Source organism: Abramis brama (genome assembly GCF_963993115.1).
Source record: "Abramis brama genome assembly, chromosome: 25".
NCBI lineage: Eukaryota > Metazoa > Chordata > Actinopteri > Cypriniformes > Leuciscidae > Abramis > Abramis brama.
In genome coordinates this window covers 14042676-14284565 of record NC_139987.1, presented here as the reverse complement: position 1 = coordinate 14284565, position 241890 = coordinate 14042676, and the positions used below count along the sequence as shown (strand labels likewise).

General features: G+C 37.2%; 17 protein-coding genes across 43 annotated transcripts; 3 read left to right on the top strand and 14 right to left on the bottom strand.

The window, feature by feature from the left end:
- Positions 1-2534: 2534 nt before the first annotated feature.
- On the bottom strand, positions 2535-4981 carry rab1bb (RAB1B, member RAS oncogene family b). Its single transcript, XM_084104655.1, has 6 exons — positions 4539-4981; positions 4143-4215; positions 3964-4059; positions 3783-3878; positions 3524-3655; positions 2535-3180 (listed from the first exon to the last, which is right to left on the bottom strand). Exons 1-6 carry the CDS (start codon positions 4550-4552, stop codon positions 2986-2988), a joined length of 606 nt encoding a protein of 201 aa, XP_083960781.1. The 5' UTR covers positions 4553-4981; the 3' UTR covers positions 2535-2985.
- A 287-nt stretch (positions 4982-5268) lies between these two features.
- On the bottom strand, positions 5269-33370 carry ehbp1l1b (EH domain binding protein 1-like 1b). Of its 10 annotated transcripts, none has more exons than XR_014604665.1 (30): positions 32859-33370; positions 28362-28419; positions 27794-27889; positions 27576-27629; positions 26088-26269; positions 25521-25660; positions 25046-25120; positions 23371-23637; positions 21992-22153; positions 21589-21744; positions 20128-20442; positions 19341-19400; positions 19029-19191; positions 17857-18579; positions 17088-17483; positions 16357-16770; positions 15629-16006; positions 14622-15320; positions 12369-13592; positions 11821-12061; positions 11544-11716; positions 10736-10784; positions 10079-10636; positions 9925-9994; positions 9773-9822; positions 8292-9062; positions 8097-8196; positions 7936-8009; positions 6867-6981; positions 5269-6411 (listed from the first exon to the last, which is right to left on the bottom strand). XR_014604665.1 is itself a non-coding variant. In XM_084104646.1 (30 exons), exons 1-30 carry the CDS (start codon positions 32960-32962, stop codon positions 6324-6326), a joined length of 7305 nt encoding a protein of 2434 aa, XP_083960772.1. In that variant the 5' UTR covers positions 32963-33370; the 3' UTR covers positions 5269-6323. The 10 variants fall into 10 exon arrangements, 9 of the variants coding, with proteins under 9 accessions (XP_083960772.1, XP_083960774.1, XP_083960775.1 ...); XM_084104646.1 differs by having other exon boundaries at positions 8292-8412; XM_084104648.1 differs by having other exon boundaries at positions 8292-8403.
- Positions 33371-38346: 4976 nt separating this feature from the next.
- On the bottom strand, positions 38347-41005 carry fam89b (family with sequence similarity 89 member B). Its single transcript, XM_084104077.1, has 2 exons — positions 40218-41005; positions 38347-39153 (listed from the first exon to the last, which is right to left on the bottom strand). The coding sequence occupies exons 1-2, from the start codon at positions 40470-40472 to the stop codon at positions 38884-38886; spliced, it is 525 nt and encodes a 174-aa protein (XP_083960203.1). The 5' UTR covers positions 40473-41005; the 3' UTR covers positions 38347-38883.
- Positions 41006-42378: 1373 nt separating this feature from the next.
- znrd2 (zinc ribbon domain containing 2) lies at positions 42379-47889 on the bottom strand. 2 transcript variants are annotated; one of them, XM_084104075.1, is made up of 4 exons: positions 47754-47889; positions 47193-47341; positions 43453-43537; positions 42379-43358 (listed from the first exon to the last, which is right to left on the bottom strand). In XM_084104075.1, exons 1-4 carry the CDS (start codon positions 47872-47874, stop codon positions 42910-42912), a joined length of 804 nt encoding a protein of 267 aa, XP_083960201.1. In that variant the 5' UTR covers positions 47875-47889; the 3' UTR covers positions 42379-42909. The 2 variants fall into 2 exon arrangements, with proteins under 2 accessions (XP_083960201.1, XP_083960200.1); XM_084104074.1 differs by having other exon boundaries at positions 47193-47374; positions 47754-47855.
- Positions 47890-47905: 16 nt separating this feature from the next.
- LOC311076147 (solute carrier family 35 member F4) lies at positions 47906-54684 on the bottom strand. Its single transcript, XM_084104076.1, has 7 exons — positions 54560-54684; positions 52921-53233; positions 51552-51768; positions 51304-51429; positions 49861-50053; positions 49459-49548; positions 47906-48976 (listed from the first exon to the last, which is right to left on the bottom strand). Exons 1-7 carry the CDS (start codon positions 54630-54632, stop codon positions 48717-48719), a joined length of 1272 nt encoding a protein of 423 aa, XP_083960202.1. The 5' UTR covers positions 54633-54684; the 3' UTR covers positions 47906-48716.
- A 973-nt stretch (positions 54685-55657) lies between these two features.
- arr3a (arrestin 3a, retinal (X-arrestin)) lies at positions 55658-69772 on the bottom strand. The gene is made up of 17 exons (XM_084104073.1): positions 68854-69772; positions 61238-61394; positions 60370-60395; positions 59241-59271; positions 59043-59103; positions 58911-58955; positions 58431-58624; positions 58185-58244; positions 58023-58099; positions 57805-57940; positions 57637-57721; positions 57199-57271; positions 56949-57086; positions 56671-56754; positions 56470-56493; positions 56335-56384; positions 55658-56218 (listed from the first exon to the last, which is right to left on the bottom strand). The coding sequence occupies exons 3-17, from the start codon at positions 60378-60380 to the stop codon at positions 56214-56216; spliced, it is 1074 nt and encodes a 357-aa protein (XP_083960199.1). The 5' UTR covers positions 60381-60395; positions 61238-61394; positions 68854-69772; the 3' UTR covers positions 55658-56213.
- mcf2b (MCF.2 cell line derived transforming sequence b) lies at positions 66721-86931 on the top strand. 2 transcript variants are annotated; one of them, XM_084104070.1, is made up of 26 exons: positions 66721-66925; positions 68800-68919; positions 69253-69369; positions 69649-69798; positions 70026-70150; positions 70446-70560; positions 72144-72263; positions 72502-72693; positions 72783-72974; positions 73114-73285; positions 73365-73453; positions 73556-73641; positions 73809-73875; positions 75269-75384; positions 75454-75523; positions 76652-76744; positions 76932-77024; positions 77112-77237; positions 79184-79405; positions 79797-79889; positions 80550-80628; positions 80730-80781; positions 81691-81893; positions 82131-82240; positions 82375-82487; positions 85470-86931. In XM_084104070.1, the coding sequence occupies exons 1-26, from the start codon at positions 66803-66805 to the stop codon at positions 85684-85686; spliced, it is 3255 nt and encodes a 1084-aa protein (XP_083960196.1). In that variant the 5' UTR covers positions 66721-66802; the 3' UTR covers positions 85687-86931. The 2 variants fall into 2 exon arrangements, with proteins under 2 accessions (XP_083960196.1, XP_083960197.1); XM_084104071.1 differs by lacking the exon at positions 66721-66925 and adding an exon at positions 67451-67863.
- Positions 86932-87676: 745 nt separating this feature from the next.
- f9b (coagulation factor IXb) lies at positions 87677-93974 on the bottom strand. The gene is made up of 8 exons (XM_084104072.1): positions 93600-93974; positions 93330-93499; positions 93217-93241; positions 92955-93068; positions 90856-90990; positions 90200-90507; positions 89915-90038; positions 87677-89529 (listed from the first exon to the last, which is right to left on the bottom strand). Exons 1-8 carry the CDS (start codon positions 93664-93666, stop codon positions 88967-88969), a joined length of 1506 nt encoding a protein of 501 aa, XP_083960198.1. The 5' UTR covers positions 93667-93974; the 3' UTR covers positions 87677-88966.
- Positions 93975-95356: 1382 nt separating this feature from the next.
- fgf13b (fibroblast growth factor 13b) lies at positions 95357-109946 on the top strand. Of its 2 annotated transcripts, XM_084103788.1 has the most exons (7): positions 95369-95615; positions 95843-95985; positions 98496-98663; positions 104278-104388; positions 104485-104588; positions 105775-105973; positions 108426-109946. In XM_084103788.1, exons 2-7 carry the CDS (start codon positions 95934-95936, stop codon positions 108560-108562), a joined length of 771 nt encoding a protein of 256 aa, XP_083959914.1. In that variant the 5' UTR covers positions 95369-95615; positions 95843-95933; the 3' UTR covers positions 108563-109946. The 2 variants fall into 2 exon arrangements, with proteins under 2 accessions (XP_083959915.1, XP_083959914.1); XM_084103789.1 differs by lacking the exon at positions 98496-98663 and having other exon boundaries at positions 95357-95615.
- On the bottom strand, positions 98754-128513 carry tmtops3b (teleost multiple tissue opsin 3b). Of its 3 annotated transcripts, none has more exons than XM_084103785.1 (5): positions 127930-128475; positions 125175-125503; positions 122429-122659; positions 122158-122347; positions 98754-99169 (listed from the first exon to the last, which is right to left on the bottom strand). In XM_084103785.1, the coding sequence occupies exons 1-5, from the start codon at positions 128282-128284 to the stop codon at positions 99003-99005; spliced, it is 1272 nt and encodes a 423-aa protein (XP_083959911.1). In that variant the 5' UTR covers positions 128285-128475; the 3' UTR covers positions 98754-99002. The 3 variants fall into 3 exon arrangements, with proteins under 3 accessions (XP_083959911.1, XP_083959913.1, XP_083959912.1); XM_084103787.1 differs by lacking the exon at positions 98754-99169 and adding an exon at positions 115910-116153 and having other exon boundaries at positions 127930-128477; XM_084103786.1 differs by lacking the exon at positions 98754-99169 and having other exon boundaries at positions 121987-122347; positions 127930-128513.
- A 1417-nt stretch (positions 128514-129930) lies between these two features.
- Positions 129931-134640, bottom strand: LOC311076423 (uncharacterized protein). Of its 2 annotated transcripts, XR_014604664.1 has the most exons (4): positions 133947-134249; positions 133468-133863; positions 131604-131913; positions 129931-131217 (listed from the first exon to the last, which is right to left on the bottom strand). XR_014604664.1 is itself a non-coding variant. In XM_084104645.1 (3 exons), the coding sequence occupies exons 1-3, from the start codon at positions 134128-134130 to the stop codon at positions 131870-131872; spliced, it is 624 nt and encodes a 207-aa protein (XP_083960771.1). In that variant the 5' UTR covers positions 134131-134640; the 3' UTR covers positions 131281-131869. The 2 variants fall into 2 exon arrangements, 1 of the variants encoding a protein (XP_083960771.1); XM_084104645.1 differs by lacking the exon at positions 129931-131217 and having other exon boundaries at positions 131281-131913; positions 133947-134640.
- A 392-nt stretch (positions 134641-135032) lies between these two features.
- On the bottom strand, positions 135033-142478 carry htatsf1 (HIV-1 Tat specific factor 1). Its single transcript, XM_084104644.1, has 10 exons — positions 142406-142478; positions 140630-140794; positions 140330-140513; positions 140053-140100; positions 139708-139862; positions 139138-139301; positions 138900-138996; positions 137434-137523; positions 137178-137315; positions 135033-136105 (listed from the first exon to the last, which is right to left on the bottom strand). The coding sequence occupies exons 2-10, from the start codon at positions 140792-140794 to the stop codon at positions 135839-135841; spliced, it is 1308 nt and encodes a 435-aa protein (XP_083960770.1). The 5' UTR covers positions 142406-142478; the 3' UTR covers positions 135033-135838.
- Positions 142479-142553: 75 nt separating this feature from the next.
- adgrg4b (adhesion G protein-coupled receptor G4b) lies at positions 142554-153132 on the bottom strand (the record flags this gene model as incomplete). The annotated part of the gene is made up of 22 exons (XM_084105394.1): positions 142554-142968; positions 143057-143221; positions 143297-143398; positions 143480-143760; positions 143869-143974; positions 144061-144329; positions 144524-144645; positions 144818-144921; positions 145030-145075; positions 145153-145278; positions 145366-145512; positions 145928-146096; positions 146630-146834; positions 147187-147296; positions 149552-149616; positions 149760-149793; positions 149892-149974; positions 150077-150150; positions 150246-150389; positions 150808-150956; positions 151590-151683; positions 152526-153132. The coding sequence occupies 22 exons, from the start codon at positions 153130-153132 to the stop codon at positions 142817-142819; spliced, it is 3354 nt and encodes a 1117-aa protein (XP_083961520.1). The 3' UTR covers positions 142554-142816.
- A 4431-nt stretch (positions 153133-157563) lies between these two features.
- On the bottom strand, positions 157564-166193 carry fhl1b (four and a half LIM domains 1b). Of its 2 annotated transcripts, XM_084104146.1 has the most exons (6): positions 166091-166193; positions 160323-160497; positions 159220-159394; positions 158788-158957; positions 158482-158668; positions 157564-158385 (listed from the first exon to the last, which is right to left on the bottom strand). In XM_084104146.1, exons 2-6 carry the CDS (start codon positions 160476-160478, stop codon positions 158231-158233), a joined length of 843 nt encoding a protein of 280 aa, XP_083960272.1. In that variant the 5' UTR covers positions 160479-160497; positions 166091-166193; the 3' UTR covers positions 157564-158230. The 2 variants fall into 2 exon arrangements, with proteins under 2 accessions (XP_083960272.1, XP_083960273.1); XM_084104147.1 differs by lacking the exon at positions 166091-166193 and having other exon boundaries at positions 160323-160903.
- Positions 166194-166824: 631 nt separating this feature from the next.
- slc9a6b (solute carrier family 9 member 6b) lies at positions 166825-175679 on the bottom strand. Its single transcript, XM_084104010.1, has 16 exons — positions 175328-175679; positions 173201-173400; positions 173027-173104; positions 172787-172863; positions 172332-172444; positions 172116-172221; positions 170972-171113; positions 170771-170876; positions 169931-170019; positions 169720-169833; positions 169514-169625; positions 169289-169442; positions 169183-169213; positions 168946-169031; positions 167610-167715; positions 166825-167480 (listed from the first exon to the last, which is right to left on the bottom strand). Exons 1-16 carry the CDS (start codon positions 175599-175601, stop codon positions 167187-167189), a joined length of 2082 nt encoding a protein of 693 aa, XP_083960136.1. The 5' UTR covers positions 175602-175679; the 3' UTR covers positions 166825-167186.
- A 740-nt stretch (positions 175680-176419) lies between these two features.
- synj1 (synaptojanin 1) lies at positions 176420-205240 on the bottom strand. 10 transcript variants are annotated; one of them, XM_084103781.1, is made up of 32 exons: positions 205126-205240; positions 204095-204242; positions 203779-203865; positions 203109-203376; positions 202710-202935; positions 202025-202108; positions 199821-199882; positions 197723-197819; positions 197401-197576; positions 196596-196677; positions 196353-196505; positions 194016-194181; positions 193247-193270; positions 192706-192897; positions 191958-192042; positions 191608-191748; positions 191332-191524; positions 189957-190115; positions 189693-189849; positions 189458-189575; positions 189000-189212; positions 188141-188219; positions 187850-188012; positions 187566-187751; positions 185038-185169; positions 184839-184874; positions 184092-184130; positions 183722-183768; positions 183450-183636; positions 182242-182522; positions 181748-181771; positions 176420-179941 (listed from the first exon to the last, which is right to left on the bottom strand). In XM_084103781.1, exons 2-31 carry the CDS (start codon positions 204216-204218, stop codon positions 181751-181753), a joined length of 3978 nt encoding a protein of 1325 aa, XP_083959907.1. In that variant the 5' UTR covers positions 204219-204242; positions 205126-205240; the 3' UTR covers positions 176420-179941; positions 181748-181750. The 10 variants fall into 10 exon arrangements, with proteins under 10 accessions (XP_083959907.1, XP_083959900.1, XP_083959908.1 ...); XM_084103774.1 differs by lacking the exon at positions 181748-181771; XM_084103782.1 differs by lacking the exon at positions 184839-184874.
- A 1908-nt stretch (positions 205241-207148) lies between these two features.
- Positions 207149-215011, top strand: LOC311076999 (lysosomal proton-coupled steroid conjugate and bile acid symporter SLC46A3). Of its 2 annotated transcripts, XM_084105557.1 has the most exons (6): positions 207149-207288; positions 207467-207672; positions 209758-210622; positions 211841-211924; positions 212196-212352; positions 213813-215011. In XM_084105557.1, the coding sequence occupies exons 2-6, from the start codon at positions 207484-207486 to the stop codon at positions 213907-213909; spliced, it is 1392 nt and encodes a 463-aa protein (XP_083961683.1). In that variant the 5' UTR covers positions 207149-207288; positions 207467-207483; the 3' UTR covers positions 213910-215011. The 2 variants fall into 2 exon arrangements, with proteins under 2 accessions (XP_083961683.1, XP_083961682.1); XM_084105556.1 differs by lacking the exon at positions 207149-207288 and having other exon boundaries at positions 207308-207672.
- The last annotated feature ends 26879 nt before the right edge of the window (positions 215012-241890 follow it).

Here is a 241890-nt window from a genome sequence, read left to right as displayed (position 1 = left end):
TAGGAGAACCTCATCTCCTCTCTAGGTTTTAATCATTTCTGTGCGGCGCCAAAGTGGTCCACGTGATTTCATCATTGACATGAGTTAGTGCCATCCGCTGCTGCTTTGAATTGCCTAAACTAGATAACAAATATATTTTTGAGGATAGTTTTAATAGCCACTGCATTAATTTTATATTCCATTCAATTGCGAATTAATTTTTGCTTTTGTACTGTGGTATTTTGGGCAAAGTAGGCTATACATTCATACGAATCTACTTTTTGTTGTTGTTATATATATATGTATGTAGGAATATTGTAATAAGGAGTGAATTCAGTCACTAATCTTGGACTGTGATCTGGGGCTTTATTACAGAAACTTCCTATATAAATTCTTGATTTAAGATGATGAAAAGTTCTATTTCCTAAATTAAATGACCACAGATTAAACGGATATGTATAGGATTATATTAAAGCATGCAGGATAGATGAAAAATGCGGGATAGATCACCCCCCCCAAAAAAAAAAAAAAAAAAATAGTGTGGGGAAAACAACATGAATATTATCACCCGGAAGAACAAATGAAATTTCAAAACATGAATAGATTAGTTAAAGTCAGTATTTTTTATTTAGGAGTGCAATACAATCCAATGCATAATTAATTAGCACTTAAAACTGGCACAAAAATCAACAACAAAAAAACATTCCTCTAGAAAATTATGGTGTTTCACGCCAATGTTTCAATGACCTTTGACCTCCCCAATTTACTTTATTGTCAAAAAATGACTCTCTGAAATGTCATTCTCTCTTTAAACCGGCATTTTGCATTATTGTTGCATAATTTTCTCACTGTGGCAACTTTGGGCAATGCTTTTTTATATGATTCAGTAGAGCACTTGACTGGCAGAAGGCCTTTTCACATGAAGGGCAGATGTATGGCTTCTCTCCTGTATGAATTCTCTCATGTTTTTTCATAGATCCTGACTGTGAGAAACTCTTTCCACAGTGTGAGCACTTGTGCGGTTTCTCTCCAGTGTGAATTTTTTGGTGGTCTTTCAAGTGACTGGCTAAATTAAAGGCACTCCCACATTCAAAGCACACATAAGCTCTCACATTGGCATGCAATTTCTGGTGCTCTTTAAAATGGTCCATGTGTGAATAACTCCGTCCACAAACGGAGCACAAGTAAGGCTTATCATTTGTATGGATTCTCATGTGTCTTTTCAAATGTGCTGCAAACATAAATGTTTTGCCGCACTGATCACATTCGAACGCTCTTACTCCAGAGTGGGAGAGCTGGTGATCTCTGAGATTCCTTGGATCTGAGAAACTCTTGCCACACAGATGACATTCGAAAGGCTTCTCTCCAGTGTGAATCCTCATGTGAATCTTAAGGTTTCCTTTTTGTGTGAAGCTCTTTCCACACAGAGGGCAGGGGATTTTTTGTTTGGATCCTGCTTTGTTTTCAGTCTGTGAGAAACTGGAATTTTTTTGTCCTGTTATCAAATTCTTCTTCTCCACTTTGCTCAGTTCTTCTTGGGTTTCAACCAGGTCTAAAACGAGCACATAATTTATCAATTGTCAAAAAAATGCATTAAAATGTGATATAAATGCTTTTATGAGATCTATGCCATTCTCATGTTAATAAATCAACGTACACTGTTTTAACCATTTAACTTTTTAGTGGATTTATTACACCACTCTGCTTATATTAAGATCTATGACCACCAGATCAGATGAACTGACCTTGATTGTCAAGAAAATCAAGAATACCAACCTTGTTCTTCTTCAGTATCTTTATTTTTCCCTTTGCGTGGTCCGGAATCACTCGTGCACACACTTTCCATTCTTGCACGTATACAGTTGCCTCTGCTGATTTGTTATGAGGTAGAATGGTGGCACTGATCAATATAGGCTATTTATTACTGAATTGTTGTGGGAGTGTCTTGAATCTCTGAATTGCGACCGCAAGGTGTGAATGGACGATGTTTGTGAGTTTTTGTGTAAATCGCTCTTTAGACCATTGTTACATTTCACAATCTATTCAACGCGACCATTTATGAGAGAACGGGTGTTTGCAGGGCAATAGGAATGATCCTGAATGTGTTTTGGGGCGGGGAGTATTTCGATTCAAAACAGCAGTTTCAGTTTACTTTTAAATGTAAAATGTCAATTAATTTTAAATGTTTAAAAAGTAGTTATTCCGAATACCGTTTTGACTAAATAATAATTACAAAAATTACAAGTTTAATTTACTCGCCCTCATTTTGTTCACAACCTGTATAACTTCTTCTGTAGAACACAAAACCTGATATTTAGATCCCCCCCCATACAATGAAACTCAATGAGTGTAGTTTTTGGGACTTGAGATGAAAACAGTTTTTATTATTATTATTGTTTTGTGTTCGATGAAAGAATGTCATATCCCACCAGTTTGGAGAGACATGAAAGTTACATCAATTATGACTTTCATTTTTAGGTAAGATCCCTTTATATAAGATTAAAATAGTCACAGGCGCACACATACACACACAAATAAAAGGAGAAACTAATTAATACACACAAAACAACATAGTTTAGTTTATTATCACAGAACCACAGTAAAACTCCACATGAGAATGCTAGAGAGTCACTGCTTTACCATGCTGATGTACAATGACCACTCAACCACTTGATCTTCTTCAAAGCATGAACAAGAAAAGGCACCACTTCAGAGTTGCGAATCCCAGTTCATAGGTTATGAATATTCACACTATTGGATCAATTAATTGGATCAACTATTAACACAGTGATCTGGACATTTTTCACCTTCATTTGAATCAGAGTGTGTCTGTGCTTTAATCTTATTTTCAAACACAACGAAAATGTGGGAAGAGCCATGAATGCTTCTTTGTTAAACAACAGTAATGATTTCTGACTTTATTGAGCACCATGTAGGAGAAAGTCTGTCATTAATATCCAAATTGGTGTCCAGTCATGCTCATCACTCTCCCTGAGAAAATATGCTTTAGCAGCATCCGCCGCCTGACTGTTTCACTGGGGTGCTTTCGATTTTAAGATCAGGTTTCTCTGAACCCCCTGAAGTCCCTGGTCTCATGCGCTTCTTTATTTCCTCTGCCATGGTCATGAAGGCCTGCTCCACGTTTGTGGCATTTTTGGCACTCGTCTCAAGGAAAGGGATGCCAAGAGAGTCAGCGAACTCCTGTGGAGAAAAAGTTTTTTCAGGAAAGCTAATATACAAAGGCCTGGTTCCACAGAATGGGCTTAGATTAAGCCAGGATTAGGCCTTAGTTCAATTAGAACATTTAAGTAACTTTTATTAATATGCATTAGAAAAAAAAACATTACTGGTATGCATCTTGAGACAAAACAACGGCACTGACATATTTTAAGTTTCAGTTGAAACAGCTCAAACATGCATTTTAGTCTGGGACTAGGCTTAAGCCTTTTCTGTGAAACCGGGGAATGTGATTGGCGTAGAGATGACACATTTCACGTTTAACAAGTCTAAAGAGAAAGTTCATTATACTGCCCTACCAACCAACCTTAGCTGTAGTGTAGTCGACAACTTTTTTTGTAGTGAGGTCACACTTATTTCCTACAAGTAGTTTGTTGACATTTTCACTCGCATAGCGATCGATTTCCTTCAGCCACTGTTTCACGTTGTTGTAGGATTCCTGAAAAGGCACCAGCATAAACTTTTTTTTAAAAAGTGTCATTTAGATTTCAGTTTAGCTCTAAATCTTTAAGCAAGCAATAAAAATGGGTCTCATTTTCTCATTTTTAGAAAGGGGTCTCACAAACCTGATCCGTAACATCATACACAACAATGATCCCGTGAGCTCCTCTGTAGTAGCTGGATGTAATCGTGCGGAATCTCTCCTGCCCAGCGGTGTCCCACTGTAAACATGGACGGGACTCAGTTTATCTGTGGTTTCACATTAAATGACACACTTAATTTTAATTTTAAAGTCTACAAACTCACTATCTGCAATTTAATAGTTTTTCCATCCAACTCAATAGTTCGGATCTTGAAATCCACTCCAATCGTGCTGATGAAACTCTCTGTGTAGGTGTCGTCCTGGAAGAGAATTGTCAAGAACACAAGATCAGATATCGTTCATATTCAAAAATATCCAAAAATGCTGTTAAGAAAACACTTACTGCAAAACGCAAGAGAATGCAGGATTTTCCAACTCCAGAATCTCCAATCAGAAGAAGCTTGAATAAGTAGTCACTGGAGAAATATGCAAAGATAAATACAGTTTCATTACAGTTTATATACATATGAGTATATATATATATATATATATATATATATACACACATATATATAGTCCTGTTTGATGAATACCTATCGCACTTTTATTTACAGAGCAACTATGTTGCAGTCTGACAATTGTTGTGTCACTCGTATCACAATTCATGCAATTTATTATTTAATTATTATAGAAATTGATCAACGATTGCAAAGAAAATTTGATTTACCCGTCAACGAAAGGTTTAAAATATTATTAGGTCATCATAAATGTTCATATATGATAGGGTAAGACGACTTACTATTCAGGGTTCATGATGTGACAGCAAAGGGATTGTTATTGTTTGTCCAGCTGGTAGAAGCGCTCTGGGTCGCTTACTGTTCACCGGCTGACCGCAGACTCTGAGCCAGTATTTAGCCTGGAATAGTAGCAACAAAATGATTATCTTTGAGTTTTGATAAGCCTTTGTGCGCCGTTTCCAGATTTCCTTGCCAAATTAACCCAGCCTGACTTTCCACCACCTCTCTTCTTTCAGGTTTTTCCAAGCCGCGCAGGTGCGGCAGTGACGGATGAGGATGCGCCGCTTTTCTTATCCGCTTTCGCCGCCTAGTGGTAGGATCTATTCATATGTTGTGTATATGTAGCCAGAATTCACATTACAGAAACGTAAAGTTTACTTGTTCTTGTGGTTATAAAATATGTTCACGCCGGATCAAACGTCTGTCTGCGTGTTGTTTTTGCCCCATACATCAAACCGCCACGATGCTTAGTTGTTGTAACTTAGGTGGTTTCCAAGGCGTTTCAATGCGGTTGCTTAGAGGTTTCTGTGTAACATTAGCTTTCTTTCACTTCAAGTCAAAAGATCTCCAGTCTCAGGATGATTTGTGATCCTGACTAAAGAGACTCAAGCTGCTAAGGTAAAACGTTTGAGTTTGTTTCATTTGTCTCAAATGGTATAGTTGTAAAAAAAAAACAAAAAAAAAACACTCCATGTTTTATCCAGAAAATAAATACTTCACTTTATACATCACTAATTCAAACAGCATCAAACTTTATTGAATAAAACACTAATAAATCTTAAAATAGGAATGAATAACACCTTTATCAAAAAGAGTACAGTCAGACAAAATACTTTTTGTATATCTATAAAACAATCCATAAATATTTTTTTTATTTTGTGTTATCTTTCAAGGTTTAAAACTGGAAAATACAGGCTTCGGTATATATAAAAAGCCCCTTTTCAAAAAGTATTAAATATCTAAAGGCACTGCAATGCATTAAAATTGTATGAATACATTCATTTGGAGACACATTGTCTGATAAATGATCAGAGAATACAATTTGCAGCTAATACAAGACAACACAGCCCAACAGAGACATTTTGGCATACCAGGAAACAACACGCTTAAATAAATAATGTAAAAACAGCAAACTTTGGCACAAGTCTCTTGCCTGTTCGATACATCTTAAAGACAAAGTCAAATCATCCTAATCATCTGGAGCAAAGTAAAAAAAAAAAAATTGACAAGAAACATTACATTTCCAATAAAACTTAAAGGAGAAAAAAAATCCTACTCACTGCTGTAGCTTGTAGCTTGAGCAATGTTTTGTTCGCTTCAGCAAAAATGTAAAAAATCCTGACGAAGGTCACATGACAAGTCTCAATAAATTATTTTTATTTTGCAATCTACAGCAGCATGAAGGATTTTTCTCTTTACTCCCTTTTATGTCTTGTGTTCAGTTCATTTGTCTGTAACCATTCAGGTATGAGAAGGGGGTTTGTTTATCGTCCAAGAAAACAATAAAGACCTTTTCAGATTTAAAGTAATATTGCTTATAATATCAAGCTCTTTACCAGTGCAACCTGGAAGAACCTTCAAATCATTGTGCAGACTTTCAGGGTATAACTAGTACATGCTATACATCCCACATATGTCACTGAAATCTTGAAGATGATGTGAGGAAGGGCTTAAAGTTGAAGCCAAATGTCTTTGAAAGTTAAAACAAGGCACACTAATGTCCTGGTGTAGTCAAAATCATCTAGATTGTCTCTTGTGCAGTGAGCCTCAGTTTTCATATGAAGTCTTTATTGAAGAATGCACTTTTCCTTGTTGCTGTATTTTCTACGTCTTGCCTCCAGACCTTTCTGCAGTCTTTCATCCTCCTCCAAAGCTCTGCACATACAAAATACACACAGTGCATGTTTATTTGAAAAATCACATAACCCATTTATAATTTTCAGTATGCCAGTGCACCAAAACAGTCGCTGCATCCGAAATTGAATACTTCCCTACTATACAGTATGCGAAAAACAGTTCGCCAGCAGAGTAGTATTCGAAAAACAGTACGCAAAAAGTCCCCGGATGACCTACTACTTCGGCGAGATTCTGAAGTGTGCATTCGATGGACACTTTACTATCCCATGAGGCCATGGGAGAGGATTTATAAATAGCAGTGAAGCGACGTAACTGACACTGAAGGTCACATGATAATGACAACATGGCGGATGTAGTACGTCCGGATTACATTCATAATACACAGTCATACTATATAGAACATACTTTTTTAACGGTCGCAAAGTAAGTTCAAATTCAAATGTAGTACCTACTCGATTTCAAACTTGACTCACCCTCTCTCTTTTGCATCCATGTCTCTGACCAGCTCATCCCGCTTGTTGACAAGCGACACCAGCTCCTGCAGCAGTAGCTGTTCCCTGTGCTGCTGGGCCTGAGTCTTCTGCCAGTCTGAGTGATGGAATATGAATGTGAGTGATGAAATACTGACTACTAAAGCTGCAGCCACATAGGAAATAGGTAAGTAAAGGTTTAACGTATGAATAGACCAATATATGGGCCAAGCAGGGGATTATTTGTGTTAACGGACACCCCGCTTTTTAAGCATAGACGTTAAAAATAAATGGTTGTAGTTCATGAATGCTTTGGAATACAGACCTAAAGTTGGTCTTTTTTAGGAAGACACTTAGCAGATTATTGCGAAAGTGAAAGCAAAAAAAGTTTACTGTATATACACACACATTTATTTATACACACATATATATATATATATATATATATATATATATATATATATATATATATATATATATATATATATATATATATATATATATATATATATATATATATGAAGAGTTCAGATGCAAAAGCCTCTAAGTGCCATCTGAAATTTTCTTCTAGAATGATCATTTTTATCAAGCCCGTATATTTAAGTTCAGTAATTTCACTTAAATGACAATTAATAGGTAATTTTCATTGCCATTTAAGTGAAATTACTGAATTTAAATATACGAGCTTGATAAAAATGATCATTCTAGAAGAAAATTTCAGATGGCACTTAGAGGCTTTTGCATCTGAACTCTTCATATATATATGTGTGTGTGTGTGTGTGTGTGTGTACATATACATATAAAAATTGAATAATACACATATATTATGTAAACACACTTTTATGTTAGATGTGATTAATCGATTTGGCAGCACAAATTTAAATGGACTGATTTCATTTTTGTAATGCCAGCCATTTATTGATTATCAGCCATAACTAATACATTATTATGGATTGTTATTATTAAATTAATCTTAAATATTAGATTTATCAACATCAGGCAAAATATTAATGTATTGTTAAGCTGTGACTGATCTATGAGTTAAATAACTCATATCAGTTACATGTCTTACCTTCAATAGCCATCATGGCTCTGAGCTCTCGGTTTAGCAGCTCAAACCTTCTTTCTAAATCCTGCTCTTCTTGCCTGCAAGGATAACATCATTAATGTTTATCGGTGTGGACTGTGTCTTATATATCACTTGTGAATGCGAGTAATATTATCAGGACATACAGCAGCTCCAGATGGTCTTGTCTCCTGATCAAAGCATTCTTCTTGTTGACCAGAGTGAACCACTCCTGAATCAGCTTCTCTTCTTCATCTTTATCACTTCCTGTTAAACAGATAATAATGAAGTATCATGCTGCATTTTAAGAGTTAACTTGAAATCAGCTTAACTCTTTCTTTCTATGTGAGTTTTTTTCTTACCCGTCTCCATGAGCTTTCTGAGCCTTTTCTCCACGACGTCAGCTCTTCTGTCTATGTGCTTCTGTTCGGTTTCCAGGGCCTGGAGTTCACTCAACACATACTGATTGGTGTCCTGCAGACACTGGCCAGGAAGTACCACAGGGAGACATACATAAAACCAGACAAGAGAGTATCGCAGACAGAGAGAGAAAAAGAAAGCGAAAATGGTTGGAAATGGGGAGGAAGAGAGATGATGCACAAAGATAATGGAGAGGAAAGGCTTGCTTTTCCTGGAAACAAGGAAATTAAAGGTGCAGTATGTAAGAACGACAACTAGTGGTCAAAATAGGTACTGCAGTCCAATTCAAAATATCGGAGATTGTCGTTTCTCCCGCCACCTGCTCCTCAGACTGGACTGCGCTCACACGGGTTGCCAGTTTGAGGACACGCAACAGGAACGAGCGCAATGGACAATGAAAATTGGCAAATTGTCACTGTGCAGTATCACAGACCAAAACAATAACAAACATTCCAGCCTGGAAACGCACATTTCAAAGTAAAATAACTGGCTGTAGAAGTGTTTTTCAGAGAAACGAGTATGTGAACTTAGCATGTTTCCTCAATATATGCAAATATATTATGGTATTTTTATGCTTTAGTAGAGTGAAAAAGTTACATACAGCACCTTTAAATATGGGATGGTAAAAGCTTGTGAATCAGGGGCCGGATTCACTAAAAGGAAATTTCTTCAGATACATTCTAACACTGTGTCTACACCAGACGCGAGTGGGTCTTAAGAAAAAAAAACAAAAAAAAAACAGAGCATTCCTAAAAAATCTTTTTGGGAATGCAAAATATTCTTACCTTTATTTTTAAGGTAGAAAATAAGAGGAAACCGCAATTAAGAGGACTTTTATTTTTAAGAATGTTTTGTGAATCCAGCCCCAGAATTTGACTTTTATGATGGTTATTGTAAATTTAGATAGTAGGGCTGCACAATATTGATGAAAAATGTGATATGCGATAACTTGTTAAACAATGCGATATGCTTTATGATAATCCTATATTTAAATATATATATATATATATATATATATATATATAACCAAAATACATGTTTCACGATTCTCTAAATCTTCTGCAGCAACTGCAGGTGACTCTTCTTAGTTTGCTATGAGATCATTGTTGACATGCGAGACGATCACGAGTAACATTCTATTCTCTGCCATCTGCATCAACCTAAAACTTTTACACTTTTTTGTAATTTTTTGAAGTAATAAAATCATTTAGTTATCTCAAGTCATTTGTACATTTGTAATATTTCATTCATTTAATTAATGTATTGTGCAGCCCTATTAAAAAAATACATTTTCTATGTATTTGACATGCAAATTGGCTAATTTTATATTTTAAAATCACAAGCTTTGAGGTTATCCAAGAATTTCACTTATTTTTTAAAGATGAAACACTGTAATTTTCTCAAAGACGGAGGGTATACTGACCATTGTCTCATTATCTGTTGATTTAACATCATGGTTTACTTTGTGAGGTTCTGCAAACACATATCAAATGGCGAAAAGAGGTAAATTAGAGTGTGTAATATCAAATCTTTCCAAATTCAATAATTTTTTAGGAAGATGTTTAGGTAGGTTACCTATTTCAGCACTTTTTCTTGCAGCTGTTGAGCCATTTGTTCCTTGAACTGTTGGTTCATGTTTATCTGACTGTCAGAGGTTAGTAGAAAAGATACTATTAGATTAAATATTGAAACATAAATGCGAGGAAAGGGAACATTTAATGCCCTTTACCTCCTTTGGTGTTTCCTTTGAATCAGGCTCATCCATGGATTCACTCTTCAGCCGTGACCGCTGTTTCTTCACCAGATCCGCATCTCGTATGTGCCCGAATCCTGATCTGGATGCAGCTGCGTTTAGTCGTGGCGGGGCCACAGGTGTCTGCGCACCTTCTTGTGTATCCTTACTGCCCTTCTCATCCACCTTTCCCGCACGTTTAGTCCGAGGTGGAGGAACAAGACCTCCGTTGGGCTTCGCCACAGAGTCACTTCCCTCCTCTCCCAGTGAGTCCTTGCTGTTATTGTCACCTGACACAGATCCAGCCTGGAGCCTCTCCGCACAGAATTTGGCAGCTGCTTGTACATCCGCCTGCTCGTTTGGCCCGGCTACTGCGTAGCTGGACTGACTGTTGTTCTGCTCAATCTGTAACACGCTCAACTCCTGCCCGGTGAAGTGAGCACGGATTTGGCACAAGTACGTCATGACGATCAAACGATCTGGCACAGAGAGAAGCACCATGTCTGAGGGCTCCAGCAGACGAGAGATTCCCTGTGATGCAAAACCATCAAAAGCCTGAAAAAGAAGAAAAATAGGTAGCAAGAATGATGAGGTTTGTTTTGTGTTTATAGTTAAAAATTGTCCATATGGAACATCTGCTTAAAACAAACTTACATTTTTGTTGTTTTGCTTTATGTTGTGAGGCTCTAATGCATCAAAGTCACTGGAAAACAACAACTAGGTCAGTACATAATAACAAATTCATTCAATCAGATATGTTTTACAGTATTTAATGAATGTTTTAATTGTAATCAGTTAAATGGCAACAAAGAATATATAAATTAAAATAAAGCCTTTGAAAGAATTTTTGAACCCTAGCAGTTAGTTTTGTTTTAACATCTGTATTTGGGAGATTCATTCAAGTAATTATTTCATATTATTATTTTATATTCTGTAATTGTTGTCGTATATAAACAATAAGCTATGAGTTTCCAATATTAATATTCTACATTACATTGTATAAATAAAATGTATTAAAATTAACAATAAAAAAATTATTTTAAATTCTGCGAGTTTTAAATTTTTAAAATTTAATTTTAAATTTTTAAATTTTAATTTTAAATTTTAAATTAATTTAGGCATGCACAATATAAACAATGGATATTCATTTTGAATTAGCCAAAAATTTAATTTTCCAGTGTTACTAAAATGTTGTAGTTTTTAAAGATTTCAAGTGAGTGTTATATGATGGCAAAGATAAATAAAAAATAGAGAAAATTAACATGCAGAATTAGGTATTAAATTTAAAGCTATCAACCGATATGCTACAAATACATAGTGCATCGCAATTTTTTTTGTACAAAATGGCTGTTAATTGAACCAAGTAATCTATAAAAGAGTTTTTTAGGCTGTTGAATAAATTGAATCATACTAAGAAAGAATAAGTTTGTTTTGAGCTGGGTATGAAAGACATGAAACTCACATTATCTCAGGGTGGAAGTGATGTAGGATGGCACAGAACGCCAAGCCATTACGCCAAGAGGTGCTGAAGTTTGTGATTTTTACTCCCTTATAGTTCTTAGTGATCTCTTGACACCACTTCAGCAAGGACTGACTGGAGGTCACCAGACCAGGACTGGGCAGTGGACTGGCAAACTGTATAGTGACAAATGGAAAGACAAAAAGAAAAAAGACCTGATTAGAAAAAACAAAAAACAGTCTACATTTAACATGCACTTTAAACAGCAAATGCCACTCACATCCCATGCAGGCACTGCTGAACCCTCTTTATTTGATTCATCTATTGTTTTTACTATTGTGAGGTCCATAGGTGGTGGAATGATTTTCTTTTTACTGCGTATTGGGGGCACAATCACATGACATGCGTCTACAGTGGTCTGGCCATTAACCTGCACACTGCCTGGGCTCCCAGATGGTGTCTCGTTCCCTTTAGCCTCTGGGGTTACATTAGAGGAATCCTTTTCTTGAGGATGACCAGACCTGTCAAAAGGACAGTAAATATGTAAGACATTCTGACGTGACTCCTTTGCCCCATGCTACAATAAATACACAATTCCTCATCATTGTTTTATCTTCACCTAGTTAAAGTAAAAATGAAATTGTTCTGCTATGCAAAATGGGTCTTCCTCTGCAATGTTTAGAACATTTTGGGTGTTGTTTTAAAGGTTGATGAAAAGACATGCAAATATTAATAAACACAGTGTTCAACAATATATTATGGTACTCAAACAACATAATATGGTAAAATAAGGCTGAATTTCAGTGTTTACACGCCACTCAAACTTACAATTCATTAGGCACTGATGGTGGTCTATCCTGCTCTATTTGAGCCTCTTCACTTCTATCAATACTTAAATCTGGTTGTTCCTTGTTCTTAGTTTCAGCTTCTGTTTCTGTGTTCTCTGTTTGGTTTGTGGGCTTAACAGCTGGCGTATCTTGGCACTCCCTTTCAGCTGCCATACATTCCAGCTGGACATTTTGTTCTTGCTTGTTTAACCGGACATTATCATCTAAAACAGCATTTCTAGCATTGGCTTCTCTATCATCTAACTTCAAATTCTCCAGTGGCACAGAGGAAGTCTGAGACTGACTGATGTCAATTTTCTCATTTATCTCATCTTGAGAAATAACTGATAGTTGAGGTCCAATAGTATTTGTGATCTCAGTCTGATCTAAATTTGTCTGTATCTCATCCATGGGCAGTTTCATGCTAGACCTGAGTTGCAGGGGAGGAGTTGGGGGAAGTTCGAAATCAGACTTGCAGGGGATCAAGCGTTTCTTAGTGCGTGGAGCAGGAGCTGGAGGCTGTGTCGTCTCCTCTTCTACCATTTGACAAATCTTTGCTAACAGAACATTCTCCTCTGAGAGGTCGTCATCCTTTAGACTGGAAATTTCTGTACCTTTTGTTGGCTCACTGTGTCTTTCAAGTTTAGGAGAGGGGAATGGCCACGGGACCACAGAGCTTCTCGGAGAAATGTCCTGCCCGGAAATAACATTCTCATCAACGTTTATATCTGTTGGCTTCACTGTGGCTGCTACAATAATGCTTTCTGATGCCTTAGTGATGACTGGGCTGCTCTCTTTTTCCATCTCAACTTTTGAAGTGTCGCCCTCTAGTGGTGATAAGTTATTCTCACTCATCTCTTTTGCAACATCATCGCATATCTCAGCAGTCTTTACAGTTGTTGCCTCTGTAGTTACATGTAAAGGAGTGGTTCCTTTTTCATCGTAATGTGGAACCACATGTTTGTTATCCGTTGCACCGCTACTGTTTTGATTGATGGCATCAGGGCCGACTTCCTGTAAAGGCACTGGGGGTGGTGACAGCATACACTCATCTTGACAAGGAGGGATAACTTTGTTAACAAGTTGGGAAATAGTTTCCGTTAGTGTAGTGTCTTTTAATATAGACACAGATTCTGATGGAAAGGCAGTCTGAGGTGCTTCTAGTGTTTGTATGGCTGTGAAATCTCTTGGTTGTGGTATTGGCTGTTTTGAGGATTCCTCTGGTCTGTGAGAAATGGGACACCAGAACAAAATATCAAAATGTTGCACCTTACCAATTTGGTTATTATAGCGTGCAAATGTTTTTCAGTAAAAATGCAATTAAGTGAAAATGGCACAATCAGTTCCAGCAAGGGGATACAAACAGCAGCGTTAGCCCACAGTCGCTGTGTAACGTTTTCTGCTAACAATTTTTTGCAAGCTTGCAGCAGCAGTTGCAAAATAGACAAACAAGCTGTGAAATTGCTGTTTATTCCTTTCTGATAAACCACAGAGAGCCCAAAATCAAAGCCTGCACTTTAAAAAAAAGGAACCAACACAATATGTTTCATGCTCATAATACACTACCACTCAAATGTTTGGTGTCGGTAAGATTTTTTTTAAAGAAACTTCTTATTCTCACCAAGGCTGCCTTTATTTGATCAAAAATACAGTAAAAAAAAAAAAAAAGTAATATTTTGAAATAGTATTACAGTTTAAAAACTGAATTTATTCCTGTGCTGGCAAAGCAGAATTTTCAGCAGTGATTTTACTCCAGTGACACATGGTCCTTCAGAAATCAATCTAATATGCAAATTTTGTGCTCAGGAAACATTTCTTATTATTATCAATGTTAAAAACAGTTGTGCTACTTAATATTTTTGTGAAAAATAGTGATAATTTTTTTTACAGGATTTTTCAGGATAAATAAAAAGTTCAAAAGAACAGCATTTATTTGAAACAGAAACATTTTGTAACTATAAATGTCTTTACTGTCACTTTTAATTGTGTCCTTGCTGAATAAAGTATTAATAAAAAAATCTTTGACCCAAAGTTTTTAATGGTAGTGCATCCCAACCCATCTCTTAGACATAAGATACATTAAATGCACTGCTTTATGTCACACACAGACACCACCAGCCCATGTCACAGACAAATACGAATAACGACTAGAACGCTTGACTCTCAGCCAGACGGAACATTGCCAAAATCGTGCCGATCATATAATGAGGGTCATAAAAATGAGAGGCAGTGCAGGCAGAGGTCATGCACTTACCCTCCATCCATATATAGCTCAGCAGACCACACTGTCCCTAAGTCTTCCTGACCCAGTTCAAATTCCAGCTCCTCCGCCATAGGCCTTAAATCTGCTGTCTTTATCTTTCCAGGAGTAATCTTGCCAAGCATAAGTTCTCCATGTCCATTTCTTTTTGGGCTTTCGTGTATTTTTATTTCCTTATAGCCTACCACCAGACTACCACCAGCACTGATGTTTTGCACCCCTTTCTTAGCAGGTATGTCTTCTTTTGTGGTTTCCAGAGGCAAGCATGTCTCTTCGTTTATCTTTTCATTTGATATCACACTCTCAGACTTTAATTCCATCTTCATGCTTTTGTCATTTCTTTTTGATGTACGTTGGGTTTTCTGTTTAGAAGGACTTCCTTCATCCTGGGCTTTGAAATTAATGGATCTGCTTTGAGTTTCTCTGGCAGCCAGTTTCAAGCACTCCACCAAACTCATGGCCACCGGCTCGGCAGTCTGAATATCTATCTGTAACTCGCTAGACGGTAACAAATCCTTTATTAGGTGTTCCTGGGGCTCATCATCAGTTGGATGCTCCATTTTGGTGTCACAGAAGGCCTCGGGAGGGAGAATTTCAACCACAGATCCATCCTGATTGTCCAAGATCGTGTCATCTTGAACATCGGTTTCTTCAGCACTTGGCTGCTGTAGTATAGATGTCATGGTCTCATAACTAAAGGACGAGGACATTTAAATGACACAATTACATTACACCATGACAAAACAAATGGTTTCCATTCACAAAAAGGCTGTTTTTGATTTAGCCGCGAAAATCACCAGCCAGTATTTAATCAATCAAACAAGCAAGCTATGCTTCTCATCACTACAGGACACCCTAACTGTGGATGCAAAAGCTTCCTTGCAAATGCACAATCACACCTAATAACAACCTTTCAGTGTTTCGGGGAAATGGAATTATAGCCATGCAGATGCTGAGGCCAAAGAAGCTCTGTGCAAGTCTCAGAATTGTCCCACACTTACCCTTTGTACAGAACACCGAAAATACCCCTTATGAAGCCTACAGATACCTCTTCCTGATCAGAGTCAAGTTCCTGTTTGCATGTGTCCATTGTCCTATCTGTTCCTACATCAATCTCACGGCCAAGTTCAGTCCCTGAACAGACACCTAAAGTCCTGAGATCTTCTTTAGGTCCAGCTTGAGTTGTCCAAATTCTCTCACTGCCAGTTTGCAGCAGCATCTTATCATCTGAATCTTCCACTTCAGGGGTCTTCTCTTTGTTTTTTTGTCTCTGGCTCTCTCTGATAGGATTTTTATTCAGATTGTGGTGGAAAGGGGACAAATCGAAGGAATCCTTTTGCTCCTCTGGCTTGGTTTCTGATGTTTCCTGTCCACGTTGGCTGCCATGGACCAAAAAGTGTAAGTGACAAGAATATTCTTTGAATTTTAATATTCTCTCGCTAACATCTCAACTCCCAGCAAGTAAAACTAATGTTTACTCTTTAAGAGATCCATTAGAAACACAGGCAGAATAAATAAATAAATTGTCAATGTTGTTAATATAATGTCAATATATTAACTGTCACTTTTGATTAATTTAATGCATCTTTGCAGAATAAAAGCATTAACTGTTTTAAAACAAAAAAATCTTACTGACTCCAAACTATAAGTATGGACAAATCTATGCAAGCCCAGTTTGCAGTCCACACAAAACTCCATGCAGTGAGGTTAACAAACCTCACGCACTTACCCCCTATCCAGGACCTCTTTTTCTGGTATCGACTTGGCCATGCTAACAACCTCATCACTTTTTTCTTTTGTTTTCTCCTCTACTGTGGCCCACAACACACTCTCTGTTTCAAACGTGACCTCTTTCTTTAAACCATTTTCGTCAGACTCGGTATCCAGAGACACGTTGGGCGTCAGAGGGCAAAGTTCCTCCAGATGCAGTGATGTCCTGGTTTCCTTTGCAGCAACAGCAGGGGAGATCACAGGAAGTGAAGGCTTCATACGGACCTGTATACTGACTTTGAAAGGTTCTTTACTCTTCTCCTTAATTGTCTCAGCTGGTTGTGGTTTTAGGACATTGGAGGGCTGCTGGGACACTGGTTCAGTTAAAACGAGATTCTCAGCACCCTCAATTTGGTTTACAGCTTTTTCTTCACTGTGAGGTAAGGAATAGGGTTTATGACACATTTTACTTACCTTGTTTCGATCAAACATGCATTAATGAAACTTTATCCACATTCATTTGCCTGCTATAACACTCAGTAGTATCAATATCAGCACATTTATATCCAATTCATCAAATATGGCTTGCCGAAACTCACTCTTAATGACGCATGAGAGTGCACAAAAGCCCCAAAATACCATTTTAACACACTTAATCGTATGAGACATGTGACAAAGCTCAAGCATGCAAGCACTCGGCCATGGCTGAACATTAGAGACCATGTTGAGCACTGTCAAAATGTCTCTTACCCTCCATCTAAAGATTTTTTTGAGGACACTTCAGCTTTATTTTCTTCTTTTGGCATCTTGTGAGGCGTTTTGTGCTTATTTATTTCCTCATCTCTTGTTTCCTCCTCCTGATCTTTTACATTCTCTTCCAGAGAACTCCAGATTGGCACTTCTGCTTGGGTGAACGGAAGTGAATGGACCTCTATGCTCTTCTGCGTTAACACTGTGCTGTCTGACTCCTTTACAATCGGCTCACTGACTGCTGGAGTTTCTTCTGAGATGCATTTAAGGACTTTGGGCTCCAGGGATTGGGGATGAATAGGAGGAAGCTCTTTGGGCAGAGCTGTTATCTGAGGGGCAGCTGCTTTGAGGCTAATGCTAGGCCTGTCATCTGGAGTGAAGGCCATTTCATTTTGACTGAGAGAATAACAGGGAACAGAAGAATGAGACAGGAAGAAAATAGTTACAGATAGAGAAAAATAAGAAAATTAGCATTTAGTAAAGAGTTTAGTAAGTTCAAATACAAATTTCTGGAGAATTGATGATGTAATTCTACAGAAGTGTCATTTTGTGGTTGGCGAAGAAGATATAACAAACCCATCTGTTCATACTGAGGTCAGTTAGTATATTTAAAATGTGTTATCTATAAAACAGAATTTTATTTGCCTAACTATTCAAATGAACGTCATTAAAGGACAGATAAGGGTTTATTGAAACAGGAAGTAGCACAAAAGAGGAAAGTTTGCAGCAGTTTGGGAGTGTAATAGTACCATGCGAGCAACACACTCACCTTTCCACAATAGTTAAAATCTTGTCCAGCTGATCCTTATGGGACTTTTGCTCTCTCAAACTACTGTCGACCTTAGATGCAAGGACTTCTTCCACCCACACTTGACTTTTTTCCCTGGGAAGATCCGTAGGTTCTTGCTGTGGAGGTGATGAGCTGGATAAAACTTTGTGGATATTTTGTTCTGTAGGGGTAACCACAGTTGAAGCAAATTTCTTGATTATCTTGTCCTCGTCTGACTTGTTGAGGTCGGCACAAAGCAGAGTGCCCTTCGCTTTCTGCTCATTCAGTTCCTCTTTTGGAGGAATTTCCCCTGCTGATTCAATTATTGTGTTTTCTGGTTGCTTTAGTAAGTCATCATCGGTTATTGAAAAGGTTTGAACCAGACTGGACTGCATTGGCTGTTCAGTGTCAATTTTGAGTGATTCTTTCTCAGGGCGACTGCTAATAGTAACATCTTTAATGGGTTGAGAGGTAATGATCACTTTATCAAAATCGGCCACTTTAAAATCAGGCTCTTCCTCAGCCAAAGGTGGTTTCTCTGCAATAAAAACTTGTTGATTTTTCTTTGTAAGAGTGGAAACCATTGATGAGTGAGGTATTGTTGCTGGAGCAGAGAATGGGTGTGGAGGAGGGACAGTCCCAATGTCCAATTGCTCAGATCTGGGAGCTTCCACAGGCGGTACTCCAGATGTGTCTAAAGATGACTTGCCAACAGGCCCAAGACTGGGGGACAAAGATACTTGGTGTCAAAGGTGTCAAATATGGGGTGAGAAGCCACAAAGCATGGCAGTGTTTGGTAAGATTAGATGCAGCTTTTCCTTAGACAGCACTTTGTGTGGCAGCAATGTTAGTGGCGAAAGAGAGATGCAGGATTGGAGTGGTGAGGGAAAGCAATGGAGAGTTCAAACATTTACACAGCTGGTGTAGGCAAATGTCATGGTCTGTTTATGATAGGCTCATCACAAGGTCATGCATTTCCCCTACTGGTATTAAGGAACAGCTTTTCTCATTTAAAGAGTTAAATGCATATTCATGCAGAAACGCTTTATAAACAGAGCAAAATACTAAATTCTGATTACACCTCTGCCAATCAGACTGTGTCTGCAAAGTTGATATTATGTTATTAGTGAATTATACTTGATGCCAGAACAATTTTTTTTTTAATTTCCCACCTTTTTACAGCTGTGGCAGGTCTGAGCTCTTTTCTTTCAGTGCTGCTGGTTTCAGGTTGATGGAGGGAGGAAGGAGATTGTTGATTCGCTATACTAATGCTGCAGACTGTCCGATGTTGCTCTTGTTTGGGCTCGGAGGTCTTCAGTTCTTCAGCGAGTAAATCTGTGGAACATAACAGCAAATTGAATCAGAATAATTATTAAAATAAATAAAAGCTAATCAATCTTAATCTATTTGGGTTTCAATCATTTTTAGGCCTTTTACATCATTAATGACAAGAGTCATTAATATATTAATGAATACTTATTCACCTTGTAAAAATGGATTTGTTTGATCCTCCTCTGTAAGTGTGTTGAGCTCCCTGGATATTTCTGGAAAACAATTGACATACAATAAAAAAAAAAGAATTTTATTGATGTATTATGCGGTTTATTAAGTTTTAATTTTTGAATTCATTTTCAAAGACAACTGCTGATTTGAGATGACGTGAGTGGAACCGTCATTGCAGAGTTTTATGCAAATAAGCAATCTCTAAAGTGGGATTTTGGTCCAATGAGAGTTCCCTGTGGGCGGGACTATCTAGCATGACATGGCAAACATAAATAATCTAGTCGTGTGTGGTGGTTGTAGCTAGTTACAACAAAAACCTTATATTAATGATAGATGTAATTTAGGGGGCGTTTACATGACACGACAACTAAAAACAAAACTTTTTATAAATTTTTGCCGTTCATTTACATGACAACAGCGTTTTGGGGGCCTGAAATGCAAACTTTTGAAAACTGGTTTCAAAGTGCAAGTTTTTGAAAATGATACTGTTATGGTCTCTGTGTAAACTACAAAGGCGCGAATTCGTGGAAACGGTGACGTCATGTGCATGCGCATTATGTGTTCAATTTAACAACACTGTGGTCTGTAAGCGAACTTTTCAAAAGCGCAAAGGAAAAACTTTTCCGTTTTTAGTTCATCATTGTTGTGTAAATGTACCCTTAAATCGCAAAATAAATCTTCTAGTACATTATAACCGTTAGACCTATCACCAGTCACACTAGTTCCTATTACGGTCTCTTTTAAAGCAAACGATAGGCAGTTTAGTACCTGACCGTGCAGAAGAAGATTGAGGTGAACAGCAGGGGGCATTTGTGAGAGCTTCACTGGTTGACAGGGCAAGAGCAGAGATAGAGGAGGAGACAGTTGCTGGGGTAAAAGAGACAGGTAGAGGTTTGCTAATGGGGTAAGAGAGGGAGACAGAGGGTGGAGGTGGCTTGGGGAGTTGACTAGAAGGGCAAGATGTTTCACAAAGAGCTTCAAGATCTGGTTTGCTCAGCAAAGGAACAGCAGGTTCATTTAGAGGGACACTGAAGAAAGGAGATGTAGAAACCGCCATCGTCCGCTCATTTAGCTCTGCAAAAGCTGTGAGAAAAAGATGGAAAATATATACAAAAAGAAGTAAAACAGGCGAAGGAAGTTTTTAGATAGATCAACCTAAATAACAGGCATTCCTTGATCAAGTGTTAGAGTTTGAATCAATATATATTTATCTGAAGCAAATATTGATCTAAACATCAGAGTAGGGGCTTTCAAACTTTTTAAGAGACAATCACATATGATGAAGATGGAACCTTTCCTAAAGTATAAAGGCAGCTATATATTTTTATGTATAAAAAAAGCATTTATACTGTTTAAGAAAAATAATATATGATACAGTGCGTGCTTAATTATTAAGTCGTTATTCTGATCATATTTTCACAACACTTCCGCTTGTGATTCTTATTAAGTCACGGTCATATTTTAGGATTGTTTACCTTAGCAATGTCTCTGAGAACCTGACACTTTACACTACTGGAGACTCCAAGTAGGTTCTGGAAAATGGTGGCACTGGAGACTAAAGGGTTCCTGATGGTTTCACACCTAATTCTTCACCTTAAGTCTTAAAGTATTTTGCAGTTAACCTGCTTTTTTGTGACCCTGCTGACCCAATGAGCATTTCACTGTCCAATGGTCATGACTTGCTTTTGCAATTTCTAGTATTGCATCCTTCTCTTGGGCATTTTATAATTTTGACACTTCAGTGTGAGTAAAATTTTTGGGCCATTTGAATATCCAGCGTTTTTCACTTCCAGCCCTTGTTAACAATATATCACTTATAGATTATATACTAAATTAATAGTAGTTACTAATATTGATGTGGTTTGGAATTGGTAAAATGTGCTTGGAAAAAATATGAACAGAATATCGACTTGCATAACAATTATGCACACAGTTTGAAGACAAACTTAAATGATTTTTAGTAAATTAAAATATCTTTAAAAATGTTTTTAGTTTTTTTTTTACAATAATAATAATAATAATTGCAATTTTTACAATTTCTGACCAGTCTTTAGAAAGCAGAATTAAATATATTCCTTGTAGTAACATTAAATTTAAAAGGAAATTTAAATGAAGTGATTGTGAACAAATGTTCAACATATTTAATTAATACCTTAAGTGCACTTGTTAACTGTACTTTAGTGTTGCTGCCTCTACTGTTTACATGCAGTCTGGAAGATTTCTCAATACCTGGCACACTGCCAGCAGATGGATGGTTAAGCGTTTCAGAAAGAGAGAGGGAAGAAGTTTTGGGCTCGAGGAGAGGGACAGGAGTGGGGGATACAGGGCGAGCACAAGGGACAATCTTGGGCTTAAAAACATTGGTGCGAGGTGCTCCAAAAGAATCTGAGATAGAAGTGCAATGACACAAAGAGAACGCAGACCACGTGAAATAAGAAAATTAGTCAGAGATGCAGAAAAAGTGAGAACAAGAGACAGTGGCTAAGAGGAAATGAATCTTACTTCTCCAAAAGCTAAAAACTTAAAGTTTCCTTTAGAGTCAGGCTAAGATTTACTATTCCTATTATAATTACAGTAAATGTACTCTGACTTGCATTTAGTCTGTGAATGTGTAGAATTCATGAGTCTTTACCTTTCGGGAGCACAGTGGGAAGATAGGGAGAGTGAGAAAGGAAGGGATCGGAAGGGGAAGAAAGAGAAGCCCGAGGGAGTTTGAGCAGAGGATAGTCAGAGGTCACCGGACCCTCCAGAGGGGCCTCGGAGCCTGACAGTCTTCTTGGAAAAGGCACAGGAGCTATAATTATAGAGGGAAAAATAGATAGATAAACAATATGTAGTCCAGGCTTTGTCGAGAAATACACAGATGCATAAGCGCTATTAGAATTGTTTCTCTGGGTGATGACTGTAAAAGAACATTTGCAACACATGAATGTGGATGTCAATGAATTCACGCATGCACACTGCAGCTAAATACGGCTCTCACTCTTCTTTTTTCTTTTTAATTGCGGTTGTCACTATTCAAAATTTGCAATGCGTATGTGGCCATAGTGAATTTCAGTTCTCAGTTCTGTGAAACAATTTCTTTTGCACCACATACCCACATTTCACAGCCCTACATAGGCTTCATAGTGATCAAAAAGATTTTCTAAAACTTTTGGCCAAATCCTCCATGTAAAGTCAAAGATGACAATGCAGAAGGGAATGAAATTATACCATATGACCCTGGTGTTTGTCAAAAACAGTACGCAAATCAGCCAGGAATTTTCTGACGAGTGGAAGAAAACCAAATAGCTCCAAAATGGAGAAAATGGAGATGGCAATAAAATGACCGACTACCAGTAAATGCTGAAATGACTTCACTTCCTCAAGTGAAACAATTACCATTTGTGCAGTGCTTTAGACACATTTTTATGAAGAAATATAAGACTAGCAACACGAAAAGGTCAATAAATATTCACTTCCGTTGAAAAGTTTGGGGTTGGTAAGATTTTTCTGTAAGAAGCATGTATTTAATCACAATACAGTAAAAACTGAAATATTGTTAAATATTATTACAATTAAAAATAACTGTTTTCCATTTTAATATATTTTAAAATGATTTTTTTTTTCCTGTAATGACAAAGCTGAACTTTCAGCATCATTACTCCAGTCTTCATTGTCACATGATCCTTCAGAAGTCATTCTAATATGCTGATTTGTTGCTTAAGAAACATTGCTTATAATTTTTTCTCAGGATTCTTTGACAAAAGAACAGCATTTGAAATAGACATTTTTGTCTTTGCTGTCACGTTTGAACAATTTAATGTATCTAATTTGGCATTGTACCTGAGATGGTGATTTTATCAGAAGAGAAGAACTTCAATTCCAATTGAAGTACACGTTGTTACCATAGAAGCCATATAACCATACATACAAATAACTGTAATCAAGTAGGAACGTCAACTAGCAACTAACAGTATAGCAGGCCACTTGCTGACCTCCAGTGGTTTAATTTAAGTCGAGCTATGGTACCTGAGCCAGGGGATGGCTGGAAGACTTTGGGCAATGCTGGGGGGAGCAAACCAGTAGTATTTTGCTCTGTGGGGGAGTCAGGCGGGGCCTGTAGCTGGGCAATGGGTGGTGGACGTGGTGGTCTGGAGCGGGCGGGTGAGGGCATGGTGCGAGGGGTTGGACTGGGTGGGGTGGGTAAAGGTGGACGTGCTGGCAGGTCAGGGTTACGGATAGTGCCAGACGCTGGGCGTGAGAGGACACCATCAGCAGGCCTCTCCTTACCACTGACTGAGGTTAGCATGAAAAATGGAGGGAGAAAGACAGCAATAGAGTGAAGGAGAAAGTAAAAGAGCAGTATTGAGGAAAAGCAACGAGGCAAAATAGAAATATAGAGGTGAGAAAGAGAGAAAGGTCATGAATGTATCATTAAGGATGGTGGTGCATCGTCATAAAAGACATTTAAAGGGTTAATTCACCCTAAAGATAATATTATTTTCTCACCCTCATGTTATTCCAAACTTGTACACTGTTATTTTTCTGTTATTTATTTTTATTTTAACACTAAAGGAGAATTTAATGCTATTTTCCAACAACAGTTCACAGAAGCCATGTCTGTCCCAAAAAAGTAATTTTGTAAAAAGTAAATTTCCAGGCCCTGCTTGATTTTAAGATGGTCATTATTTCCCATATATTACATATGACAGATTTCATTTATTTTTTAATTACTAGTTAAGTAAATTTTCCGTCACGTGATCTCAGGGCAAATCTATTTCATCGTCATACAAAAATAAATGTATACTACAGTTCAAACTTTGGGGTTGGTAAAAATTTGAAAGTTGAAGAAGTTGAAATATTATTACAATTTGTAATAAATATTTTCTATTCCAAAACATTTTAAAATGTAATTTATTCCTGTGATGGCAAAGCTGAATTTTCAGCAGCCATTACTCATCTTCAGTGTCACATTATCCTTCAGAAATCATTCTGATATGCTGATTCTTTTATCAACCTTGCTTAATAAAAGTATTGTTTTTTTTGTTTTTTTGTTTGGTAGTGTACATTAATTTCGTAGCCAAGATTTTGCTTTGAGACTGCCTGATGTATAATTTTTTCAGTATTTGACAAATGCAAGTTGTCTTTCCAGTTACATTTATGTCATTTGACATAATTAACATAATAAAAACATGTAAATAATTATGCACCATTCTAAAATAATCTAAACTAATCAAATCAAATTGGACACAATTTCAGATTTCATGCATCTCAATAATGACGTGAAGAATCATAAACTTTTGTTAAGAAAAAGAGTTGCATGAATATGTTTCAAAATTCCTTTTGTGTTCCAGGAAAAAGACATGAGGGTCCTGACAACAACAGGAGGATGAGTAAAAAAGGTAAAGTACACCCTTTAAATTAGATTTAATATTTTCATGAAATTCATGATGAAATGCATGTCAATGCAATGGAGGACAAAGAATGAATGTGATAATTATGCAACAAAACCACATCAGTGAAAAATCATATTCCTGAAACATTCTAGGAATATTTCAACTAATGGAAATAATTAATTGGATGTGGTTTTATATGAACTTAATTTTTATAAAAAAAAGAAAATGATATCAGTATGATCAGATATGTGATATGACTGAAAAGAGTGTATAGAGAGAATATGCAAAGAGCATGTAAATATTAGTACCTATTGCTGAAGGGCTCTTTATAGATGCAGGTCTCTTTTCTTGGGAGCGTGTTGGTCGAAGAGGAAGGTGGGGTGCTGACAGAGAGAGAAAGACAGAAGGAGAAGTTCTAGCATGTGAGGAAGTAAGGGTTACTATGGTAAGAGAAAATATACATGCATCAGTAGTGAGTCATGCAAGAGGGCAGATGAATAAGGATATAAGATAAAGAATACAAGACATGAGTATGCAAGTGTTTTATAAATACAGTGGGGTCCTAAAGTCTGAAACCACAAGTGAAAATGCATCTATTGTGTATTTGTAACTTAATGCTTTAACTTTTCATTACAAATCATATTATCAGCAAAACAATGTATATTTCTTCTGCATTTTACATCATAATGTTACCTTGTTTAAAATGTATTTTGAATCCCAGATTTTCAATGTGGTTTCAGACGTTTGGTCCCCATTGTATATGTTCATTGTTTTTTATAATACCTGGAGCTGCAGTACTGAGATTAAGCCCACTACTGGATCTCTTATCCTCCTCTTCATCACTCTCATTAAAGTCATCCAGGTTCCCAATGTCTGTTGGTTTTACACTCATCAGACTGGCGAGACTCTGCATGTCCTCGTCCCTACAGAAGAAACCCATAACTGGTCAAGAACTGTAAAGTTATTTGATCTAATGGATATTAGGCACGAAATTCTTTTGCAGCATCTAATGCAGCATCTCTACAAGGCTGTATTGTTTTGGAAATTCTGCTCTGCATGCTTCTTGACATGCACATGTCAGGAAAGAAACTAAAGCCAGTGTTCAACAGCAAACCATTTCTCTTGTTGGATTCAAACACACTCCAAATATTTTTAACCGAAATCAAGGAACGTGTTGCCTTTTGTTTTTGCAACAATTTTCATGCATTCGGTTTTGGTGCAATCACAAAAAAAGATTTGCTGTGGTCACATTCCCACATGATTGAATCTAAATAATTAAACACCATATGCAAGTGTTATAACTTCCTGAGCAAGAACTCCATGTGGATGAGGTCAACAGGGAGAACTCACGTAGCTTTCCCCTCCTTGAGGAACACACAGGATAAGGAGAGCTTCAGCGTGGCCTCCACCACCTTCACCGACAGAGGCTTCATTTTGAGCATCAGGTCCGTCTGTGAGTGTGTTGCACTGGCAAACTTCTTCATGTTCAAGTCCACAGAAGCCAGAACTTTCCGACTGCCCTTAGCTGTCTCCTGTAGAACATCAGAAATGGTAACTTTGAGAATAATTAAAGCAAATTTTTCACATTTTGTTCTTTTTGCATTTTGAATTACCTATATATATATAACATATGTTACCGGCAGAGTGTGAAATCCCGGTATTGTATAGAATGCCTAGGCAATGTATAGAATTCCTGATGTTTTTTGCAAAAAATACATTACCTAATTCTATACATTACCTAGGCATTCTATAGAATGCCGGATTACACACTTTGCCGGTAACATATACACTCACACACATTTACACATCACTGGCCACTTTATTAGGTACACCTGTTCAACTGCTCGTTAACGCAAATATCTAATCAGCCAGTTACATGGCAGCAACTCAATGCATTTAGGCATGTAGCCATGGTCAAAAAGAGCTTCAGAAACATGAAATTTAAAGAAATTAAATGTGATTTAAGTGATTTTGAATGTAGCATGGTTATTGGTGCCAGACGGGCTGGTCTGAGTATTTCAGAAAAAGCTGATCTACTAGGATACAACCATCTCTAGGGTTTACAGAGAATGGTTCGAAAAAGAGAAAATGCTTTGTTGATGCCAGAGGTCAGAGGAGAATGGCCACACTGCTTCGAGCTGACAGAAATATAACCGTAACTCAAATAACCACTGGTTTCAACCGAGGTCTGCAGAAAAGCATCTCTGAACACATAACATGTCAAACCTTGAAGCAGATGGGCTACCACAACAGCAGCAGAAGACCACCCTGGGGTGCCACTTCTGTCAGCTAAAAACAGGAAACTGAGGCTACAATATGCACAGGCTCACCAAATTTGGACAATAGAAGATTGGAAGATTTCTGTTGAGACATTCAGATGGTAGGGTCAGGATTTGTTGTAAACAACATGAAAGCACGGATCCATCCTGCCGTGTATCAATGGTTCAGGCTGGTGGTTGTTTATTGGTGTGAGGGATATTTTCTTGGCACATTTTGGGCCCCTTAGTACCAAGTGAGCATCGTTTAAATGCCAGAGTCTACCTGAGTATTGTTACTGACCATGTCCATCCCTTTATGACCACAGTGTACCCATCTTCTGATGGCTACTTCCAGCTGAATATTGTGCCATGTCACAAACCTCAAATCATCTCAAACTGGTTTCTTGAACATGACAATGAGTTCACTATACTCAAATAGCCTTCACAGTCACCAGATCTCAGTCCAATAGTGCACATTTGGTATGTAGTAGAATGGGGGATTCGTATCATGAATGTGCAGCCGACAAATCTGTGTGATGCTTTAATGTCAATAAGGACCAAAATCTCTTGAAAAACTCACATTCTCAATGAAAAATGTCCATTCTTTGTCTTCAAACTCATCTGCATGTGGGTCCTGTGAAACAAAAGCATATTCAAAAAGTAAATTTTTACTGACACAAATTATAGTATAGTTCAGCATTTGTCAGTATCTTTAACAAGTTGTGTATTGCATGAGTTCATACAATATATTTAGACATATATCATATAGCTAATAATAAGATGCGATGGGTGTCATACCCTGTAGAGTGTGACGGTAATATCCACATTCTCAGGTACGGGCCACACCACCATTCCCCTGTAGGGATTTTTGATGCCTGGCTGCCATGCATGAAGCTGATGAGAAAATAACAACACTGTCAGTCATAATAATCCACATTGTACAGCAGTTGTAATCATTGTAAGCACTCGTAAATCACTGTAAATAAAGCATTGTTAAACATAATAATTTAAGTGTCAGTGCACTGTTCTGACTGAAAGCTTGGGAAGAAAATCAACTTGAAATGGTGGATTCCTGGACATGCATAGTCATAAACTAAATTACCTTTGCTTTCATGAATAATTTTGTATCTAGAACAAGACTTATATTTTATAATATTTTGTATATTATTTAAAATGTGTGTCAATAAAAACATTGATTAATATTAAATAATATTACTTAAAATATCTTATTTATATTGGCAAGGCAAGTTTATTTATATAGCACATTTCATACACAATGGTTTTGGTGTGCTCCTGGAAGAAACGGAAGAAATCGAGAGTCAGGTTTGTGATTTTATAGACAATTAAAGATGGTTTATCTTTGTACCTTGGAGCAAATGCGTCTGTTCCTCCTTGTCCACACCACTCTCAGTTTGTCTGGTTGCCTATAAAACAAAAATAAAAGAGTGCTGAGTGGGAGTTTACAAGTTGAATAATGGGTCTTTTACTATTGATAAGGACTTCTACAATAAGACTATCACTTTTCAGTGCTTGCTTAAATTAGCAGGAAGTACATATAAAGGCTATACGAAATGATCTTGAGAAAGCCACAGTGGCATTGCTTGTTTGTGTATGTGTCTACAAAAAGCTACAGGCAGTGAAACAGATCTTGCGATCTGGTCTCTCAGTGTTACCCAGAGGCAGAAAGGAATCAATAAATGCTGCCAAATGTTGTTTCAAACCCAAAACAAAACAAGAGCACATGATGCAAGGCCTTGCATACAAGACGAATCCAAACTGGGTGAACCTTTTACTCACAAACAAGCACCAAGAACAAATAATTGAGTGAGGCTGATGCATGAAATGTTGTCTTACTAAATAACCAAATGTCAATTTGGTGTCATTTGGGACATGTGGTATCTATTACATTCACTCCCCTGCATTGCTACCAATACTGCCAGATGAAAATGTAAACAAGTTAAAGAAAAAAAGCTTTTAAAAAGTTCCTGTGCTGTTTAAGTCTGTTTATTGAGGTCACACAGCACCCTGTAGTCCCATATAAGCCTTATATCTGATATCCAGAACATTATGATGATATATTGCCAGAAAAAATGCAAATCAATAAGTATGGAGCTTTAAACACAAATTAATGGAAATCATATTTATCAAGTGTACAGTGTACATGTACACATCTGCTCTGGCACGTTTCCTAAATAAACTTGTAGTGAATTGTTCAGATGTGAGCCCATTGTACACCTCTGAGCTGTTCATTGCCATGCTCGCTGCATTAAGAATTGGAGGAAACTCGGCAAGGTCACATGACCGAGCTGACTTTGGCTCACAGCACAAGGGGTGTTGGTCTCTGATCTCACTGTGTGTTTACAAACAGCTGTTCGCATTTAATAATGACGACTTATATTTTGGGCTATAAGGGTTGTCATTAAGCATACTGAAGGGGAAAAAAAGATTTGTTGTATACGCCACTGTTCAAAAGTTTTAGATTTTTTTGTCTCTTGTGCTCACCATGGCTGCATTTATTTGATCAAAAATACAGCAAAAACAGTAATATTGTGAAATATTATTACAATTTAAAGCAACTTTTTTTCAATTTTCATATATTTTAAAATGCAAATCATTCTTGTGATGTCAAAGTGTCAGTGTCACATATAAATCATTCTAATATGCTGATTTGCTGCTTATACATTTTTTTCTTATTATTGTTAGTAATGCTGAAAATAGTTGTGCTGCTTAATATTTTTGTGGAAACAGCTTGTTAAAAAACAGCATTTATTTGAAATATATATTTTTTGTAACTTTATAAATGTCTTTACTGTCACTTTTGATCAATTTAATGCATCAATTGAAGAATAAACTACTATTGACCCCAAACTTTTGAACGGTATAGTATTTGCTCTCATGATGTTCCAACACAAAATGAGGCTTTGCCCTGTTCATCACAAAGCTATTACACAGCTTCAAAACATGTTTCCATCCAAAGCTGCAAATTTAACTTATGCACAAAATTGGAATATGGTTTTAACAGATTTGTGAATAAAGCAGCGTTTCCATCCCATGTGTTCAAGAGAACAAAATTGTCACTTCCTGGGAAAATGGCGCAAAATATATGTAATAAAAATGGAAGTTGCTGCATTACTTGACTTGCATAAATGACGAAACGCAATAAATGCTGTCATGTTATCTTGCATTTGGATGCCTGATGTAATGCAATCATGTGAGACAGTTCTGGGAAGTCATTATACAAAATCTTTTTTCAACTTTGGTTGAGGTATTTCAGAAAGATCAAACAGATGTTGTGCAATGAAATTGGTCCACTGGTTATTCCAGTTATCCAATCACATCCTCTGTTGAGGCAAAGTCATGTGAGTTTTTTGTTACATCGAGGGATTTATTCGGTAAATGTGTTTTAATCGCAGTTTATGTGCATGTCTTCTTATCGGATAATCTGACTCAATTGTGCGCATACGTTTTTTTATGCGCATTTTTTTAATTTCTGCACATATTGCCGTTTCCATACATTGTTTTTTTTTAATGCCATATTCCAAAATGCGCATAAAAATAAGTGGATGGAAACATAGCTATTGTAGCGTATGAGTCACATGGACCACTTTTAAGATATTTTTATGGTGCTTTAATGAAGTCCCTATTCATTCTATTTGCATGGAAAACCATGATCAGAATATGAATAGAAATTGCTACTTTTGCATTCCACAGAGGAAGGTCAAACAGGTTGGAAATGGCATGAGTTTTAACGAAGGGAAAATTGAACTAACCGAGAATATGATTCTTAATGAACGTGGTCCAGATGTAAATGTCACAGTACAGCTGGATCATCTATTGTTGTTCACATTGATGTTTGCAAAGGTAATGTGTGTCAGTAGCAGCACGAACCGCTACACAAAAAGAAGCGAGACCCAACTCTTACTCAGGTTACAGCTAGTAATAGCAACAGGGCAGAACGGTCTAAAAGGATAAATTAGGAGGAGAAGAGGGGGAACGTGGGTAGAGCGCGGATGAACGTAAAAATAGACTGCCAGCCTGGTTCGAAAAATTATTTCTCTTTCTGTCATTTTCTTCCTATAATTCAGTCCTTCTTTTTTCTTCACTTTGACATGTAAAGTAACTGTCAGATAAACACACACGTGCTCACATACACACACCCCGTTCAAGTTATATTACCCCAGAAGCAACCGCTGTGTCATTTTCAGCTGTCTGATATCTCCAGCTCACACCCTCCTCAGCTGTGGCGTAACATCAACAGACTTTGGCCCACTGGCAGTATATGAAAATCACCCACAAGATCAGACGTGCTTACAGAAATACACATTCTGTAGTTTCTTGTCACCTTTAGAAACACCACCTGCTCTACAAAAGAGATTTTAAGAAAGCTGTACTGCGATACACGTTTAGGTCAGCAAAAGAAAGCTCTGGAAAAGACATACAGGAATTTCTTTCCTTGGTGTTGCAAAAGGATCTAGGACATTGCACATCAGCTGTAAGCTCATAAGGTGATAACAACAATTACGACTGCTCAAGTTTACTATTGACCCAACCTATTTTTTCCAGTAACAAATTTGAAAGTTTGAACATGAGTCCATATTAAATAAGAAAGAGTAACTTATTTCTAGAATATAGAATTGGTGAAACTGAGATCATTTAGATCACCAATAAGATGATTCGGGCATGCTATGACTCAGATAGTGCTTAACTCTAAATTACAGAGTGATTCAGTTCTCCTAAAGGCAGATGACAAACCATTGAATAAAGGAGGGTTGCTTCATTTGCCAGGCCAAGACTTGTTCATAGAATATTGTCAATAGTTAATATCAGCAAAATGATTAAAACAAATTCTCCAGTCCAACAGAATCATCAAACAGCGTATTATGTGTATTGTGCATATAGTCTTGTATATTGTCTTATACTGTCATTATTACATGACTGCAATGTTGGTGAATGATGCACCCAATATTTCAACTCACTGTTGCACTTGTGTATGGTGTAGTGATGATAAAGTAATTTGATTTAAAGACACCTTTTTGTCTTTGCTATGTACTTGTGATTGAAAAACAGTATCTTTTTAAAATCCAATCAGCCTGAATTCTTCATGATATTGCTGTCTTTGATCATAGATAAGAACAGATACGCCATGTGAGGACCGAAACACTCCCTGTCTGTGTCGACAGCTGTCTCCTGATCAAGACACTTATGATAGACAGCAGAAATAGTAGAATTGTTTAATTCTCTCACCTCAACACTGTGTTTATATGAAAAACTTTTTTCAAGAAAGAAAAGAAAAGCCAAATATTGCACAAAACTTAATATTTGAGTTTTGTGTTGGAAAACAGCAATAAAGTAGTTCCCCGCCTATTTAAGGGTGAAGTCAAGAGGAATTCAATGCTCTTTTAAGCTCTCACAATATAATATATAACCGAAAAATGAAGAGGACAACACCTAAAAAGAAAGGAAAAGCAACACCACTCAATTTGAAACAATGAAACAATTATAACTCCCGCTTATGTGAGTGAGGTAAATTAAAATTAAAAGAAGCAGCAGCAGTTTATTCTGCTTAGATTATCATGATGGATGTTCATAATATGTTCAGTGTTGACAGCGCGAGTGATGGAGGCGGAAGTAGAGGTGTGTGTGGCTGTCAACGTTCTCCAATGCATTTCAAATACAGTCTTAATATCAAGAGCTGTATTAATTGTTCTATTCACAATCATTTAGATTAGCCTACTACCAACGCTAAATTAAAATAAGATACAGTGTGTGCGCATTGTACTGTTTCAGTCAGAAGAACCGCCCTTCAGCACTGCGTATTTAGGAAGCACACACGCGCTATAACGGAAAAGAAATCATAACTTACCATTTCTTTGTACATTCCAGAACAAGTTCTTGATACGAAGCCACGAACTGAAATTTAGTAGCCTTTTTGCCAACTCTTTGTAATCTTTTCCACACTGAAGTCATCCTTCTGTAGAAAATGCAGTGTCCGCGAATGAAGTCAGGAACATGGAAATTGTGTTTTTACCGTCCCGTCACTGAACAAAAAGTAAAGCCTGCTGAAATATACGGCTGTCAGATGGCTCGTAAAGTGAAATGTTCCTGCTGAGGAGCACGAGCTGCACCTCATGCGGCTCAGTACCACCGAACTGTCGCCATCGAGTAAAGACCATTTACGGAAACTACTGCATCACGTTACACACCAGAGCGAGAGATTGTCAGTGTATTGCAATTAGTTGCCTTGGAGCAAAAACATTTGTGCGTATAGAATCTTGAGGAACCTTATCGTTTTTGAGTCGTGGAAACTCACGCGTTACGAAATTATTCTAAAAAGCAGCTGTCTGACCATGAACTGATGAAAGTGGATGAAGAAGTGCAGGAGTTGGTGGGAAGGGTTATGCAAACACGCATATGATGCAGCTCTATGCAAAATCTCCCTCATTGTATGGAAAGGTACAGTAGGAAAGGTACTATAATGACAGGATTAGGGGTTACATCCAGTCAGCTAGGGGTCAGAAGAGGACGCACTATGAATAAGTTTGAATAATTATAATATCTTAGTTGCAAAATTACAGATAAAGTCCAAAGTGATGCTTTTATGAAAAGCAGTTAAAAAAAAAAAAAAAACTAATTGAATTATTTACAATATAGTTGCTAAAACTGTACCAACTGGAGTTTGCGAAAGGAATTTTTAAAAAAGAAAATAGAATTGTGGACTTGCAGTATGGCTAATAAAAATAAATAAAATTGGTCTGTGACTTTAGGGCAAAATAATTCAAAGGTAGACATAGGCTACATGCATATTTATGATTGTTCATTTATGTTGTCTCCAAACATTTTGGGTAGCTTTTACTACATTTTACCAAGTTATGTTGCAATTTGACAATACTTTACACAGATGGATGGATGGATGGATGGATGGATGGATGGATGGATTGATAGATAGATAGATAGATAGATAGATAGATAGATAGATAGATAGATAGATAGATAGATAGATAGATAGATAGATAGACTGGCTGACTGACTGACTGACTGACTGACATTCATTCATATGGGAGTATTTGGCAGCCCATAGAACCATTTGGTAAAATAGGTCTATGTTCATCGTTCATTGCATTGTCACTTAATTTGGGTCAAATCATCTTCACATCATATAAATGTACCATATGGGCTGCCATAGACTCCGCTACGGGCTGCTATAGACTCCGTGAGGCTGTCCAGTCCTTGATCACGATGGGTATTTTTAGTGGACATTGACAAGGGGATTTTTCAAGTTACACAGGATCTATTTTAGAAGCCTGGGAGCGAGGGATAAATGGACAGAAGCAGCTGGAGGGATGGAACGAGTGTGGTGCCGCTTGCGTGGGTTATGAGGGGGAGCACAAATGTTTGGCTCAGTTGATGACCCAGAATCCAAATCGGTGACCCCCTTAGTCATATTCCTGTGTGACACTAACCTCTTCCTGTCTGGTGTTTCCACTCACTGCTAACCTAATATAATCTTATATTTCTGTATTTAAAACAAAAATGAATTTGACATTACAATTTCAAAACACAAAACAAAACAAATTCAAAAACTCTTCAATGTTCAATATATACCTTATGCTACCTTAATTTATACTGTATAGTCCAGCTTATAAGGCTATGTGCATTTCAGTAAAGCTCATTAACAATAACTGATCAGCACAGGTGATTATTGAAGTGTGAAACTAACTACCAGTGGTTTGTTTTTGAGAGTTGTTGAATATAGTTTGCAGTCTAATTTCAGGAACGCAAATATGAGCCAGCTCATGTAAAACTTAGCAAACAGACTTAAGTCTACTGGGAAACAGTGATTTGTGGCCATGACTATGAATTTCCAAAATGGGCCCCTCCCTTCACTGGACATTACAAGCTGAGTTTGTATCTGGCTAAGACATGAGCTCACTCATAATACATGCTTACTCACTAGGTGGATCAAGAAATGCCTCATCCTTATAATGACGTGCCACACCACCTTATGGTATAAAAAAACAAGGGCCTCATTTATTTGCGAAGAACATGAAGATGACATACTGTTCTCCTTCAACCACATCACTTTTGAAAAGTTTGGGGTCAGTAAGATTTTTATTTTTTTTTAAAGAAAGAAAGAAATGATTACTTTAATTCAGCAAGGATGCATTAAATTGATCAAAAGTGACAGGAAAGACATTTATAATGTTAAGATTTCAATTTCAAATAAATGCTGTTTATATTTCAAATAAACTTTCTATTAATCAAAGAATCCTAAAGAAAATGTTTTACAGTTTCCACAAAAATATTAAGCAGCACAACTGTTTCTTGAGCATTAAATCAGCATATTAGAATGATTTCTAAAGGGTCGTATGACAATGAAGACTGTAAGTAATTAATACACATAATACACTAGTAATTATGCTGGAAATTCAGCTTTGCCATCACAAGAATAAATTACATTTTAAATTACATTAAAATAGAAAACAGTTATTTAAAATTTTAACAATATCTCACAATATTACTGTTTTTGCTAGTTTTGATTAAAAAGTAGCCTTGATGAGCATACAAAATGTCTTTCAAAAAAAACATTTAAAAAAATCTTACCAACCCCAAACTTTTGAATGGCAAAATGCAAATAAATTCACGTTAGAATGATGGGAATGGTTTTAAAAAATGCTTAAAAGTATGTAAAAAGTATGTGTAATCATTTCTGCCATAATATGTATGCCTTTAAGATTAATCAAAGGACAGAAAGTGCATATTTTTCATATTAATGTGATTGAAAAGATAGCAATGTGACCTTTGGTTTGAGCTACTTTTAACAGACATTCCTTGTTGAGATATTGTATCCAACAATATCTTACATCTGTATTTTATTTATAGAGCTTCCTAGAGAAATGCCACATCCTTCACCACTTAATCACTCCATCATGCCAAATATGGGGAGTTTGAGATTGTCTCCCTGAAGAAGTATGCAATGTGGAAACCACAGTGTGTTTCAGCAAGATGAGTGGGGCTTGTGGGACAATGACAAATTCTCAGTGCTGTAAGACTGCCCAGAGCTTTGTTCTTGTTGTCTACCTGCGAAGACTCAAACATACGACCACTTAGCCTGGAGCACCAGACGGAAACCTTTAATAACTGTTTGCTATTCTTTGGAGGACAGACTCTGACAGCAGCTGCAGTGAGCATGGAGAACCATGACCTCCCCGGATAGCAGAGTTTAGACACTGTGGTTCATCCACCTGCTCAACCCAAATAAATGTCAGAGATTAAACCAATAGCTATTTATAAAATTTAAAATTCTATAGACACATAGTTTGCAGTGTAATTTATGTAAATATCAGCTAGCATATGTAAAATTTGTGGTCAGGAGTCATGACTAAGTTTCCAAACATCCCCTCCATTTAAATTAATTTGAATAATAGAAAATGCTACAGTATATTGTTATATATTACATGAAACTTGCTATAGTATATTGCTATTTCTGTCATGACAACTTAGTGTTTGGCATGGTAATGAAAATGACAATGTTGATATGTTTGGTCTTGGCGGAATAGATCATACGCTGCTGCTGCTGCAGAGAAAGTACAGGACTTGCTACTGCCAATATAAGACATATACGACTTGCTGCTGCTGTACAATATAGCACATGAATTACCCGTAGCAGATCTATACAGGTGGAGCTGGGGAAGGTGGAGGGTTTATAAAAGCGCGCTGCAATTGCTACAGCAAATGCTGACCAAGTCTTTGAAAGTTGAGCAGCGAGCTCATTGCTATTGATACAGGAGGAACCAATCAACTGTCAACCCTATAGAGAATCATAGAAGATTGAGTATTTTGTATTTATTAAACTGCTATAGACTTACATATAGACTTGATAAAACCTAAAGCTTAAAGAACAAATCCAGTGAAAAATGAACCTAGGGGTAATTAACACATGGTTACCGAGTCGATCGTTCCCTGCGATGCGTTTTCATGAAAATCGAATGTATAGAGTTTTATCTTTAAAAAAAGATTAGCTCATAACAGTAGTATGTGGGGCACAGAGTTAGTAAAAGTAAATCGCTAGTTAATACCACTAACAAGGCTCAAAATAGCCTCACACTAACACGGTAGCATAATGAGGGTCCCTACATGCAAACCGAAGCATTGAGAACTTTGTAAGTGTACAGACAGTTTAATAAGAAGATACTTTATAAAGACAGTACATTACGCGTTTACAGACAGGATCCATCTTGGAAAACAGTCTCGACTAATCGAGCCACGAACGCTGTGCTAAGTGAGCTGGTCGATAGGAATTACGCATAGTGAAATCTAACGTAGCACGGCGTTCGTGACTCGATTAGTTGAGACTGTTTTCCAAGATGACGCCTGTCTGTAAACGCGTAATGTACTGTCTGTTAAGTATCTTCTTATTAAACTGTCTGTACACTTACAAAGTTCTCAATGCTTCGGTTTGCATGTAGGGACCCTCATTATGCTACCGTGTTAGTGTGAGGCTATTTTGAGCCTTGTTAGTGGTATTAACTAGCGATTTACTTTTACTTACTCTGTGCCCCATATACTAGTGTTATGAGCTAATCTGTTTTTAAAGATAAAACTCTATACATTCGATTTTCATGAAAACGCATCGCAGGGAACGATCGACTCGGTAACCATGTGTTAATTACCCCTAGGTTCATTTTTCACTGGATTTGTCCTTTAATTTTGATGGAAATTACAAGACAAGCCACTGTGTTACTGTAATAATATGAATAATAGTGATGGAACAGTTTTTTTTTTTGTTGTACTGCCTGGCCTGTGTCTGAACTTGTTCCTCCCTTCTCTCCCTAATGCATAAAAAGCTAGCAGGATTACCTAATAAGCACAAGGGTAGCTGGAACCATTTGTTTATACTTTCTGCGTAATGAGCGAGTGGTTCAGAAAGATCTGAACGAGTCTCAATCCAAACATTCAAATTTAGTATAATTGTTTTAATCGGATGGAATGTATCTGGTCTGACTCAAAGATAAAACATTACAGGAAAAGAATCTAGCAATCTTCTTTTGCGCTAAACGGTACCAAGGCAATGGAAAGGAGATGTTTCCCAAAAGAGTTATTTTGTTTTCTCTAATATTCTTTACATCATGACTCAAAACAACATCAATTTACAAACTTTAAGGAAGGAAATGAGTGCCACCTAATGGCTGATGTGTTCATATCTGCACTGGACAGCTGATTTGAACGTGTTGAGCATGTATTTTGAGACATTGGTGGATAAAGTATCAGACAACAAAAAATGTATAGCTAAACTATAAAGGAAACAAACCACTTTTACTGTAGTACATTCTTGAGACCATCAGCAAAAAGGAAAAGTTTGATATGTTTTATTACTTTTTCATTTAGTACAAAATGCAAGTTTAACTTACTAATGGAAAACAGAGGTGGCAAATAATATTGTATAATAAAATAAACAGTATCTCAAATGCTGGTAAGTAAGAAAATAGACAAGTGATAATACACATCTGACACATCTATATAATATAATGAAATTGTGACTTGATATATCAAAAGAGAGAATAGTAAGGCATGTCTTTAATTAAATTTTTTATGTATACTTCAACATTTTTGAAGTAGAAAAACATTCTAGACTACACTGTTTCTGGCCATAACATCCTCTTCCTGTCAGTCCACATCCGGTCTTTATGACTTCACAGGAAGTAAAAAGGCAGTTTTCCATGGTTCCCCTGAAACAAGCTTACAATCACCATTGTAACAGTATCCTACAAAAACAAAAGCCTTGATCATTTTGATGCCTATAGAATCCTTCGAACAATGGAGTCATGTTTGTCACGGTTTATATCGATGAGGGGAGATCAGATCTATAACTAAGAGAGCGCATGCTTCATTTAAATGGGGATGTGGAAAGAGTCTTTGATCCACTGGTCTCGGGAGTTCTGTGTGGGCTGAGGAAGGGATAACAGCGTCTCCCCACTCTCCCCTTCATTTTCATCTTCATCTTCCTCCTCTTCATCTTCAGAATAGCCATTTTCGGTGTTGAAGGAGCTCTCGCACAAAGAAGAGGAGATGTCCTGGAAAGCTCCTTTGTATTCCTGTATGGACTCATATAGAGACCACAACTGGCACAGCAAGGACATGTCTAACTGTCGAAGACCAACCTGCAAAAGACACAAGAACATATGAGCTATGCGGAATTACCATACATATTGTAATTACATATTTTATTTACCTCTAATGTACAATTTTGACATTAGAGTGGACACATATTTTACATTTTACATTACACATATTTTAATTACCTCTAATGTACAAACAATATATGTTCAAACAGCTGTTATGAGTTTGCATAGTAAAAATGTAACATTTTGTAAGGAGAAGACATGTTTTTACATTGCCGTAACTAATCAAAATAAGCTAAGCGATTTTCAACTTTTTTTTTTTAAGTATTCAAGATTCAACACATTTTTTAAGTCAGTTTAATGCAATATAAGTTGAAATGACTTAAATATCCAAGTTAGTTGTACTTAAAAATGTAAGGCAGCTAATTTTTACAGTGTAATGTTGCTTTCAATAAAACTGTCAATGAAATGTTAATGAAAATGTTAAACTTTTATTAAAATACATTTCAAACTAAAATGACTGTCATACAAAAATATTATTGAATGATTACCATGTTTTTAATTTCTGAATTAAAAGTTGTTTTGTTTTTTTTTAATTTTTTTTTTTTGTGGAGCTCAAGTCAAACATGTCTATAGGTAGGGTAACTGTCCAGAGATTGTAACAAATAATAAATAAATAAAAATTCTTGAAAAAAGCTGACAATCTTTTATTAGCCTATGATTATATATTACTTTCTAATTATGCATTTTTCTTTAGAAAAAATAAATTTCAAAAAGAAAAGAGGGGGGGGGGGGGGGGGGGGGGGGGTTCTTAAATATTCGGACGTTTTAATGAACAAAAAAAAAGTTGTATTCAGGTCAAAAGGAGTAAACCTAAAAAGTTTTACAAAAATGTATTAAACTACAATGAATAGGCTACGATTATAAATGTAGCCTACATTTCTTTTACATTTTCAAAAAACTTAGCACATGTTTTAAACGATACTTTTAAAAGATGTACTTTTAAAATAATCTCTGACATTTGTCTTTGACCCATAAATAGCTGCCAATTTAGCAGATATCCAGTGAAGGTGACACTGGCACATTCAGGCGTTGTCTCGTACCATCTCTTTGCGCAGCACGGCCAGCGCTGCGTCAAGGCTCGCTGGTTTACTGCGGCCAAGACAGTCGCTCACTCTGGACTTGCTGATATCCGCTTGGATGCGTGTCCTCTTGCTGTAGACCTTCTCAATGTCCCTCCACGATCCCCCGCTCGAGTTTAGGATGCCACTCAGTCCTTTGGGTAACGGAGGCAAACCTTCAATGGAACAGACGCTTCCAGCCGGACAATCCGCTGGACTGGACTGAAACCCGTTCATTTCCGATTTCACTGTATTTGCTTTTAAAATAAAATCCTGGTTTGAAACTTTTCTAGGCCTGGTGTTGTTATCTTCCTAATTTATTTTTTAACACCATTAAAAATATGCAATTGAGATTAGCCTAAATGTACAACCTTTCTATAAAAAGACAAGCTAAAGGTGAGCGCATGACCTTAACTGCAACCAACTGTCACGTCTAAAAACTAACTTCCGGAAAATATAAAGAAAAGTCATATGCGATATTCCTCATATGTAACCGCTGGTCTAAACTAAATTATAACTATATAACAGCTCGTTTACACCGTATCTCTTCAGGAGGCATTTGATTTTCCGCTCTTCCTTACTAGCATTTCGTCGTAAAGCAGCGCATTTATTCTACTGCTCGAGATGAAAACAAATCCCTACCCTTGGATATAAGCAAAACTGGTCAGGGAACCCTGTTCGGGAGATCAAGGAGCCCCGCTTTGTTTTCGTTTAACGTTTTCTTTTGTCTTGTGCAGCTAAACCTCGCCCACTGAATCTCTCCGCCCAGTGCGCCGTTTGGCCACAGTGAGGCGCTGTTTCTCAATTCCAGCAGTAATCTCAATAAAACCATGGCTACATCCGAAATCGCATCCTTCCCTATATAGTAAGCAAAAAACAGTTGGCTATCCGGAATACATTCATAAGCCACCTTTCCACTGCACATAGTATGACATTCCTTCACGACCGCTAAAAATGTATGTTCTGCATAGTATGAGTGTCACTGTATACATTTTAAAATAACACTCATACTATACAGAACATATTTTTTTTAGTGGTTATGGAGTAATTACTTGGGCTACTCAAAATAAGTACCTACTCAAGAGAGTATGCAATTTCGGACGCAATCTGATGTCAATCATGTAATTTCTATCCTGTATATTCTTGAGTCTCAATGAATTTTTAAAGACCCCTTTGGTGAAAATCAAGTTTTAAATGTTATATATTTATATGCCTATGTGGTGTTTTTAATATGCTTTAAGACAAACCATGTGCAAATTCTTAAGCCAACACCATTGCTGAGTATTTTCTCTTTAAAACTGCAGTGAACCAAAAAACGCGGTTTGAAATCGCTGTTGTTATCTACGTCACAAATATGTTGTGTAACCAATCACATCAATAATTTAATTTGCATATTCATGATTCCGCCTATACTAAATGAAGCAAGGGTGCAGTTACATTCAAGCTATTTTAAGGCATGGAAAAATGTATGTCATTTTGGTGATCAAAGATGACTTTTTTAGGGATACAATTATTGACAACAGGGGGACTTTAAAGGCTTCATCTGAGCCACAGGGAGGCGCTGTTTCTCAATTTCAGCAGTAATCGTAATTAAACCATTGTAGCATATCATGTTCTTTCTTTCCTTAAGTATTTTCTTGAATCTAAAATACTTTTTTTTAAAGGCTTCATCTGAGCTTTGTGTGGGAAAAATTAATATCTAACGGGCCATTCGAACAGACCGTGTTTTTTTGTTTAAAACGCAAAACAGAATAGAGGAATGGAAAAAAACGTCTGGAGATGTGAAAACTTGAGCACCACGTTTTTAGAGTATTGTGTCAGACACAAGATACATCAAAAACTGATGAAATAGTCGTGCAGTAGAATCAAAAAGGCAATGCCTAGAAACAGCCTTTTTTTTAAGTTGAACTTTATTAACGCTAGCACAATGGTCACTTCTGTCTATTGCTTTACAAAGAAAAATGATAGAAAAGCGCCGTAGTGGAAGGCAAAAACAGGTTTCCCCCATTCCATTGCCTGCATCTCACTTTTTACAAGGCAAAAACGTGTTTTATGTGACTGGCCCCTTAAGGACCTGTCACAGTTTTTTCTTTTGCGTTTGAAAACGGCAAACGCAGGGCAGCGAAAAAAAACAAAACACCTGTATAAGTCATTGAGGCTGCTTTATTTCAGTAAACTGATCACTACATTCCAAAGTCTTCAAGACATTACAATGTTTGCTTCACTGGGAATAACAGTCATTTTTATAATAGTTAATATTCTGAAATAAGACATCCTTAATGACTTGAGACGAAAGCGACCACCGGAGGACGCAGTCTTCGAAATAAGATACAGCTATTATCAAACTTAAGATGCTGCTATTCATTACGATGGCAAAGCTCATAGCACTAAAATGGTGCCACTGTAGTAACATTGTCACAACGGTCAATTCAGTGCTTTTCATAAAGAAATGGGGAAAAAAATCATGAAAAAGAAAAAACGCTTTTGCAGCTAAAGCAATGTATTTCAACACACAACAGTCACATGCTGCTTTGGAACAAACACAACTGAAACATTCCATTGAGTACGTTACTAATATATATATATATATATATATATATATATATATAAAAGTGCTGTTCATATTTCATATTATATGTGTGTGTGCTGTTACAGCCCTGATTGTAGTTCAGTCTTATGAGAGCTGGAGCTCTTTCAAGCTACGCAGGGATTCGGCACAGCCTCGGATGAGATTGCAGAGCTGGATACTGGCCTCCACTGACGCAGAGTGCTGGAGCTCCTGCGTGGCCCATCTGAGTTTGTGTAGCACTGCCTCCTCTGCGCTCGACAAGGCTGCGTGTTGGAGGGTGTTACCCAAGGACCCTGAAGGAGGTGTAGTCTGGACAGGAGGGTTGGCAGGTGGCAGGAAGTTTGCGCTGGCAGGGGGGACAGAAACAGGAGTGGACTGTGTGGTGGGAAGGGGACCTCTCAGTCCAGACGCGGCCCCCTCGCAGTGCTCCGGCCGGGGCTGGCCCGTGATGGAGAGAGGGGGTTCGCTGGAGGAGGCCCCGTTAGATTCAGGGAGAGACTGACTCGCAAGCTGACGCTCTCGTACCTGTGACAAGGCTGCCTGGGCATTCAAAGCTGAAAAGGAAAGTGAACAAGTTAACAGACTGAGATACACAAGAGTCAAGACTGTACATTCATAAACAATTCAAGAGGCTGCATTTAAACGTACCTGGGTTGTCCTTGTCAACATCGGAGTCCAGCTCTTGACAAGCAACACAGTAATATTTCTTCTGCTTATCTTGCAGCAGAATTGTCTGAAAATATATAGGACAATTCATTGCATTCCTTAATTCATACGTAATGTAATCAAAAATAAATAAATATTATTTATTATAATTTCAGTGGTCTAATCAACTTCACCTGAGAATGCTAGTACAATGCTTAGGTTTCACTCCCCCCCCCAAATAAAAATGACATTATCAGCATAATTTCAGTGAAAAGATGAACTGACTTTTAAAATAATTTCTTAAAAAAAAGAAAGAAAAAAAAAAGGTTTATTTCAAGGTTTAAATCAGATTTTTTTTTTTATTGGTATTGGCACATACTGGATATTTAATATTAGATTATCATAACATAACTACGGTGGCCGAGAGAGCTCAACGCGCTGCAACTGAAGAAAACACATGCAAATAGAAAAAACACCCGCAAATTAAGAAAACATCTTCATCAGTTTCACAACACACGTGTGCTCCAAATACTCACAACACAACCAAATACAGAAACGCGCTACAAAAGTTCACAACACAAACAAATACAGCAACGCACTGCAAATAGGACAGAACACAACGGAAATGTTTCCGGGGAACCCAATAAGTGACGGACGGACGGCTGGGACGTGCTTATTGCTTGTGAGCTTTACCTATGCCCTACTCTCTTAAAAGGGCAGACGGCAGAGCCCTTGAATTGGGCACTTTGGAGGGAGCGGGGCACTTGTGTTGATGAAGGGAGCAACGAAAGACAACGTAATTTCCTCATTATTTTCACCTGGGATGTTCCCATGACAACGCAGCGCGTGTCCATCAGCTGAATAGCTGTTCTTACCAGAAATATAGTATTATTGCTGTTAACATAACTGTTGCAAATAAATATACATTTTATACAACAAAGTTTTTAAAATATGCGTTATATCTGTGTGTGAGTGTCTCAACGTTAAAACTTGCCGTCTCATATTTGGACCCTAGCTGCATTCTAACATTTCTTATGAAACTTATTTTAACATAACATGACAAAATGTGTACAATGTAACTGATGTATAGATTAATGTCTTTCCCTCATGTTCTTTTTCTCTATCTTTATTTATTTATTTATTTTAGTCTTCAGCTCATTGTTCTTTTTAGTATTCTTATGACATTGAACATATTGTAAATACATTTTGTATATTGTATACAAAGTTGTATGTCATAAACGTGTCATCTCTGCATGTTTTGCAAAAAAATTAAATAATAATAAAAGTAGACAGCTGTAAGCACGTCCTAGCCGGGTCCGTCACTTATTGGGTTTTCCCCGGAAACATTTCCGTTGTGTTCTGTCCTATTTGCAGCGCGTTTCTGTATTTGTTTGTGTTGTGAACTTTTGCAGCGCGTTTCTGTATTTGGTTGTGTTGTGAGTATTTGGAGCACACGTGTTGTGAAACTGATGAAGATGTTTCCTTAATTTGCAGGTGTTTTTCTATTTGCATGTGTTTTCTTCAGTTGCAGCGCGTTGAGCTCTCTCGGCCACCGTACATAACAGTAATATTATTACAATTTAATGGTTTTCTAATTTAATGTTAAATCAATTGTAGAAAAATAGTGATGTCCATGGATAAATCTTTTATAAATACAGAATATTCCATAAAAAATAAGATTTCATATTGTCTTTAAAGCATCCTTGTTGAAGTATTAATTTCTTTACAATCATACTGTTTATATATGTATGTATATATATATATATATATATATATATATATATATATATATGAAGAGTTCAGATGCAAAAGGGTAGTTGACAAATGGCCAAGAAAAAGTACTTTTTTTGGAAAACATAACTTTTTAAGAAAAAATACATATATTTATGGAGTATGAAAACTGCAGTTTCAGAAAATAGTAGTGGTCACTCATTTTGTCAATGACTTCACATATTTTTTTTATGTTTTCACTCAACAGTACTGTAAATGTGTCCTATGGTGTGACATTTAAAAAGTACTAAGAAATTATATTAAATAACATAAAAAAATACTTGAGACAGAATTGTTCACATTAATAAAACATTATTTTCTTAAAGTGATATTTATTTTACATGAAAATACTAATTAGAATCATTTTCAACATGGATAGATGAACCTGATAAACTTTTCCCTACGAATGTCAATAAAACTTTTTCGCCAACCTTACAAAACTGTTTGAAATTGTACCTATTTAAGAGGAGATATTATTGTAACTCCCCTAATGCCAAACTTGACTCTTTTTTTAAAGATATTTTAAAATAAGTATATTTTTCTGTTGTTTTATGTTTGTCACACCATAGGACAAAACGTCACACTAAAGGACAAAGATAGTCATTGCATAAAAAGAGTCAGAATATATAGTGTTTATTGTAACAATAATAAAGGAGGACATTTGTTTTTTTGTTGAAACTTTATATTTTCGTTTTAAAAGCTTCTTAAGGAGGTCTTGTCCTATGGTGTGACATCTGTGTCCTATGGTGTGACAGGCCAAAGTGTCACACCAAAGGACATTTCCTGTGACATTTTCTGTCACACCAAAGGACATTTGAGCTTTTGTGGCAGTTAATAACCATGCTAATACTAGCTGAACAGTTATTAGCAATTGGCATGATACATTTGCATAATATTACATAGTCCTGCTGTTAAAAATACAAATTTTAATTAAAAAAATAAATTTAGGAGTGTCACACTAAAGGACAAAAAATCTTAACAATTTCAGTGGTCTGAAAACATAGTTAAATATTTGAACAATTCTGAGAGAAATACTTGCCATGTGCACTTCTCATGGGCTTCATAGGGGTCTTCAGTCACATGACCTTGAATGGGGTCTTTCAACTAAATTTAGTTGTCCATGATATTGCCCAACTTAATATCAGGTTATTGCATAACACCAAAGGACATTTTTTTCTGTGACAAACTTTATTAAATTCCTACACTTTTAGAAATGTATGTATAGGAAACGTGATGGCCACTTAGTGAAATAGACACTTGCACAATTATGCCAGGAGTGTTCATTAAGATGTTTAAACATTATTTTATTTATTTATAAAAGTTAATATTTATGAAATAATGTTGTCTACCGTCACACCATAGGACGATTTTGAGATTTGGCTCAAAGTTGTAAAAAAATAAAAATTAACTCAGGTATTTAAACAACAAATTCATGTAAAACAAGAAAATGTTTAACCATTTATAGTATTCTAAATGATGAAAATGTGAAATAAATTATTTTTTATCTTCTGTGACGGTGAAAAAGCCACGTCACGTCAACTACCCAAAAGCCTCTAAGTGCCATCTGAAATTTTCTTCTTGAATGATCATTTTTATAAAACTTATATATAAGTTGTATATTTAAGTTCAGTAATTTCACTTAAATGGCAATGAAAATTACCTATTAATTGTCATTTAAGTGAAATTTAGCTTTTGCATCTGAACTCTCATATATATATATATATATATATATATATATATATATATATATATATATATATATATACACACACACACACATATACATATATATATATGTATGTATGTATATGTGTTTGTGTGTATATATATATGTGTGTGTGTGTATATATATTATATATACATACACACACACACGTATATAGTGTTTATATATTATGATTATATATATTAACAATAATGACAATAATGTTATGAAGTCACTGATGAGTGAAGGAAAGGTGTTTTACTCTCACCCCACACAGCTCACAGCAATCCCCCAGCATCTTATATCCCTTCAGCAGATAGTCTCCCATCAGCTTGCTGATCTTGTCCTGCCGCTCCCGTCGAGCCTGAATCACCTTCATCTCCGCCTCGGAGGGAGGTTCCCATTCAAAGTCTTCATCTAGATTCATCAAAGCACATGGATTCCTCATGTCTGTACATGTGTGTGTGTGTCATTAATGTACAGATGACAAACAGCCTGTCAGCTAACATCCATATGTCTGGAGATTTCAGACAGTTACACGACTTTAGGTTCGGTTGTCCATAGACTGTATAAAATAAGGTTGTCACTAATAATCATTTATGATAAAGGCATTGTAAAGACCTAGATATTTCGAACAAATTAAAGCTACACACCCATACCGACAGACATTGAAGCGCTAACCTGCTAGCGTGAGATGTTATTTTAGCGCGGCTGCACGTGCACTACTTTAGCACGACGGAAGTAAGTAAAGTTACTGAAGATTATTGAGAGATATAAATAGGGAAGTCAACAACAGAATAAGCAAAATATGACTTTATTCACATTTTACCTGCGTTAAGGGCCATGCTTTCCTCATCAGCCGCCTCACAACACAGATAACGTTTCCTGCTGCTCGAAACATCAGCGGTGAAATGTGTGTGTAAAGTGATGAGAAAACGGACTGACGCCATCTAGCGAGCTGAATGTAGGTCCTGACTCATGCAGATTTGTTCTCACTTTTATTGAATATGATTCTTTTACTGTCTATGAATATGACCACATTGAAAATCTGACATTTTGTTTTCACTAAAACTGGAAATAAAGAAAGGTTTAGGATTTTGATAGCTTACATAGACACGCATTTTGACAACAGAGAAAAGTTATGATGGAAAGCAAAGAATGATTATCCAATTAAATATTCTGGCATTCATGTTCATTTTTAAACTTTAATATCATTTTTGAATTATTAGAGAATTTTTAAAAATGTAGCCTAATATATATATAAACCTATACACAATAAATAAATAAAATGTACAATTTGTATTGGCTTTCATTTTGTTGCTAACACTTTACAATAAGGTTCCATTTGTTAACATTATTAACAACATGAACAAAAAAAAGTACTTCTAAAGATTTAAGTTGTATCTGTTAATATTATTTCATGAACCTGAGCTGACACGAAATCACAATGAGCAGTTGTATTTTTTAAATGAATATTAACAAAGATTAATAAATACTGTAACAAATGTTACGTGCTCATTGTTACAATATCTATATAGAACATAAACATCATTTCACTTTTATTCTAAGAGTGTAATGTTAACTAATTGAACATTATTGTAAAGTTTAAACTTTTTTTATTATAATCTTTCTTATTATCTTACTATCATTATTGAATCTGGTGTGTCAGCAGCTAATAAAGACATTTTGAATTTCAAACAACATGAACACAGAATTACAATGTGAATAGTTGCATTTACACATCAGACACACAAAGCGTTTTATGATGTCATCAGACCAACACTCAACTGTTCTAATAATAGTCTCTCAGCTGAGTGCCACTGGCTGGTTTGGGTTTTGCTCGTGCAATCCCAGCAGGGTCCCCTACGGTCTCCTCTCCAAGGACACTGTCCTCTCGCCAGTTTCCACGCCACAGTGTGCTGAGCCAGCGCAAAGTGCTCTCATCCCAGTTTTCTGGAAGCTGCAGCATGAGATACCCTGCTGATATGATGCTGGCTGCTGCTGTTCGCACATGGCTAATGTGCAGAGTTACGGTCACAAATGTATCTACAGCTTGAGAAAGAGAGAGAGGGCAATAGACTTGACCATGGAAAAATATGCAAGATGCAAAAACAGAAATTAAATGCTTTACATGTCCGATCGTTTTTATACAACTAGGCCTCTAGAGTGCAGGAATGATGTATTTTTGTAGGCAAAAACCTGGACAAGAGTTAGGATTTTAGCACTTTCTGTCAAAAGTCAATGGGGTTTTTGAATGGGTTTTTGCTTAAATGCCTGAAATAAGGTCAAGATACTTTCGCATTTTATTCTACAACATAAAATATATCATGATGAACAAAACGTATGAGAATCATAAACCTTTGGTGGTCGCAGAGCTTATTTCTGCAATAATCCAGAAGCCAATGGAAAAATCCTATTGGGTCTTTAGTTGAGGGAACCAGGGTGATGCTAACTTCTACAAAAATCACTGCGACAACATGTCTGTGAGGCTTCAGAAGGTCTATTTTTATGTTTATGCATGTACAAATACATACCTGCACTCGCTGGGATGGTCAAGAGAATTCCCAGAGAAATTAAACAGGGGTACGTAAACATTCCTCCCAGATTTACCAGCACATTGAAAACTTAGGAGAAAACAGGACAAAAAATAGTTAAAAGTTATATGTCAAATACAAAATCTGACCTATTTTGTTTTGAATATTTAATAATATTATTAATAATATCAACAATAAATGATGAAATTATAACAGCTTTAATTATTAATAATTAATAATAACAATAATATCATTTAAAATATCATTAAATACAATCAAATGTAACACATAAGTCATTTTAATTGTCTAACTTCAGAATTTTCTAACTTCAGAATTTATAAACATTAAATGTGTGCAATCATTATTACATAATGGATAGTGGAAAATAAAAGCATAAGTTACCAAGCAGTAGAGAAGCCATGACACAGAGTTTATCCCAGGGGATGTGCTGAGAGGAAGGCCAGTATTCCACATGTGTAAAATAAAGCAATACACACACCCAGGAGTGGAGGACGAAACTACACAGACCCACGCAGGATAATAACACACTGGCAGGGCCTGGATGGATATTCCCTACACGCTTTCTGAAAAGCACCTGAGACATGAAGCCATCAGTTGTTAAAGTAAAACTGCAGAAAAAAAACAAACATTTAGGTTTAGATAAAAGGTTTAGATTTCTTAACCTCACACAGTCTTCTAGAGTTTTGTTGTGATTAGTAATTTTAAAGGAGTAGTTCACTTTCAGATACAATTTCCTGATAATTTACTCACCCCCATGTCATCCAAGATGTCCATGTCTTTCTTTCTTCAGTTGAAAAGAAATTAAGGTTTTTGAGGAAAACATTCCAGGATTTTTCTCCATATAATGGACTTCAATGGCAACCAACAGTTTGAAGGTCCAAATGTCAGTCTCAATGCAGCTTCAAAGGCTCGACACGATCCCAGCCGAGAAATAAGGGTCTTATCTAGCGAAACGATCTGTCATTTTCTAAAAATAAAATAAAAATTATATACTTTTTAACCACAAATGCCCATCTTGTACTACTTCTGAGATGCGCCACGCATTATGTCATCACGTTGGAAAGGTCATGCGTGACGTAGTCGGAAGTACCGACCAAGTGTTTGCAAGTTTGAAATAGTAGGACCGTTCATGTTGAATGACACATATTTTTATGTATTTGTGTCAGTTTATTGTTTAAAATAGTCCTTATGTGTGCATATCCTGGATGTTTAACAATGTCACGCATGACCTTTCCAACGTGATGACGTAATGCGTGGCGCATCTCAGAGATGGTACAAGACCGTTTATTTTTAGAAAATGGCCGATCGTTTCATTAGCCTTATTTCTCGGCTGGGATCGTGTCGAGCCTTTGAATCTGCATTGAGACTGACATTTGGACCTTCAAACCAGTGGTTGCCATTGAAGTCCATTATATGGAGAAAAATCCTGGAATGTTTTCCTCAAAAACCTTCATTTCTTTTCGACTGAAGAAAGAAAGACATGGACATCTTGGATGACATGGGGGTGAGTAAATTATCAGGAAATTTTTATTTGAAAGTGAACTAATTCTTTAAGAACGTATAATTGTTTCGGTTGTGAATGACTTGTTAACAAATGGGCTAAATAAATGATTCAATGACTCGTTCATAACACAAAATTTGTCGCCACCTACTGACACAACTGTATAGTAACAGTGAATAATGTCTGAATAACTGAATAATGTCACATGGTCAGTCACTGAACGAAAGTGAACGATTCTTAAAGAATCTTTCTGATGAACAAATCTTTTTCGGATTCAAAAGAGTCACATGGGATGAATTAAAATCCCCACCACTAGTGCTAACCTTGAATAAAGCAGAAGTTGAAGCTGAGCCAACTCCCAATGCCACTCCTGTGATTGAGTCGCTGTGAAAACCGTCCCCATAGACCAACATAACAATGCCAGTGATGGACAGGACGGCAGCTACTACCTAAATAGAAATTAAAATAAATAAATATTTGTGATTGCCTCAATGAATTGCCTTTCACACACACACACACACTCACACACACACACACACACACACACACGCTATCCTGTTTGATTGCTCACCCTGACACCCATGAAGCGGTCCTTGAGTCCGATCCATGAAAGGAGGAAAGTAAAAGCTTGGCTGCAGCAGAGAACGGCACTTACGTCCACTTTGGATATGCGGCAAAGCGCCAATAAGTACAAATAACCAGATAAACTCCATAGCACAGAGAATGGAGCTGCTCCTTTCAGAACAATCCTTACGGTCAGTTCTTCACCCAGGAACTGACTACATTTTCTGTATGTCAAAAGAGAATAGAAAGATAGGCCTATAAGGCTAGCAGCACGTCACATCAAAATGATCGCACAACAATCACTTATTCTTTCAGTAGTGAAATAGGGTAGACTGGGGCAAATAGTCACAAGAGCTTTATCTCAGTCATTAATCCAAAACTCCAATAATACAACAAAGCAATAAGCCCCAAGAAGCCGTGGTTTACAGTGAATTTAAAGGCCGTTGTTATAGGCACGACGTGGCTTCACGGGGCCTATTGCTTTTATAAAAAGGTTAATCCATAAAAATACTTATTTTAATATTTATTTTGGTGTATGTTTGTAGAGTAATTTACAACACAGCTCAACCAATCAGAATCAAGGACTGGAATTATCAGTTTTAAAAATAATGTGTTTTCTCTAGCAGAGGGTTTGTAAAACTTAATTCAAAAATTAGGGTTAGGGTTAGAAGTAAATGATCCAAAATGTAAACAATGTACAAAATGTATTACTTTAAATTTGCATGGGTCAAAACAATGTCTCATTATTGGGGCATGTTGTCATAAAAGGTCAGTAAGTCTGAAAAGAACTTTGAGAAATATTAATTGGAGTAAAATCTTGCCCCTGTCCCCCTGTCAATTAATTCACAGAATGATTTATTTGCATGTGAATTTTCTGCAACAAAAACCAATATCCACAATTTTTTCACTATTAAAGATGAATGTATGCAGTTTTATTAATAGAACGACCTAAGTGTAAAAATACAGCTTAGTCAGGACTCTGTGCATGCACAGTACAATTTATAATAAAGCTTTAACCTATCCCCAAATGATAACGCTGAAGGTTTTGCTGTTATACCAACAACTGCCAGCCAGTTTCAGTGATGACTTTGCACTCATTATGGGTTGTTGACCAGGCATAGATTCATTAATAAAGTGGCAATTTGTTTAGCTGTACTAGAAGCTGGGAGGATTAGGGACTGAAAGCAGCTTGCACTAAACAGCTTTCAAAACATTAAGTCAAAATAAGAATGATATACAGTACAATAATGTTTATTTTACTTGATTTAATTGCTTCAGCACTCTAGCAAATTAATACTGCCACACATCCTAACATGAGCAAGTCATGAAGATCATTTAAAACAATCCAGAGTTCATTTGAAATGTTTTCTTCTGACCTGAACTCTGTGGTTGGCAACTGCTTCTGTTTCTCCGTGAGAAGATGACACAGATAGTAGAAGGGAAAAAAGAGAATGTTCCAGATGCTACAGAACCAAATGATAAAGAAAGGGGTGGGATGTTTTATCAGAGTTTCTTTAGCACTGTGAGTACCCCAGGCCCAGGAAACAGCCACACAAGCCCCTAAAATGAGGCCACAGGTCACCCTCCGTACAGCTCGGAATGGCCATCGAGTGCAGCAACGTTTAGATGGTCTTTCTTCATCAGATTCATCCTCAACTAAGTTCTGTTCCTGGGGATCCTTCTCACTTGCTAAGAAAAACAAAGTCATTCAGAGAATTACAATTGTCACCTTTCCCTACTTCTACATTTGATAGATTTCCATACACACTTAAAAATATAGGTTCCAAAAAAGAGTGATGCCATAGAATTAATAACCATTCATTTGGAAATAAAAACAAAATGGAATTAACCATTTTTGGTTCCCCATAGAACCTTTCAGTGAACAGTTCTTAGTGTGAAAAACATTTCCTTGATATTAAAGGGATAGTTCGCCCAAAAATGATATTTAAGCCATGATTTACTCACCCTCAAGCCGTTCGAGATGCATATGTCAATCTTTTTTCAGACGAACACATTTTCAGTTATTTTAGAAAATGTCTTAGATCTTTCAGTGGTTATAATGTGAAGCATCCTTCACAAAAATAATCCATCCGGCTCCAGGGGGATAAACGAAGGCCTTCTGAGGGTAATCCGTGCAGTTTTGTCGTAAAAATATACATATTTAAAACTTTATAAACGAAAATAACTGGCTTCCGGTGGCGGTCGGCGCGCGTTCATGGAGATGAATGACGTCGTGACGTAGAGCGAACGTAGAGTTTTGTTTTGCTCTGCTCTCTGGCTGCGCTGTCACGCTCGTTCTACGTCACGACGCTTCCTGCGCTACGTCATACGTCATACGCCAGCATCCATCTCTGTGAACGCGCACCGACCGCCACCGGAAGCCAGTTATTTTCGTTTATAAAGTTTTAAATATGTATATTTTTACGACAAAACTGCACGGATTACCCTCAGAAGGCCTTCGTTTATCCCCCATTAGCTGGATGGATTATTTTTGTGAAGGATGCATGCACATTTTGCGACGTGAATCAGCTGGACCCCATTGCTTCACATTATAACCACTGAAAGATCTAAGACATTTTCTAAAATAACTGAAAATGTGTTCGTCTGAAAAAAGATTGACATATGCATCTCGAACGGCTTGAGGGTGAGTAAATCATGGCTTAAATATCATTTTTGGGCGAACTATCCCTTTAAGATAAAATCTCCCACAAAAAAAATAAACACTTTCGCTATAAAGATCCTTTTGTGCAATGGAAGTCAGGAGTTATTAAACAATAAAGCACACTAGACAGGACTAGCAAACTTCATCCATCTTGTTTACTCCTTCACTATCGTTCTCACACACATTACCTCAGAACTCAACACTTCAAAATAGTAGTTACAATATAATTAACTTCAGAAAGGTTCCATGGATGAGAAAGGTTCCTTATGGACCTTTATGTTTTAGATTGTCCCGATTACTAAATAATATCAAAACTCCAGTAAACTACGGCAGAGCTAAAAAAAAAACATTACCTGTTGTAGGCAGGTGAAGTGTGATGGGTAGGGGTCCGGAGGAAGGAGATATCTTGGCTGTGAGTTTGTTCATTGTTTGTTGTGCTCTCCTAAAAAAAACCTAACCCTTAGGTCAGGGTTCTGAGCCCTTCTCTATGAGCTCGGGCTCTCATGCCAGTAATATGCTTTAAGTAAACCCACATGCTAAGTGCAGATTACTACAGATCCACCTGTGATTAAAAATCTAAGGTTTAACAGCTTACAGTCCCACTTGCTAAATGCTGTTAAATCACAGTTAGTGATGATGGGTACTACAAAGAAAACTGTAAAAAGAGTGAGAGAGAAGTTTTGCATTGACAGTTTTAGTATAATAAAATAGATTTATAGATAGATATTGTAAATATTATAGTAGTAAGTCTCTCAGTAACATTACATTGACATCTGAGCTATAATCCAGATCATCATTGGACTATAAAAACACTGATGAGATAATGATGGTTGTAATTATTAAGAGCAAGATTAGGGCAAGACAATTTGGTTATGCCTCTAGTTCTAGGTGCACAATAATGTTTTTCTGTATGTGAAAGTGTATTTTCTGACTTGTCCTATTCATGTGTCATGCCATTAAGAAGAGATTTTCAGATAGTTTTCTGTCACTGAAAACTTTGGGCTCTATTACTGGCCAGAAAAAGGTAGGCTATAGCTTATTTTGGACACAATAACCTTTTGTGACAACATGCCCCAGTAGCTGTGCATTGATCTGACCAACAAATAGTCTGTCTGAAAATCATCGAACAACAGCAGTTTGCTACTTCCCTATTTCATCAGTTGTCAACTTTACAAGGTCTCATTTGTTGAAGCATTAACCATTAACTAATTATGAGCAATAAACAGCATTAATTAACCTTTGTTAATGTTATAGTTAATAAAAATGTTCACATTCATGATAGTTCACAGTGCATTAACTAATGTTATCTTTTGATCTTCAAAATGTATTAGTAAATGTTGAGATATATTGATAAATGAAGTATTGTTTATTGAAACCCTTTAAACTATATTCACACGTTTACCATTTAGTGTTTTATAATTTATACCAATCCATATAAACACAAATGTCAATGAAGGTTTTGGGGGTATTCTATTTAATTGAATGACTCAAGAGTCAAAAATTCCACACATGACAAAACAAACATTACACAAAGTCACATGAGCTGCTTTGATTTAAATGTACTGGTTTAAATGACTAGACTCTAGGCAAGACAAGTTAACACAAGCATACATGGACAGTGATCAAACTCCATACATTTGGAAATTCCTCACTCAGACACACTTTGTAACCTATGGGCTAATGTATAGGAAATATGATGACCATCAGGGAGCACTTTCACCAAGAAGAGGTTATTCCTGGACCGAGTACCTCAAGGCAACCATTCACCCCACACATTTGTCTTCAAGTTGGATTTATGCCTTAAACTGTCATTTTATTGCCATCAGTATGACCTAGCGACTTTGCTAAGTGATATTGATGTGCTTGCTTTGTTGTGAGATACTCCTTTCATTGTCTGAGATGCCTTCTTTGCTTAATGGGGAGACATGTGACTTTTTCCTGTGCTGTCTCGCTGTGAGGGAATGTACTCGTGGGTAACGTCTGTCCTGTGGAATCTTCCACGGGCATTCAGTCTGTTATAATCAGAGAGGGAGACAAAGAAATCGGGTGAGATACTTCACGGCAAAAAACACTGGTAGACCACGTTTGGCCATGGCAAGAATGAAGAGAAAAGAGGGTGCTTGTTTACCTTTGGGTTTGGGGTGCATCAGGGTCAGAGGCAGCTCTACTGTCACATCACTGTAAGGAGAAAACAAAAGGTTAGATAACGGCCATTTCTGATTTCCCATAATGCATTTAAATTGTTTTCTAATTTTTGACCTACCTTGCTGTCAGTCCTCCCAGCAGACTGCAAAAAGAAAGCAGAAACAGATAAGTATAAATTATATCATTTTAGTTATTGTTACAATAATAATAATTATTGTGTGTGTGTATTATTATAATTATTATTATTGAAACAATAATTTTTTTATTATTGTGAGTTTAGCATAAACTGGAGAGATATCTCAAAGAAAGCAATCCTTACCCTCCACCTGATACCATGAGGTTAACTTTGATCTTGTAGGACACCAGAATTCCCAAAACTTCCTTATCCATTCCTGCCCTTATTCTGAAGAAAGGACGGAAAAGTAAATGAATAATTAGCAGAGTTCCCAGTATAGTATCATAGCGAATGTGCTGTATTAGGAGTAGTTCATTACAGCCCAGAAATATTTTATATTTTATAACTGGATTATGCGTAAGTTTACTCATTTCTATCGGGCGTTCTGTAAAACTCTGTTTGAAGATTAAACAAACACTCACATAGTGGTTGAGGCCAAATTGGTGTCTTCATCTTTAAGCCTGCCGTCCAGTGCCAGGCCACGCTTCTCCTTGTTTTCTGACAGCAAAGGAGTGATCGCGAGGGATTTTTCAAAATTTGCACTCCCTTCTATAGTTTCCCTGCAGAAAAAAATTGAATCATATAGGTTAGATAACTTACAACTGATCATTGAAGAGAGCTTCGCTATGGCTGACATACATGCATATCACAGTCAAAGAAAATGACACTCACCCAAACTCTTCATTCAGCACATTCTTGGTGTATTTGTCGGCTGAGTAGAGAACGACGTCTGTGGTTTGGTCAACTATGAGAGTAATGGATACAACATCAGTTCATTCCAATATACTGCTATATTTATTATACCCCCCGATGGAATGCTTGACTATATATATGTGATTGATTTAAGTTTTAAATATATATATATAAATATATAACTTAAATCAATCATCCTAAAATAACTTAAATCAATATTTGATGTCCATTTATTGATTTATTTGGAAGTAGTCATGTAATACGATAATATACAGTCAACTGGTGATTATAGCAAAAGAAGTATGGTACGATAAGCCTGTCAGGGGTTATACTTTGTAATATCGACAGGATTACTCTACATTACCTGTTACACATACAACTTGTGAATCACTTGAAATTGCTTTTGATCAGTCTCACCTGTAATCTTAATTTTTTTCACAACTTTGTTTGTCTCGTTCTTGACCTTAATGTTGATGGGGATGGGATCACCATGGTAGTAGATCTGTCATCAATGGGGAAAAAAAACATGAATTTCTTCTTGATTTGGTAAATATCAAAGCATACAGTGCATCATAGTTTACACACATCCTTGGTCAGAGAAGCTTCCAGATGAACAGGCTTGTCAGACATCATAAAGCTCTTGCAGATCTCAGATTTCTGTCCAGATCCTGTGTTATCAGGAGCGAACTGGATTTTACGAATGATAAGGCGGCAAGTGTCCCTGGGAGAGACGACAGAAAAAAAATATTTGTAAAAATTGTTAACAGGGGTAAAATGTGCGAAAGAACCTATAACACACTCACTTCTTTTCGATTTTCTCATCGGGGTCATCAGCTGATTTGGCCACGTAGGCCTTGACCTCAAAGTCAACACCGCAAGCCTGCAAAAACAGAGCCATGAGCGAGTCCATTCAGCGCATTTCCATTTGAAGATAATATATTGAATTCGCTCTCATTTCATTTCACCTTTCCACTGTCATCTGGGCCAGGCTGAAGCGTAACAGAGCAGGGGAGGTTGGTAGGGATCTGAAAGAAAAAGACAGTTCATTTTAATTTGTCACATCAGTTATATGAGGAAATGTTCTGTGACAAATGGTGTACAAATGACATTTTTTATTTATAAGGAATGTGTAAATCATTGTCTGTATTATTTTGCTGAGTTTTCACAGTGTAAATGAATTATTCTGTTGTTGGTGCTGGCTGATGACTTACATTAAAAGTGAAGGGATGGCCCTGCTCTCCAGCTTTCTTTAGGAGAGTGTTGTGCATCTCTGTCAGGGTGGGTTTGTGTCCTGCATCAGGATATAGCTGTATGTGCTGAATCCAGATGTCTTTTCTGAAGGAAAGCCCAATCACATCCAGGTCTTCACGACCATAACGGAAAGCGCAGGCCAGCTGAATCCAAACTGCATGAAGCATCATTAAGCATAGTTTTTTATTTGTTCTATTGTCTTAAATTCATTTTCATCCTTTTTTTAGAAAAAAATAACATAATCATATGTATGAATGATTAAATGAATGATTAAATTATTTTTTTTATTTACATTTATTATCTATGCTTTTTATATAATATTTTTATTTATTAATATATATATATATATATATATATATATATATATATATATATATATATATATATATTATTTTTTTTTAATTTATTTTTTTTTAATAAAAAAAACTCAATGACAATACCTTTTCTGTCCCCAAGGTCTGCAGGGTCGATTTTCACTACACCCTCTGTTTAGAATAAGAAACAATTCATATTTAGTTGTTGGATATTACCTGTTGTCTGTGTTTCAAAAATAAATGCAAGCAGTTTCTTACCAACAGTGTCAACTGAGTCAATATGGTCAACATAGTCTCTCTTCCCCAGGTAGAGAGTGAGCTAAAACATAAACAGTGCATTACACTAATTTATTTCCATGTAATGAAATATGAAAATTCAAGCATGAATCTGTAACAATAAATTGAGGAATTCAATTCAGAATCAATTGAAAAATCTTCAGTTAAGTTCAGTCGTACCTGGCCATTTCCACTGGTCTTTTTGTAAACTCTGAAAACACAAAAAAGAAAAATGTGAATAAGGAACAGTAAGATACATGGTTGATGGTGTAGTAAACACTGATAAAACAAGATGAAATTAGTAAGTGTTACAAAAATGTAACTCTGTAATGCCTGACTATATATATACATTGCAGATGGTGTCAAAGAGGAGTGAGCAGGGATTGTCCTATTAAGTCTATACCTCAGGTATTAACCTCAGCAACCTCTCTACCTCAGCAGCAATATATTTGAGTTTGCAGGTTTGACCTTTTTGCCCTAAGCGTTCATCACGTTGTTAAAGCTTAGTATTTTAAGACACTTTAAGGCCAAGGCCTGAATTACCCTTTGCTAGTAATCCAGGCTTCATGAATGGAGGCAGCTTGTTTACTCCAAAGAGGATGCCTGGTAATTGTTTGTGACTGCCGGCTTATGACACGTTCATGCTGGACTCAAATCAATGTTCCAAATTGATGAGATCTATTCTAAACGTTAAATAACTCCTCATTGTGTTATGTAAAGTAATAGTTTTTGTGATGCTTCTACTGTCATTTTTGCTGGCCTGTTCTGTCCTATCCTATCCTATCCTACTTAGACATGACATATAAAGTGGTTTGTTAATTTTTGATTTCTCAAATTATAAAAAAAATAATATATATATATATATATATATATATATATATATATATATTTTTTTTTTTTTTTGTTGTTGTTGTTGTTGTGATTTGCACTTTTGATTGAGCCTTTGTCATTTCTTAGACATAACCCGATGGGCCAATATTTAATAAGTACATAAAATTGGAAAGTGACAAAAAAAGCATGCAATATTAATAGAAAATGTAAAAAGAATATAAAAATGAGTTACTCCAAACTAAGCACTTGGTAAATACTATGGTGAAAAGTATGATCCAGCAATGTTAGAGTTCAGCAGGTATTTGCATAAAAATAATTCACTTCGGCTTTCTCCAAATCTTTAATAAATTGTTTTGGTATTGAAAAGCACAACAAGTGTAATGCTAAATAAAACAGTAAAAGGTATTTAGAACTTTTTTTTGTTTGTGAGCAGTGTGACAATTCTCAAAGGTGAAAGCAAAAAGGAAAGAATACTTACTTGTCTGCCATTGTGCAAAGATTTTCCTGAAATAAATTAAATAGAAAAGTGAATTTTATGAAGAGTGTTTTTTTTTTTGTCTTTTTAAACAAATGGCTCTCACTGAATGAGTGTTTATGTGTGTATGTCTCCCCACTCTTTATTGCAAGACATGATGTGTGTTTGTGGATTCATAGTCTTATTTTTCTCTCAAACAAATCTTGGCACACAGATAAGCCTAGCTGTACGGCATTGCTCATCCAGTGAACTCAGATACTTTGATGTAACCCTCTCTAAATATGCAAACGTATGGGCTTTAAGCTTATTTCTAAATGCAAATTGCATGGACAGGATATATATTTGACTAAAACTAACATGAAGATAAATCATACAGGTTGTGAGCACAGGTGAGCACCTTGTATAGGCCTACGTTTCAAATAAAAATGATCAAAATAAAAAAGAGCTACTAAGAGACTGTCAAAGACTGTGCATATACTATAATGGTCTTTATAAATGCAAAAGAACCATGTGGAGACCTTTTAGATTTTTTGCACAAATCGAATGCGTCTAATGTCTCTCAGCTGTAAAGCTCCAATGCACATCATGAGGTTCTTAATGCTCGTCATTGTCCAATATCAATTTAGCTGATTGAGTGACTCGTCACAGGAAGACAGTCCGAATGCAATCAAATATTGGTTGTACACATAGGCTAAATTAATATTCACAATAAGGCTCTGCTGATAATCTAAAGAGGGCTAAATGAACTCAAAGAAGTAAATTTAATACTGTAATAAAGACAATAATGTCCTGCAATTGTTGGATGATAGGAAGAATTGTTACCAGAATACCTGTTACTGAACATTTTGATGTAAAGTCATTGAGTTCTTACCTGTTGATTGTTAGGGCGATCTGCTCCCTCTCTCTGGTAATCCGCAGCCTGTCTGGTGTAGTCAGAGAGTGCAGATGAGAGTCAGAGGCGCAGGGTTTTATACTCGGACCTTTGCTCTGATGGCTTGTGCTCCTCTGATTTAGATGCCGTTGTCTTTCTGTCAATCCAATTAAACACTTAAAATGCTATTTAGGGCTACGCAATGTTTATAAATAGAAATAAAAATGGGGAATTACAACAAAGAAATACTGGAAGCTTGCAATGGTTTAGTCTAAAATGTATGAAGTTTGTGGAAATGAAAACAAGAGAAGATAATTATGAAAACAAGAGAATTATGACTGAGTACTGTGACTGGATTGGGACAAGGTTATGCATCTCAATTAGTCAGATTTACAATTGACTTGAAGCAATAAATAGTTTTTTGTTTTTACTTTGTTTTTTATTTGTTTGTTTTTTTGTTTTTTTACTCTGCTTTACTCACCTTTCAAATGCTAAACAATAAAAACAAGGCAAAAAAATAAATAAAAATGGACAATTTAGCATGAGGACAGAGCCAATAAAATATGGTCTAACCAGAGGTGAATGTAAGATTGTACAGTAGCATCTAAATAAATTATGGTAATGTATGAATTTTATAATATAATATAATATAATATAATATAATATAATATAATATAATATAATATAATATAATATAATATAATATAATATAATATAATATAATATAATATAATATAATATAATATAATATAATATAATATTCATGTCAGGACCTCCTGTGAGTATTTTAGATGCCCAGTAATACGATTTGGTAGACAAAACAAGGTGGAAGGCCTAAATATAGACCATTCACCCTGTACCTTAATATAGAACTGCACATATTTTCGTACACAATTTTAGATAGAAAACAGTGTATATATATTGTAGGATAATCATTTATTTGTACTTTTTCAACTTGCCTAAAAGGAAAAGGACACAACATGAATGTTGGCTGCTTCATCATCATCATCATCATCATAATTCCTTGAAAAATCAAGGAAACCCCAAAAGAAATAGTATAGGGATAAAACAATAGTCTTGTTGCTCCAGATGGCCAACAGGCTTGGGAACCCAGTGACCGCATGGGCACATAAGCCTTTCCTGGTAACACTTTACAATAAGGTTCCTTTATTAAACATTAGTAAATGTATTAACTAACATGAACTAACAATGAGCAATACATTATACTGTTTTTGTTAATCTTTGTTAATGTTAGTTAATGAAAATAAAGCTGTTCATTGTTTGTTCATGTTAGTTCACAGTGCATTACCTAATGTTAACAAAATTTTAATAAAGTATTAGTAAATGTTGAAATTAACATTAACAAAGATGAACAAATGCTGTATAAGTGCAGTTCATTATTAGTTAATGTTAACTAATGTAGTTAACTAATGAACCTTATTGTAAAGTGTTACCCCTTTCCTTATATGAAAGCTTTTTGTGTTGAATGATGTTCCTTAAATTGTTTTCTCTATTATATATTTTAATTATATACCTTTAATCTCCACACATTAAAGGTGCTTCCTTGCACAAAAGGTGTATGTAAGCTTATTAAGGAATCCCAACTTGCACAACCCCAGGTAAATCTCTTAATGTCACTGTTCACTGAGATGGCTTTTCCTTCCATCTGTTCCCTCCTATCAGGTACTGGCAGTCCAATGACATCGTGTTTATGAAGAAGCTCTTTACCAATCCCAGGGGTTCAGAAAGAGCAATCAGATGGCACGTGTTTCACCGGTGCAAGAATTGCCACCATAAGGACATTTCTTGAGCGTAATCCACTTATTGCTAAGAATTTACTTAAATAGCTACAGTCGAGTCAAAACATTAAGGTAAGAATCTTTATTTTTAAAACATATTAAACAGCATCAAATTATCAAAGCATTCTTTAATAAAAAGTGTGATAGGTTAATTGATTCACTTAAACCTTTCTTATATTAGGGACATTTTGACTGCAATGATGTAACTAAAGAAAACTGTATGAGCATTACATAATCAACAAGTCAGTAACACCTTAGTCCCTAACTTCTAATATCTAAGGTCCATTTTTAGTTCAAAGTGTGAAGACTTAGGATTTAATCCAAAGGTAATTACAGAAGAGCTCTGGGGCGTCTGTAATTACACTTAAGGGAGGGAGTGGGCAGGGTGGTTGAGAAAGAGGTAAAGCCCAGGTAACAAAGTGTCAAAGACTGTAGTGCACACATAAATAATTACTTATTTCTAAATTAGTGAATAATCACAGAAAATATTCTAGAATTCTTCTGAAAAATAATCAAGTCATTTTTCACGGCTTGTATCCTTCAGAAATAGAATTGTATAATTTTGTTTTATTCTAAACTTATCTGACTTTTCTAACCAGCTACAGACCCTTTTCAAATGTGCTTGAAATAATAGAGCAGATTTGTCTTTGAATTTAATTAACTTTGAGTAATGATCCAAAGCTATGTTAATGGATGACTTAAAATGGATCTACAAATATATACAATGTTGTACACAACCTCACTAGATGGCATCTGGATGATCACTGTTCTATAACAGATATAACACTAACACCATACCAGTCATTTTTCTCAGCTGATTAATGTACAGTTTGGTTCTGGTGCTGTTTACCAACAGTTGGCACAGATTGTTTCAAAGTTTAATCTCTCTTAATCTGTCTACACTCCCACTTTGTCCATAATGGGATTGTGTCGACTGAGCACACATGATGGATTCCCTCTTTATTAGAAAGTGCTCGCAGTTCTCTGTGACAAAACCAATGTCACTCAAATGAAGTAAAGACCTATGAACTCCGGCCTGACCTTTTGTAAATGTCCAAAGATCCCAAAAATCTGGATGGCGCTCAGCACTTTCCTGGCATGTTTTCAGCATGACTTCCATTGTGATTAAGCTTTTTAATCTTTGTTATGGACATTCAGTGAACAAACTGTTCCCTTTCAAGAACATCCACTTTGTATTGCGTAGCTATACGCAGTGGGAAAACTCCTTTTTCTCAAGAATACTGAAGCCATTATTTTAAAATGCAGTGCAGCTGCACAGAGCAGGGCATCTAGCTCGCTCATTGGCTGTGTTGCAGCAACTGCACGAACCTATGGCGAGGCGGCTGAGACGCGCAAACCAGTTGGGTCGTTTCAGAACCCACCAGAATGGGCGTGGCTTATGCCTGTATAAGCGGACCAATTCGCCATAGAATCAGATTTAATCTTCTTCAGCGAACACCTTCTTCGCTGATCTTCGAGCCTTCGCCGTCGACGAGCCCCTGCAGCGGAAAGAGCGACCTCATCAGCGGACGTGGCACCTTCAACTCAACGCCACCTTCCCCTGAATCGCTGTTAACCTGCGGCCTCCCGGCGAAAATAAGCCATATCCTATTTCTAAAAATCTGTGTGTTCACTGCCGCGACACTTTGAGAAAAAGAGCAAATTTCACGCCGTTGTTACAAATGCCGCGCTCTGATTGCACTTTGTGCAGAGCCCCTCTGCATAAAACTGACGGACACAACGAGTGCGCCCCATGCCTGGGACTTGCCCACGCAGAGACTGCACTCAACAAGGATGGCTGCCCGCACTGCGAGAGCTTGCCCATTTCCATCCTGCGCTCGCGGTTAGCTCTACTTTTGGACGGCGACCTGCCCCTCGCGCTCACCCGCTTCCAGCCCCCCTCGAGCCACAACGGAAGAAGCAACGGGGTCAAAGGATACCTGAACTGAGCGAGCCCATGCCGGCCCAGTCCCCGCATGCCTCGCTCTCTTCTTGCGAAACCCCCTCACCAGTGCTGTTTTCGCAGATGCATCTATGCCCCTCCTTTCAAGCGGCAGGACTCGTCTCGTTCAGCGCATCACAGGAAGAAGGCGATGACAGCCTTTCCCTGGCTGCATCTGAGGCAGACGACTGACCGGTCTCGACGGTTGACCCCGCCTCTCAAACTCAAGCCAGCGGAGACGGCGCTAGAGCGAGTGCGGACGCTGAACTCATTCGCATCCTCACCAAAGCTGTCAAAGGCCTCGACATTGAGAGATCCCCGCCTCAGGAGCCCACCAGAAGCCGTCTCGACGGATGGTTTCTGCTGGGGCGTCAGCAGACCCCTCGTCAGAGACCAGCACCCTGCTTCCCCGAGGTACACGATGAGCTGACCAGATCATGGCGCGCCCCTTACTCGGCTCACCTGAAGACATCAACTTCCGCAAGAGAAGGGGTACAACACGTTTCCCCCCCTAGAGGAAGCTGTGGCAGCGCATCTCTGCCCGCCCACCTCTAGCGGATGGAGAATCAAGACGGCCCACCCATCCAAGCCGAACGACATCAGCCCTCGCCGGTCGCGCTTACACCGCCGCCGGCCAGGCTGCATCGGCTTTGCACACCATGGCAATCCACCAGGTGTTTCAGGCCAAGCTCCTCCGCTCTATGGACGAGGCTGGCCCGGACCCTGAGGCCTTTGGGGACTTGAGGCCACTGACTTAGCCCTGCGTGCCACCAAAGCCACCGCCCAGTCGATCGGAAGAGGTATGGCCAGTTTGGTTGTGCTGGAGCACCACCTCTAGCTGAACTTGACAGAGATTAAGGATGCGAACAGAACCGCTTTTCTCGACGCCCCAATCTCCAACACCGGCGTCTTCAGTCCTGCGGTGAAGGGATTCTCAGAGCGCTTCACGGAGGTGGAGCAGTCCCCTAAGTCCCCTAAGGTGGGACTGAAGGAGTCCCCTAAGGTGGGACTGAAGAATTCCCCCATGGCTGTTCTAAAGACCATGTTGGAGCCTGGAACCATGACGGTACTGTCAGTGCTGGATACTACGGCAACACTGAAACAAAGCACAGAGAGATTATTGATGGCCTCAATGGCCGTAACAGATAGATAGTCCATAATCAGTCTCCTTGGTCGTGACTAGGCAAATAGTTCAAGAACAGCCTTCTTGGCAGATAGTGGACAAGCAAAGAGTTTATGGATGGCGTCCTTGGCCATAACAGGGCCGACTGAGAGTTCAGATTCGGGCTCCTTGGCCTTGAAAGGGCAGACAGAGTTCACGAGCGGGCGCCACTGCCTTGTTCACTGCCTGAAAGTCCCAGAACAAAGATTTAAAAGCTTAACCACAGTGGCAATAAAGCCATGGAACATGCCAGGAACATGCTGAGCACCATCCAGATCTTTGGGATCCTTAACATTTACTAAGGTCAAACTTTATAGGCCTGTCCTTAATTTTAATGACTGCCAGCACTTTCTAATGTACAAGTTAGTGTATTGTATGGCTTTCTGTCTTCTCCATTTTAATGGCTATATGGTTATCAACCTCATCAGAGACATTCACACTTCTCACTCTAATTTCTATCTAAAACATTAAAAATGGAAGTGGATCCGTGGACCATATATCTATCAGGTATAGTGTTCCGCTCCTGGCTCTGGGATGGACTGGGCAGTTTGCTTTGGCTTGGGGTAAGCTGGTTACATGTAACTATAACTATAATTATCTTATATATAACTGTAGAATCAAACAAGGAGATAATCAGTAACGGAGTAGGCAAAACAGGTAACATGTATGTGACAGTAACATGTATGTTTTGTTTTGGTTTCCCTGTTTGCCTGTCTGCCTGCCTGTGTTTCCTGGTTTGCTCTGCCTTGGTCAGACGTTGCTCTGCCTGCACCACGGACTTACGGGTCTGTAATAAATTACATTTTAAAATATATTAAAATATTCACATTTATTTGTATAGAAATCTGTTGTTTTCATTTTCAGTAATATTTTGTAATATTACTGTTTTTGATCAAATAAATGCAGCCTTGGTGGGCATGAGAGGCTTTGAATTTTTTTTTTTTTTTATGTTTCCAAACTTTTGACTGGTACTGTATATTATGGACATCTAAACCATGAATATGTTTTATTACTACTATAATTAGGTTGATTTAGTCATATTAAATGGGATTTTAACCAAATAAGATAAAATCAGTTCATTTAAAAATTATGTTAAATGTGTAATTGATTCATTTCTTATATTTTTATTAATTTTATCATTTATATTTATTCTATATTTATTAATTTATTATAAATGTAACATCATATCACACACATACAGTATTCATAATTTATTTTTATAATTTATTTATAATTTTTGTATCACATTTTTAAAACAGGCCTATATTTTTATAATTATCGTTTGTGAGTGAGGTAATGATGAGGTGTTAGGTGGGAAGAAGGTATTTGGCCGAGTGCTCGACCTCTGTCCATGGTGCTGGATTTGATAACTCGTGTCCCTCACCATCTATAACACTTGCAATATAATCCAATCTGGTCTGATTCGAGTAAATCACACAAAAATGTGGTTTCATGGATAGACTTTGTTACGCGTAAGAGTGTCGTTTTATAGGTGTGACAGTAATGAGCAGATAAGTGCGGTCAAGGTGTCGTCGCCACTGCAGCATCCGCTCTGCGACTGCTCGCTGCTTCTGCTGCTGCTCACAGTCCCGCAGACAAAGTGATGGAGGGAGGGAAGTTGTGAGGCTAAGAAGTGGGTCTACATCCCCACGAAACGGGCAAATTAGAAACAATGGCGGAGGCTAATCCACTCAGGGGACTGCCCCGGATCCAGAGGGCTGCGGTAAGATGGATTCTTCTCTGTTTTGGACCGGGTTTTTACTGCAGAACTGACACACGCTATGCGGGCGCTGGGTGGGAGTCCTATGATTTATATAGAAACTATAAATTAGATCACGCGCGCGTTTGTAATGTTAACTGTTAGTTATTAGCCTACTGTGATCATTATTGCAGTCAGCATTTGTTTGTTTTACATTTGAATAGTTATGTGCAATGATCGCCACGTTTTTAAACACCTGACCACGCTTTTAACTCCATGTGTGGATTATGACTAACGCAATAATAATAGGCTACATTATAGACTTTTTTGGCTGTGCATATGTTTTATTGCAACATTGTTAACATATGCACCATAAGTGTACATTTTATCCTCTGATGTTTACTGGAGTCTAGCACAGCAATTTGAGTGAAAAGTGTGAGTGTCTCTGATTAAGTTTATTGACCATCAGTCTGTCAAAAAGGGAGAAGACAGACAGCCTACACTTTCTTGTCAGCATTAGTAGGGTAACAGTCAACAAATTCAGCCTTGGATTTCCACTGACTGAAAAAAGTGCATAGTTGCTTGTAGTCAGACTGAATTTCCTGCTTTAATCAGCAAGAAATGTGTTACAAAAAGCAATTGTTTCACATTTTTTTGCTTTGTAAAGGCTTTAAAAAAACACATTTGAATTCTAAATTGAGCTCTGTTCTTGATATTACTGTAACTTTAATGTGATTACTTAATTACAATTTAAATATGTGCATCCACGGGGACATGTGGGTGTCTGACCTAGATTTCTATACATCTATGAACACATTAGAAGTGGGAAGATGATATACAAGCACCCACATTGCTGTTTATGATTATATTACCATATTATTACTCTTTAAATCATCCTGAATTATGTGAAAGATGTTGAACATGTACTGAAATTGCTGAAATATCACATCTCTTCTTCAGATGTCATTCCCTGGACATTTGCATTTAGTTCTAGTGCTGAGGCCCAAAACCCACCTTCAGACCACTGGAACAGACCTCGGTTTCCGCTTCAGTCAGGACGACTTTGCGCTCAAGATGCCGGTAAGAGCTGATGAGAATCCTCTGTGGTACAAAACAATAGGGTTTTTTTATGTATAGTGATGAGATGCATACCTGAAGTCTTGAATAGTAAAACAAACATCAAGTTGTAACTATAATATTGAGACCAGTCATTTGTTTTAATCCCCACTCATTATGTGGGAAAACATTTGCATCTATTTTTATTCAATCTTTATTTAACAAGGCTGTTAAAAGGCCATTCCACCCTTACAAGGTTAGTCTGCTTAACAAATGGATTATTAATCGTATTTAACTTAATTTTCATTAAATATAATGTGCTTAATTAATTCCCTAGCTATTTTCTGCATTATTCAGATGATTATGATGAGCTCCTTGTCAGACCTGCTTCGCTTCATTGATGAAAATCAGCTGAATACTGAGTTTGGTGGTAACCTGGAGCAATGCCATAGTGACTGGATAGTTCTGCGAACGGTAAGCTTTCTGATTTCAAGAAAGGAATGCTGTAACAAGAAATGCCATTACATGCTCATAAAATGGAATTAAATTGCAAAATTGCATAGTATGTGTCATTATTTAATGCTGATAAGAGAAATAAATCACTTATTAAAGGATATCTGTTTACTTCCTATTAATTCATTTAGATTTGCAACTATAAATATATTTATATCTAATTTTAGATAAGGAGGCTTTGAACTGTGTTTGCAATAACTGCTGAGTAATGCATATTTCTGTCTGTGCTGCCTCCTCCAGGCCATAGAGAGTTTTGCAGTGACAGTGAAGGAGATCGCTCAACTATTGCAGACATTCGGCACAGAGCTGTCTGAGATTGAGCTGCCTGATGAAGCCAGTGGCATTGAGTACCTACTCAGATCACACACTGACAAATACAGACAGATGAAGGTATGGAGATGAGTCTCACAATTGAGTGGGCCTATTGTGCACATAAACAGTGGGGTGAATCCCAGACTTTCAATGTGGTTTCAGAATTGGGAAATATATTAAATATAAAACACAATGACTGGGGAAATGTGTTTGCTAATACATAAAAAAGCTTTAATAATGGAAAAAATAATAATAATTATTTAAGTTATGGGTGAATAAGACATATGATTTGAAAACTACTACAGGATAACATTAGGTCAGTTATGAGGGATGGACGTCAGCTGCTCTCAAACCTCGAGGCCTCAAAAGCAATGGAAGGTGCTGCAGCAGAAGACAGAGACATCAGCCAAGACAAAGAAAGAGTGCAGAGGTAGCCTTCATACAGTATTACTCACCACCAGCAGAGTAAGTAAATCATTGTCAGCTCTTTCGGGTTGCTGAATAACTCTCTAAGGAGTCTTTATGTTTTTCGGGTAATCAAAATCATGCAGTCTTTATTGCCTCTTTTAATTTTTATCCTCCTAGTATTGGCACATTCAACTTCCTCTAGTTCACAATGCATTTTTGTGCCAATCATCAAAATGAACTTCAGCTTAGGCTCTTTGTGTAAAATTCAGGTAGGCTCTTTGTGTAAAAAATCATCATGTTCAATTTGTTTATTGCAGGCTTGTTGCACAGTTACGGGACATGGAAATGGCTTTTGATGGCTTTTTTGAGAAGCACCACCTAAAGCTTCAACAATACCTTCAACTCCTCCAATACGAGCTGAGCTTCCATGAGGTACAGACCAGTGTTGGAGTAATGAGCTAAAAGTGTACTAACTTAACTACTTTAACAACACTGCTTTTGTAGTAACAAGCTTTTTCAACTATTCACGGTAAAGCACAACCAAATGCTACATCGCTGTTTTGGATGTCATTGTACTTCGCATGCTTAGATCAAGTCTGCTACTGAGAGCTGAGGTTTAACACAATCTTTCGGCTCTCTCTATCATACTGTATGTAACGCTGGAAAGTTACTGTTAGTGAAAGTTAGTGATTCTGTTGGTCCTAAAGTCAGTGTACTTGCTGCTTTCATAAGATGGGCTGGAAGTCATTCTAGTAAATCGGTTTGTCTGAAATGGTCTACTTTCTCATTTGCAGCAATGGAAAGTCTGATTCATTCTACTGAATCGGTTAGTCTTAAATTATCCACTTTCTGTTTGCAGCATTGGATAGTGTGTAATGTTGCTGTTTGAGCATAAACAACATGACATTCCTTCTGGGTTAGTGGGTTAGCATGTCAATCTGTATGCATCTTACAACAGTTCCCACACAAGCGATTTATAGATTATCATGACAGAATATGCTAACTAAAGACTTTAAGATAGTTAACTCCACATCAGCAACATAAATTCATCAACTAACCATTCAGAAACGCCCTGTTGCATTCTACATGTTGTCACTTCTTCTTGAGTCTCTCCATCATTGCCCGACTCCGGTTTGAACATAAAAGGCAGAACAGTTTCTGACATTTTAGTGCTTGTCTGCGTGAGGTAATCGGAGCTGCTAACACACATGAGATTTTGAAGCTCCGCCCTCTGTGCCAGGAGCAGCAGCTCATTTGCATTTAAAGGGACACACACGAAACGACGCGTTTTTACTGACCCTCAAAAAGGGACAATTTTAACATGCTGTAAAAAATTATCTGTGGGGTATTTTGAGCTAAAATTTCACTTACACCCTCTGGGGACAACAGAGACTTATTTTACATATTGTAAAAAGGGGCATTATAGCACCCCTTTAATACTCATCGTCAGACATCCAGCTGTCTGTGCTCGTGCTTCGGATGTGTGCACTCAGAAAAACATATATCAGAAGTTTAGACTGAGATGGCTTTAAAACGCATTCAGATAATAAACTGTCATGATGATGAAGAACTGCAATGTCTTTGAGGGTGACCGTGATAGAGATGATAATCAAAAGCAAACAGATGTTTTAGCTTTTGGCAGAGTATTGAGGCAAGAGTTATACAGGCTCCGCCCTCTTCTTCTGCAGCTCATTTGCATTTAAAGATACATGTACGAAAACAGCATGTTTTTCCTTCCTCCAAAAATATTTACCACATGGTATAATAAATGATCTGTGGGGTAGTTTGAGCTGAAACTTCACAGACACATTCTGGGGACAACTGAGACTTATATTACATATTGTAAAAAGGGCATAATAGGTCCCCTTTAACAGCTGTGGGAAAAAATCCATTAAAACATCTTTTGTAATTATACCAATGCCGAAAATCCTTTTGTGAAAATCTTGAATGAATGCAATATGAAATATTGATCTTAAATGCATTTTTGAAAATAATTATTTTTTCTTTGTGCATAGATGGAGGCCATTCTGGAGAAACTCAGTACGCAGGAGAAAGCAATTGCATCTGTGGGGACAACAGTGGCCCAGACGGAGCTGCTGCTCAAAGACCTTGAGATGCTGGAGACCTCAGCAGAGGTTTAAAATTTTAATGATTAAAATATTTGACCTCTTCTTTTCTTTTTCTTTTTTACTAGTAATCATTCATAGAAAATGAAAAGAAACCTTTTTGAGACTGTGCTTCAGTTTAAATGCATTGCACACCACAAATGTTGACTGATGCTGATGTTGAGAGCTGATAAGGTGAAACATCTTTTGACCTGTATTTTAACTGATATACACAAGTGTTTGATTAGTAGCTCTGTTGTTCTTGCAGGATGAAATGGGCCGTGCTCAGATTATTATTCTACATGGGCACCAGCTTGCAACAAGTCATCACTACGCTCTTGCCCTAATAGTTCAGCGCTGCAATGAACTGAGGCATCACTGTGACACTCTCACAACAGCTCTGCGTGCCAAGCGGGCATCTCTCACACGCATACGGGACCTGCTGTTGCGGTTGGAGGAGGTATTAAATGCAAATGCAAGAACCTTGGAATACTGTATATGCACTTTATGTAAAGCACATACAGACTTTGCATATCTCTGTATGGGCAGACTGTGCGTTGGTGTGATGAGGGGGCCTATTTGATGGCTAACCAGCTGCTGGATAAGTTTCAGTCCAAAGAGGGGGCGCAGGTAGCCCTGCGGGATATTGAGAAACTGATGGAGACAGCGCCCTCAGTCCTGCAGTCTAACCCGGGCTTCCTCAGTCTGGAGTTTGAGGCAATACTCACACCACAGCTGCAGGTACTGACACACATAGTGCACAAATATACCCTTTGAGACCAGTAGTGAAAATGTCCCTCTTTTTCTACAGTATGTCCTTAATAATTTTCTATTGATCAAGTGCCTATTTTAAGTTCACCCCCTTTTGCTTTCATGCTAGTCTCAGATAGAGGCTGTCACAGAGAAGGTATCAACAGTACAGGGAATGATCCAGAGCAGACAGGCTTGTCTGAGAAAACTGGCTGATATTCAGGTCAGACCCATCCAGCTGGTCGCTCCAAGGCCTGAGAATTCGCCACGCTGCAAATCCCCTCTGTTCTCTCCTAAACACAGTATGTTTATCTATTTCAACTGCATTTGCTCATGGTGAACAATTGCCATCGGTCTGACTGTATCCTGTATCTTTCTAAGGTTTTGATGTGAACTCCAGTTTAAGGTTTTCTTTTGATCTTGCACTCCCTGGTAAAAGGGCCTCACGGAAAGGTCCCAGCACAAAGAAGGTTTGGCTGACCATCCTTGTTCATCTCAAAATCATACAAAGCGCACCGGTTCTACTCGTTGCTGACAGCTTTAGGAACTTTTTCCTGGTTCTTGTACTGTAGATAGAGGTGATGCACGACTACGAGGAGAACCGCAGCTGTCTGTCCTACGGCCCCGATGGAGTTGAGAACCCTGACCAGCACAAACGGTGAGCATTTATGCAATATCTTGACAAAAATATATGTTCACGAATCATGAATTCCTTCTGAAGCTCCTCTTTTTGTCTGTCTCTCACCAGTCTCTTTCCCTTTCTGTCCTCATCTCTTTCTTCCCCTCTCTCCTTTGTTACTGCCCATGCATCCCTCGCCTCTACAGTCACGTAATGAAGGAGCTGATTGAGACGGAGAGAATCTACGTGGAGGAGCTGCTGTCTGTTTTGCTGGTAATGTCTTGACCAAATCACCTTTAAATAATTGGTCTGTGTTTTGTTCTCCCACATCCCATTTACCTAACAGCTGTGATAGTTGATGATCTTTGGATGCAATCATTTTGAATTCAAATCTTTCCTTTCACACTGTAGTTTATAGTGTCACGGTGAGTCAGAGCCGGGTCACGTACTGTACATGCACGTTTTTCTGATGTTTTCTGTACAACCATTGGTAGAGACTGCCATATAAAAAGAAAGTAAACTGTGATGGCTCTGATCACTTGGCACAATGATTAAGGGTGCAACAGAAATGACAAGTGTACTATTAGAGTGTAAGGGGATTTACAGTCAAAGACCCAGAACCAAAAATTATTAATTAAGACAAGAGTCAGAATTATAATAAATTGAAGAAACGTTTTACTGAAGATAGTTTGCAGTTTTATCAGCAGAAGTCAGCTTCAAGACTCAATGGAGTACGTAGGCCGCCTCGCTTACAGTTACAAAGATCACAGCAGTTATACCCTTCACCAAGGTCTAATCTACAGTATAGCTTAGACCTTGGTGAAGGGTATAACTGCTGTGATACGTCCTTGCTTCAGGTTGAATGATTCTGATTGGCCAAGAAATAGATAAACATAGTAATTTTCCACACATATACAGATAGACTGAGGTATATCTCCATGTATTATGCAGCTGACACTCGGACCCTGAAGTTAGGCATGTTGTGACCTCCCAGGTTGCAGATTTGGGTTGCTGGGCGCCAGCATGTCCAGAACAACAACTCAGTCAATCTCCAATAATGCCAGTGGTTCCTTAACCTGTTATCAAAAAGACTAACATACGCACCGACACACATCTTTTCCAAGGCTGGATTTGGCCAGGCTCTAACTATAAACAGGAGAGTAGTCTCAAAACATCAAGATAATACGTTATTTCTCTCAAAGAGAGGACACTTTAATATAACTGGAAAGTAAGGCTTTAACTGAGAAATGATCCCTTAAACTATAGACTTCAATGACCATAGTTGTCAGGGTACCCTAGAAAACAGATGTATGTATTGACATGTTAAAGACCTTTCTCAAACAAAACATCTTTCCATATTTCATTTCTGGAAGCCGGGCTAAATGTGCAAGCACTGCATTCCTGACATCAGCTTCAGTCACCTCTCAGATATTTAATACAGACATTAGAGAATACATGAAAAGAACATTTCAGCAATCACACTGGTAACTTTTATAACAAAGTAAAATCTCACAAGCCTAGAGAAGTCATTTAGAAGGAAAACTACCTTGATTATAATCACTCATTAGATATACCTTTAAGCAGCAATAGATTCTAAATTTCACCTTCACGAGCTAATAAATTATTATTTGAAAGTCATAATTTTTTTCCTGTTCCTGGGTGAAAGGGTTATAGGGCGGAGATGGATAACCCATCTCTCTCTAATATACTGCCATCTGTACTGCGAAACAAGAAAGAAGAGCTGTTTGGAAATCTGCCTGAGATCTATAAATTCCACAGCAGGTGAGAAATATGCCCACACACATGGATAAATAAACACACATTCATGCTGACCCTGTCTTTGTTGTGCAGGATATTCCTGCAGGATCTCGAGAGCTGCTTAGAGTCCCCAGAGAGAGTGGGAGCACGCTTTCTGGAAAGGGTGAGAAATTCTGTGTCATACCTATGTAAAGGCATTTCAACTAAATGCTTTTTCTTTGACATTTCTATTCATCAAAGAATCCTGAAGAAAAAAGTATCACATTTTTCACAAAAATATTAAGCAGTGCAACATTGATAATAATAAGAAAGATTTCTTGAGCAACAAATCAGCATATTAGAATGATTTCTGAAGGGTCTTGTGACACCGAAGACTGGAGTTATGATGCTGAACATCACAGGAATAAATTACATTTTGAAATATATTGAAACTTTTATTAAAAACTTAAAATTGTAACAATATTACAATGTTATTTCACAATATTACTGATTACTGTTTTTACTGTACTTTGATCAAATACATGGAGGCATTAGACTACACACACACACACACACACACACTGTAAATATAATTCAACAAATCTGTCTATAAATCTATGTATCTTTAATGACATATCATAAAGTATGAACAATTGGTCAGTAATGATACTGACACAAAACACATACAGTCATGCTGTATATCTTTGATTCACTAAAAAGAACCGACTCGTAAGAATCATTGGTTCGCAAATTGTTTGTTCGTGACTAGACTGGTCACGTTGGACATTGTTTTTGCATGCAGGCTCTGATGACATCTCAACAGAAAGACATTTTTTGCCATCAATTTTTGGTACACTGCCTTTTATTGCATCTCATTCAATAGACTGTGAACTCACATTCACAATTCAGGTAAATATGATTTATTCTGCTGCGGTGCTGAAGATTCAGTAGTGACGCCTTAGAAAAGTAGTATAGGAACCACTGAGTCAGCCCGTTCTCATCCTAGGGCGTCATATATTGACGCTTTTGACATTTCGTCGACATCGAACGCACATGGCACCCTTTAGCGTCAATATGAGACGCAGATAGAAATGGGCCAGAAGGCGCCTCCTAGTGGTCTAACCCTAACCCTACACTAGACCTAAACCTACCCATAACCGAACAAAGCTCTGTGCGTGTCATATTGACGCTAAAGGGTGCCATGTGCGTTCGATGTCGACGTAATGTCAAAAGCGTCAGTATATGACGCCCAAGGATGAGAATGCGTTGTCTATACCCTATATCAGTTCTCTTGTAATGTTTTTTTTTGCAGAAAGAAAATTTTCAGGTCTACGAGCGCTACTGCCATAACAAACCTCGCTCAGATGCCCTCTGGAGGCAGTGTTCTGATTCAGTCTTCATCCAGGTATTGATATGGATATTTTTTTTTGGAATGCACACAACCATTCCATAACAATTGATTAAAATTATTACAATAAACAGCACTCACATATATCTATAGGCATGGATAGTAATTAGTGGGATGGTTTATATCCTGTTATGAATTTTAAATCTTTTATTTTACTAATTTTATTTTCTGTTTTCTTATTTAGGAGTGCAAAAGGAAGCTGGATCATAAACTAGGGCTGGACTCATATTTGCTGAAACCTGTTCAACGTTTAACCAAGTATCAGCTTCTTCTGAAGGTGCTTAACCAAACCAAAACAAACCAAATCCAAAATTCCACATTTCCCCCAGTATTTTCACTAAGTGCTTCCTTTCTCTTTGATTAGGAACTACTAAAGCACAGCTCTAACTCACAGTATGCATCTGAGCTGCAGGGGGCGCTAAATGCCATGCTGGATCTCCTCAAGTCCGTCAATGACTCCATGCATCAAATTGCCATCACAGGTTATGAGGTGTGGCCAACAAATGAGAATGGAGAAAGGCGTATTATTATAGTGTGCCTATTATGCTATTTTAAAGGTTCCTAATTTTGTTTTGAAGGTCTCCAACAATATGTTTACATGCATCCAAGGTCAAAAAACAGCATCACCTTTTTCTCACAGTGTCTGAAACGGTTTGATCAAGGATTCTGTCTTTGTACTCCCTGCCTTTCTGTGAGCCTACTCTGCTCAGCCTCTGATTGGTCAGATGGCTCAGTCTGTTGTGATTGGTCTTCCGCTTAAAGGGATACTTCAGGATTTAGCATTAAGCTTTGTATTAGTAGAAAACCTGTAGTACAGTATTTTCGAATTACCGTGCTTTCCACCCTCATATCCCCCTGAGACGAGAGATTTATGTATTTTTTGTCTGGAAACAATCCTCCGATGATGCAAAAATCGTCATTTTGCGTCATCTGAGGATTTTTTGGCCAGAGGCTAAAGACTACAGCCAGTAGAAGGGGCTGTCCCGCATGTTTTCAACCCGCCCATAGAGGGTGGGATCTCACTCACAGAATGTACACATAGTGTCAGACATCTTTTTTTGGAAGCTAAGCTAGCAGGCTCTTGTTCTGTGGAGAAAGCCGAGTAGTAGGAGAAAGCTGAGTAGTAGGGGTTACCATCCTCTTTTTCCCGGACATGTCCGCCCGTCAAGATCGTCCAAAATGTCCGGGATTCGGCTTTTGCTTTCTGCAGTCGCCATTCATTGTTTACATGCACACCTTTTGTTTCAATCTAACTGAATTCATTCCGATTGGTGAATCTGAATGTAGTGTTTACATGAACGCTAAACGAGTGATGTCGGTTGATGTGCGTTTTAACATTGCTAAGAAAATTCCTCGCTCCTCCGTGAGAGATACGAGACCGGTGCGTCTCACAGGTGTAGCTCATCAGTAACCACGCCACCGGCTTCGCGCCGTTCTCCCGCGGCCCTAGCCTCGTCCTGCTCGCCACAGTAAACATAATGAATGGCGACTGTAGAACGCAAAATCCGAATCCCGGACATTTTGGGCGATCTCGAAATCCCGGGCAGACTTGTCACGGAGACTCACTAGTAGCTTAGCTTTGTTGTTTAACTGCTCTCTAACTGGTAGGTGTGGCTTGGGAGTGGCCTCCTAGGGCAGCGAAGCAAGTGCATTCTGGGAGTTGTTGTCTTTCATCCACATAAGCCAAAAATACATTTTCTGGCTTTTCTCAGTCTAGAAAGCTCCAAATTCAAAAATAATTCTGCATAAATGACCCATTTTAAATACACATTCATCTTTCCAGAGGTGAAGTATCCCTTTAAAGCGCGTGTCAGAAACGAAACGTCCATTACCATATATGAATTTCAGCTCCGGAGTCTTCCTCAGCACTGCATACTCAGTGATAGAAACAGTAACGATGCTGTCGGTTTTACTGTAACAGTCTCATCCTTTGGAAGTGCATGCAAAGTGGATTAGCACTCACAGTGCAGAAAGCAGTGTCTTCACGAAATGTCAACAACCCAAACCAAACACTTTCAGGCCTCTGCTACAACTAGTGTTTGAGGTCGGGTCAAAGTAGACGTTGTTCGCAGACAGCCATTGTAGACAACATGCTGGCATTATGCTCAGTTGTTACAAACCTACGTAGGTTCAGGCAGGAAGTTTTAAGACTGGAATTCCTGACGACTCATTTCAGGCAGTTCAGAATCGGTTCTTTCTGTTGGGAGACAATAACTCAATTTATCGTGCGTTTTGATCGTTGAAACTTTCAGACCTTTTAGATTCACCATGAAAGGTATTCGAAAAAGCATAATGGGGCATTTTAATGTTTAATGTTATCGTGACTGACAGTTGATGCAATATGTTTTTGTTATTAGAATATGGCCTGTAATTAACTTTCAAACGTGTTTCTATTTGCATTCCCTCATTTGTCTTTTATGTGTTCTTTGAATCCAGGGTGAATTGAGTGACCTGGGACGCGTCCTTATGCAGGGCTCCTTCAACGTCTGGATCAACCATAGGAAAGGCCCAACGCGCATGAAGGACATAGCTCGCTTTAAACCCATGCAAAGGCATCTATTCCTTCATGAAAGAGCTCTGCTTTTCTGCAAGAAGAGAGAGGAGAGTGGAGAGGCACATGATCGGACAGCCTCGTACAGCTTCAAACACTGCCTGATGGTGAGAGAGAGTGAGAGACCAACCTATTTGGCATTTAAATATTTAATTGGTCAGAATGCATGACTACTTTTGAATGACCATCAATGTAGAAAGATGATTTTGGCAGCCAGATGGTGCAGTTACAACATCCACCATGCAGCTAACCAGCCAACTTTGACCTACTTTCTACACTTAAACCAATTTTTGAGCACAATCAGTTACACTGATGTTGAAGTTAAGCACCTGTTTGTTTATTCCAGCCCTATTTTAAGTGTGCTCAAAAATATTTTTATGAAAGGGATTTTAGGCTTAACTCAAATTTCATTGGCAGTTTAAAAACCCACAAGGTTATTAAAATACTGCATTACTGAATTTCCAAGTGAGGTCTTTGACTCCTCTGTTTCATTTGCAGATGAGTGCTGTTGGTATCACAGAAAACGTCAAAGGGGATGTAAAGAAGTTTGAAATCTGGTACAACGGAAAAGAGGAGGTGTATGTTGTTCAGGTGAGTCATTTTATCAAGGTTAAAACTCCACAGAATGCAATGGATAAAAAGTTACAAGGGCCTCTGTCATCACTTATTAACGCCTCCTCAATACCTCCTCACAGTGAATGTTAATGTCAAGTCCTGAACGCAAATTTGTTTGTAGAACTTGCAGAACTAAATAATACTGTATGTGGGTTTTTAGATATACTGTACTTCAGAAGAACTAATTAGCCATTTTTTATTCAGATTTCATATACACTGCGTTCCAGAAGTCGTGAAATCACATTTAAAGTAGGGGATTCAAAAGATATTTGAAAACTGGAAATAAGTAAAAAAAAATTGGTTTTAATAAAAGGGAAAAAAGAAAGAAAAGAAATGTATAATGTGTTTAGTTTAACTTATTACTGAAATCGTTGTGATGATTATATAGCTTGTAATTAAAAATAAATAAATAATAGAATAAAGTATTTAAAATGTTATATTAAAAAATCAGAAAAGATATATAAATAATATAACATTATATATATATATATATATATATATATACATATATATACAGTATATAATTTTTTTTTAAATACATAAAAATACAATAAAAAAAAATATTAAATAAGAAAAACATTTGCTTGTTGGAAAAAAATTATCTGTATTTTGTAGCCTAATTGTTTTATTTTGCAGGCTTCAACAGTAGATGTGAAGATTGCATGGCTCACTGAGATTAGAAAAATTCTCAACAATCAGCAAAAGATTGACAAAGGTTCCTACTTCGCATCTTCGTTTCTGTTAATATCAGTTAATATCGGTCTTGATTAAATCAGTCGTGCTTGGTGGGTTAAACTCTGCCTTTCTCTTTCTCAGGTGATGCTCACCCTGATAGTGAGCAGTCATTATTTCCACCCTTGGGCGACAGGTGATCCTCACTGTATTCCCATAACCCCTCACATTCCCGTTTTTGCAATCTCTTCTATAGCATGGATGTAAAATGTGTAAATCAACATTTGCATATGAAAGGATCTGAAACTTAGCACTTTAAACTTAGGTTTTATCTTCATAATTCATAATTTATCATCACCTTCATAAATACTGTTTGGTTTGAGCCCATTTGCATGATGGATATAGTAATCTGTATCATACTGGCATGAAAAACACTCTTGATCTCCTCATTTTTGAAAACTACTCGATGGAAACATTGGGCTTGGACTTTGGAGAACCAAATGTAAAATGCTATTAGCAAATGACTGTTTAATAAGCATTATGAACTATTTTCAAACATTTAGCGTGAAGTTGAAGTTCTAAGAAGCATTGAATCCTATTCATTCATCTAAATCTAGTTTAAATGTAATGTTAGTCTAGTCATGGGCTAATTAATTGGCTAATGTGCAAGTTTTGATTATTTTGATGTAACAATTGGAATTAATTTTTGATGTGACATATATATACTTCACCCTAAGTGAATGCAATGTATATTTGTAATAAATAATAATTGTGTATTTATATAAATAAGTTATTTGCAGCACATGGTACTTTATATTTGGTTTTTCAAAACAATTTCTTTGAATGTCATGTTGTTCAACGGAACAGGATTGGAGTCAATATCATGTAAACTCAGCTATTATTGAATATTTACTGAAATTTAATTGACTGACTTGAAATTACACTCACACCATTAAAACCGAGTTTACTTGCCATTTATTTTTACATGTAGGCAACTGACCGCAGTCCTGTTCAAGAATATCCTGTTTGTGACGACGTTTGATGGTTGTTGTTGTGTTCTTTTGATGCCCTTGTTTCTGTTCGGTTCATCGGTTGGTGGGGTCAGTGTGAGGCATATGTCCGTGTGCATGCCCTGGAGTTCCACACAGATCACTGGCTGCTCAGGTTGTTTTGATGTCCTTCCTCACAGCAAGCTCCAGGGGGCGTCCGTCAGCTCAGAAGAGGCCGATTCAGGCCGCGTGAGTCCGGTTCTGACAGACCCAGTCCTCGTTTCTCCACGTCCACGTCCCCTTCACAACAACCGTCGCAGTGAGTCAGAGGCCGTGGGAAGGCCATTTTCATCGGAATTAAATCTGGTTGATAAGACGCAGAAAAATTGACTATGCTATCGAACTCAATGGGTTTTTAGAATGGGATTTTTAATGTAATATGTAAATTGTGGCACATTTATATGCATGAAATTGAATCACGTAATTGCAATGCATGAAAGATTTACAATCCATATGGTGGGAATGTCATTATGGTTTGGCTGGTTGTGGGTTGCAGGCTGGCCTGGGACTTCTCAGTCAGTGGACATCTGTGAGGGTCTGGAGGACTGGACGACCACTGACATCTCAAACATCTCCGACTCTGATGAAGAAGACGATGTGCTGCTGGTGAGCTTTGACCTTAAGATCTCGCTCAGAACTTTTAATTGTTTAATCAGGTTTCAACAATGAAGGATTTGGGGTTTATATTGTCTAAATTATTTGCTTTAACCTTGTTTTATGCTGGTTTGCATGTTTTTTAGGTTCCTGGAAGGTATAGAGCAATGGTGGATCACTTAAAGTGCGGCAAGGATGACGTTATCGTCAAATGTGGTGATGTCATTCACGTGCTGCAGGAGAGTGCTATGGGGCTTTGGTGAGAGTCATTTTCCATTTTTAATTTTTCCTTAAAGGGATACTCCACTTTTTTTGGAAATAGGCTCATTTTACAACTCCCCCAGAGTTAAACAGTTGAGTCTTACCGTTTTCGAATCCATTCAGCCGATCTCCGGGTCTGGCGGTACCACTCAAAAAAATAACCAAAGAGTTTCGATATTTTTCCTATTTAAAACTTGACTCTTCTGTAGTTACATCGTGTACTAAGACCGATGGAAAATGTAAAGTTGCGATTTTCTAGGCTGATATGGCTAGGAACTATACTCTCATTCCTGCGTAATAATCAAGACACGATGTAACTACAGAAGAGTCAAGTTTTAAATAGGAAAAATATCGAAACTCTTTGGTCATTTTTTTGAGAGAGATGCTAATGGTCCTGTCCGATTCAATGATCTATGCTAAGCTATGCTAAAAGTGGTACCGCTAGACCCGGAGTTCGGCTGAATGGATTCGAAAACGGTAAGACTCAACTGTTTAAAGGAGAACTCCAGTCAATTTTAACATTGAGCAAATTTTTTTGTAAATTTGGAGTGTTCACAAAATCGGTGTTGCCTACACCGTGTTATCCTCTTTTTAAAATTTGCACCCTGTTGACTTCAATGGGGCAAGTTTTAAACCTGCTTTTAGCCTCTTAACATCCTTGATGTGTCATTACAAGTGCCCAGCCATTTGAGTGATTCCTTCAGAGTGAACACGGTGAATCTGACTGCAGTAGATGTGAAAGATATGAATAAAAATGATGTTATTTCAGCCAGCGCAAATACCTGTATTTACATCCTGTTTTCCAGGTATTTGCGCTGGCTGAAATAACATCATTTTTATTCATATCTTTCACATCTACTGCAGTCAGATTCACCCGTGTTCACTCTGAAGGAATCATCTAACATGGCTGGGCACTTGTATGACACATCAAGGATGTTAAGAGGCTAAAAGCAGGTTTAAAACTTGCCCCATTGAAGTCAACAGGGTGCAAATTTTAACAAGAGGATAACACGGTGTAGGCAACACCGATTTTTGTCGTTGTTCTCTGTATTGACAGCACTCCAAATTTACAAAAAAATTAGCTCAATGTTAAAATTGACCAGAGTTCTCCTTTAACTCTGGGGAGTTGTAAAATGAACCTATTTCCAAAAAAAGTGGAGTATCCCTTTAAGTTACGATTAGTCTTTTCTTTCCTATTGTGACTTATATCTGAGTGAAATATCGTATATCTTCTCAAACAAGAAAAAATTTAGGTCAGAGTTAGCCAGATAAGGTTGACAATTTCCAGCCCAAAAGCTCTCCAAAGCTCTGCAAAAATATTCACAGCCAAAAGAATGTGATATAATTCAATTGTCATGGCAACCAAGGTTTATGAGGACCATTTACCTCCATGAAAACTAAATAATGATGACAAAATAAAATTATAAAAATGAATCAATTTCCCTGCCAGGAGAACAATACAACAGGAACACGGATTAAGAAATTAACAAACTTTAACCCCTGCACGCACCATAAAAGCCGGAAATGTGTCATTTTTTGTTAAAAAAATTAACAACAATAATATTAATGCACTTTCCTTTGTGATCCGCTTTAACTTCAAAAAGAACTACAGTACGTCTCTCTTGAAGTGTAGAACATAAAGCAGAGCTTTGAACAGTCAAAATGTATTAATCATTGATTTAAATCTAAATCTTACGAGTCTAGACAGTTTAAAAGTTGCAGATGTCCTGGCCAGGCCAGTGTACACATGATGATGGACAAAACTAGTCCCATATTCGATTTATCTCAGAGTTATGGTTATATTTACGAACAGCCTTCGAGTCATCTCCCACCACAGGTGTAATCCATATTTTTAGAGGGTCACTCTCCCACTCTTTACTGTAGGCTAGCTACAACTTAAGCAACTTTGAAATAGCAATTACTTGAATATACAGCTACAAGTTCAAAATCTGACCTCTTATTGAGCTAAAACCCCGTCACTCATGAATCATCACATCTGCCTGCTATTGCTCTTGATTGGCTAAAAGTGCAGGCTTAGCCGCAACATCAACACCAACCCAGATTTTGTCCTCCTGCCTAAACCAATTTTTACCCGCATAATCAAATACAAAACTGCCCAGTTGGGTGGAAATCTGCCCTATGTAGCAACGCAGAGAGAATGGGACTTGATTCTGTCCATCGTGAATTGACTGGTTGGTTGTGGTTTGTTATTGCTGTGATGTCATGTGAGTGACAGGTTGTCCCACCCTTATGCATCATCAGAGAAGAGATGTTGCTGCAAGAGGGAGGGAAGTTATTTGGTTAAAAAATTACAGAGGCACATGAATTTAAAAAAAAATAATGATGTGCATGGATAAATAATTTAGAATAAATACTGTAATAATCCATAAAAACAGAACAAAAAAACAACAAGAATTGTCCATTTTGATTTCATGGTGACTTTAAGTGCACCAAAAATATAAGCCATGGTCTGATCATTTTCATGTTATTGTTTATAACTATTAAATGGCCAATATTAAAATACTATTTTGTCTAAATAAATAAAAACTAAATAAAAAACTACATTTAGTTTTAAATGCTACTTGTGAATTTAGGCATCACACCATTATAATGATTAGTATAAAATGGATATTCATTTTGAGATTACACTTAACAGTCTATATACATAAATTGTACAATATATATATAATATATTAAAATCTTTTAATATCTTCCATTAACCGATATGGTACCACAACCACATACTGATATATTGTGCATAAAACGCCACCAACACGTTCTTGCCTACTTAAGACTTAATTAAGACTTAATAATTATTAACTCCCATTTATTTGGCTCCAAAATGCTGACATCATTTTGCATTATCTTCTGGAATATATAACTTTGATTCATTGCCCTCAGGAGAGGAACGTATTAAATAATTCTGGATCAATAGTTACGCAACAAGCATCACACAATTAACATGCTGTAATTCCCACAGGCATGTTAAGAATTTGACTCGTGGAGGTGAAGGAAAACTCCCTGTGGATACACTTCTGAGAATGCTGGAAGATGCAGGCAGAAGTCCCTCCATTAGGTCGGGCAGTGGACTTGTGGTGAGTGAACTGTTCAGGCCTAATGATTTTTGTCTCCTCCTGCTTAGTGTAAGTGTTATTGATGTTGGAAACAGTACCTTTATCATTAACACTATACTCTAAAATGCAGCTTATACATAAATTAACGTTCATTTAAAATATGTTGAATATTTTATTTTAAAGGGGTCATGACATACATTTTAATATTGTAATGTTTTTTGAGGGTCACTTTTAATGTTAATAAAGTTTTTAGGCAAAAAAAACAAAACAAAAAACAAACAAACAAACAAATATATATGTGGAAAACCGATTATATTCAACCTTCATTCTGACCCTCTTTCTGAAATTACCTGTTTAAGGGCCCTTTCACATCTACCTTGTTTGGTCCGGATTTTCGGACTTTTCAGTGTTTGGTCCGAATCAAAATTACAGGTGTGAAACCTCCCCCGGACCATGGTCTGGACCAAACAGACGAAATTTGGTCCGACGAAAAGAGGTAGTCTCGGTCCGGATCAAACTGAGCAATGGTTTGGTTCGTTTCTAGTGTGAAAGCATTTTCTGTATGGTTCGGACTTTCAGACCATTTACAGGAAGTTCCGGTGGTTCCCGCGTAGCCTAAACAACTGAAGAAGAATATTTATTTGTCCTGCGTCCTGCCGGCGACGATAAAATGTTTGCACAACGAGGACGTTCATTTGAACTAGCCTCGAGTATAGTTGGTACTGCAGGGAGTAATGCCATAATAATAAAAGTATAGTGGCAACGATATGCGTCTGCTCATTCATTCTTGTCAAAATTACCCGCCGACTTGACAACACGCTGACGTCAGACGCACGTCCGTTTACAAACCAATCAATGTCAAGATGCAGCCCATATAGTTGATGACGACAGGACGCAAGTACGTAATGTAAAGTTCTTTAGTGCGCTCGCATAATTGCAATGTGAAACCAAACCAAATCTAACCAAATGTATACAATGTATCAAAACATGACCTTTGGTTCGGACCTTGGTGCGAACTTTCAGGTGTGAAAACGCCCTTAAAGGGGTGGCTCCTTGTGAAAAGGGCATTATATCTCCTCTTTAAGTGACTGAATGCCAGTAGGCATGGTGTGATGATGTATAACTATTTGTCAATGTCTTGCTTAATTAAATAAATGCTTTGTTTATAATGAGGAGGATGTTTTAAACTATGAAACTTGCATGATGTATTACTGGTACAAAGACCTCTTATATTTCAAAAGATGGAAGGCGAATTTCTCATGTCATGACCCCTTTAAAGAGACAAACTGATTCTTTTTATCAGACTTGAGCATACTGTGCTGTACTGCAGTTGATTTTTTTCTTTCTCTAAAACACTTTGGTGTTGTCTCATAGATGCAGGAGATATAAACAGCAGGAAGCCCAGCAACACCCAAGTACATAAACCACATGTACAAAAAGCTCCCACCATGTGACAACCCTGAGGCCATTACTGTCATTCAGGACTGAGCCCAGTCACGCCAAAACGACGCACACAAACAAACACAAAGTCAGGAGAACAGAGCCGCCTAGTCAAGAGAAAGTTTCCATCTGCCATCAGTGGGGATTGTGGATTATTATCTCGGATTTAAAGACAAAAAGAGACGCCACCTATAACAATACAGTGTGGAAATAAAAGGAGCTTTGCGAAGCACAAACTTTACACTGATCCACTTCATCCCTGGAAGGTACCATCACCATACTGTGCCATAACACATGATATGAAACATGTATTTGTGTAGTTAGCACAGTATTTAAGTGTATTTTAAAACAGGAAGGTTTATAGCATGGCGTGTACACTGACCTGTGAGAATAGCAAACTTTTTATCTCTCTCCTCAGATGGGTACAGTGGTTGGACACTTGTTTTAAAAAAGCCATTTAATGCTGGAATAGATACCAGCGCTACAGTGAATGAAAGATGAAAGCTCACATCAGTAACTAGTCTATGTGCCAAAACCTAACATTCCTTTTTCAAAGAGTATTAGGTTCTTTTTTTATTATTCTGACTTTGCTTTTGGCATCAGTATTTCAGAAATATCTCAGAGAAGCGTGCAAGAAATAGTTTGGAGAGTATGTGAGGTGAAAACATATAAATCACTATTCAGCAATCTTTATTGCTTCATTGTTATGCTCCAAAACATGCTGATCATCTTCAGATGATCCTGCGTTTATATTCATATTTACTTTAAGTCAGATTACAAACAGCTGTTCTAGGCTATTTAGCACATCTTTTTAGTTTTTTTTTTACATGGGACTACTGTAGAAATGAAACTCATTTGTTAATATTTTGTTTTAAATTCATTTTTCAGCACATTCACCATATTTGAGTTTTTGTCATTGAAATAAAAAATGTGCTTGGTGGTATATCATCAAAATGCCCACTGTAAGCTTGTCCATTCCATTTTTTTAATTATTTTTTTACTTTCTCCCTGTCCCTTCCTGCATTTAAAATGTGCACTTGACTTTGTTAACCGCTTAGAAAAAATTGAGGTGAATATGCAATATGTCATCTATTAGTTAGCCTCATTAAAAACTACAATGAATAAATACACAACCGTTCAAAAGCTTGGGGTTTTAAATATTAACTTCATCCAATTCAACTGATTAAAAGTGGCAGTAAGGACATTGATAATGATTTATATTGTAAATAAATGTTGTTTTTTGAACTTTCTATTCATCAAAGAATGTATCAATATATCAGTGTATTCCACTAAGATATTAAGCAACCAGCACAACTGTTTTTAATACTGGTAATAATAAGTAATGTTTCTTGAACACCAAATCAGCATATTAGAATAATTTCAGAAGGATATCTGAAGACTGGAATAATGATGCTGTAAATTCAGTTTGGCCATCACAGGAATAAATTACATTTTAAAATATATTAAAACAGTTGTTTTAAATTATAACAATATTTTACAATGTTACTATTTGTATGGTATTGACCAAATAAAAAACAGCCTTGGTGAGCATAAGATGTCTTTCAAAAAAATGTTAAGAAATCTATCAAAATATTTTACCGACCCCACACTTTTGAAAGGTAGTGTACACGTGCATGTCATAAAGTTAAAAGGGGGAAGAAGAAAAACAGATGTGGTCTGAATGAGTTTCATGTGTACTTCAGTTTAAAGGACACGTCTTAAAGCCATACAGCCATAGGTGAATAATATGTACAGTGAAAGTGGTACTGTATATCATGTATGAAAATAATTTCACTAGAAGTACAAGCACAAAGTATAGGATGGTAAACTATATATTTTCTTGATTGTTACAGTATGTTTGTTGATGACTAGTAAATATTATCTGTAGAAATGACTGTAAGCTCTAAATTATTCCAATGTGTATTTTTCTTCAAAACAAACCTGGAAAATGGCCTCATCTAATTCAAATTTGTCCTGTTCTGATCCCAGTAATGTTACTTATCCAGGTCATATATTTTGAGATGCGGGTGTAGATGCCATACTTCCCCTTTTTGGCGCACTCTTCACCCCAGCTGACGATGCCCGTGAGAAACCATGTGTTCTGATAGCGGGTGGCATGGGGTCCTCCGCTGTCTCCCTGACAGGAATCCTTGTGTACCGTACTGTAACCGGCACAGAACATGAAGTGGGAGATGGCGTCAGTGCTGCTGCTTTTGCACTCTGTCCGGTCCACGAAGGGGAGCTCTACTTTCTGAAGTGTTTTGGATTCGATGCCCCCGAACTGTAGCCTTCCCCAGCCGCTCACCAGGGAGTTTTGCGCGTTCTTGGGCAGTTTCTCTGTGAAGTCTCTAGAGCCCAGGCAGATGGGCAGGACGTAGTCTGAGAATTTAACGGGTTCCTTGAGCTTTAACAGGGCGATGTCATGATTGTAAAGACTTTGTTGAGAGTTGTAACGTGGATGGATATGGTACTCCGCTATGCCGTGGTCACTCTCTTTTCCCTCCTCCTTTGAGAAGTCATGTTCCCCTAAAGAAATATAGCAAATCATTTACAAGATGCATGACATCACATCTGTTGATTGTTAAGAGTCTCTTAAATTAAATAAAAAGCAATGATAATAAATTAAATAATTATTTAATTATTGTTTTATATATATATATATATATATTTATATATATATATATATATATATATATATATATATATATATATATATATATATATATAATAAATTAATAATAATACATGGGTTAATAAAACAAATAATATATAAACAGATAACATAGTGGTAGTAGTAGTAGTAAAAACAATAATGATTTTCTTGCTTTATATGTACAACTGCATATTAAAAAAAATAAAAATTCTATAACCAAATAGCAATGGCAACTATGTGACAGTGTAGTTCTCTCACCCACTCTGATGAAGAATGATCCCACCTTTCCTTCAACACAGTGGGCAGCTGTAATGACCCATTCTTCACTGAGAAGAGAGCCTCCACAAAATAAAATCTTATTCACCTTTGCCAAAAAAACCACCTGCCAGAGAAAAAAGGTTTATATTATTATTTCCTCCATATAAGGTTCTGTTCTGTGGATTTTTCGACACAAACCAATGATTATGCCAGCCCTGCTTCATAAGACGAGGAGCAATCTCATGAATGTTTTATTTACACACACACAATTCATCTCTTCACTACCTGCCAGGGAATCTCCCCTGGTGTTGCCTCATTGCCTCCTACAATGCGATGGTCATTGTTTGTTGCATTTTTGATAGTTGGTTGAGTGGGAAAAAAAGCCCAGGAGGAGTTGTTGTCCTGTGTAGGTTGAAGTGTGCCAGTGCTGTTCACTTCAGGGGCATCTGTAGGACTGGACTCTGTCATATTGTGTTCGGTTGTATTGACGTGATTGATGGATTGATTTTCATTTCCATTCTCAGCACTGATAAGGGATCTTGAGTAAAGAGTTTCAGCAATAATCCTACTGAGACGTCCACATGGGTATTGCCCTATAAAAATGCAAGTAGATGAATCAAGAACAAGATTTAAAAACAAAGATCATGACTTTACAATGAAGTTCTCCAAACTTTTATAATGGATCCCCATTCACCTCTTCTGCTTCTCAGCACAGACATGCATTAATCCACTTTCTAATCAACAAACCAACCCAAGCGTCTGCTAAAACATGCAATCAAATTCCTTTGAATGTAAATGGTATTCAAAATACACTAGATGAAAGGTCATACTGCACAGTATAAGTAAAGCTTTGAGCTTGAAATACAGTATATGTCCCAGTGACAATACAGTGGCTTAATGCAGATAAATGGCATGTAATAATTGGGAATAGATTCCAGTACCTGTAGGTTCACATGTCCTGCTGTCCAGAGCCAATCTGTAACCCTCGGCACAGTCACACACTGGTCCATAAATTTTATTCACAGTGCAGAAGTGCATGCAGCCTCCATTATTTACATTACACTGTTTTGCCATCTCTGCACCAGACCAACCCATGAAAAACAACATAAGGTTTAGCAGAGGAAGACCTTAAGATTAACTATAGCAGGTTAAGAATTTCTACTAACGAGATAAAAAGGTGTATATTTGTATACATTTTATGATGTGTTCTTTTAAATATATATCTGCATGTGTGTGTGTGTATATATATATATATATATATATATATATATTCACTTTGTTTTTTAATATATATATTTTTTAAAATAATGTATGTATGTATGTATGTATGTATGTATATATATATATATATATATACATACATACTGTATGTTTTTAATATATATAAAAAACATGAATAAAATTAGATATTTTGTTTATTAAAATAAATTACATTTATTTTGTTTTTTAATATATATATATATATATGAATAATACATACAGTATACTGTATATATACATATAAATGTGTATATATAATATGATAATAAAAAAATATATATATTAAAAAACAAAGTGAATATATATATATATATATATATATATATATATATATATATATATACACACATGCATGCAGATATATATTTAAAAGAAAACATCATAAAATGTATACAAATATACACCTTTTTATCAGTTTTTTACTAGTTTTAGTTATACAAATATACACCTTTTTATCACCTTTATAACTAGTTTTAGTTATAGTGTTTATTTTGATTAAAAAAAATAAATAATATATATATATATATGTATATATTTTTTTTTTAAATCAAAATAAACACTATAACTAAAACTATAAAATAAGACAAAGTATTTTGGCATATTTGTTTATAAATTATGTTGTCTGAACTAGAAGATATAAGATATGTCAACTCTTATAGATTATGTAAGGAATAATTGACGACAGGCCGTTGAATTATTAGAAAAATAATGCACACCCGAGGTGGTAATGCGGTCACGACGCGAAGCGGAGTGGCCGTTCACCTCGGGTGTGCATTATTTTTCTAATAATTCAACGGCCTGAAGTCAATTATTCCGCTTATACTACAGTTACCACACCTCGAAACATTGTTCAGATTATGTATTTCAAGACGTTTGTAAAGTTTTTGTCATTAAAACGCTCTTGTATGTAGGACTAATTTCTTACGCATCTAATCCCATGCCTCCGTTGCTAATTCCAAAACGTCATTTTAGAGTTAGTAACGGAGGTTTGAGCCACTGATAGCAGACTAATGCTGGGCACACACGACTAGCTGACACATTCTCTGACTGTTTTCATCGCAGCATATTTTAAACACCGACTTTGAACACAGACTGAATGCGCTGAACACGCGTTTGGACATGATCAGTCATAAGAATCAAATAACATTCATAACCGGCCTTAAAGTGTGTCCCCGGCTTTATGCAGTTATTAATGCAGTTATTAGAGAGAGATGTGCAATAATGAGACAGAAAAGCATGTGCGTCAATATTATTATTTATTTATTAATTCAATTCGTTTTAATTAATTCGTTCATTCTTTTGTTTCTATTATTGACAGATGACAGTAGACTAGCCAAATAAATGAAACACAAAGCCCTTTTAACAAGTAGGCCAATCAATAATTATTTATTTGTTAAATTATCTGCAATAAAAATCCGTGCTGCAGGACTATCCATTTATTTAGCCTATATTCAGTTTAATTTTCTATTGATTATATAGGACTATATACTTTATTTATTAAAATTAAACTGCATGTTTCCATTGATTGTGAAGCTAGACATTGAAAATTGCAGATCAAGCGCATGGGGCTAAATGTTTTTTCTTGTTATTTGTATCCTATTTTCCGTTATTACAGTTGACTACGCGAAGTGATATGGAACTGTAATGCGGTCAAGACCTGCCTGGAACTACTTTAGCTGTGCGTTTCCCTGAAAATAATGCACACCTTAGAACGTTCGTCAACCAATCAGATTCAAGCATTCAACGGCCCTGTAGTATAAGAGCTCATCACGGATCTTACCTAACTCACAGTTCTTCCCACTAAAGCGTGCTGGACACCAGCAGGTGTATGTGCTCATACCATCCTCACATTTCCCACCGTTCTGACAGGGATTCGACTCACACTGGTCTCCATCTGAAAGAGGAGAGGCCATGAACATTATATTATCAATACATTCTGTTATGTTAATGTAATGTAAAATTAACACACACTATGGACAAAATAAAGGATAGAAAGATTCAAAAACATTTTACATAGCACATACATCAACATTCGTACTCACCTATATAATTCCTCCAAAATTTCATCTGAAACAGAGTTTGGAAAGTTTTAAACTCATAAAGAGAGAGTGCTAAAAAAATTTTCTTAGGAGATAAATGTGTTTATGCTACTCACGGTTTGCTCCTGGTCTTCAAAGACCTCTCTGACCTCCTCTAGATCGCAGCGCTCTTCAAAACATTCCCTTTCCAAGTTAGCCTTCATCACTAACTCCTCCAATCCTGTGTTATAGCGTTTTTGTCTCTTCAGAAGAGACCCCGCCAGCTCCCTCGGCAGAAACACTGAAGCTACATACACAACAGAGACACACTATATATATATGACACATATATATATATATGATTTTCAGGAACATATATAAACAAGATTATAATAATGTTAACATACCTTCAGACATTAGCCATGTTTCAAGCAGCAAAGTGCATATCAAAATAATGTGATAAATCTTCACCATTTTCTCTTTGATTATTTCCCTTCAGGCAGAAATCTTTCTCAGCAGTCAAAATACTTTCATGATCATTCCAAAGTTCAGGACATATCTGTTTGCACTTCATGCAAACAGATATCTCATCCGGTGGGTGTTTTTTTTTTCAGTCTGCACCTGCAGTGTTTGTGGGTAATTTTCCTTGCATTTTACCATATAAGCAGTTTGTAGTGTCATGAGAAAGCATCCCAGTGTTTGAATAATGCATTTTGTCACACTTCAGATTTCAAAGTAAATGAAATCGTATGAAAAAAGTATGAAAACATAATATGTGGATTATATAGCCTAATCCCTGTGGATGATTATATTTGTATGGATAACCAATCACATTCCTGAGTCATCCCCCCGCCCCCCGCCCCCGCTGATTCAAAGAACTCTGTTCAGACTTGGGACCCAGCAAATATTGACAAGACTTGGCTGACTAACACTGGCCTGGCCTCATAACTGATGTCCATGGCTGCTAGGTCAAGTCAGTGACAAGCAAGGTAGCACAAAGTGGCGCGCTTTTAAAAACCAAACAACACTCATCGCCACAACCTTCCTTTTAACCACTGCATAGTTTTTGGTAAAATGACTGTTAGGAGTTCAAACTTAAGGTGCCATGTATATTAACCTTTAAGTCTTTTTAAAAACAATTATTAGCAGTCATACCCAATAAATAAATACCTAAACAGCTTTGCAAAGCGTTAGAGCTCGCTTGCCAATTGACGCTAACGTTAACTTAACAACAAACACCGACATTATGTGCTAAGAGTTGAGATGAACTATTTTGGCATACAACTACATCTTCTATGGCATAAACTCTTTAGATGACCTACATGAATTTTTTTATGACAGTATCTTGTGCTAAACATATAAGAAACCGGACAGACCTAGTTTAAAAGTTTTAAATATTTATAGTGCTCATATCCGACAATCCAACTTTAAAAAAAAAAGAGCCTCATCTTTTTTATGTAACAGGATTTGTGACTTCTCTCTGGCAGTCAAACAGGAAGTTTAAACTACATAATTAATGCTGCTCTTGGATGGGTGAATGAAATGGGAATTAAGGTTTTCTGGAGGTCAACTAGTCAACTTTTTCTTTGGCATCTTAATAGATAATTCTAGATATTCAATATGTAAAGATTTGATCTCACTCAAACAATATTTTCACACCCTAGTTAGCCTACCTTTTCAGGCGAACTCGATTTCTCAGCAGAAAACGATTTAGAAAATGAAACAGGATGCCTGACTGAAAATCCAGTGGGCTACTAATATAATTAGTTATTTATTTAGAAAATGAATGAATGAAATTAACTATAGCCTACTTGGTAGCCTAATGCCTCCACAATAATTGCATATTTTAACAACTATTAAGCAAGTAGCCTATAGCGTAAATGATAGCGATAGGCCTAACGTTACCTGTTCAACTAATATAGGCATTTTCGTTTGTTTGTTTTTTAAATCATAGGTTAGGGTTAGGACCGACCTGTAGCTGCTCTTTAAACAAAACCAGCATGTCAATCAAAGAATGCGGTGAGTTCAATTAATGAATGGTCTTGCGTAAATCTACGTAATGTTTGTCAACTCGAGAGCATTCTGACTCTTCTGACTGAAGGGCGACGTCATGCGTCACGTGGTGAAGTTTGGGACTGGGCTTCACAACGCGACCTCAATAGTTGCGTAGCGAGGGTGATACACCGCCATGTGGTCTGATTAATGATGTGTCAAAGCACATCATGAGCGCACGAATTGTAATATTGCAGACTGCAAACTGAACGACACTAAAACAGCTTGGGAAGTGGCCTTTCACGTCTTAATTTTATCTGAAGACTGTTGTGACAGTTTTTCCACGCCTTGCTTTTGCTGCCTTGTCTTTTGTCATAAGGAACAAAGCGTTATGCACACCTGCCAGAAAAAATAATAAGGACCAGCAAACGGTAAGGATTCAGCAACATTACAACGCACTGACTAAATTGTTCACTAAATAGGCTTACATTAAATTAATGTAATTATCTGATGAGTGTGATTGTAAAAACATACAGAATTGATTAATTCTGGATAACGTAGCCTATAGTATTCTTGGATTGAAAATAAATGAAAAACATAATTAAAAAGATATTATACAAAGGGAAATCGTTATGAACTGAGCTCTGGTTCCTTTAAGGAGGGGTTGGCCACTGTTTAATAGAAGAGCCAGTTTTAAATGATCGGACCGATTTGGTATCATCTGGAATTCTTCATCAAAACTGGGATCTATGAGCGGGAAAGCATTACTAAAGACGAAAGAAGATAAGGATGCAAACAAGGGTAAGACATCGCATTATTTTACTTAAGCCTTTTTTCCTCTCCATGTATTGACATAAATGTGGTTGTTTATAATTACGCGGAAAAGGCGCACGTTGGAAGCCATTGATAGTTCTGGTTATGCAGACGGTTACAATTAATGGGCCGCTGTCAAGCATATTGCACTGAAAATCATTAAAAATTGATTCCCTCGTCGCTATAGCCGATCTATTAGGCATCTACAAAGAGAGTAACTTAACATTCAATTATAAAAAATATGTTAGCGATTAAGCTTAAGGGTACGCATAACCAACAAGTGTGATGTTTATTTTGCGATCATATTTGCGGTGATGCGGTCACTTTAAATCTACTTTAACAGCTGAGCGCGCGCGCTTCACGAGAAACAAAAATAGCTTTCCAGTATTCTCACGGTTTGCCTAAAAACAACAAACGCTTTTATTAAAAAGCGTTCTTTTGATAAAACCCGTTGATAGCAAGAAAACAATTATATATGTATTTATTTATTTTTCTTGAGCGTGAAATACTATCCGCGCTTCAGTTCACGGATGTAGGCTGGGTACCTATTGCCATGGAGACAAAGAGGCGCAGAGGCTGCCTCATAAAAAATACATAACAAGCTGTATAAAGCAGATGTATTCTGTTTTTAGTGTCTACAGTGGTTCTTTCACTGGACATACATTGCATAACGTTTTATATAAGGTCAACAAGCATTAAAGTGCATGCCTGATTTTTTGCTTAAATATGTGTGTTGTGTGGTTGGGTCACAAGTAGCCTAATAAAGCTTCACAAACCCCTGAGAGGGAGCTGTAAATGCCAGTGCCGAGGATTATGTTTGATTAAACTGTTATGAAAAACTCATTAAAGTTTATTAAGTCATGGAAAAGCGAGGACCAATCTACACATCTACACTGAGACCATGTTAAATGAGGGGTCATTAAAGACACTGCTTTTAATTATATTTAATAGACATTTGGGGATTCAGCCTAAATGAGAGATTAATCTTGTGTTGAGTTTTAATTGAACACACCGTTCATTTAGAACACCTTCATTAATTCTGGTCACTGTATGTCACCACTTGCGTCCATGTTTTTAGTTTTACTTCAAAGATACATTTTTACACTTCAAAAATACTAATACTATACTACACCCAGTTTCACAGATAAGGCTTAAGCCTATAGTCCCAGACTAAAATGCATGTTTGAACTGTTTTAACTGAAAGCAACTTGCACTGACATATCTTAAAATATATCAGTGTAATTGTTTTGTCTCAAGATGCACATCAGTAATGTTTTTTTTTTTTTCTAAGGCACGTTTATAAAAGCTACTTAAATGTCCTAATTGAACTAAGGACTAATCCTGACTTAATCTAAGCCCTGTCTGTGAAACCAGGCCCTAAAGCATTTATTAATCTAACTTAATGTTAATTTTATCATTTACTAATATATTACGAAAATCAAAAGTGCATATATGAACAAATAATGAACAGTTGTATTGTCATTAATTAATGTTATCAAATATTAATAAATACGGCAACAAATGGATTGCTCATTTTTGGTTAATGTTAGTCAATCCATTAACTAATGTTAACCAAGTGTTACCGATACATCATATGCTGTGTTAAAACTAACAACATTGATTTTCTATGTTGAAGCCTCAGTGATTTGTAACCCCATAAAAGTGTCAGTGACAAGAATTCATCATACATGATCTAGTATATATAAATGCTCCACCCCACATGTGTAAGCAAATAATAAAAACATAAAATTTTTCTAAAATGTAATTACAGGTAGGCTATATGTGACCCTGGTCGCATCGGTATATTTGTGGCAATAGCCAACAATACACTGTATGGGTCAAAATTATCGATTTTAATTGTATGCCAAAGATCATTAGGATATTAAGTAAAGATCATGTTCCATGAAGACATTTAGTAAATAAATAAAACATTTATTTTTGTGAGTGAATGCAGCAAAATCGCGAACATGAATGGACAACTTTAAAGGCGATTTTCTCAATGTTTCGATTTTTTTGCACCCTCAGATTCCAGATTTACAAATAATTGTATCTCAGCCAAATATTGTCATATCCTAACAAACCATACATCAATGGAAATATTATTTATTCAGCTTTCAGATGATGTATACATCTCTATTTAAAAAAAATGAGAAAATACATTATTTTGGACCATTTGAAAAATGTCTTTTTTTTAGATAGCCTAATACTGTGATGTGTTCAGCTTAGTAACTAATTTGTTTGTATATTTGTCATTATTGAAAACACGAAAGTAATAATAGTTTAAGAAATAGTGAAGAAGATATAGTGTGGTGATCACTAAATCCAAGGCTTTACCACCAGATGTCAGTATCATCTTTCCAAATGACTTGGTCTCTTTCGGCCTCCCTCTGTGTGTTGTACGTGCACTGTTGCATGCGTCAGTACAGTGTAAATATGATTTCTATATTTTGACCTACCAGAATTTTTTCTAATACTTGTTGTTCTGTCACTTGTTGAAGTATACACAGTTCAAGATGGCAAGGAGTACATTCTGTTGCGGGCGGAGTCAACCCAGTCTCTTGCAGTAGATCAGAAAGAAAACTCACCCTTTCATAGTAAATGTCAAGAGCTCTTTTGCTGTCCATTCTGGAAAATCTTCGCTTTAAAGAAAAAAGAAAATGATGAAGGTTTGTCGAAATGAGAGGTTTATCGGTTCTGCCTGCCTAGCACCTTCAATGTTAATTTCACGCAAAATAACCACAGACTATAGCCTTAACATTGTTTTTATTATCAAATCCCTCCAACATACACCGTAACCCACCGGAAATAGCATGCGTTGTAAACGTTTAACATCGCAACGCATGCTATTATTTTCAGTGCACGATGTACCAGTGCTGTTATGAATTTTAATGAACTGTTTTGTGTTCTTTCGGTTGGACGTTCTGTCTCTGAATAGTAAGGGAATGTTTTCACGTCTAGGCCAGCACAAGTTATTGTTACTCCTGCATGTATACACTGACTGTATTTCAGACCCAGGTCTGATTTATTGTGCACTTCAGGAACGCTTGGATGTGATGATGATCCCAAGGTTCTCTCTCAGCCCATTTCACATGTTTTAGCGCCATCTTGTGGTGCACTTTAAGATCAGCTTCATCGGGGTGGGGTTGTTTTCGTCTTCTCGTCTGAAATGTGGCTGAAAATATAAGCACATTCAGTCATTAAAAAATACCCCAAAGAGATTTTTATGACTTTGTGCCATACAAAGACTACAACTTTGTTTTCTCATCATAACAAAATCTGCTTAAACTACGAGGTTACTAATAGCCCTAATAAATTAGTTTGAGGCTTTATGGTTATGTTATTGCCAGGCTAATTCAATTCATTTCCTAGATACAGAAACAACTGCAGTATATGTGTTAATAGCAGCACAGAAAATATAGAATGTTGATAAAAAGTGCTCCAGCTCAGGGTCCCTTAACTGTAAAGACATCAAGAATAGATAGAAGTCACTATCACCAGAGATTTGATGTGCATGAGTAATATAGAGACTGCATAAACATAATAGGATTACATAAAACACTTGTGTATGACAGTGACTTTGATATGATCTTAAACTCACATTAGATTAGTTGCATTAGATGAGCAGGAAAATATGCTTGGTTGTGTCACATGTTGGCCCAACACACAACAGGAAGGAAGGCCAGACTAATTCGATTCCCCTTGTTTGAGAAAAAAATTTGGTTACCCTGATATCTCATTAGTGTCTCTCTCTCTCTCTCTCTCTCTCTCTCTCTCTCTCTCTCTCTCTCTCTCTCTCTCTCTCTCTCTCTCTCTCTCTCTCTCTCTCTCTCTCTCTCTCTCTCTCTCTCTCTCTCTCTCTCTCTCTCTCTCTCTCTCTCTCTCTCTCTCTCTCTCTCTCTCTCTCTCTCTCTCTCTCTCTCTCTCTCTGAACATGTTGGTTCGCTCTGCTGTTCTGGACTATTCCTAAACTCTGCATGGTTTTCAGTGCTTGTAAGCCAGCCAGATCTCTGACACTTTTATTATCAAGAATAATATTTAGAAGTTCTGCTTTGTTTCCAAATTGGTTTTATTCATTGGCCTGTTATTTTTCATGACGCTGCCTTGGAATCAATATACTGCAATCTGTTATTGACTATAAGATGAATGTATAGAGCAAGTCCTCAGGTTTGTGATTAGGATTCATTCACAAAGGTTTAAGAGTGTTTGCTCACTCTCTTCTCTCCTCCTCTTCTTGCTGTGAATGACCCTGAAGAGAATATTAGAGTTGGCATTATCTCCAGTGCATCTGATGAATCATTGATAAGGCGCCCTAAACACTAGTGGTCTGTGTAATAGGCGATAATGATCTGGTATGATCGCCGGGCTGAGCTCTTTTAATGGACAGAATACTCATGAGAATTAGTTGAAAGTTCGCAACGCCCTTTTTCTTGCTTTGAACACTGTGAAGAAGTGCGAAAGAATAAAAGTCATCCCTGGATGCCTTTGAGAGTAGGATGGCATTTCCCTTGAGAAGATCTGTATCAGGTACACTTTTAGATATCTGAAGATATCCAGTCAGGGGGCTTTCTTTAAAAGGAGTTTGACAAATGAATGAGATATACATATATATGCATGGTATGTTTGAGTGGTTGAATGGGTTTATTTGCTTGGCGTGGGTCTTCAGTGCTGTCCGTGGTGCTGGAATTCACCAGTTCAACTGAACTTCAGCTTGAGTGGCTCGGAAGAGCTTTCGAGTTGTTTCATCAGAGGAGGATTGATGTTTTAAAAAACAAACCGTTTTGAAAACTCGTATTCGCTCTGGAAAAGAATGTATTTTTCTGCTGTTCTTCAATGTAGTTGGCACCATTCATCCTTTTACACTGTAAAAATGTTTTGTTAGGTAATTTAAAAATGTGTTTGATGGGGTAACATCATCTTCAGTGAAAAATATTATATAACCTATTATTTAACCTTATTTAACTTTACCTTATACAGTATTTTATGTATATATGTGTAAGATAAGTTGCTGAAGATTTTTTGATATTTTATAAGTACAAAGTATGAATTTCCTTTAGTTAAATTTATATTTAAAAAGAAAAAAAAAACATACATTTAGTTAGTGAAATTGTTTTTTATGAATAAAAAGAATCTCATTTAATTAATGAGTTAAGATACATTCCCAGAATTCCCCGTTCGAACAATCTTTTGTTTATGATTTAAAAAATAGTTTACTGCATTATTTTAATGACACATTGGCTATGTCGTATATACGTAGATGGTGTATGTTATTATTAGTTGCTGCAGAGGCCAATTTTTATTAATTTTAAGTCGTTATGTAGCCTTATCAGTGTATTTTGCAGTAACAAACATATCGGAATACCACAAATTAGTTGATAAATTAACATTATAAATGAGATATGCAGTTACGAAACGTAACTTGTCATTGTAATGCTTCATTGAAATAATTGTATTTTACAGTAAAGTTCTAGCAACCACAGTTTTTTTTTTTTTTTTTTTTTTTAACACTCTTTAAAATAAAGGTTCCAAAAGTGGGTTTTTGCAGCAATGCCATAAAAGAACCGTTTTTGGTTCCCCAAATTAAACTTTCAGTGAGCAGTTCTTCAAAAGAACAATTGTTTTTCTGACTGTAAAGAACATTTTAAGAACATTTCCCCTATAAAGAACCTTTTTTTTTTTTGCAATGGAAAGGTTCCACGGCTGTTTAAGGTTCTTTATGAAACCATCAGTGCCAATAAAGAACCTTTATTTTTTAAGAGTGTATAATTCTAACAATTTTTTTTTTTTTTTTTAAATGGTATAAATAAAACCTATTAATGAGTTGGATTAAATGTGGAACAAAGGCCACTCCTCATTTCAGGAGGCTCTAATGTTGCCTGTTTATACACGGCGGCTTGTTGAAGACCACAGTCACGTCTCTGGGGCCGTGCTGAAGCCGTGCTGCTGCAGGAGAACGAGCTGCTGCTGCTGCTGCTGCTGCAATACAACCCACTGTCGGAAAGAGAGCAGTCTGAAATCTCTGCAATATTGGATGTGGATATTTTTCTTTCATGGATCATATTCCTGACACCAGAGTTTAGATGCCGTTTCCTACGCCTTTGAATTTCTATATTTTGGGCGGTCTTTGGGGAACGGGGACGGGGACGGGGAATCTGTTGAGTACCTATGCAGATCTCCACTGCTGAAAACGAGAGCGCATCTGCAGGGGAAGACGATTAATCTACTCAACTTCAATTAAAGGCTGCATTATTGAAAGGCGGGGACCTCTTGCTGACAATTTTTCAGCACAATCCCCCACCCACCTCCTCGTTCTCACATAAAGACACTATTTAATTATGTCCTCAGACGCGGTGTGTTAACAGGTGCCCATTTTTCTGAATCAGCGCATGGCTTAGTAAAGCTTTGGATCATGGCACAATGGCACGCGTTTCTCTCGCAAACAAACGCGCAACAAAAAGGCAAAATTTTCTAGAAGACAGCTTTTTTCCCCGGAGAGAAGAAGAGGAGCTGCCGTCCGGGATCCGCTGCACCATGGCAGGGCACAACAGCCGACGCTGAATGAAGCGGGTGTACAGGCTTCAAACCAAGTGATTTGTCAATGAAAAAAATGCTCTTTCTTCTGAAATGACCATTACGCAGTCCGTCATGGAGTATTGATTTTTCTTCCTCAGTGACAATGTTCTGAGCACACAGGACTTTAATATACACAACATATGGTCATTTTTAATCTGGGACGCGTCGCTACAACAAAACGCCAAACTGGCTACAGCCGCAGCGATCGCCAGCTCCCTCATTCGGCAGAAGAGGCAAGCGAGGGAGCGGGAGAAAGCCAATGCCAACCGATGCGCCAGCAGCCCCAACAAGAGCATAGGGAACTGCGAGAAGCCCAGCAGGCTCAACTTATTCTCACGCGTCAAACTCTTCGGCTCAAAGAAACGCAAGAGAAGACGGCCAGGTCTGATGTTATGTGTGTTCTTTTTATCAGACTTTACCATGTCCATCAATCATCGTCATCATCCTCATCATAGTTAATACACTTAACTCCTTTACTGTACTAAGATCCGCTGCGCAGAGTAACAAGACAAGGATTTCACAGTCCACTGCTTTTGAACACTGGCTTCTCTCTGAGCTAGAGCTGATGTTGCAATATCACCAGGTCACACTGCTCCTCACTTCTTCTACACTATATCATGCAGTCTGAATCAGATTGGGCTAAACAGAGATCTGTGGCACTCTGGGTTATGCTGACTTTCATTTGATGGACTGCTATTGCTGATATTGAACATTTGTTGTTAATGTGCTGTTGATATGATCACTGGCTGGTCTTATATTTAGTGTTTTATACTTTTTATTCAGCAATAAATAATAAATGATCTCGTTTTTAAAAGGTTTATTTTTAGTTAATTTGCATGTTACCAACAAAAACCCCAACCTACCAACCAAAAACCCACTATATTAATTCATATAGTGGGTTTTTGGTTGGTAGGTTGGGGTTTTTGTTGGTAACATGCAAATTAACTAAAAATAAACCTTTTATTTAAAAAATGATACTCTGTTGAGATATTAATGCTCAAAGCATTGAAAATACAACTGCTTTCAAGAGAAATCAGTACAAAACTAAATTAGAAATGCAATTTATTGTTAATAATAAATAGTAACATAAATAACAGAAACAAATAAATAGTAAAAAAAACAAAAACGTAATATGAATGAACTTGACTACTATTGGTTTAAGTGTCAGATCAATTAGAAATATATCTTAAAGGTAACTGGTTAGGTGGGGAAATGGGAATTACTATAATTAATTGTCTAGAAAATTGTTTGTGACTAAAATTAATTATTTTACAGCATCATCAAATATCAATAGCACAGAATCGGTAAACATTAATGGGATTTGTGCTCTCGTTGCTCTTTTTTGTTGCATTTTCTCTTGTATACAATGAGGAAATAAAGTTTTGTGACTCATACATTAGCTTGAATCAGAATATTACAGAAATGCATGTTATATAAGCCATAGTTATCTATCACCTGAACACTGAGGCATGCTTGGCAAATCCCTGGGTCCTGTTGGCACCAGCACTCACTATGTTTTCACAATTCCCATTTTATGGTTTTCCAACAGTAATTTCTTGGCTTTCACAAGCTGTGCCTTTGTGCTGGATGTTCTCCTCCTCCTCTTCTTCTTCTTCTTCTTCTTCTTCTTCTTCTTCTTCTCATATAATGTGCTGTTGCATGTCCTCCCTTTCCCCCCTCCTCCTAATATGTGTTGTATCAATTTTACAGAGCCTCAGCTCAAGGGGATAGTCACCAAGCTCTACAGTCGACAAGGCTTTCATTTACAACTCCAAGCTGATGGGACCATCAATGGTACAAAGGAGGAAGATAATAGCTATGGTCTGTTCACTACACGAAACATGTTAAAACACGACCAAGCCTACACGCTTCTTTCCCATGGGTTCAATTCTGTTTTGTTGTACTGTAACTTCACAGCTATTTTCAACCTCATCCCTGTTGGGCTGCGGGTGGTGGCTATACAGGGCGTTCAGACCAAGCTCTACCTGGCCATGAACAACGAAGGCTACCTGTACACCTCTGTAAGTATGATGATCCCTTCATACTGCATCTTTGTGAGTCCCTCCTACACATTGTGGGCTCTTCTGAGTTCAGGGCAGTAGTAAACATCCCACATTTCGTCACTGCCGCTCTTATTGGAGTTAAATCTATGTCTTAGACAGCATCATGGATGCCTGAGGACCCGAGCTGTTAACTTAAAGGTTGCAGGTTGGATTCCAGACAGCGGGCGATCGATAGACTGAAGAGATAATGAGATCCAACTCCTGCCCAAACACCATCTGCCTCTCTTATTTATCGCAGCACTGTATCGTGATCATATTCAAAGAAGAGATGATGGCATATTTAGACATTCTTGTTAGCACCTCGTATTCACGCAAAGATAATTCACACTTCGTATAATTGCTTTGTATTTGGACTATGAATAGAACGCTCTTGGGAGATGATGCATCATCATACTCAAGGTTTTCTGCCCGATATCTACTCCGCAGTTTTTAAATATGGAGAAATCACTATAATGCTCTAATGGATATTCTGTTTTGCGAGTGCCTCCCTCGCCTCTTTTCCTTTTGATTAAATGTGCTGTGGCGACATGAATAATTTAGTGCCGTGCCAATAAGTGCTTCTGTCATTTCAAAATGGACATTTTGCGCAACATTGCTGGCATTAAAATGCTAAAGATTTGCAGTGGCCAGGTCTGTGTTTTCATTGTGCAGGAACAGTTTACTCTGTACCTTTGCATTTCAACTGTGTGTGGGTTCACATCTGACTGCCCACAGGAATAACTCAAACTCGCACCTATGGTCTTGCCGGTATACACGTATCTCCTTGTTGATTTTGAGTGGTTGTTTTCCCCTGGACGAATGTATTGATCTGCAGGAATGAGTTTCGTGCCTCAGGAGCTTAATGGTAATCAATCTGAACCACAAACTGGACGGGGCGGCGTGCTACCATGTTTAGACGACTTATTACAGTTCCAATCAGTGGAATTTACCTCCAGGTTTAAAGACAAATCATGATGAGGTGTTGTGTGGATTTTGATGGAGGCTGGTCTGGACCAAATTTGTCTGCTCTCGCTTTCTTTATCTCCCTTGCACACAATTTTTTCTCCCCTCTCTCTTATGCAAATACTCCTCCACAAACATGTAAGAATAATTCTCTCTGTCTCTTATTTCTCTGTTGTCTTCTCTGCCTGTTTCACTCTCACAGGAGCACTTCACGCCAGAGTGCAAATTTAAAGAGTCAGTGTTTGAGAACTATTACGTGACCTACTCGTCAATGATCTATCGGCAGCAGCAGTCGGGCCGAGGCTGGTACCTGGGTCTCAACAAAGAGGGTCAAGTCATGAAGGGCAATCATGTTAAGAAGACCAAGCCGGCTGCACACTTCATCCCCAAACCTCTCAAAGGTTCGTTTAAGTGTCCCCTGCACCGATCGCCAGGGTGATAGCTTTCTAAAAATACCTTCTTTAGATTGAGGATATATTGGCTGATTGTAGCACAAGCATTCAAGTAGATTTTCAGGTCGTATCTGCAGTTGTTTGGTGTTATTGCTTTATGAAAAGATGAAAATGCATATGTGTTGGAAGCGCATGCTTGTATTGCACAGAGTTATATGGCATAACCCTGGTGTGCATAAGGAATGTCTGTGCTATTAATCTGGTTAAACCAGTAGAAGCGCTGTAAACATGTTGACAGTTAGGGTGCATGATAGTTACCATATGTTTTATCAGACATTTTATCGGACGCTGACTTAAAGTTAATCATGGGCTGGTTTCACAGACAGGGCTTAGCCTTAGACTATGTCAGGATAAGACCTTAGTTCAATTAGGATATTTAAGTAGCTTTTATAAATGTGCCTTAGAAAAAAAACCATTACTGGTGAGCATATTTAGACAAAACAATGGCACTGACATATTTTAAGATACGTCAGTGCAAGTTGCTTTCAGTTAAACAGCTCAAACAGTTTAGTCTGGGACTAAATTTTAGTCTGCATTTTAGTCTAGGACTAGGCTTAAACCTTGATTCAGATAATCCGGTAACACTTTACAATACGGGTGCACTAATATGCATTAATTCATGCTTAACTAATGCACAGATAATCATGTGTTAGTGTATGACTCATGAAGAACTAAAACATTAATTAATGATTACTGCATCAGTAACTAATAAAGATTCTAATTGATTACTAGATTAAGTAATATATGAATTGTTATTAATTAAATGTGTCATAATGTATTCATTCCTCCTTAATAACATATTTTATTAACTAATAGCGTAAATTAATGCGTTAATTACCACAATGGGTTGAAGTCATGTACTTCAACTTCGAACTGTCTTCTTTAATTAATCATTAGCTAATGATTTGCAAATGTATCATTATGTTATGACTTTACTTGTTGAGGCACATTAACTAATTGTTAAGTAATATGCCATTTTGGTTTTGACATCCACACTAAGCCATGGATTTCAATTTCTAACCATCTACAACCATTAACTATTTATTGGTTATTGGGCAAAATAAGAAAATAATTATTGCAATTAACTAGAATCTTAATATCAATCCCTTATTCTTAAAACATCGTTCTCCAATTGAGCTAATAGAGTGTAAAATTAGTCCATAAAATTAGTAGTATACCATAGTTAAGTATAGGCACACCTTATTTTACCCCCTGAAGAAATCATTTTTCCTCCCTAAATTAAAGTGGTGCCTTTCTTTCTGGCTAAATCTGAGGGGAAATCAAACCTGCAGCTGCTCGTGCACAGTCAGAAGTGAAGCTGAGATGACTAGACATTAGTCTGCTTGAAATGAGCATGGGTGCTCCATGCAATTGGATTTAAAACAAAGTCATGTTATATTAGAACAATGTTCAAAGCAAAATTATTCTTTTACTGCAATCAGGTGTTTTTGTGCTGAATAGGGTACTTACCTGGAACTTGTCAAATGATGATTTTCCATTCCGACAAACAGACCTGAAGTCATTCATTTCTAATTGAGAGTATAAAATGGGAGCTGAGTGAGTTTCTGATCATATATGGGTATGTGGAATTTTCGGTTCCGTTTTGATCTTGTTGAAATATTTGAACTTTTGCGGCTAGACAGTATGTGACCACCCAATCAGAATTCTAATTCTAATCAAAACTATGAGCACAAATGAGACTTACCAATATTTCTCCACCAAAACGTATTTCTTTAAAACACAATTTCTTTTAAATGAGCGGTTATGAATAATTATGTCATAAATAATTATATTATAATCATTAAATAATTATTTACATTGCTAACATATTTTTCTTTCAAACATATTGACGGTCAGTTGTTTTGTGTGGATTTATTCATACATTCAATCATTTTACCATGGTGAATAAGTGGAGGATGCAGGACGGCTACTTCACAGCCAGTTTGAAAGTTCCGTGTGACTGCCAAAAATGCGACAAACTTATGCAAATATCAGAGATGGGGTAGGAAATACTCTGAAAGTGTTCAACGTTACATTGCTGTTCAGCACGGCAAACAATTGTGAATCAGCAGTTTTTATGTTCTTATAAAGAGGTATATATATATATATATATATGTGTGTGTGTGTGTGTGTGTGTGTGTGTGAAGTATGTTTTATGTTATTTGTTGTTTTTCATTTTATTCTTTTCATTATATTCTGTTTTCCAAATATTTCTTCCTCAAATTAAAGGTAAAAGTAAAGGAACCCTTAAGGATTCTGAACCCTTAAATTTCTTGTGATTCCCATCCCTAGTGCTGTGTAGACACTAATAGAAGGTATTGATTTACTAATAAAGAGACAAGCTTGCTAGAACCTGAACATGAGATTCATGAGGCCTGTTACTTGTGTCTCCCCATTATAGTTGCTATGTACAGAGAGCCGTCGCTCCACGAACTGACTGAGTTCTCCCGCTCCGGAAGTGGTACTCCGACCAAGAGCCGCAGCGCCTCGGCCATGCTCAACGGTGGAAAGACTCTGAGCCACAATGAGTCGACATAACCTGCTGCTGTACAGCTGCTGGACTCTACCATCAACTAAACAGCACAAACGCGTTTACAAGAGTGCGGTGAAACCCTTAGCTGGTCGCTAGCTAGTGTTTTCCTGAAATCACTGTGATGAGAACTGAAGTGCAAACCTACATTGTACAATCTTCTGCAGGTCAACCTCCTGAGACAAACAAACCAAGCCATCTTACTGATGTAGGGGTCTGCCTCCATTTGCGGTCGATCCCTGTTTCCGTGTGTAGCATAAAGAGCTGTGGTTCTCCCCCGTGGCGTTGTCGCAGAATCTTCTAGAACACCTACTTTTGTGTTTTGCTCCATTTCTTCTAGGGATGCCAACTCCATAGTGCTGAGTCAACTACAATATGACAATAGCAGCTTGTGCGACCCATTTATCGGTATATAGAGGCAGAAATCCCAAAGGTTTTGGACATATGATACAAGTATTTCAGCTCAGCTTTTTTGAGGCAGCGGTTCATTGTTGTGAGCTTTTTAGACAAGCCGGTTTGCTCCTCTCTTCTCTTTTTCTGTCTTATCAGCCCCCCCCCACCCCCCCACACCCCCACACCCCCCCACACCCCCCCACACCCCCCACACACATTGTTATTCTGCAAATTAAACAGATTTAGGGTTCGGTCTGTCTGCACACCAAAGATGCCATTAGTCTCTTTGTATTATGGTAAGTCAATCTGTGTAATTTCAGCTCCCTCAGACTGCTGGTTGAGAAAACCACTGGAGTGAATGTCATTTAGTTAGAGGAAATGTATTCAGGATAGATAAAAGCTACTCGCTGTGCGTCCATGCTTTTTTTTTTTGTCTGTTTATGTCTTCCTTTACTTCCCTTCTAATTTAAGAACCCAGCATCTTGGAGAAGTGTCAAATCAGAAAATGTTTAAATTATTGATTAACATCAACCCGGTAGTCGATTTCCGTTACGTAAAAACAGGGCAGGCTTTTTTCCACTCCTCTTTTTGCTAAACAAAAATGTAATGAAAACCAAGTAAGAGGAAGCTTCCATTGCTTCAACAGGGCTAAATCAGCATAAGGAAATAACTTGTGTATGAAACTTCATTCCTATAGTTCTTCTTTCTTGTCTTTAGTGGTCAGAAAGCAGCCCCTGGTTATAATTTTGATCAAAATCCTCTTCTGTTATATGTATGTATGTATGTGTGTATGAAGCATATTTAATGCATGGGGGACAATGGACGCTGCATGTTGTGTAGCTATGTATATTAACTACAATATGGAACCATGTGCTCTAATGGATATGGGAGTAAAATACAAATGTATATAAGTGCATTTTATCCTGCTACTGCTACGTTTATTATATGTTGTACATTTAAGAAGCTGCACTGAATAAAATGTTTTGTATGTTCAGAGCACTCATGACGTTTCATAATAATAATAATAATTTGTTACATTTATATAGCGCTTTACATATGGAAGGGGGGGAATCTCCTCAACCACCACCAATGTACAGCATCCACCTGGATGATGCGACGGCAGCCATATTGTGCCAGAATGCCCACCACACACCAGCTTATTAGTGGAGAGGATTATGGTGTTAAGTGACTCTTCTTCAGAACAATATTAACAAAGTAAATATAAGAGTAACTGTATGTTGTGACATTAAAAAGCAAAACATTTACATATAAAGATCCTCAGAAATCTTTGAATGAAGCATATTCATACTGAAATGAAATATAAATATGGAAATATGCATTAAATATGTAATATAAAAAAATGAAAGAAATACAAATTTAAGTAGAAAATAAATATATACAAATTATCTTGGCATACTAAACCTGATATCTGTGTTGATGAGTGTATGTATTAGTTAGGAACAAAAGAGGTATCTCTTTTATGGCAGATATAATAACCCCAAAAATCTTAAATAAAATAAGAATATATATATATATATATATATATATATACAGTGAGGAAAATAAATATTTGAACACCCTGCTATTTTGCAAGTTCTCCAACTTGGAAATCATGGAGGGGTCTGAAATTGTCATCGTAGGTGCATGTCCACTGTGAGAGACATAATCTAAAAAAAAAATCCAGAAATCACAATATATGATTTTTAAACTATTTATTTGTATGATACAGCTGCAAATAAGTATTTGAACACCTGTCTATCAGCTAGAATTCTGACCCTCAAAGACCTGTTAGTCTGCCTATAAAATGTCCACCTCCACTCCATTTATTATCCTAAATTAAAGACACCTGTCCACCCCATACAATCAGTAAGAATCCAACTACTAACATGGCCAAGACCAAAGAGCTGTCCAAAGACACTAGAGACAAAATTGTACACCTCCACAAGGCTGGAAAGGGCTACGGGGAAATTGCCAAGCAGCTTGGTGAAAAAAGGTCCACTGTTGGAGCAATCATTAGAAAATGGAAGAAGCTAAACAAGACTGTCAATCTCCCTCGGACTGGGGCTCCATGCAAGATCTCACCTCGTGGGGTCTCAATGATCCTAAGAAAGGTGAGAAATCAGCCCAGAACTACACGGGAGGAGCTGGTCAATGACCTGAAAAGAGCTGGGACCACCGTTTCCAAGGTTACTGTTGGTAATACACTAAGACGTCATGGTTTGAAATCATGCATGGCACGGAAGGTTCCCCTGCTTAAACCAGCACATGTCAAGGCCCATCTTAAGTTTGCCAATGACCATTTGGATGATCCAGAGGAGTCATGGGAGAAAGTCATGTGGTCAGATGAGACCAAAATAGAACTTTTTGGTCATAATTCCACTAAACGTGTTTGGAGGAAGAAGAATGATGAGTACCATCCCAAGAACACCATCCCTACTGTGAAGCATGGGGGTGGTAGCATCATGCTTTGGGGGTGTTTTTCTGCACATGGGACAGGGCGACTGCACTGTATTAAGGAGAGGATGACCGGGGCCATGTATTGCGACTTCAACTTCCTTCCCTCAGTTAGAGCATTGAAGATGGGTCGAGGCTGGGTCTTCCAACATGACAATGACCCGAAGCACACAGCCAGGATAACCAAGGAGTGGCTCTGTAAGAAGCATATCAAGGTTCTGGCGTGGCCTAGCCAGTCTCCAGACCTAAACCCAATAGAGAATCTTTGGAGGGAGCTCAAACTCCGTGTTTCTCAGCGACAGCCCAGAAACCTGACTGATCTAGAGAAGATCTGTGTGGAGGAGTGAGCCAAAATCCCTCCTGCAGTGTGTGCAAACCTGGTGAAAAACTACAGGAAATGTTTGACCTCTGTAATTGCAAACAAAAGCTACTGTACCAAATATTAACATTGATTTTCTCAGGTGTTCAAATACTTATTTGCAGCTGTATCATACAAATAATAGTTAAAAAATCATACATTGTGATTTCTGGATTTTTTTTTTTTAGATTATGTCTCTCACAGTGGACATGCACCTACGATGACAATTTCAGACCCCTCCATGATTTCTAAGTGGGAGAACTTGCAAAATAGCAGGGTGTTCAAATACTTATTTTCCTCACTGTGTGTATGTATATATATATATATATATATATATTCTCTTAATATTTTGCTTACCTCGAATGTGACCAATATATCCCATTGCAGACTTGAATAATGTTCAAATGATCAAGGGTGACCTTAGTTTTAAACATATGATACAAAAAGTGCAATTATAAGACACCTCTCTGAAATACTTGATTCTGATTGGCTAATCACTGCAGATCATAAAGACTGGCTGACTGTATATTATTGTTTGCATTTATAATAACATAATTTACTTAAAGTAATTTGACATACTGGGCTGAAGTTATCAGTAATATTAACTGACAAATGACAAAAAGTGGCTTTATACATGATGAATTTGTAGTTATGTACCAGTTTGTCAGTGAAAATCACACCCTTTACATATGCAGACTGTGACGTTCAGAACTCCTCAGGAATGTACTCAATGTTCATTTTGGCACTGCACTGCATAAATAGTCTGAATTTAAACCATAGGTGTATATATATAGGTTTAATTTAACCATAAGTTGTGAATAAACATCAGGTCAGCAAGCACAGTTTGATTTTTAAGTAGATAGTTCTACCTGTTTTTATATTCATGAATTCATATTGATGAAGTCGCCATGAATGAAGAAATTGATTTTGTTGTGCGTTGCTTCACTGGAGTGGTGTAATGAAACCTTGATAACCTATGAGGAGGCCATTGGAAAACCATCTAGCCTACTGTTGTTTAATGTACTATAAATGGCCATCCAGTTCAACTCTATTTAATTCAAATAATATGATCAAACCATTAAATAATGTAGGCCTATATAGGGACATTTTAATGGAAAAGCACTGAAAATAAAGAAGGCAAATTGGCTTTGCTTGATTGTGTTTTCGAGACGTTTAAAACGCAATCGAGCATTTGAGACAGACCAATAGTTTAAAGCAGCAGAGGAAAATTAAATGACAGAAAATAGCTTCAACTTTAATTGTTTTTGGCTGTCATATACTAAAGGAAAAAAAACCATCAAAACAAATGTGATTCATTGACTCCAAAATATAGGAAAACTGATACACTCATTCAAGCACACAGGGCGGTCACTTCAAGTATACATAATGTGCCTCAATAAGCTCCTTGGGCGAATCTGGGATGGTTACATCATCACTAAGGCCATCAAGTCCTACCTTAATATTTCATAACCTGAAATGAATTTTGAATGAACTGGGCTTTCGTTCCCAATAAACCCAGTGAGATGGGATTATTTGCCCCTGGGAAAGGTGCTAAAGACTTTACATTCATTAACAGTCTTATGATTAAAATAGCATTACATGTGGTGGAGAGGATGTGACATCACCTAATTGGTAGCCAGATGGTGCCTGAACGAGAAGCACAAACTGACTGATATGGAAGAGTGATGTGGGATGGATAGATGTGTAGATACTGATGAAAGGAAATGAGATGGAGGAGTAAAGTTATGATGGACAGCTCAGTGCTGATCTGCCGTTTTAAAATCTGATTCCGAGAGCAGCACTCAGGAAATTGTGCTCGGTGCTGCACCAGTATGCAAATAATGAACGGAGAGACACCAGACAAAGGTGAGTCTAGGCTGAACTGCATGTATGGCTGAGCAGCCCCAGCTTTGTGCAGTCATGCATGGTCACTCTAACTCTACCACAGTCAACCTGGACTCTATAAATGAAAGGCACGGCTCAGTGAGCATAAATAATTTTATCGGCTATACTGTGGGAAATATCAAGTTCTACGGACTTCTTACATAATACTGCCAAACCTGCAGATACTAGAAAGTATAGTTGCAGGTCTGTGTTGTGTTTATATTTACAGTAGAGCAGTGGAGCAGATTTAAGCGTGAAGTTCCCATCTGTTTTGGTGTGTGTGTGCTGCAAGTACTCTGATGTTGATGGAGTGCAGAAGAAAGGTGGGGCTGACAGCCTGTATCATCACTGGTTGCCATGGAACCAGGGAGGATTGGCTTTCTAAAGGTTATGGGACTCTTTAAAACCCATACACACACACACACACATATACATATATAAAATATATAAAAAAAGAATATATATATATATAGCCTATAACTTTTTTGCTGATGAATGAGTGCATCTACGTTTTAGATCCAATATAGTCATATTTGATTCTGTGTCATAAAAGCTTTGAGTCAGGCCATCAGGAGAATCTGAAAGCTTAGGGCTTCTATCGTATAAATGGAGAGAGCAGGTTAAAAATGCATGTATGCTCTGTAAAAAAAAAAAAAAAAAAAAAAAAAATTCAAACCTTGCATTGTTTGTGGGTTTGCTATATGCATCTTTTAAAGTGCCCCTATTATGCTATTTAAAGTTTCCTAATGTTGTTTTGGAGTCTCCTACAAGTTCAAAAAACTGTTTCATTTTCTCATAAAATACATTTGCACATCACATTTTCAAAGACTCTCAAACGACTCGTCAGATGAATCAATCTCTCTAAATCCCTCCTTTCCGCGAGTTACTCTGCTCTGATTGGCCAGACAGCTCAGTCTGTTGTGATTGGTCTACTGTGTACAGCGCGTCGAAAACAAAAACGCCCATTGCCATAACAACGTCAGCTGTCCTGAGGCTTCCTACCCACAAACTAAACACAGTAACGAACAATGACGTCGATTTTACCATATCAATCGAGTGGGAGTGCAATGATGAATCTTTGAAAGAACTAGTTCTTCAACCCGAACCTCCATCACAAGGACAACTCGAGCAGGACGTTACTCAGTTTGAGGTACATGATTATGAGATGTTGCAACTGTAGTTCCTCACCATCAGCATTAACAAGTGCATGTCCATCAACAAACCGATAATTTTACTTGTAAGTTACATATTTATTAGTATTTTTCTAATTTATTGCGGTGAACATGTGGAAACTGTATCAGTAACAGTGCTTATATTAGCCGAGCTATAACGTGAATGACTGATGTAACGTTAACATAAACGTTGGAAAAACAAATCTTGCTCCATGCTTAATCTTTCCTCAAAGTAGTGAGAGCGACAGACAATCTGCATTAATAGACACAATTTTAGGTAATAGTGGCCCACAGCTGATTAGCAGAAGTATTTCAGTAAGACAGTGATAACGTGAGTTAGCCAGTTAGCAGGAGACCTACACAATATACAACTCAAAACTAATCATTTTGTACACCATCTTTCAAGAGCAAGCGGTTTGCAAATCCTGCATTGAACTCCGAGATTTGAGAAGCAGTAGTCAGTAAAATAAAGGGAACACAGCAAGAGTTTTGTTTATATATTGAGGATTATATTGCTGTGGTATCTTTGTAAAGATGAACATGCTCGTCCTTGGGCAGTGAAAAACACTGGCTTTACCGTCACATTGTAGAGCACAGCGTCTTCTCGACATGATGCTATCCAGTATCCACAAATCAGCTGCAGTGTTTGAGGTTCAAGTTTTCCCTGGTGTCTGCGCACGCAATAAGTGGGCGGGCAGTATGCCGTCTTGACTTCACAATGAAACGGCTTATGACTCGTTTGAAAAATGATTCATTTCATTGACTCAGGGTTGACTCTTACTTTTGAAAGACAATAACTATATATGGTGCACTTTCAGATTTAAAACTTGCAGGATGTTTTCATTCACTTAGAGCTGTGTTACACACTACATGAAAGGTAATTTTCAAAAATCCATAATAGGGGCACTTTAAAAGCTTGGCAATGTACAGCTTCTTGTCTCAAACTCTTCTCTTGGGATTTATACACGCATACATACAATCATGCACATATGGTGGAAGACACCTCAATGTAGCCCCGTCGCCAGAATCTTTTTTTCCCAAGGTGAAAAAAAGCTTACAGTGGACTATCAGTGCAAATATGACAACAATATTTTGTGACAATTTAATATCTAAACAGTTGGGAATACTCTATCTGGGTCCATACAGGGTTTAAAGTAGACATGAAACAGACGTTGCAATAGTCTTTTCTTCCTTATTGTTATGAAGTGGCTTCACACATGAGAAAAATGTAGGGCGAGACTTTATTTTGTCCATCGGGAATTGATTGGATGGTTGGATTGTTGGATGGTTGTTTGCTTCTGCAGTGATCTCAAGTGAATGATGTCTTGTTGTCTTGCCCTTGCACCAGTAAACAAGTAATCAGAGAAGAGAAGAGTATGTGAGTACTTCTAGCACACCACAATGAACATAGCGCAAGCCACGCTGTCTGATTCAAACGGCTCCTTTGAACTGGTTTCTTCTTAATGAGTCAGTAGCAGAAATAACATTAAATGGCATGGCATCTTATGCACAAAAAAACATTAGAACATGCCATTTTGTTTAGTGGCATATGCCACTAAAATTGTGTCATGCATGAGCCCCAGTGAAATACCGATGTGCCCTAGCAAAAAACTTGTTCTACTGATAAATGTAAATGTCTGACAATGGAGATTATCGTATACGACCTGATAATGACTTTCCAAGATAATATTTTAGCAATAATGTCATGCAACGCAGTGAAGCAGCTCTTTATTGCGCATTTTGTACTGCTTGTAATTTTTTTTTATATCCATAGGCTATATCCAAAACAGTTAAAAATCTAAATATGGGGACACTTTTAATGGGTTTCCTACTTAAGGCTTGAAACGCTTCTTGTAAAAATGATTCACGTAACGATCTCGAACTTGTTTAAAATAGTGAGAATCAACACAACATCTGTAGTGATAAAAGCAAACCAAACACCCATGCACACATAATTCACACATACAACACTTTTTACTGCATAGGCCTGTGTAATAACACCATATCTTTCATAAATAGAATCCAAGGACACCTCCATAAGACTGACAGTGATTTATAGATTTCTCGGACTCGGTGTTGGGCTCAAGGTTTGAGCGCCGATGTGTGTATGAGCTCTCATTTCACCTGATCGATCAGAAAACAGTCTGATTTCAAGGATAAGACTGATCTCTAGAGCAAAAGTGACAGCTTGATGATGCCATTTGATTTGATGATGTCATTCTATCGAAATTGGAACAGAGTGAACTAGAGATCAAATGGAAAGCAGTTGAACATGAATACAAATGGGAGAATGCAAAAGCCTTTTAAAGAAATATAGACAGGAACCTCCTATTCATTAAACCACAGGGTTGCGGTTTGTAATTATAAGAGGTCCATGCATCATTTTTCTGCCGAAGCCGTGTTTACCACTGTGCTGAGATTGAAATACTGCCATAGATTATCTGACATGACAGGCCAAATTAATGTCTATCGGTAATCATGCATGTGAACCTTTGCCTTGCCCTGTATAATTAATGACAATGAGGTTCATGAGATTTGCGTCGGGATAATGATGACCAGAGATGAATACAGAGGATATAATTTGATATAATACACAAATTACTCACATTATGGATTTAATTATGGCAAATACACCGACTGCTTTGTGATGTATTGAAAGTAGATGTTAGGGAAAAACCTAGGACCACCTAATTTTGCCATTCATTTGGTGCCCTGATTGCAATACAATGCAGGCTCACTCTAGCTCGTATCCAAGGTAAATCATCAACAATATCATCCCTTACGTGTGTTTTAATTAACTAAATACATCGTAATTGGCTAAAACGCATGCGCAGGTTACTTTACTTCCTGAAAAAGTGTGCACCCGAGTCCGTGTTGCTTTCACATTCACGCGAATCGCGCCACAGTTCGAGTGCAGCTGAACTCAGACCAACTCCTTCAGGAGGTCTCGGGGTTCAGTACCCGGGTCCGCATGACAGCTTTCACATAAGCAATTTTTTATGCGAACTGTGCCCCATTCCGAACTAAACTACCAGTGCGAGAACGCCCTTATATTGTTAGTTTCCCTGGTTGTTTTCCCTCTCCCCCTCACAAATGAACCTGCCTGCTGTCCAACTACTATGTCTGGAGCAGAAGGAGGACCACGCAATTCTCTGGAGGACCACACAAGAGAATTTTTGGATTTGACGTGCCTAATGGTCCAAGGCACGCCTCCCAAGAAACGGTCCTCGGGAGGATTTGCCGCTATTGTGGAGTGGGCGCTGGTGAATAATGGATCGGCTTTCACCATCTGCCCAGCGGAAGACATCACCAGCCCCACTCTGGACCCAGAGCCCAGCCAACCATCACCCCACTGCATATCTAGAAACTACAGAGGTGCACGAGCCAGCACCAGTAACGAGGACTAAGCCAACCATCGCCCCGGAGCCCGAGCCTCATGAAATGTCTGACCAGTTGCGTGAGCCGGCAACATCATGTGTTGCCGTGGGAGTTAGTGGAGTATGAGGGAATGGGGGAGGGTGAGCTGAATCTGGCCTCCACCCATTTGGCTCCATCTGGCTCCTCCTTCCCTCCAGCTCCGCCTCAGTCCTCTGGCACTCTGGCTCCACCTCGGACTCTTGTCACCGCTGCACACGGTCTCGCTGGCTCTTCGTCTGTGCCCAGGACTCTACTTCCATCGGCCTCGTCTCAGTCAGTTGTCCCCCTGGAGTCGTCTGACGAGACTCCACCCACCCTCGACTCCGCCATGGGCCATCATCCAGGCTGCACTTTGGGTCCCCACCTGGCTACTCCTTCTCCTGATTCCTCCCTGGCTCCTCCCACCATTATCACCACCCTGGTCTCTCCTTCTGTCATTTTCCCTGGTTTTCTGCTCTCCACCTACTCTGCACCCTACTCCAGAGTCCCCTCATTCCCTCCTCAGCTGGACTTTTATGGCGCAAGGATGCGCTTTTCTCCTATGATCTCCTGAGTGTTCCTTGTGGATTTATTAAAGCCTATTTCTGTCCTTTTTCGTGTGCTTCATTACAGCTACTCGTTACAATGTTATTCTCACAGTGGCAGTAAATTATTTATAGTTCATTGATTCTCCCAACTACTTTTTTTATTTTTTTATTTTCCTATCTAAAAAAAAGCCTCCTGCTTATATACATTCAGAAGGTCATCCAGGTTTGTGGAATTGCACAAACAGATCAGCCACTAGGTATGTACCTGTCACTGAAAACTGAGACCCACACAGAATTTGATCATTTGTCAGCAATTTTTTGTCAGCTGAACCTCTTTGATCTAATGTATTTACTTGAAGTAGCCCCTGAGATTTTAAGTTAATACGTTTGATCAATAATACAATTAAGTCAATTATAACAACAACAACAACAATACAGTTAAGTTCACCAAACCTTGTCAGAACTGATGGGTTTTTCAGATCAACTTGCCATTCTCAGAGCTGAAGATCTTTTCTCATCAACTGGATTGCTGGCTAATTAGAGAGTGTGATGTGCAGTTCTATCTCTGTCAGGTACAAGCCAATTTCAGAGCCAGTCATTCTGTGATGAGAACCAGGAGCACTATTAATGAAAGCCTTCCTCACATATATCCTGTGAACTTAATCAGCCAAGGCTAATCATAGAACCTGCACCATCTATCCTGACGAGCAGTTTGAACCTTTTAAAATAGTCTCGATAGCTTCCATCTAAGTCAATATTAATTAAATTCTGTCATTTGACAATATTTTACAGTGCCACAAAGGTTTTGTGTGAATATTACTTATATGTAGTACATTTTGGGACCCCAATTGCTGTCAAATTCGTCCTATTGCTGACCTGCACAGGAGGTATTTTGGTCCTTTCCTCTACACAAGCTGTATCATAAATATTTTTGGGATGCCTCAAATGGCCTTGAATAGAAATCATGCCACAGAATATCAATGAGATTGAGGTCAGGACTCTGACCTGACCATTCTAATATATGGAATTTCCTCTGTTTGGACCAACTCTGATGGTGATTTATTCCTTTGTTTAGGAACAGACACGTTGCATGACCCACTTTCTTTAAAGTTTCAGATCACAAACATCCTGGCAATGTGCTATACAATTGGAACAATTATATTCAAATGCCTGCAGATTTATACATTTCTCTCTCGGTACATTGCCATTTAAAGAATCCTTTGACATGTCTTTACGCTGACCTTTGAAAGGACAGCCAAGGCACGACTGGCGCTAAATTTTTTCTATTTGTGATCAGTCTGCTTCAATTGGGACTGATGAAGCCCCAAGTCTTCAGACATCCTCTTGTAACCTTTTCCAGACAAATGAGCCAGTACAATTATTCCTATGTGGTTTTCTGAAATCTCTTCAGGTCATGCCACATTTCACTTTAACAAAATTCAGTGGTAACCAACTCTTTCATAGGGCAGGAAGAGCATGTGATTGGAACACCTGACTCAATTATCATTGTTCATGAGGCTTAGAAATTCACATTATCAATTAATTAGCTTGACTGATTTAACCTTTTGTTCAGGTGTGTCGTGATTGGCACAGATTGTTCAGGAAATGTCCCGCCCCTCCATAACTGCGAGTTCTGCTCTAGTCTAGTGTAAATATTAAGGATATGGCATTTCTTATGCATTATAGATACGATTTTTGTCGGAAAACTAAGGTAATACAAAGAATAGCCTAATCGTTAACAAAACCATAGTTAATTTTCCTAAGGAGCAGTGAACCATCTTACAAGTCCAAGAGCTTACAAAAGCAAAACATGTTCTCCATAAAATGTGCAGCGCAGAGATAAATGTTAGGGTTATAAAGCTCAGGAACAGTGTTAAAAAAGAAGAAGGCCAAACAAAGGTGTTTTAGAACCGGGGTGGGGTAAAAAAGGCATCTCATTGACATAGTGGCAGCAACACTCTTCATAGTTTCTAATCAGCTCAGCCAGGCCTCCGCCCCCTTTTTTGTGTATTCCGTGGGCGTGGATTATTTAAATGAGTAACATTGTGACTTCATAAGATCCGGAAAAAAAAATCGCATTGTAGTCCAAACGAGCCGTTCGTTGTAGTTCTTGAAAAGTGGATTCTGTTAAATAAAATATCTCCCTTTGGGGTGGACTTTTTTATGCTCTAACAGCAACATTACACAATAGCTAAAGTTGAAAAAGTGGAAAAGCATAATAGGATCCCTTTAAAAACTGAGAAGTTGAAGATATGTGATCACTAAAAGCAATGGAACATAAAATTAAATATTCAGACCTAATTAAAGTCATTTGCCAAGTTAAAATACTCTGTTGAATTCTGTGAGAAAAACATCTCTGGTGTAACATTATGGGTACTACTTGGATTATAGTCACAATCCTTGTATTAAATAGGTAAGTGGGTTAGTTGACCGACTCTTGACAAAAACAATATACTCGAAGATTCAGATAGTATGAACGAAAGATCCTAATACTTCTATTTTTTTCATACCTTTGCACACCATAGGCATGACATTTAGATGCTGCCAAGCCCAAGTTACATTGTTTCACGTTTGAACAAATACTGACACCTGGTGGCAATACTTTCATGCAACATTTACAAGAAATTTAAAGGACAAGTTCGGTATTTTACACTTAAAGCCCTGTTTACAGATCGTTTCTGATGAAATAGAACGGTTAAGATTAAAATTTGGACACATGCTGCTGTCCCGAGAATTTTAGGTTTCTTTCGCTTCTCCCCCCCACCTACAGAATGGCAGCCTATGGGCACTGGAACAATCCTTCCAAAAACGCATTAAACTTTCGTTTACAAAGACGTGAAACTCACCGAGTGGTCAGGGGTGTTCACTGATTGGACAAAAAACTTGGACAAAAACTACGATAAAACCTGTTGGAAAGCATCTTTTGGAGCGATTTTTGTGTGAGCATATCAGTGAACACCCCTGACCACTCGGTGAGTTTCACATCTTTGTAAACGAAAGTTTAATGCGTTTTTTTGGAAGGATTGTTCCAGTGCCCATAGGCTGCCATTCTGTAGGTGGGGGGGAAAGCGAAAGAAACCTAAAATTCTCGGGACAGCAGCATGTGTCCAAAGTTTAATCTTAACCGTTGTATTTCATCAGAAACGATCTGTAAACAGGGCTTTAAGGGTAAAATACCGAACTTGTCCTTTAAACAAATTAAATAATATCATCATTGCACAAAAACAAAACTTTGATATAATATATTTCTTATAAAACACACATTGAGTTATGTATATGGCAGTAAAAATGCACACAATGTTATTTCCTGTCTCTTAATATGGTTTTGCATGGATAGTGCTTTCATATCCAGCACTTTCAGGGAGAACATTGCACCACACGAACCAAAGTCTTATTACCTCTCTGTAGTGAAGCCCTTTGGGTCATTGTGGGGGTCCCAAACTTGTCTGGGCTATCAGGTGGAGAAGTAACACCATATGACCCCATAGGGATGCAGTCCTGTTGAGCACCACCTTCTTCAGTGTGAAGGGTGAGATGGGCTGGAGGCTCTGGACCGCATCTTACTAAAGCTATAAAGCACCTGTAGAACTGGCAATGAATTCAGAATTGATGGTAATACAAGTCTATAAGGATAATGAGGAAACAAATACACCTATAAGAGGCACATACCTGATTATTGAACAGAACGTAGACGATGGGATTCAAAACAGTGCTGCTCTTTGCTAGTATGGACGACACGACGCTGGCTGTGGGGCTGACAATGCCAACGCTGAATGTGCCAAGCAATGCCATGACCCCATACGGCATCCAACAGAGCAGGTAACAGGACACCATGGAAACCACCATCACCAGCACGTGTGTTTCCCTCCTCTGCGCAGCTGTCTGATTGATCTTAGCAACCTGTGGGGTGAGAAGACATGCTTTGAGGTTTGCTTTTCAAGAACAACAGTATCAAGCTGTACATTTGCGTCTGGTTTGAAACACCACATGGTGTCTATGACCCAGAATGTTTGACGGAATTTAAAGCATTTTATTTTTTATGTTTTGATTCACAAATATTTGTTTTTTTTTTGCATTTGTTAAAGGCACAATATGTAACTTCTTTGCTTTAAAAATAGCAAAAATCACTATATCTATGTTATATATTTTTTTTTAGTTGTGTACTTACATTATCCCGACTGTTTCCAACAACTTTCAAACCAGGAGAAATTTTAATTTAATTCGAAGACACGGGACGTTTCTTTATTTCCGTTTTGTCGCAGTCAATGGCGTCATATCCGCGTTGTCCCTGGTTTCCGCTCGTGCTGCCATGGTAACCAGAGTTATGAACCAGAGCCCTCTGATAGTAACCAAGACAACAGACGTGGACCACTGTAGTTCGCAATGTCTATCTGCACGCTGTTGTTGTTTCGTTCAAATATGGACCATGGCAAGCAGACTTTGGATAAAAAAGGAGAACTAAAACGAGAATCAATATCAGCGCGGTGTTTTCGAGATGCCGAGAGCTCCCATAGACAGTATATAAACGAGAGCTCCACGTCCGAGACTTCGACCGCTCCTACATGTACTTTATTAAACAGGTGAGCACATTTACATAAAACTAATCAATGTTATATAGTTCAACAATGATAAAATGTCAGAATATGATCTGTATGTTATTCTAATGTTGATCTAGTTTACTGCTAGTCTCATACAGACAGACTAACACATACATTTCAACACATTCAAATGCAGTTTAGTGTGATAGTGTAATGTTAGACCAAGTGAAACAGCGCTGCGTTACCTCACAAGTTTAATTTGTCTAATAAACTGACCTGTGAGTAGTAATTCTGCGTGTAGTTCGGTAGAATGAAATGTCCATATTCCTTTTATATCCGCAGGACTCGCGTCGCGTTTGGAGCTGACAGCTGTCTCTTAGCAATCCCGAACTGCTTCATATCACAGTCATGATAAAAGCATTGATGTATTCAGTCATCCATAAACATTATTAGATCGGTCGGCTTGACGTTGACGACAAGATCCATAATTCTTAGCAAATGTTGCATCATCAAACTACGCCTTTGTTATTGTAAATACGTTAGCGACCCCTAGTGGAGAAAAAATCCCATACTGTACGTTTAAAGGTGAACTAAGTAACTTTTTTACCTTAACTGAACAGCTTCGGAGTCATTGGAATGGTTATATTACTTATTTCGGGTTGAATGGTGGTCGTTTCGCACCCCCCTGGTGCCCGTGAGTGGAGAATCCGCACTTGCAACTTTGAGCCGGCGGGCCGCCGGCCGCCGCGTCAGGAAGTATCGCGTGATATCAGGTCTCGCGATGTAAACAATTGCTTTAAGGCCAAAAGAAATCTGCTAAAATGCTGTCATTATTGCGCTCCCTCACGCTGTTCGAACCCGAATGAAGAAGACGTTTTAAAGAATCTACTTCTACCCATCTACTTTGATGTCGTTGATCTACTAGCCTCTGGCGTCTGAGAATCGCCAATGAGTTTTTACAACAGTGTTGTCAAATATCTATTCCGAAGCTGTGGGGGGAGCTCTAGAGAGAAACCTGCAAGCAAAAAGCGTGAATACAGCGAAGAAATCCCGAAACTACTGAGCCCTGCTTTAAGGCCTACAAGAATTTGCTAAAATGCTCAAATCTGATCCAGCTGTGCATAGCCATTTAAAGGGATAGTTCACCCAAAAATGAGAATTCTGACATCATATACTAACCCTCATGTCATTCCAAACCCATAAGCCTTTGGTTAATCCTCGAAACACAAATTAAGAGAGAGGTTTCTGTCCCACCATTGAAAGGTAACCAAAACTTAAAAGATCCAAAAAAGTTCATAAAGGCATCGCAAAATAAATCTATATGAATCAAGTGGTTTAATCCAAGTGTTGTGAAGATATATGATCACTTTATATGATGAACAGATTTAATTTAGGCTTTTCACATGACACAGGCACAAGCTCCTGTTTACAATGTGTGATGCACTCTATGTAAGTGTGTTTATATTTGAATAGAAGCCTAAATTAAATCTGTTCATCATATAAAGCAATAATATCTCCTCACAAGACTTTGATTAAACCATTCAATTTAAATTGATTTATTTTACGACTCCTTTCCATTTTGGATCTTTTAGGTTTTGGTTATGTAGACTTTCATTGGAGGGACAGAAACTTCTCAGATTTCATTTAAAAAGTCTTGTGGGTTTGGAATGACATGAGGGCAAGTCAATGATGACACAATTGTTTTATTTTTGGATGATTTTGGTTCTGGACAGTAGCATGAAAAATGCTTAATTTATGAACAAACATTTGGCTAGAAAGATCGATAAGTCTTATTTGAAGAGAGCTCTTTATCAAAATCACTGCTTCCACTCCCACTCTCTCTCTTTAAACCTTTTCCACTTTCACTCTTCCCTCACCCCATGAATGGCAATGAGGATCTTCCCGTAGCAGTAGACCATGAGAAGAAGAGGCAGGAGCAGGCAAAAGACAAAGAGGCAGATGACGTAAGAAGTCGTTTCTGGGGAGCGATGGTTCCACTGGACTGAACAGATGGTGCCGGGACCCTCAGGACCATAACTGCTCCATCCGAAGAGTGGTGGCGATGTCCAAGCGAGAGAGTACAGCCAGCAGCCTGTGATGAAGAGCCAGGCCTTCCTATAGTCAGACACATCCACTTTTGTGCAGCAGAGGATGGTACTGTAACGCTCGTATGACAGTACAGCGAGGGATACCAGTGAAACAATACCTGTTGATGTTGGATAAAGAGACAAATCAATTAGGCCTATATGATTATCAACTAAATGTTTATTTTACCTTAATTTACCTTGATAACCATAGTTGCTGCCAAATTCTCTTTTTGAACTTTTATTAAACCATGTACAAATCTATACATCTCACAACAGAACAGAAAACATTTACCCAAATATACAGCACGATCAGTGTAATCTGATCCCCGAACGAATGACTCTTATGAAGTGGTTCTTTGTAGTGGATTAAAAACACATAGACGAATCATGTCAAGACACCTTAAAGGAATAGTTCACCCAAAAATGAAAATTCTGTCTCATATAATTTACTCACCCTCATGTTGTTTCAAACCTGTATACATTTCTTTGTTCAGCAGAAGAGAGACATTTATAGAGGTTTGGAACAACTTTAGGGTGAGTAAATGATGACAGAATTTTACATTTTTGGGTGAAGGGAGGCTCATTCCTTTAATATATATACATAAATTTAATAAAATATGGTTTTAAAACAACTTCACATTATAATAAACAGGATAATATAACAACAATCAATGATGCAAACTCCAATTAACCAATTATTTGTAATAATTAACCAATCTGACTGACCAACTTTTGAGTTTAGCTTGGAGTGAATTGTGTAATTGTGATTGTCAAAACATTTGGTAACTAAATAGAATTTTATGAAGTTTAGTGACAACATGTTACAATGTTTACATTGTACAATGACTGGTATGGGATACAGTTTTTATTATTGCTTGACAAAAATTTCAAGATTTCAATTCCATTCTTGTGATTTGATTCCGATTTTGATTCAATATTGACTAATTTGGATACATGTTTATTTTAAATTTTATTTAAAAAAATAATCTCACATAGAGGGCCCAATCTGCTGGTATTATTAAAGGTTAAAAATAACATTAAATTAAATATAATGCAGTTTTTGTTATAATAACAATTATTTAATGACATAAGTAAAAATATAACAAATAGCCTATGTAATATAGTGCTCAGCAAAATCTCCTCTCTAATTTTTTTCTATTCAATTAACATGCTATGGTCGTTAAATGGCTTTCCTGAGGTAAATGTAAGGTTATGTGACATAATTGTTCTCCTGCTGTTATATTGACTTTTATTTTAGATTTAGATTTTGGCTTCCAATGATTATAAAAAAAAGAAGATATTTGAGGTATAACCATTAAAAACTGCAGCTGCATTCTGTCTAGCGCAACTTCACAGCGCGCTGTCATTTCTCCCTAAAACCCAAACGTAACGTCAGAATCTGCATGATCGGTGATTGTTGTAAAATGTAGTCTATATTGTTGCTAAACTGGGGGACGCGTTTGATAATAAAAGGCTATTAAAAGTGCCAAAATTGACGCAATAGACGCTGTTCCAAATGCGGCACGCGCTCCGAAACACACCGCAACGAGACAAGCAACGTATATTTTGGGCTTCGTGCGCACATCTAAACGATCAAATATGTCAAAATGGCTGTCTTGGAGATTCACTTAAACAGATTATTCACTTAAATACAGTTTATGTCTTAAATGGGCGTTAATAGTTGGGAGAAAATATGATGCGTAATAATGATTAGATCTGCATTTGGTCTTAAAGAGGCAGCAGTCTAATAAACCTGCTGACGATTGCTCCATTAATGTGAATCAAACAACAAAAGGCAAAGAGAAAAACAGTCGCAGCTCTTGAATGATATAAGCTTTAATCTATCTATGATAAACTATAGTGTTATTTTAAACCTTTATTAGATGTATTTTTAGCCCATATTAATGTATATCCTGAACAGTAATGTCAGTAGACATTACTGAAATTAAAGCACTGGGTATATAATTTGTATATTTGTTTAATTGTATACTTTTTTTTGTTTGACCATGTGTTTGTACTTTGCTTTTGGTGTCCTATGTCTTCTGAATATAAAACACAAAAGCCTGCACCCTTCTGCATAACATAGCCTACATGTTTTATTTGTTTTGTTAAAGCATTGCTTTTTCTTTTGCTATAGATATTTATTTTACATTTCAAAATATAAAGCAATATTAATTGTATTCTAAATTATTTTTTTCCCTTTTTTTAATATAACAAAAAGAACCGATAAGAATACCGTTAAAGTACCGGATCAATAAGGAGTATCGGTAAGAGTAGCCTAGTAATACCGTTAAAACCTGAACGATAGCCTACCCATCCCTATTGGCAGCAACGAATTAAAAGTTATGGCCATTTTAACTGTGATTAAATTCAGTATACGTCTGCCATATGTTGCAACTTGCCACCCCTCAAAAATTCCTGCCACCCCATAGATATTTTTCTAGATCCGCCCCTGCGTGCAGTTATAGATAGGATAATCACTACGATTTTTTTTTTATTATCAGTAGAATGTAGAATATATTAGTTAATTAAATCTCAGTCTTACCGAACATTGTATTGGCAAAACCATACCACCTGCAGCCGTGAACTCCCGTCAGCCACCGGCCGTTTACAGACGCGGCGAAACTTAAAGGTGTGCCAAAAATACAAACAAGCATGTCGCTCACACAGATGTTCAGCAGTATCAGATTGATAGGAGTCCTCAGGACATGAAATCGGGCGAAGACCAAAAGAACAAGAAAGTTATTTAGGAAACCGAAAACGAAGATTATTCCCAAACACACTGCCACTACAGTGTGTCCCGTGCGGCTGAATCCGGGCTGATCTGGAGTCGGTGTGTCCAACTGGCTGCCGTTCTCTGAGGACTCTCTGAGGAACATACAATAGCGGGCAGTAACCATAATAATAGACTGAATAGAGCACACCTGTATGCTGGAATGGAGAAGTTTGACAATGGGAAAGTTAGTTGCACTCTCAGGCTGTTTAAATACCCCGTAGACCCACAGCTCCCGTTCATTATCGCCTCTCTAGTGCCCCCCTCCTCAGGAGAAGAACGCGACCCTCCCGTCTTTAATCTCTATCAGCTATCAGCATAAACGCCACTCAAGCGCGCGTATCCTCAAAGTAGTCTATGGCAAGCCATTTATTCCTTAAAACGAATACTTTTTTTTTTTTTTTTTTTGTCTCTACTATATATTTTTAATTATTGGTAAGAAATCCAGTGGTGACCAGGCCTTTTATTGTTGAATTTCACTATTAAATTCTACACTGTAAAAAAATAGAAACGGAAAATGTAGCGTGGTAGGCCTAATTTTCTGCCAGGACATTATCCCGACATTATACAGAAAAACACAACACTGAAATGCGTAATGCAAGATACAGGTAAAACACTTGATTTAAAAAAAAAAAAAAAATCCTTCATATTTATATAGGCCTAGCCTACACTGTGCCCTATTTTTACATACTTTTTTGTAGTATTTTTACATAACAGTGTAGTAAGATTTGCAGTTGAATTATAGGTCGCCATTCAATCATTACACATAACAAGTAAAAAGGCAAATGTAATTAGTGAGATAAGAAATGTGACTAGTAACAAATGGGATATATATTAGTGTCATAAATACCTGCAGTGTGAATATTGAACATAAGCTATTCATTTGGAGTAGATACTGGTAAGATGGAATATCTTGTTTTATTTGGTGAAACTGAAAAATACACAATTTACTACTGCATTTTATAAATTATTTAAAAAATAAATACTAGTAGTATAAAAATATTCTAGTTAGTTTAAAGAAATAAAGGTAAACATGGCTTGCCACAATACCCGTGCATGGACTACCTATATAGGTCTAGGGTCTTCTGTCTAAAAAGGGAACTATTAATAAGGACTGACATACTGTATGAGAATGTCTCGCATCTCTAAAGGTTTCAGACATTATCTAGTCATTGGGATATTTAGTTTCATAGTCCATTAATTAGAAGAAAAACTATTTTAACTGCGCTGGTCATTTCCTGAATTAAACAGTTTAACAGTCAGTCTGTAATTCAGTAAACTGCAACAAAATTAGTCTGCAGTTTTTCTCGGTTGTTTCTAAAATGTGTTGAATACATGACAGATTTAGATTTAATGTGCCCCTGTTGTCCTCTTGGTTAGGCATCAGCCTGATTTATTTATTTCATAAGAGAGCAGGAAAATTAGGGCAGATGGGAGAGAACTTAAAATGTGCCAAGGCATCAATAATCGAATAGTGAGCATGTCGAAATGAAAAGTTCACCATCTGGTCCACTATAATGTACCCATTTTTGCTGTGAGATGAGCATTGCTTTCCACATTTTTTTAAACTAATTTACTTTCTAAATCTAATTTCCATTGCTTAAATTTACATTCTGGCCTGCAGATTGAATCCTGTTTCATTTGTACTTACGTCACATTATGCTAGTAAAATGGGTTACAAATGTTGCATGCTTTCTAAAAAACAACAACTAAGCTTCCTATAGCATGGTTGAGATTACTGCTAACAGTTAAATCAAATGATAAGATAATTAATTTAGTGTTCATTTAAATCTTTATTGATAGGGTAAATGCTTTGAGAACATCTCAAATTGTATTTTCTCATTCATGAACACACTCTGGGGATGTGAGAGGATGATGGGAAAGAGAAAAGCACACGAAGCAAGAATATAGTGCACTCATTGTAAATTTTTTTATAATAATCCCATGTTGGGGTTATAAACCACTGATTGAACCCAAGAGAGTTAAAAAGCCTTCAGTTATAACGATTCTCATTCTCAAACCATAGAGTTAAATTTTACAGTAGTGAATATTTCTTAATGATTTTATATTTATGTATAGTCACATATCTTAAAGTCTTGGTTACAAAATAATCTATTGAACATTTCCACCATTGTTGCTCAGAAAAAAAAAGAAGCATATACTCATTGAACACACATTTTTTTGACGATATTGTCACACTATGAGAATAAAAATTGCCTCTATAGTATCTAGTATGTTTGCTAGTATGTTCAAAGCTATTAATATGCTAACCTAAGATAAATTATTTATCATTTTGCTCTAATTTTTGTAAAAAAATTAGCAAAGTTGCATTCAGTGGCTCTCTATAGTTATGCCCCTTTAAGTTTTGTGGACAGGCAAATGAATGACTCTGTTCTCCAGTCTCCAAATGTGTTATTAGCAGTAATTGCAGTTTTACAGAGATGTGGGAGTAAGTGAGCGTGAAAGGCTGTCCTCGTGCATGTCCATACCCCACATCCCCTGAATACACGCAGAGCAGAGAGCACTGCAGCCCTCTCCTGCTGAAGCTGTGGAATATTTATGAATGAGTGGAAGACGAATCCCCCATTGGCACCTTTGCTCAGCAGACATTGTCTCCCACTTCTGGACCAACTGAAACAGCAGCACGTGAGCTCTCAAAGATGTGTGGGTGGCCTTGAGTCTTTATTACACTGCAAATCAATGCTTTAAACAGGAGAGACAGAATGCAGTTGACTTTGAAAATCAGTAAATTGCCTTTAAAAAACTCTAATTTACTAATATACAACAGACTGTCAAAAAATTTTAATCATTCATAATTCTGTTTGAAAAAAAATCAAACGTCTTGTTTAAAAAGTATGTAAATGTGTAAAGTAGATACAAAAGGACTATATTTATGTGGGATTTATTAAACAAAGGGTCACATGTCTAATCATTCTGAAAATAGACTACTGTATACTATTCTTGGAAATATTTGAGGAAATTCATCAAAAAAGCCTTTAGCTGTTTTGTCATACTCATATATCAAAAGTGAGGGACTGTGGCAGGGAAATACATCATTGCCTGAGGGAAAAAAAAGTGTGAAACGGTTTTAAGAAAACAGGTTTGTAAAGATGAAATTCAAGAACATTTGAACAATTTAGAGGAAATTTATTTTTGGTTTGCTCATGTCACATTCAGCATTGCATGAACTATGATTTGCTTTCTGTGTGACCTGCTCTAAAGAGTTGAAACAATTGTACATGAAGTTTTGAAGGGTCCCCGAAAGTATGAGGAACTTTTCAGAGAGAAAAGTAACTATATTAAATATATATATTTTTTTGTCTGATGACAACAGTTTTTTACAGCTTACAGTAAAAATATGAACTTTCAAAACAGCATATAATACAAAAAGAAAGTTTAGTAAAACTATGATTGTATTACAAATCATATAAATAGACTTTACTTACTCATTCATCTAGCTAAGAGAAGTGAACTATTTCCAATCAGGTTTTCTCACTTGTATCCAATTATAAGCGTATTCACATGCTCACGGCTAAAAGAAGCAATTAACTGCCATTCATCTCTGAGGAATGTCTGACACCATGAATAGAATGGTTCGAGTCACTTTACCGAATGTCCAAAAGCATTTTTAAGCTTACATAATAATGTAAACACAGGCAGACTTATGCTGAAAATGTATTTTCGTCATACTGTAAAGCCAGAAATCTCTTCTTCAATACCAGTACAAATCCTTATTGATTTCTGAGACAGGCACACCTGAAAAACACAAAATAATACAAATAATCTATCTACATAAACAGACAGAGTAAACAAATGCACTGCATGTTAAGCTGCATCCGAATATGCATAAATCCCTACTATATAGCTGGCAATAGTGTTTCTTTACAAAGGAACATCGCCAACTACTGGCCTGGCATACATAATACAGTATGTGTAATATATAGAACATAATTTTTTAACAGTCATGAAATTAGAATAAGTAATTACTTATCCAAAGAAGCTACTCAGAGATTCAGAAGTGACAATCACATTTAAAGCAACTATACATTTTTCATAAATATATATCAGTTTCAAAATCATTCTTATGGTACACTGACTTCTTTCCCACGCTATCCCCCAAAAGTCTGGTGAGAGGGTACAAAATTCTGTGAAACGGGGGGATTGATTTACGGCAGTACCTCACATGTCACACCAACATATCAATACGAACATCATGGCAGAGGCTAAGGGCACGTTTACACAACAACTATGTATAAAAATGGAAAGGTTTTTCCTTTGCATCCTTCGCATACAGACAACAACATTGTCAAAACTATCCTCTTTCACACGGATCCGTGAAAACGACGAACAATGCTGTATTATGTATGCCAGGCCAGTAGTTGGCGATGTCACTCTGTAAAGAAACACTATGCACCTAATGCACCTACTGACTGAACACAATATAAATGTGCATGATGTCACCGTTTTCGCAAATACGCATTTTTGTAGTTTACACAGAGACGATAACTGAATTGTTTTTAAAAACTTGCACTTTGAAACCCATTCTGAAACTCTAATGGGCCGTTTACACTACAGTTTTCAACTAAAAACTGTTTTTTTTTTTGTGTGCGTTTTGGCCATTCATTTACACGACAACAGCGTTTTGGGTCCTGAAAACACAAACTTTTGAAAACGGGTTTCAAAGTCCAAGTTTTTGAAAACGATACAGTTATCTTTTACGTGTAAACTACAAAAACACAAATTTGTGAAAACGGTGATGTCATGCGCATGCCTTTTAGGTGTTCAGTATATAGGTGTTTAGTGTTTCTATACAAAGTGACATCGCCAACTACTGGCCTGGCATACATATACAGCATTTTTAGTCGCTTTCACAGATCCGTGTGAACAGGGATCTTTACTTTACTTTATTGTTTATTTTTACAGGGAAAATGCACAATTAAGAGTAATTGCACAATGAGAGTACATGGATTTAAAAAACAAATAATGAAGTGCACAGATAAATCATTTACAGTACTGCAAAAATTCATTAAAAAAGAAATCAATATTTCGTGCCTATGTAGGCAGGCCTATTTATTAATTTTTGGTGAGTAGCCATTTAACACCGATAATGTACATTTAGCATTGCATTATCACACAACAAACCCCTGGAACCCCATACTTCAGGGTTATAAAGGCTGATCTAATCATCTGTCTTAGTTTATTTTGCGATCAAGAACGGCAGACTTTTCATTATCCCTTACTTTACAATGTATACCCTTGCATTAGATGCATCTGTGAACGAACTGTTAGCAATGGCATAAGTTGCAGTACCTGAATCTAGGCCGATCCTGCTTCCAGACACATCTTTAAAGGCCGTCCCAGAATTCCACTCTGGTCTGGTCTCTGATTTTGAGAAGGGCGAGATCATGTTGCCCCCTGTTGGGCGATCCATTTGTAACAGATTCAGGTAAGAGCTGCCGCTGCCCTCAGCAGCCATGGGCGGTTGGTAGAGTATTTGAGGCAGTTCAAAGGCTGTGCTCTGTCTGGGTGGACAGGGCCAGAGGGAGGATGAGGATGATAGTCCTGAGGGATTCACGATAACTCCCTGGGATTGAGATGTGGCGTCCATGGATGTCAATTGGGTCAACTTTGAGGAGCCAGAAGAGTGTGTGTACTTAGATGTTAGACCAGGAAAAGCCCATGGTGATGATGATGATAGGCGGGCATCTGGGATAAGAAAAGCATATATTTAGATGATTGATTGATATAGATAGATAGATTGATAGATAGATTTACTGGCATTAACACACCAGATTTGGGAGTCCTATTGCTTTCCTTGGCTTTAGTGCTGAGGTCTTTTGGTGTGGTGGCTTTGTTCAGGGCACGGAAGAAGTGCTCATCCACGGCAGTGTTGATATCACCTTGATAGTATGTAAACAGCTGAGGAGAATCTTTACACTCCTCTGAGTGCTCTAACAGTCTGTCCTCCATCATCCTGACTTAGGGATACAATATTTATTATTTTACAAAATGGGTTTCATTTGTGTCCCCCATGTACATATGTGGAGTACTTAACGTTGAAATAAATCTAGCATTTTGTCTTTATTCTCTCTAATTTATTAATCATAAAATGAATGAAGTTGTGCATCAACCCTATTGTATTTCCCCTTTTAAAGCAATTTACTGTCCCATACATTAAATCAAATAAATGGTTAACACTGTAATAACACCAATCTTTCAAAAATAACCTCTCCAGTTAAAATCTTACGACGTCAACCCTGTTACAATGATTTTGTATAGGAAAATTAAGTGGATATTAATGGATGTAAATATCAGCATTTAACTGATAATGTGTTATTCTTCATTGAGCACAACGCTTGTACTGTTAAATGAAATTGTAAATCTGTCAACCCTGGTACCTTTCTAAAGGCATGAATTTGATCCAATATTACGGTTTGAAAGTTTGGGGTCAATAAGATTTTTTTTTATAATCATCAAAAGTGATGGTAAAAACATTTACAATGTTACAAAAGATTTCTATTTTATATAAATGCTGTTCTTTTGAACTTTATATTCATCAAAATTCCCGAAAAACAATGCATCATGTTTTGCACAAAAATAAAACCATGATCGCACAACTGATTTCAACATTGATAACAAGAAATGTTTTGTGAGCAACAAATCAGCATATTAGAATGAATTCTGAAGGATCAAGTGTATATATATGTATTGGATATATTAAAATCAAAAATTTATTTTAAATTGTACTATTTCATGTGAGAATTTTTACAATGAATTTAATTAAATAAATGTGAGCCTTCTTTCAAAAACATAAAAAAAATCGACCAACCCCAAACTTTTGAAAAGTAGTGTATATTAAAATGTATGAATGTAGCTTGAGATGGCAAAGTACAGTTTATTAATATGTTAACATTACTTATTTGATAGAAATCTGGACAGTGCAACAAAATAGTTGAGGAAAAACAAACGAAATTACCTATTTCATATAAATAATCTCTTATTTAGACTAGTTATAAACAGAGAACAGCAAAAGATTTAAAAAAGACAAAGATGAAACCCACATTTCTAAATAGGTAAGCACTCCTTCCTCAAACTGAAACAGGACTCCAACAGCATTCAGAAAAAAATCAAATCCTCGAAACATTCAACACGCTGCTTACCGAACTGAATCCAGCGCACATCCAGCCACCGATCGCACTAAAACAAAACCAATGTGATACTTGTGCGGGAGGTTGTGCGCTGAGAAATGTGCCCGAGCGAGTTGAACAAGGTCATCTCAGACAGATAACATCACAGCTGTCATTACGCTTACACGGAATTACACTGGGCTTGTTTTTTTTTTGTTCCCATATAAACCAAAAACTTTTTCTGTGGCAAAGTTTATAAGAAACGTCTTTTTCACGAAAGCAAGAAACAATGAAGAGGTCACAAAATGTGTTTTTACTATAAAACTATTAACAGAAGTTTCAAAATGATTCGGACAGTGACACACATTAGCATGAAGGAAAGTGATAATCACACAAATGATTATTTGCAGTTACATTTCCATCATTGTCCCCAAAATTTTGAAATGGTGAAATGCACTGGCATGTCGTGGGAACAATTAAAAGGAAACCACTGTATATTGGTGTTGAGATGTTTGAGCAAGAGACATTAAACAAGTTCTGTTTTCTCTCCACATCTACGCATCTTCATCATCACTTCCTGCTAAACTGCTATCGGTCGACAGCATTCCTCCTTCCTCCTTGTCCTCCTCCTCATCTTTCCCCTCCTGTGGTTTTGCGGTGCTTTCGTTTGTACCCTCCTCCTGTCGAGTCGGTTCTGTTGCTTCTTGTGTGCTGGAATTCTGTTGTTCTGCTGCTTTAGAAGGGTCCGCCTTAGATCCGTCACCCAGGAAAGAGGACCAGCTTTTCAGTCTCTCTTCTCGTTCTCGTGAGGTTTCCTCAACCTGTGTGACCAGAGGAGAGGGAGACTTGTTTAATACCTACATATAAAGCATTACAATAATCCAGGCGAGTTGTGATAAAAGCATGTATAACCCTCTCAAAATCAGTGAAAGATAAAAATTTGCTTCAGTTTGGTAAACAGCCTGAGTTGAAAGACACTAGCTTTTACAACGGAATTTATCTGCTTCTCTAGTTGAAAATCACTATCCATCTTAACACCAAGGTTAGTTACCATGGACTTGACATAGGGTGTCAGGGGACCCAGGTCCAAATGGGAAGCGCAAGTAGAACTACTGAGTCTAAATATCATGACTTCGGTTTTACTTTCATTAAAATGTAAAAAGTGTAAAGCCATCCAGGCTTTAATGTCATAAAAACAATCAAACAGTCTTTTTAGGGAATTATCACCCTTACTTTTTATAGGCAAGTAGAGCTGTGAATCATCTGCATAAAAATGGATACTGACGTTATGCTTCAAGATAGATCCAAGGGGAAGCAAATAAAGGGAGAAGAGAATCGGCCCCAAAATAGAGCCCTGAGGAACTCCACATGTCAGTGGTGCTGCGGGTGAAGTTTAGCCACCAAAACCAACTTTGAACACTCTCTCTGAAAAATATGATCTAAACCATTCTAGTGCAGTGCCTTTAATCTCCATGCTATGCTCGAGACGAGAGATAAGAACACTGTTGTCGACAGTATCGAATGCTGCTGTGAGATCTAAAAGCATAAGGATTGCAGAATCTCCAGAGTCTGTTGAGATTAAAAGATCATGAAAAACTTTTATATAAATGCAGACTCTGTGCTATGAAATGCTTTAAAGCCAGACTTAAAAATTTGAATCAATTTTAGTTTTGGTAATTTTAGTACTGATGACATCATGTAGGCCGTGCAGACTGTTGGGTAATGTTAAACAACAGCCAAATAGCTATTTAGAGACTGTTTTAGCAAACCCACATTTGGTTTGTATGCAACGCCCACTTCTCGTGATTCAGCAAATTCCTGAATCAGATCGAGGAAATAAACTCTGTAGCAAATTACAATTCTTCATAACTTAAAACAGGCTGAGTATTTTACCTGGTAGTCAGTTACACCGTCCCACGGCTGTGCTGATAGTTTCCTCCCTCCAAACCAGCGTCCATTCAGAGCCGCCTGACACATGTCCGCCTCGTCAGGTTCCTTAAAAGCCACGGATGCCACTCCATCAGGGTGCCTCTGTTTCCAATGGAAGAAAGCAAAGAGTTGAGCATAAGAAATAGCCAAAAAAAGTTAAGCCAAAAAAACACAATTAAGTCATCATAATAATTGTGGACAGAAGTAAAAAAGGACTTACGTCAAAGATAATGACCTTCTTCACTATCCCGAATTTCTCACATTCTGTCCGTAGATCATCTCTGTACTCATTCAGAACCAAAGGATCCTCCTGCAGGACACATATGGTGCAGCTCTTCAACACATTTTTTTGTTAAATGTTTGGACACATTTGATAACATTTATATTCTTCATTATCAAAAAAAAAAAAAAGTTTGATCTAAAGGCTTAAAAGATTGAAATGGGCTTCGTAGACAAATATAAATTGTCCCTAACTGGTACTAACATTTTTATTAAAAAAAATCTTGAAGGTTGGATGAGGTTGGACTGAATAATGAAGGAAAAACAACCAAACAAGTTTTTAAAATACACGTGAACACTTTTCAAATGTTTAAAAAGCATCCCAGGATGCACTTTATGATGTTTGTTGAAATTTTAAATGTCCAGAGTGTGCAGAGCTAGAATCTAGTACACTCTTGAAGAAGCTACAATTTAACATGGCTTTTATTTGTTTAACATTTGCAGTCAATTCCTATTAATCTTACTTCATATACGTTTTGATCACTTGCTATTATTTTAAAAATGTGAAAATATTTATAATAAAGAGTGATTAGGAGTTTCTAAATGATTAATGGGGTAGTATACACTACTGCTCAATGTTTTTGAAGGAAGTCTCTTGCTCACCAAGGCTGCATTTATTTGATAAAATACAGTAAAATAGTAGTAGTGACATAATATTACAATTTAAAATATACTTAATTAAAAAAATGTTAATTAATTCCTGTGATGGCAAAGCTGAATTTTCAGCATCATTACAGAAATTACATTGATTTGAAATACAAATCTTTTGTAACAATGTAAAAGTATTCACTGAGACTTTTAATCAGTTTAATCGCTGAATAAAGTTATCCATTTCTTTAAAAAAATCTTACTGATTCCAAACTTTTGAATGGTAGCCAGTTAAATTAGCCATAATTGAGGCCTATATTATTTATCGTTGAATCACAAACATAGTTCAATCTTAGTATCAGTCTCATTTCTTAAACACAATTAAAAGATGCAGAAAGCATGAGGATCCTAGATTTGTGGATCCACACCTTCATTCCTGCTCTTCTCTGAGCCTTTAAGCTGCACCTACTTCAGGAATGCAGACAAACCTGCCTTGAGGTCTGACGCAGAGACGTTTCACGGGTACAGATAAACTCAACAATGCCATAGCTCTAAACTGTTCCTAACCAAAAGCATTTCTGTAATTAACTTTGCACATCTTGAATACCAGTGCAAGGCTAAACACATTCTGTGCTGTAAAAAGAAAATTCTGTAGATCTGGTTTCAGCTGCAGCAAAAGACATTTTACAAATGCTCTTTTCCATGCAGATGTCACTCAATGTAAAATGTTGCCAACAAATTGTTCTTTTCAATAACATCTACAATATGTTCAAGTGTTTCTTCTGGGTGTGTCGGTATGTTCAGAGGATTGACTCTTACCTCAAAGTCACTGGGATGAAACATGTTTTGAATGATGAGAACTTTTTCATGCCTTTTGCGAGCGTCCATGGCCTTCTCCGGCCTCCAGTCCAGCTGCCTGATAATCATAAATGACAAGTGTCAGTCGTGTCTACAGCAACACAAAAAATATTATGCTGATTAAGCAGAGCATTGTTGCACTATGTGTCAGAATTGACTACATAGAGCCACACAGGATTCAGCTAGAAAAGGTTTGTACTTTTGTTGCATCTGGAGCTTTTTGCGGTACTCTTTGTTCTTTTTCTTCTTCTTGTTGGCGTCATATTGTCCTTTGAGCTCGAATCGCGCTGCCTCCACGTGCAGTCGGTAGCCCCGAATCTCAGACTCATCCAAGAGCCGCTCGGCAAGAGCCACAGACTCTTTCTGCAGGGAATAATCAAATTAAAATGTTTGCCTACAAATGATATAAATACACATGTAAAGCATGTTAAACTGTTTTAAAACTAAAACTATTCAAAATAGTATTTGTTCACTGAAATCAAGCTGAGATCAAATTATATATATATATATATATATATATATATAATTAAAGCCAAATCGAAAGAGTAAAAAAAAAAAAAAAAAAAACTAATAAAAATGACAAAAGCACATAACAGAATTGCTTAAACTAAAATCTAATAAATAAAAACTTAAATTATACAAATAAAGGCTAATTCAAAATAATAATAAATACTATAAATAATACTAAAATAACACTGCACGTCAAACGTGTATGTGTTTTTATTTGAAATATATATAGAATATTACACAATATGTTATAATGACCAACCTTCAAGTAGCAGCAAAGTCCATCTCCTTTTTGGTTCCCATCCTTGTCCTTGTAGAGCTTGATTTTATATTCTTCTGTGACAGGATCACGCATGATAATTCCACATTTGGACATAATCTCCACAAACTCATCAGGAGTTATGTCTAGAGGAAGACCTAGCAGAAAGACACATGCACTGAAAAACACTTCATGAACTGAATAGTTGATTATCAGTTCTTATTTAAACCAACCAACTGATTTAAAAAGTAGATATGGCCACTAGAGGGAGTCATACCAGTATTTACAACATGATATTTATATTAAAAACATGTAGTAATCTAATCTAATAATGAGGACATTATTTACCTGTCACATAAACATTTGTGTTTTTGTCCTTTTCAACTTCAAACCAGCCTGTAAAATACAATACATATTTGTTAATATAGTTAGAATACAAAACATTTATGTCAAGTCACCTTGTTTTATATAGAGCTTTATACAATACAGGTTGTGTCAGGAAAATAATGCATTTCGGCTGATCAGCTGAAGTAAATTCAGTGTTGACATTGTAAAGATCATCAATTATTAAATTAGTTCATCTATAAAGCAGTTATTAGGTAAATGATTATGAATATCTTCTAACCTGGGTCTGCTTTTCTTTTCTCTCCTTTCTGAGCGCCTTCCTTAGTTTTGTCCTGGTCCGAGCTCTCCTCCGTCTTCTTGGGCTCCTCTGGTTCGGCGGGAGGAGCCGCAGCAGACGGATCAGGGGCCCCTTCCTCGTTGAATCCATAGTTTGCTTGATATGCTGCGATGAAATCATCATTTATCTATAAAGAAAGCAAATAACATGAACTTTAATGCAGAACTTACAGCGAATCAGCTCTGATCGGGTTATTAAAACAGACATTGTGTAAATGTAGTATTTTGTTTGGTAATGGGAGACCTTTGGAAACCATGCTCTCTTTTCATGGTCCCAGTCGTACGCAGTGCCGTCTTCTGGGTCGACGTACGTGAATGGATCATCTCCACCCTCTTTCTTCTGTTCATACAGCTGCTGCAAACGGAGCTGCTCGTGGAACTCTTTATTACCATCCGAGTCCCCGCTCATCTACAGAAACAAAGACAAGATGGAGATATTTCACTGAAGTGTGCCATTTGGGACAGGGCCATACTGATGGGTTCATATGAGGATTGCTTGTTTGAACTTAAAAAAAAACTGACAAAATGCACAATAGTTCACCATGTTTTCCCTTCTAAAGAGATGCATTTTGTAGCTTTAGATTCACCAGGTCATCCTAAAGTTTTTAACTTGCTGTTTAGAAATAGGTCAGTTTTTAGTTGATGCGCGAAACAAAACTTCACTAAACATTTTGTAGCGCATAACATCCAATAATCACAATGCACTTTGCTACTTTTACTGTAGAAATTATAGCACAAATTATTAATGTAATTGCTCAAGCAGTGACTTTCAAACACCGGAGTAAAATAAAACAGCTGGTAAACAATGTTAACGTTACATTTACATCGGGAAATCTATTCAATGACCATAACTCGTTAGTTAACAAGAAAGAAAAAAAACTCTAGAGGGGAGCATTTTAATAAATATCTGCATTAGATTACATATTGATTATTTTTTACTTAACCTGTTCATTCATTTTGACATATTTATCATTCATAAATTAATTATTTAATGTAGGTTATTTTTAAATAGGCCTAAATCTGTCATGAAAATAAGTTAGGCTATTACTACCATCGTTTAAATCACCAACAAATTGTAGAAACATAATTCTGTTATTAAAAAGTTGATATAAAAAAATGCCTTACGTGTAATTTTAATGTTTTTACAACTTTGTATTATTTGAGTGTTGGTTATTAAATACATTTGATGTATCACTTGATTATTATTAAAACTTTATTTTCATTTTTGGTGTATTTTCATGCCGTTGTATCACTCGTATAAATGTATTTACACAGGAATTTATAAATGTATTTTACAGTTCATTGCTAAACAATGTGATTTATGTGCATACTACGTAGTTTTATGAATGTAATTTAATCTGCATATCAACATGACAAATTACATAAAATAAACTTAGTATAGAGAAAGAAATAGATATTGAAATCAATGCATGTCCCCCCTTTCCCCCCGTTGTTTTAGTGTGCCAGCCTAGGATTTTTACTGTCCCCCTTTGGCCACCCTATTAAAATGTCCTGGAGGCGCCACTGTCCACTAGCTACTCCATCTGGCCGCTTCTTCTCCATCCTCGAGCCCCTCGCGCTGATTACTCTGATCGAAACCGCTTGACGGAGGCACAAAGCGGACGTGAGCCGAACCATAGCGTTGCCAGTAGAGACTAGTAGATTCATAATTTATTATCGAATACCGGATTCGCTGTGGTACAATGAGCAGGCAATAATATCAAATAATAATAATTTTTTTTTGTAAATAATATGAAATAAATACAGGGCATCGGACCAAACCAGTCACCGGGCCACCGGGAATTCTCCCGGTACTCGCGGTGGACAGTCCGGGCCTGGATGAGACAGAACTAACGATAACCCACATAAATCCGCTTATGCCGATCTGACGGGTGAACAACACAACTGTTCCTAGGCTTATTTAGAAAAACAGCACGGTCTACATTTAATATATGAGGTGAACAGCAAAAATGCACACCGCTTTAATGTTTAAATTAAGAAAATATAAAAGACAACCCACCTTTTCCAATGCCGTGCCTACAAAACATAAATGTTGCACTTCCGAGGGTAACGCGCATGTCCAACACTGTACGTCTTCCGGAATGCAACTGTCGCGCTTGTGTGTAGTTCCGCCTTAAGGTTTCTCTCAGTACTAAGCTTACGATTTTCATTCAAATCCATTTTAGACTTTATTGCAGATTTATTATGGAAATGTACAGGTCATTCCACATTTTTACAAACAAATCATACATTTACATAATTTTCGTTTAAGATAGTTACAGCATATGCTAGGATATAATTTGAGGAATCTGTTTTCAACATGTTTATTTGTTTATTTATTTTTCTTAAGAGCCAAATGTCATTTTAAAACTGAAAGTTTCTAGAAAAACACATTCTTTAGTACAGAGCAACAAACAAAAAACAGTCACATTTATTTGGAATAGATATCTGTGTTGAATCCATTCTTCCATGGCCTTGAAGGAAACTCAAGCCCACTTCCTGTGGCAGGAGATGCATCACGGGGAAGAACCGACAGTCCTGCCCTGGCTCTTGGTATTACCAAACGGTTTTCATATACTAATCCTACCACAGGAAAGGTTAAGACAAGCAAATGTAAAAGATTTGAACATTATAGCATCAACAATATATCTTATTGGTAACAACATCTTACCCAGGTCAGGTCTTGTGATAGTCACCTGACGTTGGCTGGATTCTGAGGAAACCGTTGAGCTCTGAGTTGAATTAGACTTGATGGATCTCACAGATGCCATGAAGGGAAACGTATTTGGTGGATTGGGTTTGTGTTTGGGAACCACAGTTGCAGTTTGGCTCCATTCTGAAAACAATCACAAAGTTAGTGCTTGTGCTTTCCATGATGATTAATATTGCGAGGAAGAAATTTGTGCTTTACCAGAGTATTCCTGCAGCTTGAAAGCTCCACAACATAAATGTATTCTCCATTGCTTCCGTACGTTTTCCTTCATGAGACAGTGGAACACAAAAATGAAGAATCCTGGAACAAATCACAACATAGAATATTAATAGATTGGATTGTAAAGCTGAATCTAAATGAATTTGATGTGCTCTTTCTCACCTTGAAGGCTGTTCAGTATGGAGAACAGATAGAGGAGGACCACTTTGACAGGACCCCAAGCGAGAAAAGCCACAGACCAGGTGAGACCCAATAAAAAGGTAAGGCTCGCCACAGCCCGCAGGTCTTTCCAGATCCCACTTCGGGTGCCAGCAGGTTGATTGACTTGCATATTTCGGATCTGGATCAAAACCACTAAGAAGATGGAGCCATTGCACAGTAGTATGAAGGCTATGTAGCTCACTACTGACATGTAAAAAACCACATCGTTTTGTATCCAGCAGCTGAAAAAGAAAGGCATGACAATTATTAACTTACATTTGACACTATAGTCAATTTGAAATGCTGTTCTGTTACGATTTTCATGCTAAAAACCATCAAACTTCACTTACAACATTTCAGAATCATCCAGTGTCATTTGGGAATCACTGATGGTGTTCATGCCATATGCATCTCTCTTTATAGCCAGCACCATGCCACATATAAAAAGTGGAATCCCTGTGCAAAAACATGATGGCTGTTAAATGAATGAATTAAAAACATAAATCTGTCTCTGAATGTTTTAATAAGCTTAAATCTCTCACCCCAGCCAAGTAGGCAGAATTTCAAGATGTATGAGGGCACATACACATTGAAAACTTTGATCAAAGCAAAGTACATATTCACAGCCCCCAAGCCCATCCAGGTAAAGGAAGTCAGTAAGAAATAGTGTAAGGTCACCGCCACAGCAATGCATAGGCCATATATGCCAAAAGAAGAAATCCAGGAATTCAGTAGGAACACCAGGTTCAGTCCCAGCAATGCAATGGACAGGTTCAACAGAATTTTGGATGGGTAGTCTCTTCTTAACTTCCTGTATTAAGATGCAATGCATCCAAAGTCAATGGCAAAGAAATGTAACATGAAAAATGACTTTTAAAATATAAAGTTTATTGTAAAACTGTTTGAATAGACATGACAGTATGGCATATCCATTGTGGCAAATATTATAGCAATGCATGTATGCTGCAATGCCATTTATTAACATAAAATATTAAAGCATCTTACTCTAAGAGGGTGTATGTTAGCACTGTGATCCCAAGAAAGCATGAAGACACTCCACAGCCCATGTATGTAATAATAGTGAGGATTCTTTCATTATTTTCATCAATAGGAGTTCTGGACACGTCCTTAAAAAAAAAAAAAATAAATCTTGGCTTAATACATAAAATATTCAAATGCTATTATTATTTATAAAGCCAACATATTTTATATATTTATTGTAGCCTATTATTATTATTATTATTATTGTATTTATATACTATTTTTCAAACTAATAAAGTAATTGTAATTGTGTCGCACCAGCAGCACTCCAAAGTGGGTCATGTGATCACAAAGACAGGTTGTGTAATCTTTGCTGATATTATACGTCCAGCACCCCTTTGGACTCCATCCTCCATATCCATCTAAAATAGTACATTCATAAATCCACCGACACAAATACACTTATGAGACATAGCACCTAATGTGTGAAGAATTATAATGTATTCATTCATTTAGTACAAGTGACTTGCCATTCTTATTGAAATCCCAGTATACACACTGGACATTCTGGTCCTTCTGTCAAAGGTAAAGACAGTTACATTTTTTTTGCCAGTGTTTTTTAATTCCTGGACATTTCTAAGAACTCCACTTACTTTCTTAGTTGTTAGATGGCGCAGAGTGACTGCAACATATTCTTTTAGGTTTTCAATGGGTCCTGTGGCATTAGTCACACTTGCAGACACCACATAAGTGTTCAGTGTTTTCATATCTGGGTCTTTCTGTGGCAAATTCACAAAAAGTAGCGTGTCAAAATAGTGTCACAAACAAACTGTAAAATGAACATCTGCCTCAGTAACTGAACTCACCTTTGTTCGAAAGAGAGTTGGAACACCATAAAATTGAAACTGAATACGGGGGCTGGTATCGTTTACGATTGGGAATCTGTCTTGTATTTCAGAGGGAAGAGAAAGGAAGGCCACTGTACCATCAAAAGGCTCCTGGTTGATATAAATCTATAGAAGAAAAACATAAGATTTGATCATTGTGTGACTTTTAAGATGTCTTACATATATTATGCATTATATTTGGTAGGAAAAAGTGATGGCAAAGCTGATTTTTCAGCATCATCGCTCCAGTTTTAAGTGTCTTATGATGATCCTTCAGAAATCATTCTAATATGCTATTTCTTATTAGTATTAATGTTAAAAACAGTTGTGCTGCTTAATATTTTTAGGGAAAGTTCAAAAGATTTATTTAAAATTGAAATCTTTTGTAACATTATAAATGGCCTTACAGTCACTTTTGATCAATTTAATGCACCCCTGCTAAATAAAAGTATTAATTTATAATAAAAAAATAAAAATAAAATTATATTATATATATATATATATATACTGACCTCCAACTATTAAATGTGATTGTGCTCACCTCAGGGTTAAAGCCTTTGTTTGTGGATGAGACTCCAAAGGTGAGGTTATGGAAATTTTCTTGGTCAATATTGACCACTGATATTGCCAGGGCAGAAGCTGTTAAACTGACTGTGTCTCCATTGAGCCCTACCATCTGGTCTCCAACAGCCTCTGTGATGTTCAGAATACTACACAAAGACAGGAAAGGATTTTCTGTTTAAATGGAAAGTATAAAATATCCCTGTAAAATCCTCACATAAAACATCAGACCTAATTTAATTAATATGTAGTTACGCACAACACATTTCACGGCCAACCACATCAAAATGGCATACTTTTACTGTGTAATAAAAATCAAGCAAATTAAATAAACATTCAATGTCACACACACCCACTGATTTTTATAATGTACAAACTGTATATTCTATCTTACACTATCCCTACCCCTAAACCCAACCTTTTGCTTTTCAAAAAACATCACTTAGTATGATTTATAAGCTGTCATCTTCATGGGGACCAAACAATGTCCCAACAAGGACAAGGATTTCGGATGTCGCAATCTTTGTGGGGACATTTTGTCCCTATAATGTAGAGTTTACCAGGACACACACACACAGACACAGACACACACACACACACACACACACACACACACACACACACACACACACACACACACACACACACACACACACACACACACACACACAAAGACACACACCTGTTGGTAAAAGGTAGCAGGTCGCTTTCAGACTCCAGGATGTCAGATGTGATGTTGAGGATGACCCCTCCCAGCGGAGGTGTGATCACGCTAACGTTAATCACATCGTCTAGTTTATTCAGTATCGTTGAGAGCTCGTACTCGTCCAGATATTTGTTCTCATGTATCAAGTCCTTAATAATGATCAGAATATCTTCTGCATTGTCTAATAGGGAAAAGCATAAGGGAGTGTTTTGAAGAAATGCGCATATAACATAATATATCAGGATGATATAGAGGCTAATGTGTTAAAATAGATTTCTACACTCTTAAAATTTACTTATTGGCATTAATGGTTCCATGAAGAACCTTTAACAGCAACACAACCTTTCCATTGCACAGAATGTTCTTTATAGTGGAAAGAAATTTTTTAGATGATTAAAATCACACATTTTGGTTCTGGAAATTTTGGAAATGGTTCTTTTAAAAACTGGGGAACCCAAAATGTTTCTTCTTCTTCCTTCTATTTACTTAACAGGAAGCTTGTGTATCTAATATGAATTCTAAGAAGGGTTTACCATTAGTGACTGTAATGTTCTCCAGATCTGACACACTGTTGACCACAACCTTGCACTGGCCCAGGTCTGGAGATTTCCAATGAGCATTGTTAGAGTTTGCATCCAGAAAACTAGGGAGACGGGTGAAACAGTCACAATCAATAAACATATCAAACCATGAATTATTTCATTTCATCAAATTCCTCTAATAATTAGTTCAGAGCTGCCTGACTCCAAGATACACAACATTATATAATGCTCATCAGGTTCAGGGTACCTGTCTATCTGTTTTATGGCTGTAAATAAACCTGAAACGACTGGAACATTGTTGTAATGCAAGAGATTGTTTAACCTCTGCAAATGAAATCGATCATACAAACAGTTCTGACGTTAATGATACCACCATATGGAACATACATATGTGATTAATTGGTTTACAGCAGCCCCTGTAAATATTAAATCAAAATGGCTTCCTCTTTTTAGAGTTGGTGATTAGGAGCAACAACCCTGACAGTGGATTTATAGACAGATCATATTCTGTAATCAAGGTTTCATTAAGCAGAAAGGCAAGTATGAACTGGCAGTGTTATAATGATTTAATGCAATTATTGCAATACATTTACATTTATGCATTTGGCAGACGCTTTTATCCAAAGCGACTTACATTGCATTTCAAGGCACACATTTACATTCTTATCAGTTCTTGCTTTCCCTGGGAATCGAACCCATGACCTTGGCATTGCAAGCGAAAGATTGCAATATGATCAAAGATTAAGTCACTGTGCCTCTAGTGGCACCAGATGAAACTGCATTCAGTTGTTCATTTTAACGATCTAAGCACATGGTCTAAAGCGCACGGCGCAAGTGCACTTAGGGCGTGTCCGAATCCACTTTTGCTAGTTTAACGACGGAAAAATGGTCGGTGCACCCAGCGCATGGTCTAAAAGGGTTGTCTCTATTCTCTTAATGAGTAATGGGTGTGTTTTGGGCGTAACGTGCAAAAAACAATCAGAGTGTAATTTCCCATTCCCTTTAAAAGCCGGTTGCGCTTGCCCCATGGCGGATTCGCTATTTACATGGCGCATTTTACAAATGGAAAGACGCGTCTCCAGAGCACAAATGGATTGCTCGTGCGCAAGGTTAAAGTGGCAAGCAGAACATCTACGGGACAAGCCGGATTCTACCATGCCTTTATGTAGATAATTTTAATGTTTTACATTAGAAACCTTTTATTTTTATTTGGCATGTTTGTGTGCTGCTGCGGGTCCCTGTGTGTGCAATAAGCCGTGTGTAAGCACGTTGTGGACCCGCCTATAGGCGCATATTACTAACGCGCACTTTAAATGACAAAAATATATTGCGCCATTGACTTTAGACCAGGTTTTTGTTGGTCAATGGCACAGTCTATTTCAGTTGATAAATAGCAACGCGCCAACAATGCGCCTGAACACACCTCTTTTTTAGACCAGCAAGCCATGGGTGCACAAATGGGCGCAAATGCATTTGCTATTTAAACAACGTGGCGCTGGATGTGAAAATGATAACTGCGTCAGGCGGAAACTATAGCAAAAAACACTTGCGTTGCGCTGCGCTGGGTGTATGATAGGGCCCATTGCCTCAACGTTTCCTCGAAGAACAAATTTAATGTTCTGCTTAAAGTTTCCATAATTAGTGTTCGTATAAGCAAGGAAAATAATTCTTAAAACTTCCCAGAACTTTAAAAAAAATAATGTTTCATAACTAAATGGGAATGTTGGGAAAACAATACTTAGCTGGGAATGGCGGGAATTATTCTAAATTATGTTTGGTGCTGTAGTGCTGCAGAAATTACACACTTTACCATTAAGCTTCATGTTCTTGTGGGTTGGAAGCAATTTATAACATCAATTTTGTTTTAGAAAAATTGAATATTTTCAAGAGATTTACAAGAGAGGCTCTTACCATTCCCTATATGCTGTCTTTTCACGGTTTCCTTTACAGGGGAGTGAGGTGTTGTGCTGAACCCCAACTTGGGGCCATTTAAAAAGCCCCTGTCTGGTGTGATGGTTGTGTTCAGGACATGGCCCTGTTTTTGGAGATGAAGAGAGTTGTACTGAGAATGAATCATGATCTGATTCCCTCATCATCAGATTTTTTTTTTTCTTCAGATATAGCACATACCAATATAAGAAATTACAATTTCCTGAGGTTGGGCATCCAAGCATACTGATCCACTGGTGTATGGTTGCTCCAGAAGCCAGTGAATCTGTTTTTGTGTGTCTACGATGTTTGAGGAAGTTGTTACCTGAGCATGAAAGACACAGCTATGGCTGGGAACAAGCCATATCAGATAACCACATTAAATCATGTTGTACGTTCATAACAATTATTATTCACTATTGTTTACTTTTCTTCAATTGCTGTTGAGATCTTGTAATAAAGATCCCACCTTGTTTTTGAGAACTGGGGATGCTGCGAAACAAATGAACAAGATAATAGGAAATATAGTTATTTTGTGTATCTAAGAGAAAGATAGATAGATAGATAGATAGATAGATAGATAGATAGATAGATAGATAGATAGATAGATAGATAGATAGATAGATAGCATGTACCTTTCCAACTACTTTGGATGATTTTGTTTCCACACTGCAAACACAAATCAGACATGCATGTTTAAAATAAAATCAATAGTGTGTCTTGGGATTGGGTCTGTTCTCTGCAATATAACAACAAGACTGACTAACCTTCGTTTTCGTGCACGTTTTGAGGAGGTCACGAGTTTGAAGTGCAACACAGATATTCCTTTACTAGAAAGAGTTTCATTAAGCTGTAATGATGATAAAAAAACACTACTGAAATATGATACCCGTTTCCAGTTTGACATGCAACACGTCTGGATAAATTCAGGTTTACTTTGTTGAGATCTTACCCAGGTTTCAATTATATTCTTAGGGTCACCAGAGCCTTTTATAGTCACATTGACGATGACATTGAAATAACTATCTATTTACAGGACAGAGACATTATTAAATATGCCACACTTCACAAGAGCAGTAACTGTAAGAAAACAAAAACAAAATGATATTGTAATTCTTTACCTGATATGATTCCTTCAGGTGAAGCTGTAGAAGAGCATGTAGTTGTATTTAATGCAAGGCTTGTGGAGGATAAAACTGTTGTGTCTTTAATTGTCGAGGAACTTTCTGCCAGCGTTGTTTCCATGAATGGTGTGGAGATAGTGACTGTTGAAGACATGTAGTGAAAAACAGTCAGAGAATCCTGTGTGTATCTAGAATTACATATATTACTGTTCTGTTCCTGTACAGACTTGTTTCAGTGGAGGATGAAACAACTGCTGTTGTTGTTTCCATTTGTATGGGTGTTGTGCGTATTGTTTTTGCAGTAGTCAAGATTTGACTAGTCACAGGCATCGGCTGAGGAGTTGTGGTTGTTAGTGTTTCAGTTGTACGAGGCAAAGATGACGTTGCTGTTGTTGGAGTTGTGTCTGGTAAGAGATCTTATAAAGAGAGATCAGATCATTGAAAACATGCATGCCTGCACTAGTACTTGTTAGATACATCAGAAACATGCTTGACTATGGAAAATTGTTGATTTGGATGGAGATTATGCTTTATTTTCTTGGAGTACTATCTGATTTACCAATAGGGTATATGAAGATGGCATCAGGACTTGTAATTATTTTGTAGTGGTCTATTTTGTAATGCTTGGCAAGGATCTTGGAGAGTTCATCCTGAATTTTTCCTATATCAACACTAGGAATCACAGTCAGGTGAGCCAAACAGTCAAACCTATGAAGAAACACAAGAATGACATTATCAGTAGTCAGTCCGCTTGTGCTATAGGGCGACATTTTGCAGGTGTTTACTTTCAAAAATTTTTAAGATAATTTGTAAATGCGTGATAATTTCAATATACAAAAATAAATGTACGAAAAGCACAAATGGTATTTAGAAAACTCTTTCAGATTGTGAATATCATTTAGAGGTGAAAAAGATGAAGTAGATCCTCACTGGCTGGCTCCAGGACTTGTCGCCAACAAGTTCATGGTTCCCTCCTGAAGAGAGAAATCTCTTAGTTAGTTTGATGAGCATGCAGATTTTTATTTTGTACAGATAGTCTTAATGCTACTGACGCACCTCTGCATTTCTACTGGAAAGTGTGTGTAAGCTGTAGAAAGACAACAAGAGTAAATTTAGATTCAGGCCTGAAAACTTTTGTACTGTGTTTAGAGAGATATTACAAGATCTTACCCTACTAAAGGTTGCACTATGACTCTGTACAAATGTATAGTCCTCCTCAATTTTACCTCTTGCATTACATGTGTCAACTTGGAGAGAGGATAATATACAAATATTATTGACATTTTGTCTTGTACTAATAGCAGTAAAAATTTAATATGCGTTTTGTTGTTGCTCACCCACTGATGTGCAACTTCTCTAGCATCCTCAGTGCTTGTTTTGCTTCCATCTTCACGAAGGATGATAAACACTAATTTTACTTCATAATAACGCCAGTCTGAAACATAGGAAATTGTGTGAGGCATAAAAAAGACCAATAAAGATGGCATGGCGTATACGACATTATGTTAGCAAACATAATTTAATTTTGTTTATGTGGACATAATTTAATTAAATCAGCCAATACATACCAGCACTTTTCATAAATAGGGAACTCTGTTGTACTCCATTACTTTTGAAAACATTAGAAGCAAAAATCCTTTTTGGTGGCCCTATTTTGATAATCTGGTGCTTAACATAAAACTAACCTACTATCATAAAAAAGTAGCGAAGAGACAAGCAAGTAATATTATTCCATTTTCTCATTTTACACAAACTGGACTGTTGATTTTGTAATACGCGAGCGTTCAACCTTGTCCCCAGAAAAACACAGAACGTTCCCCTAACGTTCCCATTTGGTAATTGTTTTTGGGAACCAAATAAGAACGTTCTAGGAACGCTCTCTGTAGGTTCTCTTTTTATAACCTAAAGAGGACGTTCCCAGAACATCCCCTGCAGGTTATTATTTTATGACCTAAAGAGAATCTTCCCAGAACGTTTAAGTAATTACTGAATTTTTTTTTTTTTAAATGACCAAACGCTCCAGACCTCAAGGCTGTGACCTCTTCACAGATACAGGGCATCTTATCAGAGCGGACAGACAAATAAATGACAGTTTCTTTGTTTTTACAACCAGTAAAGTAGATTAAAAACATAGTTTGGAAGATTTATTTTTTGGACATTCCCATAAATTATTATTTTATTTCATATATATATATTTTTACAGGGTACCCTATTTGTGGAAAGGGCCATATATATCCTATCAATAACAAATTTGGTGTGTGCATTTTTGCCTCTTACCACACTGTTGCGTAATGTCTTCTCTAGGCTTGCAGTGCATGGCATTGTCCCAGATTTGTTCCTCCCAATGCAGAACATCCCCATCAGTGCAGGTCAACCCTGAAATGTCCTCAGCGCTGCGTTCACGTTTCCACACCCTGAACAAACTTAAACTGCCCTTCAGTTCTTTTCCTGTTTCAATGTTCATATCGCCATTGGAAAAATTGTGGGCCACAGCTAAAGTCAAAGTGCCACCTGCGGCCACACTACGGTAGTCAGGGTACAGAGCCGTTTCTGTAGACTGTGCCTTTAAGTCTACCTTGGATCCATTAACATAGACTTTTGGCTCAGTCATAGACTTGGACCAGGTCATGCAAACTGAATGCCAGTTTCCGAAGGACACCACGGAAGATTTGGTCCAGACTCTTCCAAACATTATGATATTTAGGTCTGATCCAGAGCCCTTCATCCCTAGCTCTATGCGTGTCTTATCAGGGTGCAGGTACGTGAATGCGGTCCACTGCGCGTTGTTGATCTTCCTCTTTATGTTCACACACACGCTGAGCTCTTTCAGGTCAGGGATTGTGTGTTCATTTTTCAGCTGCCAGTATGTACAGTCCTTCGTCATGAAATCCACCTTCTTCCCCCACAGACTGTCATATTTTACTGAACCTCGGGTGTAAAATGAAATTATGTAAATCATAACAAATCAACAAAACATAACAAATTGTGAATTTTAAAGTATTTTGCACAACAATAATACCTCCATTCTTCAATGTTATTATACATAGAATGAGGACGATGAATAAAGCCTTAACCTGTTTATTGCGTTTTTCCATTCTCCACCTGACAAAAGGCGAGAAATAAAATTACACATAAAGATAAAACAAGCAATCAGAAAATGGTTTATTTCTAAGACAGTATCAAACTCCACTGCAGTGGTCTAAAAGAGTTTTCTCAGCATTTTCCATATAAACCATTTATAATTTATTGAACATATTGCAATTAGATACATACATACATAGATATTTCAGTTACAAATATCAATTATTCAATCATTCTTGCATCTTTATGAATGCAAAACAAAATTTAGATGTAACAGAATGCAAGCAAAATTAAACAATAGTTACTCACCACATTCAATATGTGCTAGTGTCAAATTTCCATGTAGGTAATTTCTTCATTCAAGAGAGTAACTGTACATCAACATGTATGTTGATTGATGTGAAAGGTATGACCATGAGAGATATCTTGTGTTCATCTTTACAAGTTCCCCTGTCGTCCTATTGAGTTATTCATTAAGCTCATCGATCATCCACTTATTCAGATTATGACCATCTTCATAAAGCCAAGTGCAGCTAAATGATCAGTCCGTATAGTTGTTATATGATTAGCAAACAACAGCTGCAACTTTGAGGTTAAGTCTATTTGTACAATTTCTCTCTCATATTTGCAAAATTTCATAGCATCGATGTAAACATATGCAATAAACCTAGAAGCACTTGTTTTTGCTGGCCAGTAAATCACTTATGATAACGTCAAAATTCAGAGAACTTTATCCATGACGCTACTAATTGTAATACCATTGCTCTTGAACTCTTGAGGCCTACATTGGTGAGTTTGGACATTTACATTACAACAGTGGTGTAAAGTATTTACTTTAGTATCTTTTTGGTTACTTTGAACTTTGACCGCTTTTCTTGGTTATTAGTGACAACGCCACCTACCGAATTAGAGGACCAGCGACCGCATGTTTTTCTAGAAGATGCTGGACAACTATTGGAGTGCGAGTATCAAATGTGAATCAATTTTTATTTGTTTGAAGGATTTGTTTGCTTAGGGATAAAATTCTGTCATAATTTACTCACCCTCAAGTTGTTTCTTCTGCTGAACACAAAAGATTTTTTGAAGAATGTCAGTAACCAAGCAGTTGATGGACCCCATTGACTTCCATAGAATTGTTTTGTTTTTTTGTTTTTTTGTTTTTTTGCTTTTATGATCTGCTTTTATGATCTGCTTTTATGTCATTTTTTCCTTTTTTATTCAGAATATTTACAAATGTGTTAGCTATGGCATGAAATATCTGATATTCCGATTGTCAAATACATGCAAGTGGAAGTGTTGTTTAAACACCTTTATATCGATCGCGTTAGTTGAGCTGTATGCGCGATGGGCGCCGCCATGTTAGTTTGTGCCGCAGACGCAGTTCAGAGAATCGGATCTGTTGGATTTACAACACGTGAATTCATCCACTTCTCCCGAAATACTTAAAAGTAAGTGGCTGGTGAACTGGGAGAAGAATAGAGTAAACATTAAAGTTACTTACACAATGTGTATCTGAAATGAATAAAACGTGCCGATTTATATTGGAAAGGATTATTATTACCTCTTCCATAGACATCAGTGTGTATTTTACAAACTCTAAATGTATTGTTTTTTTAGTACTTATGTGAATTTATATGTCTGAAACCTAAAATATGGCATTACACGATCGTACGTGCGAAAGGCTTAAAGACAAGAAATTTTATGACACAAAATTTTGAAATGTTGGCTTAAATCAAACACATTTTAATTAATATTGTGTATATATATATATATATATATATATATATATATATATATATATATATATATATATATATATATATATATATATATAAAAACACAACGGAAAACAAAAACAACGAAAAAAAACCCCCAGCTAGCTGACCAGAGGGGGGGCGGCCGCTCCCCCCGCCCCCCCTGTTCCAACGTCTATGCTTGTAACAAGTAATGGAGGCATTTTCAGGTACAAGGCTAACATCTATCTAACATAGTATGGAGCTCATAATATAACGATTTGAATTTGAATTGTGTAAATTTGAATTATTTGCAAGTGTAATCTAACAAAATTGAATTTTAGGTGGTAGTTTAAATAGTTCTGAATTTGATTTTTTTTAAACGAATATTGAACATTTTAAATTTAACAAATTGAAATGTTTTTATGGCTGAATTTTATAGACATGTATTTTCAAACAGCTAGTTTTTTTGTTCTGAATTCGTATACTGCAAATATTCAGTTAAAAAAAATACAGATTCAAGTTTTCAAGATGAAGAAATTCGGAACTTCAAATTCAGTTTTCTAAAATTCAAGTTCAAAAATTCAAGTCTAAAAATTCAGATCTTACAGAAAGTAGGTCACAGGTCATCCACAGGGAAGAGTAAAGGATCTCAGATAAGTCAAACAGAGCATTTTGGCTGCACTGCAGTAGTTTTCTGCCGCAAACGCGGTGGTGGTTCAAGAGAATCAGTGTATCTTTCGTTCAGTCGTTTTTTATTTAATATTAAGAGTAGAAAAATGAGAAAACAGCTTGAGTATTAGATTTCTAATATTCTAGTAATAATAGTCCTCCGCTGCAGCAGTTGCACGGAGCTTACAAAACTTAACGCGTGTATTGCAACTATAGGCTACATTTAATTTTCTCATCAAACAACTAGACTAACGAATGGCTCGGTACAACAGAAGAGCTTAGAAAGGGCTTTTTCTCTGTGTAGACCAGCAGTTGGTCTGAATTTGCTATAACCTATAGCTGCTAGCCTATTTTCTGGACTGTATAGGCTAAGTCACGTTTTATCATGAAACACGTTAAATAATCTAAATGTTGACTTTCAAAAGTAGGCGCGCCAAGAAGGCTATTCTCTGTATTTTGGTTCATTTTTGGTGAGTGCCAGAAAGATCTAAAGAGACCGAGACGCGCTAAAGCAGCGCATCATGTTGTTTTATTTATTTTTCAATTACATGATATTTTGTAGTCATTTTGAATGTACACAAATAAAAATATACATTTTACTGTTTCGAATGATGTCATATTATCTGTATGACTATAAATAACAGCAGTGGAACAAATCCAAGAGATGGCGCTCGCGCATCGCGCTCTCACACAACATAGTATCAGTTCTGGCGTTGCTTCATATCGCAGACTGTTCATTATCAAAATGAAACACAGTCAACCAAACATATAAAAAGTTATTCTGCCTAATTTAATTGGTCTGTTGTACAATATAAAGGGCAAGCTGTGCCGCACACCAGACCAACTGCTGGTCTACACAGAGAAAAAGCCCTTTCTAAGCTCTTCTGTTGTACCGAGCCATTCGTCAGTCTAGTTGTTTGATGAGAAAATTAAATGTAGCCTATAGTTGCAATACACGCGTTAAGCTCCGTGCAACTGCTGCAGCGGAGGACTATTATTACTAGAATATTAGAAATCTAATACTCAAGCTGTTTTCTCATTTTTCTACTCTTAATATTAAATAAAAAACGACTGAACGAAAGATACACGGATTCTCTTGAACCACCACCGCGTTTGCGGCAGAAAACTACTGCAGTGCAGCCAAAATGCTCTGTTCGACTTATCTGAGATCCTTTACTCTTCCCTGTGGATGACCTGTGACCTACTTTCTGTAAGATCTGAATTTTTGAACTTGAATTTTAGAAAACTGAATTTGAAGTTCCGAATTTCTTCATCTTGAAAACTTGAATCTGTATTTTTTTTAACTGAATATTTGCAGTATATGAATTCAGAACAAAAAAACTAGCTGTTTGAAAATACATGTCTATAAAATTCAGCCATAAAAACATTTCAATTTGTTAAATTTCAAATGTTCAATATTCGTTTAAAAAAAATCAAATTCAGAACTATTTAAACTACCACCTAAAATTCAATTTTGTTAGATTACACTTGCAAATAATTCAAATTTACACAATTCAAATTCAAATCGTTTTGTCATATTATGAGCTCCATAATAGCGCTGAAACCATGATGTCGTATCTGAGTTAGGCTTAAGGTAACATTGGTGTTCTATTGTAATTCAAAACAATATAAAGTAAAATGAACATTTTATTCTATAGCATGTTTAAAAGGTACAGTTAAATTAACAAGAGACTTTTATCTAAAAACAAAGCATATTTTTGAGGTTTTTAAAGCCTACATACTGATTTATCATTTACTAATTCTAAGCTACATAATGCCACTAGATGTCGCTGTTTTATGAAAAAAAAAAAGACATGGCAAATACAAATGACAAGCAGTTTTGTCAGAATCTCAACTTTATTTATTTTTTCTCAGATGATACAAAGGTAAAATATGTATTTTTTGAATGTTAGTCTACTGTAAGGAGAATGTGTAAGTAAAGAGAGCGACAAAAGCTACGCATTTTAATTTTTCCAGTATTGGTTTTTATGACAATTACAAAAAAAATACAATTAGTATTTCAAATCACAAGGAAGCAATCTAAAAGATACAGAAACCCATATTACTGTGCAGTTCAGCAGCCAAGATTACAAGCTGTTACAGATTTAAAAGTTATCAACACAAAGCTTCATTTGATACAATGAAACAAGTCGTTCTGAAACACAGATGTACCTGTCATATGTCTCAAACAACACACACACACACACACACACCTCTCTTCATTATCCATCTGTCATCCTGTCTCACAATTTTTCCTGAGACAAATGGGCCTTTGGAAAGAGAGAGGATAAGTTTTCCCATCAAAGCCTCTAGGTAAATGTAACATTTCTCACAGGAAATATCAAACTCCCCTCATAAAGAAGCCAGAACCAACATAACAGAAGCCTTTGTCAATACTTCAACATATTTATGTGGGATTTCTGTATAAATTCAAATGAACGCTGACATTTTTTTTCTGAATTAATCTCTCTTTTTGTCTCCACGGTGAGTAGGCGCTTACAGTTTCTTGGAGCAGTCAGAGCAGTAAATGTCTCCATCGCGAGCTACAAAGCGCTTGTCTGCCAGGTTAAGAGAGCACTTCTTACAGTTAAAGCAGTAATCGTGCCAAGAGCCGCCCTCGTAGTTCACTACGTTCGTAGCCTTGCCAAATCCTGTGGGATGATTTATTTGTCACTTTAGTTCAAGTCAAATACGTTCAAGAAGAATGCATAACGTCGAGAATTGTGTGTCTGTGTGTGGATTCAAACCTGTAATGGGATTCTGGCAGCTGCTGCATTTCTTCGCCACGGTGCTTTTGTAGCAGTCCACACAGTAGACCTTTTCCTCGTGGGAGGTGAAGCGGGTGCCAGCCAGAGGCTTTCGGCAGGAGGAGCACACAAAACACTCCGAATGCCACGGCTGGTCCTGGTAATTCACACCTCCTGTGGTAATGGGCTGGAGGACAAAACATGTGGAAGCAATAAAATAACATGTTTTGTGTTTACAGAATATTAAGAAATCAATCACTTTAAAAGTGATCCTTAAAAATCCATTCATTCTACTAAATCTTTCACCTTCTTGCAGCAAGCGCATTGTTTGGCAAATTTCTTCTCGTGGCAAGGGCTGCAGTAGATGTTGTTGTTCTTTGTAATGAAACTTTTAGAGCCGATTGGCTTTTGACACTGATAGCAGGTGAAACACTCATCATGCCAGGAGTTGCCTTTGTATTCCACATTCTCAGTGCCTGTATCAAACACATTAGAGAGAAAAACGGAAAGTACAGTCGGTTACACATGAATATATTATACATAAAAAAAAGGAAATGAATTAAACAAGAAATATAATGTCAGGTTATGTCTTTATTTTATGTTTTAGTTCATTTAATGGTTGTTTTATCTTATTTTAAAGCAATGTGTGCTGAGGCCCTGTCTTTCAATTTGCCACAGTGAAAATAAATATTTGACAATGATTTATTGACTGAATATAAAAATACATTTATATTATACCTGCCAGTATGGGCTTGTAGCAGCCATGGCAGCGAGGGGCGTCCTCACGTGAGCTACACGTCCCACACAGGACCCTGTCATCCTTGGAGGTGAAAGACTCCTTGGCCAGGTTCTTATAGCACTTGGCACATCGGAAACAATCTGAGTGCCAGTACCGTCCTTTATGGTGAAGCTCCTACAGAGAAAGGACTGAGACTGAGAGATGTACACACATATAATATAACATAATATAATAATATTTTGTGAAAGTAATATATTTATATATAAATATACATTATCATTCAAAAGTTTGGGGTCAGTACGTTTTTTTTTTTTTTTTTTTCAGCAAGGATGCATTAATTAATCACAAAGTGACAGTAAATACATTTAGTATTTTTTAGTCTATTTCATCAAAAAATCTGGAAAAAGTTTCCAAAAAAATATTAAGCAGCACAACTGTTTCCAACATTGAGAATAAGAAATGTTTCTCGAGCAGCAAATCAGCATATTAGAATGATTTCTGAAGGATCATGTGACACTGAAGACTGGAGTAATGATGCTGAAAATTCAGCTTTGCCATTGCAGAAATAAATTACATTTTAAGATATACTAAAATAGAAAACAGTTTTAAAAAAAAAGATTGTAATAATATTTCACAATGTTACTGATTTTACTGTATTTTCTTAAATCAAATAAATGCAGCCCAAAAAATTCAAACATCTTACCGACCCCAACATTTTATAACGGTAGAGCATATATTATATTATAATATATATATATATATATTTATATAAAAACATGAGAAATACAAAAAATGTATGTATACAGTAGCCTATTTCTACTTTTATCTTGACTTCAAAGCCTAATTTATATAGATTACTGAAGTTGTAAAAACCTTTTCTAAACTATTACATTAGTAGCCTATGATAAGTGCTCTTATCCGACATTGACAGATATGGGTCAGAGCTATAAAGCATATGTCAAGTTTAATGTCAAGGGCACAAAACACATTAGACCAAGATTTCAGCCTGGGTTTTCGTGGCATTTTAACAACAGTACCACCCATGGAAAACACACACACACACACACACACACACACACACACATATCATATCACGCGTTACCTTAGACTCGGTGCTGATTGGCCGTCGACACTCTGTGCAAGTGTTGGCGCAGAACTTGTCAAAGCATCGCACGCAAACTGGTTTCTCGTCTTTCCTCACAAACTTCTTTCCACTGAGGTCCTCGCGACAGTAAAAACAACTGGAACGATCTGCCATAGTCCCCCAATAGACCCAGCTGTGAGAAATAATAACAGCGATTACCTCGTCGTTATCATAAAATTTGGTCATAAAAATACATCATGATGAATAAATGTAGAAAAAAAGAAAAGGAAAAAAGAAAAAAAGCTGAACACGTCCCACACCCCCTCATGTAACTAACAGTGTGCAGAGTTTCCTCAGGAAACTGAGGTAATTTATTGATAAGATAGTTTGTTCCGTTTTCCCTTTAGCGGAGGAGCCAAATTGCTTTGAGCTGTTATGTAACCATAGGCAACAGCAAACAGCACATGTTTTTTATTGTCCTCAGTTCTTATCTTGATCTGATAGCGGGTCAGTTCAGTTGTAAAGCAGGTTAGCAGACTAGACACGGGCTAAAAGTAAGACAGATCCTTCAGTATGATAGGCCTACATCTCTTCACAGTAATGATGATGAAGAAGTGCACTCATTACACGCATTCATACCTAAATCAAATGATCTCGTGAACCAGCCAAGGAAATAATAAAAAAAAAAAAATTGAATTTGTTATGAGATATTCGATTATAAACGAATGCCTGGTTTGAATTACATATTGTTTCACTCGCCAAAACAAACGTCATGTACTTTCCCATGTAGTCATTAAAAATGAGGGCAGAACACTTCCTGGGTATGAAATATTAACTTTTGTGCAAATGCTTCAAGCGAATATGTGCATGTTTTAGTATGCGGGCACACATTTGATCGCTTTGGTTTATACGTGCTTAAGTATGTCTGGTATGCATGTGGTGAGATGAGGAATGTTAACAGTTCTTTAACAAAGTTTGAAGAGGGAACCTCTCATTCACTTAGTGAGTTCACTCACACATCTGGTTAATTATTTAGCATGCATCACATATGAATAACTTCTAGGTGTTGTCTGTCAAATAACTAAAGGCCGTGGTATGACATATTTTACTGATCTCTACCGAGTCCCAAAAGCGGAGGAAAAAAATAACACGTTTACGTTCCTGTCTCCTTTGCAAATGTAAACTCTAACTAACATCCTTAATGGGTATGGAGCCAGAAAATCCCAAACTTTCAAATTAAACTGGGCAAATTGTACTGCACAGTCCATAAATATGTTTTGCTCAAGTTCTAACATCACTGCCAAAACCAGAATAAACTATGCCAATTTCTATCTCACTGACTTTCTCTAGCGTATCGTCCCCTATGCTGACCAGTGGTCCTGCTAACACATCTAAAACCAAATATCCCGTCCATGTCTGTTTTAGACTAGCAGAAGTATTTTTTAATGGACACAGGAGAAGTATCTGAACTGTAATGAGGCTTAAATATGTGGGATCTGTTACAGGACTTGGCAAAAGTGGTCTTGTTTTTCCAGAAAGTTCCAAGACTTCCGAAATCTGCTGTTCTTCATGATACCTTTTCCAGTTCTGTGTTTCCTGGTCAGTTAACTTTAACGACAGACCAGATAGACATTTGGAGATAACATTTTAGCTCAGTTCTAACAGCCGCTCAGCAAAGCTCATACGTTTTCAAATGGGATTTATTGGAGGGTCAAGTAAGGACAGAAATGAGGAGGAGAACAATGTGAACCAGGGGCTGGATACACAAAACATTTCTCAACTATTATTTTCTTTGTATTTTCTAGCTCAAGATTAAGAACATTTGTTTTTCTGAAAAGACTTAAAAATATTATTATCTTTATCTTTTTTAAATATTATTTTTAGATTATTATAGATTATATTTTTCCTTATTAAAATATGTATTTTTATTTATTCATTTTTCAAATGTTCCCTAAAAAATGAAAGTGAGACATTATTATTATGCGTCATCATTTTTAGTAACATTTTTATTATTTTTAAGAATTGTTTATCATTAAAAATAACAACTTTCATTATTTTTCCTTCAGATTTTCATGAAACCCACCCCAGATTCAAACTCACATCGCCCACATAAGAACGCCACAGCACATGTGCTAACCACTAGGCCACAACTTAATTTACTTGTTAGAATTAATAGCAAACAGCTCAATTCAAACAATGAGCAAAGAAGGGAACCCGCTAAATGGGTCACAGATAAGTGTGAAAGGGGGCATTTTTACAGACGCTGATGTAATGGCGAACGGACAGACTCTTGTTTTAGTCAAATATTTAATGTGATCTCCAGGGAGATGGCAGACTGTTGAGACTTGAATCTGGTTTCAGGATGACCTCATGCACCAGCATCTGGAACGCAGTCGGGCGAGCGTAGCAGCCAAAGCAAACGAGGGGAAGAATTGGAACAGTCACGCTGCTCGCGACCCATTGGTTGATGCGATATGAGGGAACTTGAGAGCCTGTGAGACTTCAGCTGAAGAGAAAAATAATATGGTGATACGGACCATGTTTTTTCCTGCTTTATGCTGCTTTTGCATGCATTTAACAAGTTATTTTTCTTTTCAGGCCCACAACGGGGTGCGGTGCATATGATGAAGGCGACCAAATTAGAAGTTGGGCAATGACATCACCTGCTGGTTAGCTCAAAAATATCACTTTTACAGTAATTACTGCATTCGCAAACCACACACATGAGCGCACTTGTGCATATGCTCTAACCCAAACAGAGAAACATATGTTGGATGAATTGGCTTTTTAAATGCATTTTAAGGCACAAATGGTCCTGATTAGCAAATGTTGGTCATCTGAAATATGGTAATGGAATCAACCCTGTTTTACAGCTGGTAAAATTGAGGGGGTCTTGGTAGAGCGTTATTGTGTTGGCATGATCTACTTGCTGAAGAATGTGGCAAACGCTTGGAAACAGGAAGCCAGTGAAGTGGCGGTAAGAAGAACAGGCGAGACGGCTGGCCAACTGTGTAACCCTAGTCCTCTTGATCTGCAGTCCTAAATACACTAAGAGGAAACTCAAACAAGACTACCGTTCCTCTATAGGGTTAATCTGGAGCCACATGTAAACCACCATATAATTACACTGATGCCTTCATAAATTCATTATAATTTATAATGTTTCTCTTAAAGGGACCTGGCTGTAACAATAGGCTATTTATTACATGGCGTGCTGGAATACTTTCTGAATGGCCAGTCACTGGATTTTGCTGTCAAAAGTACAATTTAGTGCAACAGTCGTGTTCGGGAAGTAAAAATCCTATTCATTTTCTCCATAGGGGAATTCATTTTTAACAATAACTTATAAACCGTTAAAGACGGAACTACTGTGAGCTACGAGGTTGTTAATCAATGGTATATGCTTTTGTTGAAGGAAGCCATCAGTGCACATTATATCAACTTATTTTTGAAATATTCATGTTTAACAGTGGAACTCTGGGTAAAAACTACATTACCCATGATTCTGTAAAGAAATCTCCACCAATCAGAGAATCAAAAGCAAATTTCTCCGAAAGAGCTCTTTAGTGCTCGTCTTCTCCCATGAAGCACAAGTCAATCTCACTATTCTCTCAAAATACTTTGTATATATACAGGACATAATCAACATCTTTAAATCAGTTGTTTTATATTTCTCCATTGTTTTTAATTCGATTGTCATTTGCAATGCTTCATGGAATTGTAGTGAATCTATCCATCATAAAAGTGCTCCACACTGCTCCGGGAGGTTAATAAGGCCTTCTGAAGCGAAGCGATGCGCTTGTGTAAGAAAAATATTCATACTTAAAACTTTGTAAAGTAAAATAACTAGCTTCCAGCCAAACGAACATACAGATTCCACTTACGCCTAATTGTTATTTTACGTTTCCAGAGAATAATAATAAAAGCTGTTTCTTATCAACTTTAAAATCAGCCCTATGGTGTAAATATCACCCTTTACACTCTACGCAAACAGTTTGCAATATTTGTTGTAGGCAGCGCTCATCTGCCTACAACAAATATTGATCTGCCTTTATATGCATAGTCAAATACCTACACAGAACAGAGGGATATGAAAAACCATATTAGTATCAATCCACTGAGTTCTTACCTAAATGTTTCGACATATGCTTTTACCAACAAGCAAAAATGGGGAGGAAATGAATAACTTTTCATCTGACATTAAAGGGATAGTTCACCAAAAAAATTCAAATTAATTATTTACAGTATTCACCCTCAAGTTGTTCCAAACCTGTATGAATTTATTTCTTCTGCTGAACACAAAAGAAGATATTTTGAAGAATGTTGGTAATCAAACAGTTTTGGCGGTAGCCATTGACTTCCATAGTATCTTTTTTCCATACTATGGAGGTCAATGGGGTCCATCAACTGTCTGGTTACCGACATTCTTCAAAATATCTTTTGTGTTCAGCAGAAGAAATAAATTCATACAGGTTTGGAACAACATGAGGGTGACAGAATTAAATTTTTTGGGTGAACTATCCCTTTAAGGGAATGTCAGATGCTTCACAGGTCCCCACTGTGTTCTTAATAGCAGGAGAACACAAGATAATTTCACGGACGTTAAACTAGATCTGCGTGGATCAGACGTAAATGAGGAACAGACAGATCTGTTGATGGTGATGTCAAATGTTCATTGTGTAGTCTTTAAGAAAACCCTTTGTTATACAGTAAGTGCAAAGGATTTATTAAATTTTTTAGGAAGTTTGTTGCAACTGGCCCCTGATTCATAATCAGTCATGAGCCAGTGACTCAAACACATGAGATCATACATGCACCCTTGATACAATACAATACTTGTCTTGGGATGAACAGGGAGTTTGGCTCCAATTTTCAATGTATGTTATGTCAATACTTATTGTTATTAATTTATGGACTATTCATAAGGTATGCGACCAAACTTTTTTTAAATATTAATTACCTTAGTAATAACACGCTTAATTCAGTGTCTGTAAAGACACATCATTTCAGCCAGCAAAAAGTGTCAGAATGGGAAAATGGTATGATATGATTTTCCTGTGCATTTTACTTCTTCGGAATGTGCAAAAGATAATGATAGAGTTATGGACATCAAAGACAGATATCAGATATTTATATCGCCCTCATGGGGTGAATTCCTTTCTGCAGACAATTTAGACAAACTGTCCAGCAGAGTCTCTCAGCCCATCAGTCCATACCTTAGACATGTGGCTAGATCTCTGGAGTGAAAATCTTTAATAAGAAACAGATTTCAGAGGCTGAAAGAACATGCAGAAAATCCCTGCAGCCAACGCCCCATTACTGTACTTACATTAATGCACCTCATTTTCAGACTCACTGGTAGATCATAGGTTAATCAACAGCATACTGCACATGTAAGGGTAGGTTTTGTCTTAGACAGGTTAAATATTAAACAGCGAAACCATTTTGAAAATGTGAACTTTTTTCAAGAGTATAATGATGGATGTTTGTTATAAGTCTTGGTGGCAGGTGAAATAAATTCCTGTCGATCAACAACACTAAACTGATTAAAATATTTTTTGAAATCACGAAAATTATTTTTACATTAGGCCTATATATATATATATATATTGAAAATATATATTTGATTATTTATTTATTTAAATATGAAAACATTATTTTGCTAAAATTTCTGCCTCTATTATTTGATGTTTTTCTTAGCATAGGTCTTTGCATGTAGGCAGAATAGCACGTTCTTTGCTGCTTTGTTATCCTCAGTTTTTAACCGTTGAGAAAGTTAAACTTACCTCTTTCTGTGGGACACGGTGCTGTAACGTTAAGTGTCTTGTCCGCTGCAGCCACAGTAAAAGTTTCAATGTGTTTTGCACTTGGTTGGGTTTTGCGTTGGTGGGTTGTCGAGAAGTCTTAGCTCATAAATATTAATTAGGCCATGCTAACGTTCATTGGTAGACGTCCAATGGCGAAATCTTTCTTCTTAATATTAATTAGGTAAAACTGGCGCTGCGCAATTACCATCTAATGACGAAGATTTGGCTCATGAATATTAAGATATTTTACCATCGTAGGATTCGTAAACCACAGGGTGTGCGGGTTTTCATTTATTCGCCGCAAAAAACAATCAAATTAAGATCCAACAGTTTCATTCTATGAAAAAGGAGCCCTTTCCATTATCAAAAATGGATTTAAAAGCCAATTTCTGAAATATCTTCAAAATTCCATCAGGCAGTATGTCTAGCAATTTCTAGAAAGCTACGTTTAGCAATATTTACCTGTTAAAATACGAAATCGATGGCAGTATATCTTTTTAGTAAATTAATCAATAATTAATTTAATTTAGTAAATTAAATAAAATTAATTAATCAATAAGACACTGGCTTAAAAAGTACATAAATCCTCATTTATTAGAGGGTCCAACGGAAACACTTATAAATAAATCACTTTTTCACAAATATGAACCTCTTTCTTGTAAATGTTAATGAGGTAATGATGAGCCACAGGAAACACCAGGAAACAGGAGGAGGCACTTATTAAAATAGATTTATCCACAATTGACCCACAAGTTATGCATGGCTTTGAAATGATCCATCAAGACACATCAATGCATTCACAATAGAAGCAGACGTTCAGTCTGAGCTACACACTACTAAACACAAAATTTATTTAGAATCTTTTATGGCACATTTTTGTTTTTCTTGAGAAATTAGGAAGAAAACAGAAGGATTAGCCAACACAACCATAGTAGAACAGTGTCTAGACAAATAAATAAATATTAACGGCACAAAATAATGAACCAATAAAAGCATAAATAAACATTTAACTTAATCTCTCTGAAAAAAAAGAGCATCACTTGGAGAGCAAGAGGTCAGCAGCTGTCCGGCAGGCTCAGACTCTGTGGCGCAGAGGGTCCGACAGAGGCGGGGATGGTGGAGGAGGAGGAAATGATGTCAGCGGGTCTGGATGCTCTTCTGTGGGGAGGACCAGACGGGTGCCTCCGAACGCAAGCTCCCTGTCGAGAGGATCATCTGACGTTCCTGCTAGTGAGTAAAGACCAGCCTGGCCCGTGGAGGTGGTGGGCATGCCATGGGCGTCCGTGCTGATCGTCATGTCACTGTACATAAAACCATCTCCGTCATTTAGAATCAGCTCTGTGTCCTCATCATGCAATTGACCGGCGTTCTAGAGGTGGGGGAGGGGGGAAGAAAATCCATGATTTGCACAATTCAGAATACACTCATGTGCTAATATGATTTTACACATTTCTACACTGTAGTCTGAGCCAAAAGCAGCTATGGTTCAATGGTTTACCTCATAGGCTTGTGAGCTAGTAAGACAGCGCGCTATTGGACCACAGCAGGCCGGCAGAGTGGTAGTGAGAGGAGGCCCGCTGTGTGTGAGGAAGGGTTTTAAATAACTGCACCACTTCATTAAGGATTAAACATAATTTAAAATGACTTAAATAATTATACTACTACTAGTTTTATTAGTTATACTGTTACATATACAGGCTGCAATCAAAAATACCGTAAAAACTGTAATAAAGTAAATGTTTTCTATTTTATTATATATTAAAAATGTAATTTATTCCTGTAATGGCAAAGCTGAATTTTAAGCATAATTACTCCAGTCTTTAGTGTTACATGATCCTTCAGAAATCATAATAATATGCTGCTCAAGAAACATTTATTATTATCATAACTATCAATGTTTAAAACAGCTGTGCTGCTTATTTTTTTATGAATAGAAATTACAAAAGAACAGCATTTAGTAGATTTTTTTGTAACATTAGAAATGTCTTTACTGTCACTTTTGATCAATTTATATACTTTTTTTTTTTTTTTTTTTACCATTTCATGAACATTTATTTCTATTTTTTTCACAAGTTATTTATATATTGTATACCAAACTGCACTTCTGGTAGGATATCTCGAATTATAATAATTATACAATAATCATTATAATAGTAATCATAATAATCATTAGTCCGGTTTGTGAAAAATGAAAATTCTAGGGCAGGGTTTCCACCAGTGTGTTCATGAGTGAATTACAGGAGGTTCATGAGTTGATGAAAAGCTAGTAATTGATCACAAAAATGTAACATTATAAATCAAAACACTTCCTAAAAAGAAAACATTATTATTTTACCTGCATGTCATGTGACTACAACTGTAGCGAATGTGTCATTAGTGAATCCCAGATGGAAAAATGAAACCTTGATTTACATTTTACAGTTGACCATGAGCGCCCTCTACTGTTTAACATGCTGTACTGAAGACATTCCCCTTTCACAGAGCGTTGATCCCAGAAAATTGCCATATTGCCAATTGTTAAGAGTGTTTTCTGTGTGAAGAATGTGCCCTGTGTGAACAAAAGGCAGGACCAATGCCATAAGGGGTGTAGTAGTGATGACACTTTTGTTGTCGCAATGACGCAGTTATCGTGCGACTCTTTGACCGAGGGTTTTAACACTAGCATTTTCACATTATCAGTGTATTTTCTGGACTTTCTGTGTGAAAGGGGCTATACTATTGGAGATGTACAGTGCATTATGGTTGCCTAAGATTGTCAAATCCAATATGTAGAGTGCAAGCAAGGGTGTAACAATTAAACGTTGATAGAACTCGGCAGAACAACTGAAGGATACTTGTGGTCAAAAGTGTACCACAGTCTGAACGGCCAGGCGCTTTCATGCTTGGTACTTCTTTGTGTCATCCCATCTGGTGCTGTGACCTATGTGAGCAAAGAGAAAAAGACAAGAAAGTTAATATAGCCTGTTATATTACCCTTATGGTACAGATTTGTACAGTAAATATTTGAATGTTAAACAGCGTTTTTTCTGATATCAGCAGTTGCATTTCCAGCAGACATGAGTAGAACTTACAGTATTATCTTGATCTGTGTCCACTCCCACTCTGTGGAAAGATAATGTAATTTAAGCAAAAAAAAAAAAAAAATTGCTTCCATTGCTTCCAGAATGCAAGACTCACCGAATATGCATGAGTGACAGCATGGGGGTTGTCCCGCCCCCACAGACCCACACGGTGAAGAAAACGATCAGCAGGGTGGTAGAAAACATCATCTGCCTGGCGTATGTCGCAGTGTCTCTAATTGAGAGGGCAAAGGTCATAGCCCCTCGGAGACCTGTGAGGTCAGCATGACATCATAAGCAAAAGAAAACAGGAAAGTATGCACATTAAAAAGTAAGGTATTACCTGAAAACATCATGACGTGTTGGAAATTGGAGGCGATTTTGTTCTTGCGGCCCAAGTTTACCAGGAAAGACAAGGGGTAGATGTTGGCCGCCCTGCCAAGAAATATAGCCAACTGGCAATGAAAGCCACGGTCAAGGATAATGCGTGAATGTTTATCCGTACACAATTCATGAGTACAGCACAAATACACAGCTTCAAAAGGATACAAATGCACCTATGATGAACAAGGGATTGAACACATGGTGCTGGAAGGAGAAAAGTGTCAAGCCCATGTAAGAAAAGATGAAGTTTTCAGCCAGGAAATTCAGCAGCTCAAACAACTATTGGGGGAAATGGAGGACAATACTATCAGTATACCAATCTTCAAAGATGTAAAACGTTTGTACAGTTGTTTGAGGGCTTTCAGACGCATGTTACCTGTTTGGTTCTAGTTTTGGATTCAGCAGAAAGGTTGTTGTATGTATAGTGAGCCTGAGTCATGCCACAGAAGAGCACTGCAACCACACCTAAACACAGAAACAACGAAGATTCTTTTAGTATTATTCATATTATCTACTATTATAGTATTTATTAATATGCTGAATGTTCAGTTTTCAGTGTAAGTTTTAGCAATTTTCTTGTGCTTTTGTCATTTTTAGTTCTTATTTAGCTTTAATTAATTTTTATTTCAGTTTTAGTAATTTTAGTACTCTAGTTTAAGTTTTCATCAAGTATTTATATATATATATATATATATTTTTTTTTAAAACTATTTTCAATAGTTTTAGTTAACAATAACACAGTTGATTAAAAATATAGGTAACACTTTAGTTTAGGGTCCAATTCTCACTATTAACTATGCATTATTAACACTTATTGCATATTACTAGGATATTGGCTGTTTATTAGTACTTATAAAGCTCACTTTAATGCCTTATTCTGCATCCCTTAATACATAAAAACTACCTTACTAACTATTAATAAGCAGTAATTTGGAGTTCATTGAGGCAAAAGTCGTAGTTTATAGTTAGTTAATAGTGCGAATTGGACCCTAATCTAAAGTGTGACCAAAATATAGTTTATGATGTTTATAAATGATAATGTATAGTCAGCCGATCATTATATTGCAAAACAGAAATTAGAATCAAGTATTCCTGTAACAAAGCAATTTTAGAGAAGTCACCTGTCTGCATAAACCAACAGTATTAACTTCTCCCATTATGTCATATGCAGCATGTGGCTAAACAAAGATTTCTATCATAGGGTTGCCATAGTTACCTGTGAAGCCGCAGGCTTCGGCCAATAGGAACGTACTCCAGGACATCAGGAAGAAAAGGGCCGTTTCCAGCAAGGGGAAATCTCTCAGCCTGGTGAACTTTGTGACCTAAATAACAGCACATATTAATACATCAACTACCTTAGATGGGTTTAGACTGATTATTTTGGCTAGTTATGTAAATGACGCAGATATAAAGATACCAGAGCAGTCATGACTCCAGTTGCAGCCCCCATTACAAAAGACCCACTGAAAAACCCTAGAAAGACACCCAGAGACTTGAGCAGGGCACTGCCATCAAATGTGTGACGATTGTCTCCTTCAGGCTGGTATGCCACTATTGATCTGTTAGAAGGTGAGAAAGATACTTTTTCATATTAAAACAAGACATAGCCTATCATGATTGACTGAACATGTTTACAATACATAGAAAAGCTTGTGTGCTTGACATAACTCAAAACATGGAAATTAATACTTTCATTTAGCAAGGAAGCATTAAACTTATATAAAGTGACAGTAAAACATTTATAATGTCACAAAAGAATACTATTTAAAAAAAATTCTGTTCATTAAAAAAAAATCATCAAACAATCCTGAAAAAATATATCACGATTTCCATGAAAATATTAAGCAGCAACTCTTTTTAACATTGAAAATAATGATAATTTTTTAAGCAGCAACTTAGAATGATTTCTGAAGGATCATGTGACACTAAAGACTCTAAGGTAAAACAGACACTAATTTCTGAATATATTAAAATAGGACACACTTATTTTAAATTTCACATTACTGTTTTTACCATACAGGACATCTTTCAAAAACATAAAAAAATCGTACCAACCAAAAACCTCTGAACGGTGGTGCAAACAACCTGTTTATTCTTGATCTATTAAACAGAAGTAGGCTACGTTCAGACTGCAGCCAAAAGTGGCCCATTTTTTGCTCATATGCGACTTAAATTTGTCTTTTTTCATGACAGTGTGAAGAGCACAAACCACATGGAATCTGATCTTTTCTAAATCAGATACAGGTCTAATGTTTTGCGATGCAACCTCAGTCTGAACAGTAATATCGGACTTCATGCGACTTTTATGTCAATCTAGATTCGTCACAATTCTACGCTGATGAGAGTCACTCCAAAGATTTCACATACCAGAAGAAGTTCTTTGCTCACTCAATGAATATGGAAGACAGCAGTGAAGTTAGTCAGTGGAGGGATGATGAGCTGTTACACTCATAAGTATTACGGTGACTAACTAACTTATATCTGTGTAATTTAGATTATCTGAACGCAAGAATATATAGCCCTGACGACTTCACACGAAGCTGCTGTGTGTGTGCACTCACGACGACAGGACGATGGCCACAGCATCATTGAGGACGCTCTCGCCGAACATCAGCGCATAGAGATCCACGTCAACTTTCAGCTCATTGAAAATGGCCAGAACAGTCACTGTAAGAAATTAAAAACTCGGTTATGAAATCATTCGAAGTGAATTTTAATATAGCTAAATATATTAAATATAAGAGCTCAGTGTACTAATTTTAAAGCAAAAACAATACCTGGATCTGTAGCAGATACAATAGCACCGAAGAAAAGGCAGTCAGTGAAAAAGAAATCCCCTCCAAGCTGACCGATGGCTTTCATAAACACCACACAGCCGTACATCACCAACCTGCACAGAGGACATTTGACAAAACCAACATGAATTATATAATATTATCTTTTTTCAGTCACACTTTAGTTTAGGGTCCAGTTCTCAGTGTTAACTACGACTTTTGCCTCAATTAACTACCATAGTTAGTAAGGTAGTTGTTAAGTTTAGGTATTGGGTAGGGTTAAGGGATGCAGAATATGGTTAATGCAGAATAAGGCATAAATATGTGTTTTATAAGTACTAATAAACAGCAAATATCCTAGTAATATGCAACTGGTTAATAGTGAGAATTGGACCCTAAACTAGTGTTACCCTTTTTTCATAGCAAAGCTCTTTTATTTTTAAAATATCATCACTCACCCTGTTACAAAGCATGATGTCAGTGTGCCCACAAAGGCGTAGGAGAGGATAGACCCCAAATTTCTGAAAAAATGCCTCTGATAGTTAAAATGAATAAAAAAAAACAGATTACTAAAAATGAAACAAGCTAATCCACATCAGCCATTGATAAAAGAGACAGAATTACTGATTAAACAAGCTTCTTTTCCTGATTATTTATGTATTTTGTGAATTTTTTCATTAGGATAATCATATTCTTACTCGTTTGAGACTGTATCCCGCATGAAAGATGATGGGTGGAAGCAAAATGTTGAAGAAAACCTCAGGATCAAAAGTAACCTAGAAGTGTGAAAACAAAATCCCGTATACAATATTATACATTCACATCCAGTAGAAGGAACAAACAATATTAAAAATTGCAGGTAACATCAGTACCTTCCTGAGCATCTCTGCATTTGGCACATCATGGCCCTTGCTGTCCCGCACCTCTCCTTTCAGGCTGTACTCGTATAATCGTCCACTCACGTTCACCAGGATGGTGGTGGGACTGCTGTTCACGGCACAACTCAAGGTGACGTCATTGAAGTCCTGTGGCGAATGGACCGCAAAGCGCAGAATCACACCCACAAACAAACCTGGAGATGAAAAACATATACATCAAATAGTGTTTTAATACTCATTATGTTAAGCAAAGCACATACAGAGAAATAACAAAAGCAATTATTTATCATGGTAATCATATTTTCTACAATGACGACAATCAGAAAAATTCTGAAAGCTTTACGTGTATTCAATTAATTAAAATATAGAAATTAAGTCTTATATTTAAGATTACATTTAGATTTAAATATGAATTACACAATAATTGTATTAAAGCTGCACTCCGTAGTTTTTCCTCTTTGTCGCCATCTCTGTTTGAAATCTGCTATTGCAGTTATTCACGGAATTATCAACTTTACGTGGGTTGTGCATCGGCACGGCACAGCACAGCACAGCACGGATGAATCCAATGTTTTGAGGAGAATGTGCGGCTGTCAGTCACCGCGCCGGTGTGGATACTGTCATTCGGAATCACAGATTCTACTTTTTGGAAGTATGACCAACATAAGAATTTTCACCGGAAAATGTCATCTGAACAAGTGAGTATTTTCTTCATTTTCTGCGATTTACTGCAATGCTTTTTTCCAACAAAAGTGGAGTAACATCCACTTTTGTTGGAAAAAAGCATTGCAGTAAATCGCGCTGATTAACGATCGCTTATCATATTACGTCAAACCGTGCAAATTATACTTTGTTCTCAAATTATTAATGTTAACAACATCAGCATTGCGTGACTACATTTAATGCCCTTCCGATATTTATCCTTGTTTTCGCATGGGCCGGTTGCAGTCTCTTTTTTTCTGTAGCCACTCCGAAGTCTTTCGCGTTTTACAACGGGTGAATCTCCAGTTGTCACTGGTGATTGTCGTTTGAACCTTTCTGGATCCGCCATCAAATTGATAAGTTTAATTATATCAAGTGCTGTGAGAAAAGGCTATAAATCTCCACCTCCAACATCCTCACATGCAATATAGCCTACTAGCCAAGACACCTTCTTTATGTACTCAGATGTGACGTAATGACGCAAAGGCATGCTCAAATTTCCCGTGGAAATCCACCAGTATCACTGGAATTAAAAACATTATTACAAGCTTACCGTTTTGAATCGAGCTAAGGCAAGCAGATTGTTTTGAACACTGGCTGGTTATGTACTTGCTCAAAAAAATTATTTTGGATAATTTTTAACCCAAAAAAGCTACGGACTGCAGCTTTAAAATAGACTTAAGATTATTACTTTTATGAATTAATTAAGACTTCCATTTAAGATTTAAGTATTAAGTAAACAATAATTGAATTAAAAATGGATTTAAATGTATTAAAATATATAAATGAATTAATACTTATATTTAAGATTTCAATTTAGATAAAAGTATTTATTACACAATAAATGCATTAAAAGACTTAAAAGTATTACATTTATTAAAATATAATAAATTAAGACTTAAATAATAAAATCTTAATTTGAATCTTAAATATATTACACAATAACTGCTTTAAAATAGATTTACAATATTACATTTATTAAAAATATTATTATTAACAATTACAAATAATTAAGATTTATATTTAAGATTTCAATTTAGATTTTAAGTATTTACTACACAATAATTATTAAAAACAGACAAAATTTTTATAAAAAACAGCTTATATAAATACATAAATCTGGCTAAATTTCGCAGTTTTGTAAATCTGTCAAAACTTGGATATTCTTTATTTTACATTTGCCCTATATTAGTGACTTACAGCATTAAGATTATACTATGGTTGGCATTGAAAGTAATTTTTGTCATTGTATTTTTTATTTTTATTTTGCTGCATTGCAAAATAATTTATTGAACAGATTGACAAGTACTTTGTACAAGAACAAGAACATTAATGAGCTCATGCACAATATTCCTGGTGCCCTCCTACACAAGGTTCCTGAATGTGAACTTGAATATGAATACATCAACTAAATCTCACCATAAATCATAGCCAAGCCCGTCTCATGCAGGAACCTGAAGCGGCGGTGTTTGAAGAGCCATATCGTGAGGATAGTGAGTGTGAGTAACATGATGAATATGAGCAGGTTGGCGCTGTCCTGCCTGTGGCTCTCCTCCGCTTTCCTCTCCGTCACCACATTTACCATGTCCATGTTCTCAGCCAGACTAATGACAGCAAAGCACATCAGGCAGAGTAAACGGGGAAGCATAAAAGCCCCTGACACGGAGGTGCGTCTTCTTTGACATCCCATCATGGCTGTTTATTATGAGAGATTGGTCTGCCGTTCAGTTCAGCACTGTGTTGATGCGATGCACGATGTGAAGACAGCAGCAATAACAACCTTGACAGAACCTGCCCCGTTTGACCGGAAGTGTTATATTACAAAATAAAGGACTCTTAAACGGTTTAGTTTGTGTCATGTAGAACAACTGTATAAAAATGTAATACCAAATTGGGGTAAACAAAATACTAATATTACATGTAAACCATATATATATATATATATATATATATATATATATATATATAGCAGTATAGTGCTAACTCAGTACTGTTATTAAAATTAGAAATATTTAAAAACAACAAAAAGTAATAAAAAGCACATAAACGTACTAAAACAAATTAAAAAAATAAAAGCTAATTCAAATATAAAGATTAAAAAATAATACTATAATAGTATTTAAATAATATAGATTAAATAACTAACACCTAAAAAGGACGTTTTTCCTTTTAACAAACGGTCAGTGAAAGGCGATTAACCCTCAGAAAAAATATCTCTATATGTAATCTATAATAAACTTCGGGAGGTCAAGCTAAGTAATATGAGCTTGATTTTTTAAAATAATTTTCGAATTTTTACAACTGTTATTAAAAGTTTATGTACACACACTCGATTTGTGTGATTTTGCACATTTCGAACAACCAACATTAAATAAACACTCCAAAACATTTCACAAGAAAACAGATACTCATAAAAGCTTTGCAGTAATATATTGCATTATATATATATACACACTTTTGAAATACTTTGTCATGTAATAAGATCTGATGCATCCAATAATAACAGTACGATTCATGTTGAATTACATTTATTATTGCATACATACAACATCAATTGCTCCATACATAAATGTGCACTTTTGATGTGCACTTAAATTACAGATCGAGTACTCGTTACTGAATTGCAGTTTTGTTGGTTGTGTATACATACATATAAGGTTAATACCACAGACTTTTGTTCACTACTGGGCTAAAAGCTACAATGGAACGTTAACTTCACAAAAGGAGTTAATTCCTATAAAATCTTGCTTCTTTTTAATAACTAGCGCTGGCAATGTCAGGTTCAACGCTTCCATTACATACAGAACACCTGAACAAATCACTTCTAATGCCTTTGAATGTTAAGTGGTTACATTGTGTTTATCAGGCATCAAAAGAAAAATAGATATAGTTTATTATCCATAACCTGATACTTCTCTTTATTCTGGAGATGTTCACAGTTAGTGCTTTGGAATGCATTTTGGAATGGATTTCTCATGCATTAGTACACATAATCTTGCTGGCTGGCTTTCTTCTGACCCCTTCCTCAACCAAACCACAAATGGAGACAAACTTTTCAGTGCTTTCCAGGTTCAAAAATATATCTGTAAGCTCAAAGCCAAAATATGTTGCTCAACACATCCCAGGAGAACATTTGAACAACTGTGCAGATGTTAAATGTGTACCTAAAATGTAAACAAGGAACAAAAGTACAAGTAAAATACTGCTTTCCTGAAATACCTACACTTTAACCAAGACTGAATCATTTCACTATGCCCTTGAAGGACATTTAAAAACCTGCATAATATGAGTAAACCAACTGCACACATAAAATGCCAGTGCCTGAAGGCTGACCATTCACCCATAATGCATCATTACACAGTCCAGAATGCTATACAATCAACAAAAACAACTGAGGCTGAACCATTTATCCAATAAGAATCCAATAAACACTTAATTCAAAATGTCTAAGGCATTATTAAACAACATAGGATGGTAGCTTTAAATATTATGGCATTCATAATCAATCTGTGTGTTCATTTAACAGTCTGTCTTCCCCTCAACATTACACCATACTTCATACCATAACAAATATATTCCACTAAAACAGTTTGAAGACATAATGCTATAATGACTTATAACAAAGATATCAGAATCCCTCATCATGACGACGCAAACACTCAAGCGCACTCACACTAACAGCTAAAGTACACAGAAACAGACGTCACACTCCAAAACACAGCACAGTATTCCTCCGCACAACAATAAATAGATTTATCCACAACCTGTTCACCGAAAATAAAAAAATAATATATCATTGAGCGAATAAGTACACATTGCACTAAAGAAAGCATGACCGACATCCTGAGGGAGGAACCCACCAAATCAAACACACACACACACTACACATTTGTTTAATACAGCATTTCTGTCAAGAGCTTTGGATCAGAGGAGACTGAAAGCACGTGTATATACATTGTCGATGAATGAGAGGGCCACTGTGACCCTCACTCGCCCTCTCCACGCAAACGTAACATCTCAAACTTTTGCGTTTGAACGCCTAGAGGACCGAGCTCTTCAGTGCACTTTAGATATGGCATGTATATGCTGCAAATATAAACACAATTCAGACCTACTTTAATTTTTTTTCCCCACTAGGAAGACATATAATCACTATGAATATGTATAGAGGATATATTTTGACAAGCTAAGCACATTGGTCGTGCTACACGATGCATGGGGTGGGAGGGGGTCTTTTGTGTGTAGACTCGTAAAAATTAGACCCTCGATTTGAGTATGCAGAAAAGCACAGCAACTGTACTGCACACATCACACTCTGAATCTTAACATAGGCAATAGAAACTGGTGAGAGATACATTCATAATGAGATAAACATCAAAAAATATCTTTGCTCACTGACAAGCCCATTTAACGGATATGACGGTGTAGAACAGGTCGGACACAGCCAGGCATTTTAAATATGTGCGTTTGATGATACGTTTTTCTTATTTGAATTGGGATACAGAATAAAGGGATATTTCAGCAAAAAGTGAAAGATCTATCATCATTTACTCACCTTATGTCTTTACAATGCTGTTTGACTTGCTTTCTTCTGTGGAACATACTTTGAAAAATGGTTTTGTGCGTATTATGCAAGTCATTGGGGTCCAAAACAACCCCATTGAGATCCATTGAATGGACACATTTTTTTTTTCCTCCAAAACATCATCTTGTGTTTTCTGACATGAAGGTGAGTAAACAATGAAAATGCAACAAGATATATAATTTAATATTTGTACATTTTTTACATCTGATTAACATGTAGTTTGATGCTGAATGATTTGCGGGCTAAATGTTTAATATCTGGCCATTGAATTGTACAATTTTACACACATGTGTGTGTATATGTCTATGCAGGTTAATATGCAAATGACAGGTTCTCTGACCATTATTTTAAAATCTAAAAAACCATACCGATCTGCTTGAATTCGTCTTGGTTTCCTATCTGCATTGGGCTAAAATAAACAGCCAGATTTCTTTCTTTTGTACAAACAGGTCAACATTTCCACCACCGCACTTTTATACAAACCATACACGTATAGATACACAATAATATTTTCTCCATATTTTACATACATGTTCTCCGCTGTATCATCTCTCTGTGAATTCGTTTCTGGAAGGGATGTGGGCGTTTTTGATGCTGGTATTAGTCCTGGTTGGGATCGGAGGGGGGATTGTGGGGAACGTAGAGGTGGGAAGCGACACCCAGTTGCTGTCCATGTCAAAGCCCGAGCTGGGGAAGCTGCTCTGGGGTTGTGGGAAGGGAAGGGATGAGGCTGCGGGTATAAGTGCCGGGCCGGTCCCAGCTGCAGATGGAGCCTTTCTTAAAAGGAAGTCAAAGCCTGAGCTGGAGAAGCTGCTCGTGGGTTGTGGGAAGGGAAGGGATGAGGCTGCGGGTATAAGTGGCGGGCCGGTCCCAACTGCGGACGGAGCCTTTCTTAAAAAGTCTGAATCGTCATCAAAGGTGACCCACTTTTGGGTCTGTTTGGTTGGGGCTGCTGCTGTAGCAGGAACTAAGGATTGTTGTCTGGAGAAAGATGTTGGAAGAGTGGAACTGTGCACCACAGCCGACATGGCCCTGTGCAGGTCAGGCTTGGCCGCTTGGGCCTGATGCTGGGTGTAGAAATCGGGTGTGAGTGATCGGCGAGGGGAGGACAGCAGGTTGCCGGTGAAAGGGTTTGTGCTGTTGGGTCTGGGTTGGGCGTCAGCGAGGAACGGACTAGGGGATGAACGGAGGGACTCCTGGGATTTGCTGCGCGAGGTGACGGGTGGAGACAGGAGACATGGAGCGTTACTGGTGTCTGGAGACGAGAATAGGGAGAGGGAGCTGGGTAACGTAGAGGAAGAAGAAGAAGGGGAGGTGGTGGATGAGGATGAGGAACGAGGGAGGGAAGCGGAGAACGATGCGTTCTGGAAGAGGGACTGGCTGTTAAGCATGTCAAAGGGGTCTAGTTTCCATTGTGCTTCTCTTTGGACTCCATTCATGTCCTTGGCCTGGGGAAAGAAAAACACATAAATCAAACTTATGACATGATGAGAAGCTAGAACATATTGGAGTTTTAAAGTCAACATGAAATCAGATTTGAATGTATTAAATTTGTTGGGAATTTTTATTTTTTTAAATGGTCACACCTTGGCTGTTTGAACAGTAAGAGTGTATCTTACTGTGTGTTTTATGAAATGTCATAACACTAACTTCACTGAAATAGTAACAATGGGGGCTTTTGCACTGGAGGAACTTTTTCATAGTTCCTAGAACTAATGGCAGCAGTATCCGCTTTTTGGCGTGTTCACACTGCAGGAACTGGGAACGATTTTAGTTCCAGGAACGCCTTTTGGAGAACTCATTTAGCTCCTACTTCAGAGTAGGGTCTAACCCAGCACAATAGGAACTATCAGTGACGTACATGTACACTGATTGGCCGAACGCACGCAAAACAACTGCAACCGCCATTTAAAAAAAGCTGTGTACACTCACAGATTATAGCCTATATATTTACTCCACAAACTAACTCTATGAACAAAGTGCAGAACAACAGTGATAGATGGGCCTCTTAACCTTAAGGAGAAAATCCAATGCAACTTTGAGGGGACCAAGAGAAACATGATTATGTATTTCTGCTCAGCTAGCGACATTGGGCATCAACCACACGGCAAATGCTTATACTTTTTCATATACTGTCTACTTTCTTTATAATGTATTAGACAGAACTGTTAAACAAATCGTAAACAAATGAAGACGGAGAATATGAGTGCCGTGTGCTCAGGCTCTGGCGTTCTCAGTGCTGTCAAAATAAAAGTCCCAACAACAAGCGTGGTATACATCACTTGAGAGTTACTACTGGCGGTGCGAATGCAACCAGGAACAAACCATGACCCTAGGGGAACATTTAGTTCTCGGGGAACCACCCTGGCTAGTTCCTAGAACTACCCAATGCAAAAGGGGCTAATAACTTTGGGGGACTTTAGATTATTTAGATCTCATTTACCCCTCCTAAGCTGCTAAATAATAGCCCAAATGTTGGGGGTCATTTATGACCCAGAACAGTAAAAATGTTACTTCTTTTTATTTAAATATAACTCTAATTTCCCTCAAGTCGTAAAAATTAAATGCACTTATTTTAGGTTAAACAGATAGTAATTCATTAAATTAGTACCAAATTACTGAATGCACCTTTTAATATCCTGTTTCATTATTACAGATGTAAAAAGAGTTGAAAACCCATGTTGATTCATGTTGACTTTTCATTTTAAACATTGTGTTTGTTACAATGTTTGATAAAAATCATGATGACTTGTTGGTTAAAACATAAATGGTGCAATGACCGACATCAACATAAATCAAAAACTAAAAGATCCTAATACTGTTTTATTAAAGTCTATTATAAAACAAAAACCAGCATTATAAAACAAAAAAGACAAATATGATTAGTGTGCAAGTCTACTAGAATTGCTTAACCTTGTCCAAGAAACAATGAAAACAATTATAACAGATATCACAGATTAAAAACAAACAATACCCACAACAAATACTGGATGACACTTTCCTTGAACCCCCCTGTTGGAAAAACTTGATAAACCATTTTTTTATATATACAATATTATCAAGGGGTTCAAGTTAAGTTTTACATTATAATTTTCTGACATTCAAAATAAAAAAAAGGTAAAATTAAAGATGGAAAGGGGAAAAACCAACTATAACATGGAGGATCCTATATGTATGAGCACCCCATACATCGTGACTACAGGCTATGGTGCCATGAAGACAACGGAAATACTAGAAATTACTTAATCCAGTACCTGTCAACCTGAGGATTGCTCCTGCTAGTGAAAGAGAAAGACACATGCATCAAGAAGAGCGAAACATGACTATGAGAACCACCTGAACAAAGTCGTTATAACTAGAAAAGTAAAAAAAGAAAGAGGAAGAGGAAGAGGCCTTGGATTATCTGGAAGAGGCCTTATTAACCCCAGGATGGGATCTTGTGGGTCCTTAGAAAGGAAAAAATTATGTCTGCACACTGAAGTTACAGCTCCATACATATACATATACATATACATATACATATACATATACATATACATATACATATACATATACATATACATATACATGCTATCTTTTTTGTCTTGCACCTGAGCCCGGCTTGGGTTTAGGATGTGAACACGTTTTTGTAATTTTTGAATCTTGTGGGTCTTTGCATCTTTGAAAGAGTGTTGATCTTTATCACAATTAAATATAGAGCTTATGATCTTGACATCCATGCAAAAGTGAGTAGAGAAAGAGGACTAACCTGGGTTGTAGGAGGAGGAGGAGGAGCAGACTCAGGTGGCAGTGTGTGAGCGGACCGGCTCCGGGGTGGAGGCTTGGGAGATGCCAGTCCGGGCTGAGGGGCGGCAGCGGCTCCAGCAGGTGCTTGGGAGGCCGGCTGAGGCACTAGAGGGGCAGGGAAAGTGGGCTGCATTGGTAGAGGGAGCTGGGCTTGGACAGGAGGCTGCACTGGTGACATAGACTGAGGCTGCATGGGTGATATCATCTGAGGTCTCATGGGACCTGGCAGTGTGGGGGGTGGACCTGAAAGACAGACACACAGTAGATGGTTAAAGATTGGTTAAACTTTTAAAACATACACACATACATAACATATATCTCAATTTTGTATAAAATCTCATATAAAATTATACAGTTTTAAATACTAAATTAAAGTGCCCCTATTGGGCTATTTTAAAGGTTCTTGCATCCAAGGTCAAAAAACACTTTAATTTTCTCATGATATTCATTGGACATCACCTCGTTTCTCAAAGAGTCTGGAAACGGTTAGAAGATTCAGTCTCTCTAAACCCCTACTTTCCGCGAGCCTACTCTGCTCTTATTGGTCGGATGGCCCAGTCTGTTGTGATTGGTCTATAGCTTTCAGCTTATGTCAGAAACGAAACGCCTATTATCATATCTGAATTTCAGCTCCGGAGACTTCCTCAGCACTTGATACACAGTGATACGAACAGTAACGTTGGCGTTGGTTTTTCTGTATCAATCCCAGTGCGAGTCATCATCCTTCTGAAGTGCATGCAATGTGGATTCCCACCACAGAAAACAGCGGCTTCTCAACATGTCGACAACAAAAACCAAACTCTTTCAGGCTGCAGCAGCAACAACAGTGTTTGAGGGCGAGTCAAAGTAGACATTATTCGCGGACCATAGGCTGGCATTATGCCAATTTGTTGCATTGTTACTTAGGCATGTAACAGGAAGCGAGACTGGAATTGCTGATGACTCATTATGCAATTCAGAATCGGTTCTTTCTTTTAGGAGACTTTATTTGTTGTGCACTTTAATCTTTAATACTGCAGACCTTTTACATACACAAACAGCTATATTACACACTGCATGAAAAGTAATATTCAAGAAAGCAAATAGGGGCTGCACTTCAATAAGAAATGTATATACAAAAATTATAATATAAAAGTAAAATGAATAGGTAATTAGAAGAGTTTAACGAACCCAGAGGCAGCTCGGATGGCTTGCTTTGGGGTTCAGCAGTGGGTCTTGGTGCTCCGGGGTGATTATCAGGTGATGGTCGAGGGGCCCCAGGATGCACCTCTGCTATGGGTCTGGGGGCCCCGGGATGAGCAGGAGGAGGAGGTCTAGCCTGAGGAGGGACACTGATAACTCCTGCTCGAGGTGGAATCTAAAGCAAAATCATAATTTTTAGCACGATATACATCTTATTTTTCTCCTTTTTTAATAATATTCATGTCAATTAGCCCACCCACCGGCCTTGGGGCGCCTCCAGGGGCTGATCCAGTTGGTTGACCTCGACCTGAAAAACAGCCGATGCCATAATCAAACATTCAGTAATAGTTATAGAAAATATGTTTGTGAAAATATCAGAAAATCTATGTTTTGAACTTCAGGTCCAATTCAAATGCCAGTCAATTAGTCTATACTACAAAACTGATGATGGAAGATTAAACTTAAACAGATGCCTTAAAAGAAAGCCGCTCCTGTCAAGAACGTCAACTAACTTTTTGAGCTCTATTTTGTTAAAACTAGCCCGAGGCTTGCAAAATCATGGCATGATAAAGGCCCAAATATGTCCGTCAATTAAATTTTCTGTCACAGATGAGCGAGACAAGAACTCACCAGATGCATCTGCACGTGCTAATGCTGGGCTTTTTTGTCCTTTTGTCAGCATGAGGGGAAAAGTTATTAAAAAGTTTGGAATTATTCAAAATTAGTTTTGTAGCACATTACAGCCTTCAGCTAGGGAGAAAATATATTTGACCAAACAGACTCCTTACCTGATGGAGAGATCATTTCTTTCTTTCTCTATTCAATTACAAAAGCTAATTCACCTAATTCAACCCAGCACTTCACACTCGAAAACTAAAATCAAAATCATTGGAACAACTGAGACTTCATGCACTGCGAAATGGTTGACTTGAACACCCCTGCCCCACATAAATTAGTCTATTTCTATTAGCAAGTGCAGGAGGTCTCAACTGACCAGGAGGTCACCATACACAAGGACGAACACTGCAAGAATCTTCTAAAAATCTAAATTTCTTTCAGAAATTACCTTCATATTCAGTCAGATCAAACTCTAGATTGAGAGGCTCAGCAAAGCCTTTGAAAGAAAATTCAATTTTTTTCCAGAAAAATGACATCATGAACAAAAATACAGTTGCAAAAACATTTACAGTGCAAACTTGATTTTTACAAAACAACAAAAAGCCAAAATTACAACGAGGCTCAAGAAAAGCATATGAAACACTACCAAACAGAACACAGAACTGCATCATAGTGCATTACATTCGAAAAGGTTAGCCAGACACTTTTAATATCTAGGCCAACTAACTAACCAAATCACAACATTATGTACAGCATTACCTGCTGAATCTTTCCTAACAGGTGTAGTAGAGCCTCCTTTAGAACCATTGTAAAATGCCAATGAAAAACAGTGAAAACATATTATTTATAATGAATTGAACACATTTGTTTGGGCGTTTCAATCCCAGGAAAAACTTGTCTCATTTGGGTTTAACTTGTCATGCCTGTGTAAAAATGAACAAAGATTTCATAGCTGTACCTGAGGGTGGCGGTGGGCGCTGTGGAGGTGCAGGTCGGGCTGGTCGGGCATTGGGGCGTGGAGGAGGGGCGCGTTTTGGCTCTAGCCCCTGTGATGAAGGAGCTCCAGCTGGCTGACCATCAACTGGAGAACCTGAGCAAAAAAAAATAAAATGAAATAAAAACACATCTCATCATCAAAACAACAGCCTGAGAGATTTAGCTCAGCCCACAGCACTGCAAACCACATCGAAGCCTTGAGACACACACACTCTAAGAGCTCAGGAACCATTGAAGCACATCAGCAACATATCTGAAACAGCACTCTTTACCTGCCAGTTCCCTTATAATGGATGCTGGGCTTAATCCTCCTTTTCGCAGTGTAAAAACAAAGGAAAATTAATGTACTGGAATTTTTGGTCTTCTGGAAGGGAATTTAAATATTAAGATATATATTTTTTGCTCTTTTACTTTACTGATGCTTGTAAATACATATATACATACATATACACATACATATATATACACAGTGAGGAAAATAAGTATTTGAACACCCTGCTATTTTGCAAGTTCTCCCACTTGGAAATCATGGAGGGGTCTGAAATTGTCATCGTAGGTGCATGTCCACTGTGAGAGACATAATCTAAAAAAAAAATCCAGAAATCACAATATATTGTTTTTAAACTATTTATTTGTATGATACAGCTGCAAATAAGTATTTGAACACCTGTCTATCAGCTAGAATTCTGACCCTCAAAGACCTGTTAGTCTGCCTTTAAAATGTCCACCTCCACTCCATTTATTATCCTAAATTAGATGCACCTGTTTGAGGTCGTTAGCTGCATAAAGACACCTGTCCACCCCATACAATCAGTAAGAATCCAATTACTAACATGGCCAAGACCAAAGAGCTGTCCAAAGACACTAGAGACAAAACTGTACACCTCCACAAGGCTGGAAAGGGCTACGGGGAAATTGCCAAGCAGCTTGGTGAAAAAAGGTCCACTGTTGGAGCAATCATTAGAAAATGGAAGAAGCTAAACATGACTGTCAATCTCCCTCAGACTGGGGGGAGGGTCTCACCTCGTGGGGTCTCAATGATCCTAAGAAATGTGAGAAATCAGCCCAGAACTACACGGGAGGAGCTGGTCAATGACCTGAAAAGAACTGGGACCACCGTTTCCAAGGTTACTGTTGGTAATACACTAAGACGTCATGGTTTGAAATCATGCATGGCACGGAAGGTTCCCCTGCTTAAACCAGCACATGTCAAGGCCCGTCTTAAGTTTGCCAATGACCATTTGGATGATCCAGAGGAGTCATGGGAGAAAGTCATGAGGTCAGATGAGACCAAAATAGAACTTTTTGGTCATAATTCCACTAAACGTGTTTGGAGGAAGAAGAATGATGAGTACCATCCCAAGAACACCATCCCTACTGTGAAGCATGGGGGTGGTAGCATCATGCTTTGGGGGTGTTTTTCTGCACATGGGACAGGGCGACTGCACTGTATTAAGGAGAGGATGACCGGGGCCATGTATTGCGAGATTTTGGGGAACAACCTCCTTCCCTCAGTTAGAGCATTGAAGATGGGTCGAGGCTGGGTCTTCCAACATGACAATGACCCGAAGCACACAGCCAGGATAACCAAGGAGTGGCTCTGTAAGAAGCATATCAAGGTTCTGGCGTGGCCTAGCCAGTCTCCAGACCTAAACCCAATAGGGAATCTTTGGAGGGAGCTCAAACTCCGTGTTTCTCAGCGACAGCCCAGAAACCTGACTGATCTAGAGAAGATCTGTGTGGAGGAGTGAGCCAAAATCCCTCCTGCAGTGTGTGCAAACCTGGTGAAAAAACTACAGGAAACGTTTGACCTCTGTAATTGCAAACAAAGGCTACTGTACCAAATGTTAACAATGTTAACAAAAAATCATACATTGTGATTTCTGGATTTTTTTTAGATTATGTCTCTCACAGTGGACATGCACCTACGATGACAATTTCAGACCCTTCCATGATTTCTAAGTGGGAGAACTTGCAAAATAGCAGGGTGTTCAAATACTTATTTTCCTCACTGTATATATATATATATATATATATATATATATATACATAGTTACATGATTTGGGGGTCATGAGATTTTTTTTTATGTTTTTGAAAAAAGTCTCGTATGCTCACCAAGGGTGCATTTATTTGATCTAAAATATATTGTGGATGGATATAATAATATTGTTACATATTAATACAATTTAAAATAAAAGTTTCCTTTTTTAATATATTTTAAAATGTCATTTAATCCTGTGATGCCAAATCTGAATTTTAAGCATCATTACTCCAGTTTTCATTGTCACATGATCCTTCAGAAAAAATTACTGTCACTTTTGATCAATTTAATGCATCCTTAGTGAATAAAAGTATTAATTTATTTTAAAAATAAAAATCTTACTGACCCCAAAATTCTGAACTGTGGAAAGGACAAAAAAACCAAAAAAAACCTGATATAAACACATATGGGTTGGTCAATGTTGAGTAGAGTCAAATATTAGCACTACCCTGTGGTGGTCCAGCTGTGCGTGGGGGGGCTCTGCTGGGCCGGATGGGGGGCGCAGGCTCTCCATGGGTAGGAGAGGGGCAGGGGCTGCTGCGTGGGGATGGGTTTGGGGATGAGCTTAGATCCATGCCCGCTCCAGGCTGCAGGTGCTGGGGTAAGATATCCTCAACCTCCTCGTCCACATCACCTGTCGACACAGCAGTAAAAATGGAACTCCACGCTGTCCCGTATTTCCATTGGTTCATGTTGCATTTTGGAACCATGTAACCCAAACAGATGCCATACCTTCCATATCATACTCTTCACCCATGTCAGAGTTTTCTGCCAGCAGAGTGGAGCTAGAGGACGTTGGGATGCTGCCGCAGATTCTCTCCACACTCATTTCTTCCTCTAGACTCTTTATCCAACCAGGACTCCTCAGACGGATGTCTATGGTCTTTCCATTCACCTGCATATGGACATAATGAGGGACGATTAGATTACCTGTCATTATTATGATACAATATAATGCATTTCTGCATGTAAATGTTCTTTTTTTTTTAATAATGAAACTTATTGTACAGTAGAGTCACTTACAGTAGAGGCACTCAAAGACAGAGCTGCCAGTGCCGAGTACCCCTCCAAAAATGTCACCCACATTTTCTCTTCAACAAACCTGTTCAGGAAAAAAAATAAAAAATTGCTCTAAAGTTTGGGGTCGGTAAGAATTTTTTATGTTTCTTATGCTCACCAAGGTGGCATTTATTTAATCAAAAATAGTAAAAACAGAAAAATACAGAAATATTATTAGAATTTAAAATAACTGTTTCTATATATTTTAAAATTGTAATTTATTCCTGTGATGGCAAAGCTGAATTCACATGATCCTTCAGAAATCATAATAATCTGCTGATTTGGTGCTCAAGAAACATTTCTTATTATTATCAATTTTGGAAAAGGTTTGTTTTTTCTGCTTTTTTCCCATGGTTCACCCAAAAATAAAACTTCTGTCATCATTTACTCACCCTCAAGTTTTTCCAAACCTGTATGAGTATCTTTTCTTCTGTTGAACACAAAATAAGATATTTTAAAGAATGGTGGTAATCAGACAGTTGATGGACCCCATTGAATTCCATCTTAAGAAAACTATGATAAATACTATGGAAGTCAATGGCTTCTGTCAACTGTCTGGTTGACGGTAGCCAACAGAAGTAAGAATTATACCGGTTTGGAACAACATGAGGGTGAGTAAATATTGACTGAATTTTTGGGTGAACTATCCCTTTAATATTTTTGAGGATGGACAGAAAATATTTTTTCTGTCACCCCAAAAGAAAATAATAAAATGTCTTAACTGTCACTTTTCATCAAATTAATGAGTATTTAATACATTTAATTAGTGTATATAACAATCAAATATAATAATAATTTAATTATATATGCAAACAATTCTTACCTGATAAGAATAACCTCGCCAAAATGAGCAAACTTGTCCAACAGGTCGTCGATCAAAGCATCATCAAAGTAGTCATCAGGACCAGAAGAGCAGAGAGAGACGAGGATGGTTCCATCAGGTGGACCCTGCAGGGCGATCACCTCCTTATACACCTGATGTCTGGCCTCTGGGTCCACCTCAAGTACGTCCATGTCTATGATGGCCACCACAGGCCTTTTGAGAGACAAATGTTAATGGAAATAGAACTGCGGTCCACAATGTGATTTAACTGTCCAATCCTGATCATTGTGGTATTAAGAACAAAGATAGACTTGAATTTTTATATTTGAACAATTACTGACAATAAAAAAACATTAATGGACAGCCTCCTGCTGTACCTCTGAGGCCCACTGGATGGCACTAAGCATGTTGTCAGTGTAAATCCTGAAAGTTGGCTTTCTGGCTTTAGTCTCTCTCACCTGTGATCAGAGGTTTTGAGCTCTGCTCTACCATAGTACTTGAGCTCTCCAGGGCTCCATGGGTACTGATCTTCCTCACTCACTGGGGCTCCTACTACATTCAACTCCAATTCTTCCGCTGTAACACACACAGACAGATTTAGTGAAATTTTAAACTTCAACTTACATAAGCTGTTTTATACTGCATTTAAAATTTGGTTGTTGGTTAAGGATATATTTTGAATTAAATTCTCACCAGTTCTATCAAAGTTCCACTTTCTTCTCTTCCACAGCACACGGTCAGTCCAGGCCGGTGTGCGGCACTTCTCACTGGTGTCGTAGTCCTCCGAAAACAGGTCATATTTGTAAGTGGGGGCAAAATCCAGCTTCCCTTCAATAAAGCCTTTGAAAACCTGGAATATAAATAAAGTAATAAAAAAAATGTTCTGAAATGTAAAAAAAATATATAAAAAAATAATGCACTGCTGATATAGCTGTTCCCCCCCCCCCCCTAAAATACCTGTCCAGCATTCTTCTGCTCCACCAGTTGATCTCCACCGATCAGTGAATCCCAATTCTGCTGTCTGATCAGCTCCTTCACCTCTTCATTAGGAATATTTATTCGGTAGTTGAAATCTCCACACCAGAATACATAATCATGGGAGTAAAGGAGACGACCCTAAAACATAATACAAATAAAAAATATTCATAATTAAATAATAATACTATATTATCATTTATTAATGATAAATATTTAATTTTTTTGGGTATTTCTATTATATAAAAAAAATACATAAATAATAAATGTATATTTATATTAATATTTATTATTCTTTATTTAATATTACTAATAACAGCAATATTACTATATAATAAACAATATTATTATTGTTTTTATTATTTATATTATATAAAAATAAATATAAATAATATATTGTTAATAGTTCATTATGTACTTAAAATATGAATACAACAACTAATTAGTGCTGTCAATCGATTAAAAAATGAACTAATTAATTGTACATTTTTCTGTAATTAATCGTACCTAACATTTTAAGTTTTTAATATATTTTTATATTGTAATAATTTCACATTTAATCTCCAAATTAATGTAGAAACAACATAAAGACAGTATATTTTAAATATTTGATCTAACAGGTAGGAAATATCCAGAAATTAAATAAAGTTATCAAACACTTCACAATCTTCACTGCATCATTTATAAATTAAATATAGATTCATTTTTATTAAAGCTAAAAAAAGTGTAAAAAATAAAGTTTTCTATTATTCTTTTGTTCTTTGATTAACATGATAGACAGCAGCAGGTTTATGAGGCTACTGTCACTTTAAAACCTGATGCGTCACACACATGAAGCTGACATCCATTTTCTGACAACGTTTTATGTTCATTTAATACTTCATTCAACTAATTTAAGACTGTGCTTACGAGGATACTCGACAAAACGGCCATTTTGGCATACGTTTGTGGTGGTGTTTTTTCAAGCGTGAAAGAGAACCGGCGCACTGTCTGAAGCAGCTTTCTGTGCGCGTGAGTTGAGTGTGAATCTCCACAGAAAGGAGATTCACAGACAGGACGCCTGTACCACACTTAGTTCTCTTCTTTGTTTTGTCATGCTGGAATGGTTTAAAAGCATTTGCATGAATAAGAGCGTGATCACATAATGTAATGCTAACCAAAGGATGACGAAAAAACAGATGCTGCGTTAATTGCATTAAATATTTTTAACGTGTTAAACTGAAAAAAATTATCTCATGCGTTAATGTGGTAATTTTGACAGCCCTACTACTAATATTATTATTATTATTATAAAAAGAAGAAGAAGGTGATCATAACCTGAACAGAAGTAACACATTTTTACATCATAAATGATTACCATAGGGAAGGTCAGTTTGCGTGCGATTTCATTGTAGTCGTCGTTCCTCTCTTTGACCTGTGACTGGCCAGCGGCAAAATGTGAGCACACGAAGCAGATGCTAGTTGTGTGGAAGAGCATGCGAATAGCCACACCTCCTTTATTACCAGTGGCCCCGCCCATGCCAGTCTTCACTGTATCAACAGCAACGTCCCTATTATAGAACAGCAACACATAATATGAGAACATAGAAGTCATTTAAATCCTCTTAAATACTTGAAATGATCGTACTCATACCTGATGAACGGTGCATGCTGAGGGCGTATGAAGACGAACAGACACACACCCACCAGCTGCTCTGAGGCCAGCAGCACGTATCTTTGATCTCGTGAGATGTTCTTCTGCAGTTCTGCAGCCCACAGCTTCTGATTAGTGGTGCTGCCAGGCAAGAAAGAAAAGTGAAACAGTTCTCAAAGGAACAAGAGCATGACGATATCACAAAGAAATATTTAACTTTAAATGCCGATTGAAACAAATGATCACTGTGTAGCACATTCCAACCACTGACCACAGGAAATGTTGTTTCCGCTTATTATGCAAGTACAACCGGTGAACTTTGAAATCTCTAACGTCAGGTTAGTTCTTACCTTGCGCTGACAATATTGCCAGCATTCAGCTCCACCATTTCCTCAAAGCCGATAGCAAAGATGTCCACGGGGTTGGATTTGCTATCTGCATGACAAAACAGACCGAGACTATGATATAAGAAGCCACTAAATTTTTTCACTAGTTTCATTAGTCATTTAACTGACAGATATTAAAGAGGACCTATTATGCTTTTTTTACATTTTCAAATTTTTTGTATGTGTAATGTTGCTGTTTGAGCGTGAAAAAGGTCTGCAAAGTTACAAAGCGCAACGTCCACTACAATAGTTACTCTCTATATCAGTATGCACTGTTTCTGAACTCCCTGAAATGCCTCGATTGTAGCCAAGGCATATGCAAAAAATGGGGTGAGGTGTTGTCGCCATATCCAAGAGATAATGCGTTTATGGTAAGGGCCGTAAAATTTCCGAAAGCTGAGCAAAGCAGTTGACCAATCACAACTACCTGATTCAGCCAACCAATCAGAGCACATTGCGCTTTTCAGAAGGAGGGGCTTCATAGAGACAGGATCTAAACCGAGCATTACTGACAGACTGGGAAGAGAGGTGCTGCAACAATTCAAAATATGTGAAAAATAAGGTGTTTTTTGAACATTCAAGCATAAAAAATAATTCTAGAAGACCCCAAATACAAGACTTTGTAAAAGGGCATAATAGGTCCTCTCTAAATACACAGCAACCTCATTTCCCTTTGAAGTATCATTTGCGCTGACTTTGCATCAACACATACCCTGGAATTCTGGATGTCCGGCCTTCTTAGGAGCATCCAACAACCAATCATTAAGTGTGTGGTTACGAAACGCAATGCTGCGGAATTGCTTGCCCCCGTTCACGTTCCATGTACCCACACACACTCTGATCTTCTTGGGTCGTGTGTACTTGTAGTAGTTCTGACACATGCCCAGAAGCACTCTGGGAGATGCTAAAAACAGTAAGACAAATTCTTATCAAAACCTTCATTAAAATGATTGAGTACTACAGTTGGATATGAAATAATATCTTAGACATGGAACTAATGGCCAGAGCGCACAAAAGAAAATATAACACATATGACATTGACCAAACCACTATGAGACAGATTAAATTCTGTCCTTGAAAGTTGGACAAAATTAAATGTTGTATTTAAAACATGACTACACAGAAAATTAAAAGGATGATAAAAAGATAAAAACACGCAGTACAATGTCAGAGGCGCCAAAATAAACACAAAGTTTATGACACATGGAAACATAAACAGTTATGGATTTATGGCTGGTCTGTGTATACTGTACCTGACTGTAAAATGGGCTCAGAGACTTAAATCGTAAGCATTAAGGAGAAAAAGAAAAAGAAAGGGAGAGGGGGAAGAGAGAGGTTAACAGTTAGCCGTTAGAAAGATAACAGCATTAGTCCTCTTGTTCAGAGCTAATCTCACACCCAAAGCAGACGGGAGCCGCAGATTAGCACAATAGCATGAGGAAACTCATTCAGATCCAAATTCACACGATGAAATCAGTCCACTACAGCAGACGGATCCCAAAAACCATGACCACAAACACAAAAAAACGGTGCAGAGCATGTTTGAATGTAACCAACTGAACCTGAAACAGTAAAGTCTATTAAGCATCTACCAGGTATTTTAAATATTGAATATATTTATATAATTAATTATATAATATTAGTATATTCATAATATATCATTTATAATATATATATATATATATATATATATATATATATATATATATATATATATATAAATAAAATAATAATTAAAAAAATATAATTGTACATTATTGTAAATCCTAAGTAAAAATGTAAAAAATAAGTAAAATTCTCATAAAACACAAAATAACAACATATTATAGTACAATAAACACTTGATAATTTGAATAAATGTCCATAATTATTAACTAATAATGGTACTTATGTTCACTACATGGGCATTTTTTATCCCCACATTCCAAAAATCTTTTTAATAAATCTTTTATTTTCGCGGGCATTTTCCCCCCAGATCCCTGGTTTATTTCGGACTCTAGAGTGTGGTGTTGTAAATCATACCATAAAGGCTGCTGGTTGTGAGAAGGGCTCGTGCTTTATCTGCCAGGTCACTGTTGAGGGTGCTGCCCAGCCTCAGGATGTCAATGGCTTCCTGTTTAGAGCTGTCAAAGAAGTTGTTCTGAATGGTTCTGGTGACTGAGCGAGCGCCGTCTTTTAGCTTTCCACCCTACAGGGAAAAAACAAATAAATTAAATAGTTAATATAAAACAGTTAAGGGCTGGAAAAACAAAACAAATTCAAACGAACATCAGAGCAAAACTTATACAGGGATCCAGATGCGACTGAACGGTCGCATTTTTCTACACTGCGCTGGGAGATCCAGTGAGAAAGGATTTGAATTTGCCGCAGCATTAATAGCATCGCAGCGAGATCTAGTGGGAAGCATTCAAATTCGGTGCAGAATTCTCGGTTATAAACCATATCAGATCAAACAACACTGACGTGGAAATCAGGAGAAGCATTGTGCCATGAACGAACAAGTTAAAGAAGGTTTCTCAGTACACAAAACACCAACATTCACTATGGATTTAATGTACTAACGCTAACTGTAACCATGGTATTGTGGCAGAAACAGTCGAATGTTTTTAAATTATTCATTTCAGGGTTCGTACAACCTTTTGAAAGTGAAATTTTGAGAGTGACACTTTTTCTAGCAAAGCTCAACATATCCAATTTAAATGTTATTTTTAATGTGATGACCAAAAATAAAAAAATATTAAAATTTTAGTAGCATCTCAACTCAAGCTCAGCGCTTTACTGTCAAATGTGCATTTCCAAGAAATAAGCATGCGCTATTATTAGTTACTGCACTTATTAATGCAAAATAATAGTAATTTTATGATTAAATTATCTTTATGATGAAAAATCCCCCCAGCCCCCAGCGCTACCAAATCAGGTGCTGGTGCCATCATCTGTAGAACTTAGTGGCACCGGTGCTACTGCTCTCAAATGTTAGACTGGAGCCCTGTTATATAAAACAATTTCTGTGATTAGCTAGATATAGCCTGAGGTTTGAGGCCTAGCTGGGAGAGGTTTACAGGCTTTTATGGTTTACGGTCTGTAAAGAGGCCTTATTAAAGTTGACAGCACTGCCAGCTTCAGTAATCTCTCTCTATTAACACAACAGAAACGACACAAAACAAAACAGAGCAGAAAAGAAAAGATAAATACAGCATCACAACTCAAATCGACACAACTTGCTACAGTTAACTTACCAAACAGGAAGAGGAACAGCCATAGGAAAGCAAGAAAAAACAGTAGACACATGAGTTAAGACAACCTAAACTTGAAGTCCCCCTGAGGTGAAAATCAAGCTTTTAATGTTGTTTATATATCTATGTGTCTATTGTGGTGTTTTAATTACAAACCATGTGCAAATTCACAAGTCAACACCATTGCTGAGTATTTTCTCCTTAAAACTGCAGTGAACTAGCCTAGAAATCTAGACGCACCCTAGCGGCAGCAAAATGTATTTTGCAGCCAGGGTAGTCTAGCAACTCTCCATTGACATTCGAGCTGCAAAAACCTAAATTGGGTCAGGCCAATCACGTCGTGTATAGAGTAGGCGGGGCGGGCTTAACATAATGACGACAGAGTTGCGACGGTTCCCTGCTACTTGAAAACAAAGGCTGCTATGGCTGCTGCTGCTGGAGAACAGTCTCTCGAATTGGCTTTGGCCGCGACTCTGGAGGACTTGGAGTTAAGTTTTTCTTTGAGAAAAGAGCAAAGAACGGCACTTAAGTCATTCTTAAAAAAAGGAAGATGTGTTCGTACTTTTGCCGGCCAGATATGGCAAAAGTTGAATCTATCAACTAGCTCCACTGTTGGGAAAACGCTCTGGTTGGTTGAAGCGCTGTCCTATTGCGTGCAGAGGGAATTTGAAAGACAGCCGTTTATCCCGCCCCTCGGATTGAGCCGTGTCTATGGTGAGTTGCCAGACCTAACATCTTGATGTAGGTCTGGCTTGCCAGGCTAGCAGTGAACCAAAGACAGAATGCGGTTTGAAATCACTAGTGTTTCTGACGTCACAAACTACCTTGTAACCAATCACGTCAACGAGTGGATCTCTGAGCTGGTGTGAGTGAGTGGAGGCGGGGCTAATTTGCATATTCATAGAACCACGTATACTAAATGAGGCAAGGGTGTAGAGTTACATTCAAGCTCTTTTAAGGCATGACATAAATATATCATGTTGGTAATCAAAGATGAGTTTTAAGGGATACAATTATTGACTACATGGGGACTTTAAGGGGCGAAGATCGCACAGAAACGACCATTTTCAGCTCTCCGTTGCCTTTTGTGCTGCATTCTTTGCATGTGTTACAAGCTGACACGCACCTTAGCCTTGCCATCCAGAGCGCCAGTGCCTGCGTAGATTTTGCTGACGGAGTCTCCATTGATGGACCACATTGAGCGGAAGACCTCCTGAAAGCGAGCCACCAGCTGAGGCTTCTCCGTCAGACCCATGTCTTCCAACTGTTTTGGAAGCATCTGGAAAAAAAAAAAGAGACATATTATATAATATAATAAATGAAAGACAAGAAAAATGTAAAAACAACTGTAACTGTGTTACAAATATACCTCAAGTGCAATGAAGGCCTGGACACTGTTCGTTCGGTCTAAGCAGTCCAGACAATTGGAACGAATGGTTCCAGTTTGACATCTGTGGTGAACACAATTGTGGTAGACAATTTACTCAGCTATTTTTGGTTATCACCTTAGCCAATTACTTTGTAGACCCTGAGTCTTGAGAGCGTTTTTTTTAATTACTTGAATATTGAGTAAATAAATATTTAAATCAAAATGTTAATTATTTTGTCATTTAAATTTAATTAATATTCATTTTCAGAATCATAAATTGTATTATATTCCCATTTTTTTTTGTCAGCCAAACCATGTTGTCAAAATATTTACTTGAAGTTCTCCCTGAGCTTTTAAGTTAATATTTCAGTAATTTAACAACACATTTTTCACAGTTCTTTGATTTCAGTTAATGGTCACACAACAAGCAGGTAATTAAATAAAATATTTCATATTTTTCATCAAGCGTTTTACTTTGATTTTGTTGTTTTAAATGATTTTTTATTGTATTTTAATCATTAATTAATGATTAGCATTACATCAACTCATAAAATAACCTCTAGTTTCCTCAAGAAGCTGTTTGTGAAACCCTGTATTATATAATTTATTATACCATATTACAAAAAAACTGTAATACAATTATTTTACATTATATCATGCATATATGCATAGATAAAAATGTCACATTATTTCTGCTTTAAAGACCCCAGTGGCTGAAAGAACAAAAAAATATCATGCACTAGTTATTTCAAGTCTTTTGCTATTCTTCCACAACCAGCAGTGTTGGGACGGTATATAACCCCACCTCTGGATGCCGGCCTCCCCTGAGTAGTAGAAGAAACCACATTCCTCCAGAAACTTGCTGATTTGAGGTTTCAGGTTAGTGTTGAGCTTGTCAGCCTTCCCACCTTTAACCATCTGATGATAGTCAAAGTTCAACATTCTCACAGCGTGTGCATGCTCCGAAGCTTTCAGGTGACTCTGTGGGCGAAGACAAAGCGTCTTTACACAGTAAAGAAAGCGGAACAACCACTGTGGTTTTGTCATACTTTAGAGTATTGAAATACATCGGAAAAAAAGTACTGTAGCCCGCCAAACCGGATTATTTCCACACACAAAAAAATCACCTGGAATGCTTTACTGAGCATGTGTTCCCCCTCCTTCATACCCAGCAGGTTGATGATCACCTGTTTGCCATACAGCCTCCTCAGAGCGCTAAAGTGTCTGGACAGGAAACATCACACAGGGTTAATACACATTCGTACACATTAATCATATTGAAGTGGAATAAATAACAAATGTTTATCTACTACAGCAATCCAATGCTTCAAGAAAAATCAAAGGTGATTTTAAAACAAAAGAAGCTCCGGAAACAAGCGATCAATAGTTCATTCATGACGGAGGGTGAGAAATGAAAGCCTCACGACCGTGTTGTCTGCATCTTCTCATCACGACCTGACTCAGCACTCCAGGGAACAGAGCAGTGACTCATGATGAATAAAGAATGTCCATCATGCTCAGCGTGAGGAGCCAAGGCTGGATAAGAATAAATCCGCCCACATGTTCAAGATAAGATTTTATCATTTTAATCAATCTATTCTTTCCTTTAAAAACATCTTAAGTGACCTTGACGAGGTCATGCCGTTATTAACCCGTCCCAACGTAAAAGATGCTTTAAAACTGGCTCACAAATGCTGACCTTTTTTAGACTTTCCATTTGATAAAAAAAAAAAGATTTTATAAATAACAAATGTAGCATCTTTAAATGTATAATGTTTTGAAAATATTAAATATTGTGTAAATAAGTGTTTAAATTAAATATCAATTATTTATTTATTTATTTAAATGTAATTAATTGTAATTTTTCACATTCTTATTGGCAATTAATCTATTATATTAATTTATATTATATTACAGAGAAATTGTAATAGAATTAGTTGAAAAACAAACATTTGCACCCAACAAGAAACCATACACATAAATAAGACACATTTCGGTTTAAATTTTAGTAATTTTGTTATGTGCTTTTGCCATTTTTATTATTTAACTTTAATTCCCTTTTATTTTAGTTTCAATCATTGTAGTACTCCATTTCCTAACTTTGCTATTTTTTTATTTTTTGCTTAAATTTTATAAGTTTAAAATTTTCATGTTATATATATATATATATATATATATATATATAAAGCTTTATTTCAGTTAATTAAAATATGTTTTTATATATTAATATATTTATTAAAATATAAAAAATATATTAAAATATAAAAAAGGATTTTAATATATATTTTAATATATTTATTTTTATATACTTTAATTGTTAAAATATTTTTCATAAAACACTGAAAATGTATTAAATAAACAAATAATAAATGATTATTTTGATGCAATTATTTAAATTTTACTCTACATCATGTTTTTTGGTCCCATTTTGTATTAGGTGTCTTTAACCACTATGTAGTTGCGTCAAAAAACGAAACAAACAAAAAAACCTATTTACTTACTGTCTTCGTGTTGTATTGGAAAACACTTTTGCTGCTATTGAGGTGGGATTAGGTTTGGGGTGGGTTAATGGGTCAACAGATGTAACCACAGATGTAATTATGCAGGTATTTTAACAACAAGTACAACATAAAAACATGCATGTACACAATAAGTGCATTTTATTAAATTATTAATTTACTGTAAATGTTACATAGTAGTTACTTAATCTAATGTGCATTATGTTTTAGATATGATTTTTATGGTCAAAGTATTATTTTACAGTTGGGTTTACCGGTACTTTATAGAATGGGTTTCGAGATGTTTATATTAGGACGAGTAAGGGGCTGGACATCTTACGCTTGTATTCAGAACTTCATGCTATCAATGCTGATGCCATGAGCGGTTTGCATTTATTAGACAGCAATCAGTCTTGTTAAAAAAGTTCAACTTTTAAATTGTGCCTCGAGACCCCCTGTGGCACTTCATCCAGCTGTCGTGTGTGTAAACGCATCTGATCGGGGTCTGGTAGACCCTAATTGCACATCGACTAGTTAAAAATACATCCTTAGGCATGGCTGAACATTCCCATCCAAACTGTGGTAAATAACAGGACTGATTGAAGCAGGGCCCGCACTTCACAAATGTCTGCTGGATTGCTTTCATCACGCACTAATGTTTGGGCTTGAGCCAGAACAGCTGGATACTGGCGCATGCAGCACCAGAGAGCAGCGGAAACTTAATTACCTCTCAAAAGCAGGTGCGTTTGCTTCAAAACCTCGGGACAGCTTAACACGGTGGGATCCCACCTTTGTGGAAAAAGAAAGAAAACACAAAAAAGGAAGAACTGTGAATGGTTTCATATTTGGTGCAAGAGGAAATTAAGGTGGCAGAGTGAAGGAAGATAAGAGAGACAGCGAGAAAAAGACAACACAGGCCTGTCCCGCCTGCTGAGTAGAGCTGCATTTGAAGATATGAAAAACATTTGCTGCAGAACACAGTGGAGCCATCAGTTATGATTTCATAAGCTCACTGAAGATCTATCAGAGATACCGATCATACCAGGAAACGCATGAATTTTACAACCTGCCAAGACAGTCATAAATCATGCTTTAGATAGATGTTTGAGCTTCTAATGTTGGCTAGTTTCAGTTTTTCCTAGTAGCAGGAATCCCCTTTCTAATAATGGTTTCCTATCTAAATGACATTTGACCAACTGCTCTCACATCTTTCAGTGTAATGCATTACATTCACACCTACAACCATAATAGGTAAGCAATACAGAGGACAGGCTTCTTATTTCCTGCATTCTCATATAGGGTTACATCTTTAAATATAACTGGTTCCTCTTCCTGCTATTTGATTGGTTCATGGTGTCTTCTAACTAGGGTGACTGAAATACTGTCCTTCCATTGTTTGAATTTTATGCCTTTTGTATCATTTATTTTCACCCAATTTATTCCAAAATTTGCAACTAGGGGTCTTCAACAAGTGACCTGTGATGGTGCTGCAGTTGGTCTGTCAATTATTGTTTGATCTCAAACTAATCTTTGTGAAAAAAAAATTAAAACATGTTAAACAAAAATCCAATTAACAAAGTTAACTTAAAGCTAAAACAAGCAAAGCTTAAATATAAAGCTAAAGTATCCCTATCACATTGTTATTTTATCATTATTTATATACTATCATAGTATGCATTAATATTTTGAATTAGCTTTTGGTTTAATATTTAATATTAATAGTTTTAATTTTAATTTTTAGTCATTTTTTCTATTTTTTTATCTTTAATCTATTTTATTTCAGTTGAGTTTTTCTAGTTTTAGTTCTACATTTCTAATATTTCTTTGAAAAGTTTTTCATCTAATATTTATTTTTTATTTTTTCAGCTTTATTCTAATTATTGAAAATTATTTAATAGTTTAAGTTTTTAGTTAATGACACTGAAAATGTTTTATTAATGTATAGAATAAAACAGTTGATTATTGGTAACTATTTTTAATTCAATTTAATTACATTTGTAATATATTTAAATATGCTATTTTTTTGTATGTATGCTATGGTTCCTATTTCACCTCCAACAAGAGGTCCTTATAGGCTGAAGACCCCTGGTTTAGAGCTGGTGTGGGACATTTATGCTTTAGATTCAGTCAGTGCAGAGTCCCACCCAATTCTGCGTGTTGTCTCCGCAGGTCCCTGCCATTAATATTTCATGATACATTCTGAATGGCAGCAGAGATGAGCTCACATTACCCTGAGCTTTCTGGGAGAAAAGAAAAAAGTATCATGTGGCGATACTACTTTCATTATTTTGCTCTTAGTTTTGCAGACAGTGAAGATAATGGACTCCCTTAACCAATACCACCATGGCCTGAAATGACACAAAACACCTGTCATTCAGGTTCTGTGCAAAGCTTTGAAAAAACAGCTCAAGAAGGGTCACCTCACCAGCTTCCCACTAAAAGCAGAGATACACATCTATGTATCATCTATGCAATGTCAGAGGAAAGACACGGGCATTTCCAGCTTCCTGGCATCTTAACTTGATTTCGCAAGAAGGCAATAATACATTTATCCGAATCTGGCTCCTTTCCAAAATGAATCTCGGTTTAGGTGCAACTTTCACCGACTGACATTGCACAAACTCGTTGCAGTAAAGAACAGATCATCCACCAGACAGAACTAAACCTTCAATATACCAGCTGCTGGTTCCCATGTAGTCCTTTTGGCTCTCGACTTTGATTCAGCTGCAACAAAATCCCCTGAAACGAGTGTTTCTGATAATATGAATAAAGGGGGTCAGCACTGGTGTGGTGTGATGAAGTGGAAACACAAGAAAATAAGTTTGTTATGATGACTCAGCAGGGGCTTGGAACTCCAAAAAGCTCAGTGCAGTAGAGCCCAATGCAAATATTTTGCAAGCATGCGTCATATTGATTCAAGCTTTATTGTACCTGAATTCCTGGCTGCTCCCAGAACAGTGGTATTGACCCTCGGATTTGAATGAAGGAGGATACTTTGTCGTCAAGGAAAATAACCTGTACGGAACACAGAATTAGAAAAAAAAAGTATTTTATTTTCAATTAATACAGTGTTTAAGTTAAAATACAATGCATGGAAGGTAGACTGATGCCATGCGTGGGAGAAATTAAGAAAATCATAAGTAATACCATGGTGTATACAGTAGTCAACATTTGAAGTGGATCACCTTTCATCAAAGTTATACATGAATTACAACAATACCAGTCTGGGTAGCCCCTAGTTGCTCATAGGAATATTTTCAGACATAATTACATACTTTTATTAGGCTTTGCATTCGGATGTACATTTAGACATTATCTTTATTGTGGCTGAAATGTAGACTGTACTCCAAAAAATATTTTTTTGTACTTCTCATATTTCCTATGCTGGTCACTTCTGACCAGAAAGATCTCAAGTGAGACTATTCTTGTTTGTGTTTGTGTTTATATATCTAGTGCCACAAAAGTAACCAAGATTTATACCATTCTGATGAAGTAAAAAAAACAAACAAAAAAAAGTAAATTTTTTGGGGTCGGGGCTAAAATAACCAAAGGCCACCAGAGGGTTAAGGAAGTGTGTTCAATGGTCATTCACAGGTAACTCATATTGTTGGCATACCTGCTCTGTCTCCACAAAGTTGGCCACCTGGCCGTCGTCATTAGTGCCTCGGACATTAAAACGTGTGCCTGCTCTCTCCGAGCTGAGCCGAGAGATCACGCAAGCTTTGGCCTGTTTGTGGCCAGCGTAGATGGTGCGGATCTCCACACCGCCACACATCAACCTCAGCAGCCAGTCATCACAGTTCACCCCATAATGCTTGAGATGGAGATGGAGGGACTGATTCCTGTGAAGATTACTTTTCCATTATAACCATTTTTTGTCTACTGATTGAGTTCAACAGCCCAAATAACTGGAAATATTTAGCACACATAAAACACTAAAAATAAATGTTTGGAAAAAGATATATTTATATTAGATCAAACGGACCTTTGAGGTTACAATCTGAAAAATACCCACCAGAAAAAACGATTGTCAGATATGTCTTCTCTGAACCTGCGGTGTGCGTTCAAGCTGAGGTCCAGACTTACTCCAGTGGGGGACCAGGCAAAATAGAAGTTCCCAGAGTTTAAGATTTTCCTGACGTCAGCGATCCGGTCCTCATCTGAGGGGTCATTCTTCAGAGAGACGAAGTCTGTGCCCGTTACCCGAAAAACTTCTGAATCCTGGACTTTTCCAACTGAACTGCAGCCTGTTGCGACCACCAGGCTGTGCAGCATGGAATCTCCTATGGGAGAAGAGTGAAGCGGATTCAGAGTTCAGTTCGTAGCACATTCATTCACATATTCAGAATGTGAAGAATCAGACACATATGCATCATCCACTTAGTTGAATACTGAGGTGGATGAGTCTCAATGTCTATGTTGTATTCAAGAGATGACAGTGAAATATATTACACTTGCAAACTCTTGACCTTGTAGTTAGACTGTAATTAGTGACTATCTTTGTATAAAAACTGGTTGATAATATGTTGTGCATTCTCCTTCTATAAATCTTGGTTTTGCAGTGAATTTTAGTGTTTTGGTGAGATTTACACTTAATCTGGCGACAGGGCGGATTTGTATTTGTTATGATGACAAACACAACGGAGAGAAGAAGCAGAAAAAAAAAAGAGGCTGATAAACTGTACCAAGGTTAAGACGAAGAACTCCTAGTATCCCATAAGCATCCAGCATTTTGGTGTACGCCGATTTGATGGTCTCCTTCTCTGCCGCCGCTGGGGATGACATCAAAACATTTACTTAAAAACCACATGTCATATTTGCAGATGATTTATAGACTCCAAAACAGTTATATGCAAATAGACAATATTTAAGGCATTTTTTTCTCTTGCATCTAGGAAATTCTGGGAATCAATGGAAATCAAAGTTTTAAACAGGTTTAACATTTTTAGATTTAAAATAAATAAAAAGCAAGTATTATAAAGGGTGTGAGGACAGTCTTACACAGTACAGCCACGGCTCCAGACTCAAACATCAGGCATTCCTCTCGATTTCTGGTCTCCACGATCACACTGTATGGAGGTGGATCCAGCTTATGATAAATACGATAACCTTTACTGAATGCCATGGCTCGACACAACCTGTTTCAGTCCTGAATAAGAAAAAAATTAATTTCCTTTGAAAACATACATATCATATGAAGAAAACACCGCAGGGGTCTGGTAAACATTCGAACCCTCAAACCGCCTGAAGGTGCATCAAATGTCGCATCATGCAACCACGCACACAATTCATAGTGTTTTATGACTGCATCCTGTCATAAATCATTAAAATAAGAGGAAGGAAATAAACTGAGAAGACTGCACAGTCCGTGCTTTCGATATTCTTCTTGCTAAAACACACAAGCTTACTAAAGATCATGCATTTTCAGCGCATTATACTAGGGAAGACAACACGATACTAACAACATGTTAGTTATGCTGTCAACACGACAGAAAGGGATGTACGTTATCATGAACACAAATCCCTTCAAAGCCGAAGCAACGAGCTAAAATGTCCGACTCAAATGAAACAAACCATGCAGAAACAGGATGACAGGTGCTCATCACAATGCCACGCCACATACAATCAGATTTGCAACCTAAATCTATGAACATGTTTACAATTCCTACACATACAGACTCTCTAACCTTGGGCCACTGTCTCAGTGTGAAGCTGAAGGTTAGTGCACAAGATATTAAAAATCATCCGTATGATAACTAGACTGAAAAAGATCCGTTCTCGCCGGCCCTGGGTCTGTCAAAATCAACAGTTAAGACAGACTGCCAGCGCTAAAAGCCTTATCACGACCAGCCCTAACGGCTAACGTTAGCCGGCTAGCTAGCTCTCCATCGCGTTTTTTAAACCATATAAACTGACATTTTACTGATCACAGCGCGGTAATGTGTTCGTTTCTACGTTAAAGGTACAGATTTAATATGTCAGTATTTATTATGCATTTATGAAGATGCATGATAAAGAAGAGGTTTGTGTACCTGTCAGAATTGTGTCTGTCTTCCCCCGGTTGGTGGTGATAGTATACGGCGAGAAACAAAATGATTAGCGGGGCAGGTAGTTCAAGCACAGAAATACAACCGCAACCTAGAAAGGACAACTGGAGAACTGTGGTAATGGCCAAAACCGTTTCCGGGGCCTCAAGCTGACCGCTGATTGGTCATATTTGTGTCATGTGATGTAGGAAACGTCATAGGCTGCATCCTTCGAAGTACACACACAAGAAATGCACACAAATGAACTAGCCTATGTTGAAAGATACAGTACAACTTACCGAAATGTATATGCCTCATACATAATATTGATAAATCAGTGTCATGAAAACAGCTGGAGAACAATGTGTCACATAACATTACATTAACCTCAGAAAAAAAACATTTAGGCTATGACCATAGCACGTTAGTTGGCTAGAACAAATTGTATTTTATAATATATTTAGTATTAGAATAAATTATTATTTTGCTAAATATGTGCACTATTACATATTATATTTTTATTTATGTCATTAAAATATTATAAAGTTGTTATTATAATAATAAAACGCATTATATTTTATTTGAGTAGTTATTTTTTAACATTTAATAATACCAGCTGACAGGGCTCTCTGTAGCCTATGTTTACAGCATTAGGTGAGATTTTCTTTACTGAGAAAAATTAACATCTACTGTACGGTACCTAATATTTATCAAAATGAATCCATATTGAATCAAGATGGAATCAAACCACAATAACTGAATTGAAATTGTAAAATTTGTATCAAAGAAATAATAAAATAAATAGCCTACCAGTCATTGCACCATGTAAACATAGTAATAATATGCCGTCTCTAAACTAAATAAAATTGTTTAGTTAGGCTACCAAATGTTTTGACAACCACAAGCCTACACTTATTGTGTTGCAAGCTAAACTCAAAAGTTGGCAGCCCTGCTTTATTAGCTCTTTTGTTACCATAGTTGGATAAAGACTTCATATAGATCCAGTTGCATAGAAAATAAAGGATTGCTTCTCTTAAGTGACAAAACAAAACAAATCATTTAAAAAATAAAGCTCCAATTTTATAAGATATTGTTTATTTAGCTCCTATTTGTTTTATTTCTTATTTTATAAATTTTCTTCTAGCCATATGTATGTTATGTTTGGTTATGGATGAACCCATTGCTTTACAAATTACAACCCATAGTTTGTATACAATTGTCGAAAAAAAAAATACTACAATAAGATTTTTCGTTACAACGTAGGCTATATTTTTACTTTGCACAAATACATATCTAAAGTAAAAACAGAGGTAGTGATTTTCATTTTTGACTACACACAAAAAAAACGGTCATTATGAGCCTCGAGGCGCCCTCTTCAGATTAAAACTAATTAAAGCATTTTTTTTTTTAAATGTCCACGTCCAGTTTTATCAGTTCAGTCATGTATAGACCCTTCCCATTACGTACGCCTACTCAATGTTACCATAATATTTGCAAAATGGGAATACAAATGACTATAATGCAGTGGTTCTTCCAGAAAAAAAAAGAATGTAAATAATAATTTAATTTTTTTTGTTGCTTTATTTTGTTTAAAAAAATATCTGGACGACTGGGACACAAACAATGCTTATGCATGAGCAAGAATCATACGATTGCCTAAGGTTTGTATAACACAACAAATAGACCTATGTAAATCTGTGAAAATATCAAGATCCTGCTAAATAAATAAAGCAAAAACATAAATAAGTGAATTCATTACCTTACAAAAGAATTCAGAAAATATTATATTAAAAGCAATTTTAGTTCCAGCAGTTGTTAGTTCGTTATAAATTATAATATAACAAAAGGTGCAAAACAAAAATGCACATTTAAAGGGTCTAAAATTCCATTTTAACCCCCCTCGCATTCTCACGACTATACCCGCCCATTGGGGGTGATTGGCAGCTTCACCAACCAATGACAATGACTTGGATTTCAACTGACCAATCAAAATCTCAAGTGCAGGAAACAGGCGTTTCAGAATATATTGCGATCAGTCATGTTTCATAAACAAAACAGAGAACATTGTATAACTGTCACAACGCTTGCAAAGAGTCTCAGCAGAAGAGAGGAACTTCTGTTGCATTTATATTAATGAAGATATACGTCCTAAATCTGTTTGCATTGTTCGTAAGTAAACTAGACTGGTGACAGTCCATGGTGTTCAGCAGTTGACAGTTTTATTTGAGCTGTCATGTTGCTAGGAGGTTGATGGTTAACCAGTTTAAGAGGTTAACCAATTATGTTTGGCTACAATTAGCCTGATCATGTGGACTGATGATTGTCTGTGTTCATCTTGGCTTTGCAGCGCACATCCTCGACACTATGAAGAGACTGTACTTTATCGAGCCGATCGTCGCGGTTTACGCGTTTGCCAGTTTTATGCTGTATCCTCTCATACAGCAGTATGTGTATCGCAGACTGTGGCTGGAGATCACAAACTCATCATACCCGGTGTCCAACGACACTTCCCGATGCGCCGCCAACAGCAGCAACCACACCAGCCAGCAAGAGGTAAGAGTATTACAGGTCACATGAAAATCTGACACAATTATTCAGAATTGGATCTTAAGCCATGCTTAATGTCATTGCATTATGTAGCAACATTTCAAATCAAGAGTTGCTAGAGCTTTTGTCATAAGTAACATTCTTTAGCAGTTGCTTTTAACTAACTAGTCCCAATATGTTTTGGTAACACTTATTTTGAATGTGTCCTTGTTACATTATGTTACATTACTATTGTAATAATAACTATAATGTAGGCATAATTACATGCAACTAGTCCTAAACCAAACCCTAATCCTACCCTAACCCTAGTACATGTAGTTAATTATTATTACTCAGTTCTTAAATGTCGGACACATTAAAATAAAGTGTAACTGATATTTTGTTTTAGTCGACGAATACATCAATTCTCCTCAGGTCACACAGGTGTCTAGCCGAGCAACCACAGGTTTGCGGCATTATCTGAATTGCTGTTGTCATGTGATTTTATGCATTTTTTTAAAGATAAAATAAATATAAATATGGGTTATATTTAAATAAATATTTATTTATCATTTATAAATATATATGTAAATAAATATACATTTATTTAGGCTCACTATAAGGCAAGACACTTATTTTAGGCAGTATTGGGTAAGTTACTCTGAAAAAGTAATTAATTAATTAATTAATAGCTACTAATTACATCTTCTACAGTAGAATTAGATGTACCAATTACCTTCTCTATTAGTAATTACTTTCTAAATCCCATATCAACCTCAAAAAGTTGAACAATACAAGGATAGACACAAACTACTCTTTTAATTCTTTTAAATAAATAATATAAAATTGCATAAATTATTTTTGAACTGACCAAAGTATTTAAAGGGGGAATGTTACATTAAAAACGTACATTTTAACATTAGACATCCACTATAGTTTTATATAGAATTATTTTATAGTCTATACAGTATTTAATGCATTTACATTAGAAGTTACTGTAATAAATTACAGAAAAATGAAGAGTAATCCCTCACTTTTTCAAGGGAAAAGTAATTTAATTACAGTAACTGTAATAATATTAGTAATGCACTACACCCAACTCTGATTTCTGGCTTGTTTTGTCAGACTGGTTTTTTAATCTTTTCTTATGAAATGTATATCTTTCAAGCAAAATCTTGTTCTTCTTGTTCTTCTACCTAATTCTTTCTAAGTGTAGTGTACCAGTCAACTCTGTCAGCCATAGTTGGAACTTCCTTTTTCTTCCGAAATAAAATAATACGTTTTTTGGCAGAGATTAACCCATATGAAACAAACTATTGTTGTACCAATGTAAGTCTCAAAAATTCTTCAGAAACTCAAAATATAATGAATATAGGATCTAGTTCAAAACGCATGTCCAAAGTATCTAAAAAAACCCCACTACATCCTCTGCCAGGACTTTTACGTGCTTTTCCCAAAACCACTGAAGTGACGTCGACGTCCGGGTTAGCAGTAGCATGAGCCGTCAGGCAAGTGTTATTTAAATAAACTCCTGATGTACTTACAAACTTTCGACTTTGGCTCGATGTCATGGTGCAAAGGACCCTAGTTTGATTTTACTCCGAACCATCCCTTTAATTGTGCTCTCTGCCATTCGGTTCATTGCTGAACATTCTGAATCTGAACATTCTGAACATTCTGAATCAACACTGTTTAACAGACCGGAAAACATCCGGGAAATGTTTAATTTCTCTTCCCATATAAAGACAGAACCTAATAAGTTAGTGAATACCTAAATAAGAAGTAAACTAATAACTCAAATCAATATATCATGTCCATTATCGCAAAATAAAAAAGTCTCGATCTCACTGTCAGGGTTTATTTTAGTATATCCCTTATATTATATAGTGTACTGTGAGTAACACATGTTATTGTTTTAAAGAACCGTCTGTTGTGGTATAGTTTTGGTCACTGATACCTAAGCACACACATCTGCGTTTCATTTCCTCTTTCTTTCTTTTTTTTATAGCTGTTCTTTTTTGGACCAGGAATTGCTTCATTAGATACATAAGCAGCAACAGAGTTTTGTATGGACATCTATTTTATTTATTTTGCTCTTCTCTTTTTTTTCAGGAGGTGCAGAAAGCAGCTTCTCTGTTCTCTATGTTCAGTGAACTGTCTTCCTTGATCCCCAGTCTCATAGTGACCCTCCTCCTGGTGGCCTACAGTGATCAGCGCGGGCGAAGGATCACCATTATTATGCCCCTCATTGGGTCTCTGATCTACACGCTTTCATTCCTGGCCGTCTCCTTCTTCGAGCTAAACCTCTATCTCCTCATTGCCGCCTCTTTTGTAAGTGCCCTCTTTGGTGGTATCAGCACCATGCTAGGTGGCTGCTTCGCCTACGTGGCCGATTTATACGTGGACGAAAAGCAGAAAACCATTCGCATGGCGGTGGTGGACATGATGATTGGCTTGTTGGCGGGTGTGGCGTCAATCTCCACTGGGTACTTCCTGCATGCGACCGGTTTCAACTGGCCTTTCTTTACGTCGGCCGTATTTCAGGTGGTTAATTTGCTATACGCTATCTTCCTTCTGGAGGAAACCAGGGTGATTGACAGTTCAGAGACTGTGTCTTGTTGCCAAGCCCTGAAGAAACTAGCATGTGGTATCTACTACTTGTTCTCAGGAGGAAGTAGTCGAAAAAAATGGGTTCTTGTGCTGCTGATTGTTACATTTTCCTCCGTATCTTTTGTCAATACCGGGGGTTTGTCCATGATCACACTTTACGAACTCAATAAGCCGCTGTGTTGGAGCGAGATCCTCGTGGGCTATGGCTCTGCGGCCAGCACCTCCATTTTCATCACTAGTTTTCTTGGTGTGTACTTGTTCTCCCTCTGCCTGCCTAACACAGCCATCGTCCTCATCGGGATGCTGTCGATCGTTATAAGCATGTTGATGACGGCTTTCGCAAAGACTACGCTTATGATGTTCCTCGGTGAGCATGCACGTTTACACTAAAATGTTTTTGGGGTATCTTATAAAATTAATTGATTATGGCAAGAATAATATATATATATATATACAGTAGTCAACATTTGAAGTGGATCAAAAAAGTTAATCAAAGTTGTCCTAAAACAGGAACGGGTATTGTTCAAAATTCATGTATAACTTTGATGAAAGGTTTTGATCCACTTTAAATATTGACTACTGTGTATATATATATATTGATTTGATAGCACTAATAAATATACTGTATATGTATGTGTGTATATTCCTTTCCCATTATCAATTTGAAAAGCACTAACTAATTATTAATAACTAATAATTACTAAATAAAATAGCACAAATAACTTAGAAAGTGAATATCCATTTTTCATTTTCTACATGAAAATGCTGTGATGCCTAATTTCACTTAACATAATTGACTTTAGTTTTTAGTGTTTTTGTTTTTTTAGACAAAATAGTATAACATTTTAATATCTATTTTATTTATCGGACTTAACATGAAAATAATTTATTGTGCTGGCCATAATTTTAATATTGCTACATCCTAATTTTTTTTTAGCCTTGCATTTTTGTTTAAAGTAAGGCTAACAAGCATTTAGAGCCGAGAATAACTAAACCTTCAACAATGAATTAATCACATAATCACAAATTTAACAAGACATCAGAGTCAAATAAATTATTTTATATGTGTGTCCTATCTCACAGCTCAATTTTGCTCTTAATATACTGACTGTAAAAGTGGTATATATATATATATATATATATATATATATATATATATATATATATGGTGCACTGCATATGTGAAATTATGGTGAGGAATTATAAAATTAATTAAGAGCAAACAGCAGCTGTTCCTGGATTACAGCGACCTCACATATCTTATCACATTTTATGCAATTATTATATGTACAGTATAATACTAAAGTTTGCTCAATTAACTTCTTTGATAACTGTCTGAACACAATTACACTGGCAACTGTACTAAAGTGTTAATGAATTTCTTTATCAAATATTATCAGTGATCTGATATGTTGGACCTCGTTTTTTTTTTTTTTGGTAAATTAACTACACATATTAACCCAATATGAAGTAAAAGTCAATGTGAGCTGTAAATTTGTAGCCATCTAAAACTAGGTGAAAAATTCAGTGATTTTGGAGGCCTTGTTTGTTTAGTTCATGTGAGTATTGATGTGTTTGCTTACAGTAAGGATTCCTGCTATGTTTGCCATCATGCCGTTCCCCATCATGCGTTCGATGATGTCAAAGGTCGTCTCAGAGTTCGAGCAGGGTGAGTGGCTCTCTGAAAATCACTGTTCCAAAGCAAAAGAAAAGAAAAAAATTCAGCTTATTCATGCTGGTGATAAGAGCTCTTCTCTGCTCAAGAGATGTGTTTTTGTGCGACTATGCACCGCAAAGGCATTTAAAAGGCAAGTGGTGTTAAATTTAAGAATCCTTATTATGTGAAATGTAAATTAAAAGTAGTTTTGTTTGCACTTTTACCCTGTATGCAGTCTTCCTTTGAAAAGACAATCATGTATTTTCCTTGTTTACCCTCTCAGGAGCGCTGTTTGCCTGTGTGGCTTTTATGGAAAACCTGTGCAGCAACGTGTCCTCTGCGGTTTTTAGCAAAATCTATGCGGACACTGTAGCATGGTGTCCTGGCTTTGTCTTCCTGTTGGGTGCTGGACTCGGTCTCATTCCCATAAGTCTACTGGGGTAAGAGCTGCTCTGAAACATAACCAGTTACTGATCTTTATAGAATGCAGAAATGTCTAAACTGTGCACTTTAAAATTAGTGCTGATTATATAGCACTTTGGGTATGAGAAAAGCATGTTATTAATACATATTATTATTATTATTATTATTATATCAAATTAAAGCATTTTATAGAGGCTTCATAAATAAGAATAAAATGCATGACATGTAATTATTATTATTATTTTTAAGATCCAGAGATTACTTGGTTATCCTGTTACTGGCAGATGCCAGATCTTCTTTAGTCACTTATCACTATGTTTGTAAAAAATATCCTATACCTATCCTAATACCTATATTAAAATACTACCCAATACCAATAAGCAAATAATTATTTTCACTTTAGGGCTGATACATGTCTGATGTTAAAACTCTACGCTTTTATGTAAACTTTTGTTTATAAATTAAATATAAAACACTAAAAACTAAACTCAATCCATTTTAAAGTGCCACTATTATGCTTTTTCGAATATGACCTTTCTTGTAATATAGTTTGTGAATGTAAAGTGTCTGCAAAGTTTGTAGCTGAGGCCTGGAAGAGTTTGGTTTGTGTTTTCATCATGAAGATTCATTTGCAATGCAAATTCATTTTTCATGCACTTCCAAAGAATGATGACTTGCACTGGAATTGATATGGAAAATCAGACACAATCATTTGTAACACTGTGTATCGCGCACTGATGATTCAGATAATTCAGATATGCTTATAGCCATTTTGTTTCCGACACGCAACAACAGACTGGGCCGTCTGACCAATCAGAAATCGTTTTCAGACTCTTTGAGAAATGAGGTGATGTGCAATGCATATTGTGAGAAAATTACGGTGTTTTTTGACCTTATATGCATGTAAACCTAAGGTAGGAGACCTCCAAAACAAAATTAGGAACTTTTAAAATAGCAAAATAGGGGCACTTTAAATGCTACATGTGATATAGGCATACAATATGAAAAATTATTTTGAGATTTGCTAAAGATTACATTTGATATTGTTATTAAATTATTAGTGTTTTTAACCTTTATGTGATTATTAGATGGCGGCAAGGATAATCTAAACATAAAAATATAGGACATTGGCATAAGCAATTAAATATCCAATATCAGCCAATACCAATACATTAAAAATGATTACTTCTGCTACCATGCATTTTTGTAATATGACTGACTACCACAATGTCTTTCTTATTTAAATTATGCTTAGTTTTGTTTTGTATGATATGATTTTAGGTCAGGAAAACACCTTGTTGGACCCGTAGGTCTTATTCTTAACCTCTAAGCATGGTTTTGTACTTCCATGAACATAGGCTATAGTTCCTCATTTACAGTTCCTCTTTCCCATTTTGCATCTGCTGCTTGTATTTGTTATACATGAGGGTGTGTAGTTAACAATGCTGATTCATTCTGACTCTGTGTCTCACTCCAGCATACTTAGGTGTTTCCATCCATTGGATTCTAATGACACTCAAGCACTCTTATCAGAAGATGGGACTGAAGATTCAGACGACCCACCTGTAGCTTAAATCCGAAGGGAGTTCAAATACCTCAGTCATTCACCTCGATTCCCCTGTGTGTTTCTTCCTCATACCGACACAGGGAGATAAACTAAGAACTGGATACAACTGAGCACATGTGCAACAGAGCACTCTGTTCAAGCCAAAAGTCTGTTTCAGTCACTGCCATTTAAATGCAGTGTATGGTAATAGTGGTTTTAAGGAAGACCACAATAGAAGGGAACGTAACTTTATATTTCTAAAGGGAAATATATTTTATAATAATAATGTAATAATAATTTCAGCAAAAACTAGGTTTGCATTTCTTAAAGGAAATATTAGTAGCTTGCAAGGCTGCAACAAAATAGGATTAAAGTTTAAGGTAGGGTAAGTTGAGGTTTAAGGCTTTGGTTCTGTGTCGCCCGCAAACAAGAATCAATGCGTATTAACTGTGAAAGGCTTCTATAAATGTTTAAATCTATGCAATGAAGACAAGACCAATCACAATTCAGTATGGAAATAGATGTAAGAAAGAAGACCAGTCAAATTTAGTATGCAAATATAACAATGAAATCATCACTGGCAATTTTCTTTAAAGAAATGTATGATTAAATAATGAAAATCAAGGTTTGTATGTATGCTGAATTCATTAATTGCAGAAGTGTATTACTTGGAGATTTAATGTTTAAGAAATATCAGTACATTGCTGCCTTACAAGTATGTAATTATCTAAAGTTTGGACTGATGTGCAATACGTTCTATGTGCAATCTACCATTCAGCTTTTCTGAGCCTGTTGACCTGTGTGGTGTGGTGGTAAATTGCTGTGTTGTGATACACATTCTATATTCCACTTTATAGAGTGATTTTACTTTGTTTGGAGGCTTAGCAGTGGAAAAAAGTTTTGAGTACTGGGTAGATCATTCAGTTGATTTTTTTGTACGTATACCCCATACTTGTTCTCCTGCACTGAAACTACCTTGTTCAGCACATGCACAATAGGAAAGCATACTGAACTTACTTCTGAAACAAACCAGTCCACCTCATTTATTTACACAAACATGCTCAAATGTATAGAATTTCAGTATGGAAACAAAGTTTTTTTTATTATGAATTAAATTGCTATAAATCAAATGGCTGCTGCTTTGAGTTGGTCTGTCAATTTTACAGGCTTTTACAGGCCCACTGATGTGTTATTAGCAACATACTAACTCTGCTTTCCAGGCCTGGATAGAAATTATTATTATTATTTGTTATGATCAGCTAATTAATTTGCTAATTTAGTGTCTGGCTGCCAAATTAATTAAAATAAATTGACTAGAAAAAGCTCTTTAGGAGTCCAATATTTAAAAAAATCCTTAACAATTATCCTGAAATCACGAACTGGAAAAGTAAATTCAATAGTTAGAGGATGTGGGAACCCTGCATGTATACCACTATTGTCTTAATTTAACATTTTTGTTAGATAAATGTTTGTATTATTTTACATTTTCTGTGCGCTTTATCATCGTGGCCTGAAGGTGGCAGTATATATACATATATAAATACGGCAGACAGAAAGTAGACTTTTGCTGAATTCGGAATCTCATACTAGCGTAGGCTACTACTCTTACTAATTTTATTTACCCATCTTTCTATGGCAGAAATAGTAAGAGTAGTATGCGGTTCCGAATTAAGCATTTATATGTCTAAGCAAAGTTTGAATTTGATCAATTTTGAATTGATTGGTTGTTTAAGGTCATTTAAAAAAAAATCTGACTTTTATTTAGCATACACTCATGATAGGCTATATGATTTTTTGTTAAGAAAACATTTTTTAAAGATTATAAAACAATTCGATTTTTAAGCAAAAGGTAACAGTGGAATATATGATGCAATACATTTTTGTTCTGAGAAAAATAAACAGTGTGAATACACAATGGAAATTTGAAGTGCCCAAAAGTGGTGATCAAAAACACAACCATTCCAAAGAAAAATAGTGTGATCCTGTGTATAAAAGCAGAAATCCACTGACGTCTGTCCTGTCGCACCTCCCTGTGGATTTGATTTCCAAGCCCCCTCGTGATGAGAGGTCATAGATCTGCAGATCTTCGTAATTGTGCAGTCAGAGTGTCTGCCGGGTGAAAGTATGACAAATCTGAAGTGGAGGGGCTGTGGGCTTCTCTGGTTTCCAAACTGAGACTCCACATGATCTACCTTACCACAGACTGCCGTCTCCCCCACACCCTCTGTTTATCTCCCTCTCTCATTTCTCTATTTTAATCTATGTATTTCTCCTTTTGCTTCTCCCCTTTCTAAGCACTCTCACCATCCATATACAGACACGCTTTGTATTATTTCATCTTTATTCAGATGCACACACACATCCCTGATTCACAACCCCCTGAACTTCTTGTGGCTGGCTTAGCCAGTTAACACTCGCACCCACATGCCACCCAGGGATGAAAAGCATCCACGCTCCTAACAAACAGTTGGACCCTTCCCTTAACGGACACATCTGGGGCTTGTTGGACACAGATGTTTCTGCAGGCCCACGCCCCACAACAGGGGTTAGAGGCTCATGCTTGTGTCACATAAGGTAATGTGAACACTTTTTGCAAGCACTGCAACATACACTTAAAGGGACAGTTCACCCCAAAATTAAAATTCACCCACACACTTAACCTCACGTTGTTCCAAAACTTGACTTTCTTCTGTTGAACATAAAAGAAGATATTTTAAGGAATTTTTTGTTTCTGTTGTCCTTACAATTTAAATCAATTGTCACCAAAACTGCGGTTACCAACAACTTCTTTTGTGTTTCACAGACATCATACAGGTTTGGAACCACATGAGGATGAGTAAATGATGACAGAATTTAAATTTTTCCGACAAACTATCCCTTTAAAAGCAGAACTGTGTAATATTTACACCAGTACCGTCACTATCTGATTATGCATACTACTTCCCTATTATATAGCAGGCGAAAAACAGTGTGTGAAAAGAGTAGAATCGTAGCCTACACGGATGACTTACTACTTCAGGTGAGATTCTGAATTGCACATCTAATGGACACTTTAATAACCCATGAGGCCAGGAGAGGTTTTGTGAAAAGCAGTGAAGCAACACAACTGACACCTTTAAAGTCACGACAACAAGGCAGATGTAAACTGGTACGTTCAGATTACATACAGCTACCAGTGACATCAATGATAAGCATTTCATAAGTTTTAAAGGCTTTTATTGGCAAAAAACTTTCAATATATGCAAAGAGTGATGATTTACAGCAGGGGTTCTCAACCCTGGACCTCGAGGGCCACTTTTCCTGCAGAGTTTAGCTCCAACCTTGATCAAACTCACCTGCCGTTAGCTCTCTAGTAATCCCGAAGAGCTTAATTAGCTGGTTCAGGTGTGTTTGATTAGGGTTGGAGCTAAACTCTGCAGGAAAGTGGCCCTCGAGGCCCAGGGTTGAGAATACCTGATTTACAGTGTTGACCTTTCTTCATAATCTCTGCAATTCTGCATGCTTGATATCAGCTTCTGAGCCAAATCCTGACTGATGGGGATCCATTCTTGCCTTATTAGTGCTTTGAGTTGATCACAATTTGTAGGCTGCTTGTCCACTCGCTTTTTGAGGGCTGACCTGCAGGTTCTCTATGGGAATACGATTCGGGGAGTTGCCAGGCCATGGATCCAAAATTTAAATGTAATGATCTCCGAGCCACTTCATTATCACTCTTGCCTTGTAACATGGTGCTCCATCATGCTCGAAAATGATCAAAATACAGATCATCAACAAATTTTTCCTGGATTGTTGGGAGAAGATGCTTTTGCAGGATGTTTTGATATCATTATTTATTCTCAGCAGTGTTTTTGGGCATAATTGTGAGAGGGCCCATTCCCTTGGATGAAACGCAACCCCACACATAGATGGTCTCAGGATGCTTTACTGTGGGCACAACACAGGACTGTTCTTCTCCAGACAATCGATTTTCCAGATATGCCAAAGAGTCGTAAGGGGTCTTCACCAGAACAAATAACTTTGCACCAGTCTTTTGCTGTCCAGTCCTTGTACTTCCTGCAGAATTCTAGTCTGTCCTTAATGTTTTTCTTGGAGAGAAGTGGCTTCTTTGCTGCCATTCTTGACACCAGGCCATTGTCCAAATGTCTTTGCTAACTGTGGGGCACAAAAGAAGCTGTCAGGACAGTGTGAAATGTTAAAATTGATTGTGCCTGATGAAGACCTGAGGGTCGAAACGTTGCCTTGTTTAATAAAATCCATTTGGAAGCAGTTAACGTCAGTGTGCGGACTTCACACTTCTTTATAAATGTTAAAATGTAGCACATTTTGATGGGTGTGATATGGTGTGAGGCTTTATAAGCTCCAAATCTACCTCAAACTCTAAACCTACCCTTAAAACCAGCAACACACTACTGTAGGCTACCTTATGCGAGAGAGAATGTCGAATTTTAACATAAAAAAAGAAATAACTAATTAACAACTCAGGCTCAAGTAGAAGTCAAGAGGCGCTGAGTAAACCTAAAGAAGATAGACTGATATTCTCCAGTGGTGCGTGTGTGAAGCTATAGTCTGTGGAACTGTTGGATTCTGGCAGCTGCATCTGTCTTGGACACTTCTCATGCTCTGCTGGCCAAAGGATTAAGTGTAAATACATATTCTGAGTAATGACTAGATAACTGCTGTAGCGTGTTTGCAGTATTTTACTATTGTGATTTATATCTTGCCATTGGACGGGTTCATCCACTACACCTAGATCAGAACCAGGACAGCTATGGAGAGTGTCTCGGGTCACTGAGAGCGTGCCAGCGCAATTCACAGAGAAATTCTCCTCTGCTATCAGAGGCCGTAATGAGAAGAATGCATTTAAAACCTCGTTGGTTTGAACGTTAGCCAACAGAATTCATTTTGGATACTATGGTACAGTCAATGTCTGTTAAAATGAAAAATTTTAATGAAAACATATTATTGTTATGTTGTAAATGTTAAAATTAGCACTGACAGTGTATACACTTGCCGGCCACTCTATTAGGTACAACTTGCTAGTACTGGGTTTGACCCACTTTTGCCTTCAGAACTCTCTTAATTCTTTGTGGTGTAGATTCAACAAGGTGCTGGAAACATTCCTCAATGATTTTGGTCCATTTATATCTGTAATGATATCTGAAAGCATCATGTAGTTGCTGCAGATTTGTTGGCTGCACATCCATGATGTGATTTTCTTATTCCTCCTCATCCTAAAGGTGCTCAATTGGACTGAGATCTGGTGACTATGAAGGCTATTTGAGTATAGTGAACTCATTGTCATGCTCAAGAAACCAGTTTGAGATGATCTGAGCTTTGTGACATGGCACGTTACCCTGCTGGAAGAAGCCATCAGAAGATGGGTACACTGTGGTCATAAAGGGATGGACATGGACATACTAATGAGACCAAAGTGTGCCAAGAAAACATTCCCCACACCATTACACCACCAGCAGCAGCAGCCTGAACCATGTGATAGGATGGATCCATGCTTTCATGTAGTTTATGCCAAACTCTGACCCTACCGTCCGAATGTTGCAGCAGAAATTGAGACTCATCAGACCAGGCAACATTTTTCCAATCTTCTATCCAATTTTGGTGAGCGTGTGCGAATTGTAGCCTCAGTTTCCTGTTCTTCGCCAACAGGAGTGACACCCAGTGTGGTCTTCTGCTGTAGCTCATCTGCTTCAAGGTTTGATATGTTGCGTGTTCAGAGATGCTCTTCTGCAGACCTCGGTTGTAACCAGTGGTTATTTGAGTTACTGTTGTCTTTCTATCAGCTCGAACTCAGTCTTTTTCCCTTTTGTTTCCCTTTAGCTGAAAGGTCAAAACTTTGTGTTTTAGTTCTCCTGTCGCTATACTCTTTGCTCTCCCCATGTAATTTCTTACAGGCTTGTTTGTATTTAGCTGACGCTCTAGCAGTGGGTGAATGCTTTGTGCCTCACCCATAATTACAATGTTTCAATGCCCTGCAGCTTTGCTCTGTGGGAGGGTGAGCTTCACTTAGCTCACTATATCACTGCAAAGACAGAGAGGATACTACGTCTGTGTCTAATAATTGTGTAATTGTGTGTTCTCAGTATACATTGCATGTAGCTAACAATTTCTCTTTATTAATGACAAGATACTATAATTTTGTATAATGTTAGTTAAACATAGAGCGTTTATATGCGACCATTGACACTGAAGACTGGCGTAATTGTGCTGAACATTCAGCATTGATCAGAGGAATAAATTACCTTTTAAAAATATTAAAACTGAAAACATACTATTTTTTTAACTGTAGTAATATTTCACAGTACTATTGTTTTACTGTATTTTCGATAAAATAAATGCAGCCTTGGTGAGCATAAGAGACATTCTTACAGACTTGTATATATCCTCCAACATTTCTCCTTTTGTGTTCACGGAAGAAAGAAAGTCCAACAGGTTTGGAACAACATGACGGTAAGGAATAAATAATGAGAGAGAATTTCCATTTTTGGGTGAACTGTCCCTTAACCTAACCATTTTGTCCAGATTTTATTTATGCAGCTCATGTTTCAATGCCAGCAATAAACTCACCATGAAAACCAGCACCATCTCACATTGCCAGAATATGTGGAGGGTCCTGTTCCTTGCTTCTGTCTCCCATCTTCTCTCTAACCACATTGGTGTTACAAATTGACAGACTATTTATTTTCAATCTCAAATATAGATCAGCACGCTACGTTTCAAAACCACAGGCCCGGTCCACTATAGGCCCGGCTGTCTCTACCACTCAAACCCAATCTGAGGCATCTCAAGGCCAGCCCACCTCTGCCGTTCTGCCCCAGGAGGAGTGAGTCTCATGTGGACCTCAGGTCAGTCCAGGCACAGCTGCTTCATCTCCTCTGACAGGCGACATTGTGCTGCCAATCTAGTCCTTTTTATAACGCAGAGGAGGAAACCATCCAAGGAAACCATTCGTGTTTTGAGAGCTTTACTTTCTTGATGTCTCAGTTGTGGTTTGTATTTAGGAGACTGATTAAATCATTTTTATGCACTGTGCAAAAAGATATAAAGGTAAAATTTGAATCATAAGCAATGCAGAGGTGCAGGATGGAATAGTAGAGAGCAACAGAAACCAATGACAAATTATGTCTGTGCTTTATTTAGGTGAACGTGATTTCACCAAGTAACTCAGTTCCACTCAATGACGCTATGATCTACTGTAAATGCTGATTATGAGCAATATATATTTAAATCTGCAATATTATGATTCACAGCACTCTTCATGCACAACAGTCATGAAAAGGTTAGAATTAGGTTAGGTTAGGTTACAATCAATAAATATGTAATCGCTATCCCATCTGTGGGACCCTTCATGCTACTTGCCATGATTTCCTGCTTCATCCATACAGTTCAATTCCTGCTCAGCTTGGGTATACAAGAATACAATTTTTTGTATTCTTCCCAAAACAGAGTGTTGGGAAGGTTACTTTGGATAATAGATTACAGATTACAAGTTACCTTATTTAAAATGTAATAAGTAGTGTAACTATTTCAATTACTTTATTAAAGATTACATTTGATCACTTTTCTAAATTTCTAACAAATGTCTTCTACTGTTAATCACAGGGTAAGCAGGGTTAACCTTACAGTAGTATTCAACACAAATTACTGTCAAACTTGAATTAAGATCATAATAATTTAATTTTAAAGCACAGCCATCACAAATTCAGACTTTAGCACCACCTTTTTGCTTTGTGATCGTTCTGAGGTTAAATATAGATTTATGGATGAAATGATTTTTAATTTCCAGCACTTATAAAACATTTTTATCACTCGCAACTCTCAGACAATGTTTTTCTCCAATGTTTAAATGTTTTTCTCCAATTCATGTTGGCCACAATTATTGGCACCCCTAGAATTTTTTATGAGAAAAATGTCTCTGAAGTATATTCCCATTAAAATGTCTCAGCACACCAGGGTGACTAGGAACATGAACTTGTCCAACAATGACTTCTTGTTTCACAGGAGTATAAATATGAGGAAACACAATAGCCAAATTCCCTTAATCATATATCACAATGAGTAAAAACCAAAGAATATAGTTCTGATGTGCAGCAAAAGATTGTTGAGCTTCACAAAATAGAAAGTGGCTGTGAGAAAATAGCTAAAGCATTGGAAATTCCCATTTCCACCATCAGAGCAATAATTAAAAAGTTCCAATCAACTAAAGATGTTATGAATCTGCCTGGAAGAGAACGTGTGTCTATATTGTCTTAATGGCCAAAGACTCTTCAAATATCACAGATGGAGAACAGCAGAGATTACTTGAGTCTTGGGGTCAGAAAGCCTAAAAAAATGTATCACCTACATCACCACAAGTTGTTTGGGAGGGTTCAAGAAAAATCTTCCTTGCTCAATATACAGAGGTGGACAAAGTACACAACTTCCTTACTTGAAAGTACAGATACTACTGGTCAAATATTACTCCGTTACAAGTAAAAGTTGTAAGGACCGATTACTTAAGTACTTAAAGTACTTCATTTTTAAAAGTACTTAAGTATCAAAAGTAAATGTCAATGCATTGTTTTATTATTGTTGCATTGTTGCATGTATAATTACAGTACCTTATGCCTCTGAATCTATGCCTGCCTACCTACCCTCATATCAATATTGAATTTATTTCTAGAACTCAGTTCCAGTAGTGGGACTGAATGTGAGATTGAATAAGTGTACTCAATAATGTTCACAATATAGTGTCCTCAAATAGTGCCCTATTTAAAGTTTTTTGGCTTTTAGTATGAATATGTTAGCCTTACTGTTATCTATATATATAAGCTAGTGTGCTCAAAACAATGACAAAATTCTCATTTAGAAGACCAAACCCAATGTTGAAAATGAAAATAAGGTTGCTGTCAGAATCCAACGTCAGATTGATATTAATCTCCAACGTTGGACAGACGTTGTATTGTTGTTGAAAATGAAAATCGGTTTGACGTCAGAACCCAAAGTCAGATTGACGTCAACCCGACTTTCATTTCCAACCAAAATCCAACGTCTGCCCGACGTCGGGTTCTGACGTCAAGTCAATGTCGGGTTCTAATGTCAATCCGACTTTCATTTCCAACCAAAATGCAACCCCTTGCAACCAAAATCATCCCCTGACTGACGTTACTACTTTCTACTCAAGGACCTTGACAGAAATGTAGTGAAGTAAAAAGTTTCCAGAAAAAAATAATACTCAAGTTAAGTACAGATACTCAAAAAGTGTCAGTAGGCTACTCAATTAAATGTACTTTGTTACTGTCCATCTCTGTCAACATATATATTGACAGAGATGGACATTATAGCTAAGCCGATATTATTCTATACTATTATGTCTAAATAAAATAAAAAATAAAACACAAACTAAAATTTTTTAAATACTACAAGTGAATTAGAAAGCACACACAAATGTACCATTGGAACAATGAAGAGTTTTAATTTTTTGATGAACTATGCCACTATTCAAAAGTTTGTTTGCTAGAAAAATGCTGCTTTTCAAGATAAACCAGTTTTTCTTTACTGTTTTTCTTTACTGCAACAATGGTATTCCTTGAAGAACATATAGTTATGCTTTTCATCATCTTTTATCACAAGTTCATTGCATAGGCATGTTGGCCGAAAACTGCTCTGTTGTCATAAACTTTTTGGATCCGTTCAACCCTTGACACTCTCTCCCTCCCATCCTCCATAGATCTAATGTAGATCTAAGTCTGTTTTGCCTATGTTACCGAGGAATTCTACTGGAATAATGTCATGACTTTAGTTCCAGAACTAATTACTGTACATGATGATGAATAGTCAGGTTTTAGTGAAGCAGTTGACTGTATACAGACAAGATAAGGGCTTTACTCCTATAAAAGCATTATCGCACTACAACATCCTCCCGAAACATATTTCTGATGGCTCCACTGTCTCAGTCCCACGCTCTGATTTGTAAAAACTTTGATGTGTAACGATAACAGGTGTTATTACTTGATTATGAAAGAATGTATAAGAGCTTGTGTGATAGACTGTTTAAAAACCTTTTCAACATTCTTTTTGAAACCCACTCTGGCTTTTCTTGTTTTGAGGACGGTTAACCTTATAAACCTCTTCAACAGCTGTCTGATTCACTTCCTACATCGGACAAACTCCAAGGATGTGTCAGCCTCTGTATAAAGATTGTCTTTGAGTAAAACAGAGGAGTTATCAGCTTTGATATCTGATTTATTGCACAGCAGAAGAATTTGTCCCCCGCCCTTTAGTTACCAGTGTTTCGCTTTATATTTTATTCCTGCTGGTGGGTTGAAGAAATGTGACGAGGAGAGAAATGATAAATGATGAGATTTGCTTCCTCCGCCTCGCTAAACTAAAAGTCATCTATGCATATAGAACGGAAATGTTTTGCTTGTGTTCAACATGTGGACTGTACTCATATGGCACACATACTTTGTCGAAACATATGCCACCTAAAAAACAACACTGCCAGATTGGACCCTTTTAAAATATCAATATGCGTTGTAATGTCAAACTCAGATGAGAAAACTTTATTCGTTATAACTTATACAAAGGAGAGAAAATGATTGAAATAAAGAACTAAATTGCTTGACTGAGACAAACTTTGTTTTTACTATAGTACTTTTTAACGTTTTTATTTTTACTATAGTATATTTTTCATGTCGTGTTAGCTGACACCTTCGTCTTGTTGTATTGTGTTGGTTTAGCAAAATCATCTTCTGAAGTCTATTGGAGATAGTGTTCACAGACCGGTTTTGACATTTTCAACCGCTAAGCTAGCGGCTTAGCGACTATGTATATATATATCTATGGTTCCAACCTTGTAACTTTGCGATGCTATTTGCGAGTGTTTGTTTGAACTATGGTATCAGGATACGGCGAATCGTTGAACTACATTGGTAATGATTGAACTATAGCGACCAATTGGCAAACAATGCTTTTGGGGAACGCATCATTCTGTCCATGATCACAATACATACTTTTTCCAGTATAATTCATTCCTATTCACAATAGTTTAAGCCACAATCTAAAGCCACAAATATGAAGTCTATGTTTTCCTAAAATGATGCCACTTTTGGAAAGATGATGCCATTGAGGAACTGGCATTTGTCAAATTAATATTTGACCTACCTTTTTGTGCTTTATTGTCTCAGATACTTTTACATTGTTTATATGATGTTATTTAATAAAAACAGTTCAATTAAATAAAAAGGAGATATTAGGCTACAATTTTTTTTATTTATGGCAATGTCTATTCAAATCAAAATTTAAAATTCACCACTGTTGACGTAAATATGACATTAATTCAGTATTATTAGAATTGCCCTCACTTAAAAAAAAAAAAAATTCTGCCACTGCTTGTATTTCTGATAAACAAGTCCCCTAGTATTATATTTCTTATTTATGTTAGTTGCATTATAAACCTTTGGCAGTGAAGGGCACGTGGAGGAAGAGCTCAATGGTAAACTTTGTGGATACTTAGTTTCCTGTTGTTTATAGTAGCCAGGCCAGCCGCAATAGAAAATCACCACTCAAACCACACATCCATCTAATTTCGGATGAATATGGGTGGATCTAACAAAGACATGGATTGCGTGATGCTTTCATATACGCCTTTCCTCCATGTGATGTGTTTTCATTGCCTGACAATCAGTCCTGTGGCCTAAACGGCTGTCTCACAAGCGCAAACCAAACAATGCGCCCGGCTCAGAAAATCCCTGCACCACAGCAGGGCACTGGAGATGTTTCCTGCTCTTCCAGAGCGACTGTGGCCACATCATCAATGCCAGCTTGCCGTTTCGGTACTGTGGGGTTTGACCGAGACAAACTCAGCTCCACATAGTCAAAGTATTGTGGTTTCTGATGGCCCTCCATTCCTGATACTGTTTCTGGTTCCACCCAAAGTGGAAAACTATCAACCACACCCTGAATTGACCCAAACAACACAGCACGGCATCATGGGAACCACCCCGGTGCACATGGCCCTACTTCCGGAAATGCCTCCCACAACTTCCCAAACACACTCACACAGATATTAATAACTTTTACCCGTTTTCCTGGTGTCAGAAGAGCGAAATGTTCCCTCTCAAACACATTTCCTCCTTTCCAAGACGCCAAAATTCTCCCCCCTACTTTGTTGCCTCCTGCCTCTGTCTGTGGTTTCCTTCCAGTAGTGCAATAATAATAAGCTCAGCATTTCCCTTGATGCACCTGGAGCTCAACTGTTTTACTGACATGCTCTGCAAGATGGGTTTATAAGAATAAAAAGAAGAATTACACAGGTGGCGATCACTTTAGGCTGTCCAGTCAGCCAAATCTTTGTGTTTTGATGTATTTATTGGTGTTCGTGTGAATCTATCGTGTCAGCATGAATCGAGCACTCAATCAACAAAGGACCATATCAGGAGCAGATGAGGTTTTCATCTCACCATCAGCCTCTGTTTGATGTTTATCGGACAGCTGTGAGTGAGGACACCTTAACCTCCTTCCAGATCCCTCTCTGGGTTTTGGCAGTTCATTCTAATAGAGAGGTGAATAAATATTGACACTTGCTGTGAATTCCAGGGGTTCCCTAACTGATGTAATGTTAACACTATAAGAATAACACAAGATTCATTAATTTTTCTTTATTTTGGCATAATTTTTCAGTGTAAGATGCAATGACTCTAATGGTATATTGGCTTTGATATTATCTATAATGGTTCTAAAATTATCATGATATAATTTTTCCAGAAAGATTATATTTCTATTTTGCTGATTACATTCAAATAGATTTTCATTGTATAACTTGCATCAGTTTCTTACAGGGTTGTGTTGTGTGCCATTGAGAATTGAATTAAGAATGCTTTGTACATCAATTTCAAAGAATTTTTAAAAATTTAAATCAAGGTTTCAAACAGTATTCAGAATTTCAATTTGAATTTGAATTACGAAGTAGAATTTCAAAATGAATTGAAATTCAAAGATATTCATTTAACTATTTTTTAACTAAATAAAGCTTTAACATTGTTTGAAAGTTTGAAGATCCTTGAACTTGGATGGATGGATGGATGGATGGATACCTGTACTTCCCGGTGTTTCCCATTTCCCAGAATGTGACTGTTTGAAATGCAATCTGATCTGTCCCAAAACAAAATAGCACCCACACTGTAAAGAAATATATGATCAATAATTTATAACAACATGTTTTTTACATTGCTTTAACAATGTTATTTAAGCAATTTTATAAAAGATTCAACTTTTTTTTTTACATCAGTTTAATGCAATTTAAGCTGAAATGCTTTAAACATCCAAGTTGATTGTACTTAAAAATATAAGGCAGCAACTTTTTTTTACAGTGTATAAGCTCATCAGGAACAACAGTCTCACAAAAAATGGAAAAGAGTGTAATATCAAAGCCTCATTCAGATATTAAAATAAAACAATATGTAATGTTCCTACTTGTACCAATTTGTTGGCAGCACTAAACGCAAAAAGTGTCAAATCTTTTTAACAAGTCTCAAACTGACAAGGGACCCATGCGATCAGCAGTGCGTGTCTCTGCCAAAACGACAAATAAAAGAGAAGAGGAAGGGTGGTCTTTGAATGAAGAGAGAAAATAAACTTACACTGGACAACAATAGCTGAATATTTTTACATTTTGGTGAGGAAAGCATTGGACTTTGCTTATTAACACATGAAAAGCATGTGCAAAGGATGAAGTGTTTCTTGATTCTTTTCTGAAATAGTATTGTTGACAATTTGTTGCCAATTTTTTTTGTGTCTGGCTAGATGTCGCATTCTTTCCTTGCACTGAAACTCACGGTCTCAAAATGAGTTTCACAGTAAAATCTGTCAATTAGAAGTGAAGCCTTCACAGTTTACTGACTTTATACAGCCATTTTTTGGTGTGTGCAGTGTCCCGAAATATTTTCAGCTGATATTTTTAGTTTGTCAGCATGAGTGCGTAACCCAGGAGTGGTCAGCTTCTGATGTGTGCATGGCCTGTCGCTGTATTTAGAGTGAAAACACCATACAGCATTTTACCAGATCATCGCACACTATCCCCACTGCAAATTAGAGCCTGTGCTGTGCCCCGGCTTTTTAAACTTTCTTTCTCCGGTGCTGTTAAATGGAAACATGTGGCAAATCCATATACAAACACACAGTGCACATACAAACTCATCCATGCACACAAATGAAGTCTCATGATTGCATAAACAGAGACACAAACGTCATGCCTCAGTAATGAGTACAATCTTTTATTTTTCTTGTTAAATATGGTTTCTGCTGGATGTGGATGCAATTTCTGTCATATCAAAGATTTGGAAAGACCATGAGAGTTGCTGTGAAATGAATTTCCAAATTTTCCAAAAAGGTAACAGTGCACAGCCACCCACTCTGAAGTGTTAATCAATTTTAATGCTTGGCTGCTGCATTTTATGTCAATTAACAGTTGCCTTAGGGAAATAAAAATCATTACTCTGAAGTATGATTGAACATACATGTCAACACCTAGGATAACTTGAGGGTAAATCATGGGTTAATTTTCATTTTTGGGTGAACTAGATTTTAAAGGGCAATTAGCACCTAACAGGGTGGACTCAGTTTGAGGGACAAAAGTTTATTGGTTTCACACATTAATTTTTTTCTTTAGAGTTTTTTTTATTTTTTTTTTAAATATACATGATTGGATTGGAGACATGGGAATTTGTCAGGTGCTTCAATTATGTTTTTGTTTTTTTAAACGCATAACCTTCGCTACGGTTGTGCCTGCCGTCCACACAGGCTACTCTGGATGAATTTAAGTACTAATCTTAGGTACTATCTTAGGTACTAATCATTATGAATTTGTGTTAATTGGGGTATATCGATGCATGGAAAATCATGTGGCATGAAAGTTGATAAACAGTTTATGCTAAATATCCAGTATTGTTTCATAGGGACATAAAATCCACCAAACTACACAGGAATGACCTGAATGTGTGCACAAGTTGCATGCACACAACTTTTATGGTACTTTTTTATTGTACTTTTTTGACATTTGGGAGCTTAACAGCAATCATTATTTCTGTGTCCATTTGTGCTGTCATAGGAAAGAGTCATTCAGGTTTGGAATGACATGAGGGTGAGTAAATGGTGACAGAAAGTTCATTTTTGGGTGAAATATCCCTTTAAATATCACGTTTTGTTCTGGCCAATTTATATTATATATTTGAATAATGGCCAAATTAGCACACACTCAAAAAAAAAAACCTTAGCATAACAAGAGACAAAGATCCAAGTTTCGTCAAAAACCTGTGGTTAAATTATTCACATTAGGCATCGCAAAGGAAAAACCAAGTCCTAATTTTTAATTGTCTTATAGGTGTTAATTCAATTCTCAGTAACACTATGTACAATTCTAGCTCAGTAACCTTAGAGTAAAATGCAATGCATATGTGAAAGTGAAGAAAATATGATTGTCCTGTAATGAGGCTACAAAAAACACCGTAAAATGACGGCTGGGATTAAGTAGGTGCTAATGACAATGGAAAGGTCACCTGGTCCAATTAATGTGCTTTTATGGGGCTGAGTGAGACTTCTTTTACTATGATGTTACAGTCTTTGAGTGTGTGCGATCTCATTTGCTGGTGTGCTAAAGGAACACCTTCAGTTCTGCCAGACTGAAGTTCACTCGTTCTTCAGAATCAAAGGACTCGGTTTTGGCAAGGTGGCTGCGCTCCCTACTGAGTGCTGGTTCTTTAGTCCTCTCACTCGAGCTGCAGACAGGCATCAATCAAACCTCAGCCCGGGGCTCTTGCCATGAGAGAGAGACTGAAAGAGAAGAGGAAGAATGAGAGATGTGGGAGAGAGTATAGAGCAGAGGTGATTGAGAGCTGGCTTTCCTCGCAGGCTTTTCTGGCATCTCTTAAACATATCAGGCGAAACACTCTCAGTCATGCCAAGATTCTCCCCATTTCCCATGCTGGTGTCCTTCACAACCTCCTTTTGCAGTCTCCCTCTCTCTCTGCTGGGTACGGGGCCAGGTCAGTGCTCTTGTCAGAGCCAACTCACAAACACTTCATGCAACACTCTGAGTGCCTTTAAAAATGTATGCTTTCTGTTGAGTAATTGCAGTTCAGCACATGTTGTGAGGTCATTTAAACCTGTTCAAGCAGTAAATTTGCAGGGGTGCTGTGAATGATTTTACAGTGATGACAGATACGGTATTGTTCAGAACCATTGTAACATCTCAGATAGTTTGTTTGCTGTTCTGTTTACTGACCTCTAAATTAGATTAGTAAAATAATTAATTAATAAATAATAAATAAATAAATAAAACATTTTTAATTATGATTTAATTATGAATTGTAAATATGATATAAAAAAACTAAATTATGATTAAAAGGTTAATTAGGACAACATGTTGGCTTTTTGTGTCATAATTATATATGCTCATGCTATAATTTATATCATAATTATGACTTATCTCATGAAATTGACTTTTTAGCTCTCAGTTATTACCAGTTTTCTTAAGTGGTGGAAATGGGCTTTCATAAACATAACAGTGGTCAATTGTAAACTATATACCCCTTCATTTTTTTTCCACATTTTGTCATGTTGAATGTTAAACTACTTTAAATGACAACAAAATGACAACTTTAAAAGGAACAACTGAAATAAATATATTGCATAAGTATTTGTACCCTTCACTCATTATTGTTGAAGCCTCAAGTCGTTTTGGGTATAATGCGACAAGCTTTGCATATCTGCATTTGGCGTTTTTCTGCCATTCTTCTCCTCAGATCCGCTCAAGCTCGATGGGGATCCTCAGTGGACAGACATTTTCAGGGGATTCTTCTGTATGTAAGAAATGTATTTCAATTAATCATAAAATGGCCCTGATATGTCACTAGACATTAAGAAATCATGTTCATTTCAAATACTTATATCACTGACAACAGTAGTCCGGCCAGGATATTGTCATTTAAAAGTGATAGTTGCAGCCCTCAACTGATGTTGATGTTGTCATGTTGTGTTTTGCCATGATGCACCACCCTCCACCTATCTACCAATCACGAAGTCAGTAGTGTTTCAGCATCCGGGTTGCCAGCTCTGCTCTAGTTACCACAGCTGCAGCTACAAACGTTCGTGCTGGATCCTGCAGACTATCTGGCAACCTGGAGTCAGGGGGGAGGGGGAGGGGATACATCGCTCTACAGTAATTTGAAAGTGATTGCAGTACCAGTTTTGGCCACATTCTTACATACAGCTCCTTTAAGGCAGCAACATAACAAAATGCGAGAAAATTAATGAGTATGAATACTGTTGGATGCAAGGCACTGTGTGTATATATATATATATATATATATAAAGGGCTAAACATGTCCCTAAATTACCCTTTGGCTGTGTACTTAAGTTTTTTTTTTAGAGTTATACCATTTACATCAGATCAATCCACATCATTGCTCTTAATCTCTCAGAAAACATGATGGCATTAGAGGAGGGATAGACAAATGAAAGGAGTGGAAGGGACCACAGAGTGTCAGCTGAACGGATGATCTAGACAAATGGGAACCACCTGTGGATCGCCGTGGTAATTTCTCACACTGTACACTGAGATGAAACATGGGATTGATTACTTAAACTACCCCTCTGAACTTGCAGTCCCTGGGGTGTTTTTATTTTTCAACCCAAAATGATCTCAAAATTAAGAGTTTCAGCCACAGACACTTTTTAGCAGAGCCAAAGAGATTATCCCCCAGATTTTGGCTCAATACTTGAATGCTTTTTGGCTTCCTCTCTCGGCTCCTTTTCCTGCCCCTCCCAAAAAACTGCAGCCCCCCCCACCACAAACAAACGACCACAGAGCCACGCAAACAGATCAAATGCTTATTTATAGTTTAGTCTTCACTTTTTATGTTTAAAGACAAGTATAAGTTTACAAAATCAATTTTTAAAGTTCTTAATATTTAAAGGAACAAGTTAAACTCTACTGACAGCATCTGTGACGTCAATTTTTCACAGACAATAATAATTCGCTCATTCCTTCATATATGATCAAAACAAAACAAAAACCCTCATACACTTACAATAGAAGTTTATAGATCAAGTGTTATATGCAGCATGTAGTATAAATAAAAGCACATATATATTTAAGCCATGAAGTTGTCCTTTGAATCAGGCACGTGAATCAGCGGACGCTTTGGGTGCTCGAGCCCCTGCCCTTTTTAAAAATGAATCAAAAGTGCCCTTCTCAAACAAATATCAATGATAATATTGTGGTCAATAAAACAAAATGCATTTGATTATAATTAACATGACAATGTGTACAAAACTAAAGTATGGTAACCTAAATTCACGATTATTTTTACGTTTCTGTCAGTCTGAGGTGTGGTTGCCATAACGCGTTGCTATGGGTTATGGGTATTGCTATTATGCTATGAGTATCAATCACTTGAGTGTGACTGTCTTGCTTCGGACTTGACTGAAAGGGTTAGTTCAGCCAAGACAGCGGCTCAACCAAAAGTTTATCAAGCAACGAGAATACTTTTTGTGCGCAAAACCCCCCCAAAAATAACGACTTTATTCAGCTATTCATTTTCTTCTGTGTGGGCCTCTGACGTGAGTTCACGTAGTCAGCGCTTCTGGGTTGTACGTCAGAACGTAGGCTTACTATTGGCCGACGCTGGTCATGTGTGTGATGCATGTGATGCTCACACAGAAGAAAATGAATAGCTGAATAAAGTCGTAATTTTTGGGGGGGTTTTGCGCAAAAAAAAAGTATTCTCGTCGCTTGATAAACTTATGGTTGAGCAAGTGTAGTCACTTGGGACTATTTTAAACATTGTCTTTACTAACTTTCTGGGCCGGCAAGTTTCAATTACAGAGAAGCCTATGGAGGAGTGAGCCAGCTCTCAGATTTCATCAAAAATATCTTAATTTGTGTTCCGAAGATGAACGAAAGCCTTACGGGGTTGGAACAACATGAGGGTGAGCAATTACTGACAGAATTTCCATTTTTGGGTGAACTAACCCTTGAAGAGGTCAGTCTCCGTTTTCGAGGGTCGAAAACTCTGGAGTAGTATGTGTGGACGGCAGGCGCAACCGTAGTGAAGGTTATGCGTTTTAAAATTAAAATGCACTGGTGTAAATGTATAGGTATTCCACTCTCGAGCCAAATATGGTTCTTTCAGTGAGTAGGCCTACTGTATATGGCTCGACAGCAATTTTTAAACTTTTTTTTTTCAATAATAAAAAGTAGTGTGTCGATTCAATAAAAAATCAACATATTACATATTTTAAAATATTACATAATTCAGTGAATGTTTTTTCCTTGAATAAATAATTTTTTTGCATTTTTGAGTGTATTGTGGGATAATAATTTTCTGGGTTTAAGAGCCCTTTCCACAAAACGTGAGATGCAGCGTGCAGTGCAATGAAAAACAACATAGGTTCTCTAGACCTGTGTCAGCAAGACGCATTCCCAGCAGTCAAAGAAAAACATGTGAGAAACGTCTCTTAAATGGTCATTTAATAGGTAACCAATTATTATTATTATTATTTTTGTGTGGTAAGCAACATGCGGTCGATTCAATGCATAGGCTATAGCGTTTCTGTAAGAAGACCATAATTAAAGGCCAGATAACTCTGAATGAACATTCTATTAATGTTACTGAAAGAACGTACAGAAATATACATCTACATATATGAAGCATCTTTAAAGTTCTGAGGTAGATGAAATTGGATTCAGAACTACATGGGGGTTTATACAATGTTAAATATGGTCTGTGTGAAAGTGTGCGGTGTTTTATGCCTTTGTTGTCTCACACACACATAACATGGATAAAGGACCAGGTGGGCCAATGTGTGTGTTCTAGGCCTATATTTTATGTCTTATTGCCACATCATAAGACTGTGAGACCTCTGACCACAACAAACTCACTTGAAGTTTGTGATCATTAGATGTTTTTGGAGAGTGTGTCTACCAGCTCTGTTAAATGTCCCATCATGCTCAGTAAATTGACAGGCCTCAACACATGCCCCCACTCCTTCTTTCTCTCACTCACACACACTCAAACTCACACACACACAAAGTTAATTACAGCAGAAACACAGAGACCCACATCATAAGAGCCCAATGTGCAAAACCAAAACTGGGAACAATTCACTGTGATTTAGGGGGGAAAAATAATGAAACTATGGGACTCATAAAATGGCCACCTTTATGGTTTTTATAGGATCTGTGGTGATCACCCAAAAAATCTGAATATTTTCATGTGGAAATTGTAGTTTTGTGTAATATTTAGAAATGGTATGAAATTTATTCTGAAATACAAATCATAATAAATGACTGGGTACAGAGGAAATACTTGTGTTTCGTTTCATACTGGCTCGTGGGTTTATTTCATGTTTCAAGAGTCTATATAATTGTCAGATCCAAGTTCTACATCTCGAACCTTTTATCTGACAGCTGTGAGCCATTACGTTCAAATCAAACATGTCGAAACATTTTTTCAGCTATTATTTCCGGCACATGAATCCACACAGACACAGAATGGTGCTGTTATTGTTAAAGGTGACATCATGAAAATTGACTTTTTCCATGTTTAAGTGCTATAATCGGGTCCCTGGTGCATACCAACCCAGATATTGTGAAAAGTGACAACCCAGTAACTTTGTTTTGGTAAGCCTTTCACTGCAAGCATGTCAACAAATAAGTCATCAGATTTCGCTCCCCTCCTGACACAAGGGGATCTTATTATAATATTACCACCCCTTAATCTGCACGTTTCCACCCAAGGGGCCGCCATTTGGTGTACAACAGTGAAACCAGTTCTAACGCAATGGCAAAAGTTCGAGCAAAGCATGCAAACTGTTCTGTCGCTGGCTGCACAGACGAGCACAGAACACTATTTAGAGTCCCAGCCAGCCTCCAATGACACAAGAGAGTAACGTTAGTGGATCAATTTTATTTTCAACGGAAATCTACCAGAAACAGATGAATCAATGCAACTCGACAAAAACTACATAAATGTATCCACTAACCATTCAGAAACGTCCAGGTGCAGTCTAAAACTTGCAACCTCTTCCTGAGTCTCTCTGTAAGGCTACACTCCGCTAATGGTTATTTCTGAAATTTTGGATGAGTGAGATTTTTCACGTGTTTTGTTTTTGTTTTCGAAGCCAGGTTAAAGGAGCAGCAGCAGCTTATTTGCATTTAAATAGACACACACAAAAACGGAGGTGTTTTTGCTCACACCCAAAAAGGGGCAAATTTCTGCTGACACAATCTGGGGACACCATAGATTTATATTACATCTTGTGAAAATAGGGCATGATATGTCACCTTTAACTAAAATTGAAACGATTAAAACTTGTTTTCGTTAATTGAAATAAAACTGAAATTAAGTTTAAGTCTAAGTACTAAAATTACTAAAACTGAAATAAAAATAAATGAAAGCTATACAGAAATATAAAAAGCAATAAAATTTTAAATAAAAAAATACAATAAAATAAAATAAAATAAAATATCAATAAATGCTATAAAACATATGTATAATACTAAAATAACAGGCACAGGCAGAATCAGCGGATCATTTTGCTTCTATTTCACTGTTCCACGCCGCCAGAGGCAGTCAGAACATTGTGGAAGGAGTCGCGTCTCGCTCATCACCTCAAGAATCTTGTATTAATTCAGTCACACGTGACTTTTACCGATGACGTGTTGTCATTCTCGCGAAGAGATCTCGCTCGAGTGTACACAGCTCTTTGGTTGGCGTTTGCTCCCCGCTATAACTGTGTCTTCTGAATGCAAAACAACATTGAATTCGTTGTTGGATTCGTTATTGGATTCACATTGGATTGTTTCGGACCCATTGGTTATCCATGGTCTTCACTAAAGGCTGTGCTCCTGTCAGAGGAATTGAGGTGAGTGTCTGCATTAGAACTCATTGGTTAACCAGGGTTCTTGTTTACCATGTGTACATATTTGTTGCCTTCAGTTTGTTACCATATTCAGCTCTGTTAATTAGCACAGTGGTTTATCAAGGTTTATTTTCTCAACGTGTAGGTGTTAGGGCTGCCTCAGTTCAAAATTTATCAGCACCAGCCAGAGCCAAGGTTCAGACTGGTAGTAAGCATTCAGCTAGCAAAACTGAAGGGCCTCCAAGGAAGAAACGGACCACCTCTACAATACTACAATACTAATACTGTGTTTCTGCTGTAGGTGGATGAACTATCTAATTCAAGCTCTGTTGACGATTTCATTTCCTTCTGCCACTCAGAACGTAAATGAGGAAATGAGGGGATCCGTATCTACCTCCTCATTGCCCAGGTTTGAATCAGCAGCTAAATGTTTCAGGGAGGAGCTGGACACCTTTTCTCTAGCAGCCTCGGATTCATTAAATACTCATGAGCAGGAGTGTTTTGCACCTTTAGAGGAGACCTCATCTTTACAATCTCAGTTTCAACACTCGCATAGTGAGGAGGGCTCAGGTCTTCAAGGTGCTGGGTCTTCAGTAGTGTTCTCGCCGCAGGACACTATCAAGATGGTCCTTGCTAGGTTGAATTTGGACCCACCTCTTCCTGTGTTGGGTCCTTCAAACCTCTTTCGTCATCCGGTTGCACGGCCGGAGGACTTCCAGATACCTAGCTGTCGTGACTTTACCGAAGAAATGCTGTCTGCGTTTCACTCAGCTCCGTCATCCAGGCCTGATCGACTAGCGCGCACACTGGCAGCAGTGGCTGAAGCCCAGGAGAAATGGCTTGGTAGCATCCCTCTTGTAGAGCCATGTATTTCTTCCCTAGTGGTATCTCCAGATGAAGCCCTGAAACAGGAACTCCGCTGCCCCAACCCAGAGTGCAGGCAAACTGGTGACTTATTGGTGCGTATTTATAACACTATCTCAGTGTTGAGTCGTGTGGGGAATTCAGTGGCTCATCTGCTGCTGGCGCTCCATTCTACCATGTCTACAGCAGCATCAGAGAATACTGCATCAGAGCCGCTTGACACTTCTCCGCAGGCCTTGGGATCGATTGCCTTCTCCAGTGGAAAGGCTCTTGGGCTTATTACGCAGGCCAGGTGGCAAGTGTGACTATCTCAGTCCAAGCTTCCAGAGGCATGCTATAACAACCTTTGTCAGTTACCTCTAGTGCCTGGTCAGGTTTTCGGTCCAGCTGCTCTGGAGGCTCTTGAATGCAGGGCACGTGCAACAGAATCCCGATCTCTGCATATTGAGCGCAGTGTGACCCAGCCTGCACTGACTGGACACCGGATGCCCGTTCGTCATTCAGCTTAGCAACAGTGTGGACATGGGTAATATTACAGGCCGCCAGCATGGGTAGTGTGTACCCAATGGGATTTGCGAGTGGTGTTGAACAGTAGATATTAGAAATCTTTCTATGAAAACTGCTTTCCTTTTAGCCAAAACATCAGCAAGAAGGGGCGGAGTATAACATGCTCTGTCTGTGAGTCCGCAGTGTCTCAGGTGGGGGCCAGAGGGCAATCAAGTTACACTTTGGCCAAACCCAGCAGCCCAAGGTATTGTCAACTCAGTTCACAAATCAGCCTATTCAGCTGGCGGCGTTTAGAAAGGAGGACAAGGCTTTCCAAGCAGCCCAATGTCCCGTTCGTGCATTGAAGCAGTATGTGCTAAGGACTGCCTTATGGCGTACCATGGACCAGTTATTCATCTGTTTTGGGCCCGGCAGAAGAAGTGCACCCTTGTCGAAGCAAAGGCTCGCTCACTGGGTAGTTGACACCATTGCTGAGTCTTATCGTTTCACAGATCATACTATAACCTGCATCTGTTAGGTGTCATTTGAGTCGGGCTTTGGTTACTTCTTGGGCAGCATTATGTGGCGTGTCCCTCTTGTAGATATGTGCGGCAGCCATGTGGACATCACCTTGCACGTTCACACAGTTTTAAGGGCTTAATGTGGCCTATGCCTTTGATTGGCTCAGCTGTGTTGCCAGATAACGTTTTATCCTCGTGACTTGGCTGTATTCATCTTCCACCATGCACTGACCATTTCTGGCGGTCTGGAACAGTGAAATAGAACGCTGGTTACTTGTGTAACCATGGTTCTATTAATGGTGGAAGTCACTCGGATTGAGAATGACTAAGAGACCGACCGTGACATAGACTGATATAGCTTCCGACACGTCATTGATCAGTCACGTGTGACTGAATTAATACGAGATTCTCAATGAGATGAGCGAGACGTGACTCCTTCCACCATGTACTGACCGTCTCTGGTGGTCTTCCATCATTCATAGAACCACGGTTACGCAAGTAACCCGTGCTTTTTTGTGCTGTTTTTACAAAATTCTGTGAAATGATTTGTGTCTATCTTTTGTTCAATGCTCCTTTCACAGAGGGAGAGGAAATGAAGAGATACTGTATAGAGCTGCAGGTGATCTTTCCTGACCTACACAACTTTAGCCATCCAGCTGGAGAATAATAGCAGAACGTCAGGTCATTTCAAGGTAACGTGGTCAATGTCCTTCACACCTGCTATGATGAAAAAATAAGTTAATGGCATATTGCAGGAATCTCTTGCAGCAACTTCTCTTCTCTGATGACCTGTTTACTGGCACGAGGGTGGGACAACCTGTCACTCACATGAGACCACAGCAATAGCAAGCCACAACCATCCAATCAATTCCCGAAGGACAAAATCATGTCCCGTCCTACTTTTCTCTTGTTCAAGAAGCCGTTTCTTTGGGAAAGAAGAAAATATAGTGAATAGGGAAGAAAAGACTATCACAACTTCCCTGTCATTCCAATTTTAAAGCAGACAACCATTTCAAAATTCACATTTTAGGTATGAATCTTCAGATGCCATTTCTGTTATAGAATTGAATACCTTAATTTATTATATCTATTCTAATTTTCTTCTGGGTTTTAGATCTGCAAACTGAACAGCTTTAAAATGAGGCTTTTCAATCACTTTCAGTGGACCTCTGTTTTACACTAAGTGACAGACGGACACCAGATGTTAGAAACCTCCATCTATGGAGTTGACAATGCTGTGAATATTATTAAAAATGATATTTTAACACACATTATTGGTTCTTCTTTCACTGCAAGAGGCATCTGGTGCTTAGCAATGAAGCAGGATTGATCTACATGTTGACCGCATTAAATAATTCAGCTTGCTGCTCTTTGCTCACAATGAGAAACATTCAAGAGAATCTCATAGTGTTTGTACTGGTTTAGTCATGTTCTGTGGCAATGAGTTTGGAAATTTGATTTAAAACCCTGACGACATTGAAGGTTTGACCAGGGGCGTCATGCACCTATTTTTAGACATGACCATGAAAAAACATGACCAAAGACAAAATGACCAAATTTTGAAACAACTAAGTAAAACGTGTTAGTCTCATATACAGTAGGCCGATAATTTTAACATATACATATATGTATACATATATAATTAAAGGGGACATATCATGAAAATCGGACTTTGTTCGTGTTTAAGTGTTATAATCGGATCTCCGGTGCATCTACCAACCCAGAAAAAGTGAATAGTAACTTTTTCAACCCAGTAACTTTGTTTTGGTAAGCCTTTCTCTGCAAGCATGTCAAAAAAAATAAGGAGATCAGATTTCACTCACCTTCTGATGTAGGGGATCTTATTATAAAATTACCACCCCTTAATCTGCACATTTCCACCCACGGCGCCGCCATTTGGTTTTCGCAAGCGACAACAGTGTTACCAGTTCTAACGCAATGGCAAAAGTTCAAGCAAAGCATTCAAACTGTTCTGTTGCTGGCTGCACAGACGAGAACAGAACACTATTTGACCAAAAATGTCACAGCTGGGAACTGTGCCAACTTGAGTAAAAGTTAAACATGACGGTACATGCAAGTCGATGAGATGAATCAATGTAACTCCACAACAACTAAATAAATGTATCCACTAACCATTCAGAAACGTCCAGGTGCAGTCTAAAAGTTGCAACCTCTTCCTGAGTCTCTCTGTAAGGCTGCACTATGCTACTGGTTATTTCTGAGATTTTGGATGATTGAAATTCGCGTGTTTTGTTATTGTTATTTGTTATGTAGTATCCGAAGCTCATGTAAAGGATAGGCCCTCTTCTGAACTGTGGCAGGGAGCAGCAGTTCATTTGCATTTAAAGGGACACACACAAAAATGTTTTTTGCTCACACCCAAAAAGGGGCCAATTTTACAAGCTATAATAAATGACCTGGGGGGTATTTTGAGCTGAAATTTCACAGACACATTCTGGGGACACCAGAGATTTAGATTACATCTTGTGAAAAGGGGCATAATATGTCACCTTTAAAATGTGTTGGTAGGTGACAACAAGTGTCTTTTTGTGTGTTGTTCAATTATTAATTCATAAATAATAATAATATCAAAAATATTGAATCATTATTATTTGTTATTAAATGAAATATTATTAAAGGTAGGGTAGGCAATTTCAGAGAAGCTAGCATTAGCAAGCTATAGCTTTGAAATCATAAGATCCCTCCTCCCCTTCAGAGCATCTCCAAAGCCAGGCTTCCTTCAAAACACATGAACGCGCACAGCCAGAGCAGAATCTGCAAGGCGTCATGAGACATGAGAACGTCTCGGGTTGCCATCTCTTAATCAAGGTAGTTATGGCATGAACGCAGCATGTGATTGTTATTTTGGTTCAGGAGGAACTGTAAAAGGTGGCTGCTGTTTGTTTGCGGTGCTCAGTGACTGTGCACCTATAACTCTTCATAGCCTCTTGGAATGCGCTGATGACATGTGATGTCTGCGCGAGCAGGGTACGAGAAGGTATGCAAATACATATGTTAACAGGTAGGTAGGACATCCTATTATTTCATTCGGACCGAATGCAATGATTGGACAAACATTTTTTGACCCTGAGACTTCCACTGAAGATTTATGTAAATTTTTTAATATTTAGACCACTTCTGTTATTTATTGCTATCAGGATGTGTTTATGAAAAACGTTGCCTACCTTACCTTTAATTCTTATTTATTTAAATATTAATATTGAATTTATGATAAGAATTATATTTATTAAGAGTTTTCATGGTAGTTATTTCTTCTCAGTCATATTTTAAAAAGCACCTATTTATGTTGAATTAATTTATAGTTCTCATACCATTTACAGTTTGACAATGAACATCCAAAGCTGAATATAAAACCAGGGTGTGCTTCTGTTACAGGATGCTGGCAGTCAGTACTCCCCAGTCATTCCCAGAGTGCACTGCTTGACCAAACTCTTATGAGCCTCAACGTTGCCATGGGTCTCCAACAGTCACGTTTAATCTTGATCGAGCTCTCTTTGTTTGTTATTTTTTGCCAGGGACTTCCAGCCTTGCCATAGAAACCCGATCTTACGTGGTTTCTGGTCTAATACATAGTCGAACATCACTGAAATAGTCCATCGCATGATAATTACAGAGGCCGCAAATCAGAGGTCCCTGTGATGTGGACGGCTAGCTAACCTCTAAGTGGTACAGCAGATCTCCCAAATATTAAACCACTACCTTGCTTTTCCATCCTGGGCTATCTGTGTCTAATGATGGGAAACGCAGTGGTGTATCAGTGCGACTTTTGACTCTCGCCTGCTCGTGTCGTGAAGAAGCCAACAAGCAGACTCACACTCTTCCACAGTTTAGCTCACCAAACACTCTTCATCTTCACTGATGTGGGAACAAAGATTATAATTATTAGACTTATAGAAATATAATGGCTGGTTGTATTTGTTCCATGGTTGCCAAGAACGGGGACCAAAATGTACTGTAACCTCGAACAATCATAGAGAAGCACAGCCAACCAGTGGTTGCATTTGAACTGAATTTAACGGCTGCGTGTTCACAGATGTTAGCTGCAGTATAAGGTTCTGTTGAGGACAAACTGTGACAGGAAAATTAATTTTGAATCTGTTTTGAGAATTTCCAGGCTAATGTTAATGGCTTTGTTGCTATTTTGCTTCCATTTTATACATTTTCCCAGAGTTTGCGAAGATGCATTGGTAAACGAAAGA

Coding starts and splice junctions, on each gene's coding strand:
- rab1bb (XM_084104655.1), bottom strand. Junction 3,879..3,963: donor AAACTATTAAATTGCAGATA/GTGAGTTTGTAG, acceptor CCATGTTTACAG/TGGGACACCGCTGGGCAGGA. Junction 3,656..3,782: donor TGTATGATGTTACGGATCAG/GTTTGTGAGACC, acceptor GTGCCTTTTCAG/GAATCCTACAACAACGTGAA.
- ehbp1l1b (XM_084104646.1), bottom strand. CDS start 32,962: ATGACTTCAGTGTGGAAAAGATTACAAAGAGTTGGCAAAAAGGCTACT. Junction 17,484..17,856: donor ATTTTAACTATTGTGGAAAG/GTGAGTGTGTTG, acceptor TTATTCTCTCAG/TCAAAATGAAATGGCCTTCA. Junction 8,413..9,772: donor CAACAGATAATGAGACAATG/GTCAGTATACCC, acceptor CTTCCTGGCCAG/TGTCTGCAGGACACCAATCA.
- fam89b (XM_084104077.1), bottom strand. CDS start 40,472: ATGAACGGGTTTCAGTCCAGTCCAGCGGATTGTCCGGCTGGAAGCGTC. Junction 39,154..40,217: donor CCGTGCTGCGCAAAGAGATG/GTACGAGACAAC, acceptor TGTCTTTTGCAG/GTTGGTCTTCGACAGTTAGA.
- znrd2 (XM_084104075.1), bottom strand. CDS start 47,874: ATGGCGTCAGTCCGTTTTCTCATCACTTTACACACACATTTCACCGCT. Junction 43,538..47,192: donor ATTGCTGTGAGCTGTGTGGG/GTGAGAGTAAAA, acceptor ATATATTTTCAG/ACAATTCTGCTGCAAGATAA. Junction 43,359..43,452: donor TGTTGACAAGGACAACCCAG/GTACGTTTAAAT, acceptor TTTCCTTTTCAG/CTTTGAATGCCCAGGCAGCC.
- LOC311076147 (XM_084104076.1), bottom strand. CDS start 54,632: ATGAACAAACTCACAGCCAAGATATCTCCTTCCTCCGGACCCCTACCC. Junction 51,430..51,551: donor ACCGCTTCATGGGTGTCAGG/GTGAGCAATCAA, acceptor ATTTCTATTTAG/GTAGTAGCTGCCGTCCTGTC. Junction 49,549..49,860: donor CATGGCTTCTCTACTGCTTG/GTAACTTATGCT, acceptor TTTTCTCCTAAG/TTTTCAATGTGCTGGTAAAT.
- arr3a (XM_084104073.1), bottom strand. Junction 58,100..58,184: donor GCCCAGATGACAGTGGAAAG/GTGAAATGAAAT, acceptor CTGTTTTTGCAG/GCTTGCGGTGTTGACTTTGA. Junction 57,272..57,636: donor GAAAAAAATTAAGATTACAG/GTGAGACTGATC, acceptor TTACTCTCATAG/TTGACCAAACCACAGACGTC.
- mcf2b (XM_084104070.1), top strand. CDS start 66,803: ATGTATGTGACAGTAACATGTATGTTTTGTTTTGGTTTCCCTGTTTGC. Junction 79,406..79,796: donor GCTTCAAACACTGCCTGATG/GTGAGAGAGAGT, acceptor TTTCATTTGCAG/ATGAGTGCTGTTGGTATCAC. Junction 81,894..82,130: donor CCTTCACAACAACCGTCGCA/GTGAGTCAGAGG, acceptor TGTGGGTTGCAG/GCTGGCCTGGGACTTCTCAG.
- f9b (XM_084104072.1), bottom strand. CDS start 93,666: ATGGTGAAGATTTATCACATTATTTTGATATGCACTTTGCTGCTTGAA. Junction 90,991..92,954: donor TGGGAAGAACTGTGAGTTAG/GTAAGATCCGTG, acceptor GGTCTGGTGCAG/AGATGGCAAAACAGTGTAAT. Junction 89,530..89,914: donor ATCATTCTTCATCAGAGTGG/GTGAGAGAACTA, acceptor ATATTTCTTTAG/GGGAACATGACTTCTCAAAG.
- fgf13b (XM_084103788.1), top strand. CDS start 95,934: ATGAGCGGGAAAGCATTACTAAAGACGAAAGAAGATAAGGATGCAAAC. Junction 95,986..98,495: donor AGATAAGGATGCAAACAAGG/GTAAGACATCGC, acceptor CACTTGTTGAAG/TATACACAGTTCAAGATGGC. Junction 98,664..104,277: donor GAAAAAAGAAAATGATGAAG/GTTTGTCGAAAT, acceptor TCAATTTTACAG/AGCCTCAGCTCAAGGGGATA.
- tmtops3b (XM_084103785.1), bottom strand. CDS start 128,284: ATGGTTACTGCCCGCTATTGTATGTTCCTCAGAGAGTCCTCAGAGAAC. Junction 125,504..127,929: donor TTTTGCCAATACAATGTTCG/GTAAGACTGAGA, acceptor CAACATCAACAG/GTATTGTTTCACTGGTATCC. Junction 99,170..122,157: donor AAGGGCTTCACTACAGAGAG/GTAATAAGACTT, acceptor TTATATTTTCAG/CCACATTTCAGACGAGAAGA.
- LOC311076423 (XM_084104645.1), bottom strand. CDS start 134,130: ATGATGGAGGACAGACTGTTAGAGCACTCAGAGGAGTGTAAAGATTCT. Junction 133,864..133,946: donor CAATAGGACTCCCAAATCTG/GTGTGTTAATGC, acceptor TTCTTATCCCAG/ATGCCCGCCTATCATCATCA. Junction 131,914..133,467: donor CAGGATCGGCCTAGATTCAG/GTACTGCAACTT, acceptor TGTGTTTTTCAG/GTGTGCCTGTCTCAGAAATC.
- htatsf1 (XM_084104644.1), bottom strand. CDS start 140,794: ATGAGCGGGGACTCGGATGGTAATAAAGAGTTCCACGAGCAGCTCCGT. Junction 139,863..140,052: donor CACAAATGTTTATGTGACAG/GTAAATAATGTC, acceptor TCTTTCTGCTAG/GTCTTCCTCTAGACATAACT. Junction 139,302..139,707: donor GACTTTGCTGCTACTTGAAG/GTTGGTCATTAT, acceptor TATTCCCTGCAG/AAAGAGTCTGTGGCTCTTGC.
- fhl1b (XM_084104147.1), bottom strand. CDS start 160,550: ATGACCAAATTTTATGATAACGACGAGGTAATCGCTGTTATTATTTCT. Junction 159,395..160,322: donor CAATCAGCACCGAGTCTAAG/GTAACGCGTGAT, acceptor CTTTCTCTGTAG/GAGCTTCACCATAAAGGACG. Junction 158,386..158,481: donor CTGCCAGAATCCCATTACAG/GTTTGAATCCAC, acceptor ATCATCCCACAG/GATTTGGCAAGGCTACGAAC.
- slc9a6b (XM_084104010.1), bottom strand. CDS start 175,601: ATGATGGGATGTCAAAGAAGACGCACCTCCGTGTCAGGGGCTTTTATG. Junction 172,445..172,786: donor ACATCATGCTTTGTAACAGG/GTGAGTGATGAT, acceptor TCCTCTGTGCAG/GTTGGTGATGTACGGCTGTG. Junction 169,834..169,930: donor CCAAAACTAGAACCAAACAG/GTAACATGCGTC, acceptor TTCCCCCAATAG/TTGTTTGAGCTGCTGAATTT.
- synj1 (XM_084103774.1), bottom strand. CDS start 204,218: ATGGCATTCAGTAAAGGTTATCGTATTTATCATAAGCTGGATCCACCT. Junction 190,116..191,331: donor GCAAACTGACCTTCCCTATG/GTAATCATTTAT, acceptor ATTATGTTTTAG/GGTCGTCTCCTTTACTCCCA. Junction 189,850..189,956: donor AGCAGAAGAATGCTGGACAG/GTATTTTAGGGG, acceptor TTTATATTCCAG/GTTTTCAAAGGCTTTATTGA.
- LOC311076999 (XM_084105556.1), top strand. CDS start 207,436: ATGATTGTCTGTGTTCATCTTGGCTTTGCAGCGCACATCCTCGACACT. Junction 210,623..211,840: donor TACGCTTATGATGTTCCTCG/GTGAGCATGCAC, acceptor GTTTGCTTACAG/TAAGGATTCCTGCTATGTTT. Junction 212,353..213,812: donor ATTCCCATAAGTCTACTGGG/GTAAGAGCTGCT, acceptor GTCTCACTCCAG/CATACTTAGGTGTTTCCATC.